Source organism: Cryphonectria parasitica (assembly GCF_011745365.1).
Source record: "Cryphonectria parasitica EP155 unplaced genomic scaffold M406scaffold_5, whole genome shotgun sequence".
NCBI lineage: Eukaryota > Fungi > Ascomycota > Sordariomycetes > Diaporthales > Cryphonectriaceae > Cryphonectria > Cryphonectria parasitica.
The window spans coordinates 160,021-382,582 of NW_024468913.1; the positions used below are offsets into that span (position 1 = coordinate 160,021).

The window sequence follows — 222,562 nt, forward strand, 5'->3', positions numbered from 1 at the left end:
CAAGGCGCCCATCTGCACTGACCCTGACCGGGTCAATCATACCTCGATCAGTCTACTGACGACTTGACATCCCAACAAAAGGCCCGCCGTCTCTAAATCCTGAAGAAGCCCAATTATGCTATGGGTAAGGCGCTCCTGAAACCACCAACGGGCAATTGAATCTCGCCCCCCCATTTCCTTGCCATGCCCAATTCACGTCTACTTTAAGGGCAAAGGTTGTTAAGGCCGCATTTTGGAGTGCGAATTGTTCTATGACTTCATAAGTGCTTGCCGAATTGATGCATTGCGGTATCTCTAGCTAAAGTTTGACCAATTCCACCAACAACATACATCTTCTTAAAGACTTCGAAGTCCTGATATTCAAGAAGGATCATACTTGCAGCGCTAGTGTTTGGTTGTAGATGTCATTATCAGGTGGTGTAAGGCGAGATATGCTGCTCGGAGCCTGACCTGATAGTTCTCAAACCCTTTTAGATCGTTGTCCAATGGGTGGCTTCCCTCCTGCCAGAGTTGGAAACACATGTCTTAATGGATTCACTGACGCGATAGCACTCTGTGCTTGCTTCACTCCCATCTTCCTGCCTCTGCCATCGCAACTATCACAAAGGCTTTGTGATAGTTGTGACATCCGGTTCACAGCAGTTGGGGCATGTCGTGCCCATGTCTACCCTCAACACTGCACAGACGACACATTCACCTAGCACGCATCTCCTATACACTAGATTTATGACACATTTAGGTACTCTGCCATTTCATCAAGTTCTTCCGTAAAAGGTGCTGTTCTTACTGCCAAATGGTGTTAATACATACTGAGGATTATTGACAATAATACTTTACTTGGCAGGTACGTCTGTTGACATGGAAAGGAGCCACGCAGGGCACATGCCAGATGTGCATCGCCCCGTGGAGGAAAGAGCAGCCTCGAGGAGGAAAGAGCGGCCTCGAAACTCAAAAAGAGCTTTTTGCTCGTCTGGAGGTCCGAGAGGTGCTCCTGATGTTTTTTTCCATACGTTTCTCCCAATCTAAATACAAACAAAATAGAAGAACAAGACCTTCGCCCCCCCCCCCCCCCCCCACCCACCCCAAAACCACCAGCAGTAGCAGCAGCAGCAGCAGCAGCAGCAGCAGAAGAAGAAGAAGAAAACACTGCCCCCCTCCCCCCTCAAAACAACAACCGCCGCGGCGGCCGCCAGCAGCAGCAGCAGCAACAGAACAAGAAGAAGAATGAAGTTTCTTGGTGTCCTTTTCGCCGTCGGCGCCAGTCTCGGGGCCCTTGTGGCCAGCACCAACATCCCCACCACCCTCACCATCTCTGTCGCAGCCGCCACCACCTCCACCACCACCACTGCCGCCGCTGCACCCGCTGCAGCCACCGTCGACTCGGCCGGTGACAACCCAGCTCCGGAGAACTGGAGCTGGGCGATCACCGGCATGGGGATGGCGGTGGCTGCAGTGGGCAGTTTTGTGAGCGGCGTGATTGGCTCCGTGATGACGGAGCTGCTGGGCAAGAAGAGGAGGGAGGAAGAGAGTAAGGAGAGAGAGGAGGACATGGAAAAGAAGGAGAAGAAGGAGAAGGAGGAGGAGAAGTTGGCAAAGGAGAAGGAGAAGGAGAAGGAGAGGAAGGAGAGGAATCGAGAGAAGGAGGAGGAGAACAAGATGATGCAGGACCTACAGAAGGAACTGCTACTGCTGCAGCTGCAGAAGCAGCACGACCTGCAGCTGTCGCTGCAGTAGCAACAACAGCAGCAGCAGCCACAGCAGGAGCAGAAGCAGAAACAGAAGCAGCAGAAGTAGAGGTCTCAACCGGAATAGTCTATCTTTAACGTTTTTTCTTGGAACGAAAAAAACTTTCCTGTTGCTACGCTGGCCTAATGGCCTACTGAGCCAAGTTGACACTTGATTGCTGATTATAGACCAGGGTTGACATTTCTACTCAGATCTTAACGTCCGGCCCTTGCTGATAGCGACCGAATACTTACTCTGGTTCATACGCACTTGGTGGATCTTCCGCAGACCAAGAACGTCAGGTAGCGGCTCGTTGAGTATGCCGAATGATGAATTACAGAGACGCTGCTATGCTTGAAACTGATGGTATTAGAATTCGTCTTCATCGCCTCCTCGGTAAGGGCGCGGCTTCGTGCTGGGACCATGGCTAAGGCGTTCAGTCTTTCTTTCGACCAGGGTAGATGCATAAGCGTCCCAGTCTTGCCCAAAGACCTCATGCATGAGAAAGAACCCAAACTTAAGGGGAAGTTCACACTTCCATGATACCGACTCGACCTTCGCCAGATCTGCCTTCAGTCCTGGGTTGGTTCTCGAGCTTCATGGGGTATTCGACCAGATCAACCACGACTAGCAAATTTCTAGGCAATCCCTCGAAGTACTCCAAGGGAAAGTAGTATTGAAGCTCGCAGTAGCCTTGAGGGCGCGGACATAGGCAGACGGCCCGTCGCTGTTGAAGGTAGCACGTGACCTAAGATATAGCTCTTCTCATTCGTCGCCTTGTTGATGAGTCAGTGTCTGCCTTGAAAAGGGTCTGGACGACAGCGGCCTGTCGCGACCCAAGCAAGCGCTCAAAAGGCGAGTATTCTTGTCGCCAGCGCTTGTCACCCACAACAGGTTTGAAGGGTTGTCTTTGTGAAGGAGCCTGCATTTGCAGGAATTGTTGACGCTGGGTTTTGTGTGTGGTTTTTTTTTTTTGGGGGGGGGGGGGGGGAGAGTTTGTATTCTATATATTCTCGGACGATCCATACGCACGCCAAAGGCAATCGAAATTGTTTTCCTTCTTCCATCTTCTCGCGCAGGAGGCCGGTGAAGTTATGTTCATACTTATTCACATGATCTCGAGCATTCTCGGCCGAAGTCGAGCTGCTTCCCACTGCGCCACGCATGGCTGTCCAAAATTCTGGAGAAACCAGGAACGCGTTTGTAGTAGTTGCGACAACCTTTCTGTCGGCACCAGTACACCTCAAAGCCATCTTGATCGAACGTCAGATCATACGAGTCCGGATCGAGGGATTCGTACCAATCGCCGCTCACACGACCTTCGGAGCCAAGAGGCAACGATCGTCTGTATTTAATTTGCAGACAAGGCTTGCCGCTGTGGCAAGGACTAAGCTCGACTTCACATGCGCCGGTCCCGCTACCCCAAACCTGCGCGCAGTGAATTTTGAGGCCGCGTCACACCTTTTAGTCATCTCAGAGTCCACCCGCCGGAGTGAAGAAGGCGGCGGCGAAGGCGAAGGCAGCGGTAGTCATGAGTCGCCCAGTCGTCTCGCAGGGTTCATGCGGCATGTCTTCTTGGGGTCCAAAGGTTGGCAGATCCGCCAGCCGGTCTCGTGCAGGCCCTCGAAACGAATACAATTGCAGGCGTTGGGATCGAAACAACGGAACTCCGGGGGAGCCATCCCGGGGGCTAAGTGTGGGAAGAGGAACCGCCCAGCATTATCGCCATCACGAAGTTTGCTCAGGAGCTGAGTCCTCAGGGCCTCGGCGCTGGGGGGCCAGTTCTCTAGTCCAATAGGCAGGTGTGTAGTCCAATACATGGTGAGTCTGAACGGGCTGGAGAGGCGGACAGTCGGGTACGGCCAGTCGACACACGGGCAGTCCATGCTGCTGTAGGGATCTGATGCGCGCGGGTCGCCCTCAAGCCTCCATCTGGAATCCTCGCATGCTACAAGGTGGCTGGTGTCCTTGCACTGAAATTCAGCCTTACTCCACTTCCACACGTCCGATCCAGCCTTGATTTTGCGTCTCATTTCCTCCACGTCGGATAGGTATATCACCCCGCTGTCATGGGCGCAAGATCGGAGAAACCCCCGGTGGGCAATACACTTCCGAAAATTCCGGTGAATCGCGCCACGGTCCGCCGGATCGAAGAGACAGGCCGGGTGGTCAGCTTGGCATCCAGAGCAGTAAAGATATTTGCGCAGCCGCTCGACCCGGTGCTCCCAGTGCTTTTTGTTGCTGGCCGCCGCAAGGCACCCAGCGCAGTACGCGTCCCTGCCTAGTCTGTGAAGCAGGTCAGGTCGGTCGTTCACATGCCACGGGCCACCGTAGCCCTCGATTTGGAGGTGGAACTCGGTGTGGTAGCCAAAGTGCTCTATAGAGTAAAAGCGCGGCCACGTGAAGGGTCCCTCGTTGTCTTTTGGCAGGTAGGTGCGCTGACGCTTGAGGATGACAGGAGCGCAAAGGGCTGGAAAGTGGCGGGCCACACGGCGAAGACACTCCACGTCTGCGTTGCTGTCGAGCATGTGGATGATCTTGGTGAGAACGGCGTCCGGAAGGCGGTGGAGCGGGCTTAGCTGTTGGTTGTGCCATGATGCCGCAATGAGTGGGTCCATGTTTTCATGAGAAGGAGGGTCCATATTATCATGGGAAGGAGGATCTGTATTATCATGGGAAGGAGTATCCATCTTATCATGGGAAGGAGAGTCCATCTTATCATGGGAAGGAGGGTCCGTATTATTATCAGAAGGAGGGTCCATCTTGTCATGTGAAGGAGGGTCTGACGCAGGTAGCGGGTCCAGCGCTGGCTGTGATTGCTCCGTGTATGGTGGTGGTGGTAGGAGGGTTGGTGAACCGCTTGTAGCTGACGACGATGACGACGGCATCATCATGGCCTCGTCGCCGGTGGTAGATGAGGAATGGTTGCTGACATTGCTCTGCCGCCGACGACGACGGAAGAAAAGGTGATTGAAATAGTCAATAATCATAACTGTATTTGATCTCTTTGTATTGGTTGATGCCTAAGGAATTTGGTATGTCGTGTAGGGAACAGGAAAGGTGGGTGGAAAGGGGGAGGGGCGCGCAGAGGATGAGGCAAGCTTCGTAGATTATGGGATAGGGAGAGAAGAAGGATCTTTTTATACTACTTGAGGACGTTACGGCTAAATCGCCTCTAGTCTGCAATGATTCACATGCTAACAGCAAGAAAGATACTAAACCATCCACCAGCACAAGGTTGAGAAACGCATGTCCAGCCAGCTGAGGACGGACCGCTGCTAGCTGAGCACCAGCAGGCCAAGTGAGTATTTATTCCTCGCAGGTGCTTAAGTACTGGGTCACTAGAATACAGGTTGACTATTGGATTGGATGGCGCATGCACACTTGTTGTAGTTTCGGATGATCATTGCTCATACAAATCGAGTGACCAAGCCAAATGGTCACTTGATTAGTAGACATTTTGCAAACCCCTAAACTGTAGGCATGTGTAAGTACGGCACACAAGCAATTTTGTGAGCACTTTTGTAGTCTTTGTTGCCGATATTTTTCCAGAATATCCTCGGTTGTGTTTCTGTGCTCAACTATTCTGTTCTTGCCACAGTCTTATTCCAATTATGCAACTAGGTACTTGGCTAGGGAGGGTCTTTTCTCTGCAAGGTTGTACCCAGTCAGCACGTTTGTTCAAAGCTAAGTGATATTGTCTTTGATCAAAATGTCCGAAGACGTGTCTTCATGAGATACTGTATCGATAGTGGATGTATGGGAGATACACTTCGCTCGGTTGCCAACGGGAGTATGGGTGATCGCTACCCCCAGCGCCTTAATTATTCAAACACCAGATCCGGGCGCCAAGCAGCCCCATCATCAAATCTCGAGAGACCAACCTTAAGCGACGTGGTGATGATCATATTGTTGCTGATGTAAGTAGTGTAGTTACTGGTTCTTCCACCATCGCTCTTGAAGACAAGACTGGCTATTAATCTTTTTGAAGATCTGAGGGAAGCAGTGTTAATGTTATGTCGAAGGCAAATATTGTTCCTTGAATATACAACTCTGGGAAACGCTGATAGTCATTTCTCTGTCTTCCCAGAGCTTCTGGCTATGAGTCCCGACACCTTCGTCTTTGTCAGCATTTCTGGATCTGCACAGCATCTAGCTATATGTTTTTTTTTTTTTGGTTTTTTTTTTTTTTTTTTTTAATTCGTTTTGCTTTCTTGCAGTGGCCAAAGTTCAGAAATCTAACACCGCATCCTCAGTACACTGGGTATTGCTCCACAGAAAGTTCGCGGCGTTCTGGTGGTCAGCTACAAGTCCAAAATAGATGTAACGCGTGCGCCAGGAAGAACTGAGTAAGGCTGTATGGGAACATCTGCGTTGATTAAGGTTTGAAGCTTCCTTATTCTGTTTTATGCATGAAAAAGGCGATTGAAGGATGCTGTATTTTATTAACATCAAGCCAAGCCAACCACTTTGGCCTAGCAATGATTCGTTTCCTGCACACATGACTCATTCAATTGTGGCGCGGCGCCTGATTGTAATCTCTTGGGCGGTTCCTCCATCCAGATCAAGATATCCTGAAACCCTTCATGCAGGGGCTGGCTGATCCACGATGAGAAAACCTCTGCGGCGTCCAGCCCAGGAGACCTCGTTACACATGAGCTATCTCGTATACACAATCGGGCCTGGGCAGCGGCTCAACGGTCGCCCACCAACAACGACCATCACAATATGGAGTGTGATCAACATCTGACCCTGCGCCTGATTCCTACTCCAGTTTTCTGTGCCGAGCCAAGCAGAGAAAATCTCCACCGGCAATTATTTATGCTTTCTGCGCAGGAGTTCTACATTCATGCAATTGCTGCATTTGGTTGTGCGCGCGCTCGAGGAGGATCGTCTTCTGAGGAGTAGATACACTTTCTATCATCGTCTACAAGTTCGCACTACTTGCTGATTTTCGATCTACCCATGTTCCGCTTAGAGGATAGATCTCTGGTGCCCTGGGTAGGGCGGGTGGATCCTGTTTATTGCAGGTAGAGGCTGCGCAGAAGTTTATTCCCAGGACGCAGGGAACCTGAGTCGTTTGAGGCGTCGATGCTTTCATACGCGTCCGACAACTGTATAAATCGACATCCAGCTGGTCGTCAAAAAGGATTGTTCTCAGTGCGTTCAAATCATCCTCAGTGTAGAATCCCTTCACATTCGTTCATCTCGTACAATCTTCAACAAGCCTGACCTTACGTACACACTCTCTTTACAAGGCCCGTCTCTTTCATTTGAGGCCACTTCAGACTTTGTCCTTGGACTCTAGAATACCACGAAGACCATCATACATAATGCGTTTTTATATTGCCTTGGTCGCAGCCTTTGCCGGCGTCTCGTGAGTGCAACCACCCTAATCTGGAACGGTCGCTATTACTGACCAAACAATTTCAGTTTTGCGGATATGCACTACAGCTGCACCTGCCACAATGGCGATAGCTACAACTGGCGAATCACTAGCCCTGCTTGCTCATTTTACGCACCCGATCGCCCTGCGGTGAGTTGGCCCACGTATACTTATCGATACCCACAAAACTCGTTCATAACTGACCATGCGCGATCACGGAGCAGGACGTCTCTTATGTCACGGACACGGGCCGCTGCACATCTGCATCTGGTAGCCAGATCGATGGTGACTCGTGGCAAGCGGCCTGCCAGAAGATTGCGACAGAGGGCTTTGACTGTGCTGACGGTCAGGGCAAGTGCTATGCAGAGTCGAGTGATGTGACCGGCTCTTGTGATTAAAACTTCCCTGGGTTTAAGACAAATGAGAGGGTTTTGCGATCAAACACTTTTCGAGTTTGAGTTAGGCACAAGATTGCCAGCGCCACAATATGGTGATGGAACTTTTTTGTACATAAACCTGAGAGTTTCTTACCCTTTTGACAAATATACAAAGCTGAGAGCAAGCTTTTGACAACTTCTCGTGACTTCTTACTGGTGGGTATTTCAATGTATCTACACCCCTTTGATCACGCCGCACAATATACCCACCGCTGCGCTCACCGCCCGATCATGACGCATGCTCTAGTTACCCAGCTTCGAACAACTGGAGTCGGGGAGGGTATAAAGCTAGCGTAAAGCACTGAGCGATGGACATGCATAACACAGGCAATATGAACACGCAGAGGAGGCCTAGTAGGCCCGGCCGGTAGCTGCGGCGGTGTGTGAGGTGGTGGGGTTGACCACAACTGACCCGATCCCAGCGCCGGCAGCAAGCGAAGTGCCAATATTCCTCCGTATTTCCTCTTCTTCTTTCCTTGGTTGGTGACACAGCACCCGCTGTTGGTGGTGTTGCATGCTAGGAGAGAAAGTGGTTCTTGGCAATACCGGTCATAAGATGTCGAAGACATTCTCATTGACACCTTCAACATTGTGCATGATACAGCGCTCGTGTTTGTTCTTGATACCGCGTGTACATTTCCTCGATGTACCACGTCTTTTACGCGGAGGGGTCTCATATGCAGTGATATTGTCGGTCATCGCCTGTCCAGCACGGTCGAGAATGATGCCATCCCGGATGTCCCACTGGTAGTTGTGCTTTTGCAGACCTGTTCCAGCCCCACCATCTCAATTTTTCTACTAGGGGAGTGCATCTCTGCCATGCTCACCAATCTAATACTAGGAGAAGTACAGGCGACGAGAGATGCACATTTGGCGGTGATAATAGCCAGATCCTGAGATGTCTAGAATGAGACGTCATGCCGGGGCACTTGCATTTGATCATTTTCTGTGAGAAATCCAGTGAGTCCCTAGGCCCATTCGCGCCACCCGCCCTCAATCTGGATGACCTCAAGTCACATAGCCAGCTCTTCTCGGATCGGCTTTCCTTCTTTCCTTTCTTTATTATGTAGCGCATCAAGTCACTCTTCTCTCTTCGGCAGCAGGCGGTTTTGTGTTTTCCACACCGGCAGAACGACTCACCTCGCTATTATTTATTGCTCCCCTAAATGCCATTTCAAATTCTGCAAGGAATGCTCTTCACCAGAATGGTTGTGTCGCGAGGCACAAATGCTCCATCTTGTGATAACCACAACAGCTACAAAATTTCAATACCAAGTGGGAACACACGTGATAGCGCCACATCCAATCAGGAGCAGCGAGATTGCATCCATGCATAGTTTGGGACAAGCTACCTACTAGCCACAAAGATTTCTTGAACTGATTCTTTCAAAATCGCTTGAGGCTTCGGAGGCGAGGTATTGCAGCTCGAGCATCAGCATTCCTTTTTTATCATCAAGGCTCTATACGGAGAATATGGCCTCGAGGTCATTCAAGCGTCTGATTGTGTGCTGTGATGGCAGCTGGATGAATGCCTTGGGTAAACAAGGGTGAGAGGGGAGAGGAAGAGAAAGCGGGGTGTCTGTTGTGCCATCAGTGCTGACAACCACGCATCAGCGAATCCTCTCCACCATCCAATGTTTGGCGGATCTGCCGTCTCTTCCGCAATGTGTGCGAGAATGGATGTAATCAGATCGTATATTATCATGCCGGCGTGGGCAGTTCGGGCTCCAGGCTGGACTCCGTGACCGGCGGGGACTTCGGCGTCGGGCTGGATGCGGTGAGTCGCATTGACAATTGCAATGTAGGTTCTGCAGCCCATCTCCATCTGACACTGATGCACAGGACATTCGTGAGCTGTATAGCTTCATCTGCATGAACTACGTTGATGGAGATGATATCATCCTCATCGGGTTTTCTCGTGGCGCTTTTACAGCGCGTGCTGTGGCAGACATGATCGCGTCGTTGGGCCTGCTGTCGCACAATGGTCTCGACCACTTCTACGAGATCTTCACGGATTACCAGTTGATGGGAAGCAAGAGTCGCGACCCTCAGAAGTATCTTTTCAAAGGGCTCCAGCCGTACGGTGATGAGAAGGGAACGGCAAAGATCCTTTGGGAAGAGGAGCGCAAGCGTCAATACCGTCATGCCCTGAATCAGGTTGGTCTTACTCTTACCTGCCTTACCATATTCCATGCGACCTGGGTTGACAATGATCCCACCGTCGCTTAGATGGCCTACACTAGAGACACATTTCAGGATGGAGTAACGAAGATCAAAATCAAGGCTGTTGCTGTATGGGATACTGTTGGAGATCTTGGTATTCCGCCGATCCCTTTGCTTGGCCTTCGGGGATCATCACAACAATAAGTCTCCCATTCTCAAGAAGAATATCGTGTATACCACTCACCAAGACCCAATGGACTAACTTTGCTCCATCACATGGCGTTTCACCAACAGCAACGTGGCAAAGGAGGTGGAGAATGCCTTCCAGGTAAGTACTTGCACATATCTTTCACTTACCCAGCAACCTATACCATGTTCATGATGACTGATAGAGAGGCGTCCTTCAGGCTTTGGCACTAGACGAGCCCCGGGCAGCCTTCAGGCCTGCGCTTTGGGAGCGAGTTCATGACAATGAGACCAATCTCAAGCAAGTGTGGTTTCCAGGAAGTCATGCTAATGTTGGTGGCGGCTACTACGATCAGCAGATCGCAAACATTACCCTGGCCTGTGAGTTCACGTCTTGGACCAGAGTTATGATCAAGATCCATGCTCATCACAATGCACACAGGGATGTGTGACCAGCTAATGTCTGTGGCCGTTGAATTTGACATGAACATCATGAAAAAGGTCTTCCTGGCCGGGCTGCAGTGGTCCGCAGCTCATCCTTTCCCGTGGGTTCCTTCTGCAACGAAGGGGCAGCCTCTTCCTTGGGCAAACAGCGACATTTTCCCATCCTCGACGTTTTCCACCTGTTCAAGGGATGAGGAGCATGACGACGTCGCGGTCGAAAGTACGACTGATGTGGCGAGTCTTTGGGCAACAGCCCGTCCCTGGGGTCTTGGGCAGACACGAGCACCTACAAGCTTACTGCAGAAAGCGATGGGACAAGTCACTCGTCGCCCTGGTCATTGTATGCGAATTGAAGAAGACACCAACGAACCGACCCACGAGCCGTTGATGAACACAGGTGAAGCGATACACAGCAGTGTTCGTGTGCGTCTCGTGTGTGGGGGATTGAGTATGGACGACGAGGAGACTTGGACCTGCAAGCCGCTCAGACTGTCAGAGGATTCGAATCAAGTCTGGGAACTGGAACGCGTGGGAACGGCCGACTTGAAGGAGTCATTGTCACTTACTGCAGGAGCCTTCAATCAGGATAGTGCGACAGCATCTGCGCTTCCGCATACACAGGCTACCTGGCAGTGGTCTTGCCCACAAGCTGTTGCTAGGGCAGATAATGCGGATGCAATGCAGGTGAACACAAGCTCAGGAATCCTCCCGGAGGAACCCTTGACGGGAATATGTGAGAGAACCTTGCTTGCATTGACAGCAGGCCAGCAGGATGTCTGGAAGTATGCTGAAGATAGTAAGGGTGCAACATCATAAACCTCTAGAGTGCGTATACTAAGTTCGTATGAGAACTCGGTGTCAGAATTGAGAGTCAGTTGCGCCATGGTTCCATTTGCAGCAGATTATGACGGCAGGATCTTTCTATGAATGACTGTACCACCCTGCGTATCGTAGTCCATCGCAGCTTCGAACGCTATGTTGTTCACGCCCAAGTGCTACAGCCACTCCACTGAAGTAACCCACCAATCCTTTGACAACAACATAAGTCGACCTATGTCACGTTAGTATCTACCGTTACTAATGTCACCAAATGGCATTACATCGGGGCTGAGCTTCAGAGCCGATGCGCTTTATCCAGTTTGACCCATCCCTTGAAGAAATCAATGTCTCAGCCAGTCATGGTCAGCTCGTAGCCTAATGAATACCACGGCCAGCCGAGACGGATATGGCTGCAGACACGTGCTAGGGTTTCCACGGCCACGAGTGGCCTTGTCTGGGTGACTAGACTCTGGCAATGTAACTGGACGTAGGATTTGAGTAAGACCCAGTGCATATGCTGCTGGTGGACTGACCAGCGTTTCTTGGATGCTCCCGAGGAGGAAAATGACTGCACTGCAGCTGGATTGACGTTGGATTCTGAGATGCGGTAGTTTCTTTAGCAAGAGCCACCTGCAAACGCGTCGCCCATGGACCATGGCTGGCGATAAGTACCTGCTAATTAACCATGCCTTTGTAGACGTAACGCTACTCCCGTTGATGACTGCATAGGTACTATAATGTATACATTTAGAAATAAGCGATGTGGCACCAGGCTTTCTTTCTTATGGCCAGATGCCGAAGCCTCGGAACAGCTTAGCTCATTGATGTCAGAGTATCGTACTAGGTGATCCTGCAGGTGTTTAATATCATTGAAACCAGTTTTTTTTTAGTTTTTTTTTTAGTGCTCAGCATGGCTGGACTTTTGACTCCATCCTGAACTATGAGATCGTTCTTGCGAACGGCAGTATTGTCGATGTCCAATGCGACGATGACCTACTCATCGCCCTCCGTGGAGGATCGAGCAATTTCAGCGTTGTAACGCGCGTGGATATACAGGGTTTCGAACAAGGTAACCTGTGGGCAGGGTTCCTCTTCGCGCCCATCTCGACGCTCGACAATCACATTGAGCAGTTTTGTGAACTTCAGTAAACCCAGTATCTACAATGTATACGCGTCGATGGACATGGCCATCGCCTATAGCGCTGCAGAGGGAAGGTTTATCATCAACCAGCCTGTGCACTTCAAGCCCGTTGTAAATCCAGACGTGTACGCGGACCTGCTAAGTCTGCCTCAGATGTCCAATCCGTTGAGAATCACAAATTTGACGGATCTGACGGCGGAAGCAGCCTCTCTGCAGGTAACTAGGTTGAGGTACGGTCCATATCACATTATGATGTATAACCTAGGCCTTTTTACGAAAGTTATAAACGTGAAACGAGAGAAATCAAGAAGTCAAGAGGCTAATCATCTCACAGGCCCAACTATCATGCCATCATGCTGAAGGCAACCACAGAAGTCATGATTGCCTCGTGGGCCGCCTTCAACGCAAGCATCCCTTCCATCTCAGGCGTGGCGAACATCAGCTAGTCCATCGTCTTTGAGCCTATCCCCCCGGCGATCTACGCGCGAAATGCCTACGATAACTCGTTGGGCCTAGAGACGAGAAATGGTTCTTTGATAGCCCTCCTCCTCATGGCAGCGTGGATGGACGCAGGGGATGCCAACACGGTCTACGGGGCGACAGCTTCGTTGACGAGAAAATCAAGGCCGCAGCGACCAACCTGGGGGCTTGGGATCCATACGTGTTTCTAAACTACGCAGACCAGTCTCAACATCCCATCGCGAGCTACGGCTCAGAGAGCGTCGCCATGCTTCAACGCGTGCGTGACGAGGTCGATCCAAACAAGGTGTTCACAAAGCAAGTGCCTGGAAGATTCAAGATACCAAATCGAGGGTAATTTTGACGGACGTCAGAACTACTTGCACGACAATTGAACATAGGAATAGACAAAAGATGCACGTGGTTACTGGCGTCACATTCTATCTTGCCCATCACGTCCCAGGCGCCAGGGACGAGGGGCCTCCAAGGGTTGACAATGGCACTAGGGTGCATGATAAGTGTTCATTGCTTCCGCACTCCCGTCTCCTCAGACAAGACTGTGCTTCCGCCGAACTTGACGCTCTTGCGCCGTTCTCGCTCACCTACTCCAGCCCGACCTGGACTCGTGCTCAGACCAAGCGAAGCGCCAGAACGACCAGCGTTGTTATCGCTGCTGGCACCGCTGAGATGAATGGCAGATGCAGCGTGCCTCAGCCCGCCACTGGCCAGTGACTCACGGGCAGACTCTACAGCGCGGCTCTGTGGGATGTCTTTTGCGTCGCTATAAACGCTGCCCTCGGCGAGGCTGCCCTCGCCGCCTCGTCGTCGACTTCCTCGTGAGCCGACAATGATATCATCGTTGCTGAGCGATCCTGCCATATACCGACCTGCAGAGAATTTTGGTGTAGTAGTGCCGCTTAGATTGGCCCTTCGGTTCACTTCCTTGACTAAACGACTGACCTCCTCTGTTCTTGCTACAGTGGACTCGGCCCGGTACTTCCCTGGAAGGCACGCATGTCCACAACCATCGAAGGGGCAGCAGCCGTCTGACAAAAGACTCGTGCCGTGACCATCTACAGACGATTCGGGCTCTTCATTCTCAACTTCGGAGTGCCAGCTCTGGAGACACGACGCGTGGCCCCCATGCCCACAACCACCGCAGTACCACCATGTCGACAAGGGAGCGTCTTCTTGCTCGGCCCCAGACGCATAGAGAAGGTCGGAGGTGATGTCGACTGCGGTGGTGGCTTCGGCCATATCGCGATGACGACAGATGGCGCACGGGGCCATAACTGCGGAGCAGCGCTCACACTGCCAGATTGGGTTCGGTCTTTTGCTCGTTCGACGGCGGTCAATCTCCCTAGGCTTGTGGCAGGTAGGGCAGATGAAGGCGGCCGTATTGTTAAATTGCGCTGGTCTGAAAACGGCCGGGTAGTCGTCGCCCCACTCCGAGAGGGACTCGCCAGGCCAGCCTTTGACGCACAACTTCCGGAGAACCGCTGCCTGCGTAAACAGCTTCATGCTCATAAGCCTAGAGTGGTGCTGTTTGAGGATGGCGGTTGCCTGGAAAGGATCGATCACGTTGTCGTCGCGGAGCAGCGGTCTCAAGAGGAGCACCATCGCAGAAGCATTCAGAGCTGAAGACCTGGTCTCGAAGTCCAGAGCCCACGACACGATTTTTGAGGGGTTGAGAGGACTCGGCGAGCCGAATGCTCTCTCTTCCTCCCAGGCGATTGGGTACGGGTACGGGGGATCATCCCACCACGGTAGGAAATCTGCTTCCCGGGGCAGTTCGGGATCCTCATAGCGGATCTCAAAAGAGCTGTGCGGGCTCACACCAACAGACGCCGTCTGAGAATTGTCCTGCGGATAGCTGTCAGGCCTGGGGTGTGACTCTCCCTTCTCAGAATTGACGCTGTCCATGGTGGTCTGTGTGATAATTGGGGGCTGCTCATCATCCGTAGATTGCGTTGCCATCGCGCTCATCGAGCTGTCTCGGACGAGAACTCCGGGTTGCCGGCTTGGAGAGTTGCGATCCGGTACCATGGCGCCTCTGATTCGGCCTTCGTACTCACCGGTGCTAGCGCTGTGGGTAAGCTGAGGATGATGTATCGAAGCTCCAGGTCTGTTGTGGCTCAGTCTTAGGAGGGGGGAGCTGGAAGAGGACGCTGCAAGCTGCGTGGTCTGCCTGCTACCGCTGGAGATGGAGAACATCTGGCCGTAGCTCTCGTCCGAGTCCTGCCTCGCGATGAACCTCCTCACACTGCCACGAGACCCTGGCTCAAACCCCTCATGACCATTCAGCGCGGGCACATCAATGGCTTTGCTGATGGTCTCTGTATCGTAGAAGTCATAGCCCTCGGTGCTCGCGTATGCATCACTGTCGTTACTCAGGGTAGAGATGGGTTCGGAGTCCAACCTTTTCCGCAGCGATGGGCGCTGTTGCAGCGGTGCAGGGAGTGCGAAGCTGGCGCCTTCTTGCACTGGCGTCAGCTTCTTCCCAAAAGCAAAGTTGTGATCAGCATGAGCAAGACTTTTTTCCATGGATTGGCTAAGTTCATCATCCACCGGCCGAGCAAGAGGAGTAGGGGCATTTGATGTGCTCTCGAACTCCTCTGATAACAAGGAGCGAAGTGCGCCCGCCTTCTCGGTACCGGTCGAGGGTGACAGGCCAGCCACCGAGGCACGGCTGGGCCCCCTCGAGCCTGCCTGGTCGGCACCGAGGTTCTTGGATGCCGATTTGGGTTTAAGCTTCCGCCTGGCCCTCTCTGATCTTTCCAGCTCGCCGCTTCGTCGGTCGAGATGGTATTGCGCTCTCCTCGGAAGCAGCAGCTGCACAGCATGAGCCAACAAGAGCCATGTCTGCGACAGGCGGAAAAGACCAATGGCCTCTGCGGCCTTGGAGTAGTGGTGTAGTATCAACACGACACGGTCCTCGAGGGAGCCTGCATCCTTCCTACAAGGCAGCAAGTCCTGGAGGGTCTCCAAATAATGTGTCGAGAGGTACTTGTAAACATGGAACTTGTCTGCCGAGGGGACTCTGCCTACGGCCATGGCTTGTTGGGTCTTGTAGAGACCAGCCGCTTTGATCGACTGGGCTAATGCCAGGATCGGGGCGTCTGGGGCTCCAGGAGGGGTGGTGATGTGAATCTGAGCCGATCGCCCGGTGGTCGGCGCGCGCCTCTGCTTTGGCCGAGCCCGGCGCGCGCCCAAGAAGCTGCCGGCGACCTCGTCGTCCGAGTCGCTACGGCTGATGCTCAGCATGGTACCTGCCGTCGGGCTAGAGCTGTATGACGGTGGGATCATCTCGGTAGGGACGATGGACGGATGTGGTCGTCGGAGCGGAGGCCGCTCGTCGAGGAAGGCCATGACCTCTCCGTGGGAGGAGAATGCGAGCGCGGAGGTAGGGATCTGATCGACGGCCTTCGGCGCATGGGCTATATCGAACTGGTTGAAGAGGCCATCGTGGCCAACGGTCCACAGCAGGTCTTGATCGTGCCAGAGGAGGGCAGAAGGTGGTGCGTCAAAATTTTGGAGCTTCTTGAAGGGCATTGTAGGCCTTGCCAGGTCCCATACGTGACAGAGATTGAGGCCCTGCCGGCTGCTGTCGTCGTAGGTGACTGCGAGCTGGGCGGCCCGTTTCCCCTGGGCAGTGGCGGACCAGATGCCCGGCCGCCATGCGAGGTCGGCGACCGGGGCTGGAGTATATATGGTGCACTTGGGCTTCTGGCGCTTGTCGGCTGATGCAGATACATCCCAGACGAAACATCTCTTATCCCAGCCCGCGCTGGCTAAGTGGTCTCCATCAAAGTGCCAGGCAAGGGAGGTACAAGCGGCGTCGTGTGCGTTGATGCGCAACACGGGCGCAGTCGATTTCCTGATGTCCCACTTCAATACAACACCCTGATCGGTACCGCAGGCGAAGTAAAAGGCTCCTTCAATGTTGGGGGACCACTGCAGGCACTGGATGCCACCGGCGTTGCACTTGAAGGACTGTATAGCACGGAAGGTCAGGTGGCCGGTGTGTGTTCGGACAGGATTCATGATGTCGAAGCAGCGCACGATGCCGTCCTGGCTCCCGGCGAGCATCTTGGAGGATCGCGGATTGATATCGAGCGTATTGATCTGGCGGGAGTCTTCCCTCATGTGTATGACCTCCATGGGCGCGCCATCAGCACCGCCGCCCAGGCGCGTCAGGTCATACTGAAAGATCTTGCCGTTGGCGCAGGCCGTGAAGATGGTTGTATCACCTCGTCCCTTGAGCCACTTGACATCCTTGATAGATAGCTGGTCGGCGACTGACACGGTGGAGTTCTTGACGACGGGCTGGGCGAGAATGGCCGCGCGCAAGTCGATGCCGGCCTGTATCGATCTGCCCTGCAGGTGGACAATCTTGAGTATGTGACGTCCGGCGAGGATGGCACTGCGTCCGTCCGAGGAGCGGTCGAGGCAATCGATCGGGCAACCAGCGTCGAGGAAGGCATCTTGAGAGCGGCTGGGGCGGTAGAGGGTGCCGGTCTGGGAATAAGGCGACGAGTTGACGCCGAGGTTGGTCGGGTGAGGGGCGGTGGGATGGTCGACAGAGGAGGAGGGCGAGGGTGAGGCGTCGACAGCGACCTTGCCGAGAAGTCTCCTCATGGTCCTGTCTTGGGTATATATGATGGCTTAGACCCTAGCTCCACCTCGTCCCCCTCTCGCGTGGGGCTAGGGTTTGTCCCACGATGCCAAATACCTCTGCTCTATGGGCTCTCGATGGGGCTCCGGATTGTCTGATGGCTGCCAAGAGACAATGTGAGGGCCATGGCCAAGGATTGCTGGTGAGTTGTTATCGCATAGCAGAAATGCTAGAGGGGAGGCAATGTTATACAGGAATCCAAAACGAGGGGTTGTGGTGTTTAGGTTGTCATTTGGAGTGGTGATGCTTATCTGTCTGGAGCTCTTTTGGTGTTCAGGTAATGAATGACTGAACCGACCCCAGCAGCCAAAAAGTGACATCAAGTGGTTCTGCAGGGAAACGCTAGGGGAACACTAACGGTGGGAGCCAACCCAAACGCAGTGCTGTACATAGTAGTGGCTCTGGCCCCCATTCCGCCCCTCACTCCCCTGCAAACAGAGACGCGGGGCACCACATCTAGCGTTACTGTAGTGATCAAGCATTCTTGTTGAGATACCGACAATTGCTTGTGCAGCATTTTCTCTTTCAACATTTGCAATTATGGATAGAAGACCTCAACACTGTGCCGTATATTTACAATCAAGAAGTCTCAGACTTAGTAACTGAGGAGTTTGTCTTATATATCTGGCTCGTTTTGAAAAATGACTAAGATGACAGGCACGTGCTAAAATCGCCGTGCACTCGGTAATAATACGATGAAACCCCCCCCCCCTTCTCCTTCTCTTTCCTTCATGTATTTATTGAATACATAGCCCAATATACATATACAATGTCCCCCTCAATTGATCCCGTTTCCAAATCATATCAATCCCCACTAAAGTCGAAAATGCCCATCAACGACGAGAACCATCCGCGCTACACCTTTCAGTGAAGTTGATTCCCATCTGAGCATAAGCTCAGCCGAAGGTCAGTGAGGTTGACGGCCATACTAAACAAGTGGATGTAGATGGTTTGAATGTTTAAATTATGTCTCGACATCGTCTCAAAGACCGTCCGTCCCTCGGCAAAATTATCTTGCTATTCGCGCGTCCAGCAGAGCGACCCGAAAGTGAAGTCCATTGAAAAGTTTGAGTAGAGAAGAGTTGAAACAGACTGTCTAGGTATAAAATTAATACAGGCATTGAAAACAACGCCATACAAGTGTAATACATGCTTTGGCAGATGTGAGATCACGCAAACTTCAGCTCGTCGACTAGACCAGGGATATCCTTCATTTTTCCATCACCAGAGCCGCCCTCGCCACCATACTCCTTTGGAAGACTTTTCTCATCCAGGCCGCCCGCCTTGAACTCAGCGGCGAGGTTTGCACCGTTGGCCATCGGATGAAACTTTTTTGCCGTCTTCTCGGCAATGAAAACCTTGATCACGGCATACATCCAGCCCATGATGGCAGGAACATTGACGAAGAATTTCTCCTATAAAGCACATCAGCCGTCAGGGAATTTTGTGACCAGCAATCAAGGGGGGAAATTGAAAGAATGAGCAGAAACTAAGCGTAGTGTAGAATGTGCTGATACCTTTAGAAGCTCGGGGTAAGCTAGTGCAAATTGTTTGATGACCTCAGTACTGGCCGCTTTCACGTTGGGGTTTTGACGCAGGAAGGAGATGCTCTTGTAGTCATGCACCTGGATGATCTTGTATGGGTCGTCGACAGCAGTGATAGGCTCGGTAGCTGAGGAAAGATGGAGCTGCTGAATGCCCAGCTCCTGCAGCGCGATGCGATAGTCCATGAACCTGCCGCGTCGTGTTAGCAGTGCAAAGCTTTTCAAGATTCTCTCTACCCTGACGCACTCTTCAAGCGGGACGAAGACCTCGTCCATCTTGCCCTTCACGTTACCATAGAGGTTCCACGTGAACACTTCTGGAATTGAGCTGTCCTTGACGGGGTACACGGTAACAGCACCGAGGTCTGCGAACTTGTTGGCGCTGAAAGTCTTGGTGAGTAGCTCAAGGGGCTTCTTCTCCTTGCGAAACTTCAAAGCACCCTGGAACTGCTCGATGGCTTTGGTAAGGTCCCCATCGTTGGCGTTGAGAAACTTTTGCAGGACAATGCCGGTGGGGATATGCGACGAGGCAGGCGAGACGAGTTTGACACCCCACATCTCATCGTGCCCAATGTCCTTCAAGATGGCGGGAAGTTTGGCATCGAACTGATCAAGAGGCGTCTTGTGCGTCGCTTTTTCCTCGCCGGCCGCATCCTGGCTACTGGGTTCCGCCGCCTTGTCTGCCTCTCCGGCCAATGGCTTCTCGCTCTGAGGCGCAGTGGTAGAATCTATCGGCGAGGACTTCTCGGCCGGCTCGCTAGGACTAGCTTCAGGTTTCGTGGCCGTGGTGGATGCAGTGTCAGTTAGCGGTTGGGGCGCGGAGGTGGCCTGATCCGCCGTCGGCTCAGATGGCAGCGATCCCTCGCCTGCCTGCTGACCCTCCACGGCAGGGGCATCAGTTGTCGTGGGATGATCCTCAGAGCTCTTTACGTCAGCCATATTGTGTTCCTAGATCGACCTCGAGATGACAACTCGACAAATAGAATGACCGACGTTGAAGAGATGTGTGCAGGAAGTGGTTGAGGTCAAGATAAGCATCCGATAGAACAGGGATGCGCATTGCACGCAGATTCGCTAAATACATAAGCCCCAGCCGAGCAAATACGATATGCATATATCGCGGCTTGCGGTTGAGAAAGCATTTTAAAACACACGAGTCACATATTCTCTACAGTCTGGTGTCGATCCATGTATTACACTGTGAAAGTCTTGGATGGTAATTCGATCCCTCAAGTTTTCCTATATGCTCGTGGTAAGACTCATAACCCTAGCCGAGATCAATCTTCTTCACAGACGTCAGTGTCTTGCATCCGGCGTAGATACTTGGGTTGACCAACTCGCAACCGATGTTCACGTTATAGAATTTCACTTGTTTCACAGATGGCATTTCATTGACCTTCTATGTCCGTTTCAAGGACGAATGGCTAGTGCAGCTGTACTGCCTCCAAATGTTGTCATAACCACCAAATGATTCATGAATATCAGTATGCGCTAGCAGTGTAAAGTTAGCCTTGCGACTGGTAACAATGAGAAGTATATTCTCGTTGAATTGACTCGTCCCTAGTCCCTCGTCAATTAATTTTGCAAACCTTTGGTCAATTGAATATTGGAGGTCCTGGGCACCTCAGGAATAAGTCGTCGAAGTTCTTCATCGTTGCCATGAGCCAAGGGGAGGCGAACACACTCATGAGGGAGATACATTGTGCGTATATTACTAGACTACCAAGTATAAAGCTGGGTAGCTTGATATAAATACTTCAGTCACAATTCCATACAGTTCATGATGCACTCGCCACAGTAATAATTCTCGACCTTGCGGGAGGGAGACGCTGAGGAACATACATTTTCAAGTCTGTTTAATGGCTGACATCACAGGGAGAAGCAAAGAGGCGGAAAAAAAAAAGAAAGAGGAAGAAAGCCAAAGATCGTACGAAGACGAAACACTGCGTTCGTAAAGTGAATTAGGCACAGAAAGGCCTCTACCTAACGGTCAAAAAAAAATCACCGACGAGACATACATTCGAGAATACAAGTCAAATAGGTGATTCACACGTGGAATACGCATGGTCGCGACGTGATATGTGCGAATGACTGGCCCCCAAAAGTTTCGTCAACATGACCAGCTGAGATGACAGTTATTTTCCGCTTTGGAGAAGGGAGAAGCAAGCAGGAAGGGAGAGGGATTGATGCTTGCGAAGGCAATGAGAGGCCAGGTGACTTTACGTCTAACTTGTTTGTGGCGCTAACCATGAGAGCATTGCAAGGTGGCATAATCCCCAATCCTCCATTATACAAGCTCTAATATGGTTCTAGAATAAAATTGAATGGACCAACTAAGTCACCTGCCGAAGCGTATGCATCCGTTTCAGGAAGGCGGAAAGCATTGCCCAGAACATTGTGTAGCATATTTCATCTGAAAGCCATCCGACCATGGGGGCCAAAACAAGAACCGAAGGGCTAGCATCTGCTCCCCAATTCATTGGAGTAGTTTGCCCCCGCGGAGAAATCCTCTGACAGGTACGATCGACAAGTTCAAGCACAAAGCGTGAGGGGAGAGATTACTAAGAGAAGAGGGGAAAGCCTCCAGGCCTCTTTAGCGCGGTTTGTCACACAGAGGGTAGACCAATCAAGGAGGAATCACGCGACATCAATTCATTTAGGTATGTCAGGTCCTCTGCTCGCTAATAATCAATGATTGATGTCTTGGCCCTGCTTGTCAGCCACCTCTCGTCTCTGATGTGGCATCTCTATAGACTTTAACCCTTTATAGCACATGCAGAGAACATTCCGTGACCAAAATTCACGGACCGGGACCCCGGCGCGTTGACCACCAATAATCTTCTAAAGAAGAGGGTGTTATGGGGTTAATTTCCTTCAATGACCTTAAACCCAATCCTCCAGCCCCAACCCAATCGGCGATGACTCGTATCAAGATGTAGCAACCGCCTCTTAATCCAAACCCCTCCCACTGCCGGGAAGCACGGGATCTCATCGGATAACCGTTCAATTTTCTTCATCGTAATTAGCGCTTTGAGATTTCAAAGCGTGGCATACGACTCGCATACGTGGTTTTATTGAAGGCCCGCCTCTTAAGCACTCATGCAGCTGCCTTTTTGTTTCGTCGCTGGTCCCATCACCAACCCTACGTCACCCCACACGACGATGTGGCTTCGCCAAGCAGCCAAGCCGAGTGACGTGCAAGCCTCCAACGCTTCAGTTCAGCGCATGCCGGCAGTCATCGGGCACTAACCACTGTAAAAGAACGACCGGTAACCGGTTCCTGCAGCATCCAACGATAAAATTGCGACGTTGTTGACCAATGCAGAAAACAACGACAACAGAAACGACAGCAGTAGCAGCTGCGGCTGCAGCTGCGGCCGCATCTGCAGAGAAAGTGTGTTTTGGATGCAACCAAGGAACGTTACTCTTGAGGTAGCATTTGCGTCCTTTGATCCCTCTTTTTCCCTCCCTTCCTTTTCTTCTTTTCTTTTTCTATACCTTCAGCTGGCCTTATTATTCCTCCAATGAGGCCAGCGGCGCGCGACAGCTGGGGCCTTGTTGGCCCCATCATTCACATGCGGGCCGACTGCAGCACGACAACTGGGTTAACCGCCAGGTACCACAGTAGAGATGAACGCTCCATGGTGTGTATATCACGGCAGCCACGGCACGATGATAGTAGTCCTGGTTTGCAGAAGGTGTGAGTTGGCATATCAACATCCAAGCCAGACCCTGCAGAGAACGGATGGTTTCTCCATACATTATCACGACATTGACAGGGATCGGATCTAATGTCTGCAATGGTATTTGCCCAAACAGGGTGGGTGCTGATAAGCGCATGAGCAGAACAAACAACAAAAGGCCCACGCGGTGCGGCTCGACGCAACGCCCCATGCCCCCCCCCCCTCCTTTCCCCTCCCAAAAGCGCCACCGGCAGTCATGCCACTAAAACATGACAGCGGTCCCCCCAGCATGTATGCACGAACGAATCCAGCAGAAAACGAGCGTTATCATAGTACCTAGGTACTGTACGGAGTGGTACGCTAGAGCTGTGTAGACAAGCCTCATAATCTGTATTATGAACTACTCTGGCGCCCATGGCCATGGCCATGGTCATGGCTCGGATTCCGAGCAACATCCTCGAGCCTTCGAATAGTCGTGACGGCCTTGTACGATATTATTATTACATATGTATTGTCCTTGATAATGTGAGGCGCTAAATCTCCAGCCTTACGCGTCCCGGTCCCTCGATGTCACCTCAATGACAACGATGTTGACGGCGACAGCGACGGCGAGGACGACAGAAAGATAGAAGACAGCCAAGCCGGACTGATTGCATCCTTGTATGCATGAAGTGTTACACACCTCACAGCCATCTTGGTGGAGGAAGAGGGGAAGAAAGGAAGGGCCGCCCAGGGGGGAGGGTTGGTGGAGCGCTTGTGGTTGCAGTCAACGGCCCTGCGTGGTCGGCCACTACTGCACGTCGAAGCGCACAGCCTATCGTGTCGCGACTCTTGCCCTTTTCTTTTTCCTTCCTATAGCTGGCGCTGCTCAGGTGCGCGGACATTCTCAAGGCTGTCACACCCACCCCCCCCCCCCCAAAGTGCCCCCCCTCCAGCTCTACCGCACCTGGTCTCAGTGGTGGGACCATGGCATCTGCAAGACTGCACACACCTACTCCGCCCACCTCGCCCACTTCCCTTCTCATCTTGTGATGCTGGCGGCGATAAGGTTTATAGACGTCCCTCCATGCTCCACTGGTTGCACCTGCGCGGAGATCTTCTGTCAATTTGGAAGGTCAACGGACGTGCTGCATAGTAGTGATGGCACGCCAGGGATTCTACGCTCAATAGTCGCGGTCTGGCAATCTCCATTCCACCCTCATCCACCGCATCACTACACATGATGGAGAAAATCCTTGCCGAAATCGAATACGATCACCGCGTCACGTTCGATGGCGGTGCGCCTGTCCTACGGTCCAGCCCGGTTTCTCGACATGTGGTATGTGGGCTGTCCGCCTTGACCTGGACATAGGTCGCGTCGAGGCTGGGAGAAATGAACATCTGGTGGGGAGGGGGGTAAGTATATGCACGACTGGGCTGGTTCATGGGCTTCAGCTAGGTCATGATGAACAATATAAAAGGGAAGACAACTCCGTCTTGCTGCTCCTCTTCCTCGTCCTTCTCCTCAACCCCAAGATCCGCTCCAGTCTTCTCGGTCCAGATATCCTCTGCCCTTTGCCTGCCCTCTCAGTCAAATACTCGTCCCCATTACTGTCATTCAATATGAAGTTCTCCGCTGCCGCCAGTATCATCCTCTGCGCCGAGGCTGCCCTCGCAGCCAAGTGGACAGAGAAGCGCCGCGAGAGCCGTATGGCCCGCCAACACGAGAGGAGCACCGACGTCACCCGCAAGTCCCAGCCCATGATCAAGTCCGACTATGAGGGCACTGGCACCAACAACTCCTACGTGGAGTACTCCGAGAACTGGGCTGGCGCTATTCTGGTCGGCACGGGCTACACTGAGGTCACTGGTACCATCGTTGTCCCTACCATCCCCAGCTCGAGCAGCAATACCGAGCAGGCTGGTGCTGCTGTAAGTGATGCAGTCTCCTGTTTGACTATAATCTTGTGTCAAGGTCGGTGGTTAACAGATATAAAATGATCTAGTGGGTTGGTATCGACGGTGCCACCTGCCAAACCGCCATCCTCCAGACCGGCATCGATTGGTACGTCGAGGGCAGCGATGTCAGCTACGATGCCTGGTATGAGTGGTACCCCGATTACTCCTGTAAGTATATCCATACAAAGCATCCGACCCTACGAGGCCTAATACCAGCACGATCTAACGTCTTTTTATAGATGATTTCTCTGGCATCACCATCGCGGCTGGCGACTCCGTCAAATTCACTGTCACCGCGACTAGCGACACGTCGGGCACGGCTGTCATCGAGAACCTGACCACGGGTCAGACCGTTTCGGAGACCTTCACGGGTGTGACTGACGGCTCGCTCTGCGAGGAGAACGCCGAGTGGATCGTTGAGGACTTTGAGGAGTGCGGCACTACCTGCGAATTTGTTCCCTTCGCCGACTTTGGGACCGTCACTTTCACCAGCGTTTCTGCCATTGCCAGCGGCACCACTGTGACTCCTGCCGAGGCCACTATCAGTGACATAGAGCAAAATAACGTCGTGCTGACGTCGTGTTCCAGTTCTTCTACTGAAGTTACTTGCACGTACGAATAAGCCAGTCGCTGAGCCCCATATCGAGTGGTGGGAAGATTCAGACGGAGAGGAGCATGGCGCAACATTCCTACGATGTAGGCGATGAATGAGGGTTGAGGGTGTTCTTTTTCTCATCTGCTTTTACTTCTTGAGGAGGACTTGTTTATGTAAGAGTGGAAGGCGGCATATTTGACACTTTAACACGGGATGCAACATACTATGTACATATGCCCAATATATATGTTACTGTGCTTGATCTGCATCGACTTTATGAAGTTGATTTATTACGAGAGTCGTGGATCATCCATGGATGTGGGCCGACGATCGACCATACAGATATCCATGGATATGGTAGCGATTGCAACCCATACGTGAAACTTTTTGTAAGCGGCTCAGCCGGTTTCCCACTACCTTAATTAGTTCCTTCCATAGTAGGTACAGTCATTCGTGGATAGCTTTTTTTTTTAGTAGACACTTTTGAGCTGTTTCTATACAAAATTATTAAGTAACTGATAGAGATACGAGAAAACCTTTAAACAAGTTTTACAGATTTTCAAAAGCCTTATAAAAAATCTTTTTCATTTTATCTAACAAGAACAGAAAACCTTTGAACCATAACTAGGGCGCTGTCGCCCCCCGAGAAAAGGAACGAACAGCCACCGAAGCAATGAGCAAGAGCTCATGCAACCCAAGCATGCCTATACAGATAAGAACAGCAAATTAAGGCCACACGGGCACAAGAACAGGATGAAAAACCTGTCTTAGACCTGTCCAAGGGGTTCAAAATCGAAAAGAAGAAGAAAAAAGATGCTTGATTGTTGCTTATAGCTAAAGAATTTGAAAAGTGGGTGGTATTCTTTATATGTATGAGGACCCTTGATCCACTGCACTCCATGTTCTACGGACTATCACCCTGGCCACCACAACACTACTATAGCTATATAGGTATTTAGCAAGTATGAATAGGCTTGTTATTATTATTATCAGTTACTGATAAAACATCTCAAAAGTTTCTATTGAAAAGGCTGTCTACGAATAACGGCACCTACTATGGAAGGAACGCAGGTAGTGGGAGACCAGAGAGGTTAGACCCACGGGTACACACTCTCATTGTATACAGCTCATGTTGGGTATAGGTAGCATACCCTTATTTCATCCTATTAGTCCAACGTGAAGTGATGCATATTGTAAATTTTCGCTTTCTTCTCGTTTGTGTACATGCGTATAGTGGTTCTCATTCTGTTTTCCATTTTCCTCTCTTGCTTTTCTCAACTTTAATTATATTATTGTTTCTATTTCTTCGTACACTGCATCATGCGGATACGCGTCAACTTCATGCAAATGTTTGGTTACAACATGCAGCAAGTTCGCGTCCCCACCACCCTGTTCATCCCATCCAGCCCATCCTCAGAAACCTTACGAAGGGAGGAAGACAGGACAACAAGTCCCACCCCCTTCCACTTCTGGCTTTCATTTTGACCCCTTTGAGCCTTTGAGCCTTTTTAGTACGTTCTTCGGCTTATCGGCAGTTTCCTAATCATGGTTGCATTGTTTTGAGTAGCTCACAAGCCCACATGGAATGTCACCACATTTCCAATAAACCTACAGCGTTGCGACCCTGACTTGAGCGAAAAGATCGGCCAGGCCAGTACTACACATGCAGTATTTCCAAGACCTACAGATATTAGAGCTCAAGATGCTTCTATCGGAGTATTCAGCTGATTCAGCAAAAAGCAACGAACTTCCTGTGTAGGGATGGTTGCTAACTATTATAGCGTGAAAGTTTGATATTATGAAGCTATATTGTAAGGGTACTGAGCTGCAGAGATACTGAAATTATTAGGTTTTCGTGAGATGGAGGCATTATTACCTATGTGCTTTCCTCTTGTGTTCTCAAGCCTAACCCTGATTTTGGCAGTTGCCAACGATTCACGATCTGGGAAATCTATGTACAGTTTTCCGCCAATATCCTTCTCCGGTCGGCGTCGCGCAGTATCAACATAATACTGAAAGTTGGCAGTGATCTTCTTTTCAGTAACCATCGTAATACCGAGCTGCTTCGCAGCCTCATCATTATAAGCCGTCTTAACCATGCGAGAGCGGTTGAAGTCTGGGATAAACTGAGCCCGGACGCCTTCATTCGAAGAGAGTGACCCCAACCGCTGCGATCTTTACCTCGTCTGCCCACTCTGCGTGCATGGCTGGGGTGAGAAGATGATAAAACAGCTCCTTGCAGTGGGCGAAGTGACTCCGGTATCGAGGCCGCTTCCCAACTGACAAGCTCGTCCAACGATCATGAAGGCACATCCAACAGGATCCTTGAGCTGGTGCCCGCGGGTCCGCGGTCCAGGTCAGATTATTGGCGTCCACAACAGCCACAGGATCGTATCCGGCCCACATTCCATCAGCAGCGTGCCAGCTCTGCCTCGTCTACTGAGATCACTTGCAGCTACGTGTAAGCTGTTCGCTAATTCTCATGCCGAATGGCGGGAAGATTCAGATGGGGAGGAGCATGACGCGTATCACTACGAGGTAGACGACAAATGATGGTAGAGACTTTCCTTTTCCTATCTGCTTCACTTCTCGGGGAGGAATTTTTTATGTAAGGATGGAGGGTGGCATCTTTGACACTTTGATACGAGATACAACATACTATGTACATATGCCCAATATATATATATATATATATATATATATGTGTGTGTGTGTGTGTGTGTGTGTGTGTGTGTGTTACTGTGTTTGATCTGCAGCGTACTCTTATCTCTATAGGATTCATCGTGAATTGATGCATCTTTTGTGTACAATACTGTGCAGTGTCGTTTTTTTCTTTTCCCCTCTCTTCGTTTTCATTTTTCTTTTCTTCACCTTAAAGTTCTCAAAACTTTCAATGACATCATCTATTTCCTTTTTACATCGCATTATTTCTTAAGTGATGTATGTTATCTCTTAATATTGCTCACATTATGCGAATACGCATCAATTTAATACACGTGTTTAATTACAACATGCAGCAATTCCGTCCCCACTCCCTCTTGACTTCATCCAAGCCACATTCGACATGAACCGTGAAACATAAAAAGACAACAAGTCCCCACATCCCCCCCCTTCTAGCTTTTGTTTTCACCCATTTCGGTCTCTCTTCTCTACTTGATACTTTTTTCGGCTCATCGGCAGATTCCCAATCATGGTTGCATTGTGTTGAGTAGCCCAGAAGCCCACATGGAATGTTACCACATTTCCAATAAACCCATAGCATTGCAACCCTGACTTGAGCGAAAAGATCGGGCCGGGCCAGTACTGCACATGCAGTGCTTTTAAGCCCCACAGCTATCAGAGCTTGAGGTATTTCCTTCGGAGTATTCGGCCGACTTGACGAAAGTCGACAAACGTCCTGGTGGTTGATACTGTCATGGCGTGAAAGTTTGATATTATGAAGCCACACTGTAAGGGCACCGAGCTGCAGAGACACGCAAGCTGTCAGCTCTTGGTGAGACGGATGTATAATCACCCACGTGCTTTTATCTTGTGTTCTCAAAACAAACCCTGATTTTCTATCAGCTGCCACGATTCAATATTCCACTTGTGCTGCAGGTGCCTAGCCGTTACGTCATTCATGCATGCCGCCATTTCCAAGCTAAGCGCCGTATTTACGCCTTGGAACTGCAAGCGCGACCAACAATCATGCATTTTAGGGAAAGAGAGTAGGTAGGGTGGGGTGATTACCCTCATTCCGAAATTTACTCAGTACTTGTTTGAACCTCATCTATCTCGTCTCAACAAGCAGGTGGTACGTTGTTTCAACTTCCTGCACGTCTTCTCTTATGCCACTCTCCAGACACTGCGTCTCCCGATTCTCAGCTCAAGCTCGAGTCATTGTACCGTTCTTCACCTCAACAAAATCAGCTCTGACAAAGGCTCCAGTGACTGGAACCAGGACGATGGCTTCAAAGGAGAAAAATTCCAGGTTTGGGGACCTTCCTCTCAGCACGAGCGGCGACCTCGAATGTGCCTTGACAGGCACACTCTTGCTCAGTCATCCCTTTTTCAACAAGGGATCAGCTCACACGTCCGAGGAGCGCCGTGTTTTCAACCTCACCGGGTTGCTTCCCCAAAGCATCCAGAACCTCGACCAACAAGTCAAACGTGCTTATGAACAGTACTCGTCCCTTCCTGATGACCTCACCAAGAACACGTTCATGACTTCCATGAAAGAGCAGAATGAGGTGTTGTTCTATAAGGTGAGTTCAGTGATGAGATATTCAAGTCAAAGGAGGTGTTGATATTTTCATGCTTGCGTGCGGTAATGTAATTAACGGCAAACTGTGGTGAAAGCTGCTGCAAGAGCACATCGACGAGATGTTCAGTGTGATATACACGCCCACCGAAGGCGAGGCCATTCAGAATTACTCTCGTGTCTTCAGACGACCGGAAGGATGCTTTCTCAACATCAACGATGTCGATCGGGTCCGTCATGATCTTGCACAGTGGGGCAGGCCAGAAGATATCGACTACATCGTGGTCACAGGTCTGTGACAGCATACTTTTTGATTGGGCTTGTTTTCTACCTTTCAAACACTAAATCTTCTGTTCTTTAGATGGAGAGGAGATCTTGGGCATTGGAGACCAAGGATGCGGTGGTGTCCTGATCTCTGTAGCGAAGCTCGTCCTTACCACCCTGTGTGCCGGCATCCACCCAAATCGCACATTGCCTGTCGTTCTTGATTGTGGTACAGACAACGAAGACTTGCTCAAGGATGACTTGTACCTTGGTCTCCGCGAGAAGCGCGTTCGAGGCGAGCGGTATGACAAGTTTGTCGACACTTTTGTTCAGGCCGCCAGAGAGCTCTATCCTGGGGCCTATGTCCACTTCGAAGACTTTGGAATCACGAATGGTCTGTCAAGATCTATTATTACTCCCGTCCCGTAACGATATATTGGTTATGCCCAAGCCTGGGACCTACATACTGACGTGGCACTGCAGCACGACGACTCCTCGACTCTTATAGGCCCAAGATCGCCTGCTTCAATGACGACGTCCAGGGCACTGGATGTGTTACACTCGCAGGCATTATGGCTGGCCTGCATGTTACCAAGCAGAAGCTGAGCGATATGCGCATGATCATCTTTGGTGCTGGTACGGCTGGCTGCGGGATCGCTGATCAGGTCCGCGACGCCATTGCTGCGGAGAGGAATATTAGCAAAGAAGATGCGTCCAAGCAAATTTGGTAATTGGTTTATAGTTCCCTGACAGAAGCGCGTATACTGATTTCAAATTGTTAGGCTACTTGATAGACCCGGCCTACTCACCACGGCGACAGAACTCAACCAGGCACAGAAATCTTTTGCCAAGTCCAAAGAGGAATGGGACGGCAAGTCGACTGATCTTCTGAGCGTGATCAACGAGGTGCATCCCAACGTCCTCATCGGCACGTCCACCAAGCCGAATTCTTTCACTGAGGAAATTGTGAAGAGCATGGCTTCCCACGTCGATCGACCCATTGTCATGCCCCTCTCTAATCCCACCCGTCTACACGAGGCTGTTCCTGCTGACATACTCAAATGGACCGACGGCCGTGCCCTGGTGGCGACCGGGTCCCCATTTAAGCCCGTCAAGGGTCCCTGGGGCGAAGGTGGGGAGGAAGTCGAGATCGAGGTGGCCGAATGCAACAACTCCGTCGTCTTCCCAGGCATCGGTCTTGGCTGTGTGCTCTCTCGGTCCAAACTCTTGACCGACAAGATGCTTGTTGCCGCAGTGGAGGGCGTGGCAGACATGAGCCCAGCCCTCAAGGACGACAGGGCTCCTCTTCTGCCTGGCGTCGACGTGGTCCGCAAGGTGAGTGTAAACGTCGCCAAGAAGGTCATTCGCGCAGCCGAGAAGGAAGGCGTGGTGCAGGAAAAGGATATCCCCAGCGAAGATGAGGCCCTGGAGGACTGGATCCGTGAACAGATGTGGGATCCCGTTTACCGTCCACTCAAATTTGTCAAGAAAGAGCTGGCGAGCAGACAAGCAAAGGGCGAGCTGCGTGTTGTGGGCACCGTGGAGCGCAACAACGGGAATTAAATCAACGGCCTGCAGGCACGTTTTTTTCTTCATCTTTGGTCATGGATATACCTAGATGCTAGATTTCATGAGTCCTCTCCTTCCATTACAGCACAGTAATATCCAACACGATGCTGGGTGTCTCTGTGCTCCCCTCTGGCATGACATAGGTGAAATTCCAGAACTCCCAGTCGTTGATGACCTCGCAAGTACCCCCGAGCAAACCGCAGAAGGATATCTCGGGTGTCAGATCAACAGTACCGCTCACATTCACTGACAAGCCCATGACATCCTCCCAACCCAATATATCTCGCTTCTCTCCATAAGGATTGGATGCCACCAGGAATGTGAAGGTGGCGCTGTTGTTTCCGTACGGATACGTCAACCCCAAGCTGCCTGGCTGCACATCGACATCAAGTGCCTCTTCAGTGCCGTACAGGCTAAACCAGCCCACGCTGCCATCTTCCCGAAGCCACTGCACAACGGATGGCGCCCATTGTGACGGGTTGATGCTGAAGCCGCCCACAACGGTCTGGTCAAAACTCTCGGCGCCGATAGTGATATTATCACTCAGCCAGGTCGTGATATTCCTCCTGGCCAGGTCATAGGGCGGCGCATACGCGGCGGTCTTGTAGGTGTGCTCGCCGGGAAAGGTGAGCAGCTTCTGCCGCACCTCGTCGGGCACCAGTGTGTGGTGATACGGCAGAATAGCGCTCAGGAGCGGGGCAATTTCAAAGTCGTCAGCATGCGTGATGGCCCAGTAGGGCGTGTCGCCGTGGGAGATGGTGTTGATGCCGGGAGCCTTGTCCTCGCCGACGAGAGACCAAATGTACGCGTTCATGATGCCCACATAGAGATTCTGGTCCCAGCCGTAGGTGCGATCCCAGGGTCCAGCGATGTTGCGCAGATTGGCGTTGTACAGTTCTCCGACGGTGGTCCAGATATCCTTGATCATCCTGGCGCCGTTTGCGCCCATGACACTGGACTCGGGCAGGTACTTGGCCCACAGAGTGAGCGCAAACAGGCTCACTCCGCAGTAGGTGGCCGAATTAAACTCGCTAAGGGTGTTGTTGAGATCGAACAGGTCAATAACCTCTTGCGCGTATGCCTCGCCGGCGCTGGTTAGGTTGCTGTCGTTCAACTTTCGCCCCGTCCAGCCGCTGGTAGCTGCTCTCATCAGCGCAGGATTGCTGTAGGCGGGATAGAGGTTGTCACCATCGACACCGCCCACTCTATAGCTGTCGCCGATTGTGTTGTTGCGCATGGATTCTAGGATCAGAGACCGCGTGGATGCCGGGAGCAAAGAGCCGTATTCCTCGTAGATGACAACTAGAGTAGTGCCTATAAAGCCTCGCCAGTTGGGGTCCCAGCTATTGTAGATCTAAAAGACGTATTTGTTCAGTTTCGTACACTCATGCGCCACGGGAAGAAGAAACATGGTTGTTGGACTCACACTTTCGGGATACCAAGCTGTTCCAACGGTGGGCTCCTCAGGGTATTTTGTATAATCTCCATACCTAATCATTTCAGGATTCAGTATTGCATGTTCGCAAACAGAAACAGCAAATACATTGTTAACGGGATTCATTGGCTCGAGACGTACCACTGGTCACTGACGTTCTTTTGCTGGTCGCCAATGACACTTTCGATGATCCTGACGGCCTCGTTTACATCATTGCCCTGGTTTCGTCGCAAGAGCCCTGCCGCATACCACACGGTTGACCTCGTCTCGTGCTTCCCGGCTGCCAGTGGGAAGTAGAAGTACCAGAGGTAGCCGACAACTGGGTCATAGATCTCATCCAGGAAGCTCATAGACGTGGAAAACATCTGGTCGATGTACCCCGTCGTATTAACTCCCGTCAGAGCAGACACGCTACTGCCCACGGCCAGTGCGCCGGTCAGGAATTTGAATGCCAACATCTTGAGACCCTATCCAGTTGTCGTCCGATATCTAGGTGCCGTCTCCTAGAATGGTCAAAGAACACTGCGCGCATGCGAGGACTCTTGACATCGTCATACTATGTATTTATATGCGAGCAGCCATGGCACTAAATCTATAGCTATTGATCCAGCGATCGACCTCTGGCTGCTACGTAGTAATTTACTCTGCACGGAGTAGTACTTAGACGGGGTTCCCCGCAATCGCTTCATGATTAGGAACCGAGCAGCCGGTTTCCCTCGTGGGGCTCCGGCATCCGGCATCGAAAGATAGAACGAACTGCTGAGGGCTTCTCAAGTAATTAATCACCTCACCGCCCTGATATCAGCTTCCTACCTGCCTGGCCTCACTAGGGATACTGATATCGCACCATCCCCCACCTAGGATGCCCACAGATTCGACTGTGAAGGGTCACCGAGGAACAGCTTTGTCGGCAACGACTTCATCAGGCACCAGGCCGATCACCAGCCGGTTCACGACGTCAGTTGAGACTTGGTTTTCTCTCTGTGCAGGGGGGCTGGCCGTCCTGAACTGGGGAACCGAACCGATGCGTCGTTTCTCGGTGGAGTTTTGCGCGCAACAGTGGACGGACATGATCCTGGTTTGAGGAAAGCCTAAGGAACAACGTAGCGCTGCTACTTATCAGCTGCCCAGGTTGCCGACCAGCCCACCAGCCGTTTCTTCCCCTTTACTGTGGTAAGTAAAGCGCGCCCACACACAGGGAGTGACAGCCATGTACTATAGTACGGCCATGCCATTTCGGCGCAGTTCTCTCCAGGATCAGCTTGCAAGAGGCTCATGCAACGTTGGAAATTTGGGAACGCTTTTATGATATCCGGATATCATATCCTATCTATGCCGGGGGGCTTGAAATGAACAGATCCAACATCGTCTATCAATAAAAGAGTTAAAAAAAAAATAAAAAAAATTCAACCAAAATCAAGGAAGAAACCCCCCCCCCCCCCGGCTCTTTTCACACACAGACGCACACACGAACACACACACTCTGTTTCTCTCTTTGGGTATCAATGCAACGTCTCCAACCGGATCAAGCCTGCGCGCCTTTTGTGACGAACAGCTCCACTATGCCGGCAGCTCAATGACTCCGGTAGAGCCTGGAATGGCACAACACTTCTCTGGCTGGGATTGAGCGTGTTCGCCCTCGCCCGCAGGCTCTCCACCATCTCGCCTCTCCATCACCTTCATCAGGCCCTCAAATGCCGTCTGGTCCTCCTCGCCATCAAAAGAGCTCAAGATGGCCTCCTTGTTCATCCAGAGCTCCCCGGAATATTCCCGCAGGAACCCATACAGGAACAGTCTCGTGTTGGGCTTGGCCTTCTGGGCCCGACGCACTTTCTTGACGTCCTCGGGCTCATCTGCGTTCTCGGGGTCATACTTGTCGAGACGCTGGTCGTCGATCGTCAGGGGGATGTAGTCGTCAAAGATCTCAAAGCGCCGCAGTTTCATGTCTGGCCGCGTGATCATGCTGAGGAAGGCCGCCCAGGTCATGCCTCCCTCGCCGTCGACGTCGCCAGCGTTCCGGTAGCTGTAGCAGTTCCGCAGCTCGAGGGACTTGAGGGTCTTGGCGTGGCCGTTGATGAAGTGCGCCAGCTCGAAGCCGATGAAGCAGTTCCGAATGGAGAGGTGCTCGAGGTGCGGCAGCTGCGTGGCTTTCAGGGAGAGGGGGATGTGGTAGTGGCCGCGGGAGCCGAGGGGTGCATGCTGCGAGGCATGGAGCGACAGGCTCCGCAGCGAGCTGCTGTGCAGGAAGAGGACCTTCAGAATGGACTGGAGCGAGTCGCGGTAGGTCGAGACCGTGTTAATACGCCGGTTGCCGTTCTTTGTGCCGAAGATGTTGATGTGCAGGCTGTTCAGCCGGCTGAGGAGATGACGGAAGGCAGTGCAATGGAAGGCGGACGTCCACACAGGCACAAATCGGTTGACCGACAAGTCCCTGACAGCCGTGTTCAGCGCCAGCGCCGACCACGAGTCTGCCAGAAGTCGTCTTCTGGGATCGTCGGCCTCCAGCTGAAGGAGACCCTCCTCGTCCTTGGCCTGCAGGAACAGCCGTTCGACTTCTTGCTCAAAAGGCGCCGTGCCATCCGTCTTGAGGTCAAAGTCGCACTCGATCTCAATCTGCCGCAGGGCCGGCCCTGTCAGGCTGCCGCTGAGAAGCTCCTGTGCGGCAGTCGACAGGATAGGGACAGCAGCGTCCAGCGCCTCGTCTGAGTTCTGCGACCTGAGGGGCCGCACTTGGAATGTCATTTTCTCGATGAGATGTCTCCCGTGTTGTTTAAGTGAAAGGAGGAGGGCGTTCTTGTCATGAAGTCCGTTGGTCATGCGAATAGAGCGAGGTACGCAATACCGCAATGCACGCTTCCGGATGCGCGAGGCACGTCCTTGTCGGCATTTGGTAGGCTCGTCGAGCTTGGAAGGACTGCATGTGCGGCATTGGATCTCGACAGGTAGGCCTTCTTTATGTTGCATGGTGTCGTCCTTATCGCTCTGGTCTCCGGGTCTCTCCCTTGGAATTGAGATTGCTGTCTCGTGTCGAAATTGAGTTGTCTTGGTTCCTGACCAAGAAAAAACAGGATGATGATTGAAACAGAAATACGAGGATGACCACTAGATGTTATCAGAAGACTTTACCCGACGGGCTCTGCCTCCCGTGTCTCGTCTATTTGTTCTTTTTCGTCTTTTTTGATGGGAGGTTTGGGCAGCAACATAGTCTTGATTGACTTTGTAGGTACTATGGTTGTATTCCCTGCGCACGGAGGTACATCATTCAAGCCGGATGAATGCTATACGGACCAAGTACCTCAATGGTCCCTACATGTCCATACCTCGTATTTTTTTTATTTTCAAAAGCCGCTGCAGCACCCGCCGCTGGCCAACAGCACCTGACCAGACAGCGGGTGCCACGCATGTGAGCAAGCCTGGTCGAGTATGCCCTTTGGACCCCACACAGATGACCTGTCCACTTGTCAGTCTGTCAATGATGTTTCAAAGAATGGCTCGCACGCCCACACCCACGGCATAATCACCCCGGTTTCCAACTAATCACTGGTTCTCAGCGACCAAGTCACTAATCCTGTGGGGAGCAACACACGAGACTCATTTGCAAACCAAGAATTTCAACACCACAACCGTGGCCATTTACGCTATATGAGACCTTTTTATGATCCAGGAGAACACAAAATCTCTTCAGGGGTCTACTGTACTTGAATTTTGTACGACAATGATCGGTGAAGTGTATGTTCTCTCCAGCCCCTCTCGTTCTCTTGTTACCCCTGGTGCCCGTTGTTAGTCGGTGAGTCTAGGACCCATATGTCTTATCTCGTGTATTCCGCAGAACCTGTGGCTCTCGAGCCCTCGGCTACAAACATGGTGATGAGTCGTGTGACTACCAGGAAATCTCAAATGACTAGCTTCGTGGTTAAGTAATCCTGTTTTGGGTGTATAACCTGTACATTATTTTGCGGTTTAATTTGCCCAATACATCTAAAAAAAAAAAAAAAGGGGGTTAGAAAACGTTGAGAATTGGTAATGGTGAAGTCAAAAGGGGCGCGACAAACTTACACATCGGAATGCAAAGCGCAAGTAGCGAAATGGAAACGATGCCAAACACTCGGAAGACTTCCCCTGCGCCCGCCTCGGTCGCCCAGGTGTTGATGAAGTTGGAAAATCCGTAGAAGAGAAAGTTTTTGAGCATCATTTGCAGCACGAAAACTTCTGTCGCTTGTCCTGGGAATGAATCACTGGATTTATCGTAGTTCGACATTATGAGTAATAGGTATTATACGAGAGACATTATGGATGATGGACAGGACTCACAGAATGTACAATCCAGCTGATGTCGACGGGACGGAAATCCCAAAGCAAATACATCCATAACAAAAGGATCCCAGGTAGTAGCCGTGTGGCTGCGGATTGTCAACAACCCACATGAATAGAAACCACCCCAGAGAGCAGAACAAGGCCCCAAGAACATTGACTGGAATGCGGAATTCAGCCTCGAAGATGCCTCTATTCAGTCTCGCTAGCCATCTGGCAGACCAGTCGCAAAGAGGGCCGATGAGAACCGCCAATAGTCCGCCAAGGAGCGGACCCGTCCAGAAATAGCCGTTCTGCGCGATATCAAGATTGTATGGTGGAACTGACCAGACCTGTGCCAAAATGTAGGCCGAGACGACAAACAGAGAGACCAAAACTGCGCTAACCATGAGGATCCAGATTACGGCCGGGTTGGCGAGGTGGATGAAAATCTCAGCGAGCAGGTGAAGAACGCCCTTTTGCGTATAGTTGACCCCAGACCAGAGTGACAGCCTCTGGACATACGTCTTTCGCGGAGCTTGCGTCCCTTCGGTTGCACGTACATCGCTGACGTGCTCCGCGGTACCTTTTTTGTTATTGTCACCATAGCTTTGCGAGTTGGGCTCGACTGCTCGCGAGCTTGTTACCCGGATGAACTGCGTTTCAGGCACAAGCAGGATGGTTGCCAGCAGGCCCGCAGCATTGAAGGGCAGCGCAGCGACAAAGAGATTCCGGTAGCCCTCATTCTGCGTCATGACGCCGCCGATAATGGACACCATCGATGCCATGCAAGCCAGTGAGCAGACTATCACGGCAGTCCGCCAACCTCGTTCGTAGAGATAGAACATGTCGCCCACGGCAGCAAGTGAAAGGCTTTCCCAAGCTGTGACTCCGAGTCCCTGAATTATCCGACCTGCAAGCAGAGTATTGTAGCGGGACTGCTGAGATCCCACTATGCAGATGATGGTTCCAAGTGTCCCGACTGTTGATGCAAATAGAAATTGAGGTCTTTTGCCGTATTTTTGGGCGAGAACTGAGACGACGGGCCTAAAAGCAGAGATCAATCCTCAACTGAGTACTTTACAGCCTTGTCTGTGGTGGGCGAAAGAGGGAGACTCCTCACCCTAGAGCGGCTACCACGAGGAGCTGGTAGCCACCCAGCCTGGCAACATTTGTGAGAGTGACATCCAGAGTCGAGGCCAAGGCATAGGTGGCGGGTGCCATCATCGGGCCTGGCATAATTGCAAATATGATGGCGTTGAGGAAAATGGTCCAGAAAGCCGCTTCTTTCTGCCAGACCGGCCAGAGCTTTACAATCTCTTGTCAGCATCAGTAGGCCCGCTTTCATCCAGGACCTCCTTTGTCACAAGGAAACCCTACCAGAGGATCATTGGCATCGTTTTCGGAGGGCTGGGGAACAAGGACGGTCTCAACGCCCTAAGGTAATCATAATCCATCAGCGTGCTGCTTCCTTCAAGATCGTCACACGGAGCCCTTCTTGGTGTAATTACCCTGTAGATGGTCGTCTTGAGGCGGGTAGTATCATCAGCACTGCTGGCGGTCACGCCTCTGTCACCGAGGAGAAGCTCCGTCCCTGGTAATGATGGTCCAGTACCACCATCCTGGGAGTCCATGTCGATGATTCCGAAAGGCATCGTAAGTAGAGTTCATGAGCACTCGCTGCGAGAGAAGAGGAATTCCAGAGGCAACTGCCACTTCTTGAAAGTAGAAGTGGCCGGTTGACCTTGGCTGATCTTCTTTACGTAGCCACCGGGTGAATTGAATTACCCCTCGCCAGGGGCGTTACATCGTATGCCCATGACTTGTTGTTCGCGAACCAAACAAATGCCGGTCCTCCTCCAACGACCCCAAGAGCCTGAGAACCTTGGCAATGCAGCAGTAAGTCAGATGAGCACTATCAGGAGCCCTTCGCTCTGTAGTGACTATTGATCAAAGTAATTGTCTGTTAAACGTGCAGGTCTTGCGGGGAAATATGGTTTCTCGTGCAGACACTTGGCTTGTTACCCGATTCCAAGTCGGCTGCTTTCAATACGCCGAGGGTACCGAATCTGTCAATGTTGGGAGAGTAGTAAATCACTCGGATACAAGACTACAGCAGTATTCCTTGAAAACAAATTATGCTTTTTATCAACTCGTATGTCCATGTCGACATAATCATTAGTAGTACCCCTCGAAAGTGTCGGCTCGACTATGGCCTGCCTCTTTCACGGCTTCACTGATGGGCTCGTTCCCACCGACGACATCAAATGCAAGCCCGATCGTCTCGGGTATATTGGTGCAAGAGACCACCACCGTCGCAACATCCTCTCTCGTGACCATTTGACCCAGGTGCACCTTGCCAGCGCTCACAAGGCCGGTTCCCGCATCGTTGCTCAGACCACCAGGCCTGACCATCGTATACTCCAGACCTCGCTTGTCGTTGCCTGTCCGCAGCTCTCTGTCTGCTTTGTATTTGGCTTCCATGAAGGGGCCGATTGCCTTCCAGAGCCCGTCGCTCCGCCTCTCGTCGTCCTTGTCGTACCAGCTTGGCACGGGCTTGTTTCCCCGGTCCCTGATGTCCAGTGCGCTGATGCTGATGAGCCGTTTTCCGCACTCTCCCGCGCCAGAGGCGATTGCAAGAGCGTCAAAGATCTTGACAGCCGCCTCGTGGTCGATGGCGTCGATTTTGTCGGGCGTGGAGCCGTAGGGCGCCCCAGCTGCCCAGATGATGACCTGCGGCTTCACACGACTCAGCGTGGTCAGGAGCTCAGGCACGGTGGCCTTTTCTACATCCTGGACGGTGGGAAAAGCACCGAGCTTCTCGATCTCGGCGACCTGGTCCGGATTGCGGATGATGCTGTGGACGGTGTATGGCGCCGGGTCTTGTGTGGCGACAAGTTGCTTGGTGATGAGCTGGGCGACTTTGCCGTGGCCACCCACGATTAAGGCTGTCGGCATGTTTGAGATGACAATTGCTGGAAATGCCCGCGCTTGCTGTTCAACCCGGAGTTCTCAAATCCTCCTGTTCTGGTGGCGTCGCAGTCTTGAGTACTTCAGTAAGTATGTACTGAGTAAGACTGTTTGTGGTTATTGCTACGCGTGCGGGGATGGGGTTAGACTTACATCATAACAAGTAAAGTTGCATCTGAACCCACTAAATTTCATACATTCAGCATCCTTGATTCGCATGCCACTCCCGCAACGCATGGTCTCAGTATTTAACTTCTTGGTGTACGTCGTCAACTTTTGATATTCACTGCGTCACAACACTTATCAGCATCGGCATACAGCTGAGGCCGAGGTGGAAATCGAATATTGTGTGCTATTTGTCCTTTTTGACGGCGCGATGCGCTCGAACGCCATCTGATTTCTGTAGTAGACCCTTGAGATATGTGCAAAATCGTTGATGACATGGCATGGTTTAAGATCCCAGTTACCACAAGAAAAGACGAACAAGAGAAGAAGAAAAAAAACAAGATGCCCCTTCGACAAACATATCGCACTGTTATAGACGCCTGCCTTCTGATGATCTGTATCAAATCCCAACCGTCTCGTGCCAAAGTCTAATGAAATCGTCGGTAGAATATGACAAGGGTAAGGAGCGACAAGAGTAGCAATGGATTCGTCCCGGACGCCGAGCTCAGGCTGGCTCCGGCGCTGGTAACCACTGTTGACGAGCTTGAAGCTGCCGAGGCCGTGCTCGCGAGTACTGTAGAGGCTAAAGAATCGTACCGTCAGTGAAAACGGAACATGAGTGGTCGGCAAAAGGGGCGCGGGCAACTGGACTCACTGGACGTGGCGACATTCCCGCCTGTCTGCAAAAGGGTTGTTGCAACCGCGGAGCTTTCTGACGTGGCGCCGGTAGCGCTGACCGTTCCATTGCTGGGAATAACAGAACTGGCACTAGAAACGACGCTGGCAACGGCGGCTGCGCTGCTGGAAACGGCGGCTGAGCTGCTGGATGCACTTGTCGTGCTGCTGGGAGACAGGACCAAAGAGGTTGAGGTCGGGTCAGCTGAAGTGGTTGCTGCATCCGATGTTGCGCCGGCGCCGGCCAGAGTGGACGTGGTCGTGTAAGTGATGTACGAGTCGAGGTCGTCACCTAACCCTCCCGTCTGCGCTGGGCTGTACTGCGAGTCGTATATCGAATCGATGATGTAGAGCGTGTGCTCTGGAGACGCAACCGTCGAGACTGTCGTGGCTTTCACGAACTCCATTTTTTTCTTTCTTCCGGGCGAGTCAACTGCTCAATCTGTCAAAGCGGCAATATCTTCTTGAGGTCAATTGCGTCCAAATGAGAGGGCGATGACTACAGATGTCAATTCAAGAAAGAAAAAGAAGAAGAAAACGCGACTGCAGATTAGAGAAAAAGACACACATGATGGCGTCGGGCAGCTATGGAGGGACACACAGATGAAATATCAGTCAATTGATTAACATTACTGTCCCAGACTCTTCACCGAATCTCCCCATCTTCCTTTGGGGCGCGTCGCGCTGTCATCAAAGGGGGATTCAAACTGTCCATGCGGATCGCCTCCAGCGTACTACGTAGTAGTTTCATGTCTGCTCCGGTGGCCAACCCGAGTTGCCTGTTTGGCTGTGTAAGCGGGCAAATTACTGGCAGGTCTGGCAGGCTGCAGCTTGTCCATTCAAATGCCGGAGCCAATGGGTGCAGCAGGACAGGGGTTCCAACAGTCACACCTCCTCTAGACCAGCCTAGCAAACCCAGGCATTGAATCGGGCCGGGGCATTTGTGCCACAGTCCTGTAATTTGTTTCGGTCCCTGGCATAAGCCATTGAAGACGGCGATTGGGGGCAGTAGTAGGGCAGCGCATTTAGGCCAATTTCGTGGAGAAACATCCAAGGGACCCTGCCTTACAGGCGATTAACCAATACCTACAAGCAGATAGGTTTTCTGACATTGAAATCCATATTACCTGATGCTTAGATAGTAAAGCCGTGTGTGGCTGATACCACACATTCATGTGATTGCTTCGTTAAACGTGATATGAACTAAAGACGTATCAGGTGAAGTGCTTGGTGGCTTTTATGCTTGGGAATACACACAAAGTAGTAGAGAACTATTGCGAATGGTAAGATATAAGATAGTTTTGTGCTCCCCTCTAATTACAGAGTGTGATGTGCACATATGCGAGAATCTGGGACAGTCTGTAAAATGTCGTAAATGACCTAGGATACATAAGGTTTGCTGCACCTCAGATGATCATGCGAATTCCTTGATAGGTTTAAAGACAAGACCCGATACATTACATGTTGCCGTACTCGCAATGCCTACCCCAAGAAGCGATGAATACGCTGTAAGCTGCGTTCGTGCTTTGAAAATATTTGTTCATCCCAGATTTTCCAAGCCACCTCAATGCTAACTTTGGAAAGTGGTTGATCTTCCAGTATGGATGACCTTCTTTTCCCACGTCAATGCACAGCGTGCTTGGTACTGGAACGTTGATATGTACAGTCCTGGAATTCAAATTGACAATCCTCAAAGCCCAAATGAGTTTCTCAAGATTTATTTACGGCACCCGTCATGTTTAAATGGCCGGTTTATTTGCTTGGCGTTGTTTGGTTCCCAGCCGAGCACGCTATGCGCTACGATTAGAACACCAACCCACCAACGTCATAGATATTCTGGGCCGCTTTTCTCTCTTGCTCTACTCTCTTTTCTTTGTTCCCTGTGGACCCTGAGGCTCAAATACTGTACGTCAGTCACCCGCCCCCCAGCATACTGAGCATCGATAGCATGACCCTGCATGTCCAATCGGGAGGTAACTCTCATCGCAAATCGAGTGGCCATCGCTGCCAACATGGCTGTTCCCAAAGCCCCGGTACCGCCTGCTCGGACAGACCACGGAGTGCGGATCGATCCGCGCGGGAAGGGAAAAGAATAGATGCCATGTTCGGACTTGAAGCATTTTTCATGCTGGGCCAAAGTCAATGACGCTCCTGCAATAAGGCCGGATGTTTGTGTATATATGTGATCATATCAATTAAATGTGTAATCTTTTCAATCCCACATAAATGCACTTGCTTGGTCTACTGGTTCTTCAACTAACTGCCCTGCCCCTCTGATAGCATCCTCTTGCAGCGCAGCTCCTAGGAAGTTGTTCGTTACACGAGAGAGGCGGTACAGAGGCACCCAAGGCACCATGATCGATACCATCCGCGAGTCCTTTTTTGGACAATGCTGCCGCCTCGTCACGGGCGGCCGAGTCTTCCAATACCCCGAAGAGGTCGACTCATCCTTATGCCATCGTTATGTAAACGAGGAGAAGTCTACAAATATGGGCCTGCATGGGAAGACAGGATCGCCCGAGACAAACTCGTCTTCTTCAACCGACAATATCGACGCCAGGAGTAACTCGCAGGATGCTCTGCGAGAAAAAGGCCGTCGATATGTTGACCCTGAGAAGGGCAAGGATGTGCATATCGTGGACTGGTACGGACCAGATGATCCAGCTGTTAGTTTGGTTACCTCAGACCCCCCGGCGTAGCATTCCCATATTCACACTGTTACGGAATATGGATATGTTTTGTAAAAAACATGTCAGGCTAACACGACCAACAACCTCCAGAACCCTCAGAATTGGTCTCGGCCCAAGAAGTTCTTCGTCACCTTTGAGATCTGCTTCCTCACCTTCTCGGTGTATATCGGCAGTGCGATATTCTCCTCTAGTATTACAGATGTCGAGACCGTCTTCGGCGTGTCGCAGGTCGCCGCAACGCTGGGCCTGACCCTCTTCGTGGCCGGCTACGCCGTGGGTCCCATGATCTGGGCGCCTCTGTCGGAGATCCCACAGATCGGCCGCAATCCGGTGTATATCATCACGCTCGCACTCTTCGTGGTGCTCCAGGTGCCTACGGCACTGGCTGTCAACTTTGGCATGCTGTTGGCCTTCCGGTTCCTGACGGGATTCATCGGCAGTCCTTCTCTCGCGACAGGTGGCGCCAGCATCGGTGACATGTACACCCCCGCCAAGAGGACGTACGGTCTCGCAGTCTGGGGCATCGGAGCTGTGTGTGGACCGACCGTGGGTCCACTGGTAGGCGGATTTGCGGTAGAGGCTAAAGGTTGGAACTGGGCCATTTGGGAGCTTCTGTGGCTGTCGGGGTTCTGTCTTGTCGTCCTTGTCTTCTTCCTTCCAGAGACATCATCCGCGAATATTCTCTACCGGCGGACCCAACGCTTGCGGAAGCTGACGGGAAACACCAAGCTCATCAGCGAGCCTGAGCTCATCGGACAAGACATGACGGGCAAAGACATCTTGACCATGACACTGATCCGGCCCTTCAGCCTGCTTTTCACGGAACCGATCGTGTTTGCGCTGGATATGTACATCGCACTCGTGTACGGCCTGCTCTACATCTGGTTCGAAAGCTTCCCCATTGTCTTTGTCGAAATGTACCAGTTCAGCTTGGGTACCCTGGGTCTGGCGTATATTGGCCTGCTGGTCGGGATATTCGTCGTGGCCCCTCCGTTGTTCTGGTATCAGCATCGCTATATTGAGCCCAAATTCAACGATAACGGCGAACTGGTGCCGGAATGGCGTCTACCGCCAGCCTTTGTGGGAGCCTTCGCGCTTCCCATCTGTTTGTTCTGGTTTGGGTGGACAAGTCAGCCGCAGATTCACTGGATCGTACCCATCATTGGCACAGCATGGTTCAGTGTTGGTGCATTCCTGCTGTTCAACTCCGTCCTCAACTATCTGTCGGATGCATATCCAGAATATGCTGCCAGTGTTCTGGCAGGCAACGACTTCCTGCGAAGCATGGTTGGCGCAGGTTTCCCGCTGTTCGCCAACGCAATGTACACAAAATTGGGCGTTGGCTGGGCGAGCTCCCTGCTGGGGTTTCTAAGCATCGTCTTCATTCCAATCCCTTTTGTACTGTTCAAGTATGGACACTGGTTGAGGATGAAGAGCAAGCACGCCAGACACGACTTTTGAAAGGCGCGACTGATCGCGCGCGCAAAAGACCCGGCGATCGACCGGTGGTAGAACAGGACATATGAAAATCAATGGCGCAGATCATTTGTGTAATAAAGATAATATTATATCATCATTTATGTTTTAAAACTCCGAATCGATATGCGTTTAGGGTATCTCAACAGCAATCAAACAAAAGAATCAAGGACGAAAGCGGAAAGAAGATAAGAGAAAGTGTTCAACAGGGTCGACAGCCTCTTTTACTTGCCCACATGCTCCCGCATGCCCTTCGTCCGGAGCGTCATCTTCCCAAATCCCTCGTGAAAAGGAAGACCAACTTCAGACACGTCTGGTGATCTATCACCACCATCATCCGAGCTCTTGGCAGTTTTGATGCCTAGCTCATTCATCTTGCGTCGCAAGTCATCGCCACCCAGCCCTCCACCAATAGGCATGTCACTATCAACACTGCCACGGCGACTCGACGTCAGGCTTCCAACGTCGTCTGCGAGACTCACACCTCGACTTCGCATGATGCCAGCTTGGAGGCCTCGCACGCCGCCCTTCTTGCGCTCTGGAAGCTCGTCGGTACCAGCGCTACAGACGAAGAGCAAATACTTCAGATTGGGCAGCGTGTGCCGAATGTCCATGACCTTGAGGCCCTGTGCCGTGCAGAGAGTCTCGATGTTCTTGTTCAGGATGAACCAGCCATAGTCAAACCGAAACTGCGCGGCAGAGCCACTCCGAGGGATATAGAGGGGGAAATCGCGGGTAGGATCCTTGAGAATGGATATATCGTCAGTGATGTAGCTGCGGCTGCCACAATAGGTGACAGGATATGGCAGAGGCACCGAGAGATACATCTCAAGATGCTTGGTGAGCAGGGTTACATGGCCCAATGCCGCAGATAGTTCGTCCTCTTGGGCACCGCTCAGTAAGCCTGCACCATAGTCCTCGGCATTGGGTAGGTGGATACCACGGATCTGGAACTGCAGAGGTTTGCCGTCGGGAACAGGCTCGATCTTGAAGATATTGTTTAGATCTTCGCATATGCGGCGACGCTGCCCACGAATCTCGTCTCTTGTCTTTTGGCATTGTTCCTTGTCGTCGGACAGCTTAAGAAGAGCATTCTTCATATCCTGGTCCGTCTTGTCCATGGCAGAGCGTCCCTGGTCCATCATGTCGCGGCGATCCGTTATAGACGCGTTCAAGTGTTCGATCTGCTCTATCGCATTCTTGACCGACCTCTGCTCGGCAGCCACGTACTTACTGCTCAGCTTCAGGCCATCCTCAGCCTTGTTCAACTCAAGCTGGCCGTCCGAGTGGCCAGAGACAAGGTCACTAATCTGCTGCTTGAGCATGTTCTGGGCTGCCAGCGCGTCTTGTATCGAGTGCTCGAGGGTGGACAGCCGCATAAGGGCGTTGTAAGAGGAGGTGAGCTCGACGGTGCCCTGTCTGGGAGGAAAAGTCTTGGGGGGAAGCTCGAGAGTGTAAATGCCGTCGGTGAGATGGAAGACCAGGCAGTTGGGAGGAAAGTGTGTCCCAACCATACTGCCCAGGAAGTTGAGCCGGCGCAAATCTACCTGCTCCTCGAGGTGGAGAGACCACTTCTCAGACCGCTGGGCCCAGATCTTGACGGTGACTCGGGGGCTTCTGAGGACGGTCGAGTCGACGGAGCGGGAGAGTTCGAAGAAGCGGAAGTCGAAGTTCTGGAAGGCCAAGGCAAAGTCAGCCCGGGTCATGCCACCCTGACTGCGTGACGGGGTGCTCTCCTTACCGTTGAACGTTCTGCCGTCTCGCTGATATAGACCGGGTCCTCCTCCTCCCCTTGGACGTGGAGGGAGAAGAAAGCATTGGCGACGCGCTTGTCTATCGAGGCCTCGAGGTGTCTCTGTCTGGTAAAGGGCGTCGCGTTGCCCAGATTCGTACTCCGGCGCCGCGCAGTCCCAGGACGAAGGTTCTCGCTGGAGGCCGAGTGCTGAAGCTGAGAGGTCTCGCGGAGGGACTCAATCTTACCCGGCGAATGCTTGACTGCCGAATCATCTGTCGTTCGCCCCTGAGGCCTGTCGAAGGTGAGGTTTCGCACAAAGATGCCTTGCAGGTGTCGGATCTTGCGGTTCTGAGGAAGGAGTACTGGTCGCGATGACTCGGCCATTGTGAGCAAGTTTTTGGGGAAAGGGGGGAGGGAGGGTAATTTGCTGCCTCGGCGCAGCTTCAAGATGCTTGCGCAATCATCCACAGGCCAGGAATTGTCTCCAATCCATCAAGAAAGGCCTGGTGTTGAGGACGGCTTGGACAGAACGGACCTTGAGGGCCCAAGTTGAGCCCCACCTTCTTAGCGCCCCGAGAGTGCAAAGCTGTCACGTGCGGTTTGGGGCCCATGGGGCGCCCAGGACCCCCTGAAGAGGCCTGGACTGCACAGTCTAGTGGGCTACCTTGGCGCTCCAAGGCTCTGCAAGAAGTGTTCTGGGTTCGGCAGCAGCGCTGTGTAACCCATGAAGTCGACTTACAGCCAATGCCACTGCACTTGTGTGACCTGTTTGACTGAAAACGGTCCTGAGCGTCATCACTTCATCTGTCAGCATGACCACCAGTTACTAAGTGTCATGACATAAGGTGATAAGTTGGATAAGCTGTATTTATCCTTAATTGTTCGAGTACAAACCAGTATGGGCAGGACAAGACAAGACACCTCATCATGAATGATGTTCTTAACTGGAGGTCCCAGCTCTGTATCAACATCAGGCATGTAGTGGACTGTAGAAGGGGAAAGAAGACTACAATGGCATTCTTCGAGGACACTTTTAAAACTGTTACCACGTCTGGTCAAATCTTGTGCGAATTGTGGAAGACACAAACTTCAAAAAATACCTCCACCTTCTACTTGCTGTCAATACTCTCGAAGCTCTAGGCCACCACAATTATCTAATGTTAACCCCACACCAATAGACAGACCAATATAGTATGAGGCTCATATCATGCAGTGATATAAATATCCCCCATCTGCTGCACCGCGCAAGGAATGAGACATCCTCTTCACGCTATCCATATGAGCTACATTATTTGATCTAGAATGTACAAGATGATCGTTGCAGGTCTCTCCACTTTGTGATATGGTCAACAAGACACAGCACATGTGGAGACGTTGTAACGTTCAGCCACATGCCCAATGAGAATGCCTCGTTTAACCGAAATTTCAAGCATAACGAGATGTTCCAGATGCCCAGAAGTACATGCCATTAGTGTATGGACCAGTTGGCATTACAGACAGCCCGGAGGTGATGGCTCATATCTGCGTGAAGTCCGGGATGAGATGGCACATGTAATGGGCAGGTATCCATCCTGCCTGAGCCAGAGTTGCTGCAGGCCACCATCTGACTTTATGGCCTTATGTTGCCCACCTCGGAACTCGCGGCAGTAATTTGACCCTGAATCCTTCATGCACGGTACTCCGATGCAGTCAGGATGGTCTATCAAAACGGAGATTTTTTTGGGATATTCCTTCTACCCATTCCCTGAACACATCGTCGTCGGCTTGTACCGGCCGACCCGCTGCAGCTGAGGCGCAAGCCTCCAACCCAGTTCCAACGTGCATCAGCCCATGTCTTGTCTTTCGTTTTTCAATAATCCGTCTCGGGCCTGTCTCCCTGTGTGATGGGCGTAAGGCGTAGGAATCCTTTATTTCCTCCGCCATGGTCGTTGTTGCTACCCCCCCCCCCCCCTTCCTTTTCTTCGCACGTCGTTATATTTCTGCGCGACCATGGGAGGACGCAAATCGCCTGCGTAGCCATCATCTTCGTTTTCAGCTAATAACAGCAAAATGACGACACGGCTATCAAGATCTCTACTCTTGTCTTCGATGTAAGTCTCTACGTGATGACAGGCGAGACCATGACAGATCTGTAGCACTGACACACCGATTGCACTGATTAGAACTCTGGGAATTTGCACCGTGGTGCTCACTATCCGCTATAGTCAGAGTGTTGCATTTGGTACGTATCTTCTTGTGGCGCGCTCTACACTTTCGTGCGCCTCATGTAGAATCTAGCATTGATCTGAAGGCGTCGTTGGACTATACTAAGTGCCGTTGCCCACATGCAGAGATCCCAACCCCCTTCTCGATACTCACACTACTTCTTACCGGCGCGAGTCTCTTCGTTATTAGTCTTCTCCCAAAGAGAAAACAGGACGAGAATTCCTACGAGTTCACGGCGCTCCGGACAAGTGACTTTGTCGAAGATGGCCTCCCAAAAGCCAGCGACACTACAACGGTCGGGACAACGGGATTTGAGCGAGTCTCTAGATTCCTGCTACACCTGATGCTCATTTGCGGGCTTGTGGTCAGGACTTGGCTATCCACGAAAATAGCAGACAGAATACAGTGCTCCTCGCTTGGTTTCTATGTGCGTTTTCTATCCGAAGCTCAAGCCTTATCGGCAGACATCTCGACGAGATCTAATCAAATGCTTGGGAGAACAATAGTTGCTACTTCCTCTGTGGATATTCATCCTGGAGCTTGTTCCTCTTATGAGGAGCCCCCGGGTACTAGTGGCAAGACTACTCAAGGGCGATGGCTTGAAACTGCTGGCCTCCATCCTGCTGTTCGGACTGACTGGCAGGTTGTTTTGGTCGTCCTCAATAGAAGCGGCCACTCGGACCAGTGTGATATGTCCGACCGTCGAGACACTGGAGGAATCAATTCCTGTTGTCCAGGTGGCCCTGCTGTGTGTCGATGCCTTTCTCATCAGCGCCCTCGGGTACCTCGTACATGACGACAAGACAAAGCCCACTACCGGATCAAGACTCCCCTACGTGTGCTGGGCCGCTGCTGGGTTCATCACTTTATTCGAATTTGTCACTCTCACGACCGGGTGGGCAGAGATTAACGACTTGCACACCCAAATGTGGAATACGGACTGGATAACCAAACGCGACATGACCATTGACAGCATAGTGGCAGCGCTTGCGCTGACGGCCATGGTTCATATGCTCTGCGCCATCTCGGCCATCACGATGGGATTGATGTTGGTGTTGATTGGCGCATTCGTGCAGCTGGAGACGGGAATCCTCAATGGGGCACTGGTCGAGGTTCTGGCTGGAGGGAGTGGGATCATGGCCGTCTTGTTGCTTTGTGCAAGCGCAGGAGGGGTCTTGCACTTCTCGAGGGCCTCCGACCACAAGGTCCATGCTTACGACGTGCGAGACGGCTCACATAAGCGGAGCACGCGCCTCCTGCTTCTCCATATGCTTGGAGGGTTCGCTCTCATCATTGGACAGAGCCTGTTGCAATTCCAATACACGAACACACAAGCAATCCGAGCAGTCATCAGAGACGCGGAGCATACCTCGAGCAGGTGGCTTGGACAAGCAACTGTAAGCAAGACGCTCGAAGAAGCTGCTGGCGAGTACAAGAAACGTTACGGCATCCCTCCACCGCCTGGATTCGACGCATGGTACAACTACGCTGTAGAGAACGAATCACCAATTATCGACAACTTCGACCAGATCCACTCGAGCCTACTCCCGTTCTGGGGCACCACACCTGCTGAGCTTCGCGAGAGAACCTCGCACATGCTGGAGACGCCCACCACCTCTGTTGGCGTAATTATAATTGGGGATGGAAAGATGACGTTTGGACCACATGATGAACAGTACACCTGGATGCTGGAGCACATCGCAGAGATGATGGAGCCTTTTGCCCAGTGGCTACCCGATATGCAGGTGGCATTCAACCTTGACGACGAGTGCCGGGTCTCCGTCCCTTATGAGCTCATGCAATCCTACCTACAAGATGGAGAGAAGTCCAGGGGCAGGTTGGCGCGTCAGACAGAGCTTTCTGGCTTCAGCAAGACAGCGAGTCCACCTTGGTCGGACCAGTACCTTGAGGACGACCCTGAGCGCTTCGCTAGGGTCTCTCCTTACTTCCACCCCTGGTACAGCCAACCCATCTTCTACGAATGGGTAGCCTCGACCTGTCCACCCGGTGCGCCCGTTCACAGTTTCCACTGGTGGGACAAGAAGGTATCCTGTGCGTCCTGCTATGGTCCGCACACAGTCGGCGGCTTCGTATCGAACTGGACAGCGGCCAGCGAGTTGTGCCACCAGCCCGATCTCTTCTACCTCCACGGCGGCCTACTGCGACCACAGGCCGCCCGCCCAACGCACGACCTTTTCCCAATCTTCAGCCAGAGCCGCCTGCACAGCTATAACGATATCATCTACCCCAGCGTTTTTGTTTTTGCGAGCAACGTCCAGTTTGATGACAGCCGAGCCGTAGCCTGGGAGGACAAGGGGAACAGCGTCTTCTGGCGAGGAAAGAACACTGAGGCCACAACTGTGAATGGGCTCTGGGAGAGTTTTCTTCGCCCGAGATTTGTGAGCTCTGCGCAGGATGAGAAGAAGCTCTTAGCGGCAGAGGGACCTGGCAGTTCGAACAACTTGGTCATCGATGTCTCCTTTGCAGGAGAATTCGGGAGGTGCGACAAGCCCGACTGCATCGCCGAAACCACGCACTTCTACGGATCTCCAGACGCAGAGATCCCAGGGAACGTGCCATTTGACACCGCATGGCAGCACCGCCATCTGGTGGACCTCGATGGCGCTGCCTTTAGTGGAAGGTTCCCCGCCTTTGTCGCCTCTGATTCGCTCCCCTACCGCACGGCACTGTGGCAGGCCTGGTGGGAGGACCGGATACATGCATTTGTGCACTTTGTGCCTGTGGATGTGAGGCTCGTCAGAGACCTGTGGAAGCTGATCCGGTTTTTCGGGTCTGATGGCGAGGCAGAAGGCAAGAAGATCGCAGAGGCAGGCGCAAAGTGGGCGGCCAAGGCAATGAGGAAGGAAGATATGCAGATTTACATGTTTAGACTGTTGCTAGAATGGGCAAGGCTGGTGGATGATGCCAGGGAAGAAATTGGATTCCAAAGTAAAGATACCTAGAAGATTATAAAGTAGATAGGAAGAAGAGAACGGTCACGTTGAGAATAATTATGATTAATTCAGAGCATATTTTGCTTGGTATATTTGCGAATCCGGTTCATCTATTTCTCTGTTCCGCTTTTATGTGTCCAGTCGAAGGGGAAACGGGGGAAACTACTGGGTCCAGTTGCGTTCTGTTTCTCTGTAAAATCGAAGGAACGGAAAGAATGTGGGCGAAGCAAAAGAAACAATTCATCCTCTGCCAGCCTCCTGAGAGCGTTTGTTATTAAACTCCCGGGCTTGCTTGATGACCGTGTCAACAAGATCTGCCCCGATCATTGCTCCAGGCCAACTGAACCAGGTCTTGCTCGTGCACTTCCCACTGCAGACATCAACCGCCTCGGAAAAGGTGCCATCCCACTGCATCGAGCCCTTGATTTTGGCCCACGCTTTATCCTCACGGGCCTTGTCCCCCACGGTCTGATAGAACTTCCACTCCTGGAAGAGACCCAGAACCCACGCGCCTGGGCTATGAACGCTCCCAAGACCGTGGAAGGGCTCCGTCCCCTTGCCTGCATAGCCAGTGTTGTACTTTGATGTATCGACACTGCCGCCAGCGCGTGTGCCAAAGTCTGGATACTCTGGGTTGGGAGTAAATGCCCAGTCCAGAGTCTTCTCCCAGATCGCCCTCCAGGCTGGATGGTCACACTCATCGCCCTCATTCATCTTCAGGAAGCCCCACTCGTGTGCAAGCAAGGTGGGCATGTCGTTTCCGTCGTGGTAGGTCCGGTGGCCGCTGACACCCGCCTTTGGGGACGGATTTAGAGCGTATGCAAACATCGTCTTCCCAGAACCGTCGGGACACTTGCAGGTGAGCCGATTGAAGATAGCTGTGCGGACACTGTCTGAGACCTTTCGAATTGCAGCGGCATCCTCACTGGGGAGGGCCTGGGTGTCGTCGAGCAGCTTAGAGATCTGCTTCAGGGTGTACCAGGCCAGAATGTTGCTAGACATGTGGATGGGAAAGTCGCTGGTATCATCATCTGCCGGGGTCTCGTCGGTCGTGAACAGCTGATGCTTAGTATTCAGCCTAGCCAAGAGGTCCTGAAGAACCCTTGTGAAGGCCCTGGTCCGCATCATGTTAACCACAAACTTCTTGTACCCACTACGGGCTCCATAGGCAGTGTAATACTCGCACAGCTGCAGGAATGGATACAGCTGTGTGTCGAGCTGGTAGACGGCGCCATCCTTTGGGCGTCCGTTGATCAAATAGGATCGCCTCCAGAAGTGTCGGGCCTCTCCCTGCACATCAACATCGATTGTGGCGACCTCGAACAACCATCGAAGATGGCCTTTGAGGATGGATTTAAACTCTTGGGCACAAGCGCGAGCCTTGTCCGGGTTGCGTGGGAACAGAACCTCGATGTCACTGCAGTGAAACTTCTGGAGAAGTCGAAGCTGCCAGTAGTTGTCCCTGGGCCAGCCTAGAGGAAGGGCAATGTGGTCAGGTATGACAGCCACTGCATCAGAGTATGCGTTGCCCAAAGGAGTAGAGCAGCAGCCAATGATGTAGTTGACATTAGCCCATAGGATTGTGCTTTCGATTGTCTCCAGAGCGGGACTGAAGCTGGCCCCGGAGTTCTGAACGGTCTGTCGGTAACGGCTTAGGATTGTTTGTGGGTCACAAACACCGTCCTCATGGGCAAACAAGCTCTGAGGTAGGATGGCCTCGGCATCAAATGCTTCCGGCCCCAAGAAGGACACGGACGATGGAAGTTTCTTTCCTTTCTCGGTCCATCGTATATCCTCGGCACGTAGGATGCATCCAATTCTCAGAGTCTCGTTCGGTCCGATGGCAAGGTCCTGAGGCTTCAGACGAGACTGGGCTTCTCTAAGGTTGGCAGGCGGGTTGTCATCCTGATCTCTGAAGCTATCACCGTCAAAGACATTCTGTTTGATGTCCAAGTGGCACTGGCGCGTGGCATTGTAAAAGATAGGATAGGCAGACAGTCGCCCATTCAGGCTATCATTGTCAATGGAGTAGATCGATGTCTGTTCGTGGTGAAAAGTGTGCTGAGCATAAAAGTTGGTCTTTTCTGGCATTTCAACTCCACCCTGATCCGTGAGCTGGCCGTAGGAGGCTCTGGAAACGGCGAGGACGAGGTCCAGGCCAGCCGGCACGTAGCAGGCTTTATCAGTGGTGTTCGTGATCTGGCTCGCCTGGATGATGGTACCGTCGTCTCGGACTTTGAGAATCGTCTGGATAAAGAACCTCTTGTCGTGGCTCCCATACTCGTGCTGAACTTGACTCCCAAGGCTGCTATGAACAGGATTGATGACTACAGCCCCTGGGCGGATGTTGAGCACCAAGCCGTGTCCGTGAATCTTGCCCTCAAGCCGTCGTTCCATGTGCTTGCGGTACTGACGCACAAAGACTGGGTCTTGTCGCTTGGCTTGATCGAATTGCTCCCAAGGGGCCGCGATCATGAGGGCGAACCTTGGATCCTCAATCTTTGCGCTGATCTGATAGATGCCACCGAAGGGGTCCGCCGAGACTGTGACTCCATTTCGCCCAACATCAACAGTCTTCTTATCCGGCCAAGCTCCCTCTGGGAACGTTCGTCGCTGCTTGGAGATCATATCAGTTTCGCTGCCGGCTGACATGGTGGTGGATGCCGAAGTATTGGTTGGCTACTTGTGCTTGTAGTTTCTAAAATTGCTTATGAAATTAACAGACTTTGCGGTACAGGAATCGAGTGAAGCGAGAGAGGCAGAATATATGTGGTTGAGGAGCGTTTATATAATATTCTGAGCCAAGAGGAACCAGTGGGTGACATGAGGTCAGTTCAATTTTATTAGTACAGTGTGCGTAGCATCCCGCCTTTGACAAAACCGTTGTTCACTGAACAAAGAATAGTTTTGTTCGGTCACCTGTCATCGTCGCGATGCCGAATACCCCAGGACCAAAGGTTGACAATTCGCTCCGTCTGCAATGTAATGCTATTGCACACCAGCTACTATAACCTGTCCGCCTATCAGATGGATGAATGCGACGTGCGACGTCTATTTCTTTTACTTGCACGTCTTCACTCAGCCCTCCAAAGTGAATTTCACACTAGCACATCCGATGCTTCAAGAATGTCAGGTAACTATCGATTTAGTCTACATGTACTCAGACTTCACTTTTCCCATTCGAGCAAGTCTGTTGGCATATGAAGTGGATAATGGTACGATCAATCATGGAGAAAAAAGAATATCATGGGCGGTGAAGAGTGTCGACTTGAGTATCTGACCGGCTCGAAATGCCCTTTTCAACTCAAAGTCGTCATCGACTTTCATCACATGAGACAATGACTATATGATGTACGCACATGCTGTCAGCCCCATGCGAATGGGCTTCCAACGTGCCTGGTCAGTATGACAGATTGACCAGTCGGGATATTTAATCAGCCGCAGATATTGTCTAAACTAGGTCGCGGTACAGTACTTAGTTTCCGCCCATCCACCCCGACCAGCCACACCGCCTCCTCAACTGCTTTTGGGTTGGGTTGCTTTTTCTCAGTCAATTGTAGTCCGAATAACTTCATCTTTTCGCAAAAGCCTCATACAGTTACCATGAAGCTATACTCTTGAATTCGTGCTAGCTTGGATGTTATGACCCATCCAACATGCAGGTCATGACAGGCTACGGGGAACAGTGGACCCAGAAAGCCATATATCGGATCCAACATCCAACGGTAGTATAAACACCTTGTGTATTTTGGTATATTCGGATTACTGCCGAGCTTAGTACACCCGGCAACTTATACTAGCGTACCTCGACTGACATCTTAAAGTCTTATTTACCATTCCACATAACATTGGGAGCAGAGACATTATCCAGCTTGCGATATATAACGTCACCCAACTATTGCACCAACATCTGTGATCAGAAAAAAAGCCAAAGACTGTAAGTAAAATATGCTCTCTTCAATTTTGTCATCTGTGGGAAACTTCCACAGGCTACCGTGTTGCACGCTCGATCTATGACGATCTTCTATGTACAAGGGGACATAGTAGAGTGAAGGACCCCGTAAAGTTGGGGAAACCCTTCGTGTCCTTTGGATGCAATGTTGAAAATGTTGAGAGACAAATATCTGTTGCTCATTTTTGGTAGGTTATTACTATGACACTCTTGTGCTGAAGTAAGTTCTTAATGTTTTATATATCCGATGCTGAAAGGTCTCAAGACTATTACGTAGATTATAAGTAAATGATATGTCAGAGAATATGATGGTAGTTCTCGTCACATTGTGGCCTTGAATGTACGTAGAATAGAAGGAAAACACGATCTCCTCCCTTACCCTGCAAAAAAGGAGAAAAGAAAAGAAAGAGAGGCAGAGCAACAGCATGCAAGGTCTATGACAACCATAACTCGTCAGCACCAGGCCTGTATAACAGACGAGCTCCAGAAGTATAGCGAACTGCACTTCAGTGATTGCTGGTAGGAATTTGGTCAAATTGACTTATGCTCTTATTTTACTGAGGGCTGCAGTGTATATGGGTATCAAAGTAACCACCTAGGCACTGTTGTGACAATATCTAGTGGTTGTCTAGTGTTACAAGACGAGCTGCGGTTCAATGGTTGCAATCTAGTGTTGATTATGGCAAGTAACGACGCCACAGCCCCGATCTCACTCGGAGAATGAGATGAGTAATGAACTTCGCTACGACAGTCTCACATAATAGGAGCTGACCCAGAGGTCTGTCTTGAGTACACAAAATATACAATTGCTTCCTATCTTCAAGAAAGAATAGAAACATAGTTGATTTCTCTGCAGTTACTTAAGTAGTTTGTCATGTCCCCCAGTTGAATACACTATTATCACACATCAACACCATAAACAACACTCATGAAAGCTGATAAGGATTTAGCCAAGGCAAGGTAGAACATTGTCTACCCTGGAGGAATCAAGGCAACCGTATCTCACGATTAATGTGGGCCCATGGCTCCGAGACATCAGCGGTAAGGCGTCAGCCCAGCAGCCGGTAAAGAAGGCTCAGATCGTGGAGGTAGTAGTCTTGGAAGTAGTGTAGAAAGCAGCAACGATATTAACAAGCACAAAGCAGCGGTAGTGGTGGTGCATTATTGGCAGTACAAGCCACATCCATAACCAAGGAGCGCATACGTCTTGACAGAAATACTACATTGCCAATCAATAAACGACGAATGGATATCGGGATTTGCTCACGGCATGCATGCAGCCACCAATGAGGTGACAGGCGAATGTTTACGGTATATTAATTTCTTAAGTAATCACCAGCCAGCTCTTCGGCCAGCCTCAACTTCGCATCTCACCAGCTCTGTTAATTTCTCATGCACGAAATCTACTCCCCAGCCTCATCGGTGCGACTACCAGCCTGCAGGTCACTTTTTGTAAACCCACCGCTACTAATGTTCGATCTACTTATGGCTCCCAGTCACTGACTGCATGTCCATCCATTTCTCCAAGGCTCCATTCTTCGGACTGCCATACCCACGTCTTGGAATCAAGTTCTTGATCAACGACGAATCTTGACACGGCACCATCATGGTGGCTTCCAAAAGCCGCTACTATTACTACTACGTCGACCCAGCATGCGACGCCAAGTGCTACAAGGCCACAGGCCAACCCTTGGCCTTTTACGTTCACCGGGCGCAAGAGCAGGCTGCACGCGCTCTGGCACGCCTAAGGGACCGCCACGACACCGACTTTGCGCGCGTCTTCAATGTCATCATGAAGACCCCCAGGGGCGACAGGGAGAGGCTGCCACGATCCGGCTCATGGCAGTGTCTCCGCCTGGGTTTCCGGCACCAGCCCAAGAGACACTGGCGAACGACCATGCAGCACGTCGCCCGCGACCTGTCCACCTTTGCGCACAGGTTTCGCCCGTCCAGCGATCGAAAGGCGGCACACGTGCGCTTTTTCAGCGACAATGGGGAGCGCTGGGTACAGGACGGCCCGCACCTGTACGACCCTGTCAATCATATCATACACAATGATCGGACGGCGCCGCTGTCTCTTGACCAGGCTTCTGGGGCCTGTATGCACCCCGAAGGCGAGGCCCGCGCGGACGAGAATCCCGACCGGTTCATTATCGACTTTGGCGAGAGGTGTTGGAGGGAGATTCGGGACGAGAAAATGTACATCCAGTCGCGTGGTGATCTCAGCAAGGTTCACATCAACGACCTCCTCGTCACCTCCCTCAGCCGCCTCATCTTCCACGAGATGATGCATGGGCCGCCCTTCCACCTCGACGATATCCCACACGCCGGCGAGACAGCCATGTGGGGGGTCGTGATGGCAAGCAGAAAGGGTGATGCGCACAGAAATGCTGAGTCGATGGCCGCTTTGGGATTCTGGGCCTCGTTGGCAGACACTATACCTGCTGGCTGGGAGACTGGAGGATACACGCTGGACCGGAGCTGGGACCAGATACCGGGGAGCTCCGACGATGTGAAGCACCAAGCTTCTGGGGAGCACCTTCTGATCGTGGAGGAGAGGAAAGAAAGTGTTTATGCACTCCCAGAGGCCATGTCAAAGTGGAGCATATCCCAGGACAATCCCGCTGCGAGGGGCGTTCTGGTGCCGTATGCAGACCTCACGGGTCAACCGTGAAAATGACCAAACAGCCCAACAAAATCTTGCCGGTATCGTTGAGTCTCCAAAAGAGGCAGGGCGTACTCAATTATGAATTTCTCGTTGAGAGGTCGATCATGATGAGTGGAAGTCGAGTCACTAATTACCCTCAGCACAGGGAAATGCACCTCAGGGCACCATCGTTTAACTGTAGATACTCAGTCTTCAGTGATGGCTCATCAGCTACCTAGATAGATCTGGATACGACAACGAGTATACTTTCTTTCTTTTGTTTTCATTCTTTCGACCTTGAATAGCGACGGGAACTGCGAGTGGTAAGCAAGAGTGACCCTGTATCCCAAAGTCAACCTCAAACAAACAGGGGAGCAAAGTGCGAGTAGTTGTGTATCCCGGTGCCGGGACTAAAGAATTGTCCCCACTACTGTCAGTAGCGAGTAGTGCCTCAAATTCCACAGCATTCCCCCGCGCTGGTGATGAAGAGCCGGCAAGCCGACGATAATTTTCTTAATCATCACTCCGAATACTGCCACTTACAGCTGGAGTTTATACCATAGTCCACATCTCAACAGCCATGACCACTACCAACGGAAACGAGCGCTTCAACGCGGAGGCCGCCGCCTGGGACAACAATCCAGACGTCCACCGCGCATCCGAAGGCGCCCTCCAGGCCATCCTAGCCGCACAGCCCCCCATCCTCTCCTCCTCCTCCTCCTCGTCACTCTCTTCCGCAGAGGTCCTAGAAATAGGTTGCGGCACAGGCCTCCTCACCCTGCGCCTGGCGCCCCACGTCTCCTCCATCCTCGCCATCGACGCCGCCGAGGGGATGATCGACGCCCTCCGGCTGAAGCTGGACAGACTGGAGGACGATAGCGAGAGGGAAGACAAGACGATGCGCACCAAGGTCCACCCGCTGTGCATAATGCTCCAGGACCCAGAGGACCCACGCCTTCCACCAAACACGACCACTGCTACCACCGCGCTTGATGGCAAGATGACGACGACGACAGGGAGGAGGAAGAAGTTCGACCTGGTCATCTCTCATCTCGTCCTGCACCACATCGCGGACCTGCGCGCCCTCCTCGTCACGATGCATGGCTGTCTCAAGCCCGGAGGCGAGCTCGCCCTGACGGACTTTGAGGACTTTGGACCCGAGGCGCGCAAGTTCCACCCGGAGAGCAAGATGTTCGGCGTTGAGAGGCACGGCATCAACCGGGAGTGGTTTGCTGCGCAAATGGCCGAGGTCGGCTTCGAGCATGTCGACGTCAAGCCCTCCTGGACGATGAACAAGGAGGTGGAGAGGTTCCCTGGTGAGTGGGGCGACGAAAAGCCTACGGGCAAGGAGTTGGCCACGATGGGTTTTCCTTTTTTGCTATGCAGAGGATGGAAGGCCTCATGACGGACACGGTCACGGCATGTGTCATGGCAAGACAATTAATCAGAAAACCATCGCCTAGAGGGCATCAAGACCGGGTGGGCTCATTTGCATATCAGTCACGTACGAGATATATCATCAACTGCACAAGCTGAACAGCTCGACCATACTAGTCGACATCAGAGCTTATTTGTTAAGAGTTATAATTGCCGAACTCCATGCGTTATGTTATGAGTGCACCGTGTACTAAATACTAACTCAACTGTTTCGGCCAGAGCAACTCCGCCACACAAAGTCTCATCTGTTCTAGTGCTGTTCCATGCACTGGCGCGTCCCTCGTCTCTCTTGTTGTCATGCCACGCCGCTAGCAATGCGCAGGGAGAACCCACGTCCAATGCTATAAATGGAAGAAAAAAAATGCGAATCCGGGAAAGAAAATCCCCCGCCCCCCTACGTGCTGAGAAGAGGAACAGACAGACACCATGAGTCGAGACATCTCAACGTGAAACCATACCAGAAACATCTACCATTCCTTGCCATTGGCCGTGGTCTCATCGTCCTTAGGCTCGCCACCAAGTTCTAGATCGCCCAGCGTCTCCTACAGCTGCAAATGGCTATCCTTCTCCTCTTTCTTCTTCTCGTCCTCCTCCTCTGGGGTATAGAAAGGCGTACAGCTCCCATCAAGATCGCTCGCCTGGCACGTGCCCACATCGCCTCTGCATCGGATAGAGTAGTCGCTTGGATGCGGGTTGCGCTCCTATGCCACCCGCGGTGCCGCCTTTATCCCTCTCCGACCGAGCAGCGTAGCGCCATCCAGGTTCAGCTCAAAAGCACCCTTTTGCCGTGCGCGATCCTTGACCTGCTGCCTCGCCGCAGCAGTGACAGCTGCAGAGTGTTGTCCGTAGCCCTTTTGCTCTGGCGCCCGCTGCTGCCTCTCGCGCTCGCGACCACGCTGCTCGCCACTTATTTGGGTATTGCGCATACTCTGCTCGAGTCCCTGGGTACCATTGCTTGACTTGTGGACATATTGAGTGTTGTCGCCGGCATCGACCATTTCTTCATCTTCATCTGACTCGTTCAGACCGGCCAGTTTCGATAAACCAGCTTTGGTTCCAATCTGCTTGCGACGCTTGGCTTCTTCCTCCTGTCGGTGTACAGCATAACCAACATCGAAGACCTCACGCAGGTTGACGGCACCAGGAGAGCGGAAATCGTAGCGTCTGTCGCCATCCTGGAACTTGCTTGCATCAAAGGCACGTAGTTTTCCGTCAGCTGTGACGTTCGCCTTCTTCTCGACGGCCGGTGTCACGCTGGCCGTGATCCAGGGGTGGTTGAGGAACTCGGTGATCGTGTATCGCTTCTCGGGGTCGACAGTTAGGAGGTGGGTAATAAGATCCTTGGCAGAATCCGAGATGTCGTCCCACCACGGCGACAGGAAGGTATACTGGCCCTTCGCGACCTTCTCGGTGAGAACCTCTATGCTCTCATCGTAGAAGGGCGGGAAGCCACACAGTAGTGTGTACAAGACACAACCCAGCGCCCACATATCGACCGACTTAGAATACCGCTCATCCTTGACAATTTCGGGCGCGGTGTAGCCAACGGTACCACAAGGCGTCATGGTTTGGGTGTCCCACACGACCTTGGACAGACCGAAGTCGGCAATCTTGATCAGGCCGATCCCACCAGCGCCAACGCCCTTGATGTACTCGCCCTCGTCGACCTTATCTTCATCGCCGGGCTGATTTGGTTTCGGGTTCTTGGAAGGAATCACGGGTATTGGTTGATATAAGATATTCTCTGGCTTGATGTCACTGCGATCGGGGTTAATACCATGTTGCACAAGCCAACAAGAAGGATGCCAATTAGACACGCCGGGGGAGAATACGTGGGTGAACAAGAGGGGAGGAGTACTGACCGATGCACAACACCCTGCACTTCGTGCAGATATTCCAGAGCCTTGGCCACCTGGAGAATCACATGCCGTGACAAGTCCTCGCTAAAGTAGGTGAGGCGGACGATCTGATGAAAGAGCTCGCCGCCGGGTGCAAGCTCGAGGATGATGTAGTAATATTGCTTAGACTCGGAGAAGTCGATGAGCTTGACGATGTTGGGGTGGTCGAGTTGGCGCATGATCTGGACCTCCTTCAGGATGTTCGCCCTCTGTAAATTAGGTCAGTACGGCCGCTTGCCCAACTTGTCAAAGACGGCCCCCTCTATAAAGGCGCTCCACCAGCCGCCGACACTCGTCTGGCTAGAACCAGTGAATTTGTTGTTCTGCTTGGTAGTAACAGAGTTATACTGTAAAAAGGAAATCCCCAAATCAAAAAAGAATATAAAGTGAAATGTCTCGCACCTCTGCGGCTTTGGGAGCCTTTGGTTTGAAGTCCGGATGCAGATGCTTCTGGCCCTAGATGAGTTCCTCCATGTTGGTATAAGAGGACAAAATTGGAAAGTAGGGAAATCACATCACAAAAAACGCCGAACGCCAAGGTAACATATGCACAGAGAAGAAAGCCGGCATCATGGTGACTGGTAACACTGCCGGCGGTTTATGTAAGCTTACCTGCATGCTGTTCATCTCGTACTTGCGGACGACCTTGATGGCAACTTCGCCGGCGTTGCCCTCACGGTCGCGTGCTCGATAGACGTTGCTGAATGCACCGTCGCCCATCTTCTCTACCAGCTCCCACCGCTCAAGGCCTTGGTAGTGGGGAAACTTGCTTCGGCTCGCATTCTCCTCGGCCACCAACTTCGATACCTCGTCCATGCGCTTGTTCTTGCCGTCCCCGTTGCCTTGGACCACCTGCCTTTCCTCGGCGTGATTAGCAGCAACGCCATCTGCTCTGGCCGCCCGGTTTGCCTGCTCAGCAGGGGCGCCAGAGTAGGCGTCAGGAATGGGCTGTGGTGCTGCAGCAGCCGCGCCGAAGCCAGGATCGGAGTGAGCCATGGGCTTGCCGGTTGCCGCCGCGGGCTGGGACTGTGAGGGCGAATGCTCTTGCTTCCTCTGGGCCTCGTCGCCGTTATTTGCTACCCTGGCTTGCTTGCCTGGTGGACCGAGTTAGTACGTGTGAGTGTGCGAGCGTGCGTGCGTGTGTTTGTGTGTGTGTACGAGGGGGGGAGAGAGAGATAGACAGAGAGGACAAGCTGAAAGCGTATCATTCGGGTGCGTTTGTGTATACAAAACAAAATAAAATGGTAGTCATAACCATGGCTTGAGGTGACGTAAGGGCAGGGCAGGGCGAGACAGGCACCAGCGGAACTGAGGAAGCCCCCAATGAGGCCTCACAGAAAGAACCCGTCACGCAGTAGCAGTGATGCTGCGAGCCCTTTTCCTTTCTGCCTACGGCGGAACGATTTTGCAAGTAGAAATAAAGAAGAAAGGATTTGTTAAAGATTAAAAAAAAAAAAAAAAAAAAAAAGGGAAGCGGGAAGGGGAGGGGAGTGGAGGGGAGGGGGAAAGAGGGTGCGGCGGAAAGGGCGCTCTTACCATGACGAATAAAGTTCTTCAGTTGTTGTATCGTAGACATTGTAGGCGATGATGTAACCCTGAGGTCTGACGGTGGTGTTTCAACTGGTCAACAATGGGAACGCCTTCCCAGATCCAGAGCGATGGAGACAGGAGCTGAGGAATGCTGAACCCAGACTTTGCTCTAGAGGCGAACACGGCGGAAATATGATGGAGACGTGTTTCTTTCGTCTTTCGCTGTGCTGTGAAAGGTCGCAGCAGTAAAGTGGAAGGGAGGAAATGTAGTGTGCTTCTGCCCCTTTAGTTTCTTCTCAACTTGCCGCCTTCTAAGGCACGGTCTCGGCCAATGACGCTGGTTGCTTCCTTTCTTGCTTTCTGTCTCTCCACTCTATAAGTGCAGAGTTGCGTTTGAAAAGACGTCTTCCGGTTCTCTGAAGAGAGATGTAGTGAAAGGTGGATGTACGGCGTGGATGGAATGCAGGATTCGTCTGATTCGGCCTGGACTGAGATACGCGAAGGAGGTAAATGATCTCGTTCTTTGCTGTAATGGACGAGAGGAAGTGATATGGTGTACGGTATTAGGTGGCAACCCAAGACAGTCAGTCGATGAGTATTTGAGACCCGGAGTGTGAGAGGAAAGTGAGGTAAAAGCTGTCGCGAATAACGGTGGTGATGATGGTGAGGGAATGCGTCGCTTCTGTGTCGGTTTTGTTGACCTGCGTAATGAGGGAGATTGGTCGGCGGCAGATACGTCAGACGGCTGGCAAGTCAATTCCAGGGCAATGAACAGGACCGACAGTCTGGAAAAGCAGCGCCTGCAAATGCGCAAAGGTGCAAGCAGTCCAAGATGAGATGAGGTTAAAGGATGGCCTTGGTCGGGGGCCTGCTGGTGGCGGTCCAGCTATGACGAAGTTTTTCCCGGGTCTTGGGTCCAGGGGGGGGGGGCGTGTGAAATGCGGCCCAGGGGGTGGAAACGCGAGAGCACACACTGGCACAGACCTCCGTATGCGCACGCGTCTGCAAGCTGATGGACGTGGGATTGTGCAGTTCGAAATTGCAGGCCACCCTATGTCATCATAGGTCCCTTTGATGGTGATGATGATGATGATATGATGATGAGGGATCAAACTAAAGAGTCGCTGCCAGACATAGGACGGAAGGGCTGATGATGGATCAGGGCCCGTCTCAGATTCCCGCTTGTCAATCAGCCAGCGATATGATCGAAGTTCAAGCCAGCAGTAGAGAGGTCTAGATGCAGCCCCCCTTTATTTTTTATTTATTTTTTTGGTTCCTCTTTTTTCTTTCTTCCTTCTCGGGCCGTTGGCTGTTGGGATGGTTGGTGGGTTGTACGGGGCAAAACGACCGCCACGGAGGGTGGTGATGTATAGAAGGAGACTTCCTCTGCTGTTGTCGATGAGCACGATTCTCGTGGATCCCGCCAGCCTGCGAACAGCTCTAAGGGTCGCCTTATGTCGGTCGTGACGAGGTGCAGGGGAAAAAGACGTCAGGTCAGAGCGGAGGACACGCCGGAATGAACACTAGTGAATCGACGGGCGCGGCTATCGTATTAGTGACCCGAGTCTGGCTGGCACTTGTCGATCAAATGAGTTCAGACGGCGATGGGTGCATGTGTGAGTGTATTGAATATCAGCAATTCCACGCGGCTTATTCTGCTGCTTTTGCCTCGTGACGAACATGTGACCCCTCTTGGCTTCTGTGGGAGCTGGTACTGGGTGAGATGAAATGCCAAGGTAGTTATGTGGCATACGATGATCAATGCGATGCAACACACGCGTACGGGTTATGGTGACAAAGAAGAAGCTGTTGGAGAGTCGAAAATGGAAAGGAACGGGCTTGGGATGGAGGGGTCATGGACGGGGGATCCGGGCGTGACCCATATTTTGGGGGATGCTATAGAGGGGAAGGAGGGGGCGTTTAGATTGGTAAGGGTCAGCTGTTAGTGAAGGAGGGGCAACTCAACCTTGGGCCAAGACAGCTGCTGCTTCCCATCCTGGAAAAAGTGACAGCCTGAACTTGTTGCAACTACAGTACATGGTCTACATGAGACTACCAGTATGTCTGTGACTGCCTATGAAAATATACTACTTGTCTCATACAAAACTCTTATTTTTTATCCTATGTGCTGCTATGCTATGAGTATTATTCGTGCTTGTGAGAATTTAATAGGCGGCAAAACGCGATGCAGGTGCTCTAATCTAATTTGAACTGAAAGGGAAGGGGCAAGGGCCGGGGGGGGGTCGGGCCTTATATTTTGGCATTTACGTGCCTTCCCTCAATATTAGCCCTTGTGAGGCCTCTGGGTAATCTAGGAACAAAAGATATCAGAAAAACTGAAATGAAAATAAATAGGAATCACACCCCAAGCAAAGAAAGACAAAAGGATGGGAACACGGCGTTGGTCCAGGCTAGGAAGTTCGCGTGCTGCTGCTGCAGACCAGGTGGGGTCTGCTCTGCAGGCGATGGACGCCCTGCAGGGTTGGTCGACGAGGCCCAATCGATAGGCATTTGCATGGCGAGTCCGGTGTGGGTCTCACCTGGGTATGACGTAGGGATCCGCGTCATGATGAACGAGGGTCTTCACATCCTGGCCCTGCGGGCATGACGTGCACATAGTTGATAGGGGAGAAGGCACGTGGAAGGGGAAGGGAGACGGAGTGTTTCTTTTGCGAACTCAACTGAATTGGATTTTTATGGAGAGCATATCAGTGTTGAAGCAAATGAGAATGATGATATATTTATGTCTCAACGCCTAATTTCAGGCACTCGAGTCACACACCTGTGCATTTCATCTGTGAGCTTATCTTCTACCTTTTCTTTCTATTCGTGTTCCCCTTCCATTTGTCTCTGTTTCCCTTCGTGCGGCCGTCTCATCCGGTTGGTTGCTCATGATCACATTGGGCTGGGACCGTTTGGAGTCATTCGGGCCTAAGATTGGGAATTGGATGGCCTTGGCGTTTTAGGCCTTGCATGCCCTGGAACAAGCCACACACGCACTAATCAGACTTTTACTACGGCCAGGACAACGGCTTCGACACACCGACAACACACCCACACGCACGACAGTTCCTGATTATTAATTAAGACCGGACTTTTATACCTGCCGTATATAGTAGTATGCTACCCATAACATAGCCTTGCAGCCATCCTTTGCCATGGGAACGGTCTGGTTCGCTTAGGGCTTAGGAACAGCCGCCTGGTTCACTGTTGGAATGCGTGGGTGCAGATGCTGGCGCCTGACTCGTTGAACAAGCAGTGCTCTGACAGGCCCTGCACGCTGCTGCTGTGCGATGCTGCCCCGCCACTATGCCCAAGGTGTCAAATCCCTCTGCTGTACTTCCCTGACGGTGACGTCACTGTCCACCTGCACCCCACACCCCTCACCTCTGGTAGACAGAAAGTTCTACAATTATCTAGTCAGGTCTCTAATCTGTCCTTTCTGTGTATGTAGTGTGTATAGCAAGAAAGGCTTCCAATTGCTAATGTGTTAGCTTAATAATAATAAAGAGTCTGAGAAGAGACTATTGCTGGTGACATTGCTCATGTGAATATCAGCAGCTTCAAGATCTCACTTGTAAACATTAGTGTCTGGGCATGCCCCAATCATCTGAACATCCCAATAACTACATAGTACAGTACTTCAGTCGTACAGCTTAGTATTTAGCCCTACATACTGCACTAAGTATTGTACCACTAAGTATAGGGCAGTAAAGATTGGATCGGGTTCCGGGGGGCTTAACTTTTGTCTTTCGTTCTGGGGAAATCTGGGGCAAAATACAACGCAAAGCACTGACTGTGCTGCCGCCATACCCCCTCTCCCCGACTCGGCTCTTGCACTAATATGTAGCTTGGCTCTCCTCAAGGATTATCTTTACCACCACCACTCGCCCAAGAAGGTCATGGCGCAGGCCTCCTCGATGTTCCACACTGATCCACTGGACTACTGCACCACCTGCAACAGAGATATTACTATATGTACATAGCCTAGCCCCAGACCCTCCAACTGTGGCTGGCGTCAAAATCGTTGGCTTGGGCTGGCATCTGGTTACAAATCTATTGATCACCATAGTAAAAGGATTCCCTAGCTGTGAATATTGTGTTTGGCTCTCTTCTAGCTGAAACACTTTTTATGTCTTTCGCGTGTCTCGGCCAGCCCTTTATGAACGTCCACATGTCTCTCTTCTTCTTTTGAAGATGACAATGGCAGCCATCGACCTCAGGATTCCACAGGGGGGAAGGGGGTGTCAGAAGAGCATTGAAGGCATAGATAAAATTGTATGAGAATAGAATGAAGGGTTTCTGAGTTCTAGACCAAAGGCTATAAGCAATAAGTTGCCAACACTACTGGAGATAGTATTCTAAATATGTTGAAGAGACTTTTGCGTCTTGAGTTCTGCGAAGCCCAGAGTCACAAGCTCCACAAACAACTGCTCTATAAAGGTTCCCATCACATTCACCCAAATACTTTCCTTCCTCCAAACCACGTCTCTACAACCCGTGCCTCCAGCAGCCGCTCCTTGTCCCACTTCATCTCCAGCACAGCCAGGTCGGCCTTGAGCCCCTTCTGAATCGCCCCTGTGGTTCCCTCCATGAAACAGCTGTACGCCCCGCCCTGCGTTCCGGCGACCACACTCTCGCACAGCCCCAGCGCAAAGTGTGGGTTGACGACCGTCTCGAGCTCAGGCTCCCTGGCGCTCCGCCTGTTGGTTGCCACGTAGCAGTTCGCTGGCAAGCTGTGCGGCGCCGTAGGTGCATCACTTCCCAGCGCAATCGTCGCCCCGCTGTCTGCCATATCACGGTAGGCAAACGCCCTCTCACACCTGTGCGGGCCGATGAGGCGTGGCCAGGCCCGCAGAATAGCTGGGTCGGAGTGCACAGGCTGGACTGATGCCGTGATGCCTAGCCTGCCCAGGCGGGCCGCGTCCTCGGCTGATGTGAGTTCCAGGTGCTCGATGCGCGGCCTCTGCTCTGGCTTGACCACCGCCTCGATGACATCCACTGCGTTACGGATCGCCAGGTCACCAATCGCGTGGATTGCCACCTGCAGTCCTGCCCTGCTGGCCCTCTCGACCGCCGGCAGCAGCATCTCCTTGGTCCAGACGGGGTCTGACGATGTGCCTGAGTGGGTATAGGGCTCAGAAAGAGCGGCGGTGCAGCTATCGACGATACCATCGCTGACGAATTTAACGCCAACAACCTTCAGATCTGGGCTCGTGTCGGCATTGTACTTGCGCGCCATCTCGATCGCATAGTCCACCTGCTCTGCCACGTCCGTCTCGTCCAGGGAAGGGCGCAACAGCCAGTACGCAGCGACGCGCATGGGCAGGTCGGGCCTTTTTGTCCTTAGGTAGAGCAGGCTCTCCCAGCTGTCATCGTTCATAGCCATGTCGATCATGCCCACGTACCCCTCGGCACTGAACGTCTCGACGGCGTGCTGGATGGCTTTGGCCCGCTCCTCGAGCGTCGAGATGCGAGAGATCCACGGCCAGATCAGCGTAAATACAACGGCCTCCTCGAACAGCCCCATGGGTTTTCCCTCGGCGTCCCTGTAGATTTTACCACCAGGAGGGTCAGGCATTGTGCCGATGCCGAGCCCCTTGTCGAGCTCGTCGATGCCTGCCTGGTTGGTCCAGGTAGTGTGCAGGTCCTTTGTATCGATAAAGATGGGCCGTGGGTCTAAATCGTCCAACATGCCGTGGTTGATCTCTTTGGGCACTTGGGTATGCATTAACGACTTACACATGATGCGTTCCTCATGCGGGTGCGCGGCTGCGTACGCTTTGATTGTGCGCCGGATATCCTCTAAGTCCTTGCACGTCCCGAGGTCGAGCTTCTGGAGCGAGAGGCCAAGAAGGAGCATGTGCAGGTGTCCATCGATGAAGCCCGGAAGCACCGTCCGGCCCTGGAGGTCGTGCACCGTGGCGCCGCTGGCCCGAGCCGAACGGATTACCTCATCTTCTTCTTCAGGGTTGGACGAGGTGTTGATATGTCTGATCGTTCCATCTGCGCTAATGAGGAGGCTCGAAGCAAAAGAGGCCTGCTGGTCCTTGCCGGAAGGGCCGGTGGCCTGGAAGATGTTTCCGTTGACGAGAAGAGTTTCAGCGCCGGGCATGGTGATCATGTTTGGAGCAGAGAAAAAGAGAGACAGAAAGAGAGACTAGTTTGTCGTTGTCGACCGAGATCTACAGCAGTGATGCAAGGTGCCCTGGGACGATCATGGCCGCCATGCACAGGCCTCAACTGGCCTGAAGTTCAGACGTTTACCGTCAGCTGATGTGGTTAAATATATGCGTGAACGCATCACGCGGAACCCCCCCGCGCGCGATAACGGAGGGATGCCCAGACGGCGCAGTGGAGGATAGTCGCTAAATTTTGCGCGTCGCCACTCCAGGATGCCTTCCCATTCGCTATCTAGGCTATCTGCTGCAGTCTTAAGAACAAACCCCTATAATTTGTATATATATTAGTAAAGGCTGAAGCCCTAGAACTATTCTGGATTAACATCATCCTCCCCCCCCCCCCCCTCCTGCTGTCTCCTAGACCTGACATATTTCACATTTCACATGAATTACTATCTTCTATTATGTCCTTTTCTTCGCTTAACCCATCCTAAATGAGGCGTGGATGAATGTTAGGGGCCCTCAGACAGGCGCACTCCTGTTGTCTGATCGCCTGCATGTGGTCTCATCCTGATCGCTTACCCAATCCCACCCCTTGTTCCCCACGGCGATCAATCACACAGCGCAGAGAAGCGTAGGCCCCAGCGCCAAAGCTGCCACAGCGATCCACAGGGGTTCAAGCGGCTTGTCCCATCTTGGCTCAACCATTCTTTGGTTGGTCTGACAACCTTAAACTGCTTAAACGACATGAGACAACAGAGCCTCATTCTTCATATTAGCAAAGTACTTAACCTTAGAAAGCGTTTCGCCATGGGGCTGTTTAAGCATGGCTCGTAAGGGGTGTTGCTGCTGAACCTTGAATATTGAAATGTTTATAAAGGACCAAGAAGCACACTCGTCTGAACTTGAGACCAAAAACTGATCTACCGGTTACTCTCCCGTCGCTTGAATATCAGAATTGCATTCTTTTACTTCCTTCCTTTTTCTTTCTTTTCTGGCCAGTTGAACTGGTCCAATATCGTGAAGGTTGGATACCTTAAGTTTGATTTCTTTCTCTTCCTGTTATCTTTTACAAACAATCTTCCACTACATTCCTACCTTCAACGACTCCAAAATGATTTCAAAAGTATTCTTGATCGTTATGGCTGCGGCCTCTATGGTCCTATCCAGCCCAGTGGCACTCGAGCGCCGGGTAGATGCCACGAACATCACTTGTACTGACGCAACTGCGTATGTCTTTTTTTCTGATTCTGATCTCACTCTCTCGCACACACACACATTTTTGAAATGTTGTCGGGTAAAGCATATAGCTGACGCTGTGCTTCTACAGAAATATTGACGAACACAACAAGAATGTCGCCACCCTCTCCATCTGCGGCGGCATTGCCGGAACCATCGAGAAGTGCGAGGGCGCTCCAACATCCACAGAAGGCGCATCAGGCGATGCCAAGTTCACGCTGAACCCAACAGTCGCCGGTGCCACCATCAACATCTCCAAAGGCAGGTGGGAGCAGTGCATCGACTCGGCCGAGGCTGTGTGCCCAGGCGGTCAGGCTTACACGGCTACGTGCCCCGGCGGTGCGTCGTCTGGCGACATTGACTTTGCTTTGACCAAGCAATGAGGACCTTGCAAGAGGACGACCTATGTTCGTATAAATAATGATGTATATCAAGCAAGAAGCCGTCGCAAGGACTGTCCAGTTCCAGATTTTGCGACGGGATGAACATTATATATGAGAAGAGTTACTCATCTTTGAACACAATACCTCTCAATGAGGAACCGCATGATCTTCGCGACATCATCGAGTTCTTCTTTTTATAAAAAAAAAATCAAAATCAGATATGCCCTTGCGACTTTATATCATTGTCAAATCCCCCTTTGTGACGTTGCAGACGGCCACTGACATCCTGCTTCTTCACATGCTCAAGCGCCGGTCCTCTTGATCAATTACCTCTTTGGTATTAGGCAAGCAGCGCCTTTGCTCGACAGTTTGTTATCGCTGTATTCATATCGCTCTGTAATTATCACTAACATCATAGGATGGGTTTGGCGGCAGGTTGGGTGAGTAGGTGCATGTGATATGCAACTCATTGATCTTTGCAACCAATATCGTCGGAGTTACGAGTATCAACATTGCACGCCCCAACAAGACGTAAACAATTCTATAGAAAACGCAATGAGAACCTGGGGTGTGTGCAACACTCTCTCGGATCTCGGAACAGCTGCAGAGACCGTCCACGAGGAGGGCACATGCGCACATAGGTCACAACAAGTCGTCAGTCTCTGTCGTTCACGATATCAATGACGTAAAATTCCTTAGTAGCTACTGACATCAACATCCGATGATAAGCTATGGAACTCGGTCTCTTACCACAACGGAATATCGCGACTTCTCAGATCAGCGGTGATGCAGCTGATCCGGGCGGGGTATGGATCACAGAAGCATTCCAAGGTGACAGTGAGGGTGGCGTGCTGCGGCGCCCGCTTAGCAGATCAACACACAGCTCCGCAGGCCTGCTGTTAGCTGGGGGCAAGAAGGCGCATGCAGTGCGGAGAGTTGCGTGCTCTCTGCCTGGCATGACATGTGCGCCCATTAATAACGATCAACAATAATGGCCCAGACCACTAGGTGCTCTCTCTAGGGCAGCCTTCTCAAGCTTAGGCCATGCATATTCAAGCCTTGCTTTAAAGAGGAAGGAGGAAGAGAAAGGAAGGGAAAGGGGAGTCCATCGAAAGGATGGACGGGGGCGGGTGGACACGGGAAACCGGCAGATCAACATTGGCGCATATGCAACCCTGATCACTGTCGACAAGGTCTTGTGCTAATCTTGGGAAGGGATTGGGTGAAAAAGGAGGTGGGAGTTTGGTACTATTTGCTGTACTATAGTACCTTGGTCCAATCGTCTATGATTAGCAAAGCCAATGTCGTATCTGGGTGGTCGGGATTATATCGCCGATAATCACTATAGCACATAGACGTGTATCTACTGTGGTAGTACCTTTTTTCTTCTTTTCTTTCTTGCTATTCTGTTTGCCTAATCCAGTCAGGTCCAGATCCTTTGAGAGGCTTAAGCTTAATACTGGAAAGTCATTTTATAGTGCCCAACAGGAATGCAAGCCCGCCTCTTCTGATTTGTCTCAAATGACGGGTTGGTCGCTCAGCCACGCTCACCTCAGCGCGTGCGGGTGTTCTCCCTGAGCCCTCTGAGAGACAGAGAGAGAATTGGTTCTGCCAATTTATCAGGGTCTGGGGGTGAAATGAACGGCAAAGCTGAGGGGTGACGCTCAAGTCCCCATAAATTACCCACACTCCTGAGTTATGCATGCAACCAGGGAGCGTCGATCGAAACGTGGGGACGCAACGTCAATATATATCTTTTTTTTTCTCACGACGTGGGTGTTATCGCGGTGACCGCAACATCGCCATGAACGTGCATGATTGCGTGCTGTACTACACACCACGGCCACAGACGATCCCAACTCGACCGACAACATCCACAAACTTTTACATCTCCACGAGTTTGTTGATGGTTAGGTCATGGAGGAGCCTTCTATCTCGCAACCGTTAAGGCCGTCGAAAATGTTTAAATATGGCACGTTCTCATCGCTCTTTGGGGCCAAGAAGCAGGTGGCGACAGATGATTCGGACCAGTCGACACCATCGCCTCCACCGCCGGATCCCTCCAGCGCCGCCGCCTCGAGAGCCAAGTGTATCCGCGTCTCGCTAATCATAATGCTTACTTCTGGCGTTGTCTTGGCCGTGGGCCTGCTTGCCGGCCTCCTCACTAGGCATGGCGCCGAGGCTTCAGACCCAACTCCCGCGCAGCCATCGGATCCAACCTCCAACGGGACGGATTCAACCAACGGGACGGCGAGGTACAATATTGTCTTCATCATGACAGACGACCAAGACAAAAGGCTGTACTCGACGGACTACCAGTCTGCCCTGCAGCGGGAGATCGTCGCCAAGGGCACTAACTTCACAAACCACTATACCACACAAGCGCTTTGCTGCCCGGCGAGGTCGTCACTCTTGCGGGGACAGCAGATACGTGAGTCGTCCCCCTGCACAAGGACAGCCCTGGCTTGGGACCAACCCTCATCTGCAAAACAAATAACTTTGAAGAAAGACTGACAGTCAACCATAGATAATACCAACATCACCAATGTCGTGAAACCTGGTGGCGCGTACAACAAGTGGGTTCTTTCAGAACAAGATCAGAATTATCTCCCACATTGGATGAAGAAAGCTGGGTATAGGAATGAGTGTAAGTCTCGTGTGCATGCAATGGCCCTATCCTCAAGGGTTAAAATGTACTAATGACCTCTATCAGATGTTGGAAAAATTATGAACGGCTATGGTGTTTCGAATTATAATGTCACACCAAAGGGTTGGGATCATGTTGATGCTTTGGTAAGTGGAATGCTTCTCGTGTGTTGACGCCGCTGGCGAAGAGCTGCAGTACTGACAGTTGCACTCCAGTGTGAGCCATACATAGACGACTACAACGTGCCTATATGGTCTGCAAACGGTAAGCTCGCCCCTCTCCAATCAATCACAATGGGACAAAACTCCTAACACCAGTGAAGGTGACACTCCAGTTTACTATCCTGGATGGCATCAGACCGATGTCCACCGCCTTAAAGTGTATGTTCTAGTATTCTCCCGTGCCATTCAGTCGCCTTGCTAATAGTTATTTTGTCAGGCTTGATCGACTGGACAATCTCACCAGCCAGTCGGACCCTTGGTTCCTTACTATAACTCCCTTCACACCACATGTTGCCTACGAGCAGGGCAATCCATCAAGCAGGTAGGTTTTTCATCATCTTTTTTCCCCCTCTTTTCCTTTTTTTGTGATGTGTGATTTCTCTTGGCTCATTTGGTTGACGTTATTTCACCAGACCCATCCCTCTGCAGAGGCATATGGAGCAGTTTCTGAACGCGACAGCACCGCAAACGCCTAATTTCAACCCGGCTGCAGAGTACCAAGATGGCAAGTCGGGGTGGGTGCAATACCTCAAGCCTATGAACGACTCTGCTATTGGATTTGCCGACTTTGTCTATCAATCTCGTCTCCAAGCTTTGCAGGGTGTCGACGAGATCATTGAGGACGTCATTACGAAGCTGGACGATGCGGGTGTCCTCGATAACACTTATAGTACGTACTCTCCCCACCCCCATTTCATAGTGGACTAGGGTCTTTGCGCTCAGTGCTAACCTTTTGGACAGTCATCTACACGTCGGACAACGGCTATCATCTCGGCCAACACAGAGTCCCAGGAGGAAAATCACTCTTCTACAATGAAGACACCAACATTCCATTTATTGTGCGCGGGCCAGATGTCCCCGAGGGCGTCGTATCCACTTTGCCCAGCCTTCATCTCGACCTCGCGCCGACGTTCCTTACGATCGCCGGCCTGCCTGAGGAAGACTGGCCTCCATTTTTTGACGGCCGCAGCCTTCTCGACCAGTGGCAGAGCCCTGAGGTCAACAACGCCACCGACGCCGGCAAGGGCAACTCACGAGAAAGTCTCAACATCGAGTACTGGGGTCTTGTGGGCATCGAGGCCCCCTCCGCCACTCAGCTTGGCGGAAGTTTCTACAATAACACGTACAAGACGATCCGTATCGTCGGCGACGAGCAGAACTGGGCGTACGCAGTCTGGTGCAACGGCCAGACGGAGCTGTACAACATCTCCGCCGACCCTTATGAGCTGACGAACCTGGCCCGGGGCGACAATATCAGCACCGTGCACCAGAGCGTCATCAACCGGCTCAACGCGCTCCTGATGGTGACCAAGTCGTGCGAGCAGGACCGCTGTCGCGACCCCTGGGCGCAGCTGGTGCCGGATAACGACACCACTCTGTACTCGCTCGTGCAGGCCATGGATTCAACCTATGACACTTTCTTTGATGACTTCGAGAAGGTCCAGTTCGACACATGCATGGAGTACCAGTGGGCGCCGAATGAGACGCCTTTCTTCCCAGCCTTGGATACTCTGGATGCCGGCGGTCTGGGCAGGGCATATCGTGCCGAGACGATCGACATCCCTGATTCCCCAGGGTTGAGAGTGATTCAGACCCCAAATTACTACGGCACGGCGGAACAAAGGAATGCCACCTTTACGGAGTTGGAGGCATCGGCTCGGTACATGACGGCGCAGGAAATTGCTGAAACAATTGCATGAGATACCCGTACAGCGGATCACAAAGGGGACACAATGATGACACATAGAGGCATGCATGAGCTTGGAAACTTTTGATAATTGTGACTCGGATTTCTTTTGGACTGGACGCTCTCACTGGGTTGCCTTGCGAGCACATTTGGTTGTTTAATGTAGCGTAATGAACAGAGAACACTGCTCTTATCAGTGTGTAACTATGCAACTGCTGTCCCAGCTATACAAACGAATTGGAGACCAGACCGCCAAGTCTATGTGATGTTCTCTTGCTTTACTTGAGCCTCCCTACACCTCTGAAAATGACATCAATTAGGTTGAGTCTCCATGAATTTTACTATAATTTTTATCCTCAACTTCGTACCAAGGAAACCCTAACCCTAATCCTCCTTTCAGTTTTTTACGTGGTGGCATCTATAAACACTCTCGCTGCCTGCTTAGTATACTGTCAGTATAATTACTTGCTTGTCACCAAGACACCTGCATCATTTATAGGCTAAGTCAGCTCCCATCTTTTCTCAAGAGGGAAGCATGATATATGTGTGATGGAATGTAGAGAGTGGAGACTTGTTATATAAAGTTTTCAGATCTGTCGATTGAAAGATTGAGGAATTACATCCCATTTCCTCATTCCTGAAAAATCTGGAAGGTGAAGATGATTGACCAAGCCTTGCCTCGTCTTTAAGCAGTCAAATAAAAGCCTGACTCCTGTTCCTTGAAGCCTAATCAGTTGATAAGTTCACCAAAATGACTTATGCAATGTGTCATGATAGCACTTATCTCCCATGTGGATCCTGTAGATGGATCTTGAGACCATTCCATTAATACATGACATCTCACTACTCATCACCAAGACAGGCCTGAGCCTCAAGTCCCCTGTCTCGATAGCTTCACAAATCCTCATCTTCAGTCTTCACCCTCAATGCCTAGACAGATACGGCCATGGTCTCAGCTCAAATCCCTTTCTTTCCGCGCGTGACGGCGCACCTCAAATCTGCTGCCGAGCACATCGACTATGACTTTCAGCCACTACACATCTTTGCCCTAATCGGCATATTGGTCATTCTCTACATCGTCGAACGTGCGCTAGACTTCATCTTCTTCCATCTGGCGACACCCAGAAACCCACTCCAAGGTTACAGGCGACGCGGCCCCAAGCCTACCTACGCGCTGATCACGGGCGGCAGTGCCGGCCTCGGCCTAGGTATAGCTAAGGCTCTTGTCAGGCAGGGTTTCGGCGTGATCATTCTAGCACGCGAGGGGGCCGGGCATTCGTCTGCAGAGACCCAGCTGCGCGAGGCCCTCGTGCTGCCAGAGGAAGATACGAAGTCGACCGAGGTCGCGGCGGAGCAGTATGTCAAGACGATTGCCATGGACACGGTGACCGCCTCGCCGGAGGAGATGGAGGACAAGCTGCGCACAGCGATCGTGGACCAGGAGCTGCGGGTTTCGATCTTGGTGAACAACATCGAGCCTTTTCCGAGCGCGCCACCAGCTCCTTTGCGCGAGCTGGCGACGTACTCCCCCGACGACATCGACAACGTGGTAGCAGCGAACGCGAGATTCCCAGCAAGGCTGACGGCACTGATGTTGCCGGTCCTCACGCACCGAGGCGCAGGGGTTGATGGGCACGGCATGTCATTCGGGACACATCGGCGGTCCCTGATCTTGAACATCGGCTCGGATGCAATGGTGGGTCAGCCGCTCAGTGTCGTGTACAGCGCCACCAAGGCATTCAGCTCCATCTTCAGCAAAGGTCTGGCGCGCGAGCTGGAGGCAAGTCCTCAGACCAGCCATATCGATGTATTGAGCGTGATTACCGGCAATATGGACGGCCAGACGGATGCTGGCCTGGAGCAGTATGGACGAGCTGTGGTCGGCAAGGCAGATGGAGCCATAGGTAGAGGCTTGAGGGAGATGTATCCGCACTGGCTACATCACCTTGAGAATGTGATGCTCGGCATGGTTTCTGAGAAATCTGCGACTAAGAAGATTCTTGACGAGGCCATGGTTAGGAGGAGAAGGTATGCTGTGGAAACAGCTCGCAAGCAGTAGTGGCACACCTTTAGGACATGATGGGGTCAAGTATTAAGATATATACATTTCGATACTGGAATTATGTACTCTCTGACGAGCCTATGTACAGGTAATCTCACCCCGGGGGATCTCCATGTGGGCAGAATGATTATCCTTCAAGTATCTTCCAGCCCAGCGACTGCTGCAACACTATGACCTCGTCCTTGTGTGTATTTGAGAAAAGAGGGAGAGAGACTGGAAGAAGAATCTAGTTAACAGGATCCACCGGAGCGTCAGCAGAGGCGGCGTCGGCGGAGGCGTCGGCAGGTGAGTTCGCCTGCAGAGCCGCCAGGGCACTAGCAACCTCGTCGTCGCGCTTAGTGCTGGGCGCAGCGTTGGCAGAGGCAGCATCGGCAGCAGCGTCGTCAGGCGAGTTGGCTTGAAGGGCAGCCAGAGCACTAGTAATCTCGTCGTCACGCTTAGTGCTAGGCGCAGCATTGGCAGAGGCGGCGTCGGCAGCAGCATCGCCAGGCGAGTTCGCCTGCAGAGCAGCCAGAGCACTAGCAACCTCGTCGTCGCGTTTAGTGCTGGGCGCAGCGTTGGCAGAGGCGGCGTCGGCGGCGGCGTCATCAGGCGAGTTGGCCTGAAGGGCAGCCAGGATACTGTCGAGCTGCTCATCGCGCTTAGTGCTGGGTGCAGCATTGGCAGAGGCGGCATCGGCAGCGGCGTCGTCAGGCGAGTTCGCCTGAAGGGCAGCCAGAGCACTGGTAATCTCGTCGTCGCGCTTGCCGAGCCCCTGCGTGGCAGCGCTGGCATCATCAGGGCTGTTTTGCTGGAGCGAGCCCAGGATGGAGGTGACGTCTTCCTCCTGCGGGTCGGGCGAGACCATCTGGACGGCGGCCGCGTCTGCGGGGCTGTTGGCCTGAAGCTCGGACAGAACACTGTCTGGGCTGACGTCTGGGTTGACGGGAGCCGCGGTGACTGCCACGATGGCGAGGGAGGCGAGGATGAAGGGACGCATGGTGAGTTTTGTATCTCTGGTGATGGAAGTAATTAAAGAGAAGACAGAGCACTGCTCTTGTTGTACGATGATAGAGAACGAAAGGCGAACAAAGAAACTAAAAGAAATATATGATCAAGTCCAGCTGTCACTATATACAATTAACTGGCGAACAACTAAAAGGGAAAGGGGAAAAGAATCACCAGCCTTCAGACAGGTACAAAGGGATCTTGTTGGTATTAATACCTGGTATACATAAGTGAGGTGTCGTGCCCAACGCTTAGCCAAATACCTCTCGGAACTCATCTGGTACATTCTCGTCAGACTATTTTGACGTAGCAAACGATAAGGTTAATGGTAAAGATGCGATTCGACTCTTCTCTCCCCCCGGCATCAACTGAGCGAAACTGAAATGGTGTCGGCTCGCCAAGGCCCGCGTTCTTGACCTTGGGATGATTCCGAAGCCGTTTCGTGGTTTAGACGACTCGGCACTTTAGGATACCCGCACAAGCCTGCGCCATGTCGAGCATACAAAGCCGGTCCAGATATAAGCATAGTTGATGGCGAGCCAGCACACCAACCCCAGGTCTGAGCATCTTCGCAGAGGAATGGCCAAATAGGCCATGATATTCAACGAGGCTGTCCCCTCGTTTCCCCGCAAGACCATATATGCCTTGGTGTTTCAGAGTTCAGGCAGCGTTACGGGAGCATTCGGCCAGGCGCATGCTCGACAAGGCTGAAGAAGGGGTTCCGAGATTCAGCATGCAAAGCATGATTAACGACGATCTGCGGCTATAGGGCTGGTCCTCTGAGCTAATTTACCTTGTTTAAACAACGATCTTCGGAATCTTCACCAGAATTTTGAAGGTCATAGAAGTTGTATTGGCTGAGGAGTGGCAATGCCAGGGTATCTAAGACGCGACGTACCTATGGACAAGATTCAGATGTGCTATGCATTTCTCATATTTTTACAGGATCCTTGACACAACCGTTCATCTCGGTTCCTCCTTGGCCCTTCTTTCCACTAGGTAGGACCGACAGGGCCCCATACAAGCATGCAGTCACGATCGTGATGAGGTCGACGATGTGGACTGCCCACCAGATGACTTGTGTCCCCAGAGCGCACTCGGCATATTCAAATTTCCACTCCCAACTGTCCTCGTCAAACCAGGCGCTCAACAGCCCGGCGTTGCCTCCGTACCCGCCCATCATACTGCGTACTGTGATCTCTCGGACGCCTGGTATCGAAGGGTTCCCCACAATGCCTTCTCCGGTAGCGCCGTGCCACCTCTTCGTCTGCCACTCCCTATCAGCCGGGCTCTCGCCATGCGACTGATTGATAAAGTGATAGATGTCGCAGCCTTCGTGGTCGTGCCCGTTGAGAATGACCCCTCTTCGTCCTTGCCCGTTGCCCTCCGCCATCGGGTCCCCACTCAGCCCAAAGATGCCTTGGAGGAAACCGCTTGAGGCTTCGGCGCTCAGCTGGTTCTGCTCCTTCAAACTACCATCCTCGTCGTGGAAAGAGAAGTAAGGAGGATCGACGCAGATGCCCTCAGCCTTGTACAAGGGGACGTGTGTCAGAACGACGGTGAAGTGGCCCTTGTGCTCGACTGAGGAGGCGGTGTTGATGATGTCGTTGACAAATTTATATGTATTGATTTGAAGCTCGGAGGATGCAGCGGGAGTGTCAAGGTTCATGTCGTTGAGGACGACGATGCGAAGCTCAGGGATGAGGCGGCCGTCGTGACCGGGAGTGAAGGAGGAAGAGGACGACGTCGTGTGTTGGGTATTCTCTGCGGAATCGTCATGGAAAGTGCTCGCGGCAGCAGAGGAGAGGGCCCAAGGAGGAACCTCGAAGCGCAATTCGTAGTTGGCCTTGCCGAAGACACGTTCGAAGCGGTCCATCCTGTCAACCGTCAGGTCTCCAGCATAGCCAATGTCATGGTTGCCTGCGACATTGAGAATACGCCGTTGCCACGTTTCGTTGTACAGTGCCGTGCCTAGGGCGCCAGTGACGACGTGGCAGCCTTTGTCTGGCCATACGGCAGCCTCATCAGGCACGCGCTGGCCTCCCTTGAAGGCCCTGTTCCAGTATCTCCGTCCCCTCCTCTCGAATTCTTCGTCCGAAATCCACTGACTCCCGAGAAGATCCCCCAATACTGTCACGTGCGTAGGCACCGTCCACCAGTTCAGGGTACGGTACATGTGACCGAGGTAGAAGTCATTACCGAACAGATCAATCCTCTTGCGTATACTCTCGAGTGTGTTGGGTATGTCGTCGAAGTAGAAATCAACGAGGTCGTGGAAGGCCTGTTTGGTGCTCCTTCGAAAAGTCGGGTACTCATCGGAGCGAGATTTGAGGTGGGAGAAGAAGTCGTGAAGGTGTGGGAAGGATGAGTCGCGGAAGGCATTCGGTATGGAAGTGTCGCCCTCGAGCTGTGGATCGCCGAGCGCCAGTAGCCGGAAAGGGGCCACGCGCAAGTCGGAGGCAGAGGCCGACGAAGAGCGGTTGAGGGGGCCATCGCTGGTGTCGGTCGTAGTGGGCAACGAGTCTGCAGAGAAGAGGTGGAGCTTTACGGTCTCCAGCCAGGCCGCGAGGTGACCATCATGGGAGGACCCTTGTGACGGGGCAGAGGACGGTAGAGGAAAGCCGCAGGTCAAGAAGAAGGGATAGAGATAGAGGTAGACAGTTAATGTCACCGACAGAGGAATAAGAAGTCGCAACAGGTTGCGAAGGAGGCCATGGGCAGCGGCATGGGTGAAAAGGGAAGAGGACATGTATGACGAGTAGAAAGCTATGGACGCATTGAAACGACAGAATGGTTGTACAATGGGTGCTGCTGCGGTGGGGTTGAACAACAAGCGCACGGAGGCGGTGGGCGGGCAGCAGAAACGAGGTTGATGATGTTAATGAGGTGCACTGGACGTGGGAGACGTGACGTGGCTGTGCACAATAATTTATTTGGAGTGTCGCGATTGAAGGGGTCAATTTCTAGTGCTGGTTATTACAGTGGTGTTTACCACAACATACTGCGTAACAGCACAGCAGGGGTTAGCTACCGCTATTGGGCGCTAGTTCCTGCCATCAGACAGGGGCAGGGCCGAGACCAACAGGGATATCACAGGGGGGACGGCAGGACAACAGGGGGTCTTACGCCCCCGAAAGGATCCCCTGAATACAGCATATTCCCATAGCGTGCGTATACTACATCTATGTAGAGATTATAAAGACTTGAATGGAATCCTCCACCACGGCAACAGGCCAAACCAGGCTTGGGAAATCCGTTTCCTTCGTTGTGGGTAGTCCTCTTTTGTATACACACGACGAAACATTGACTCTCTATCATTTTTGCTCCTCATCTCGAATTCCTCTTGCGGGCCTCCATTCGAAGTGGTGCTTGCCCATGACCGGGTCCCCAGCACTCTCGCTCTTAAGATCATACATGTGATGCCCAAAGAAGTCCAGCTCCGCCTCCTGGAAGCTTGTGGGAAGGTCTGTTGAGATGGAGTACTTGAAATGCTCCAGACTCGCGCTCAGCGCCGGCACAAATGAGTCCATCCCCAGCGAGCTGATCACGAGCTCCTTCAGCGAGGCCATCGTGCTGCCCAGCTCTTTTGCGATGGTCGGGTGGGCGAGGAGGTTGACCCTGTCTACCGTTTCCGACTTGTAAATCTCGTCGAGCATGTCCACGATCCCGTCAGACTGAATGATACACCCACCCCGCCACAGCTGCATGATGTCGCTGTAGTTCAGCTTCCACTCGTGCTCTGCATCTGCCGCTGCGATGATATGCATCCCCTGGACGAAGCACAGCAGGAAGCACGCATATGTCGCGTCTCGGAGCTCGCGGGCCGCCTTGGCCTTGCCCTCGACCGTCTGTGCCTCTGTCTTGCAGGGCTGTGGCTCAGCAGTGGTGCCGGTATCATGGTGGAAGGCTTTGGCGGCAGCCTCGCGTCGTGAGGCATACGCAGACTGCACTCGAGTCATGTGCGACACGGCGATGGTTGGCGCAGAAACATGCAGTCTCGCGGCCTCACCCACCGTCCACGTGCCCGTACCCTCCTCTTCGCACACGTCCTGGACGACCTTATCACGAATGCTCGAGAGGATGTACTTAGTCTCATCCTCTGGATCCTTCTTCCGGCATATCTCAGCGCCGATCTCGATCAGAAAATTGGATCGCAGAGGGCTGTCCTTGTTGGTATTCCAGCGCTCGAAAACGTCTCCAATCTCCTCGAACGACCATCCTAGGCCGTTGGCCATGATGCCCCATATCTCGCAAAGGACCTGCATCATCCCGTGCTCGATGCCGTTGTGAACCATCTTCACGTAGTGGCCACATCCGCCGACGCCTAGCTTGGCCGTGCATGGACGTCCATGGCGGTCTTTGGCCGCGATCATGGACAGGAATGGCCAAACCATGTCGAGGGCCTCCTGTGTACTGCCGCCAGGCGAGATGGACGGACCGTGTCGTGCTGCCTGGTATCCGCCAGAGACGCCCATACCGATAAAGTGTACGCCCTTTGGTCTCAGGCGCTCCTGACGTCTCTCGGTGTGTGTCCACCGCTCGTTAGACGCGTCCATAATCACGTCTCCCTTATTGAGGAACGGCTCCAGACCATCAATAGTCTTATCTCCCACCGAGCCATGAGGGACACTCAGCACGAACACCTTGGGAGAATCGGAGGGTAGAGATCCGCAAAGGGACTCGTAGTCCTTCTGGTGGAAGACTTTTGAGCCGAGCCCTGCTTTCTTGGCCTGGTCGAGAACGCGCTTCACGTTCTCTGTGGCCGGATCGAAGAGGTGGACTTCGATGTCATACTCGGCAAACAGGAGGGCCATCATGCCGCCCATATTACCCGCACCTATCAGTCCCAGCTGGAAGGCACGTCAGTCAGTCAGCCAGTCAGTCATTCAGCTGGATGGAAGGCCGTGCACAGTCCAGGAAAGGCGAGAGCACACTGACCTTCTTGACATCCATCTTGACTTATGTCTTCACAGGCTTGTCGGTTTGTTGCTTCTTCAGGTCGACAGCGAGGGGGCAGACGCTGTAGTGAAAGTCGACAGCGGAGTAGTTTGAGCTGTTGAGACTATTGGACTTTAACCGTCTCGAGTGCGGAAGGATCACTGCCTGAGACCCAGCCGGCCTCTTGTTATTATTAATATCACCGAATAATTCAGACGGCATGACGACAATACGGCGATGACTACTCAAAGCGAGCCATTACTATACACAACAACATAAAAACAGTCCTTTCTCACAATGCCCCTCGAGTTCTCAACCTTTTCTCTGGAATTTATTCTCTCCCATCTGCTGCTGCCAGGCGTCACGGCAACCAATGATGTCAATTTCCCAAAAACTCGCCAGCCACCCAGCTGTGCTTTCGCAAACCGACGGGACGAATCAGGTTTGAGAAACGGTCAACCAGCTCATCGCCCCCTTTTGACGCGGCGGCTTGTTGAAAGATGGGTTGATGGCGTTCCTTGTGTGGGGCTTGTACTCTGTGACATCATTTATGATGGCCACTCGATGTACCGGGGGGGGGGGGACCTACCGGGCCGCTTGCTTGCAGCATTTTAATACTACGAGTGCGTGTTAAAAGGGTTTCTGTCTGACCAAGTGATGATTGTTTCTGGCAGACGGCACAAGCGACGCTGACGAGGCTATGTGCTGTTTGAGCTCATATGACGCAACAAGTGTAGTTCTGATTGTTGACATTACTGCACATGTAGCACTGGAGACCGCGTAAGTGAACGACTTTCATCAACATGCTCTCTGTTCAGACTCTACTGCAAACCACAAGAGTTCATTCCTAACCTCGAATCTCAGCGTGTAATAGAGACAGGTAGAAAGAAACAGATAACCACCCTCAAAATGCCTTCCCTCCAGGTGACCGCGTCCAGCATCCCCCTCTCCCTGGCCTCCTGCTCGATCGGCCTCCCCCGCCACACCCTCCACCAAAAGCTCGAGGCTATCTCCCTCACCGGCTTCCAGGGTATCGAGCTCTCATTTCCAGACCTTCTCGCTCACGCGCGCGAGCTGCAATCCCTTGGCCAGCTCCCCGCCGGCGATATCCAAGACGACGACTGGCCGACGCTGTGCAAGGCCGCCGAGCACGCTCACCACTTGTGCGCCACCCATGGCCTGAAGATTCTCGTGCTGCAGCCCTTTGCCAACTTCGAGGGCTGGACAGACTCCAGTGCCCGTGATGCCGTGTTTGCCAGGGCCAAGGGTTGGGCTGCGATCATGAAGGCAGCGAAAACGGACATGTTGCAGGTTGGGTCAACGGACACGCCGTCACACAAGATCACTTCCTCCAAAGAGACCCTTGCGGCGGACCTCGCAGCCCTTGCCGACCTGCTCTCCTCCGAGAACCCGACCTTTAAGATCGCCTACGAGAACTGGTGCTGGGCGACCCATGCACCGGGGTGGCGCGACGTGTGGGATATTGTGCAGCTGGCCGGACGGCCCAACATAGGTCTGTGCCTGGACACATTCCAGTCTGCCGGCGGGGAGTGGGGGGATCCCACGACGTCTTCGGGGCGTGTTCAGCGTCAGGGGCTGACGGAGGATGCGCTGACAGCGGGCTGGCTCGACAGCCTCCGCGACTTGGTCAGAGAGGTGCCTCCAGAGAAGATCTTTTTCCTTCAGATCAGCGACGCGTACAAGGTACAGCCCCCTCTCGCGCCACATCCGGAGCCGAACGACGACAGCGGTCTCAGGCCCAGGGGGAGGTGGAGCCACGACTATAGGCCGCTGCCGTACGACGGCGGGTATCTGCCCATTGCAGATTTCACACGGGCAGTCCTCGAGACTGGATTCAGGGGATGGTTGAGCGTAGAGGTGTTTGATGGGAAGTTTGAGGACAAGTATGGCGATGACCTGATGCGGTTCGCCGAGAAGGCGAGAGATAATACGAGGAGGCTAGTAGAAGAAGCTGCTGGGATGGAAAGTCTGTGACGTGCAGAACAGACCAGGTATGGCATTGTGTTTTGAGCACGCTATTCTTCAGGTCAGATGGTGTCCCCCAGGAGGTTGTCACAAGACTGCTCAAGCAGAATCGTGGTCCCTCTAGCAACAGGTTGTTCGTGTATGGTTCGCATCAATCGTCTGACTCCCAGATGATCATGGCTTCCGTCTTGTGGATCGTCGTCATAAGAATGATGGATTGTGAGGACATTGCGCGCTGATTTCTGTAGATTAAAGTAACCCAGGACACGCCGGACTCAACTGCATCTCAGAATTAGGCAAGCCAGCCTACAACCAGTAAGAGGAAAGGTAGCATCCTGCATAAGTTAGATAATTTTGAATGTGAGATGTTCAGACGAAGTGTTTACCTGGGCTGATTCTTCACAGTAACAGGTGTTTTGCCTGAAGAGAGTGATCACACTATTCACCTCGTAGTGGGAACGTGGTGAGTGAAGGAAGGCATTGCTCATATCCGGTACAACACCCAGCGGGATGAAGCCTCGGGTGGGTGCAAGTTGAGGAAGGAGTGGTAGGTGTCTGGTGTTGAATTGTCGCGGAAGGAACACCCTATACATGATGTCATCAAGATGAGAAGAAGACAGGAAGGAAGGAAGGTCAGGCTCAGGCTGGCTAAAGCTATCCAGACAAGGAAGGGCAGGCGCCTTCGAGGAATGCCTGGGTCAGTAAATCCCCGGCCTTCTTGCACAATCAGCTTTCATCGGAAGACACCTTTAGCACTCATTTTCCCATCTCTTTTCTCCGTTCATCCCTGCACACCTAGATACACCACCTGTACCGCGACCTTTTCCTTTTTTCCCCCCTATAGCCAGGAATTTGCTTTATGCCTTTCCGGCGTTTTGGCATTGATAGTCATCCAGGAAGAGGCTCGTACAGGTCAAAGGGATCGCAGACTGATTGCAAGTCTGCTCTGCGACGGTTTCGTGGCCTTTCTAGACAAGACGTTTATTTGACACGCTAAACATACATGAAAGCTACTGGTTGGGAGTCCCAGGAGCTGCAACTTCTAACAGAGCATCAAATTTAGGTGTTCCCAGCCCCGTCACAGGATCCCACCCCTGTGTGCAATTCCAGCGAGCGCCAGTTGGTGGAAGTCCGGCACCCCCTCCCCGGCAGCCAGTCGAGTAGCCCGTCGTAATGTCTGTCAGTGCAGCCGCATTTCTGTACAGGAATGGATTCAAGAAGCCTAGGCCAGGTTTGCCCTGCGCCCTCCTCGCAGCGTTCAACAGGGCCACAACACCAGCAAACGTCGGACTCGATGCCGAAGTTCCGCTGAGCGACGTAGTACGCCCACTGTCAATCACAACAAACAGCTGGCCCTGTGCCGCTACGTCCGGAATGGCGCGGCCTGTATCGTTGTACAAGCCCGCGTACGTGTCACCAATAGAGTCGAGGTACTTTGAGACGGCCGCGTCCTGCCACTCTGGCCGTTCATGGTACATGGAGAAGCCTCCGCTGGAGAAAGGAACCCCTCGCTCTGGAGCGGAGCCCGAGGTGCCCCCCACAGAGGTGACATAGGGACACCCTGCCGGAAAGTTAGGCTGGAAGAGGGTCGTCGTGTTGTCAACGTTGCTCTTACAGGTGCCTCCAGGACCAGAGTCGCCAGACGAGAAGAGGACGGACACGCCGCGGGCACCAAGCTGCATGAACATGTTGCAGACTTTCAGGGCGTAGTCACGCGGTACTGACTGTTCTTCTTCACCGTAGGATGTGGTCAGGGTCTGTGGCAGGGCTGCGTCTGACAGGTTGAGGATATACGTGAGAAACTCAAGATATGGCTCGTTGGTGCTTGGGTAGCCATTGCTAAGTGATGGCACGAGAGGTCTGCACGGAAACATCAGCGAAACGGGCCATTTGAAGACTCCGAGTAGATACACTTCATCGTCTTTTTATTTCATTTTAAACGAACTTACCCTCTGCCACCGGTCAAGTACTCAACAATCGGGATGGGGCGGCTAATGCCCAGGACATATTGCACGTCCAGGTTTGCCTCGCCTGTGCGTCCGAGTCAGCAACTGGAATTTCTCATCTCATGGCCACCGAAACACAACGCCAGAGGAGGCTTACCAGAGCTCAAGCTGCTTGCCTGGTCATTCGTACCGCCATTGATTGTGACCACCGAAAAGTTCTGCCCGATGGCTTCGGGCACTTGTGTCTTCTCGAACTCGGCGAGGTCTGCGTAGCGGGCAGACTGTTCCAGGTATGAAGCAAACCCTATCAGGTTGCCGCAATTGGCGTCTGCGGTATAGTTGATATTGTACTGCGCCCTGAGACAAGCAGGTGTGACGGTGGTGTTGCAAAAGCCAGCCTCAGAGGCTGACGAGGCGTCGTGGTGGACGGGATGTGCCTTGTTCTCCTCCAGCACCTCCATTTCAAAGATGGTGGACCGCCTGATACCTGGGTGACCAAACCGGGTGGTAGGCTGCACCAGGTCCACATGAAGTGCCACAAAGTCAGGAACAGAGTATGACAGGGTCCGCAGCTTTGAGCCGCTTGCTTCCGCGTGCTCGTACCAGTGAAAGTCTGCATCCAAAAGCGAGTTGGCCGTGGAGACGTCAGTGCTGATGGTGATCCAGTCATTGTCGACTGAAGATTCAATTTCGTATCCGGCGAGCCAGGATGTAACCTCCTGGGCAACCTGCGGGCTGGGGGCAACATAGGAGCGGAGCTCCTCCCGCGACATATGCTTGCCGTAGTCAGGATGGTCGGGGCTTGACATGGCCAGCACTGCCTGCTCCAAGGCGGCTGCATGCTGCTGCTTGAGGCCGATCTTGAGGGAGAGCTTGTCTGTTGCCAGAGCCGTAGCGCTCTTCCTCCATCCTTCGGGCACCGCGTGCAGTCTGTCGAAGACCCGTCCCGACACAACGGCCCCCCCAAGAGTGAGCAGGAGAGTGAGAGAATGCATTGTAGATTTGCGAAGACGAGGAGAATGGAGAGAAATAAGATAAAAAGGAGAGTGATATCCAGGTGTCTCGCCACGCTAACCCCGTGATGTAATGCAGGTGCTCTGCGTTCTAAGGACTGAAATCCAAATTCAGGATGTATGGGAAAAGTGAAAACAAACAAAACAAGAAGGTACTGGGCAGCTAAGGTCATGGAAGGTGTATTTATCAACAAACGTGAAAGTACGTACACACTCACTTGAATATCTGAGCCTAGTACAAGGACTCATCCTGCCTCCAATCACGCGTAGAGCACATGTTTTCTATTTACTAGGTCCACGCTACACAGGGAGCGCACCCGTGCAGGGAAAGTGTGGCTGCAGGGGGAAGATGAGGAAAAGCAAAAAACGCATTTTACGACGTGAGGGAGGATTTGCCGAGAGAACGTGCCGTCCGTTGGCTTCACCCTAAGGTAAAGTCATGTTGTAACACGTAGACGCCCACGGTCAATATCGTTTCTGTTTGCTAGTCACCTTAACCTTGCTTCTTGACACCTGTTTTCAAACACGGTCAGGCAGTACTGTCATATTAATTTGACTCACTTCTCCCCTGCTGCATTGAAATTACAACTTGGCGCTCTGCCATGGTTACCATCGCGACCTGATTGTACCTCATGTCTACTGAGAGACGATCAGGAAAGGGCGGGGCACAAATTAATTTTCTACTGCTTCCTCCTGCAAAAAGACTTCCGCACCAAGGATAGTCTATGTATGGGAAATTTCCCAAGGTGAGCTACCATCGAAACAGACGAGTGTTGCTTTTCTTCATTCGGTGCGCCACTAAGGCTCAAACGTCCTCTATCGCTCGTCATTGACCGGGACGGTTGCTTCGGCGTTTTAGGCGGGAGGAAGGCATATAACAAGTACCTTGCTTAGATCCCTGTTCTAGTTCTACAAATCACAGCAGTAAAATCACCTGTTAAATCGGATCCGTATCACTAGCCAGCCTTGAATACCCTGACTTCTGAATTTCTGACCATGTGAAGATGGACATAAACAGTCGAGAGTGAAAACCTGAACCTTGAACGCGCCTCCCGAATCATGTCATCACAAAAAAAGAGTCTGTAGTCCTCCAAATCTCTCTCACTGAGCTTCCCGTATGCCTGAGTGCCTCTCAAACCTCAGTGCCAAGGTAAGCCTTCCTTACTCCGTAAGAAAATCGATCATGCCAATCTCCTCAAAGGACAGGACGCGGCCCCCTCCGAAGAGACTGAAGTGTTTATTGATCTTCTTAACGGAGGAGCGGGGCTTGCATATCATGGACTAGTTGAGGGGCTTGGAATAGCCGTTGCGGCCAGAGTAATCAGCCGAGACTGGTGAGCCTCGCTTGGGTAAACTGAGCATCGGGCGGGTGAAGCTGCTTCCCTCCATCTCCCTCTCCTCAAGCTGCAAAACCAACCCGTCGACATCCTCGGCAGCGTGGGGGGTGGCGATGTGAAAACCGTTCTGGTCGAGGGTCCGTACAATCTTCTCGTAGTGCGCCTGGGCGTCAGACTTGGACATAACACCCTCCTGGCGGAGACTTTGAAGGCACTGGGTAGCAGGAGCTTGTTGTCAGAAATGGTTTTGCCATTTAACAGTGGTGACGAGGAAACAAGTGGAAAGAAGGAGCAATGAAGGTTAGGAGGGGAGGGGGGCAGGCCTGGACACTCACACAGTAGATATCACCAACGGTCTTGTGCACCTTTTGATGCTTGGCAGTCTTTGCCAGCGGGGCCGTAGCTGCTCCTAGCTCGCTGGTAGTCACCTTCAGAGTCATCTTGATGTGGCTGTGGAAAATGAGTCCGGAGCGCGGTAATAGAGAACGAGGTTGACACGAGGCCGCAATGTAGAATTGAAAGTGGAAATGCAGCTTTGAGGGATGGAAGTCAACAAGGGAAAGATGGTAGAAGAGACAAGGGGTCAGATCAGGCGTGACTGCAGAGAATTTGGGAAGAAACCCTGCGACCAAATAAGGAGTTGCCAAGATCTCCAAGACAGTAGTAGGCTTATTTGCAGATCGTGTATATGTGTGTAGAATCCTCGGGTCGATGAGGGCACTGGGATGACTGGTCTGAACAGAGACGGGCTGCTTATCATAGATCTTCTGGCTGATTCAACTGATGCTTATTCCAAAGTATGTCTTTTCAGCCAATATGAAGTCTCTTCAATGTTTCCAGATGCACATGCATGAAGCATTTTTTCCAATCTCGTAAGAATACTTACATGAAAACCTAGAGTACAAGTAGACCAAAAAAACTGCTGAGAAGACATTGACATCACTGTTCAGATATCATCACCATTGATAGCTGGATTTTGACATCGTAACTTCAGTCTGAAGAAAATCACGTGTGACCTTTGGAAGCGGTTCTACAAGAGCAGGCAATTCTGATGATGACGCGTCAGATATTTTACTTTGAAGATAAAGAGCTGGCAAACTTTATCTGACCTATTGGTCCCTTCAACTACGTTATGTTTAGATTAATAAGGTCGTTAATGTCAGCTTGGCAATAAATACAAGTTATTAGTGAACTTATTATGGCATCTGAGACACACTGGGCACATAGATGGATACCATACCACCAATCGTGCCTGCAGCTATTATCGTAAGCCCAGAAAGCCCGGAATCCCATACATACTATAGTAAAACTATTACGTTCTGTACACCACTTTCTTGCCCCATAGAAATCTAGATTCTCTAGGACCATGTCAGAGTGGCTTTCTTTTATAGGCTAGGTTGAGTGTGGCTAAGATTGCCGAGGTTTTGCTTCCGGTCAGAACTCCAATCAACAGTTGATCATCACCGATAAGATGGCCGTATCAGCACATGTGCTGTGAATGATGGTTGCTTCTGACGTGAGATTGGCACCCTATGTGAGAGCATGATGGCGTAAGTGGCTGATATGTTGCTTTTTCTCGGGGTTTACTGCGTGTCCTGCTTGGGTAGTACTGCATTAATTGCGTGAAGATTGTACCTGCAGTCCTAGGCCCCGAGGTGAAGTAGGTGGCACCAGGACACCCCTTCCCTGCGGCAAATATACGGCTTTTCCTTCATTTAAAATATCTCTGGAGGACCCAGCTTGATGCGGTGAATTTTATTGTTCACATCAAAGCTTCAGTTCCCCTGTGATTGCAGAAACCCCTTTTCATTTTGTATCAGATCAGCATCTCATAATGGACCAAGACAAAGTCCATGGGAAGGGCTTTGTGCCACTTCCTCTAGTTTTCCTCGTCATTTTTGGATCGTACATCACTTGGTACATTGTACACATTGTTATCTTCGATCCTTTGTCCCGCTTTCCCGGGCCTGTCTGGAGCAAATTCACCCGTATTCCATACTGGGTTGCCAGCCTCACAGGTCAAGAAATCTACTTCATGCACAGGCTGCATGACAAATATGGCAGCGTAGTGAGGATGAGTCCGACTGAGCTTAGCTACATAGATGCCCAAGCATGGAAAGACATCTATGGGTATCAAAAGGGCAGGGCTGAGAACCTCAAGGCTCCTGGATTTCAGTGAGTATCTGAAATTTGAACACAATATGACCTTGTCTTGTCTCGGTCTACTAACCTTCCCTCCCACCCCCCCTCCCCTTCTCTTTTTCCTCTCTTCTTCCCTTCTCTAAACATTATCTATACCTTGCAAATTTCCATACTAATCACAATGCTCAGTCTTGAATCTTCAAACGGAAAATCTGGCAGTGGGTGACAATAACTGCGTGATGTCTCTTGGGCTAAACACTGCTAACCGTAACCATTTCAACTAGCATGGCCGAGCATGATGGTAGTCGGAACGGCTGAACACACTCGAGTGCGTCGTATCTTCTCACCAGGCTTCTCCATTCGCGCCTTGAAACAGCAGGAGCCTTTACTTCGTAAATACAATGATCTTCTCATGTCCAAACTCCACGCCCACGAATTTCAGGTAATGAATATCTCGAAAATGTTCAACCTGGCAACTTTCGACATCATGGCTGAGCTTAGTTTTGGGGAACCCCTGGGCCTCCTCGAACAGAGCAAGTATACAGCGTGGGTCCAGAACATCATGGATTCCATCAAAACGCTTCCGATCCTCCAAATGATCAAGTTCTACCCTTTGTTGAATACCTTCTTCGAGTATATCGAGCCGAGGTTCATAAAGGAAGCCAGAATCGCGAATTTCAGATACTCTGCTGATCGAGTAGACAAGCGTCTAGAAAGGGGTTCAAGTAAGTCAACTTCTCGATGTGATTCCCTTCAGATGCGACAAGAGGCTGACAAAACATCATCTTAAGGCCAGCCGGACCTTTGGAACCTTGTAGAGTTTGCGGCAGACGATGAGAAACTCAGCTTAGAAGAGATGCATGCCAACGCTTTGGATTTCATGGTTGCAGGGTCTGAAACTACGGGTATTAATGAACTATATGACGCACTCGTTGGATCAAGTCAGAGCTGACGTCCACGATAGCTACACTTCTCTCGGCACTGGTATATCTACTTCTCACCAATCCCGATAAGTTGAATATCTTGATGAGGGAAGTTCGTGGCCAGTCAGCCGACACCGAAAGCCTCACAATTGAAGTTCTCGCTGGTTTTGGGTATCTCAACGCATGTAGGTAGCTCGTTCCAGTCTTGTATTGACACTGAGCATGCGATTTACTGAATCGTTGTAGGCATCCAGGAGGCACTCAGAATATACCCACCAGTTCCTTTAGGAATTCCTCGAGCCATCTCATCCAACCCCGATCGAGGACAGATTGTCTGTGGCTGCTGGGTTCCCTCTGGCACACGTGTGTCCGTCCACCCCTATGCAGCTTACCACTCCTCTGCAAACTTCAAGAACCCTGAGCTCTTCGCGCCGGAGCGATGGCTCGGCGATGATACTTATAAGGACGACAAGCGTGACGTGCTGCAGCCATTCTCGTTCGGCCCGAGAAATTGCATCGGTCAGAACTTGGCTTGGCACCAGATGAGACTCATAGCAGCGACGTTACTTTCCAAGTTCGACCTGGAGCTGTGTGAGGAAAGTCGTGAATGGATATATAGCAAGGTCTATACAATGTGGGAGAAGACTCCGTTGAAGGTTCGGATGCGAGCAGTTGAGAAGAATTGAACGGCAATGGCAAACTGTTTGAGAGGTTGAAGAAGCAAGCATACTTTGTTTTCGGAACTTGACAATGTTTGTTATACCATGTGAGACCGGGAACAGCATCGTGTCTTCTCAGCTAGCTATTTCTTATTTTTGGTTTCTCACGAGTTCGTCAGTTCTCATATCTCATGTCAGATATGGACGGACGCAGAGGAATCAAAGAACGCAATACAGCAAACTCATTCTGCGTGATAACCAAAACCCGGACATTCCCCTTGGTCCATTCAAATTGGACCCTACCATTTTAGTGTCTAGCTTGCACGCGAGCATAGACCTCTCGCACGTCTGGCTTGGGAGGGTTCAGAAGTGGGACGGATTCGATGCCCCCCGGCCGTGGTCCAATATCCTTCCTCTTCATCAGATCCTTCTCAGACTCCCCCCTCTCCAGGCGCTGAATCAGGTCTTCTGGGTCAAAGTCCACACCCAGTGGATTCAATTTGAACTCTTCCGATGCCATGAATAAATTAGCCTCCTCGGTGGTCTCGAAAGCATCCACTTGCGTCTCGATCTGGTTGCCGTCCGGATCCTGGTAGTAGATGCTCACGGTGGGCCCGTGGTTGGTGGACCAGAGAGGGGAGATGCCGAGTGAGTTTCTCTGCTGGTATGCAGTGAGGAGGTCGTGGAGGTTGCCGAAGGTGAAGGCGATGTGCTCCAGACCGGAGGAGCCGCGGTCCTTGGGCGTCGTCCCGGGGATGGCGATGATGGCGATGCGGTGATGCTCCTCATCGTAAGTCAGGAATGACATGTTGTCATTCTCGTAAGACGCGTGGGCACCCAGGAAGGCTTTGTAGAAGGCCACCATGGGCTTGAACTGGGCGGTGCGAAGAACCACGTGGGCCAGGCGCTGCGGCGGGAGGACGCCGGCAGAGGAGGTCTGGCTCTGATCTGAGGACGACATGATGATATTGAGAGAGTTTCCTTTATTGATGAATGTGAATTGGACAAGAAAGAGATGTGTAAGTGCTGTGTTCTTAAGGTGTTAGCTCTACGAGGACCCACGTTTTCATGGTAGAAACTGACGTTCTAGTCAGTTGGTCTTATATCACCATCCATTGAGCTAAGAATCCTTTGAGAAGCCTACCCCATAGACTCGACTGTATCACATGGCCGGTATCCACGGACGTAAGCCGTGTCTTCCCTGCTGTCGCGTGCAAGGACATGTGTTGGCGATGCGGGGAACAAACTCAGCAGATAGTTATGGGTGGCAATGCTAATAAGCATGTAACACAATCTGCGTAGTTACATTAGAGCTGACGACAAGTGTTTAGCCCTCTGGCTCTCCGGATTTTCCACGGCGATGGATCTGATTTGTCAAGATGTCAAATCAAAGATGCATGATGATGCCAGAGGCTCCGCTCATGCGCGGTCATCTCATGGACGCCATTAGCAATGCTTCGATAATTCTTAGAAATCCATGCTACTTGTGCGACCGCGTGGTGTAAGCTTTTGTTGTGAAGTCAATTGTCTGCTACATGGACGGAAACAACTTATCAAGTTTATAAATATGCATTTATAGCCAATAATAAAAGTGCTTCAGAATGGGTGCATAGTTTATTACGTTTCTTGCCCTGGAATTTTTCCTTTCTGGAGAGGGAGGCAAAAAGAAAAATGAATGGACCAAAACTGTGACAGTCAATCCCAAGGCTGTAAATATTTACTGTCTGGTTAGCTGCAAATTCCTTCCTTCTGTAGTGCAGTCAAGTAATGAAAGTTTCCTCTCTCTTATGGTTAGAGGCCTGAATGTGTGCGTTAGTTGCACGGGACTGCGGCGCAAGTCAATCTCATGTGCTTAGAAGCTGTCACCACTGCCCCTCCGCTCTGAATATTTACGCGATGAATGAAGGCTACCGTTTCAAAAATACCCTAGTGGCTCTTTTTAGCTTATACTAACTGCCATCCCAAGCGCTAACACATCCAAGCGGGCACGGTAAGTAGGCCCACATTGTTCCGGCATTATTAGTGAGCTGAAGTCTTCCTCATTCCGTAGACACGACTTCCGCATGCGTCACAATGAAGCACTCTAAAGTGCCCCGTTTCCGTTTGCTAGATGGGAAGAGTTGTACGAAGGTACCAGGGCCATCTCTCGTTCCGGCCTGTAAACTTTAGTCCAATGGGATGTCCTACGGCTATGGGTTTCGAACGATGTCAAAGAGCATTGCATTGTCTGGAGGGCAGCGATACATATGCAGAGGGAAGTGATGCTAATCTAGAGTGTAATGAATGGTCCGTATGGTTTCTCCTGATCTTTTTCTGTGCTTGAGAGACCATCAATCTCCATCGCTATTCAGAGAGTACCCACCAAAAGCATACATTAGCAAGATTTCCTCATCTGCTTTACCTTGAATGCAGGATGAGTTCATCCGTTATCATCGGGGGTTCCGGCGGCAAGGAGCTCTCAACGCCGATGAAAGCTGATCCAGAGCAGTTGAGAGAGTATGTGGCCTCGTATCCGATTTGTCTAGTCACAGGCGGAGCTGGTTATATTGGTTCACATACCGTGCTGGAGCTACTCACAGCAGGCTTCGCAGTCGTTGTGATCGACAATCTCTGCAACAGCCATCTGGAGTCTCTTCTGCGGGTTCACTACATTGCCAGGATCGAATTTGAACGATGCAGCCAGGGAGCACAGCCTGTTCCACCCATTCTTTTCCACAGGGTCGACATCCGGAACAAGCACAGTGTTGATGAGGTCTTTGCCTTTTGGCAGGACGCCAAGGCCACTCTGGAGCCCGAGAAACTTCCCATCGACATTGCGGCTGCAGTAGCCAAGAAGGCTTATCCAATGCTTGAATACAGTATCGACACCAAGAAGAGGACCCAGATGAGCGGATTAGCGGACAAACCAGAATCGCATGGCAGGATCGTCTGTGTGATTCACTTCGCTGCTCTCAAGGCGGTCGGAGAGTCCTTGTCCATCCCCCTAGAGTACTACGAGGTCAACGTGGCCGGCCTCCTTTACCTCCTAAAGGCCATGCGCGCCCACAAGGTCAACACCTTCGTCTTCTCGTCCAGCGCCGTGGTGTATGGCATGGATCACGGAGCAGGTATCACGGAGGACGCCGTGAACACCGCAGGCAAAGGCAGCGGCGGAGGCCTGCTCACGAATCCCTATGGTCGGTCCAAGTGGATGTCAGAAGAGATTATCAACGACTTCTGCGTCTCGAATCCTGGTTTCCATGCGACATCACTGCGGTACTTCAATCCAACGGGGGCACACGCCAGCGGCCTCATCGGTGAGAACCCAAAGGGCACGCCCAACAACATCGTGCCTGTGATCCTCCAGGCATACGAGAGACGGCGCAGCAGGGTGCAAGTGTTTGGGTCTAGCTACGACACCAACGACGGGACTGGTGTGCGTGATTATATCCATGTGTCGGACCTGGCCAAGGGTCATCTCGCTGCCCTGAGAAAGGCCGTCTTAGACCAAGACAACAGCACAGGAATGATAGCAGAACCTGACACTCACTACAACGTGTACAATCTCGGCACCGGCAGAGGCTACTCGGTTCTCGAGATCATCAGGGCCTTCTCCAAAGCCGCAGGAGCAGACGTCCCCTTCTCGGTCGGCGCCGCACGCCCAGGCGACCTCGGGACGGTGACGGCGTCTGCCAACAAGGCAGCGACCGAGCTCGACTGGAAGGCCGAGTTCGACCTCCAGGACATGTGCAGGGACGTGTTCAACTGGGCGTGTTCGAACCCAGGCGGGTACGAGCAGCTCAGGCGGCTCTCCACCATGACCGACGTGTCGGCCAAGGACCTGCGCAAGATCAGCGTCGCGTCGCACCTCTTTGAGAGCGACGAGGAGTTTGACACCTTTATTCAAAACGTCGCGAACCCAGGGAGCCGCAGGTCGACGCCGTCGTCGTCGCGCAAGTCGAGCCAGAGGCAGTCCGTGGCATCGCTGTCGGCGATGCTCCACCGCGCGCGCATGTCCATCTCGTCCAACTCGAGCGATGAGGACAACAGCAACAAAATGGGCAGCGGCTACCAGAGTCCTGCGGCCCACGGTAGTCCTACGATTCCGACGATTCCATTCCGTAGCCAGAAGAACCAGCCGCGATTTCACATGAACTGGTCCGAGAGCTCGCGAGGTCCATTGTACACGGACATGGAAGCACCGATTCAAGAAGAGTAGAAGAGAAGCAGCTACGTTGAACAGAGATGATCATGCTGTGTTGAGTTATGAATGGAATTGTTTCATTTATTCTTATCTCTTTTTTCCCCAGAAATACTATGCACAAGATATGTGGTGTGTGTTCACTTTGCCACGGTGATTTTCAGATACCTGCTGTGCCAGGAACATTCGTCACGCTGCCGTTCGAGGATGCAGATCCAGCAGCAATATCAGCAAAGATGATGCCACGACCCGATGTACCGATGAAAACACGCCCATACACCCGTGGGTCTCCCAGTATCATGGTAGGCCCGCCGTACTGATGAGAATCATCATTGACTCGGGCCCAGCTGGTGCCAGAGTCATCTGACCTGTACAGCCCATCCACACTGTCAGCACCTGAACTGGCGACCCGTCCCCATAAGAACAGAGTCACAGCCGTAGAGTTTGTAGAGGGCGCCGCCATGCCGACAGAGAAGTAGTCGGCCTCCAGACCACTCGGACCAACAGCCTCCCAGGTGCTACCAAAATCACTACTGTGGTACAGCCCGTTCGAGCCCAGAGGAAGCCAGAGTTCGCCCGCCTTGTTGAAGTTGACCACAGGCAGGGCACACTGGCCTGCAGGCAGACCAATCGAGGAGCCCACCGAGCCATTGTAGCTCTTCCCTCCGTCTGTGCTGATGTAGAATGTCCCGCTGTCACAAGCGTAGAATGTTCCGGCCTGGACCCTATCAGCGCTGATATACTCCGTCTGAACATTCAGGTCGCCTGTCGGGGCACTCCAGCTGACACCAGCATCGGAACTGAACCAAGGCCCGTTCTCCTGCTCCGTGATGAGCGTAGACCAGACAAAGATTTCGCCCGACGCGTCGATGGTGATGGTCCCGTCCGTGGTGGTCGTCTCATTGATCCCAGGCGCACACACAGGAAACATGGTCCAGTTGTGGCCCGAATCCGTCGAGTAAGTTCCTTGCCCACACGCATCGTACACGCTGTAGTTGAGCCCACAGTCGCCCACTCTCGCCACCAGGGAGGGCTTCTGGCCGGCCCAGTCTAGACTATCGAGGTTGCTAAAGGCAGGAAGACCAAACATGGGCTGTGGCACCCACAAATCGTCATGAGCCATGCCGTTGATATCGCCAAACCCGCTCAGAAGGTGGGCTGGTCCATCGGACGGGCTGATCATGGCCAGGGCGACCGTCTCCTCAATACCTTGCGCCTGAATATACCAACCCGGCGCCGCATTCTGCTCTGCTGCGAAGACGTCGTCAGTCGACCAGATGGTGGCACCTGTACCGTACAGAACATGTCCTGGGTTGCTTGGGTCCATCAGCAGCGCGCTCATCCACCAGCCAAACTTTGTCAGCCCTGGGATTCGAGAGGGGGCTCCATAACCACCCCACTCCTCGCCATAGTCAAACGAGAGCCAGGGGACTGCTGTGCCGTTGTCCAGTGCGGCCTCTGCGATCGGGTGGCCCCAGTTGCCGCCTGTGCCGTTTGGCGACGACAGCTGGGCCACGTCCTTCCAGGATTTGCCACCGTCTCGGGAGAGGTACAAGCTATCGAGCGCTGGACCAGGGTCCCGATCCAGGGTGGTCACGACCAGAGTATCCGGGTCCTTTGAGTCCACGCTGAGCCCACAGAATCCTCCAGGCGGCCAAGTCTGAGGCTCGTACGGCGGCGGGTAGCTGTTGTTCCCCACGCCAGGCGTGATATTCGTCCAGGTCGAGTCCTTGGTCCCGTACTTGTACACAACTCCATACTGCACTCCATACGGACCAGGAAAATCTGCATACGTGACGTACAAGGTCGCCCCGTCCGAAGTTAGGACGCCCTTCATGGGCTGTGGTCCCGTGCTGAGAGGCGGCTCCCCATCCACCAGCGTCGAGTTTTCCCACGTCGTCGGCTGGCCCGGCACCGGATTCCACGACTGTCCATTGTCTCCCGTCACATAGAGACCACCGGGCGTGCTGCCGCCAATGTAGATGGTGCCGTTCTTGGTCGGGTCAAAGAGGACAAAATAGATGCCCATGGTATTCGCAAATGCGTCAGGAATACTCGTCACATTGGTCCACGTTGCTGCATAGTCCTCACTCTTCCACAGCCCTTCGGTGCGGCTACCGAACCAGACCTCTTTGGGCCGAAAGGGGTTGACGGCAATACGCTCGCCATTGTTCCGCCCCAGCTCGTTGGAGCCCATGATGAACGGCGTGGGGACAACATCAAACGTGTCGCCGCGGTCCGTCGAGACAAAGAAGGCGCTGTTATTGCTGGTCAAATAACGCCCCTGTGCCAGGTACAGCCGGTCCGGGTCGGTAGGGTCCAGGCCGATAGACTCGGTGCCCAGGAGGTTGGAGTCGGCTGCGCTGATGAAGTCCGTGATTGGGATCCACTTGTTCTCGTCCTGGTTCCAGCGGTAGGCGCCGCCAATGTCCGTTCGCACGTACAGCAGGTTTTCCTCTGTGGGGTGGGCGATGATGCCGGTGATGTAGCCTCCCCCTGTGACGGCGACATGGTTAAATTGGTAAGGGTAGCTTGTTGTCCCTGCACTGGCTGTGGAGAGGAGAGATGCAAAGAGACCCAGGAAGGTCAGGCTGAGCAGCCTTGAAAGCCTGGTTGATCTCGTCATGATTGCCATTGTGATGGAGAAAGGTGGGGGGAGGGGAGGATAGCCCAGACAATGACAGGACGCCGAGGCCTGCTGTCAGGCTGTAGAAGGGGAAAACATAGAGATATATTAAATAGTAGATACGTGAAGGTGGATTTCAGTAGCATGCGGCGACGGCTCATCAAATACTCGACGACCCTGCAGATCCATTGTAGGTCAAGTCCCCTGCGCTATGTCAAGAATCGATACATCCCCTGATGCGTGATGCGCAAAGCATGCAGTCGGCCTGGCTAGTAATTAAACATGGCTAGCACATCAGATAGGGTACAAATATGCCTGTATGCTGTTATGTACTATCACTCCTACGGACGTGATCCCCGCTGCGCATCCTCAAAAGTCAGTCTCTCATACACCTCGGAGGCGCTAATACGGTGAGGAATATGGCCACCGCCTATCTTTACAGCAACTCTTTTGAAACCTCTCATGCTCAAGAGAAAGTCACTGGTTCCCTTAGAACATGACAATATAGCAGCTATTGCAGCAATAACATTGCAAGACAACTATGCAGATGTTTGGGAAGTAAACCGCTATATTCAATATAGATGCAAGTACTGTTGTAACTGCGCTTGGGCGCTGTAGACTCCCCTGACTCCCCTGACTCCCCTCTTTTCCCCAGGTTTCTTCCGATCTACCCAGAACCCCTGGCAAAGCTATTATTCCCCCCTCTCCATGTGTGTGGAGAGCCACCAAGCCCAGAAAGGGGAACACTGGCCCAGAAATTAGTGAACCGACGGAAAATTCGGATTCCATCCAGAAGACTCACCACTTGCAGCGTGTGGCGTCTGCCTCTCTAAAGCCGATCCGAGCTTGACTGCTCCTCGGGCCGTGATTCCGGTAGTGGTCTGCCTCGCCGTTGTCTCTTTGCACGTCTTTATGTCGTGAAAGTGGCATGAGAATGCTTGGCGAGCTTGTTCTTGGGCCTCCTTTTCTCCAATTTTCATACTCAGTCTCAGCTCTCTGCCATCCTCCACACAATTCGCAATGCAGTTCACCATCGCCAGACCAGGCTCCTGGGCTTTGTCCCTGTGCAGAAGGAGCTCCAAGTTAGGTATACAGCGATGATTATGCCAAGTATCGCCTGATGATAATGGGCCATTCTTTGTGTCGTTCTACAAAGCCCCCCTTTGATGTCATGGCTCCATTCCCAAGCGAAACGACCCATGACCACCGAAAATCCGAGGCTCATCACTGGCACTTGATCCGCCACCTTGAGAGTGCCATCCCGAATCTATCGAGGCAAAGCGCTCTTCGTGGTGAAATGATCCGGCCGAGTTCGACAAGGTCGGTGATCGCTGTGAAAGTAACAATGGCCTAGCCCCGAAGATCTCGCTGAAGCTGGGCAAGCGTTCGTGAGACGGTCCGCCGAGCGACGGTCCTCGGAGAGGAGGCAGCTGAGACGAGACTTTCGCGCCCTCGAGGTCATAGTCCATGAGATCATAGTCCATACCTACTCCCTCATCAAACTTGTTCGGGTCGTCTTTTACTGCCTGGTTGTGGTGTGTGCTGGATGTGCTGGCGTAGTCCTCATCAATATCCATTGTGTTCGCTTCATGTGCGAATCGGGTGGAATTAGCCAAGTCGTCCTGAACGATATGGCTCATCTTGATAGCTTCCGTGGCACTCTTCTTGAGGTCGGCTTTTCTCTCATCCGTTTGGCCATCCTCATGCGCTGGTGGTCTAGATAAGCTGCGGGATAGATCGTCGTGGGAGAAGATGGATGTATCGGCCGAGAGCCTAGACGCGTCGCAAGCCATGCCTCCCTCAACGCCCTTCTCCAAGCTGGCAAGGGACTCCATCATCTTCTTGAACTTCTCCGCAGTCTTCCGACCCCGAACCGACCCCTCTACCTTGATATCTGCCGGGCGTAGGTCACTTGCAGCAACCCAATCGATGGGCATGTTCGACAAGGCCGATTTCGTGAATGTCATCTTCTGTCCTGGCTTCGCTGGGATCCTGAGCTTTGCAGGCTTTCGGTCATCAAAGAAGAGAAAGAGGAAACGACGCTCCTTGACGCGCGGTCCTCCATCCTCGTAACCTGGTGCCCAGCCCTTGAGACTCGAGATGGCCTCTGTAGTTGTGACAATGCCGTTTGCACCTGTGTGATAGATCTTCTCGACTTGAGGAACATAACAATCTGGGAAGCCGTCTTGGAGATCCATCATATCCATTGCGAAATCCAGATTGATGTCCTTGGCCCAGGCATCACCTTGAAAAGGTAGAGCAAGTGCCATATACCAGCCTCTTTCAACTGATGAGGGATGCTGGTAGTATGCTTGGTAGACTTGGCCTGGTGTCACGTCCATCACGCCCGAGAATGCACGCGAGGCGCGGCTCGAATATTGCTGATCTGGCTGTTCCTGAGTCTCGCTGATCGTCTTGCTATGGTGTTGGGACTGATAAGGTATCGGCGGAGCTCCAGGTGAAGTGGCTATGCGAGACGGTCCAGATCTTGGTGGTGATGAGGCCGCAGTAGCGACCACAGTTGAGCTCTGGTGCTGAGACACCGATAAACCCGGCACTTCCGCAGGCTCTAGATGCTGCGGTGAAGGCTTCTTGGCAGGTACCTCTGCTATGTAGTGCATGCAGGCGTGCCACTTGGCCCAATACTCTCCATCAAGCTGTGCTATCGAGTTGTGGTGATGAGCAATTTGCGAGCGAAGCTCGGCTTGATTCTCGGCAACCTTCTTGGCCTCAGCTGACTCCTGCCTAGCGAATTTGCTGCGCCACTGTTCGAAGTTGTTCACGCCACCCTCTGCGACAAAGGTCTCGAAAGCCTTGGATTGGTTTATCCAGTATGTAGATTGCGCTCGGCTGATCGCGTCATAGAGATTGGCGATCTCGTCTTTCAGAGACTCACGTTGCAGGTCGATCTTCTTAAGCTCTTTATGGGTGTCCTTGAGCATGGAGAACATTGTCGGCTTGCCCTCTGTAGCGTTCTCCACCACATCAACGCTGATATTAGCCGTTGATGCCATGGTGAAAGTCGGTTCCTGTTTCGGACTGTGGCCCGTTCTGCCTTCTACTCTGCGTGCGACACAGTAGTGGCGGACAGTGCAATGGGTAGGGAGATGCACACTTGCAGATAGGAAAGAAACGAAGCTGGGACCGGTTCTGTATCGGTATTGAAGTAGAAGAAGCAGTTCTTTGCCTTACTACTGCTCCAAGCGATGATGACGTGGACTGATCTGTAGATTGAGATGCTGTGTGACGTGCGCAGGAGGGTGAGGCTCACTGTTTGTGTGAGTGACGGAGAGAGAGCAATCTGTAGCTATCCCTCGCTATCCAGCACATTGACCTTGCAGGTGCCTCTTTTGTTGCAGCTTGTGCACCTGGCCAGTCACCAACTACACTCGAGGGGGAGATCAGTTTGGTGATATGAAAGAATGCCGCGTGAATGAAACCGCTCAGTAATTGTGCTGTTTGTCAGATTCGATGATTTGTTCTAGGTCGTGCGATCTCGTGCTTTGTCTCTCATTGCAGTGCAGACCGGATCAACACGGGCGGGGAACAGAACCCATCTTCGAAGAAAGTGGTGTCTGATGCAGGAGTTGGTTTGGATGATAAATCTCGTTCCTTCCTCTTGCTGTCTTGATTGATGAAAACTAGGAGTTTGCCAGCTGACGAAGCAGAGGCTTAGATGGTCAGGTGACGACGATTGCTGTGACGAGTAGGTAAAGAAGGCTTAGGCCACTCACTGCTGAGATATAGTATACAGTACTTATCATCTAATATGTGTGTGTGTGTGTGTGTGTCCCCAGTTGTCTGGACCAAGAAAAGCTGATTCTATGAAACGCCACACACTTCCTCAGGCCTCGGTTGGACCAATGAACAGATTTCTACCCGCCACCGTGTCAAGGCTAGAGACTTGGAACACTTGGAAGAAAAGTATGACCAATTTTACTCCTACAGTGAGACTTACTTTTGAGGGTGGATCCTGAATGTGGAATCCGTTCCCCAACTAATCAACGGCAAATCCCTGAATCACGAAATGCATCATGAGGTCAAGAAAAGCTCCGTATTAGTTGTGTTTGATTTTGCACATGTACGTAGTTGCTTCTTGCTTCATTATTTCTTTCATTTATGCGTTGCTTTTTCTATGACGTTCCACATATATGTGTATCCTTTATCGTGGTTTGACTTCGTAATCTCGCGTCAGAGTGCCTGTAACCCCCCCAGTCGTGACTCAACCTGCCGTGCATTCCGATATTATTTCGGACTACGGAGAGTCGCCACCTTTAGAGAGAAAAAACCAGGGCAATCTAATCACCGTACTCGGTCTCAGCATAATTGCATGACCCTAACCCCCTTGCAGATGCTTTAGAACCGAGTAGAAGCTTAGTCTACCCCTCCAAAAACAGAACCTTGTTCAGGCTCCAACATCACCACACGCTTCTAACCTCCGTCCAGCTTTATCGAGCGACAACAAAATGTCATCGACTACAAAATCAAACCCACGTGTCGGCGTGGCCGCGGTGATCCGAGGCCCGGATGGACGCGTCATTTTGGGACGGCGCATGGGCAGCCATGGAGCAGGTTCGTTACCTCTTGCGGCTTGCATCAGAGGGAGGGATCTTCATAAATGCTGATGTATTGCCAAATGGTTTCAAGGGCAATGGGCTTTTCCTGGGGGCCACCTTGAGAACGGTGAAAGCCTACTCGAGTGTGCTGAGCGAGAGACATTGGAGGAGACAGGGCTCAGTGTGAAGGGAGTAAAGATCGCGAACGTCACCAATGATGTTTTCACAGAGCTGGGTACACACTATGTCACCTTGTTTGTCCTGTGTGAGTTGTCTGATCCACAACAACAACCTCAGGTAAGTAGGAATTGTGTTGAATACTTGGGAACTACCTGGAGTGATCTGTTTTCCCCACTGCTGATTACAACTTCTTCCAACAGCTCCTAGAGCCAGATAAGTGCGAGGGGTGGGTCTGGGTGCACCTCGACGACCTTCACCAATACAAAACGGAAGAACTTTTCTTGCCAATTCAGAACCTTCTGAAACAGTCGCCCAACCTGGATCACCTGTTCCCAGGGCTCCCATCAACATCTTGAGGCTGGTATCCTGACTTGGCTCCAAGCCTGGCATGAGAGTCATTATGGGGAAGACTCTGCAGAAGGGAAGGAAATAGTAAGAAGGTAGCCCAGGCTGAACGAGCGAAGGGTGCAGGTGCCTGGCAGGCATGTGTGGGCTATTAGTGAGCCACAGGCCCTCGCAACGATCCTCAGATTTCTTCATCAAGCAAACATCATGTGATTACGGGATATCTCTCATGAGAGGTCTGTAAAATACGGTGGAGTTATGATATCTCACTCGTCCCTCATTCTCAGTCCTTTTACAAGTGATGCTAAGTCTTTTGCCTACCTAGGTATCGAAGGCTGTTTCTAGACATGTGCGAGGCCAATGTCCTTTCTTCTCCGTGAAATTTCCGGCTCGCAGGCGCAGTAAACGTGAACTGCAAAAGACCTTGCTTTTGCATAGATGGAACCTTCTGGATTTCCATCCCTTGCTTCTCCCAAATACTTAAGTAGGCTGTGTTGTCTCAGAACAGGTCTGCAGTGCTCATCGCTCAGGGTCCAATCAGGTATTCGTCATCTTGCCAAGAAGACAATGACATTCCTTCATTCTCTCGGCCCATTAATTATACTACTCTTGATCTTAAGGCCTTTCTTGATACAGAGAGGATTGTAAGTTGTATACATTGGTATATATACCTATATACATACAGAAGGGCTTTGCCCCGAAAAAGCTCATATTAAAATCATACTCATTATGTGGCAAAAATGCCCCCAGTTAATGCAGTTCTCAGAAACTGCCATTCATGAGCCCAGCCAAGTTGCAAACTCACATCAACCAAATCTTCCCTCTTTTATATACGCGGAACCCTGATCGAGTCTCACCCGCTTGCTATCCTTCAAGATCGGAAAGTGCCATGTCTGGATCTAGAGCCAGGCTAGGAAGGAAGAGCATAGAAGAAAGGAGCCCAACCACCTGCCGCTTCCGAACAAGACAGCTGAAGCGCCAGATTGTATAGATGCCGTGGAGGTAGGTGCTGAAGTGCTCGATGTGCCGGTGCCAGCGTCAGGAGATGATGAGCCGCTGGATTGAGAGTCCGTGGAGGCGCCAGCCGCTGCGCTCGTGGTCGCCGTTGCCGAGGCTACGGATCCATCTGTACCTGTAGCGGTCTGTCCTCCAGCATCGGTGGTGCCCGAGCCGGTTGTAGTGCCTGTTGCGGCTGGGTCGCTCTGCGATGACGAGCTGCCGTCTTGCTGAGATGTTACACTTGGCGCGCTGGTCTCTGTGGCAGAAGTTGCCGAGGCAGCAATCGCAGTAGTATCGTCTGACGTCGTTGGTGCTTCTGCGGTTGTAGCAGGCGCCGTCGTCGTCGGCATGACAGTGGCGAAGCTCGATGTTGATTGGACTTCGGTGCAGTCCCGGTCGTAGAAGAGAAACGGCGAGTCGGATTGCTGCCGGAAATTGGTATCACTGCATATTGCCGAGATTGTTTCATTAGCCATTTTTTTTTATTTTTTTTTCCTCCAAGGAGGTGACCTTCAAGTAGCCCAGGCAGACAACGACTTACAGTGGTGTTGAGTAGAGCAGACATTCAGAGTCGCCAAAGGCGAAGCTCTGACACTTTGAGTCTGACACACACTTGGCAGAGCATAGGGCAAATGTCGACAGGCTCCCGTCGCCGCTGTAGAAGTAGGCGTTTGTGCCTCGGTCGTAGCCGTGTGCAACACCGCATGTGACATCAGACAGCGCTGGCACAGCCAGGCCAAGCAGGATGGTGATTGTGTGGAGCTTCATGATCATAACATCGGACGAGAAGAAAAAAAAGTATTTAGAAAGCCCTGGTTATCGGAGAATAGGAAACAGCCGGTAAATCAATGAATGCATCAAGACAAGGAGAGTAGCCAGGTGGGTTGGGTGGAAGAGGCAAAATTAGAATGTCTGCTCCTCAGTCGCATGGAAAGGAAAGTTAACCACGATAAGAAGAGTCTAGAAAAGAGAGAGAGGAGACCGACGACGATTCGTATTAATTCAGGGAGTTAAGCTTAAAATACAGGGAATCCTCCATGTGAAGAGCCTGTGCTTTGCTAAGAAGACGGTCCACGGGTTACATCGATTTTTTCTTTTTGTCGCCGAATGGTAGGTGATGAGCACGCAGAGGCACCACATGGTGATTAATAGCAATATTAATGAACAGTCTAATACGAAAACGTTGGACACCAATCGTAAGCACCTAGATTCGAGTGCAATTTCCGCAACGTCCCTGTGATAAGCCTTGGCTGTCAAGGTTGTCAACTCTGCGTTGGGACTAGTGGCGCGGGCAGTAGTACCATAATACAAGCATTGAGGAGGAGGGTTGCATCAATGTGAGACAACGAGCTTTTGGTTTACCTTCCTTTTGCTTTTTCTTTCTTTCTTTTTCTTTCAATTTTTTATTGAGGCTTGATCCTTGATAAAGCCTTGACAAATGTCATTCACCGAGAATTCGGTGACTTTCCTGTGCGACTTGACCATTCCGAGTCTTAGACTAGAAATGGCAGACGATGGCGACAATGAACGAGAAGAATGTAGCCGCGGCAATGAAAGCGATGACAATCGATTGTACCCTCCTTCTCGAGGTTCTTTTGAACCCGCGATAAGCACTCAGGGGAATCCCGAGTCACCGCCACGTGCAGGCTACGGTCCACTGTTTCTAAAGGAATCTTCCCTGTTGGTTCTAACGGGTTGTATCTCATTAATTAAAACAACGGCGAAGTACTTATGATTTTCAAGCCATGCGGAAAGTTGCGCTGCCTTTGTAGAACCGGACATCGCCCGATGCCGCAACCTGCATGGCGGTTAACAAAAAAGAAAAAAAGCGCCGCCATTCAGACCAAATCGGTACGGGCGGCCGGTCTCTAGCAGAACTCAAGGGGTAAAACACTTAGAAGTCTCGAGCTATCTTTTGGTCGGCGGATCGCGGGTTCGTAAAAACCACATGTTCATCCCTGCTAGCCTCTGCCCATCCCGTTGTGTTCCATTTTGTGATGTGGGTTAATATATTAGAAAGTCAGACTCGCGTAGCAGGAAGAAAGAAACTTGGCAAGCTTTGATTCAAGGACTGAATATTCAAGGAGTCACCTGCAGGCGTAACGTGCAGGACGCATGAGCAAGCACGCGTGATTCAGTCCTTCGAGCCGAGATCAGTAACCGTGCATGTAAGTTGAGGCATCCGAGAAGCCGAGACTCGCCAACAACAGTTCGTAGTGGTTTTTCTCTTTGGGAGGGGGCGGGGGGGCTGAAGAATACACGAGTCAGTAAACTACTACATGGGGATGATCACAAGCCACATGGAGGTCGTCTTCCCCGAATCGTTTTGAGGGGCAAGTATCATATCATTGCATCGAAATCAAGCCCGAAAGTGGTTATGAACATTGAACGGCAGGATGGACGATTCGCAACTGGTGTCTGTATCATTACTGAAGGTAATGGTTCTAAATAGATATGGGAGTACTCACAAAGGATGTATGTGGCATATCCCCAGTGTAGGCTAGCAACGCATGTGTTGCCTACTTATACTTCAGCACTTGGTGCCAAACTTCGTTAACTAGCAAATCTCGCACAACATATTTGTCTCTATCAACTTCCAAAGTTGGGGCGGAAATCGCTATTATACATGCAGAGGCCACACTTGCAAAGAGCGACGACATGTTATAGTCATGAAAGCCAAATGGGGGAAGGAAGCCCTGCATCTTGCACAGTCGAAATGCCCTTTGGGTAGGTGCCCATTCGCCACTGTCCGGATGACGGTGTTTGTTTACTGTCTGTAAGCAAAAACAACATTGAACTTCTCAACACCGTTCGCCCCTCAGGTCATTCTCGTTTTGCCAGCTACTTATTTACTTAATCATCACCTGCGACCTCGTGGCCTCATCGACCAGTCACTACAATGTACAATTTCAACGCATTTCTTATCTTTCCTGTCCTCGTCTTTCTTTCTTTCCCCTCACAAATTCTTGCTACGCTCCCCGATATCATCCCCAACAAGTACATTGTGACTCTCAAGCAGCACATTCCCACGAGCCACGTCGACCAGCATCATGCATGGGTCACTGAGATCCACTCCAGAAGCCTTGACGCCGACATCCTCGCCGGCATTGAGAGGCGATACAATATCTCTGGTTTCCAAGGTTATGCTGGATCCTTCGACGATGCAACAATTCAAAGGATCAGAGATAGCCATGATGTAAGTTGAGAACGTACAGACCCTCGTCTCCCGCCCTCCGCTGAAGACCTGCCCTGACCGTGACGCAGGTAGCCGCGGTGGAATCGGATCAGTTGGTCCACCTCTGCGAGATGAAGACACAGCACAAGGCACCCTCGTAGGGCTTAGGAGCCTTGTCGCACCGTGCTGGGTCCGGATCTCAAGATTATATATTCGACAGCAGTGCTGGTCGTGGCACCTTTGCCTATGTTGTCGACACTGGAGTCAGGGAAGATCACCAAGACTTCGGCGGTCGCGCCAGTAGTCAATGGGCTGTTGGCAATAACCACACCGACGGTGCGGGGCATGGCACTCACGTCGCCGGCATAATCGGCGGCAGAGAATATGGTGTGGCCAAAGGTGCAACGATCATCGCGGTGAAGGTGATATTCAACCAAAATACAACATACTCTGACACCCTGGCTGGGTACACCTGGGCTGTTCAGGACATCGCATCCAGGAAACGGAATTCTCGATCTGTCATCAATATGAGTCTAGGTAAGCCCTCTCGACGACGTAACTCATTGGCTTGATAAGAGACATTCAGGTCTGACTAAAGCCATTAGGTGGTGGATATTCTGCAGCGCAAAACAATGCCATTCAGGGTGCCTTTGAAGCTGGGATTCTGACTGTTGTTGCAGCTGGCAATAATGCCTCGGATGCCGTCGAGGTAAGCACTGCAACGGTGTGAATGATGGACTTGCCAAACGTATATGATGCTAACTAAAATTTAAACCATCGGTAGACTTCTCCAGCTTCTGCACCCAATGCCGTGACGGTGGGTGCGACGACCATCACAAAACAATTCGCAGGCTACTCCAACTTCGGCGCGATGGTCGACATTCTCGCTCCTGGTAGCGATATCATGTCGGCATCACCACATTCCACTGACGCCTATGCCGTTAGGACAGGCACGTCGATGGCCTCTCCACACGTTGCCGGACTGTTGTTGTACTTGATGGGCCAAAAGAATTATACCAGCCCCGGGGCTGTCGTCTCACATCTAAAGGAACTAGCAATCCAGGATGTACTTACGGGTGTTCCTAAGGGAACTGCAAACCTCATGGCATACAATGGAGCTGCTTGATCATCGGCAGACGGGTAGGACGTCAAAGACATACGATTTTCCCCAGACCACATCAAACATGTGCATTGGGTGGTCCTCGTTTCCCCAAGCCCTCATCCTATGAATTTGCTGTCTGGTTCTCACAAACACACAAACATCGTATAGCTGCATACATGTAAGTAAATCATTTTGACCGGATTCATTCTTGGAGTGTAAGGAGATGGTTACTTTGGATCAGTTGATTCGCCAACAATTCACGTTAGACGATGCGCCTTCAACACAAAAAGTGGAACATAACACATTGCATTGAGTTACAAATTAAGAATCTCAAAGGTATACCCGACGCCCCTCTACACATTATGCTCGTGCCCTCCTAGCCTCATGTCATTTTCACCACCAGAGCACCCATCGTCGGATGCTCATCCCAAAGAAAGCCTCTTCAAGATGTGGGCGCCACGTTCTGTGCCAGCTGCTCGAGCGGCCACTTGATAGCGCCTCGCCACTTGGGCGAGATGAGCTTGTCTGCGTCGGAAGCTATACTAATGCCCCAGCCCTTGAGGAACCAGTTGTTCTCTTCGGCCTTGTATAGGATACAACAGTAGTGGACCAGGACCAGCAGGGCCACCTCGTTCCGCTGCCTCAGCAGTGTGATGTAGTCCTCTGCGATGGTGATGGGCCAGTAGGTTGCGACGCGCATCTCGGAATCCTTGGTGGTCCGGACGGCCTTCTCGGCGGCGTCGAGGAGCTTTGTGATCTCGAGGTTGACGAGGATGCGCACGATGCGGCTGATGCTCTCGTCCTGGTTGATCTGGTCCTCGAGGGCGCGCAGTTCCTTGACCATCTGTTCCATAAAGGGATTGACCCGCTTGTGTGCCTTGAAGTGGAAGAGGTCGCGGAAGTAGCCCGAGTGGATGGTGGGCTCGGACGAATGAAGCACGCTGGCCACACCCCTGTCGAGGATGAAGACATCGATCATGTCCTCAATGGTGGGCGTTCGCTGGCCCACGACGACCTGCGGCGGCGAGTCACTGGACCTGATGTTGGCGAAGGATGCGAATGCCCCGACGAGCAAGAGAGAAGACGCCATGAAGAGCGCGTGGCAGTTCTCGGTGGTGATGTTAGCCAGGTGTGCCCGCATGCCCTCGATGGACCTGTTCTGGTGCTGCGAGGCGAGCAATAAGAGCTCGCTGCGGCGCTCGGGCTCTAGGTAGGCCATGTGGAAGGCCGCCACGGCGAGGATCTGGTGTATGATGAAAGGGTACTTGAAGGAGAGATTGGGGGCCAGCTTCTGCCAGACGTGGAGCTCGTCCTGGGCCCTCGGCATGGTGTGCGACGTGACCACGCTGTAGTGGTGCATCAGCTCGAGGTCCTGGATCCATGCCGCCTCCCTCTCGCCGCCGGTGGGAAGCATAAACTTGTCAAAGTAAGGGAACGCGGTCTGGGCTGAAGTTGGCCTATGTGCCGTTTGGCTGTTTCCGTCCAGGTCGACATAGCCAGGAGCTTCGGCGGCTGGCAGATCTGTGAGATCGGTGGATGTTCGGGCCAGAAAAGCAGACGAGGGCGACTGGTTGAAGTCCGTAAGAGAGCGCCTCTGTGACCACAAGGTACGTCAGAACTGTGCCAATAGAATTTAAAGGTGTGTGTTTGTGTGTGTGTGTGTGTGTGTGTGTGTGGTACGAAAGAAGAGGAGCAACAGGCAGATGTTCCAGTTGTCCGCACACGAGGAGCGCACGAGGAGCGTGAGTGAGTCTTCTCTTACCGGATCAGTCGTGATGATACTGTGCGCAGAGGTGCTCTCCGGGCTCATGCTCGAGGTATTGCTGACTGCACGACTCCTCGACTTCGCGGGCAGCTCCCGCCTCGACGGGCCTCCCGCAGGAGGAGGGTTATCAAGCAGGCTGCATCTCACATCGTGTCTCACGCATGCCGAACAAGGCCTCTTCTCATCACACTGTCAAAAGAAGACAAAAAGATGAATTAGTAAAAAGTCCAAGAAAGAAACCAAAGACGTCTCATCATTTGCCACAAGCCCTGCGTTGCGGAAGAGAAAGCAGCACTGCAGCAACAGACGGACCAGCACCGGATGAAATAACCATACCTTCACCCTCCTCTGTCGGCAACGCAAGCACCCATTGCGCGATTTGGTATACCCGAGTCGCGGCATCGAGGCGACCGAGCTTTTCCCCCGTCTCCCTTTCTCTCCCAAGCCTTATTACTCTGCTGCGCGAGGCCCAACCAATGAAGGAGCCTCTCTTTCTGGCTCTGACGCTCTTTCGTTTCTGGTCTCGACCGTGTATTTATTACCGAGACCGAGAGCGAGGGTTGATACTCCCCGCCCGGCGCCAGGGTATCGGACGAGCGTGGCCCAGAGCTATAGTGCTGGGTGGCGGGCCCGGTGCTTTTGGGGGAGAGAGGACGGAGAATAACAGAAAACAAAGGCGAGTTGATCGAGTGCCTTGAAAATCCGTTTCGGAAAAAGCTTCAGGTTGGATGGAACGTCCAAGCCCAAGGGAAATGAATGACGATCGACCAGTTTTGCTGAAGAAGGAAAGGGAGGGGGATCATCAAAGTTCAGCACTTGAGAGGGGCAATTTGGGGGAGACAGACGAATTGAGGTAGGAGGCGCAGGCTCGATTGGCGCAAGGCAGGACAAGGCAGACAGGCGGGGATAAGACAGGCAGACAGACAGACAGACAGACAGACAAACATTGACTGTGGGACGCTCTCCGGACGCTGCGGATGCTATGCTTGGTGCACGTTTTCCTGAAACCGGGCGAACGACCAGGGATCAGCCCGCTGAACGGGCACTCAGCATTGAAGCAGGCACTGTAGTTTTCGGCCAGCGGATAAATTTTCAATCTCGCTAGCCCTTTTTTCCTGTTGGCCCTAGAGACACGACTCAGCACATTACCCGCAGCGCAGGCCTACTATGAGCGAGTAGTGCTGCATGCAGTGACAGCTCAGGCATTTATTTAATGCAAGGTACATGCCGGAGATATGGCAACAGAACTAGGTACATACGTCGTTGCCAGCTCGATCCTCTGCTGCCACGTTGATAGCCTTACAATAACACCTAGTCTGAGGCTTGGCTTTTCCTGCTCAACGCGACACAATCTTTTTGTCGGGAATGCGTTTCTTCCCACTGGTCCCGACAAATAAAGGGTTGCTCATGTACCATAGTACGCGTCAACCTTACTCGTATCACCTGCATGAGTACTTTTTCAGTCCGCTATTTTGGTTCTCGTTAAGCTTTTGCCATGATAACGATCCACTACCAACAGCTTGGCACTTTCCAAAGAGCTGATCAATGGTGATCTAGATCTTGGTTCATGGCCTTCCCTTTCTGGAAAAGGTTGGGCGTGCGCAGGTCTCCGTTTCGGGGCCGATGGAGCCTCCACATACAGATTGAATGTCGAGGCGTACTTTGAAGGAACTGCTTGAGCATGGCAGGAGAAGTCTAATTGTTTATTAGTAAGTGCAGAATCTGTGGGAGAATTTTAGTCATAAGAGGCGGGTCCTATGGGAAGGCGCTTTACTGAGGGGGTGCGCTACAGGAGGAAAGAAGGAGGGAAGACCCGAGCTGGTTGAAGCTTTCTAGGAAGCGCGAGGCAGGTGCTTGCCTGGCACGCACGGGCCAGGGAGGTCGCTGAACCCCTCCCACCCAGAATCAATGCCTTCTCCCTGGGCCTCTTCCACCTTTTCACGAGTGTTGCAATGAGATAAGCTCCATTTGGGGATCAGAGTGATGGGGAGACTATAATACTTGTTTATTTTTACTACTATGTACTTCGATATACAGTCTGAATCCGGTCCCCCTTTTCTTTTCCTTTTTTTTTTTTTTTTTTTTTTTTTTCAAGTTTTGCATGAAAGCAGAGCCACCTTGCCCCATTATTACATGACCTTGAAAATGACCTTGAGGCCTGTCAGTGTACGCAGGCCTCTCTGACCCTTGACTGGATTAGCGACAAGCCCAAACGCATGTGTATCTGATCCGATGACGGCCTCATGACCACAATCGGGCGCGTGTATGTGCTTCTGCTCAATTGTTGTGGCCGGCAGCCAGCCTCGCAGCTTTCCACTCCCTATCCAGGATCGAATAGTGCACCATGTCCCAATACCTCTCGTTGCTGAAAATGACCTCGCGACTCCGGCCCTCGTATACGAACCCGATCTTCTTGTACGCCTTCCTGGCCCTGTCGTTGTACTCGACGACGTCGAGGCTGACGCTGTGCAGATTGCCGAAGCGGAAGGCCCAGTTCAGCACCCAGTCGATGGCCTCGGGCCCGAACCCGTTGCTCTGGTGCGCAGCGGCCAGGGCGAGGCCGAGCGTGGCGCTGCGGTTGTGGGTCGTGGGATGCACGGGGTTTTGGCCGCCGTAGTCAAGACATATGAATCCAATAGGCACAGGCTTCTTGGACGACAAGCCGTTTCCTTCTGAATCCTCCTGTTGTGCGTCTGCTGATGCTGGCAGACAGATCATGACCGCGAGCAGGCTTGCCTCGAGCGCGCTGGCTATGCCTTTGGTGGAGCTCTTGGTGGGCGGCCGGAGCATTCCACCCCCGCTCATGGCGACATTGACGGGGTCGGCGTTGATGGCCTGGATGATGCCCAGGTCATCCTCATCATCGGCCGAGATGGAGCGGTAGACGAGACGCTGCGAGCGCCAGGCGTGGGCGAGGTCTAACCTCAGCCCTGCCACGTCGCGAGCAGTGTCGTCGACTTGAATCGGCTGCGCGCCCATAGTTAAGGTACGCAAGGGTGGGCGGAAACGTGACTGCAGGATTGATCTCCTCGGCTTTTGTCAGTGGCGTGTTCGCGTACGCGAAGCTTGATTTTGCCCCCCCCCCTGCTCCCTCTCTCTCCATGTGTTTGGATGGGAGCTGTGGAAGTGGTTATACTTACAACGAAAAACAGTACAGTATGTAATTATAACAAATACCAGTCACTTTACAGTTGTATAGGTCGTGACTTCTCGTGTTTTGCTTTCAGCGCATGTCGTTCCAGGAGGTGTGGATTGCCGACACTCCACTTTCTCTGGGGGAGGACACACACAAGTAGGTTAACGGTTGCATGGAGCTGAGCATACCCGCAGGCGTTCAGTGCCATGGTAGTGATGAAGCTCGCCAAGCTAGGTCAAGCGTCGCAAGCCACAGTCACAGTATCAAGTCGTATCCTGGCATATATGCATGAAACTCGAAACAATCACATAATTGGACAGGGCAAGTTAGGCCCGAGTTGTTCCCTCCTCGCTCGGACCAACCACCCTCACATCTTCTAGCCTACCAGCGGGGACCTCTGGGAGCTGGACACGTATGTAAGCAAGCATACAAGAGATGGGTGTGTCAATGTCATACTACAAGCATTTGGTGACGGTATGACGCAAGAGGCAGATCGGAACAACGGCTGTGTGCGCTTGGATATGTCATGGAAGACTACGAGAGGGTTATATTGGAAGATACAAAGAATACCTTTGATGATGAATTCAGGGAATCAGAGGGGTATAATATATACTGAAAACTCTCAAAATTCTCGCTGAAGCATGACACCGTTTTGCCCTTGCTAATATGCTCTCCATAATCTCTAATTGAACTTGTTGGCTGGCAAGATGGCATTCCTCACCACAAGACCAGACCAATCTCCACGCCGTCAAAATCCTTCTTCTCTTTCTTCTTCCATCAGTGAATAGTGCGCATGCCGTGGTGTCTCGCCTGAAAAACTCCGTTCCCTATCTGTTATGTATCACTCTTCTCCACGCTTGTTGTTCATGGATCCCTCTCTTATTCTTTTGCAATTTCTCGTCGCAGAACTTCAAGGCCCAGATACATTTCGAGGATCAAAAACCCCGATGGGCCACTGTCCCAACGGCACATCGGCCATCTCGCCGCCCGCACCCGCTTCGTCCGGTCCTCGCTGCGCGCCACCGCCAAGCGACAGCAGGGCACTCGCGCTGTACCGATCTTGGATCGACGGGACGCCCATCGTGTGTGTCCATTCGTTCCACGAGTTGCCTGCGACGGGGACGCCCATCCAGTGGCCTCCGCCGGCTATGTGGTTAGGCTGGGGCTGGTGCTGGTGCTGGTGCTGGTGCCCGTGAGACGGAGCTGCGGGCTGGGGTTGGCTGCCGTAAGATATCATGTGGTCGTGCTGCATTGTGCTTTGATGCGACGTGCTGTTGGGTGGGCTGTGGGCCATCTGTGCTGCTGCTGCTGCTGCTGCCGCCGCCGCCGCCGCCGCCGCCGAGGTGGCGTAGTGGTACGAGTGGTGGTGGTGCGGGTGGTGGGAGGAATCATCGGCCAAAGGCGTGTATGAGGTGCTGGCACTTGTCGTCGGTGTGCCGAGTTCCGGATAAGCCATGTGTGAATAGTTCGTGTTGATCTGGGTCAGGGGCGAGCTGTAGTACGATGGTGTAGCAGCAGCAGCCTGAGCAGCAGCAGCAGCCGCCGCCTGCATACTGCCCAGGCGTGATGGCATAGCCATCTGTTCTGAGGCGCTGCTGCTCGACATAGGACCCGGTGTTGTCGAGGCTGATCTCGATACATGTTCTCGTCTGGTAGTGATGGGGCTATAGTTGCCATGCTCTGACGATCTAGTATTCTGGGGCTGTTGTGTGTGCGTTGGCACGCTGCTGCTCTGTCCAGAGCCCATTTCTTGCTCGATGCTTGCTATTGTGCGGTCGATGACTGATGTGATCTGGTCCAGAACCTGTGCGTCGGAGGCTCCTGTAGTGAATAAATCATCGAGTAAGTAGTGGTCACCCAGGATGATCATCTCAAGATAAGCACATACCAATATATTTCAGGATCGCCTTCACGACAAAGAGACCCATGTCCATATACTCCTTCAGGTCGTCCAGGTCTGCAGGGGTCGTCTCCGTGCGCCTGTTCCACAACGAGGCCAGCAGGGTGAAGATAGCAGCCACGTACACCGTCATCTGGTACCAGGTAGTGTCCAGAGCCTTGTGCCTGGCCAGCTCGCTGGCCGTACTCAACAGCTTTCTCGAGTAAATCTCGCAGACCTCGTGGTTCTCGGCAACGATTGCAGGGTCGCTCGTGGCGCAGTGAGAAGGGTGGCGGAGGCAGAGCAGAAACTCGTAGCATGCACAGTCGAGATACTTGGCGTGCACGGAGAGCTCTGCCGCGGGCCTGTCTGGCCTCAGCTGGTCGCGCAGATCCCTGTGGAAGGCCCAAAAGTCTTGCTCGACCCGCCGCAGCTCGTGGGCGTATCTGTCGGGGCTCTGCCGCGCAGAATACACACTGTTCCACATGTCCATGAAGAGAAACGACAGCCTGAAGCTGGTGAGGGCGGGGATGCAGTCGCTCTCGCCGATCCTCGCCGGGTCGGTGATGCCGCCTTCATCTGTCAGGCACTCGTCAGGAATGGCAATGGGGAAGCCCACATCGATATCCTCGGCCCGGATGGGCATGGGCTTGCCCAGCCGTCCAAACAGCGAAACTACCACCCCGAAGAGCGACCAAAAGATGCGTTTCCGCATCTCGTTCTCAAAGGTGGTCAGCTCGTGCCCGCCCAGGTACGCCCGGTGCATGTTGGACTCGATCACCCTGTTCCATGCTAGCGAGGCGATGAGATAGGCCGGTCCAGGTTTCGGGAAGCTGCGGCAGTGTGTTGCCATAAGGACGAGGGCTTGTGCTGCCGCCAGCGACATCTCTCCTGCAAGGTCCCACGTCTTGTCGACACTCCAGTGGTAGTGGATGTTGGAGAGGTTGTTTAGCTCGGCCCTCCTATCTGGGTCCTCGCCATTCCGACAGGCAGATTGCCAGTACATAATGGCGAGGACCATGTGGACGATGACGAGCTCCGCCTTTGTTGGCGTGAAGTCTGGATCGTCGTATATTCGAGACAGCTATATATCGGCAGGACAATGAAGAATGAATTTGTTAGACTGCGTCTAGGCCAGATGCTGATTGTGAGAAGTCCCCCTTTGGAGAAAAGGAGCCATGGAAATGTGCGCATACCAACTTCATATACGTAGGTTTGTGGAGCACCGGTACGAAAGGTGCTGTCGTTATAAAAAAGAAGTCGGAGAATCTAAAGGCGTCGTATCGAGAAGGCAGTGGTGCGTCCCTGGACGGGTTGACTTTGGCAATGGAATTGCAAAAGGACTGGAGGGATTTGTTGTATAAAGGCGCCGCATTGGATATACCAGCAGGAGGCCCGTCCATATCAGGGGCGCCGAAGGAGGTGATGTCGATCCTGGTGCCGAGGATGGACAGTTGTGTGCCGTCAATGCTGCTGAGAGGTGCGATGTCCTTTGCAACACCCAGATGCCTACCGATGGGCGCCATCGTGCTTGTGCTCGTGCTTGTGCTCATGCCATGTATTGGTAATGAAAAATGATGGCTCGGACGCGGGCTATTATTCGATGATCGGGCATGATCGTTGGCGTCACTGGTCCACGACGACCCAGACTGTGTCCACAGACTTTTAGAAGCCGACTCCGCCTCCAAGTCAAGAGGTGTCTCTGATACCTGGGTAGAGGAGGGCTGCCATGGTCGGACCTGGACCCCTTTGCCTTCAAGTAGCTTCTCGAGGTCTCGTATATGGGTGAGCATGCTCGTCTTCTCTCGCTCCAGCTGTTGGAGATAGCCACGTCGCTCCGTCCTGCCGGTTACCCTGTCGGTGACATAGCATTCCAGATTCAACTGGGTGCAATTCGTGCATCCGTCCGGGAGCGCATCGCACCGAATCTTGCGAACCTGTATTCGAGTAGCACAAGCAGGTCAGACAATGCCATTTTTATGGGATCGTACAGCATGACTGTAGTAGTAGTCGGGAGGAGGAGAAGGAGGAGGAGGAGGATCAGGACATCCTGCAGTGCCAGAACTGCGTGAGGTTCGTCCTCTCCCTGAAGTGTGTTCCTTTCTTTTTTCCGTCTCGACTTCCTTCGATTTGTCTCTCAATCGCAACCCATCAAATTTGAAGTAGGAAATAAAACGATGCGACGTGTCTGGCTCACACTACACTGGTAGCACTTGAGAGGCGAATTAGGATACCCGCATCCAGGAAGACAACATACACTGCTGGCGACATACCGTTGATAGGGGAGATCTTTAGGATGTACGACGTACCTTGCAGCGGTCACAAGCCTGTCCTGTTCGTGAATAGGAAGATAGCTTGTTCTTGACGACCGAGGAGAAGTCTCCCCTCCCTCTCCCCACCCTAGCGGCCTTTTGTTTTCCGGTTCCAGACGGACTATCCGAAGGCGAAGCCGTGCCATCATCGCCTGGCCGCTTGGGAGGACGTCCAGCAGGCATCCCGTGGTTGCGTCCTAGAGGTGAACCCTGTCGACGTAGGTCGAAATGGCCGTTTGATCCGACTCGATGGTTTCCCCAGATTAAAGGTTTGTTATCCGTGAGACGGATCTTGCCGGCCAAGGACGGCTACTCGCAGGGTTTGAGAGGGTATGGAAATTCGGTGGCGCCGGTGTGAGCTGGTGTATTAATTACTGTTCGTCGTGGTCTTGCGGCTCCTCCCCAATGGCTTCTTAATAATATCTCTATCCTCCACAGGATGAACCAGACGGGAGCGAGCCTTTTTTCCTTGTTATTTCCCCCCCCTTCGGAATGTACCAACAGCCGAGCCCTCTTGCTTATGGGTGAGCACAAAAGTACTGTTGTTTTCCCCCAGGGAGCCTGAGTACTAAGTAGAAACAGAAGAGGGCCGTGGCGCACCACCTACAAGGGCGGTAGGGTTACTTGGTTCGGGCCGATCAGTGGAAATCCGAACCCGGAAAAGGGAGGAGTGCGCCAATAAGTAAATAAGTAAACAAAATGCGAGTCTACAGGTGGATGTACCAGAGGAAGACCCTTTAGTTCGGTTCGGCTGTCTTGTCGTCCCTGATCCTGTCAGGCGGCGGAAGCAAATGTCTGGCGTGGGTGCATAGGTGCGCGTATCTATCGTGAACTGTGTGCGTCTGGTGTGTGTGTGTGTGTGTGTGTGTGTGTGTGTGTGTGTGAACAGAGTCCGCCTGCGTGATTGATGTCCCAGTAATGTAAGGGAAGACCAGGAAAACGAATGACACTGCAACATAAACATTCAATCAGTAGGCTTTGACGGTTAACCGGGTGGAGGGGAAGGGCAGGCTCGTAGATGGGTTAGGTAGTACCAGGCTGGGGACAGAGCGCCCGCTTTGTTTTGCCTGTTGAGCTGCGGTAGGGATATCGGCTTTTCTTTTTATTCATTATTTTTTATTGTTCTTTTCTCTCTCTCTCTCTCTCTCTTACTTTATTTTGATTCCTTCCTCGTACTGTCCTCCTTGTTTCCCACCCCTGAGGCCCCCCACGCTTTCAAGATCGTCCCGAGGATCACCGTTGTGAAAAAGTTGCCTTACCTTGCCAGAAAGAAAGAAAGAAAACAAGGCGTCCCGAGAAATCGGTTTGCATGATGGCCCCTGTTTCTGGGTTTATTTTCAGGGTGGGTGGCATTTGCACTCCTGATACAGGACCTCTCTGCGCGAAAAGTTAGCCCCAATGTCCATGAACTGCATGCCCAGAATGGATTGCTCTTCTGCACAAAAGGGCCGTGCCAGAAGGGAGTGGGGGGAGAGAGATCTTCCCTGATTGCATTCGCAGGCTGGGTCCCGCGTGGCACGGAGGCTATTGCTACACTGTGCTGCAACTACTGCGGCCCGCTGCCCTCTAGTACAACAAAATGGATACTTGGGGACCCGCCTCGGCCTGGGGTTCTCGCATGGAACCTCCACGCTGGATGTTGTTCTGGATCGATCCATGTAAGACCATCGGAGGGGCCCCATCTGGCATCGTTACAGTCGACGGGAGGTTTGATAGCCCATACCATGGTGCATCTGCTCACCCCCACTGATACGACACAAGTGCCGCGAGCTAAAAATGTCAAGAGGCCGGGCTGTCGAGGGTGGTGTGCAGTCGATGTCTGGCGGCAAGCTTAATTTGTCAAGTGGCTCGCTACATAGTATTCACTGCCTGTGGTCCGTACGTTTTGTGAGCGGGGCCCTGGCTGCCTTGGACTCGACAAGGACCTCGACCTGGTTGGTGCTAGGGACCCTGGCAACGAATGAGCTGAAAAGACAGACAGACACGACATAGAGAGGGGGAGGGAGAGAGAGAGACACGACGACTGCGTGGCGTGTCCTTCCGGGAATTTAGCAATAGTACAGTACATACGAGGGCGATATGTGCCGTGTGGCGGCAATTCAGAAGACTATCTCAGCAGGGTCCCAATCTCCTGGAGATGAACCGCACGTGGGATCTGGGGAATTAGACAGGCGGTCAGGGGGGGCCTTCGAGGGCTGGCACTGAGAGCGCCCTAACAAAATTGGGCGTGGGCGTGCCCAATTCTAATATTCAGTGGGTACTATCGTCTGCCCCAAAAGCCGGCTCATTTCCATTTGAAGACTGACCTGGCTGCCTGGGAAGAAACATGCCTGGGTAAAGTGGATGGAAATCATGTGGCTACTATTAACGACTGCAGATCCCACATTACCGTGTACATGCTTATATCCAGCGACGGCTGATAGTTGCGCTGCCTCGTGTGATGAGACGGATGTCGCTCTCTGTAGAGTGACAATGCCCACTTATTCGGATCTAAGGTAGACCAACAAGGTTGAGATAGGCGGAAAGTGCCAAGGGTTCGTCTAGTAAATACGGTGTCGGGGTGTTTACTGTACTACCATAGTATGTACAAGAGCGTGCACTGCTGCAAAGCACAGATACCATGCTATTAAGATGCTAATTAAGACTGGATATGTCTTGACCGCTCTGGAGAAGGAACAAGACCACTCGTTCGGAGCTCTGGCATCCCGTCCAAGTCACCAAAAAGTCATGTCATCTCGGGGAGAACCAAGATGTGAACCCGAACAGTCTAGGACAGCCAACAGCACAACCAATTGTAGACATCGACCTGAAATTCATGGTTGATCCTAGCGAATGTCCATTATATTGACTTCGTGTCTCGACGTACGACTTCAGCTTGGGCTCTGTCCATGCTTATTGTGGCTGTTCCCGCTATTCTCATTCACAGGCTGATTTCAGCTCATCTCGATCGTTCAGCCTGACCCTTTCCCTCCCAAGGCTACTTGCGCAGGCCTGACCCTCGCCACCGGCAAGCAATCCGATGTTGCTAGTCATCGATGCCAATAAGTTCCGCGTGTGTGACTTTGCAGCAAGAAATTCCCCGAGTTCCTGGACATGCTCCCTGCCTCCCGCTCGACATTTGGCGTCATGTGACTGAAGACCAAAAGTTCTGCCGTTGCACGGGAAGGCTTGACGGCAACTGCCCCTAGTGGAAGATGGAAATGCGGCTGACTATTAAATTCACTCGCTAGTAATTATATTGAGCATAACCATGGGAGCAAGGCACGGCCTCTCGTACTCAGCTGATGGTAAAACTTTCTTGTGATTCCATTGGTCTGGTATGACTTTGATACCATGAATCTCAAGCGCAGTCAGAGGTAGATTACTGTTATTGTTTTCACCCTGTTGACTTTGATATTCATGTCGGTCTTCTTCGCCGCTGGACGGTTTGAGAAAGCAACGGAAAAGGTGCACAAAATGTTTAAGCTGTGTGATTAGCTTCTAGTGGGTAAGAAAAGAAGGTGACCATGAATTATTAAACAGGACGTAACCTTCACTCCTAAGAAAGATGCTATCAACTTCCAGGTACCACTACACACTCGAGCAGGAGGCCTATGACGGTACTATAGTACATCCATGGATGCTCACAACACAAGATGTAGACAATTTACTGTGTGTTCATGCCTGCCCCCCAACAACATTCGGAAAACACCGCTGTACAAGCTAGCAGCGAGGTGGACCTCTGGGTCCATGACAAGCGGGTCTGAGCAAGTGTTGCTCAAAGGTCTCGACCAGACCCTCCAGGGGCACACGCACAGTATCCGATAAGCAACCTCGTGGAGCACTGGAATGATAGGCGCAGTCCTCATTGCGTCGTGCTTCCTTCTGCGCAGATCTTCTGCACAGACAATTACCTTGTCCGCCGCTTCATTGTGACGCATCATCGGAGGTTTCTTGACGGTGGGTTGATGGCAGCATGCAGGTTGGAAATGCAGCAACTGCATATGAAGATTGGCACACACGAGTAAGGATCTGAAAGCCCATCTTGAGAGGCAGTGGACGCACGCATCGTGGGAATCGATTCTTTTCTTTTACGTCTCCACGCGGTGAGTTATATTGCGGGGCGATAAGGGCTCTACTGGGAACGTGCAGCGAGCAGCCGGAAATTCCGGAGCGCGCATCAGGCTTCGCAGCACGGTGTTTGGACAAGTAGGTAGTCAAATCCCGATCGCAATTCGCTATGACAAATTCTTCAACCTCTGTGCTCTAGCATCGCGCTCGAGGGGCAGCGCCTTGGAAACGGCAAGAGACACATCCAGAGTGAAGAGAGTTACTATGGGTAGATGGGCTCTTATGGAGGTCTCTAGCTGAATCCAACCAAGTTTTACGCCAGTGCTGTACTACGTAGAACAGGGTACCTTTGTCTACATAGAAAAGGCCTAGCTAATGATCATTTCTATATGCGGTAGCAAGTTGCGAGGTGTCCTTAGAGTAGCACAGCAAAGCCTGCTTGTATCTTGAGGAGAGGGCAACTGCGCTAGTCGAGAATAGGCTGAGATGCCCTGCCAGCCTGCGTGCTGAATCCCAGCAACATAGCCTTGCGCCACAAATTCCGAGGACAACATACTATGTACATATATGCGAGATCTCCTTGGTAATATGCAAGTATCAGGGGCCCTGGCATCCTTTGTCGACCACCTGATGAGTCCTGTGATCAATATGTACCCTGCAGACGCTTTGTCCCGCCCATGAACACTATTCAAGGGATAGTGGGTTACTTGCAGATATTCCCTATGATTCAGGTCGGAGAATTGTCATTGCATGGTCGAAGGAAGAGAGTCCCCATCCTGGAACCTCGGGAGGACTCCGCCTTCTCCCACACTGTGTAGTGGATCCTTTTTGGTGGATTTCTCAACCATGACTGTGACACCGAGCTGCTATTCCGAGCCGAGGCAAATGAATTCGTTTGGATCGCCCCTCGCAAAAGCTAATTAGAGGCAGTTTCTGGTCACTTGCCTATTTGTTCGCAAGAGCTCTCATTACAAGGCTCGGTATTTGCGTCTTCTAGGGTGGATTCTGTATCTCTGTTAAATTCGCTGGCAGCAAGTCCGGACTTCATGATCAATATTTGCCAAAGTCTTGAACATGGTAGATATCCAGAGAATCTATCAAAAAAACAGGCCGAGTAAATACAAGTATGCAAAGTGTGAGCCCCCACTCTGGGTGCCCTGGTAGCTACTGGGTACTTGAGTAAGTGTGTGTTTAGAGTTCGTGATATGTGTCTCATCACTTCTCTTGCCAGCCCGCCCACCATCATGTAGAAGACACAAAAGTCGCCCAAAGATCGGAGCCCTGGGCAATTGAAACTTTGATGCATCACATAGTGGATGCATTGACAAATACGCTCGCCGATGGTTTGGATCGTCTGGATCATCTGATTGGACAATGAACAGTGGGCAACAGACTTTCTAAATGGCGTCAAGGAAATTTACTCATGATACGAAGTAAGCATTCGGCTATGTAGCATCTAAAATAAGTGCCACTGAGCAAGAAAGGGACTGGTTCTACGCCAGGATTAGTATTATATGCCTGAGAAGTGTTGATGTTCCTGGATGGTCCGTTACATATGTACTTTACTACACAATGAGTAAGGGGGAGCACTTTGTAAGCGCTGCTGAAACACAATGAGAGCGAGGCTATGGAAGCACCGCTGAAGCACCACTGACTGGACTGACTAGCGACGAGACACATGTAGACAGAAGATCCTGAAGTATTAAAGTCAGTTGCTTTAGTTGAGTACACCTTTTCCTCCATACTGTGACCACTCTACATAGTTTAATCATATGGTTCAAAAGCAGAGCTAGGTTAAAGTATCTTGGCAGGACGCAATGGTGCCTGTGGTAGCGCCCGGTGGGCAGGGGTGCGCCCCCAGGTGCCAAGTGCCAAATACCAAGAGCCAGCTGGTTACCCCTCTGCCAGGTGCCGTGCCCCTCCATGGAACGCATCCCCCCGCCAGCAGCGTCAGGCCTGGGCCTTGTATAACTTTTGCCTCTCCAAAGACCACAACACCACAACCCACGGCACCGCCCCTTTTGAAAAGGAGGGAGCATATCCCCAAGACCACCTTGCTATGGCACTCCTCGAGGCCGTCTCCCTGGAACACGTGCCAGCCTCGCACAGCGTTCACGTCGCCCTCTTCAGGAACGTATCCAACGCGGGGTTCCTGCAGTCGCAGCTCCTCGCCCGCAATCCCGACTTCGAGTACGCCTTCATCGACGCCACGACCATCGTCTCCCGCTTCCATGTCCTGTCCGCAACGTACAAGGCTCTCTCCGTCCTTCTCGACGGGAAGCTACGGTCTCCCAATGTTCATGCAGAGACGGTCATCGCGCTGAGTGTCAGCAACAACGTAAGTCCCAAACTCTCTCGACACACCCAGCTTTGCATAATGTTGCGCAGTGCTCTTCTAACGACAGTCTCGCCCCCTTAGATCTCAGAAGCCTATCGTCGCTACGGCATCTCACCCGAAGTTCAAGATATGATCGTTGTCAAGGTTCTCTTTCCTACCGACGAGCGACCTCACCCGCCCACCGCCGAACAGGTCTGGCAGCACCTTTCCGAGTCCGTGCAAGGAACAGCAGTCCCCTTCACCGACGAGGAAATCTCCAAGACGACGGACTGGCTCAAGGTCAACAAATACTACAAGCTCAACGGTGCGCCGTCTCTGAACGCTATCAAGGATCAAACCCGCAAGCTCAAAGAGTCCGAGATGCTCATCGTCAGCGCTATGGCCTTGCGCGGAGTCTGAACAGCCCCAAGTCTTGGATTCACACATTCCCAGTTCCTCCAACCGCCAATGTCTCATCCCTCGCCGGGAATTATCGAATCAGGGATTCTCCTATCAATACCGTGATTTGATCTCGTCGAGCAGAGCATACTACACGGTGTTAACGCGGAGAATGCAGCTACCTGACGATCTTCCCAACAGAGCACTTCTGTGCTTCATCAGATGTGTGTCAGTCGGCTCTGCGCAAATAGCGACAAGAACGCGTCGGATCGCTTGCTTAGGCCTAGGCATTGCTGCGGCCTTTTGCGATCCATGCCATCGCGTCTCCCGCCCATGGCTCCGCAATTGATACCAATACCATTGTTCTTGCGCTGCTGGATGAAGAAATCTGGAATAGCAGATGCTCATTGAAGGTGGAGGCTCTGTAGGCCAAAGTATGCCACGGGGACGCTCCGCGAGCAAAGTGACGGCTCAGCTCGCTTCTCAGTCCTTGGACGGGGCATCCCCCGAGCCATCCGGCGTTCATGTGTATGGCAAAGTTCAAAGGGCCTGGGCGACCGCATGATTTAGTCAAGCAAAGTGGCGGAGTAGTATTGTCGTGGCTGGCATCATCCATACTCGTTGCAGACCCTCATGAACGGTCTCCTCACGGAGGACAGAAGCGGCATAAGCCAACGAAGTCCAAGATACAATTACAGTCATGTGTATAAAGAGAAATGTCATACATAAATTCTACGTTGGTGTCATTATAGAGTATCATTCTTTCTACCAATTTCTGATGGTACTGTCATGTCTCACGAAGTTCGGGGCTTAGGATCAATCTGAACCTCAATCAAAAAAAAAAAAAAAGAGAAATAACGCTAAACACCGGTTCCCCCATTTACCCAATGATCAAGTCAAGCCCTTACGCCGTCACCCCCAATGCTGTCTTCACCCGCCTCCAAACCTCCGCCTTCATCGCATCCCGTCCACTCTGGGTCCTCCCTACCGCATCGCGATTTTCCTGCGCTCTGCGAAGGAGGTACTTCATACATTCGCCTGTGGATCCCCAGACGAGGTACTTGTACGCCCTTGGCTTGAATACCTCCTTCGCATGCTCGGCGGTGACTGCCCCGTCCTTGGAGGCAAGGATTTCACAGCTCACCTCGTCTGCCATCCCCTGTAGCTGTGCAAATGCGACTTCCGTCTCCGTCGGCCCCTCTTCCAGCACGCTGCGGGCCTTACGGACAGTGTCGGCATTGTGCGAGGCGAGGACCATGTTGACTGCCGGGAACTTCTCACCGCCCTTCTGAGCGAATTGCGCCAGGGGGCCAGCCCACTGGCGCCTGAGCAGCGCCTCCGCGATGCCGTTGTAGCACGCGTCAGTGTCGGCCTTGGTATCGTGGATGAGGTGTCGTGGGTCTGAACCTAGGTATGCACCACGCACGAGCTTCACGCCCAGGGTAAAGCCCTCTTGCTGTGCGGCGTGCAGGTGAGAGGCAAGGACTGAGGGCGTGGCCTTCAGATAGGCCTGGTAGGTGCCGTAGATCACTGCCTTGGCCGGACCGGACGATGACGAGGAGGGCTTGTTGTACTTGCGCATGTGCTCGAGCGTCCAGTCATCAATCCCGTGCTGAACTGCCTGCTGCTCCGCATCGAACAGGAGACGCACCCCACGTGAGACGGCGAGCATGCAGATCTCATCAATGGCATCTGCGAGGGCCTTTGGTGGTGGAAGGCGCTCGGAAAGGGTCCAGAGAGCCTGTCGGCCGGCGCCAGTGAACCTGTTTTTAGGAATCGTCAGCTTGTTTGCCCTTCAGGTTGCCTCTAAATATTCCCACTCCAAAAAACTTACTTCAGTGCAACAAAATCACCCTCATCCGCGAGCCTGACCGTCTCCAACGTGCCCTGGGCCCAATGTGTAAGCTCTCTCTTTACATGCTCCTCCAGCTCCTTGCTTTCGGCCCCACAGTTTGACAGCTCTCTAGTCTCCGCATCCGTGAGCACCACCTCCTTCGCATATCCCAGGATCACGCCTGAGAAACCCAGTCCCTTCAGTCGAGCGACAGTGCTGCGTACCTCGGCAGCGTTCTCTCCCGCACAGAATTGGGCGTAGAAAGTAGATTTGATGAGGAGCTTCAGCAGAGGGTTGCGGTCCGGGTTCAGCAGTCCATTGTTGGTATGCGCCAGTACATTCATAATTGCCAATGAGGGTGATAAGAGGAACGGTGATGAAGAGATGGTTGTCACAGCCAGAGAGCGAAGAATTGTCTGGAGGGGGAGGATAGATAGTGGTGCTTTGGCCCTCATGCCGTGGGACAGTGACGGTGAAATTGACTCGACGGTGGTATGCTGAAGAGGAAGAGTGGTATTTTCGGTGTGGTTGAGCGTCACTCCAGCCTGTCTCGTGGTCGTAGAAGAGTGTAGGGCACGAGATGTCGGTGTTGGTGCTGGCGGTGCCTGTGAGGATGTTGTGGAGGCCATGCAGTTAAACTGGGGTTGGCGGAGAGGTCGATATTTGAGATATGAAGCTGGGATTGTGCTGGTAGGTGCAGGCGTGCTTCCACGAGTCGAGACGGAAGGCACAAGAGGAACCGCCCTCCCCCTCGGGGTGGCAGTCAAGAGCGGCCGCATTGAAGCCATCGTGTGTGAGGGGTAAGGTGTAAGTGACGGATAAGGAAAACAAGAAGCAGGCAGCAGACGATGATACAGGTTCACACAAACTTTACCAACCGGAATGATCGGAAAGACCCAAGTTGCAAGGCGAGTATGAATATTGAATTACCGAAACAAGAGAGGTAGATATAATTGTCTTTGGCCAACCTCGTGAAGTCGGAGGCCAACCAACTTACTTGTACCTAGACGAAATCTAGGCCAGGGGAAAGAGGAGATCCCCCTTGGGCCTTTGACTGATGGAGCCATGTTCTTTATCTCCGGTAATCGCAACGACAGTACGACGCCTGGCGGTGACCGTGTCGATGATGACAAGCGGGCGGGACACTGGTCTGTTGTCTCGTGGCGGGACCTTTTTGGCCGATGTCGACCGTAGCAGTCATCCCTGCCGTTGCAGGATCTCCGACTAGCTATCTCCTCGCCTGCGGCCAAGAGCCTGCAGGATGCTGTGCTCAATTCACGGCCACTGTTGAAGTTACAGCAAGGCCGATCCCCTAGTGTCCTTATCGCGGGTGCACGTGTTGCTCCTCAGAATGCCGTGGCTAGCCGTTGGTCGACCAGCGCTTCGAGGTACATAATAAAACCATTGACAAATGAAACTGTTTCCATTTTGTCATTGTTTAAGCAGAAGCCCCGCCAGACTCTATTCGCCAAACACAGCGACATGATAGTCTCGTGACACGGCACAGTACGGAGCTGCCTTTGGGGAATAGCCTTCAGTACTGTGGTAGGTCGAGGCCGTGGATGATGCGAGATAGCGTTGCATGAAATGTGGGAAGGGGAACCCCAAAGTCGTCGGGGTCCCTAATCGAGGCGTGCCTGCAATGTGTGTGGTCGGTTTAGGTCGCTGGATGCGAGCATCTTAGCTTGGCCGTGCTTGCTTGGCCCGTTCGGTTGGCGTGCAGTTCGGCTCTTTGTGGATCCCGTTGGAGCTACTCATAGCATACATCCGATGTGCGGGGGCTGGCTTGACCTCGCTAGTCTGGCGGCCTGTCGACCTTTCGCCAGGGGGTGGTAGAACCAGAGCATGGCCAATAGCCCAGATCTGCTTTGTGTGTTCCACCACGTCCTTGAGTGAACCTTAGCGTAACAAAGATCCAGTGGGGAAACGGCTCAAGGAGGCTTAAGGATGGCAGGAGGCGCCTGGATGCTGCCATGTCTCCCGAAGCCGCTGCTTGGATCGAACAATAAGTCCAGCCCACGACGTAGACAGGACAAGAAATCAAGTCCGACAATCGGGCAGTGGCTCTTCTCGCATACAACCGTGCATGATGGCCGCGAAAACATCCCCTAAAGATGGTTTTTCCCAGTTCAGCAGAAGACAGGGGCGGTGCTGCGTCGGGTCTAGACAACCAGTGCCCAGGACCTCAAGGGGCTGTCGTCTCTTTCCCCTCAGCAACAGATCCGAAGCGTCTTCGAAACCAGTCAATGTAGCCTATGTGTCGACCTCGAGCTGCCCCCATAACATCCTGCATGCCACCGTAGACGAGGCCAACGACGAGTGCGGTCTTTGTCGTTCGAGCGGTCATGGCGAGGCTGAACCTATCTATACACATTCACACGATGGATCGTCAGCAGAGGCTCCCGACACGGCCCTCCAGTAATGACATGGGAGACAAGAGGCATGAACTCCAGAGTAGACATACTCCAAACACTGAAGCCACCAGCAACGGTCAAGGACGCCAGGACAGTGTTGACAAAGTCATTAGACTGGCGATAGTTGTCGTAGAGGTTCTCGATGGAGAACATGGCGGTGGTCCAGAAGGAGACCTTGGCACCCATTCGGACAGCCTCTCTCACGCTTGCCCTGGCCATGTTGTAGTTCTTGCTCTTGTGATACATGAACCACCCGGTGGGCGTGGTAGGCAGCTTATGGGCATGCTCTGCACGGAACTGAAGACCGGCCATTCTGCTGCCCTGTGAGAATCCCAGCGCAGCACCCACGCCGAATGAGCTCACGGCGGCGAGGATGACCCTGGTAGGAGCCATCAGGTGCAGGCGGGAGTTCTCAAGAGCGAGTCTCGCTTGTTCCTCCCGTGAGATCGGTGGTGGTTTCGGCCGGCTAAGGAGGGCCTGCCACTCCTCTTCGGTTTTGGGCGGTCGACTGAACATCTCGATAGTCACGTCGAGAGATCCAAGGGTTATCGAGGGGGTCGAGGCTCAGTGATACCGAGTCGGCGTAGTGTCTGGTAGGGAAGGAGTGGCGCAGTGTTGTCTCTTGTTATTGGGCCCTGGAGGATACCCAAAGTTGTTTGATGGGGTTTCTGAAGCTGGATTTTCCTACTTAGAGCATCCATGCTCGTACTGCCTGCCAGAGTAGGCAAGTAGCTAAGCTTCGGCAGAACAGGGGCCACCTGCTAAGCTGCAGACCCTGACGTAACCCTAGGCGGTACCTTTCAGGTATCTAGAAGCTGTGAACCTACTGTTGTGGTACCATGGTACGTTCGGTGGTCGCACATTCTGAAGCTCCTTGGACCTTTTGTCGACTTCTCTCAACTTCTCAACCCCCGAACTTGCTGGACGTCAACATTGTCAGCATCCTCACCTCAGTCCATATTTTCCGCTATCTCTACATATTTTCCACCAACGGACCAGGTGTATCCCGACTTCAAGTTTTAACGGTTTGAGGCTTGCACAACCTTTTCAGCTGTCAAGATGACGATGGTCAGTAGTTGCCGCGACGCGTTTCCACATCACTTTACGCGTTCTACGATTGGAGGCCCAGGGCACTCACGTCGCAAACCTTCTCGACGATGCTAACCTTTCTTGAAGCCGCCCTGGGAGGCTGTACATCAGGATCCACCCGACATGCCAATCTGTCTTTGCATGCGATATGGCATACATACCTTCTCCCTCCTCGTCAGCCCCCTTTCCACCTTCTCCGACATAACCGCCGAGCTGATCTTCGCCATCCGTGACCGAGATCGCAATGGAGATCCCAATAATCAAGGCCTGTCCGCCCGCTCTGGCGCGCCTCCCAAGCCCTTGCCGTCGTCGGACCAGGACGTACGCATCTCGTACGGTGTGCTACGGGACCCAAATGACAGTGAGAAAGGATGGACGGATCTGAAGATCCAGGGCGATGAGACCCCTGTCAAGAAGGGACTAAAGAATTCATCACTCGTGGCCTTCGTCATTCGAGATCCCAATGATCTCGACAAGCCACCTGAGTTTGTGGTTCAATGGCCTCAGCTCTCACCGGATGATGATGAGGATGAGGAGGAGGCCGCTGCGGAAGGGATGGCCACTGGAAAGGGGAAGCCAGAGGCAGGGGATGAGGGCGACGACGTGGATATCTAGGAACATTCACCTGTCACCGATACTGGATCCAGGCCTGACCTCAAAGCTGGTTTCGATCCTAACCCCAAACCGCGCCTGAAACCCGAATCCAGGACTAACCCCAAGAAGCGCCGCTTTGAGGAAGACAACCCATTTCCATTCTCACAGTGCAAGAACAGGTAGAGATACTGGCACACGTGCCACATGTCTGCCCTCGCTTTATGTTCTGAGACGAAGAGGTGGATGATCTAAGAGAATGTGCGTGATTATGATGTTTGAAAAATGGAGACATAGACGGCGGACAAGTATGCTCTTAGGGGTAGTCAGTCTGGTAATTCCTCCCTCCATGGCTTGAGTCGTGCCTCGAAAGCTAATCGAGACTAGACCCTTCACCATGAAATCTCTCGCATGCTGTTGCTCCCGACCTGACGCATGAAGGCTATCTTCTGTCGCCCAAGTAATGGGCCCGGTCATTCTGTACTTGCCCTCGAGGTCTTGGCGAGGCACGATAGAACATATCTTACCGTCATGTATTTTCTTCACAAGGCGTTGTCCATCGCAGAGTTCGTTATAGCTGAAGGACTTTTCAGAAAAAGATTACGAATTGCAAGTCATCATTTTCAAGCCTGGCATCATATCGTCAGCACCATTGCAAGTGTGAATTTGGAGAATAAATGTTTAGTCAACTCTTTATACTTGTTTCTTGAACTCTGCCATCGTTCCTCGTCCACGCGGCCAGAGTTCTGCATAGTACCTCCGCCTGCAGAATAGGCCCTTTAAGGTACATGATTATCGCGTCTAATAAAGAATAATGCGTGGAAATGGACATGGCTAGGCACATCGATCCGTTCTCTGTCGTCAGAAGGCTATCGAGCCTGAAAGCTGATATTTGTGACAGGCATGACTAATCTACCGAATGAGAGCTTCGATGGACAAAGGATATAATCCATCCGTGAGGACGGTGACCAACAGACTGCTACCTGCTTTCACGACGTCCTCAGGAAGGCTGCTTGCAGATTTGTGCAACGCTAGTGTGAATGAGTGTGATACAGTATATTTTGCTTGCTATCTCTCTGTCCTCCATTAAGAACTTCTTGATTGACAGCTCCTGTCCGGTGCCTACACAATATCCTCCGAGACGCTCAGTGCTCCACAAACCGGTCATCAGCCTCAGCGTTGATGTCGTACGTGGCGAACTTGCGAGAGGGAATATTGCGCTGAAACATGATGTCCATCTCTTCAAAAGTGCGGTCCTTGGTCTCTGGCAGACGGAACCAGCCCCATATCGTCGTCAACAAGTATAGACTACCCCAGAAGTAGGCCTGCAAACAGATGGTATTGTCAGCAAACGGGCCTAACAAGCAATGCAACAGAGAGGCCAGGCAGGCCTTTGAGGGCTGCTACTCACAGTTTTTCCCTTGGCATTCCACGCGGTGGGCGACATGAAGTACGGCTCCATGATGCCACCGATGAGGTTGGCAAAGTAATACATGGTACGTCCAAGCACGACAGTCTGCGTTCTGAGACGAGTCGAGCCGATCTCCGCGACAATAGTGTACACGATAGGGCCGACACTCATCGAGTAGGAGCCGAGCCAAACAATGCACATAACCGACTCAGCGATTCCGAGGCCGCTGGTCTGCGGTGTCACCGAGGCCATGATGCCAATGGCGAACAAGCACGCGACGAGGGCGTACGAGCCTGCGAGCCAGATGGTCCTGCGGCCCCATCTTGAGATGTATAGCCACGAGATGATGACGCCGATGAACGCGATGGCGGTGCCGACGAGACCGAGATCATAGGAGAGATCGGTGCTCAGGCCGGCTTGCTCGTAGACTGAGAGCGGTATTAGCAGACTGAGCTGAACAAACACGAGGGGCGCCAAAGTCAGGCCAATCAGGCCACTCACAGAAGGTTCCGGAATAAGCCAGCGCACCACCATCGGTGACCTGACTCACAAAGCACATGATGGCGATCTCTGTCCGGCGACGGTTTGTTCCCCTGAAGCAGTCCACGAAGGACACACCGGCCCGCTCCTCCTTCTCGATCTTGTCTGTGTGCACCATGAGGGCAATGGTGGAGTCGTAGTCGACGTTGTCCTCCGGCTGGGATAGGCGCTTCAGGGACTTCTTGGCCGACTCTAGCTTCCCTTGCCGGACCAGGTACCAAGGCGACTCGGGCGCAAACAGGGCAGCAATAAAGAGCGGTACAGGCCAGACCCACTGGACGGCGAAGGGGATCTTGTAGGACCACTGTGTCGTGTTGGCCTCGAGGCCCTTGAGGACACCGGAAGCGATGAACTGGCCGATGCACCAGCACAAGTTGATGTAGGCGGTGAGGTAACCACGAAGAGCAAGTGGTGCGACCTCAGCAGCATAGGCAGGTCCTGTCGTCGCGAACACGCCCCACGGAATGTTGCAGAGGAACTCACCCACGAGCAGGACTTGGATGTTCGGAGCGAAGAAGCACATAAAGATGGCGGCTGAGAGCCACACGAGACTGGCCATGAGGACTATGCGGTGTCCATACTTGGCTGTCAGGTAGCCGTTTGCCATGGCACCAATCATGTTGCCGACGGCGCCGATGTCGTTGATTCCCGTCTGCCACTGAGAGCTCACTTGGTAGCCGTTTTCTGGACCGTCGTATGTGCCGAATTTGTTACGGAAGGCCGTGTAGCCCCAGAAGTTTCCTAGCAGCTGGGTGTCGTAGCCCTCCATGATGACGGTGGTGGAGATCACTACGATGTTTTGTGAGCAAATCAGGAGACAGTGAAAAAGTAACTTCTGTTAAGGCATCAAGATGCTGAGGGGGGCAGGGGGATTTTGCTACTCACAGACAGACCAGAAAGCGGCCTTCTTGTACGTTCTCAGAGCTTGCCACAGGGTCAAGCTGTGCTCGTTCGCCGTGGCCTGCGCCGCCTCATGATTGATGAACTTGGAATTCGAGAAATCGGTGTCGGGCCCCTTCTCGTCGAGGTGCTGAGGGCCCGACTCCTTGCTTTGGGTAATATCCATGCTGGCTGCCTCTCGAGAATTATTTCAGACAGGTATTCACAGCTGCCCAGACGAGGAATCCGTGATTATGGCTCGTGGGGCCAAGCGGTGTGTCGTCGGGCGAGGATTGGTCTTTTTCAAGAGGACAAGAGAGAAAGAAAAAAACAACAAGGGATCCGTCCCGGCGAATGTCACGGTAGCAATCGCGTCTACACCCAGCATGCCGGGTCTCGCGAACCTCTTATTTAGAATCCAGCCATCGCCTCCTCCTCCTCCTCCTCCTCCCTCCTCCTCACCTCTGGGGCTGCAGCCCTGCAGATGCGAGGGGAACGGCCGAGACCATCCTTCAACCAGATCGCGTGACAGGAGCGACGGCCCGACTACGCCGCAAGAGCGTGCATACAAAATAAGAGAGCCTGCAGAGCTCTCATGATGTGGCCCCAATATTTGTCGAGGGTCCAGGTGAGCCCCAACGTGCATTGGGACAAGCCGTTGCGTGGGCCATTGGTGGAAGTTCTTGGAGGCGGCCCAAAACCCTTGTCTTCAGGTCATCACCCTTTCGTGGGGAAGATAGCGTGAGGACGGGGAATTGCACCCACTCCTGAGTTGGAGAATCCGGGGTAGCTTGTAGGATTCATGCAGCTTGCTTCGCGCTATGGTACGAACTCCGTCCATAGTACGAGGGGAGCACCCAGGCTCGGCCGATCTCGTGCAGGGGGAGACAGGCCGAGAGCCGTGTATTTATCGATCTTGTGCAGGTCATGGACAAGCTGTAAGATGTTCGAGACTGATCTATCAACTGACAGTTTTCTGGAAGCAAGACCAGCTTCGAGTCAGCTATGTGTAAAATAAAATAAAATGTCTGGGGCAAGATTGGACGAGAGAAACAATCTTTCTCACTCTGCTTTATCCTAATTATTCATTGCCTGCTGACTTTAGCAAAGAACGAGATGACGATATCCCGAGACGGTCCAGCCGTACTCTTTCATAAGAGCCTTCCTAGATTCCAATTCTCAATGCTTCACACTTCATCAATTATATTGAACATGTTCTCGGCGATATCGCATTGCAATTCACAGGAAGCAGACACTGGAAGCCCAAAATCCCATGTTGGGGCTGCTGGGGGAGGGGGGGGGGCGGTTCTCAAAGCGCGTGATGCAGGCCCAGTCTAAGGGTAATGCTTGTGAATTGAGACATTGAGTCCTAGTGTATAGTGTATAGAGAGTCTTCTGTGTTGAAAAAATTCCAAGATTTGCGTGTTGAACAAAGATGAACACCTACTATGCTTCTTGTCGAGACTCCTGCTCTTCTTCGTTCATCCTGTCGCTGTCGGACCGTGGACGTGGATGTGGACCCTAAACCTTTTCCCTTTTACCCTTTCTTCGCTAGGCTTTTCGACTGAGGAATAGTTGAAATAGCACTAGAGTCTCACCGAAAGAACAAAAAGAATAGTATGGAGACCTTTCTCAGGCTTAGGGTGGTCTAAGTTCATAAGGTTACGAGCATGATAACGTCTCGGGTTAGCGGCAATACAATGCCAAGGATGCAGTAAAGTACTTAAATTAACAAGCTTTTTGGCAACTAAACGTTCAAACCATGCTTCTAAATTCTAAATACTTGACAAATACCCAATGTCGTAACTCGTGCTCCCAGGTTTCTTCTGACCTTCGCAGCACCGAGAACGCCAATCGATCCACTCTATTCCGATGCGCGCTAATCAAAAAAATAAAGAAAGGAAAAGATGGAAATCTCCAAGTCTATCATTTAAGCGTCTTTTATAGTGTTTCGAGCCTTATTTCCTCAGTGACTCAGAAGTACTGGATCCAGACCACGCTTCTGGGGCGACCGGGCGCCTTTGCGACATGGCATGCTCCTGGCTTTCGCTGACATATGTCTGTTCCTTGCGCGATTCACGGAAAGCAATAAAGCAGATCAGGAAGGCATAAGAGGAGAGCATGCTGTTGTTCGAGAGTCAGCTCAAGCTTTGATAGGGGGCATTTCTATACACCCCGTGAGGATTATTTGGAACAGAGACCTACCTCATCACGATGGAGATCGAAACCACGACCCAGCTGAGAGTGCAACCAGTACCGATACAGCGAGCCACATTGGCCTGAATGAGCAGGAAGACGACTGCCCCCCAGAAGACAATTTCCAGGCCGTTGATGATCGCATACGCCTTGAGGCTCTTCCACCTTCGGAACTGCGCAACATGTTCGGTCACAACTTGGTAGCCTATGAAGGCGATGGATTTGGCAGACTGTTTTTGTCCTCACAAGTCAGCATGGATGATCCATGTCTTTCCTTCTTTCCTGCAAGAACTCTGTGTCGGGAGGGCAGGGAAACTCACAAATGAGAGAGCGATGGTGTTGGCTCTTGTCCTCGTCAGGCCTGGGAGCGTGAGTCGGGCCCCGCTGATGGCTATCACCGCCACGATGAGAAAGAGCTCCACACAGTGGAGGGGAAGCTTGTAACGGTAGTCGAACATGGCCAGCATTTTTTCTGCTTTTGATGTTTTTCCTTCTTTTTGAGTTGTTTTGTATTCGTTGTTTGGAATTTGGATGTGCCTCCGAAACTGATGTCGAGGAATGCCTTCCAAAGTTGACAGAAATGAGGTACGTGCTTCCGATTGCGCTGGTGGCTGCTTTTCAATGCTCGAAATCTGCAGAGAGACAATAAGAGGAAGAATGATAATTTTCAGATGAGGATCTTGGAGATTGGTATCTTGAGACTCCTTTCTCTTTCTTTTCCTTCCATGTATTATGTGGAAATGTCCAGGTTCTTATTCACTTCCACATCGTCTACCAGAAGCACTTTTGCACTATAGTCAACCAATGAGAGAGGCCCATTCTGAAGAGGCTCAGCCTTCTTAGGGGTGTTCGGGAACATGTACGAATACGCGAGCGACCGCTAGACCATTTGCATGCGTTGGACGGTCCAGCCGTGCCAAGTCCAGTGCCAAGCTGTAAAAGCCACGCTTGTTTAACATTCAAGACTTTGTCATGCCAGAACGCATCATCAAAAGCTTTGGTTTGGGAAGGCTATCTCGAGCTTCTTCGGACCCTTTGTCTGAGATTATGCAGCTTCCACGAGTCCGAGCCTGATATTGCACAGCCTACATGCGAGAAGACGAGCTAGCGTATAGATGAGCGAGACCGACTTCAGAGCTGAGTCCAGCCTTCAATTAAGGTTGGATATTAACAATGAAGCTCTGCGCTTGCTCGAGACTACCCAATTAAGTTTAAAGAGGACCCGGCAAATAGCAATCGACAAGAATCTCAAGCGCGTGTAGGTAATACAGCTATCATACCATACGAGCCGCTATTCTTACAAAGCCCAGTGGAGTTGGAAATATTGAGGTTTTTACAAATCCAGCGATAAGTTTTCTCCGCCTGACAGTATATCTCAGAAATCGCTGGTCTTGTGGCGTAGAAGATCTCAGAGCTCGAATTTAAGAACACCATCAAATCATTGCACTATCGAATGGGGGGATATGGTCGCCACTGATGTCCACACACATGTCCACGCACACACACACACACACACGTACCCCCCCCCCCCCTCCCCCGCCCTCCAAAAAAAAAAAAAAGACAGAAGAAAGAAAGACATCAAATCAATATGCGTAAATTTGCATCACAGGGGGTTGGATAGGCTCTTATAGTTATTCAGCACGCAAATTGGGAGGGTATTATCAACAAATGTGGCTTAGGCCTGTCCATGAGCAGAACCTTAACGCAGCACCTGAGCCTCGCCGTTGGCGTCTGGTAATTCGGCCCCCCACTTGTGAGCGCAATGGTGACTGGCTTTCGCTGTCTTGTCTAGAAATGGGCAGACGTCCGTCTATTCTGGCCTCTCTGGGCGGAGAAAGTGTCCTAAGGGATGTCAAATGTTCCAACTCATGCTACAGCCTAAGTACCAGTACTCTAGAAGCGAGGCCACGGTCGTGGCATCATCTTCGCTCCCTGTTTCGATTAGGGGCGGTTTTGACCGCATAGAGAAGTGGTCTGCTGTGAATCTTGTATTCGAGCTGCGGGACTGTCATTGCTGGGTATTTGTCTATTGTGCCAGAACCTTCGACCTAGACCCGAAATATAGTCTTTGGTAGGGCTGAAGTTCCCTCCAGAGGTTCGTTTCGCTCAATAAACTCATTTTTGCATGATAAATATCAATTGTTGTATTCTCTTAAGCAACAGATGCAAGCGTTGTCATCAAAGGAATAACCTGGTATGCCTCTTCTGTTCGAGAGCTAGATCAAAGGAGACGTGAAAAGATATATCCATATCATTGGCCAATATTTGTATCTGGCTAGTTGAGAGACTGTTATTGCCATGGGGTTGTGTCACTCGCAATACTTGCATGGCAACGAACATGTTGACGTGCAGTGCGAAGAAAAGAATTCCAGTCAGGATCAGAGTCGTCACCTCATAGTAAAATTGGACAGCACTAAAAGCCGCCAGACCAATATGATGAAGATGCTCACCTCTTTATTACCTTATTGTTTGATGAGACTTTTCCTTTCGTAGTGCCTAAGCGGACACTGGTATTCTGGGGCCCGAATAGATTTGGGCGCAACAGCATCATGCCAGACATCCGGTATAATGCAAGACTCAAAACCCTGTTTTCTACTCAAGTGTTGCAACCAGGTCGGACAGCGCTAGCGTAAGAAATACACGAGCTCGAGAAGGATGAACATTTAAAAGGGAGGTTAGAAATGCTGATATCATATAGCTAAGCAACTAAGACGAGGCTGAAATCTGAGGAACGTCGAAGTGGCAAGTTGGTGCTGAAAACGGATCTGATTGAGCTCAAGGAAAACCATCTATATGGACACATCAGGACTGTACTTGATTCATATAGTGAACAGAGTGAGGGTTAGGGTCCATATGGCCCAGTTTTACAGCATCTCACACATAAGAGGCTATATTCATGAATAGTGGATGGGGCATGAGGTCGCCTGAGTCTCTCCCGTTACGAGCCTTGAGGTAATTTCTGCAGTAATTAAAGCAATCTTCTAGGAGATGCTCAACCCCTCCTCCCCCCCGCCCAACATCTGGCTGAATAGTGTGAGCACAGGTATTGGGGCCATCAAATAATTCTGCAATATAAATACAAAGCTCCCCGATGTCAACAATTACATGGGTTAGTTTGTGGAACTTGATACTGATGAACTTTTTTCTCAATTCCAAGAAAGTTCCATCACCTTTGGTTTCCTTCAAAATACGATGAGGACTTCGTGAGTTGTATAGCGTTCTTCATTGAAAATATTACGACCAGCCAGCCACGTAAGAGCCCTGAAGCATATCACGGGAGCGCGGCAGTGTTTCCCACTTGTCCGTTTTAGTCCAAATACACTAACTCTTGTTGAAAGGGGCTCATCGGCCCCCTCAGCAGCAATCTTCCCTTTTCTTCTCTTCAAGATTCAAACTTGAAGCTACTGCCAGCTGCGACATCACTGAACCAGACGACCTTTACAGAATAAACACACTTTTCACTCCTACCATAGTGCTTCCCTTACCGACTCGTCCCAGAGTCGCGTTCCAAGGCTGTCGGCGTGGCGCCATATGCACGTCGCCACGGGCACCTGACATCTCGTATCTGACGTCCATATTTATCTTACGGCTGAAACCGGGATACATCAAATACCGCATGTGAACTTTTGGCGCAAAGTGTCAGCATCCTGCAGCGAAATATCACGCAAGTCAAGTGAATGGCCATATATACTGTTCTCGTTGTGGTAATTATTCGCTTGAATAACTAACATCACCAATTTCAAAGCAGTAAACATGTCTACCTTAAAAGCACAAGATAATATGGCCAAGTCTCGAGGAGCAGCGCCACCATCCTACGCAGAAAGCACCCCAATCTATCAACACAGGAATGCAGTCATCGCGGCAGCAGAGATACGCGCAAGAGACGAGGTGCGACAGCTCCCAATCTCCCACTCCACACGCTTGCTTGACTAACCCCCCCCCCCCCCAAACAGCAAGAAATGCAGCTGCTCCTTCAGAACGTCCAGCGCCACTACAACATCTGGAACTCAGACCTCGAGCCGCCAGAGCACGATACAGAGCTCTACTGCACGTGCCAGTCATGCCAGTACACGAGGCGCAAGATGGCTCGCTACTATGTCCAAGACATATGGTCAAGGGCGGTCATGTATCCTGGTGAGAAAGCGTACACCGACAACAAGCAGACGCTGAGCTTCAGAAATCCCTATCGTTTTAATGTCGTCTCTCCATATGGTTACTTTTCCAATCGGAATCGGATTGGTGGGTATGGGCCCTCTGCTGCGTCGTTCTGGGCAGGTGGGTTGAGACCGATTCCGAAGTATCACACGCAGGCGATTCAGCAAACCCTGAGGCTCAACGAATCACTGAATCGACAGGCGCAGAGCGAGATTAATGCAAAGGAGCCAAGGAAGAGTATATGGGATGACGACGGCCCTTTGAGTACCCAGACGGGAGAGGAGCCTGCTCCTGGTGGGCATGTGTCAAAACTAAAGCGAGCCAAGGACTTTCTTCACATCAAGTCTGCTGAGCAGAAAGCAGCCGAGGAGGCACAGCTTCTGAGAGACTCGATTGTCGCAGAGGAATTCGGTCGTTGGCCCGACGAGACGTGGAGACAGATCGTGAACGCATATCAGGAGAAGATGGGAATGGCAGAGAAGATTGCGCGTCTTCGTGCTCACCAGCCCATCCAGTACTTGCATCTTCTCAGAGCTGGGTACTTCGAGCCAATCCCTGTGGCGTGGGCGGATAAAGCGTCTAATCCCCTAAAATTCACCGTGGATGCTGCGGCAGGTCAGTTATTTTGCTTCGTCCTCTTCTTCGTCCCGCCCGTTGGCTGGCCGAGATTTTCGAGGAGTAATCTATAATTGAGTACTGATCATACTACAGGATGGAGAGGCATCACCCCTGCTTGGCGAGGCTATGAGGACACGGCAGAAGAGCGGCTGTACTGGGTCCTAAATCATCGCGGGGGAACCGAAGGCTCTAGGATGAAGCCTGATGTCATCTCGTCCATGAACATGGCGCGAGCCCGAATGGCATCAGCAGTTGAGCCTCCGCCTGTATACTTTTCTGATAACGACGTCTGCCATGTTCAACACAAGTCTGATGGCTATTCGAGACAAGTCATGCCGACGCCCTTTCGGGCATTCGACCGCCCAGAAACACCAGACGATGATACCATGATTCTTCTTGATGTTTCTGGGTCCATGAACTTTGACCCGGTGAAACCTGTGTATGAGGAATACACTATCACGAGATACGTAGCGGGCAATCAGCCGAGAAACAAAGGTGACGCTCATTATTACTCCCACAAATTTACCTGTATACCAAAAGGATTGCTAGCTGACATCATGAACAGACGTTGCCAAAGCCATAATCCGTCGTTTCACCGACGCCATGTCCAACCACGCCCACAACCATCGTGGTTATGATCTTGTCACCTTCGCCAACCACGCTCGCTATATCGGGACAGTGAACCATCTCAACTTCGAAGAGACATGGGGGAACATCCCCATCGGCGGCGGTACCCGGGTCATGACCGGCTGGCAACTGGTCAAGAACCTGCACTTTCAGAAGCATTCCGCCTCTGCGACACACCATCCCGTCTACGGCTGGCAGGCCGGGCCAGAGACCCGCATGCTGCGGCTGCTACTTTTGCTTGACGGCGAGGCTACGGATATGGATGAGTTCGAGCTGGACCTGCTGGGTCTGTCCTGGGCGCATGTGACGATTTTCCTGATTGGCGTGGATGGATGCCCGCATCACCATCGACATGCGAACGAACTCAAGCGCATCAGTGATCTGAATCACCATGTGTCGTTTGTGGATGCACAGGGCAACTGTCCAGAGAGGTTTGTGACGCATGAGTTGCTCAAGAGGCATTTGGGTTATGATATATCAATGCGGGAGTTTGAGCAATTGGAAGCCTTGCCTGCCTACACGGAGCTGGATGAGGCTGCTTAAGTAAATGCTATGTCTGATTCAGCGAGTGGAACCCAATCATACTATCATCAAGCGTTGAATAAGAAACCTAATTCTACGTTATACTGATTGCGAGAACAGGAAAGAGGGAGAGAACGAGCAACCATCCTGAAGAATTGTCGGGTCAATAATCTTGTGAACTGCAACACTTCGTCAAGTCATAAATACAATTATTCTATTTTCTATTGCTCTGAAGTCGTAATACATCTTTGAGGTCATGACTTAAAGGGGTTCGATCCCCATGCAGAGTTGAAGTCCATGGGGGGCAGGAAACTCTTTAATGACAAACGCGACCTTTTCGGCATACTGGGCATCCTGGGTTTCTCGTCGGTCACAGCCTCTTCCAGCCTAGGCTGTTGCACTGCCTTCTCCTTGTACTCCTTGATAGAGTCCGAGTCCGAGTCCGATTCAAACTCCTCCTTCTCCTTTGCGACGCCCTTCTGTGCCTCCTTCTTGTTCTTTCCCCTGAATTCTGCCCATTCAATTGAGCCAAGGATCGCAATAGATGCGGCACCCAGTCCGATGACAAGTGCAAGAATGACGAGACCAGCGGCTCCTCCGGCAAGGGTGCTTTTGATGCTGCTAAGGTTGATGGCCCTCTTGCTGTAGCTATGAGCGTCGTGGACTGCGTTGTTCTTGGTCTCCCGCGTGGCGAGATGGTATGTTGGCATGCTCAGCGCTAGTGTGATGTGAGATAGGAGAAGGAACACGGCCGTGAACATGTTGCGAAGGGGATGAAGACATGATGTCATGATTTCGTATGTCAATGAAGGCCGTCGTAGGTACGTATTTTGTTGTTGTTAATATCCTCTCAGAGGTGTCGTAGGTAATAAGAAAACTGAGGTTCAACCCAAAAGTGTACTGCTGAGGCCCTGCCGCTGGTGAGAAGAAGATATGTTTTCCACCAGGGATCGTAGTGTAGAAGATTGTGCGCTGAGACCGGCCGCAATACTTGAATTATAAAATTGTATTTGATGGATGGCCAGATCCAGGGTGACCGAATGGACAACGTGAAGAAGAACAAAAAGAGGAGGAGAAAGAGAAGTCACTCACGCCGACGAGACCATCACTGCGGAGACTGACCGGTCTTATTGAGTCTCTCAGGAGAATACTCACTCATTTTTGACCAAATATGTCACGGAGCTGCGCCATCGAAGAAACAAGAGAAGGGTCCCGTCCACGCGTCCAAGAGCAGAGAGGAGACATTGTTCATCGGACGAGGTGCCGTCGCCAGGGCTATGAGACCAACCTCCTGCATGCCCAGCGGCTTACCGCTCGCTACTGATACAAACATTTGCCTCTGCACACGGCCCCAGGTTTCTTCTAAATTTGGTGTCTACCCGCTCTGGAAAAGTCGGGATGCAAAACAAGCGCTCGACTACATGCACGTGCGGGACGAATCAGAGTCTCCAGGAGAGTCCAGGGACGATGGCTCCTCATGTCGCTATTCGGGATAACTTGAGACGGCATTGGTGCAAGGCCGTGGGTTGGTTTCAGATGCGCAACTTGTGGGGCTCGCGTATCAGAACCGCAGTTGAAAAAGAACACACTCGTCATGCACAGCTCCGATGTTTCTCGGCAAGATCGGATCTACTCGAGAGGCTGAGTGCAAGCGTTAAATCTTAAATCATCTCAAGCTTCCCGGATGGCGCAACGACATTTTGCCGCCGTCACGCGCGGCCTGATATTTCACGGGCCGGTCGTGACACAATGCCTTTACTTACCAGACGATATTGAGCATTGGCGTGTGACAAAGTTATATTTAAATGTCAACGATGACGCCGGAGCCCATAGGGAATTATTTAGTGAGTTCATAGTAGGCTGAAATTGGTGAGTGCCTGACTGAGGGCACACCAAATAATTGCACGTCTGCATTCCATAGCCAACCTGTACTGTTTTGCTGAGTCTCTCCTCAATCATAGAACGTTGCATATGAATTTCTGCTTGCTTCGACGCACTAATCCCGAGCAATGTGAACGTGTATTTCAGCCCGTATTACTTAACTTTTCGTCTTGTGTCTCAGATTCACTTAATTCAGCAGCAATATCGACATCTATGCCGATTTTGAACTACTCCTGACATTGAGAAATTGAACCTTGTCTGGTTGCTCAATTTCTCGCAACTTGATCAATTCCTGATAGACTCTGTACCTTGCGTATGATCTTTTTCTATCCAGGATACAGTATACGGAAAGGGCGCAATGACGCACATTTTTGCCAAGTGAACGACTGTCAATGAAGAACCCCGCCTCCGGAAGGGCGTGGGAGACGCACGGTCGGTCCGCCCCGGCCATACAACGCCACTCGCATAGTAATATTCACCAAGCAAACAGCCGTTGGCAATTGACGAGATAATGTTGTGGTGATAACGGAAGACTTGGTGATAGTTTTTCCCTCTCCCCTTCATCAACATCCAAATCAAATACAAGACATCACATCTTCGCAGCTAATTAGTTAGATGAGTCTAGTAAATAAGTTATGGATCCAGCCCTCCGCTCCACCATCCTGAACCTTCTCAAAAGCGCAGGGGGAATAGACGATTCAAACATCGCAACACCACCGACCTCGACACAGCCGGTTCATATCAATGGAACGGAGTACATCATCCTCAGTTCCTCAGTAGACATCGCTCTCAAGAACATTGACAACGCCACTGCCGATTCACCACTCCTCGCAGCACGAGTGATTCTCACCATCCGCAAAGCAGCAACCCCTCAGCCAGGCGACGAGGCCGCCTCGCCCCCCATCGAGGTTGCAGCGCACGGCTTCATCTGGTCTTCCAGCAGCGCCACCAGGATCACCCGCTCTGAGATCATCCTCGACACAGAAACCCTCCACTCCCACCTTCCCCAACCCGCCGCAGCAGTAGAACGCGCCGCAACCATCCCAGCTTTTCCAGCAGGCCAACACGGCAGGAACAGCAGCAGCAGCAGCAGCAGCAGCCTCGTCGAGACATACCGGTCCTATGTATCCGCCATCAACGCCCGCCAGATGACCACCAGCCTGCCGACGTTCTGCCATCCCACTGTGATTCACAACGGCAAGGCCCTCCCTCTGGCCACCTACCAGCGACTCATGACGGACGCTCAGGCTGCGATCCGGGACATCACGTTCGCCATCGACGGTCTCGTGGTAGATGAGGAGAGGGGCATGGTGGCTGCGCTGTTGAACTTTACGGGCAGATCAGTTGGGGAGTTCGCTGGGGTGGACGGGACGGGAAGGGAAGTTCGGTTTGGGGAGATCGTGTTCTACTGGTTTGTAGAAGGCAAGATTTCTAGAGTCGTGAGTCTGGTAGATTTCGAGACGTATCGGGAGCAGGCGAGGTCTGCTGTGGCGTGCTGAGGATATGAATCACTTGTTGCACTTGGGGATTTCGTCAATCGCCTATGATCTAAGCATTTGCAGTGAAGTGGTGCTTATTATCGAGAGACATCAGTGTGCTAATAAATTGCTTTGGCAATCTGCAATTACTTCCCCATCAACGGACGGTGAGAGCAGACCTAATTGCGAAGAGATCAGAAGACAAGAGAAGAAGCCGAAATTGTCGTTCAATCATCGCTGCGGGACCAGACGAGCCGCCAGTGGCTTATGAAAAAGGGGAGGAGACAACGCCCCAGCTGGCCCGACTGGAGCCCTCATCCCTTATATACAGTACAAATAACAAACCCCGGAGCCTTGGTCCATCCGTAAAATGCAGCCCTGGTCCTATATAACTCCAACTCGAAGACGCCTATGCCAAAATAACTTCAATACTATGCGACAACATCCTGTGCGATGGCAGTGTTTGGTGTGCTGGTCGCATTCCAGGTGACCGAGGTAGGCCAGAGCTGCTCCGGCACATCGTCTTCATCATCATCTCCATCCGTCCAACCCCTCACTGGGCCCCAGCAGATAGTACATCCGTTGGCCCTGGCAGTCTCCAGCAGGCCCTGGGTCATGTCGCCAGACTTCTTGACCGGGCTGTGTGCATCGAACTGCACCTTGTTGACATTTGGCAGGCCCCCGAGGATATCGTTCAAGAGATCCCGGCAGAACTTCTCGTAGTAGCCAGGAGACTTGCGCCAGCCGTTGAAGATGTTATCACTGGGGTCGATCTCGATGTACACATGTAAGCAGCGCACATTAACACAATCTTGGAGGCCGAGCATGTCGTTCACGACCCAGCTGCGGTACGGCCTGGCCCAACCTGGACCTAGTCGTAGCTCCAGGGTCGTCATTTTGCTACGACACTGGGGCTTGATGCAGGCCAGGAGTCCCTTCTTGGTCTTGACGTGGCGGCCGTCAATGGGAAAAATACGGAAGGTCTTAGTGCCGTAGAAGACATGGGAAGCCTCGTGATAAACAGTACGGCAGACTCGCAATATTCTGAGTTTCCTGTGAATTTCAAAATAGTTTCCAGGCTGAAGATCAATGACACCGTTGATGTCGTCGAAGTAGTGTTCGTAGATCTTGACACGCAGTTCCGAGGGCAAGTCCATGAAGCGGAAAGGAGGGATCTTCTTCCTGCTATGTACAACGGGCTTTAAAGGGACGTCAAGGGTCAGGCTCGCAATGTCGAGGCTATTGATACCGTCGTTAGGGCCTGGTTCGGCATCAGAGGCATGAGTCGACTTGTGGGCGGATGCGATCGGGGTCGGGGATGAACCAGCACCCTTGGCACGGGAGCCTTTCGACGGTCGACGAGCCATGACTAATGGCTGCAAAAGTGAAGCACGATAGATCGAAGCCGTCCCAGCCAAATCCAATCGTGTGCTTGTCTTTGAATCTGAAGATCGAAAGTAATGCTCGGTATAGAGGCGCAATGTCGAATATCGTGCGTGGTAGGACTCGAAATGGGTGGTTCACGAATGGATCGCGTGATGTGGCGATGGTTCGGTAATTTCGAGGGTGGGCTTGTTGTTGGACTTGAAGTCTGAATGGCCGAGTATGTGGTATTCGCTCGTCGTTGGGCTCAGCTCCTGCTCTTCACGTCGCCAAAGAATACTTTGTGAATCAACAATGATAGACGGCACAAGTGAGAGTAGAACTCAAGAGGGTGGACCATCCCATCGTCAAGTGGAGACAAGTTTAACGAGTGGATGGCCACCCTCAGAATGCAGCATCCGCGAAGGCCATCTTGAGCACTCGGAAGAATGGTGAGGATCGACTGCTGGCGCTGATCATTGGATGTTCGCAGGCCCGAGACACCATTCAAGCACGGTCGACGCTGTGGGCTTGGCTGTGGTGATTGTAGTATTCCGGGGAGGAGTTTGACGAGAAACGGGGGTTGGAAGAGAGAGGTGGTGGTTGTTGCGGGGAAGAATCATCGATCCAATGTCCAATTACTGAGGTGCGGAGGTGTCGAGCCTGAAATGCTGAGATAATAGCGGATCTTTAGCGGGACTCGCCGCAGAGCATCAGGGCGTTCTGGTAGTGGGGGAGGGGCCTCCACTGGGAATCACTAAGAGTAATGGAAAGCACTGTCAACACCGCCGGCAGGCAGCGCGTTCGGGTGGCGTGGTGGCGGCCCTTGCAGCAATTCCTAGAGCTATCCAAATCCTGAATGTACCGATGTACCCTGCTAAGGTGGAGTGATGCAAATTTTGGTGACGAAATCCAAAAGAAATCATTCCAAGCCTTGAGACTCGGCCTGAACCTCTTCTCGGTCCACCGTAACCGTCCATTATCGCATGTACAGCGATGCTTACCTTTTAGAAGCTGTGGTTCTACCAGCACAAAGTTATTTTTAACGATCTTCTTGCTCGGCCTTCGTACCCACGGCCCTCAGCTTCTATTGCTCGCTCGCGCAAGCATTCCCTGTCGCCTTCGTCATGCTCTCGAGGGCAGCCCTGCGCCTGGCCCAGCCAGCTGCTGTCTCGGCATGGGCCTCGTCCTCCTCCTCCCCCTCTGTCCGACGAGCCCTTCCGGCGCTGGCAGCAGCTCCGACGATATGGGCTAGGGGCCTGGCAGATAGCAAGCGACCACCACCTCCCTCAAGATTCAGCTCGCCATCGAGCACCACTCCGCGACCATCGTCCACTCCTCCCCAACAGCAAACTCAGCGAGATGGCAGTGCCAATGCCAGCGTGAATACCGATGGAAAGGGAGCTCCAAAAGAACCACCAAAGGCAGGATCTACGGAATCCAATCATCAGAAGACAGAGCCAGCCGACGGGTCGACCCAGACACCCGAGCAGCAGATACCGCTGTCCGAACTTCCTGACCTCACCCAAGGCATACCTTCCACGCTCGAGTACGAGATGGGCGATGCGGCTCGCAAATCAGAGCTGGAACCTGTCGAGGAGGAGGCTGCAGCAGGCGCCGGTGGACGTGGTAAGGGAGAGCTGCCGGCGTCGGCATACGTCTCCTCCACCGAGCGGAGACGTCAGAAGCTGGCTAACTGGATGTTTGGTGCTACACTGGTCGGTATGGCCGGTGGTGTCATCTTCCTGGGCCGTAATTGGGAAGAAGAAGATCTGAGGAGGCATCAAGACGTGCCCAATGGCTGGGGCCTGTCCTTGTGGTGGAACCGTGCATCCACACGCATGAAGGAGGTCCTGATATACTACCATGAGCCCGCTTTCGAGAAGCTACTCCCCGATCCCGATCCCATGTTCGAGCGCCCCTATACACTCGTCATCAGTCTTGAGGACATGCTCGTGCACAGCGAGTGGACACGAGAGCACGGCTGGCGGCTTGCAAAGAGGCCTGGTGTCGACTACTTCCTGCACTATTTGAGCCAGTACTACGAGATTGTCCTGTTCACCACTGTGCCTTTTGGTATCGCAGAGCCGTTACTGCGAAAGCTGGACCCATACCACTTTATCGTATGGCCGTTGTTCCGGGAGGCTACCAAGTACAAGGACGGCGAGATCATCAAGGTTAGTTTTCACCTTCACAACTGTTCTTCTTGCTGAAATTTGGCTGATTTGTGGCGCGGCAGGATCTTTCCTACCTGAACCGAGACCTGTCCAAGGTTATCGTCATCGACACCCATGCCGAGCACGTCCGAGCCCAGCCTGAGAATGCCATCATCCTGCCTAAGTGGACCGGCGAGCCTAAAGACAGGGAACTGGTCGGACTGATCCCCTTCCTTGAATACATCCACACTATGCAGTATGGAGATGTGCGCAAGGTCCTCAAGTCGTTCGACGGCAAACACATCCCTACAGAATTTGCTCGACGCGAGGCGATTGCGCGAGCCGAGTTCAACAAGCAGCTCGAGGCGGAGCGGCGCAAGCACCCTCACAAGGGCAAGAGTGGCATGGCCGCTCTTGGCTCGCTACTTGGTCTCAAGCCCCAGAATATGAGCGTCATGGTTGTTCCCGACGGCGAGATCAACCCGGCCGATGCATTCGCACAGGGCAAGATGATCCAGGATATCGCTCGTGAGCGCGGCCAGCGGCAATACGAGGAAATCGAAAAGATGATCCGCGAGAACGGCGAGAAGTGGCTCAAGGAGGAAGCTGCTGTGCAGGAGCAGATGCAGAAGGAGGCCATGAATAGTATGAAGAGCTCCTTCACCTCATGGTTCTTGCCGACAGGCGCAGCAGAAGCCGGGCAGGGCGAGGGCCAGAAGAAGGCCTAGACAGGGCAACACCCGCGCGCCGTTCCGTCGATACTGAAGGGTGCTCTGGCCCTGGTATCTACAACATCCCCCCTCTACATCAGAAATTTCTTCTCTTCGCTCAGACGACGGCGGCGGCAGGGGCGGTGGTGGGAAGCATTTGCATTGGCGTATTGGACGGCGGTGACGGATCAGGGATGAGTCAAGGGGATTGCGCCATACCAGATTGTGCTTTTTGTTCACCTTCTTGGTGGTGAAGTCCTGTTCGAAGGGGTTAATTTAAAACGTGTAGAATATTGTATAGGCCCCGCGTGCCGTGTACGAATCGAGGAAGTTGGACACTAAGCGCAAGACTACTGTCGTTGCTCTATCCATTCTTGAGTACCAGTGCCATACTGATGTTTTGGTTCACAAAAAGTTGAGACATGCTGAAGGCAGCGGACGGACTGCAGGTTGAGGGGACTCCGTTGGGCTTTGAAGCAAGTCAATGAATCCTCGGGCAGCTTGTATCCATATCCCCTCCTTCTACTTCTCAGTCACGCATGATGCTGAATGTGCAAGGAGGGGAAATGGGCAGATATGTTACAGCATGTCCAGATCCCGCCAAATTGCCGACATAAAGGCTAGTAGTGTACAGCGCTTAATTAAGCAAGTCAGAGCACCCACTTCCCGGCCCACCCCCTTTCCGGCCAGTCACACCGCCACTTCAACCATGTCTGCTTTTAGGAATTACTTTTGCTCAATCAATTGCAATTCGGATACCTTCAACTTTCGACAGGATCTTTATATGATTATCATGAAGTCCTATTCTGAGTCTGATCTAGCCCGGGCTATCGAGGCTGTCAAAAAGGGCCTGTCTCAACGACAAGCCTCCCGCAAATATGGCATTCCAAGGAGTACTCTTCACGAACGTCTGGAAGGGAAGGTGTCACACAAAACAGCCCATCAAGACTATCAGAGGCTCTCTGTTAGCCAGGAAGAGAAGTTGGCGGAATGGGTTCGCATTCAGGAGAGCCTAGGGGTTCCACCCAGCCATTTAGAACTCAGAGAGTTTGCGCAGAGAATCCTCAAGCTCCAGGGCGACTCCCAAGCTCTAGGAAAGAGATGGACTCAGGCTTTTTTGAATAGAAATCCAGGGTTAAAACTCGGAAAGACCCGACGGATCGCCTCTGAGTCAACTAATGGAGCTACAAAAGAGGTAAGACAGTCTTGTTTTCCGTCTTTTCGATCTTTCTCTGATTTCAAGCCGGCTGATCAATGGAATATGGACGGAGCTGTGATAGTAGAGGCCAAAGAGATCGAGCAGATATGTCCTCGTCGGCTCTTCTTCGGGTTCAATCCAGGCAGAAGAGCCTGGATCGAGATCCTGAACCTCTTTGCTCCAACCTATCTCTTCGAGTGGGATGTTGATGCTTAGCCAACAACTTGAAGTCCATAGTTAGCAAGAACCGGGAGGGTTAGAAGGGGGTGGGGGGGTAATCAGCTCCTCTACTCACTTCTACAAGGAAGCTGTAACCAGGCAAATGTAAATGGCTAAGCCCTAGATTCAGGAAGCAGAATGTCTCAAGCCAAAGGCTTTGTGTTGAATCGCCCATGGAAGGGAGTGTTGGCAACATTGGGTACTGATTCTTCCCCCTTTCTTCTTCGTTACTCTGACTCGATAGTCGAGGTCATGCCCCAAGTCCATTTCATAGATGCTGTATAACCAGCTAATGTGTCTTTATCGCGTCCGTGGCTTATATACCTTCTGTTTTTCTCATCTTAACAGCATCGCCAATGCCGCCTTTGTCCCTTTACTCGCTGTATACCCAGGTATCTTGCGAAACTATGACTGAACGTACTGCTCATCAGTCTCTCTCCGTAGAGCCACATGATACTTAGAATGCTCCTGAATATCAAGAACTTGACCATCAAGGCGAATAATGCCGCCACAGACCTGTTGCTCGAGGAGCTGCCTCTCTAAATTCTGTGACGTGCTATCAAAACTCCACGAGATTATAGTTTGCGATTAACATTATGGCAAAACATCAAGCTGTTAGAAGCTCTCTATTTGAAAGACATCAAATGGCCTAACCTGGTTTCCCAACCGGCAGTGAAAGATTTGCACCAGTCCCTTTGGCAAGTCATCTTTATCATACCAGAGTGATCACACGACTTTCCCAAGGCATATCCCATCCAAATCCCGTGTTTGTATACCATAAACCAACTCTGTAATACTCTCCCTCCACTTCAGCAGGATAGACGATCAAACCAGCAGCATATCCGCCTCTGGGCCCATACCCTTCATGACGAGATATCTGGACCAAGAACATCTTATCCGCCTCACTGTACGTTACATCCTTATTATCTGTATCCCAACCGACAAAAATTCCTAGACCCAGCCCGCCCGGAACATGTTGGTGGATGTGTGCGGCCAAGACCCCATCGAGAATATCGGCCGGTTTTCCGTGCGTGAGGCGGGTGAGAGGGACCGTGCCTGTCCTCAATACTAGTTTTGCAGTCCTGGGTCGACCAAACGGATTGTTCCCCATCGCCGAAAACTCTACATGCGCAACCTCGCACTGCAGCGCCAGCCTCGTTGTAGCCGTCAACGAAGGCGGTCCAGCGTCACAAGGTCCCGTGAGCCCAGCCCAGGACCACGATGGCCGAATGACAGAGCCAGGAGCAGACAAGGCCGCAATCCTCTTCTGAAACGAAACCATGCCCCTCGTGCCGTACCGAGGCACATTGCGGGCGAACAAAAGGTCCTTGTCGAGGTTATCCCTCCACAATCCGGCAAGGTACTGGCTGCCCGTGTTGGCAGCGATCATGCTGGCGAGGCTGGCCAGGGCTGGAAGGCGGTCAGTGTCGAAGGTGAAGTCCTTGGCCGTGAATGTTTCAATCTCGCTGGCGAACGCGGCGAAGGGCTCCTCCTGCATGTCAGCCTTGCAAGTGCCGACGGCGAGCGGGGTGCGCCACTCGCGGGTGACTGACAGGCCATTCTCGCAGAGGTAGAGCCCGTCGCACATGAAGAACAACCAGTCTGAGGTGAAGACGAGAAGCCGGCTCGAGAGTCTCATCTCCTGGTGGACCCATCCACGGCCGTACCATCTGGACGCATCGATCTGTTTGTGGAAGGGGAAAGAGTCCAGGCGGTAGTAGTTGATATCAATTGAGTCTGGCCCGCATGGGATTATACTGTAGGTATAGAAATCCTTTGTACTGACGAACGCCGCATCGTTGTCCGTACGGGGCTGGATATGTAGCGATGGCCCCGTTTGGACTCGGCGTTCGTGGAGGAAACCTTCCTTACAGCTCGTCGAGGACGCTGCACAGAGGGTGACCAGGGCAGACTTGAATATCTTGGCCATCTGTTGGCTCTCGTGGTTCCAATCCTCCACGGCGGTGTCGTCGTTCCCCTGGAGGATGCATAGTGCGTCGACCCATAAGTAGCGTATATCGAGTTTTGAGCAGACCTAACATGCAGGTCAAGTAAGTCATCTGTCGTGAGGTACAATGTGCTGGTCTGAGTTCGCACTAATTACCTGTATTGCGTCTCGAACTACGGGAGACATCTCTTCCAAGTCAATGTTGCTCATCCGGTAGTCCAGGTTCGTCGTTGTTGTTTTGGGCTGCAAAAGAGCTGCCTCTCGATTTCCCCAGCAGTAACTTAAAGCAGCATAATTGGTTCGCGCCTTTATTTGGGGACTCTTGATAATCCCGTCTGTTAGTACAAGTCGTATACTTCGCTTTCCAAGGAGGTCGTCGCCGAGATCGAGCAGTCGTGTGGGGAGGAAGTTAGTCAGCTCGACGTGCTCGCACGTGAGGGAACACCTCTCTAAGGCTGTTTTAGCGAACGAAAGATTCCTGTCAGACAATACCTCAGCCGTAGGAGCAGGAAGGAAGGCTAGATTCGCTTTGGCTTCCTAGACACCAGTCAAAAACACAAACTATGACAAAGTATGACAAGCCAGGACAAAATAGAAGGCCGAGATTGTGTATTACGCACTCGAGCATCCAAACACGCCAGAAACTTCACTTCGCGAAAAACGTCCATATCTGATCGTTTTGGACAGAGGTACACCACAAAACCACATATGAACTGTGGCTTATTGCTGTCGCGGCTAGTATATATCAACACGTCGTCGATAATCGGAAATACGTCGATGGTCACCTCTGGGTCATCATCGGCATCCCAAGGCCGGACGTCCGATGTAGACACGAGACGTTTATGGAGGATTCTGCAGAAATCGCAGCCAGAGAGGCCAGAATTTGCCAGACGAGGTAAGTCTGGCCAGGTATCGCGGACGCGGAGGCAGTATGTGGGGATATATGGCATCTGTCCAGGGACGCCAGGCTGCAACAGCGCGTGAACGTCTTGGAGGACACGACATGCATCACATAATCGGGCTGGTACGGCCATTGTGTCTTCATACTGTTAAAGTGAGAGTCTTGTGTAGCAGGGCCAGAAATTTTGACGTGGGGTGTCATGAAGGTGCAGTGACCTGGTGAGCTTGTGCTGTGTGTAAGCCTGCAGTTGTCAGCACATGCCGAGCTGAAGGAGGAGTGACGTTGGCCCAACGAAACAGCAGCAGGGGTCCACTGAATACTTTTGAGTCTGAATTGAGGTGGACGGAGTGCCATTGATGCGGATTGTACTATTTCTGAGAGTATACTGCATCAAACAAGATTTTGCTTTGGTATAATACAGGCCTGGTAATTGAAAAATGAAATCTGAATACTACATTTGCATGTATTAGTCTTACAATATATAGACTCTTGTATATGATCCCACAATCAGAAGCTGACCAGACCAAGGTGACTCAAGATCACATACTTCCAAGCTGACCAGAAATGATTACAGAAATCCCATCAAAGCCTTGCTCGTACCGTCTCAGCATCAAGATCCCTCGCCACCCCCCGCGAGATCCAATCCGAAATCGCCATATTCGTAACCATAGGATTCACCCCGCTCGCGCTAGGAAACACACTCGCATCGGCAACATACAACCCTTCGGCGCCCCAGACCTTGCCCTGCGGGTCCACCACGCCGCCCTTCTCGGTGCTGCTCATGCGGCACGTCCCCATCTGGTGCGCCGACGTAAAGGGTGTCTCGGGCGTCGTGTTGCCATGTGCTGCGAGCTCCTTCAGCCAGGCCTGGAAGCGCGGGTCGGCCACACCGGCGTCTTGTACCGAGGCAAGGATGTCTGGGTTTAGAGAAGACGGTGTGTTCGTGGCGGCGGCGGCGGGGTCGGTGGTAGTGGTTTCTTGGTTGCGAATATAGGGGCGCATCCCGGGTAGCGAGACGTGGATTTCTAGGGCGCCCTGTAGATAGAGAATCTTGGCGAGGGCGACATTGCCGGTCATGACGTGCTTACGGTCGTAGGCGGATGGGGTGTAGTGCACGCGTGGTTGGCCCGAGTGAGGGTCTGGATAGATGTAGCCCGGGTCGCGGTCGCGGTTGATGGAGATGTAGCTGTTCATGTGGCGGTATTTCATGGCGCGGACCTTGAAATCGACGCCGTTGTCCCAGTTGAGGAACCGGATGGCGTAGGTGGGCTGTCGATGTGAAGAAGTAGAAAGAAAAAAAAGATAATTTATATCAGCTTACGAGTACAGACAGACAGAGAGAGAGAAAGAGGAAAAGTGTGAATAGCAAGAGGAGAAAGTATGTCTGGCTTACCATCATGGACGTGCACTCCAGCTTGACACCGTGGCCCTTGTTGTCTTGATTCTCAAACGTGTTGACGACGGCGGTGAGGATCTCTCCCTCCCATGGTCGAACGTCCTCTTTGAAGAAGGCCGTGACAACGTTGACGGGATGAAGGTACAGATTTCTACCTATCTGTGGGTTCTGAAGAAGTAAGTCTTGTCAGCATGAAAGAAATCGAGGGGGAAAAACACCGGGACATAGAATCTGGAGGGGTTTCTCCCCGTCTTTCCTGGCCTCTTACCTTCAGCCCGCTGTTCTTGAGAATGACCGGACTCCATAACGAGCCGCTGCTGATGATAACCCTCTTGGCTCTGACAACAACCTCCCTCACGATCTTGTCCTTTTCAGGCCCATCCAGTCTCCCATCCTTCCCTCGACTCGTCCAGGTGCCGACGACACCAACCGCCTTCTTTGTGCCTTTCTTCTTCCCATCCTCAAACAGCACCCTCGCCACCTTGAACCCCTCGGCAAACTTAGCCCCAGCCTCAGCCGCATCAGGAAACCACCCATTCACAGGGCCCTTCTTCGCCCCGCTCCAGCACCCCAAGGCACAGTGGCCCTCAGGATGCTCGCAGTGCCCCGTATTCTGCGGGACCCTCCTCGCCGCCCACCCCAGCTTCCTGGCCCCCTCCAGCAGGACCTGGTTCCCATGATTCGGCTCAAAGTCCTCGTGCACGCCCATCTGCGCACACACCCTGTCCAGACACGCCTGGAACGCCGCCGTGTCAAAGAACCCGAGCCCGCGGTCCTCAGCCCACTCGCGGCGCACAAACCCTTGCGTCTGCAGGCTGGCGCTCCAGTTGACGGTGCCGCCGCCGCCAAAGCACGAGCCCGCCACCACGAGCATGGAGTTGTCGTCGGACGAGACGGCGCCCGAGCCCTCGATCATGTGCACGAGGTGGTCGGGCGCGGCCATGGGGAAGTCCTGGCTGGTGAAGTGGTAGCCCTTCTCGAGGACGAGGACGCGGTGGCCTGCCTCGGCCAGGTTCTTGGCGCAGACGCCTGCGCCGCAGCCCGAGCCGACGATGACGACGTCGGTCTCGATCTCGGCGGGGTCGAGGGAGGAGGAGGAGGAGGAGGAGGAGGAGGAGAGAAAGGAGGCGGGCGACGAGAACCGCACAAACTCGTACGGATACGTGGGCGGCGGGTTCCATCCGGCTGGGGTGGTGGGGAAGCCAGAGACGCGGAGAAAGGATGCGTTGCTGGCCGTGAAGACGACCTTGGCCAGGGTCGTCAGCTGTCCAAACAGGCCGCGCAGCTGAGGGATGTAGCTGGTCCTCCACCTGTGCAGGATCTCGCCGCGCTGACGTATGGACAACCTTGTGATGGGCGTTGCCGAGCCTGTCAGGAAGATGGCCGTCGTTCGGCTGTGGAAGGAAAAGACAGTTATGTAAGTGATGCTGTTCTTACTAGCCTCGGGTCTGGTCGTAGCACAGGCGTGGTAACTTACTAGGTCAACAACCGGAGCGCAGTTGTGAGCATGTTTCTGGTGTCCTGGGGCAGCTGGAGCAATGTGCTCTGCAGGAGGAGTTGAAAGCCGGTGTCGTCCGTTGCCTTGTCGGCCAGGTACTGATCCACATCCTCGATGTGAACTGATGAGGAGGCCGAGTCGAGAACAACGCTGTTGTCTTGCAAGTCGGATACAATGTCTTTGTATTTCTCATCCGAAATGTACAACACGCCCCGCTTTCTCCTCCTCCTCTTCGGCGTCGACGATCTCTTCTGGATAGGAGGCAGGAGACCATCCATGATGGCGAGGAGCATGCGCCATTCTGCTGGGCCCATGGCCTCGGTGACCTTGTACCGCCATGGTATGCCCGTGGGCCTCACGGTTGTCGGGACCTCCTCTGCCATTGTCTGTCTCTGTATCGGTTGCTTGAGAAATGTAATAGCGGGGAGAGGATATAGTCAGCCAAAGAGAAGCTGGATGGATATAAGGGGAAAATAAATAAGGACGAATAAAACCCTCTCAGCACTTTAGGATACTACTCGCTATAGTAGTACCAGTAAGTGTAGTAAGCAGTAGAGAATGGGGTAACATCGCCGGGTGAACCTGATTGAGTTATAAGCAAAGGTTCCAGGTGCTACTATGACCGCGCAGAAAGATCAACATATGCCAAGGTGACTCTTAATACCCCACAACCCCTTAAGCAGTCTGTCTCCTTCCTCGACAAGAAAGCTGAAAGTCTCGTCCAGCCTGTTATCCGCTGTGCCAGGTGGTCAGCTGGTCCAACTACCCAATGCCGTGGCAAAAGGAGGAGGGAGAAGGGTCAAAACCCAATCCAGACTGCCTCGGCCCTGAAGCACAAGCATCCACGTGCTCGTTTCAGCGCTAATACCTCGAGTTTATGCGGAGATCGTGGAGCCTAGCCCCAAGCCAAAGACCCAAGAAGCCTTCTTAGCCCCGTGGAGAAACAAGAATAATGGAAGCCCTGCGCCCAGGGTCCAAGCCAACGGAGGCGGGGTCGGCACACCAGGCCGGGTCCTTCGGGTTTATTCTCCTATTGAAAGAGAGCCTTGTCCTGTCTACCGTCTGATGATGGAGTTTGTGGGCAGATTTTGGAAAAGTGGCAAGGATCGACGGTGTTCTTTAAAAGTACTTTTTTCTTCTTCAAAATTTAGCTTGCATTGAAAAAGAGTGAAACTTCTCCTCGTCCTCTTCATCGAATTCACTCCTTTGATGAGATGCATCTTCATGCTAAAGCCCCGGGTCCGGACATGTATGTCTTGCGTGGCTCCGGCCGGTAGACGCGGCGTGAATTGGCGACTTTTGTTCTTGTGCCCACTGCAGCTACCACGTCGCCGGCGCTCGGGGTTGCGTGGTGCCGATTGATTGCCTCTTGCCTTTTTTTCTTTCTTTTACTCTTTCCTGCACCCGCAAAAAGGGGTTCAAGTGGATATCTAGATGAAGCATCATAGCATGTTCTAGTGCAGGCCAGGATAAATGGGGGGTGTTTCTCAAGATGAGCCCTTCATAAGTCGGTCATTGAGCATAGTAGCTCAATAGTGAGGAGGATCTGGATTCCTTTGGTAGTAACACCGCTACATGTGAAGCTCACCAGAGAATTGCTCGGGATATCCAGATGCTACCATGTTGGAATACACCTGGAGATGCTTTGATGCTGTATTCATTCTACTGCACAGAGTACGTTCCATGACGCATGACACATGACACGTGGCAAATGAAAACCCAGCCAGAAGTCAGCTGAGAGTAGCTTCAAGGTATAAAAAAAAAAGTGCATCAATTCTCAATGAGAACAAAATGCAAAAGAATCATTTCCAGACTCGTATGCCCACTATCAGAATCGAACTGATGACCTTATCATTACTAGTGATACGCTCTACCACTGAGCCAAGCGGGCGATGCAAGCCTCCATTCTAGTTTTTCTTATGTAGGTGTCCTTTGTCGGGTCGTGTGGGTCGTATGGGTCGATTTGATGAATTTCGAGACGGGCCCGCGAGTCGAGGTTTGTGGACCTGCCCTTTTGGATCACAAAAGAAAGAAGGAAGAGGACAAGGAGGGTTAGGAGAAAACGAAAGCCCATCGTAGCCCAAAAGTAACCGTAGAGGACCAAAAGGTGTGGGGGGAGGTGGGAAGGGGGCAGTATGAGAGTGTTGCATCAGAGGTCCGTATGAAGGAGTATATTCCGACCATGCATTTGTCTAGATCCGGCGTGTCTCGTTGTCGAGAATGTTCCTGAAATACGTCGTGCGTACGCGCAAGAGAAAATTTCAAACCTGTCGGCACCTTTCTTTTCCCTTCCCTTTTTATTCAACCCATGAAATATCCTGTGCGTGAAAAGCAGCCGTGCAACTCCGAATTCGAACATGTATAAAGAGAGAGAAGGACAGAGAAACAGACAAAAAGAGAAAGGGGAAAAAAAAAACTGTATCCTGGTTCCTGTAACCTGAGACAAAGGGTATATAATCTGTATCGAAGTCGGTCGTCGGGAAAGAAGGGGAAAAAAGAAATCTGGTGTGGTCCGCTCCATGTTCTAGGATGCCTTCTAGGATGCCTTCTAGAGTATTTGCCGTCTGAGTACCTGTATCGTTCTGTATCGGTCTTGGTCTATAATGTGTCGTCTAGTGGTCTTCGTCTTGGTCTTCATTCTCATCCTCGTCTAGCCGTGTAGTGAGCAGGTTGAACTTCTTTCCCTTGCAGGCCTCCACGATCTGCTGGGGGAGGCCCTTGGGACCCTCGGCCAGGATCAGCGTCTTCAGGTTTCGCGCCATGAACTCGATGTTCTCCAGGGCGCCGGCGAACAGCTCCGTGACCACCTCGTCGTTGCCAATCTCACCAAAGAACTCGAGCGTCTCCAGCTCGGGTGGGAAGCCGACCGAGTGCAGGCGCGGCTTCTTGGAGGTCTTGCCGAACAGCTGCGTGTCAAAGTTGAGGCGCAGCGTCTTGACCGCGACAAAGTCCCGCATGCGCAGCACCTTGCGGCCGCCCAGGGTGGGGTGGTCGATGACGATGGTCTCGAGGGCCTCGGCGCAGGGCTTGAGGGCCATGACGAACTCGTTAATCTCGTCGCTGCTCTCCTCCAGCTCGGGGGTTGGTTGCGCCGTGTGGGACATGTGAAACTCGCGCAGGCCCTCGGGGAACTCCATGATGTCTGCGAGGGCATCGTCGTTGATGTCACACTCGATGAGGTGTAGAGCCTTGAGGGCGGTGCTGTGGGGCCGCTCGAGGCTGTCGAAGCCGCGCTCGTCGAGCTTGGCGCGGCGGATGGTGAGGGTCTCGAGGGTGGGGTGGGTAAAGATGTGGATGTTCTCCTGCAGGTCCCAGTACTCGTCGTTGGGGCACTGGTAGAAGAGGGAGCAGGTCTTGAGGCAGGCGAGGTCAAAGGGCCCGTTGAAGAGGGTGCCGATGCCGTGTAGCAGCTTGACGGGCACGGCGATGTCGAGGGTCTCGAGGTTGGACATGGTCGAGAGGGTGCGCGACAGGCCGTCGATGCGGTCCGGCGAGTAGTGCGAGCGGTCCAGCGGCGCGTCCAGGATCAGGTGGGACAGCTCGGAGCTCGGATACTCCAGCTTGACATCGGCGATCATGGACCCACGGCGGGGCCGGCGGTCAAGGGTCTCGCTGAAGATCAGGTGCTGCTCGGGCGAGTCAAAGAGGAGGGACTTGTAGAGCGATGTGTCGGCAAGGTGGTGGTACCTCTTGTTGGCGAGCGACATGTTGCAGAGGTCGTGGCGCGACTCGCGCGCGAGCGTGTCGAAGATCATGAGCAGCAGCTTGTCTGGCAGCCTGGCGAGTCGGTCCCCCATCTGGCACCCGTCGTGGTGGTCGGCAGTGGCAGTGGCAGTGGCAGTGGGGGAGGAGGTGGTGGTCTCATGGCGGCAGCTGTCGGGCTGGGCGCACCTGGCGCAGCCGTTTTCAGTGGGTTCAGCAGCGTCGCGCGACATTCCTGACGAGGATCGGTGACAGTCGCAGTTGGGCGCATGAAGATCTGGTAATCCTCCAAGGGAAAATGCCCTCGAGATGGGCGTCAAAAGCGTGGCGACGACGCTGTGTGCTGAAGAAAAGAAGGCTCTCATGACGAGAGGAAGAAAAGGAAAGAAGAAGAAAAAGAAGAAGAGAAGGAGGAGGAGTGAAAGGACTAAGTTTAAAGAGAGAGTGGAGTGACAGTGACGAAAGAGCCACCGGACTGGACTGGATCGAGTGACAAGGCGGCACGCGTGCTGACTTGGAACTGAGACCAGGATGAGTTTGGCGCCTCAGCTTTCAATGGATTTGATCGGCTCTCTCTTCTTTCTCTCTCTTTTTCCTTTCAAAGCTTGTCGAGTTCAGTCCAGCCCAAATCAGACAACTCATCGATCCCTCGAGACTGAGCTGAGCCGCTCCCAGCGCGTCAGGTACCTTAAGCAGCGGGTAGCGTGGGTCGATGGAATTTTAGACCTGACCTCCTAAGTACTGACAATGATGAATTGGGTATTTCAGTAGAAGAGGATCATCTAATTGATGAAGATGAAATGAGAGAGCCAGATCAAATAACAGCATACTTGCAAGAGATAGAAAAGAAAAGGATATTGCTGAAATGAATTGTTGTAATTGTTTGCAATGCACAAGCCTCCCAGGTTGGGGCTGCGTTCTAGGGGCTCGAGAATGTATGCTGAGTTCCTACAGCAGTCGAACCAGCACGTTCTAGGCCAGAACTGAGCGCAGACCTAAGAAGGCCCTAGTGCACCCCGGATGACCCCCAAATTCTCCACAGGGAAGTTCCCTGCCCCAACGCCCGCGCCCCAAGCTTGTGTCAGACTGGGGAAGCAGAGGGTTGTTTGTTTAGGTTTGGAGAAACCAGGATTGACCGGGCAGGGCTGAGGAACCAAATAGTTATGCAAGGTCCCCAACGGATCAGATGCATATGAATTGATTAATGCAGTGGATCATGACTAGGAGAGGTCAAAATAGTAGCACCGAGTATTGAAAGACCCTGGGAGAAGAAGTGTGGGACGGAGAACGAAAGAGTGAGAGAGGCAAGAGAGGACGACTGGCGAGAGTCAACGAGAAGAGCCTGATTAATGTACCAAGTATCTTTTGAAACTGTTTAGTGTCGTGACCAAACAGTAACAGGTTACAATCCACCAGTGCAGATCATCTCACACCAAGGCATACACAATACTGAGATTCCTCCCACGATTTTCCAACTTTTTTCTTTTCTTTCTGTCTCAGATCCTGTCTCTGAGGGGAGTCAGACGCGCTGTTTTTGCCAGAGTGGAGCCATGCTGGGCGCCTGCAGCAGGGACCATGAGGCCCTCGTCTAACTGCCGCTCCCTGCAGACCTCACTTTCCATTCACATCCACATTCCCGACGAGTTCCATTGCCAACAATGACTACTGCAAGCAACCAAGTTAGCGCAGTGAGCGATCAAGATACTACGAGTCCAAAGCATGACACATGTACGTCACGAAATTATGCAGCAGAAGAGAAACGAGAGCCCCGCCTGACCTACGCTGACATAGTTACACGAGCAATAATGAACAGCAGCTCTGGGTGACAGACCACACACAGTCCACATAGCTCCATCACCGCCCGATGCAAGATGGGACCCATCGTGTCTTCCAACCGACGAGGCCGATGACGAGCCTCGCTGGACAGAGCTGCAGGTGGCATCGCGCAACGGCGACCTCGGCCGGGTGGAGGAGATCCTTGCACAGTACGATGACCCTTCTAGTAGGGCAAGGGTGGTGAATGCGCCTCCCTCAGGCTGGTACGGTCAGACTGCTCTGCAGGCCGCCTGTCTACACGAGCACCAAGAGGTGGTGCGGGTTCTGCTTGCCGCTGGCGCTGATATCTCAGCGCCTGGCGGGAACAATATATACCGCAATGCTTTCGAACTGGCTTGTGGAACGGGTACGTCGCAGTCGATCCAATACTGCTCAATTGAGAGAGTGTACTAAATCCCCTTCGAAAATCACAGGTAACCTGGGCCTCGTTCGCACACTCCTTGACGCTGGGGCTACCAAGTGTGTGAACCCTGTGAGAGTGACCAGGTATCAGGGCCGCACACCTGTCCAAGCTGCCGCGGAGGGTGGGCACTCGGACGTCGTCGAAGTCCTCTTGGAGCTAGGGGCAAATATCAACTCTCCAGCCTCTCCAAGCAGCGGGGTTACGGCGTTGCAAACGGCTTGTTACCGAGGACATACAGACTTGGTCAAGATGTTAATCGCGAGAGGTGCCGATGTCAACGGTCAACCAGGCAAGCATAGCGGCTATACAGCCTTACAGGGAGCTTGCTTGGTAGGGGAGACCGACATCGTCGAGCTCCTCCTCCAGAACGGAGCAGACATCAATGCTCCAGGTTCTAATACGCACGGAGGAACTGCGCTTCATGCTGCCGCCGCAGGTGGCCACTTGGACCTGGTGAACAGACTGCTGGATGCCGGTGCAGACCCCAATGCCCTGGCTGGATCTCGCGGTCAGACAGCTGTACAGACCGCGTTCGTCATTGGGAGGACGGATATTGTTGATGCCCTGGCGGCAGCCGGTGCCACGGGATCATTCACTGGGGGCAGAATATTGTTTGGCAATACTAGAATCAGGAGTTGGTCGACAAGCGAGATGCACATTGTGCAGGAACGTAATTAGAAAGGCTTTGCTTTGATTGATAGTTCAGACATATCAATCATGCCGTCCACGATCGGTCGCTGGCTTGCAGCCCAAATCACTGGCATATTTCCGTCACTTAAGAAACATGATTCTAAGCCCGAAAGGCCCCTTCTCTCATCTCTCTTGGCTGCGATCCCTCGGGGTTAATCCAATACTGCAGAAGCGCTTCCTCTGCCACAAATGTGGATACACTCGACAGGAGCTGACCAAGTTGACGACTTGTCCGCCGCGAAACTGTCCAAGTCCCAATTGTCGTCCAGCTCGTCCACCCTTGAAGGTGCTCTTAATGCATGTAGAAATTTGCACTTTGCTATTTTTCCAGCTTTGCTTCGCTGCACTAAGAAGAATACTTTGTGGAGGGCGAGTGTGTTCTGGAAAACGTTTTTCTCACAGCGCTTCCTGGGGTTGCATGCAGTTGGCGGAATGGTGTCCACAGCAATTATGAAATATCTTATGTAAGCAACAAGAACGCAAGTGAAGGTACTATTGCTTTACTAGTGGAACATATTGGCTATGTATTCATTGAGAACTGAAGAGAAATGCAAAACAAAAAGAAAGACGTTGAAGTAAAAGTAGCGAGGAAGAAAAACAAGAAAGCAAAAAAATCACAACAAAGGAAACGAACTCCAGTAAGCATACAAATACAAACTCAACTTTCTAAAATAATACCCTTTCCGCGATGTTCTCATCCTGCATAATTATTCAGTCCGTTCGTCCTCATTCCATCTTGATACAAAACGTCTGCAAGATAAAATGTTGCAAGGTGACAACGGATCCTCCGACAAGTCCCTTGACCTTTGCCACTGCCCACTTCTTCGCATGATTCCCTTCAAGCACGGAACGTGCCCTCTTTGACCTTCCGCGGCTCCTGCCCAGAACCAGCTGGGTACCTCCAATAAAGCGACAGGGCCGCGAGTACTGATTTCGCGTTTCCTTTAGAAATATAACCGGCCGCCTCGAGATCCGATATCACCACATAGTTCCAGTATCGGCAGCCTTCCCACTCCGGAGTGAACTGGTACTTCTGTCGGCCGTTGTGCATCACGAGGTTGACAATCTTCTGCACGGTCAAGCCGAGGCTGGCGGGCATCGTAATCTTCTTGACGTGGTTTTGTGTATAGGAGTATCGCTTGGACGAGATCTTGACCTTGCCTCTTAAGCCATCGCTGCCATAACCCGGAGCCATGTCGAAATTGGCCAAGCCTTCCCGCGAGGCGCTGAATACCACCTAGAGCCAACCAACAAGTCCTACTACGAAGCTAACAGGTGTGCTATGGTAGTGGTCATCAGCATGCCACTGCGAGACAAGACGCCTGCTGTAGGTAACTCAGCGTTGACGCTGGCCAGGGCCTTGCATCCTCACCCCACAATTTCGACAGCACCTCATTCTTGTTGTTGCTGCGTGTATCACTTCCTACCGTTAACACTTTGCGCGCAAGCACTTATTAGGCATTTGTTAATCGTACCTAAAAGCACAACCTAGTCACTCCTTTCATTACCTTCCCTGTTCCGACATTCATTGTCAACTGAGACACGTCAACCTAAGCAGCATGATCTACGACGATGTTGAAAGCACGGCAGAAATTGACTATGATTACGTCGCAAGGTGCAGCGACACCGAGCTATCTGAATATATCGGAGAGCTGCGAAAGACGTCAGAAAAGAACCCACATGTTATCAGAGTTTCGGAACATTACGTGTCGAAAAGCTACCGCGCTGATGAACTCGAGGACGTGAAACCTGCTATAGAGCGTGCAATCTCCCTTGGTGTTCGAGCACCGCCCATCAGGCGCATCGTGAAGAGGGCAGACGTTCTCGAATGCGTACAAGACCGCATCGACGGCCCTAACCTGATGAACTCGTGGTCATCTATCGGCTTGTTTACTACCATTCGCCTAGCCTTCCAGCTACGCGGGATGGTGCAGAAGATGAGGACGGCAAAGTCACCTACAGCAGGTTCCTTGGGAACCGGGATATGCCATTCCTTCTGGATAGAGGATCGACACAGGCTGCCAGTCAGTCCCAGCGCTCGGGTCATTGCGTGTGTCGTCAACTTCTGGTACAATCACAAAACATTCAAACAGGAGTCGAGAAAGACGCCTCAAGAACACTTCGAATCTGTCGACAAGCCCGTAGCCGTTGAGCCACTCGTCTTTACTCATCATGACCTCGCGCCTCGCAACCTCATGGTCGACTCGTCGAAAAACCTTTGGCTGGTGGACTGGGACTACGCCGGCTGGTATCCGCCTTACTTTGAGTACGCTGGCATGCACAACTTCGGGCCACCGACCACTTGGAGCCGACTGGATTGATATCGATGGAATATTTTCGCCTGGATAGCGACCGGATCATGTTGGAAGGAGCGCAGGATTTTGGCTGAGGCGCAGAGAAAGTCTATCCGGTTTCCTGCCGCTCGCCGATTCAACATCAAAGCTGGGGCAACACCATCTGCCAAATCACCTGACGACGATTGAGTGCGACGAGAAGAGCAATCTATCAAATAATATAGAATCGATGAATATTGCAGTAGAATGTTGTGCCGTGAAATGTTATTTGCCCCTACCAGACATCTAAGCTCATAGCAGCATTGTCATCAACACACCTCTTCGTTTCGCCGAAATCATGCCCCATGTCTATAGGCATGTTAGGGTGTCATTTGCAAGCTATAGTTGCTTGCTCTAGTCTATGTCTATTTACCAGCCGTGTCCATGTTTTCGCCATTCGACGTCTCTATTGTAACGTTTGCGTCATTCGTCTTCTTTTTGCGACTCAAGATCCCTTTGTGGGTCTCTGCCCATCGTTTGCCCTCTTCCTGGAGCTTCGCATCGTCTTCCCTCTTTAGGCTGTGACCCCTGACGAAGAAGAGTGTTGCAAAGAAGGAGATACAGCAGCACGGGATCATGAAGTAGTAGATGTTTCTTATGCCATGGGCTTTTGTGCCTTGTGGTTAGCACCTTTCAAGCCCAAAACTTGTGATTCGCACTGAGGATTGGGGCAGCGGATACACCAACTTACTATATGCCATGGTGGCTGCTGCTGACTGTGCCACAGACAAACCCAAAGTGCCGGCAGCAATTTTGGTAGGATCCGATATGATCTCGTCGATTGTCTCGGATGACAAAACGGAGGCAAGGTCGGTTCTGTAGATACCGGGTTAGTTACTTCTTGAAAGGGTTCGATCCTCAGTATTCTAAAAAGAAAATAGAGATATCACTCACTTTGCCGTATTATTCAAGATAGCAGCACAAGCAGCCAACGCAACAGTCCCACCCAGCAGCCGCAAGAAATTCCGCGTACCTGTGGCCACCGCCATATCTGGCCTGGCCACGCTCGCCTGTATGGCTACCAAACTGGTCTGGAACGTCTGCCCGGCCCCGATGCCGCTTAGGATCTGGTACCCGACGAGGCGGGCATCGGAGATGGAAGGCGAGATGGTGGACAGCAGGCCACAGGCCACGGTCCAGATGGCGAAGCCGAACCAGAGGTTGAGCTGGTAATTGCCCGTTTTGGAGACGAGGAAGCCGGCCGTGAAGGATGTCACGGTCTGGACAAGGATGAGGGGGAGGAGCATTATGCCTGAGCGGATGGGTGTTGCGCCGCGGACGACTTGGTAGAATTGAGGGAGCTGAGACGGGAGGATGCTGGTCAGAACTTGCAAAGGATGTTGGAATGGGCTGGGAGAGCTGATTGTGTACTTACATAGTATAAATTGCAGTAGAACATGAAGCCTGTGAAGAATGCGCCGGTATAGGCACCGGCAACAGTGGGGATCTTGAAAATGTGCACTGTGGTGAAATGCTCAGTCAGCTTTCCTGGCTCCATCCCTTCGGGCTGAGGTGCTGAGCTCCTAGGAGGTATCAACGTACTGGGAATGAGCGGCAGTGCGGCCACTTTGAACTCAATGACGATGAAGGCAACGAACAAAGCAACGCCGAGGACAAGGGGCACAATGAATCCGGCCGAGTTCCAGGCATACTGAGTTCCACCCCTGTACTCTTGTCAGCATTGTACAATGAGAGGGAGAAACACAGGGGGAGAAGACTAAATTCAATCTTGAGCGGCACCTACCAGGACAGTGGAAGAAGTATCAAGATCGCGGAAGCCAACATCGTGACACAGCCCAAGTAGTCAATCTTCTTCAATTTCCCCTTGACGTCCCCCTTGGGCCGCTTGAGAGGCAGAACAAAGGCAACCACGAGGATAGCAGTGCTCGTAAGAGGGATGTTGATATACTAGAAAGTGAACAGGATCAGCCATCAGCCTCACACGATCGTTTCTCCGTTGTTTCAAAGGGAGTTTGGAAGAGTTTCAGTAATATGTTGACTTACGAAACACCAACGCCAAGAGACTGCTTCCGAAAAGACACCACCGATCAGGGGACCAAGTGAGTTCGATATCGCCACCACGACACCAAGTATGCCCTGATATGTGCCACGTTGCTCTAATGACACCACGTCTGAGGTCACAATCATGACAGAAGTCAAGATACCGCCTCCACCAATGCCCGAAATAGCTCCTACACGACACGAGTTAACAAGGGGCGCACAAACAGAACGAAACTCACAGAAGACGAGACCCAGACCTACGGAAGACGATGAGCATAATCATGCTCTGCGAAACCGCGCACAAGATCGACCCAACAAGGAAGAAGCCCATGCTGCCCAGAAGGATCACCTTACGGCCGAAAATGTCCGAAAGTCGACCATAGAGTGGCTGGCAGGCCGTCGAGGTGAGAAGGTATGCCGTGCCGACCCATGATGATATAGAGGCATCATTGAAGACTCGCCCAAGTGTGGGTAGTGCCGTTGATACGCTACAGTCGAATCAGGTCAGGAGCCTGGCGTCAGGGTGTGAACTTTGGAAGCAGACCGACTCACATGGTTTGGTCAAGCAGGGAGCCTGTAAATCACAAACGAGTTTCACATCAGTCCTCTGCCATACATGCCCAGGGCTCGACATGAAGAGAAGAAAAGAATAATCATAAAATAAGTATGGATAAAAGATCGAGATACAGGTTACTCACAAAACAAGGCACAACTCAAGCCAACGAAGACGACGATAAGTTGTTTGAAGGGAAGAAGATTTGTCTGGTCTTGAAGCTTGTGCTTCTCCTTTTCGGGAGCCGCCTCTGCATCAGGACCACCAACTCCCCTGGCATTCTCAGCCTCTTCTATGCTGGACGGCACATCCTGGCCAGAGTCGAGCTCAGCTGATATCTTGTGCGGGTGACCGTGCAGGATTCCGTCATCGGCTGCAGCAACCGGGGCTGTATGAGCTGAGGCTGACTTCTCTGAGATTGGCGCGGTCTTTTCCATACTTTCTGCCCACTCTCTTTTCCTTAGAACTGATGCTCTTGGAAAGAGAATGGAAATCAGAGACCCAAGTTGAGCATGTCGGGATAGTTATGGAGCTCTGAATGGAAGGGTCCTGGCCAAGGAAACCCTCTGCTTTTCCACTCCTTTCGATCTCGGATGGCTATAGCCGTCCACTAGTTACGTGTACGACATTTTCCAGCAAATCATCTCCATAATTACTGTCGTATATTGACAAGTAGTATGTGGCCGCCATGTCGCCCCCCGGCGGAACTTGTCGCTTACAACGGAGATGGTCGCCTGTGCGGTATATCCTCGGGTCTTCCCTTGACTGACTTTGACTATTACGCATTGCGGAGGTCATACTGGCCGGAGTGGGGTCTTGATTTTCTTAGGCGAGAAGTCCGGGGGAGCATCAAGTTTGTTCGTACTTGTTTCTACACAATCCACAACGGCCACCACGCCTCGTCTAAACCTCGTCCCCGCAACGGCTCTTCAGGGATTCCCCGCAGATCTGGGGGTTCAGTCCATAATGAGGGGATAGATCTAGCGTCCAAAGTGTGCTGCTAGTGATGGGATCGAATGTTGTTTCGGTGTTTGAAAGATTCAGCTGGAGAGTATTGAGTGTTGAGGGCCAAGAAAGCGCACTACCTTGCCGGAGAGAATCATATCATTGGAACACATATAACTAGCTTCACGTTGCCGCATGAATCCTCCTAGCACTTGTCATCATTTTTATATATGTTTTATTCCCTTGGAAAGTGATGTATCAGTTACTTTGTCATCAAATTTTCATACCAACTGATCTGATATAGGTATTTGGTCCGAGGAGGTCTTTCCTTTATCTTTGCAGCCCCCTTTTTCGCTTATTGATCACTGCAGTTACACCGGGGGAAGGGAATGGTCGCTGTCCTGTGGGTCGTCACAAGGGACTATCGACCAACGGCATTGACCCAACGAGCCAACATCCTGCACCTGCAGCTGCACAGGACAGGAAAATCAAAGATTTTTCCAATCGACCGTACGGCTGTTGTTTCTGTCTTTTCTCTTTCGGTCGTTTGAAGGGTAGAAATCACGAGCTTTGTGTGTTCCAGCACATCAATCAGAGATCGCAGAAAAACGCCGCCCTTTGGCTTTGGAGGCGAACTCGAGGCTCGTCCACAACGACACTGCATCGACCAGTATACACGCAGCGGACACCATGACTTCCAAAACGGCTGAGGTTAGCATGGACATCACGCAGTCCAAGGAGGAGGATGTGACCGCCGACGAGAAGCAGCACGTGGCAGAGCTCGAGGTCGCGCAACAGGCCACTCTCCAGGAGGCCAAGTCCATTCGGCAGACATTTCAGGATGACAAAAAAGTCTTCGCAGTGGTCGCGGCAGCTCTTGTAATGGAACTCCTTTCCATCTCTCTGACCCTTGATGCTCCCTATTCTATTACTCTGGTGATCTTATCGCTGGCATAACCGCTGACAAGGGGCATGTCAACACAGGCCAGCGCGCTCATCCTCGGGACCGATTCTACAGCCGTCACCGCTCTTGTCGGATCACAGTCTTTTTGCTATGTCATGGGCAACGGCTACAAGTCTGGTGGAAAATATGCTGTAACTCCCAAGACGGTCTCAATGTAAGTTATCTACCAAACTTCTCATTCCTCTCAATGCACCCGGCTGGCCCGTCTCACCGCTCACATGTGCTCTTTTACTTAGCTGGAACGCAGTTGCTGCGCCGGCCCAGGTACTTGGCCAGTTCAGCATGGGCCCCATTGCAGATTACTTCGGCCGACGCACCGTCATTTTCTTCAACCTTGCAGTGATGGTGATCGGCGTCATTGTCGAGTTCGTCGCCACCAACTGGAAAGTGTTTGCCGTTGCCAGATTCCTGCTTGCTTTCGTTTCCGGTCTTACCCAGGCCACGGCTCCGTTGTACATTGGCGAATTGGCCCCCAGAAATGCCAGAGGGCTCATGATCTCTCTGTTCCTGTTCATTTGTACGTCTGGTCCCTCTGTTCATTCATGACTTGCAATGGGAGGAAAGACAGCCTCATCCTTTGGAATTATCCGCTAACCGACCACAGCTTCCATCGGAGACCTCATCTCCGTCGTTCTATGCTACGTGGGAGCGGAAGTCTGGCCAGAAGCCGACAACAAGTGGGCGTACCGGATGCCACTTCTCGTCTGTGTCTGTCTTCCAGTCATTGTCCTCGTCGTCCAGGTCTTCCTCCTCTGCGAGTCGCCCGCGTGGCTCATCATGCACGGCAAGACGGAAAAGGCAAAGAAGATGATCCTGTTCATGTATCCCAACCGCAGCGAAGAGGACCGCGAGCTCATCTACGCCGAGTATGAGTACACCCTCGGCCAAGAGGCGGAGAAGAAGGAATTGGTGAGTTCTCATAGTCGTTCACTCCTGTGGGTTTGAAACAGATCGCTGACTTGGAAAATTGCCTTTGTCCTCCTGCAGATGAAGCAGTCAAGCTTCACCGAGTGCTTCAAGGGAACTGACCTACGCAGGACATTCTGTGCCTTTTTCCCTCCATTGACGGCATCGCTGGCGGGCAACGTCATTACTGGGCCCCAAAAGACATATTTGTAAGTAAAAAATCTTAGGTAATTGGAACCTATAGCAAGGGTTGTTCACTGAAATCCATTCTTTCCTCAATTCCAGTTTCACGTTGGCTGGCCAGTCCAACTCACTTGAGTCGACCTGTATCGCCATCGCTCTCCAGATCTTGGCCATTATGACTGTGTTCTTTTTGAGCGAGTTCAAGGCAATTGGGCGAAGGAGGCTTCTCCTAACGGGAGAATGTGGTCTGCTGATTTCCATGAGTGCGTATACATCCTATATCATCAGCATTCTTTAGCTATTGTCACATATATCTCCCCTCTTGCCCCAAGCAACGACAAGAAATACTTGTACTGACCTCATTTGCTGGAACATAGTTGGCATCGGAGTCTCAGGTCTGGCTACGAAACTCCCATACACACTGCAGACTGGCCACATCATGCTAGCCTTCCTCTGCATCGGCTCTTACAGTTCTACTCTGGGCCCCAACGCCTGTGGCTGGATCTACATAGGCGAGTCTGGGTCCATGCGGCTGCGTGCCAAAACTGCCACCATCGGCGCCCTGGGCAACGGCATTCTAGGTGTCACATATAACATCGCCATCCCCTACATGCTAGAGACGGACAGGCTGGGCGTCGGGGGCTCTGCTCTTTATTTCGCGGGCTTTGGCGTTATTACGCTGCTGGTCACGTACTTTTTCATCCCGGACTATACTGGGCGGTCGTACGCGCAGATCGACGAGCTCTTCAGCAGGAAGATTCCGGCCAGGAAGTTCCGTGGCACTGTCTGTACTGGTAACTATGGCCGGGATATCCTGCATCATGAGATTGAGGGGCAGGTTCCGGAGAATGAAAAGTCAGAGTAAAGTACGTTGTGAGAAGAGCAGAGAAAGGGAATGCTGGTCTGGATATGATTAGTCTAGCAACAGGGGAGGAAAGCCATGAGGAGGAGAATACCCCCGAACAGCTCGCGCAGGAGCATTTAATTCGTCTTGATAAATTGAACATTACCCTTTCCTCATCAAGTGGCTTTTCTCAATGTCAGTTTGAGTGTGACGGTCTTTAAGTAACTGCACTGAATACCAATGTGTGACAAACTGGATTGTGAAGTAATCGAAATGACAGAGAAAGTCGAGAGAAGAGTGTGAAGAATCACGAAAAGAGAGGCGCCCTTCCGTAAGAATTACACATGAGGGTGGCAAGAGGGCAATTGGGTTATGTAGGGACTTTCCAAGACACTTGGTCTCGATTGATTTAACGCTGTTAATTTCGGTCTCGTTGGGAAACCTGTAGTATCCATGCCTCCTCCTCAACACAGATGGAAAAGGAGAGACAATAGAGAACATCAGGACACGCCCAGCTGACAAGACAGCCAAGAGATCCATTTCTATCTCACCACACCTTCTGTATCGCAAAGTAGTCCTTCCAGAACTTTTCACGCTCCTTGCTCTTCGCATTCGGGATCAGCCTCATCTCCTTACCTATCTCCATCACATGGTCAGGGTCCTCTGCAGCAGTGGGCCATGGCGCAAGCTGTGGTGCACCGTGCCTATTACCACCATCTTTTACACCATTTGGGTTCCCAGTCTTGATAAAATTGGCCCAGAGCTCGCTGGCCATATCAGCCACGCCCCGATCCACGTCCGTGTAAGGATCCCATGGGGCCGTCCACAGCGAGTCAAAGACATACGGGATCTCAGCAGCGTGGTACGCACCGGTGCGAGAGCCGTTGAAGAAAACATAGCCCTTGGCCTTGGGCACAGGATAATCAGTGCGGAACCCTCGTCGAGGTGGAGGCGCGTGCGTCCAGAAGTAGATGAAGATGTCAGATTTGGCGTGCCGGGCCCACAGCTCGTGGTGGAGGTGCGGGCCGACTCGAGAGTTATCGCGGCACGCGGCGTTCCACTTGTCAAGCGCAGTGGCGGTGGTGCCCTCCCCGTCGTCTCCATACAGCTGGAACCAGCGCTCAGACAGCGGGCCGTACTTGATCCTGGCCACCTCGTCGAGGTCCTGGTCGTTGAAGTCCGGGTGGGTGTAGTTGCCGCTCTCGTCGGCGTTTTGCCCGTTGAGGAGCGGCACGTCGTTCATGGTGCCCTGGAGAAGTGTGTCCTCGTAGGTGCGAGGGAACAGCCAGCCGTCGAGACAGGCACGGTAGAAGGGTGGTGGCCCCCACATGGTCGTGTCGTCGCGGTGATTTCCCTCGAGCAGCTTCTCAAGGCTCATAGCACGCATGTCGGATATGTCCTTGGCGCCCTTCTCGGCGAGGATCATCTCTCCTTCGGACTCAGCCTGGTCTTTTGTGCGGTACGACGGGGCGAGGCACGAGATCAGAGGATCGCGCGGGTGACGGGTGCCAGACTGGGAAATGACGCCGTGGAAGAGGCCCTTGGACTCTGGGCCGTAGAGATGGAGGCCGACACAGGCTGAGCCCGCTGACTGGCCGCCGATGGTGACCCTTCCTGGATCTCCACCAAAGGCCTTGATGTTTCTCTGGATCCATTGGAGACAGGCGATCTGGTCCAGGAGACCATAGTTGCCCGAGGCGTTGTGTCCCGACTCTGCAGACAGGGCAGGATGGGCAAGCCAGCCGAGTATGCCCAGGCGGTAGTTGAAGGTTATCACGATGACCCCTTTGGCAGCAAGCGATGTCCCGTCAAAATTATTGTCTGTGCCTGCACCCCACAGGAACTTGCCCCCGTAGATCCAGACATAGACAGGATACTTGGCCTGGCCCAGATCCTCGGGCTGAGCAGGGGTCCACAGGTTGAGGTTCAGACAGTCCTCGCTCTGCCGCGGCTGGAGATGCTCCTCTGTCCAGTACAACGGCCCAGGAGGCAGCTGGGGGGCGATGGGCCCAAACTGGGTGCAGTCCCTTGCGCCTGACCAAGGTTCTGCAGGCTGAGGAGCGCGCCATCGATTTTCTCCGGCCGTGCTAGCAGCGAAAGGCACGCCGCGGAAGATGGTGACGGAGGGCTTGTGTTCTGATGGGAAGCCTGCAACAAGGCCTGTCTCGATCGAGACAGGGTCATGTAGAGGCATGTTGCGTGTGTGTGTGTGTGTGTGTGTGTGTGTGTGTGTGTGTGTGTGTGTGTGTGTGTGTGCTCTCGTTGCTTCTTTTCCAATGTAAAAGGAAATAGACTTTGCTGATTCCAAATTGAACCAAGTTACAAGCGTGTTATCACAAAATGATACAAGGCCGTCCTCAATTAGAATAACTGGTACCTGATATTGATTCAGGATGTGTATTGTAAGTATAAGGCAGGATGTTCATTCCAGTCACCACTATTCGGATGTGCAGCGGAGGATGTCGCTTATTTTGGGTCACCCCACAGTACCACAGAATATCCATTTCAGTACGGTATGATCATAGTACTATCGGTCCAAAGACGGCCCCACAACCACAGTACGTTGAACTAGTAAACTAACCAAGCACCATCTCCACAAGAGTGTGACCTAGATTCCGGAATAGATCTGGGACCCGGTCTGAGGAGATGCCCAGTTCAAGGCGCTGGACTGCTGCTATCTGCCAGCATCTCAAGACGGAGGGACGATATCTCTTCTCAGACAAGACAATGCTTAGGGAAGCGAGAGGCTCCGGATCTCCACCAGCATAAATCAGGGCGACAGGCAGCCCCTCTCTGCAAGCAAGGAATGCAAGACACGTGGAAAGAAAAGGTTCGAGCGGGACTTTACATAGTATGCCGTAGTACAATTGCCACCATGCCCCTCTCCTCTAGCTTTAGAGGGGACGGGGGTCCACGCGGCTCAGTCAAGAGCCTGAATAGAGTTGTACACTGGTCTTGACGCTCGGATCTCGCCTGAGGGGAAATGCAACAAAGAGTGCCCCCGGGACAAGTCGCTTAAGAAGCAACTCATGGGCCCCCAAACTCTCGGCTGGCATCTTCCGCAAATCTGTACTGTACACACACTCTCTCTCAACCATCTCGACAAATAGTGTTTCTCTCCTTTCGCTAAAAAAGATCAAGGAAAATACGAGACGAACTCAATCGATGAACCACCCTCCTCCGCCCCCCTCCTTCGTGCCACGATGGCTACGGGACACCCACTGTCGAATCCCCACCCGGAAAGCTACAGTACTACCTTTTCTTCGCCCGTCTCGGCTGCTGGTGGGAGCAGTACCACACTTACGGGCCCGCCAAGCAGCGGACCGTCTGGTCCCGTTTCTGCTACTTCAATATCAACCCCTACTCTTGCCCCCCCTCCTCCTCCAGCAGCAGCAGCAGCGGCGCCAGCAGCGGAGCAAAAAGTCAGACGGGTCCGCACAGGCTGTCTCACCTGTCGTGCAAGGAAGGTCAAGTGCGATGAGGCGCCAGGAGGCTGTAATAATTGCAAGAAGAGGTCGCTAATCTGTGACTTCACCGACATTACTGTTGCCGGCCATCCGTACACATCGTCATCCTCCTTGTCATGCGCGTCCACCAACCTCCTGGAGAGCTCATCCGCCGCCGCCGCCGCCGCCACCACTTCCGCCTCTCTCCTCCCTCCCATTGTAGACCCTAATAATTCTCATACTCATCATCATCATCATCATCATCATCATCATCGCCAGTCAGCGTGTGAACAATGTCGGAAGGCTCGTAGCAAGTGCTCGCAGGCCCTGCCCCGCTGTGCCAGGTGCTCGCTGAGGCAGCTCGACTGCGTATATGCCGACGTCAAGACGGGGGATGAAGTGAGGCTCACGGCCACGGCGAGAAGCCGTATTGACAAGGCCAAGCAGCGCAAGAAGAAAGAGTTGGGAGTGTTACAGCAGCAGCAGCAGCAGCAGCAGCAGCAGCAGCAAGGAGGAGTTGATCATAGCAGACAGCCACACCCACACCCACAAGCCCCATCAGTGGTCCTCCTCGAGGGTCCTCCGTTGCCACAAGTCCAAGTACCGGCCCAGGCCCAGACACAGGCTACGCTGGCTGCTGGGCCTATTGCATCCAGCGGTAAGCATCCCACCAGTCTAAGCAGGTTCTCTCTTCTTCCTATCATAGAAGATTTCCGGCCCCATTCGTTCTCTTGTTGACTGTTGACGTCCACTGGTCACTGTTGACTTGTATGGTTCCACTTGCTCACATAATTGAACTTTTTCTCTTTTATTATAGAGATACTGTGCTCCGCTGCTGCTATTCATCCTCAGCCTAGACAGCAGGAAGAATCAAATGTGCTGCAGACGCTAGCAACTCCACAGGCGGCGGAGACTGACGGCCTGCCCGAGAATGTCCTCCCGTACGTCGACGCGTTCTTTACTCACGTTGCATCGTACCAGACCAATGGCTTCGTCCATCGTGGAATTCTCCGGCGCCAGATCCGAGACGGCAGGGCTTCCGAGACGCTGTTGTTGGCCATTTGTGCCATCTCGGCGCAGTTCATCGACCAGCCAGTAAATTCTGCTGCAGTAGCCACCTCCAGAGCGCTATCCCCTGCAGGCAACAACAATAATAATAATGATAAGAATAATAGCAGCAGTGGCCAGGCCAGTCGATGGGCAAGGCTAGCCATGCTGCAGCTGATGACAAGAACGTCGACCATTACCCTCCACCAGGCCATGGCGGCCCTCATTCTTTGCAAGCATGCCGTCTATAGCGGTGACTTCAACCGGTCTTTCCTCCTTGCCGCCCTGGCCAACCGCTTTGCGCTCAAGCTCCGCCTCTTCGACGAGGCCAAGTGGACAACGGGCCAAGACAACAACCACGAGAACCTGCGGTGGGTCGAGAGAGAGCAGATGAGGAGGGTCATGTTTGCCTGTTATTGCGTAGACAGGGCAACAGCGACAGGGCTGCGTGAGTTGACCTCTTGTCCGGCCGAGAGCATTAAACTCCAGCTGCCGTGCGAGGACCATTATTTTGAGTACGTACATATTGCTACCCCTCCCATCCCTTCAGGATATAAAGTTGTAGCTTCTGACTTGAGTGTGTGTGTGTTTGTGTTCGTGTGTGTGTGAGCAGATATGATAACTCCTGTATCACGCCTGTTCCATCTCTGGAGGTTGAGGAGTTATCATCTGGTGAGGGCACCTCTGATGCGGTGGGAATCATGGGGCAATATGTATTACTTGCTGGAATACGTTATGTGATATTACGGTAAGACATAATGATTTCTAGTCCTTGCGTGCTGATATTCTCGTTTTTCTTCTATTTTAAGTTTATTGATAGTCTTTTTCTGTTGTATTCTCCTTTTTTTTGGTTGTATTCTCCCTCTTGATTGATTCCTTTCTTCTCGCCGTGTCCTCCTCTTAAGACTAGCTTTTCTTCCACAACCCCTCGCCCGCCCAACAACTAGGCACTTTGCGTGCTTCGAAATGTATTGACGAAGGACTTGTTCTAGCTACATCGAGGGTCTACCAGACCCCGACTCCCTCGCGCCATGGGACCACGCGTCAGACTACATGCTCTGCGTGCGCAAACTCTCCCGCTGGTCCGCTGACCTCCCGACCCGCCTCCAACTGCGCCGTGAGAACCTCTTTAACCGGCACGACACCCCGCAGCTGGGTCCCATGGTGATGCTGCACCTCTGGCACGACATGCTCCACTGCGAGTTGTACAGACTCGCGCTGCAGAATCACCCGTCGCCGCGGGTACAAAATATGTTTGTCATGGCGCCGCAAGACTGGGTCAAGTCCACGCGGGAGCTGTGCGTCTACCATGCCCGCAGCATGGCTAAGACGCTCGCCATGGTCGAGTCCGAGCTGGGCGGCGAGGGAGGCGGCGTTGGCGGTAGTGGTGGCCTGCGCATCCTTGATCCGAGCCTGGCTACCATGTGTTATGCGTCCATCAAAGTTCAGCTGATGGGCTCGGCGGTGGGTAGCTCGCCTGGTCTGCCGGATGCGCTGCAGGGCGGCGATCTGTTGGAACAGTGCGAGATTCTTTTCCGGTTCGTGGAGAGGCTGTCGTTGTATTTCAAGCCTGCGCTTTTTCTTGTAAGTGGTTTTACAAGTGTCTTGACTGTGTTTGGTTGCAAAGGGTGGGTGCAAAAACACTTTCCTCCAGCACATGCTGACGACTTTGCATGCAAACAGCTTCATGAGATGAAGAGTACACTGCACAGCAGCGGATTGACTGGAACATGGAGGTAAGGATGCTATTTATGTCGCCGTTCTATATGTGATCCTGTTGCTTTATGTTAACCGTGGGTACAACAGTCAATCTTCTATACCTACCAGTGGAACGCAACCCCAGGACCACCCTTTTCTTTCCCGATTCCAACAGCTCGACCAGCCATCACCAACAGAGGTGAGTTTTGATAAAAAGAAATTCGTCAGTGACAAGCCTTGCTGACCATCATACCTACCAGGTGGATCCTCTGTACCAGAACCCTGGCGGTCTGAATCTGTTTCCCGAGATTCAGTTGAATTATTTCGACCAGTTCGAAATGAACATTCCAGACTGGCTGAGATCCAGTTGAACTAATGTGGCCATTTCGGACAAATATTCCAGACTGGCTTAAGTGAGAGGGAGGCAAGCCCTCTGGTTCACGAAACGATTTGATGATGATGGAAAATGAAAGGCTTAAGCCGGGTTGATTTGGGACACGTCTCAAACCAAGGAAATGCTGGGGTCTTCATGTTTTAGGGTCGGTATCGTAGAAGGATTTCATTCTGGGTTTGGTGGAGTTTTTCTCAATTTACTACCACAAACAACGATATATTGCCGGTCAAGTACTCTATAACAAAGATCCGCAGACAGGATCACAAGACGACCGGAAGGACAGGAAGAAGTCTATATGCAGCTCAGGAGTGATAATATATAATTACAATGTTCACCTTTAGTTTTTGAGACTTCGATCTGACTCGAAGGCCCTTTAGAAAGAATTCTTGGCTGATACTTGCAAAATACGTAAGGGCTCAGTGAATAACATACTCGGAATCTTATCAACTTCATGTCGAGACTGGGCCGACAGGCTGACTTCGACACCATCACGTATGATATCAGAAGGGTCTTACTTATTCTCTTTGAGAACAACAAAAAGTAGGCAAAGTTTCTGAAATTAATAAAGATAACCATGGTTGATGGGGTTTTTCTCAACTCACTTGGTACATGAAAAAAAAAAATGCTTACATAATCTCAAATTACTTACGCAAGATGTCAGCGTCGCTTCCAGAAGGTCGGTCGTCTCAGGTCTTCTGATCTCCTTGAAACACGACAACGATACCAGAAGATCTTTGACAGTTCAGCTCAACTTCACAACACGAGGCCGGCCCTTTCAACCTACATTCATGCCATCTCATAAAGGCTCAACCATTCTAGTCAGCTAATAGCTCAACTCATCAGCCATGGCAGACTCAAGCACAACCACCACCACCAACCTTCCCAAGACCATGAAAGCATGGATCGTCACCAAGAACGGAGCCCCCAGACAAGCTCTCACCCTCAAGACAGACTACCCTGTCCCAAGCAGCGTAAAGTCCGGTAACCTGCTCGTCAAGGTCGACTACGCCGCCCTGAACCCAGCCGACCTCAACTTCATGTCCACGCTGCCCAACTGGCTGCCCTTCCGCCGCAACCCAACCGTCGGGCTGGACTTTGTAGGAAAGGTGGTCCGTGTAGGGTCGGCAGTGTCCACTGCAAAGCTCGGCATCTCGGTCGGGTCGGAGGTCGGTGGCGCGCTCAACGTTGTGTCTGTCGCCATCGGGCGTGGCAGTCTGGCAGAGTATATCGAGGTTCCGGCGGCCAAGGTGGTTCTGAAGCCGACCAAGATCCAGCTGAGGGATGCGGCTGGTGCTCTTGGGGTTGCTGGGCAGACGGCGCAAGTTGTGCTCAAGAGCGGTAACGTCAAGCCTGGGGATCGGGTTCTTGTCAACGGGGCCAGTGGCGGGGTGGGCTCGGTGCTTGTTCAGGTAGCTAAAGCCAGAGGAGCCACTGTCTACGGTGTCTGCTCTGGTGCGAACGCAGACATGGTTAGAGGTCTTGGGGCAGATGAGGTAGGTCTGAGGAACGATCGACGTGACTGGTGGATGATAACTCTGACACCAACATGCAGGTCATCGATTACAAGGCTCACGACTCCTTGTCCTCGTATCTCGCCCAGCAGTTCAAACCCGATTCGAAACCTCTCCACCTCATATTGGACACTGTCGGCAGTGACGAGCTGTTCCGGAAATGCAGCAGCTATCTCGATCGAAAAGGAGCGTTCATCACCATCGTGGGCGGCATCGGGCATGGTACGATCCTGAGAAGCAAGCTTCTGCCCACTATCCTGGGTGGAACGCCACGGAGGTTTGAAATGCTGTCTCTTTTCCCCGATGGGGCGATTGCGAAGGAGGTCGCTAAGGTAGGTTATGTGTCTTTTCAGCACCAAGTTTCAACCTTCCAGCGTTCTGACATACAGCAGTGGATCGAAGACGGCGACTTTCATGATTTTCCAGTGGACTCGGAATACCCGATGGAACAGGCGGTCGAGGTATGATTTCTTTCGTTTCTGCACCCTTCCTTATTTTCTGTTGGTGCTAACCCAAATTTCTTGCCAGGCTTATGAACGAGTTGCAAGTAAGAGGTCCAAAGGCAAGGTTATAGTCAAGGTGTCTGAATAGGTCGGACAGAAGCGACAGTCGTAGGCATTCGGATGTCATCTAAATTTAACATCAAAATGAATGTATAGATAGGAAGGAATAATCGTAATCTGTCAGCAGTCATGATGAAGGACACACTGATGAGATCTGATGATTTAAAGAATGACCATCCCCTCTCCTTCTAATCAGCCTTAGGCGTGTCCCGGTACGCCTCGGGCAATATTCCCTCCACGGCTGCCTTGATCTGCAAGGCCAGCGGCCATGAATAATACCGATGCATCGCAGTCGTCCCTCCAAAGATCCAGTAATTCTCCATCCTCAGGTTCCGCTTGAAAACACCACGGAGCTCGCCCTCCTTGTCCACGCCCCAGATGGCATCTCGTCTCGCAGCCACATCCTGCGGTCCTAAAACCTCGCTCTCGTTTTCCCCAGTCACTCTCCCCGCTTCCTCTTTCCCCTCCTCCTCGTCTACAAACAGTTTTCCTCCAAGAGTCTGAGCCGTCACCGACCTGTCCGTGTCTTTGAACCCCGTGCACCACACGATAGCATCAGCGTCAAGCTTCGACCCATCACTCAGCACCAGCCCCGTGGAACTATACGCCACCGGCGAAACATTGCCCCTAACCGCCACCTTCCCAGAGACAATCATGTCGATGCCCTCCCCGATATCATTGAAATGGCCGCCGCCCCTCTCAAGCAGGTAGTGCATCAGATCGCCATCGCCCGTCACACCATCAAAGACAGGAAATCCAGCCTCTGCAAGCGGCTTGTACCTGTCCGGCTCCCGATGCGCCAGCGCCACCTGCAGGCCTCTCGCCAGCTGGCCCGAGATCGAGGTCGGGCCCGACATTTGCATCTTGTCGACGCGTTCGGCTGGTAGGGTGGCGTACAGGCCTAAGCCTTGAGGGGCAAGAGAGTACTCCCATGGGAAGATGTAGGTTGGGGAGCGGGCGATCATGGTCGTCTGCAGGCCGGCAGCGGCGCAGTCTTCCATTACGTCGAAGGCCGAGTTGGCGGATCCGACTATGATTACGGACTGGTTTGTTTTATCGTTGTGATGATGTATTCACCCTGTCAGTGTTTTTCTTTCTTTTAACATTGAGAAGAAGAAGAAGAAAAAAAGGGGGGGCGGAAGTGTGTCCATTAATGTTATTGACAAGCTCACCTTTGCACCTCGATCAGTCAAAGTTTTTGGGTTCTTATACTGGGCCGAGTGAACAACGACACCCTGATACTCCCCAGGGAGCTCAGGAACATAGGGTGCGACGCCAAACACGCCCGTCGCCTGAACAAGATGCTTGCTCTTCACCGTCCTGACTCCCTGTGGCGTGCGCACCTTGAAGGTCCAGATACCGCGGGCCTGGTTCAAGGAGCAGCCTTCGACGACAGAGGAGTTGAATATGGGCAGATGGAATGCCGCAGCGTAGTTCTTCATGTGGTTTGCGAGGTCTTGTCTGGTAAGGATGACGGGGAGGTGGTCAGGGTAGGCTGTGGAACTTGTTATTTCACCAATACTTTGCACCCTCGAGAGAGAATTGAACTCGTAAACAGAGAAAACAAAATGAGAAAATAAGAGAACGTACGCAGGTAAGGAGTCTCGCAATTGTGACGGCCAATGTGGAAGCGGAGACAGTCGTACCGCAGTGCCCAGTTGTCTCCTGGCTGAGGATTCTTGTCGACAACCACAGTGTCGACGCCAAGTGCTTTGAGACGGGCGGCGAGGATGAGGCCACTGATACGATCATGTCCAAAATGTCAGCCGAACCCTTTCACCTCAAGAATCGCAAGTGAAGGTACTTGAGAGAGGGAAGAATGAGAATGTGATCTTACCCATTGCCACCTCCCAGGATGAACACATCCGTCTCGATCACCTCGTTCCCTTCCAAATTTCTGCCAGGAGCTTTCAGGGCATCCAGAGCCTCTGGAAATGACTTTAGAGCATCAATCCAGGTAGACATTGTCCAGATCTTCCACACAATGCGCCCCTCCTCACCACCAGCATCCTCCTCCTTCTCCTCAGGAAAAAGGATCACCCGCCCCCCACAGGCCGCAGCAGGACTGCCCGTCTCGAACGAAAACATGCCCTCGACCCACTGCAGAGCAGGTGTGACGACAACATGCTTCACGCTGGCCACATCAAGGTTCAACTCGCCCGTCCAGGCCCGCTCGCGCTGAAGCTGGAGCAGGGCGGGTGCGATGGCGGGGCCGTCGTTGAAGGTACGGATGTGCCATGTCAGGGCAACGAGGTCGCGCCAATAGGCCTGGGAACCTAGGAAGCAGGACTTCACAGCGGCGAGATCGTTGGCCTGAAGGGCGTCGTGGAGGGACGTGAGGCCGGTCTGGACGAGTGCGGCGGCGTCGATGCTGGCTGGATCGATAGGAAAGTTTGTGGGGAGAGTGGGAAAGGGGCGGTAGACTTCCTTGGAGAGGCTGGCTTGTGGAGGATATTCCTCAGGTAGACGAGTCACTGTAAAATGGAAGGTAAGTAATCAAGGTGTCAGTTCTTCATGTGGTGATGTTGAACCATTTCGGCAGAGACTGGAGAGAGAGACTGGGAAGAGAGACTGTGTACGTATGTGTGAGGACGTGGGATCTTTGGATTGAGGGCGTGTAGCACAATGAATAGAAACTATGTTTACCAGAGCCCATGGCAATCGTTAGTTTCAAGCCGCAGCTTTATGATATGAAATTAATATGATATCGTATGTACTGGAGTGAGCACTTTGTAGTCTCGATATGTCTTTGGACTTTGACAGCAAGTCAAGATGGACTTTATAACACACGAAACATGAGTAAATAAATAAATTCCTTAACTGCTTAGTTTGGATAAATCTGTGCCAGCTCGGCAGATGTAAAACAGTGTATAATCAGTCACATGCACCAGTGTATGTGCCTGTTACGCCCCTCAATCTCTCTCCCCTTCCCCTCTCTATATATATCTACCACATACATACACCTATTAATTATACAGATTTATATACAGATACTGAAAGTCATACCCAGCAGGAGAATCTGAATATCAGAAATCATGACCAATTCGTAGTCGCGCCCAAACGAGACCGACGGATTCACCCATCTCGTGCGGTTCTCGACCTCCGTCCTCGGGTTTTCCGCCCTTCGAGTGGTAACAATTATTTAGCCCCCTGAGACGATCCTTAAAAGAGGCTCGCGCGTAATAATGACTAGGCGTAATAATTACTGTAAGCTTAGGAGGGGCGAGACCGAGGCCGCTATGTTACTCCAACTTTCTTTTTCAGTGGGGGAAGATACCGAGTGGTGAGCCGGAATATCGGGAAGCAGGGGAACAGAGTTTAGCGGATTGGAAAAGGGAGGACGGAACAACATTCAAGGTGGGAACAACATAAGGCCTGGGCTGCGTGTAGTTACTTGCTGAGTTGTTACTCGGCCTTCGCGCAAGGGAATAATGTCCGACCGCCGTGTACCATTGACAATTACATGATTATATGGTGGCCGTCTTCAGAACCAAACTCTCAAAAACTTTCTGATTGTCCACACTGTGTATTGAAGCCGGGCGGTAGTTCAACACATACTAACATACGTGTACTACCTCACTTTCTCCAGCGCGGCATCTCGTCACAGAGTAGAGTCGCATCCCTGACGCCCAGGTTCACGTGGCTGCTGACCATGCGCAAAGCTTCAATTCAGCTTCTGCCCGTCTGTTTGCTTCAACTTGGTCTCGAGGGTGTTGAGTTTGAACATTGGGTAGATAACCGTATCAAGAAGCCACTCGCCCACGCACGACCCAAACCAGACGAATTTGGCGAGCCCTCCAGCATAATGCCAGTCAGGGCGTCCCCAACCCAATATGCCGCGCAAGAAAACAGGCCACTCGGGCCGCAGAGCATCGGCCACCAGCGTCCTGGCATAGTCAGCCGGTTCAACCGACGAAGGGGTCGTCCGTGAGAAGGTAAGGCGCCAGCGGTAGATATCCTCGATAGGCCGGTACAGGCTGTTCTCGGGCAGCTGGCGGGCCGTCTGCAGGTTGATGTTGGTACGCACGGTGCCCGTGATGGCGACCATGACACGCACGCCATAGGGGCGGAGTTCCTGACGGAGGGTGCGCGAGTAGCCGTTGACGGCGCACTTGGAGGCGCTGTAGGCGGCGGCGAACGGGTACGGCACGATGGAAGAGGCGGAGGAGATGTTGATGATGAGTCCATGGGCGGATATGAGCTGGTGGATGAAGCCTTTCACCATGGCCATGACGCCGAACACGTTGGCCTCAAAAGTCTCGCGCACCTCGTCCATGTCTAGATCGGTAGCGGGGACGGTATGTGTCCTGCCTCTGGATGGATCCAATGAGAGTGAGTGAAGTGGTCAGGGCCTGATGACACGTACTTGCAGTGATGGACAGGAAGTAGAGGGGAAAGTAAAGGGGAAAGGGCAAGAGGAGACGCACGCATTGTTGACGAGGATGTCGAGAGTGCCTCCAGTCAGGGTTGCAACCTCTTCCACGCAGGCGGAAATGCTCTTCTCATTGGTTACGTCGAGCTGGAGACATGTGAAGCCTGGCTTTCCAACAAAGTCTGCCAACACGGCTGGATTACGCGCTGTGGCGATGACATGCAGGCCTAATGTTGATGTCGTCTCGTCAGCCACGCGATCCCCTTTACCAGCGTCCAATCGTCGAGCGAGTCTTTGGACTCGGCTCACGAACCTCGGTCGTGAAACGCCTTGCAAAGCTCATTGCCTATGCCACCGGGAGAGCAACTGGAGAGAACTCAACATTCTTTGGTTAGCCGGTGGATCCTCACGATAGGAAAGTCGAGTCAGCAGTGGAAGAGAGAAAGTTTACGGACCCGGTGATGAGCACCGTCTTCTGGCCAGGCTCCAGAGGCATTCCTGTTTGAATGATAAGGAAGGTGCTGGTTGAGATGGAAGAGGAGCTAGAGAGGGAGGCAGTGACGACCGATACTATTAGATCGTGGCAATGATCAAGTCTCGTGAGAAAGGAATGATGCTGTTTCGGGGCTTTTGGCACCTGGCACCTGCAGCACTGGGAATTACAGCAGCTTTCTCAGTGCTCAGTATGTGAAACCGGACGCTAATACTAATCCATACTCCCGAATTCCGAGCGGCTGGCTCTGTGTAGCTCCAGTGCTACAGTGTAATCTGCTGTAGGATCCAGTAGCCTCGGTCCAGCATTGAGTTCCACACACACTATTGTATGTGTGTAGGAGAGAATGCCTAAGCAGGTAATTAGCTGCATACACTTAATGTTCCCCAACCAGGTTTTCCAAGGACAGTCGGCCTAGCTTTGTGACTGGCCCTGGCAGGTCTGTACTTTGAAGTGGTGGCTTAGACGAATCTTCACTGCCTGTCAGCACCGACTATGTCTTATCCTTTTGTGCTGTGTAGCACTCACAGGTCCACTGTATAAGCACTATACCTTTGTGTATTCATAGTGCGTCTACTGCTGCGGAGTATGAGGTCACGCTGGACTTGCGCTGCCACCGCCCCTACCCCATCCTTCTGTCGCTGTCTGCCTCGCTGATGAACGCCTCCATACCCACTAACTACAGTAGGGTAACGCATCCTTGCATCCGCAACCACTTAGAACAGCCTCAACAGCTTGACAGCCACTCAGAAGAGACAGTTACACGTGGGAAACGATTTGATCAAAGAAACAGATCTCCAGGCGGACTTCACAGCCCGATGCTATCGACAAAGAAACAAATTGCCTGGTTGTGCTGGATACTTAAGAACTTGGACCGTCTGTCTCTCGTTCTCTTGTCTTTGTCGTTTTTCTTCCTTTCTCATCCCTATGATTATAATTGCATCTTGGTCTCTATAACTCCAATTAGGGTCTTGGTTTTAGTCCTCCACTGAAATTTATACTGCTTACAGAGGTTATTACCCCGCACTCTTTCACCGTTCAGGGCCTGTAGGTACACGCATGGCACTAGAAACACCACCTTAAGTCATAGTGCCTACCCGCTAACCCTCGCCCCTCCTGCCCAGAGTTGCCGAGGCTTTTTAAGGTTTTAAGGGTCCCGTCGCCCAAGCTTCTCAGCTCCACACCACTGCGTCCCAGCGCATACGTCAGTCGGTCGCCAGAGTCAGGTCGAGATGCCGTCTCTCCCCTTCAAGCTCAAGGGCAAGAAGAAGGAGACCCAGGCAGAGAGAGGTGATAATGATGACACCGAAAAGACTGCCGACGGTCAAGTCAACAATGGCAGCGCAAACATCCCTGCGAACAATGTGACGGCCCCTCCACCGGCATACACGGACAATGACAACAACCAGGACCAGCAGACTAGCCATGTCGATATCAATGCCGCCTTCGCGAATCTATCTCTGCGCAGCACGCCTGGAGAGCCCGACGAGGATACCTGTCTGGCCCACCTGAAGTTGTTGTTCGCCATCCAGTCCATGAAGGACGATGTCGGCTACACGGATGGTCTCTGGGGTCTCTGGGACACTCTGGCCGACAACGACGATCTCGACCTCGACGACGTACCGTCCGACGACCTCCTCCCAGGCGCACCTACTACGAGCAAGAAGGACGCAGACCCCGACCAGCAGAGGAAAGTCAGGCTGAGCAAACTTCGCGAAAAGCGGTGGGCCCTCTTCGTCGCCCGGGCTGTCGACCGGTACGAGTCCTGGTGGAATCACCTGCCCAAGACGTTGCTGCGCGAGGAGGATATGTATGAGGGCACATCTTCAGCATATTCTGTATTTGTAGAAGAGAGGAGATATATTCAGTGGGCAGAGTCCATGCTGCCCCCGCTGGATGTCTTGATGGTGTAAGTAGCCCTCCCTCCTCCTCCTGCCCGCTTCGTCTTCTACTGAGCTGACCCTGGCCGCTCGTCCTTTTCTCCCAAACAAGGTGGCATGCCCATATGCTGAACCCGCGAGCCTACCTCGAAGACACCCTGCGCATCGGCGTGTCCCTGTTCTGGGCCACTGGCATGCCCTGGGGACCTGTGTCCTCCGCCATCGATAACGACTTCAACTATAATCCCTCCGACGACGCCAAGGCCTCCTTCGTTGCCAAGACGGGCCGCGCCTGGGACAACGCCGAGGACTCCCTGACAAAGAACATCAAGTGTCCGGCCTGCCAGGCACCTCTCGAGATCCCCTGGACCACCTGTGGCAGGGACGAGGCTGGAGGAGGACCGCCCCCCTCTGGTTTGGTCGGCAACGGCTACGGCGATGGCGAGCTCCTCTGGTCCTGCCACCACTGCGCTGTCAAGGTTGACAAGAAGCTCTTGTCTGTGGCCAAGTTCGTCAAGGACGCCCAGTCGCTCGTGGTGAACTCTACTACCATGCCCGGTACCGTGCTCGAGCCCACCACAGGCGTGCCCAAGCCTATCCCCGCCGCCTTCAAGTCTGGCAGCTACCCCTGGCCGCGAACCTTTCCGAACCGCCTGATCCGGCAAAAGCTCATCGTCCCAATTGCAGAGCTCATCCGGCCAGGCATGTCACCCAACCCCACGATGGAGACAGTCCGGGACCTCATCGAGCAGGTGCTCAGCGACCGCACGGCCATTCGCCAAGTCGAGGGCGGGCAGCTCTTCAGGAGCCACGTCCTTCCCGCCACCTCGAGGATCTGTGTGCGCAAGATGATGTCGCGCTACTGGGAGAACTCCAGTCCCTTCGCCCTCGACCTCGGCGGTGCCGTCATGAGGCAGGGCATCTTCACTGCCAAGATGTTCCAGATCGACTGGCTGCACAGCCCCAACGCCCGCGGCACCATGGCCCGCCTCGTCAATAAGTATCACCGGTTCATGACCCTGATGCGTGACCACCCCAACAAGACCTGCGTCCCGACCCTCGATATCGACCTGGCCTGGCATACGCACCAGCTTGCACCGTACGCCTACTACCGGTACACGATCACGTCAACGGTCGACCACAAGTTCGTTGACCACGACGACAAGATGGCCGAGGACAAGCTGGCGACGGGCTTCGACTGGACCACGCGGGCCTACCAGGACAAGTACGGCGAGGTCTACAGCGAGTGCACCTGCTGGTACTGCGAGACCATCCGCTCCAGCAACACGGGCAGCGTATCTCGGATGCTGGGCATGTCAACGCAGGAAAAGGTCGCGCAGAACTTTCACGACTCGGGCCGTGCCAAGCTCTGCCCGCCAGACAAGAGCGCGCACATCTCAGCCCATAACGCAGTCCGCCAGCAGTCGTCAGACGCCCGAGACACGGTGCGGGACTATCTGCGAGAGCGGCAGTACCGCCAGCTCGAGCTCGACTACCAAAAGGCGTGCAAGCGTGCCCAGAAGAAGGGCAGGACGCTCCCTCCCCGTGATGAGTATTACAACCACTGGGGGTATAGCTACTACATGTACTCGCCCTTCCTGTTCCCCATGTATTTCACCCCAGGCCTCTACTATGGATGGAATCCAGGCTTCATTGGAGGCGGCGCGGGCGCATGGGGAGGTTGCGCACAAGGATCCTGCTCGGCAGGCGTGGCAGCTGGCGCATGTGGCGGACCTGGTGGTTGCGGTGGCGCAGGGGTAAGAAGACTTCAGTTTCTCAATCCTCAATTTCCCTCTCTCTCTCTCTCTCTCTCTCTCTCTCTCTGCCTTCTTTTGCATAATCTTCAACTTTTCTTGCTGGACATGGTCCACTGACCTCATTCAAACAGGCCGGCGGCTGCGGTGGCGGTGGTGCAGGAGGTGGTTGTGGTGGAGGTAAGTCTGCTTTTTTCTTGTTCCCTCTCCCCCTCTCTTTGGGTGATCCTTTCGACCCAGACTTGAGTGCCCACCTACTGACCCTCTCATGTAGGAGGTGGTGGTTGCGGCGGCGGTGGTGGAGGCTGTGGAGGAGGAGGAGGCGGTGGCTGTGGTGGTGGCTGAGGACGACGAGACTGGCCATCTTGGGACGTTAAGATGGTGGAGGTCATTGAAGGGTAGCCTATGCTGGTACTTGACATGCTAATGCTTTCCTTTGAAGAGTTTCTGTGGCTTTCTTTTCTGTCTTGGCACTGAACTCTGTAGTACTTTCATGTCCTCTTTTTCTTTTCTCTCTTTTTTTTCTTTCTTTTATTATACCCTCTGTTAACCAAGCCAGTACTTTTCATGCTCTTTCGAATCAATCAGATCTAAAGGAAGGAGATAGGCAGGCAGACAGACGGACAGACGGACAGACGGACAGACATGGTTTCCTCAGCTTGATTATATATTATCATGTATGGTTTGATGATGCAACTCCACTCAAGGAGGACGATGAGTCTCTATTTTCCAGGTTTGCACACGAACATCTACAAAAAATTATCTGCCTCGAGACTGAACTCGGCAAGACGCTCCTCAAGATCCCTCTCCAGGTCGTCGTCAGGAGGACCATACCGGATCACATCGCGCAGCGCCCTCGTCGTCCTGGGCGAGTACCTCCCTTTTCTTTCCTGCATCAGTTCAAATGCCTCCCAGAAGAACCGCCTGCCTCTCTCCGGATCTCCTCCACCACACTCGCAGAACCCGCTGACCCGTAGCGCCTGGTACATGAGCTCGACAAAAACATCCTCGGAGTAGACCCGTCCGCCGCCACCGCCGGCGCCGCCGCCCACCAAGTCCTCCTCGTCACTCTCGCGCAGTTCCTTTCGGATTCGCGCCAGCCTGGCAAACACCTCGGGCCATTTCCCGCGGCGCTTGAGACAGAAGACGAGCTGCAGCTCGACCTGGAGGCGCTGGTCGGCAGGGGCGTGGCCTGCGTCGAGAGAGGCTACAGCGCGGCGGAGGAAGCCCTCGGCGTCGTCGTGGCGGCCTAGAGAGTCGAGAACGTCGGCATGGACGGCCGTCAGGTGGACGAGAGATGCTATGTGGGCTGGATACAAGTAGGAGCGGAACTGGCTCCAGACTGCCTCGGAGGCGAGGCCACACACTGCTCGACATGCTTCTTCTGCCTCTCCTGGCGGCAGTCCTCCTCCTCCTCCTCCTCCTCCTCCTCCTCCTCCTCCCTCTGCTCCTTTCTCTCGCCCATCACTTCTTCCGCCAGCACCACCCAGCATAAGAAGCAGATCCGCACAGATCATCGAAATCGGATGCCGCGGGCCCAAGACCACACCACTCAAGTCCTGCAAGTAAGAGACCAGCATGCGCAGGATCTCGGAGCGGCCATAGTACAGACACAGGCTCATGACCTGCAGCAGCACGGCCAGCATCTGCGGGTCGCCGGACAGCAGGCTGGGCTGGACGAGGTCGAAGGCGCCGTCGAGGCTCTTGAAGGCGACGCGGTCAAAGGCGCCGCGGCGGAGCTGCAGGTTGGCGAGGGTCTCCTCGAAGGCGAGGCGGAACCTCTGGACGGGGCCCTCGAGCTCGATCTCGACGGTGACGACGACGGCAGCTGTGGGTGCTGCTGGTGCTGCTGACGATGCGAAGGGGGGGTTGTTGTTGGGGTTGTTGTTGTTGTTCCTTCTTGTCATGGCGGCGGCTCGTTTGGCGGACTCGAAGGTGCCGGCCAGGTAGGCCTGGCTGTGCCGCAGGATGCTCTCGGGGACCCGCACCGATTCGGGGGGGCGGAGCAGCGCGGGCAAGGATGTGGATGTGGAGGAGGACAAGGAGGGCGGCGGCACTTGGTAGGTCCAGGAAGCGGACGACCATGAGGGGGTGGGGCTCGGGCTCTGACTGGGCCGCAGGGAGCCTTCTTCTTCGGATGAGGAGGAGGAGGAGGAGGAGGAGGAGGAGGAAGGCGAGGAGGAAGAAGGATGTGCGGCGAGACAGGCGGCCGAGACCAAAGTGGATATGGAAGCCCGGACGGAGACGGAGGCGGAGGTGGTAGCGCTCTTTTTGGCCCGTCTGGCTGCTGCTGCTCTCCTCTGCAGGGCCTGTTGTAACCTGTCGGCGCGGATGAGCCTGTCGCCGACGACGTAGAACTCGGGCTTATTCTCGCCTGGCCCAGCAGCATCGACCAGTGCGGTGGAGGGCGAGGGTGCGGAGGAGGCTGTTGCGGTTGTTGTTGCTGCTGCTGCTGCTGCTGCTGCTGCTGCTGCTGGTGGTGGTGTTGATGATGATTGTGATGATGAGGGCCACTCTCCTGCCTTTTTGACGATGGTGCTGATGTCGCTGGCCTTGACGTTCTTTGCGATGCGCCACTGGTTCAGACGATCTTTGTACATTTTGGGTCTGTAAAGAGGAGAGAGAGAGAGAGAGAGAGAAAAGAGAATGTTAGAAACACCTTCTTGTGAGCCCCGAAGCTCCTAATCACTCGAATAAGAAGTAAAAGGGGATGAGATTCCACCAAGCAATAATAAGTGGTAAAACTCACGTGGCCCGAAATCGATACTCCTTGTCCATAAAGACAATCAGGTCTTTAAGCTTCATGTTGTCGTCCCTGTAATGCTTTGTGATGATGTCCCGGTATGCGGCCCAGTCTGCCGCCCGCGCCCAGGGCAGCATACTGCCGGGGTTGGAAGTGGAGGGGCCGGAGGAGGATGAGGAGCCTGTCGCTGTGCCCTGCCGTCGGCCTAATGCTGTAGCTCCTCCTGCTATCGTCGAGGTAGAGGGCTGTCTGCTTGTTGTTGCCATGGCCGCTGGCGTAGAGCCCGTCGTGGCGATGGTATTGCCACGATCTCGCTTCATCGTGGGCGGAGACATGAATGAGACGAAGGTTGTTCGAGGAGATCGGTAACCAGACTGAGGAGTGCAGTACTGAGGTAAAGGAGACACAGTGCAAGACGGTGTATGTCTTTGTGCGTGTGTATGTGTGCGTGTGCGTGTGCGTGTGCGTGGGTTCGTCCTCGTCTATGTGTATGCCCTCGCAGCGTCTTTCAAGGTTAGGAAAAGATAGAGGTGTCTCTGAATGTCTCGTGTGAGTTTGGTTGCAGAGAGACGAAGGGAGATTTACATAGATGATGAGGGCTTTTGTCAGATGATGAAATGATATACTGTAGCATTAGCGAGACGCACCCCGGATTGTGTTTGATTCTCATCTCCAAGGTTTCTTGTCTCTCCAACGCCCTCCTCGTTCCCCTCCTTTCCCCCTTATGGTCTTTCTTTTATCAGATCACTATACAAAAATGGCTGCTCTCAGCTCGGCTCTGCTCCCAACAACACCATAAGGGAGTGCTGGATGCGGTGGTTTACTTCCAACCCCGAGATGAGATGTTGGTTTATCGACAACGCGCAGTGACAGGGTCTGGGTTGGTTTAGAGGGAGGGAGGGGTGTTTGTGTAGTGCATATGCTAACAAGAAGTGAACAAGAGCGCAAGACGATAGACACCAACGGGCAGCGTAACGGACGAGTAAGGAGAGGCGAACGAGGGGGGAGGATCTAGAATGAACCGGGCGCAAGGCTTAGCCGAGACAGACGGACAAACACGTGGTAATCACCCACTATCCCAGTGCCGGGCCTTTCTCTTTCGTGACCGTGGTGGAGCTCATTTTGTGTCCCTTCTGTGAAAGGCCTGGCTCGAGGTTGTACTATACGCTTCTACGGTATTTGTGTACGGCCATTGTGATGCGCCAGTGACGAGCCGCATAACGCACACTGCAGCCCTATTGCTCCTGTGGTGGTGGGCAGCGGCCGTAGCCGGGGGAGGGGCAAGGGAAAAGAGAAAAGAGAAAAGCGGACACCCAGAGGAGTGGGGATATGGATGGATGGGATTGGTTCTAGTTTGAGGACAAGCAAGAAGAAGAGGAGAGCCAGGGAAAGTCAAAAGGGTGGGCGACATCGTTCCTGGAGGATGCCACACCCTGTCGATTCCATTGGCCATACAGACGCGTCCACGCTGGCAGGGCCCCCCCTCTGCACCCCCCCTGGTACATACGTCTGTTGCTCCATTACGGTACATCTGCTATAGTACTTGCTTATGGTGCATTACTATGTACATGGCACATTACCATTAGTGCTATCGAGGTTGAGTACTACGAACGGAAAGTGAGACCACTCTTCCTTGTACTGTAGGATTCAGAGTTGATGGCTTGCCGGAGGCCGAATTAGGATGGGAGGGGGGGGAGGAATGCGATCTGGACCGGATCCCTCGTGATGCAGTGGAGATGGAGAGAAACGGAACAAAAGATAGGGAAAATAAAGAAGAAAGCATAGCAAGGTGGAGGAGGAGGAGAGGCGAAGTTAAAAGAATGGACGCGGAGTTCGTTCCGGCCACTGGTTCTGGGCCCACACTGCGAGGACCCTCCTTTTAGAATTTCAAGTCACAGTACATAGTTACCGTCACATGTGCACACACACACACATATACACACCCTGGGATCCAACGGACCGCGTCTGGTCTCTTGAAAGCCCTGCAGCGAGCCGTCTTGTTGTGGAAACATGCCCGCTGCAGCCTGAATGGAAAAGCGTCTCGCTAAAGCAATGGCTGTCGTGCTCATACCGCGTAATCATACGAGTGAGGAACCCTGCCGACCCATCTCGGCAAAGGAGGAGAGAGTCACGCTCGGCATCAAGGAAAACAGAGTGGGGTTCAGCTCTCGGGACGTGCACTCGTTCAGCTAGCCATAAACTTTCTCCTCTTCGTAAACTGAGCCTATTATTCGACTGCACCATAGTAGCTTGGAAAGACGTACTGTAGTACGTACTGCTCATTGATGCACATCTGTGCTAATGCGAATCAAAGGCTTTGGCTGGCCGGCCATTCTCTGCCCGCGACTTGTTCTTCTTGATGACATGTAACACTCACTCACAGCCCACTCCTCTCGCCTCTCTTTTTAAGTTTACGGATCAGCTCTCGCCGGCTAACCAGCCCACACCCGTCGGGTCAGCTCCCGACTCGGCCCCTTCTCGATCTCGGGTTGCTAATCGCCACGCCCGCCACCTTGTCCATGTCCTTTTCCATCATCCCAAACTCCCCCAACCCCCTTCTTCACCTTCAAGCTCACCAACAAAGCATTCAGCAGTCAGGCGGCGAGGGGGGTGCTGATGGGGTTTATGTTGCGAGCGTAGAGGGCCTCGACTAGTGGTTGGAGCGGATGTCATCAATCCTGCTATTCCCTCTCTTTCTCTCAGTCTTTCTTGCTTTCTCCGATTTCTTTCTTCTCCTTTGACTACCAGATACGACTTGATAGCAATGAAATTTTGTCGGCGTGGGTGATAGCACTGACACCGCTCACCTCGCTCATCCCCACGGGGAAGGGTCATGGTCAGGTCCACATCGTAGATGGCGGTGCCCGGCAGAATCCTAGGATCGCTACGGGTCGAGTTCACACCGTCTGATGTCTTGCCTAGGATGGGCGTCATCTCACTGCCAGCATATGTAGTTGGTATGCAGATATGAGGCAGGCCTGTTCGAGACCAGAGAGAAAGCAATCAGCTCGCAGGCCACACACACACACACACACACACACACACACACAACCCCCCTGCTCCCGCTCCCGGCTCCTTCATGCCCTCCCTCCTCTCTCAGTCTGCCTGCCTCTCGTTTCTAGGGTTGCCACCCAACACACTCACACGTTCTCATGCTTATGGCCTTACTTAGGCCAGTAGTGCTTCCCACCCCAAGAGAGACAACAAAGTATGCGTCCTACAGCCTCATGCACTCGAGGTCCTAGTCTGTGACATCTGTAGCGCGTGCATGGTGGCCTAGCTGAGCACGCCCGCCGCTTTGCCGTCAAGGATCTTCCCCAGTTCTTCTGCCTGTTTAGACTGTACTGTGGTTGAGAGGAACAGCGGTTTCGCCTGTTTCTGGCGTTTTAGCTCGGCGTGCAGTTTCTTCACGGTGTCACGGCCGAACAAGACACGAGCTGGGGCCACGTTGGATACGAACTCGTTCAACATTGACACCATGTGTTGGTGAAACGTAGATGGGGCATTTAACGGATGACTGAGAAGTGGCTGATGTGTGTTCCAAATGAGCCGTTGGTGTCGAAGTTGAAGCATGCATGCTCTGCTCGCGTTTAAATAAAGTCAACGTCTATCATTCTATCATTCGATGTTGAGTGTCCAGGCCAAGCAACATCTCCAACTCTTACACCTGACCCACACCCAGACAGTAAAAGCATTGATCACCTCTTCAATAAGTATAGTAGTTGATATTTCACGGTACTTGACGTTGGGCTGCCGGTTAGCCCCCCGTTGGCCATGCTCAACAACCTCGGAGTTTGTGCAACGTGAGGCAATCCTACGGTCAGCCTCGGAAGATCAGCAATTGCGTAGAATGGTCATGTATTTGACATGTGGTGTTGATAACAAGTCAATCTAACCCTACCCTCGAGTCCTAGTCTTCAACAACCTACAACAAGAGTCCTAAGCAGCCAAAAATGCCTTTGACTCAGGCATGCAGGCACTGGCCTTGAACAGAGGAAACTTGGGAAGTAATTACCTTTAAAAACACTCCCAACTGGAAAGAATTATTCGAATCAAATCATACCACTTTTCAACTTTTCAAATGTAGATATTTCCTAATAAGAAAGATGCAACATCCTTTCTACACCCAGAACTGAGTCTAGTCCTTCATCCTGCGGACCAAGATAGAACCCCTCGACGCCAATAGCAAAATGTATGGAGCCCGAACCAACGACCATTTCTTCTTTATCACGAACCTTGGGTTGTTATCTCTCGGTTAGAATCCTAGTCCGTCACCATTGAGAATGCAAGAGATTGCATCCCTCCAAAAATACCAGGCCCAGAAAACAACTAACGTCGCCCGTAGCCTTCGTTCCGGAGTTTGTTAAACCGGTCGTAACAACCTCGCTCTGTCCGGTCAATCTGTTTCTGGCTCAGGGTCAGCCGAGGACATGGATCATTGAGTTTCAAAACAGAGGACACTTACTGCGATGTCGTCAAACTCCATGCCCTTTCGTCGCAGTTTCCAGAGAATTGCCTCCTCCTCAGGACCCCAAGGCTTGCCACGTTTCTGTCCAAAATCTTGGTTAGATGAAGAGAACAACTAGGAACCGCCATGCAACAGCGTATTGCCTTCTTACCTTTGACCAAGGCCTGTCCTGTCGACGTCGGACGGCATTGGGCTTCGCCATAGGGGCCACATAGATCTCAACAGGGTCCGAGTCGTAGTGAGTCTGCCCTCCCAGGTGTGATCAGTAACTATTACCATGCCCTGAAAATAGTTCATCACCACAGCTACCAGCGAGAGGCAAAGGCCTACCTGGAACGGTGACTCCGGCGGATCATAGAACGGGAGAATGCACAGCGACAGGCAGTTCTGGTACCTGTCGCGAAGAAACTGCCTGGCATGGTCCCGCGCGGCCTGCACCTCGGCTTCCTCCTCGGCCAGCGACATGCCGCTGCGCACGTTGACGCAGCCAGGGGTGAGGCACTCAAAGTCCGGGTTGTCGACCTCGCGCTGTGTCATGAGACGTGTCGTGGTCCCGCAGACGGTATCGGATGTACAGTGGCCTGCGCAGACGTCCTCAGCGTAGATGATCTCCTCGCCGAGGCCGCTGGGCTCCTCGCAGGCTGGACAGAGGGGTATAATCTGGAAGCACATGATTTGGGTGGGAAAAATATCTTTTTACCACGGTGTGAAGCGGGCTGAGTATTGGTCTGGGCGCCGCAGCCTGATGGTGTTAGGCCTTGTATAAGATGGGCAAAAGAGGTAGAGCAGGCCGTAGGATGCCTGAGACCAGGTTACAACAGCACATTTAAAGTCATCTGGCGGTTCCTTTCCTATGCGTGCCACTGTCTATCTTCAGAATGGCGATGATATCCTTCTGAAATTAAACACTGTGCCAAATGTTTGCCATCATTCATGCTCTATGCTATCCTTTGATGGTGCTCAAAGCATACATGCCTAGGTAGGTGTTCATAAAAGAATGTTGCATCTTTCAGTATAGTCTCCGAATCAATCTAGTTAAATAACAATGAAGAACAACCTTCCAAGGCTGCCCTTTCTCCTTGCAATGCACCTACTTCTTCAATGTCAAATGGATTTCCTTCCTGGGGACAAATCATCAGTAGTGACAAGAAACAAAATCGCCCTCTCATCTCTCTTTAACAGTATTATGCCAATCTCTTTAGAGTTGCAAGGCTGGTCCACTACCACAACTCAAAGTCAACACGACTAGACAAAGGCCTTCTAGCATTGATGCTGGGAATACCTTGTTCGCAGTGTATATGCCCTTTACAAGTCACAAACTTTGTCAACCCCCATCATTGCGTGGGTGGGCATGCCAGATTCCCATGACAAGCCATTTACTGATTGACAGCCGGATACGAAAGCGCAGACCATCAAAGCCAGAAAGCCACAAAACAGACGAATGGCCCTTGTTCATCAAGCTTGTGACCTGAAAGAGTCTGGAAAAATATCTTCATCGACACTAGAGTGGTTGGAGAAGAAGCGGGCGTTGTTCAACTGAAGCCTAAGGGCTCACGTTGTCCCGAACCTATTCCGTCCAATGGCATGGCAAAACCACCTAATTCATCCCAAGGCGCCCATGTGATCTTCCCCTCCATACCTGCGGCGTAACTTTGCGGAGTGATCACGGTTTGGAGTATCCATACCCATGCTTTTAACCGACCCCAACACTGGCCATACACGTATACTGCCGTCTCCACTCAGACCTCTTCGGGTCTAAGTCCTTTTATTTTAGCGGTCTACAGTACAGACCGAGGAGACCCCCGCATTCGTTAGTAGGCTTGGTAGTCCTTTAGCATCTATCTATCACAAAACTGAGGTTGCTATGGTGTGTATGTTGGGTATATCTCGGTGGGGATCTGCTCGGTGACATTGCATATGGGGTCGCTTGGGTATCTCACCGTAACGGCCACCGTACCTTGGCTATCGTGTCTCAACGTCTCTTGTATTGTTTTTTCTTCACCGAGACATCTGATCTAGTACTGTCCGTGGGCTCGTTTGTCTGATAGTAGGCAATCATGGAATCGATTGAGAAGAACACTGAAGCACCCTCGGTGACGAGGATAGAGACGCAAAACCGTTCACCAGATGCCGACAAGAAAGATGTTGTTCCCATTGAGGAGGAAGCGGTGCTGGACGCGCAGCATATCAACCTCAGCTGGAGGTCGTGGGTACGTTACAATTGCTACTTCTGCAGAATCAATGTCACCAAACGAGAGGAACTTGCTGACAGAAATGTACGATAGCTTGTGGTTTTTGTAACATGTTTTGCGTACGTTTTCATCGCCTTCTAGAATTGGTGCCTAGATATGGCCTCCATACTGACACGCTCCAGAATTATGGCGCAGGTGTTTGTCGTCGTTGCGGCAGGATCAGTAATTGCTTTCATCGTTCGCGATCTGGGTGATTCTTCTATCTCTGGTTGGGTGATTCAGGTTCGTTGCGTTCCTTGTCCTCGTCCAAATGACAAATCGATGGCTACCTGATATTAACGGAAACCTGCTCTCTCCAGGGACCACTCCTGATGCAGAGTGTCCTGTCCCCGATTGTCGGTCGCCTCTCTGATGTTCTTGACCGCAAGTATATCGCGGCCGTCCCGCCCCTCATCGCTTGTGTCGGGGCCATCATCTCGGCCAAGGCCACCTCGATGAGCATGCTTATCGGCGGTGGCATCCTCATCGGCACAACACTTGCCACCATCTCCATCGTGCAGGCGATCCCCTCAGAGATCTTGCCACTCAAATATCGGGCTCTGGCGAACGGCTTTGCGTTTATGGGTGGCGCTATTGGCGGAGTGTCAGTTTTCAATCCTTCCTCCCCTAGAGACATTGCCACATCCTCGACCTGAAGAGCGCTCCACAGCTAATGAGTGACTGGATGATCGGATTACAGTATTGGAAGTCTTGGTGCTGGTGCTGTGACCGACCTCAACGAGCAAGGCTGGCGATACATCTTCTGGATGCAGGCAGCCTTCCACGGGGCCACCTCTCTTGGCCTGTTTCTTTTCTACTGGCCGCCCAGGCAACAACGATTACACCCGGAGATGCGCATCAGAGACTATATCTGGGCTTGTGATCCCGTGGGTTCTGCGCTGTTTGTCTGCAGTGCCACTCTTCTCCTCCTTGCTCTAGACTGGGCTGGCGGCTCGTATGCATTTTCCGATCCTCATGTTGCCGTTCCTCTGGCCTTGGGTCTTGGATTGTTGTTTGTATTTGCAGGCTATGGTAAGTTCATCTCCTTTCTTTCGTCTCTAGGTTTTCGAATCCACCGCCCCCCCCCCCCCCTTCTCATCCCTTCTCGAATACAAGAAGAACCTGACTAATACTTGTTTTAATAGAGTGGCGAGGGCGGTCCGATGGTCTCCTGGCCCATGTTTTCTTCCGCAACAACGCAAATTTTGCACTTTCTACATTTGCCTTCGCCGTGGAAGGCTGGATCTTCTACAGCGCCGTCAACTCGGTCGTCCCACAGATCATTCTCAATCTGGGTTTCCAGACCAACTCGTGGCTCATCTCGATCCGGCAGCTGAGTTACACCCTCCTCACCATGTTTGCCTCGATTCCGATCACCTGGTATGCGACGGCATACAAGGACATGAAATCACCGTTGATAGTCACATTTACTATATTTTTGGTTGTGTAAGCTATCTGACTATGCATTTCCTCGACGGCCCCGACCTGGAATGGATCGCAAGCTTATACTTTCGTCTTTCTACTTAGATCCATCTGTTACGCCTGCATTCAACCGTCATGGAATAAAGCCCAGATAGGCTTCAGTGTGCTCGCGGGTATTGGACAGTCCGGGCCTCTTACTCTGCTCGTCGCCTGTGTTCAGTTCACAGCACCTCACGCTTACCTGTCGACAGCCACGTGCGTATCTTTGTTTCGCTCTTCTTTCTATTCCTTCTCACCTTTCCCCTCCTTCCCTCTGGGCCTTTAATCATCAAGAGAGGACTATATTAATGTTTAGCTGTCAACAGAGGTATGGCCTTCTCTGCTCGAGCTATCGGAGGCGCCTTCGGTTCTGCCGTCCTGGACGCAATTATCAACGGCCGTCTGGCCACGCACTACGCCTCCGCCGTAGGCAAAGCAGCAGTCCAAGCCGGACTCCCCGAAGCCAGCGTTCCCGACCTCCTGACTGCTCTTGCGTCAGGCGTGCTTACGGGAGTGGAGGGTGCCACGTCGGCGGTCTGGGCGGCGGCTGTGGATGAGAGCAGGTGGCAGTATGCGAAGGCTTATCAGCTGGCGTGGGCCAGCGTGATTCCGTTTGTCGTACTGGCGCTGGTGGCTGTGATATTCCTGAGAGGGGTTAAGGAGCTTATGACAGAGAAGGTTGAGGCGACGGTTGAGCATGTTGACCAGCAAGGTTTGGAAGGCTCTGGGAAACAAGACTTGCCGTAGGACTGTCAATACTTGTCTTGTTTTCTTTTAACAAGACGGTTCTGTACTGTACCAGGATGAAGCGACGTTTCTTTTTCTTCTCTCTTTTTCCTACTTTTCCTTTCCACCTTCCCCCTTCAGGAACCAACCTTCATATACACATGATACATGCTTGTGTGTTGTATTCTTTTTTTCTTTTGATCTGCCTAATTACATATACACCTCTTCATAGTGCAAACTATCATGGAATAGTGGAATAGGCGTTCAGAGCAAGCTGGCCACCAAGATGCGCATACAAGACGTTTCCGCCCTCAAGAATCTCTCCCTTCTTAATGATGTCCATCATACCAGCCAGACTCTTGCCCTCATACACCGGATCCGTGATGAACGCCTCTGTGCTGGCGCCAAACTTGATAGCCTCGATTGTTTGTTCGTCTGTCAGAATGCCATTGTCAGTCAGCAGCCACTCCAACAACAGCCATAGCAAACAAAGAAAATACAAGTGCTTCAAACGAACCTGGTATGCCATATGTTCCAGCATGGTATCTGTCATCGAGGAGCACATCACTCTCAGTGATGTCGTCCTCACTCAGACCAATCTTGGCAGCAGTAAACTTGGCGATCCTCAGAACCTGATCGAACGTCTGCTTCACCTTGGCGCTGGCATCAATGCCAATAATCTTCCTCGGCTTCGACCCGCTCTTCTTCTGCGCCAGCTTAAACCCAGCAATCATGCCCGCAAACGTCGACCCCGTCACAGCGCACACAACAATGTGGTCAAAGAACACCCCCAGCTCCTTCTCCTGGGCCTCGACCTCGAACGCCCAGCGCGCGAAGCCGAGCCCGCCGAGTGGGTGGTCCGACGCGCCCGCGGGGATGTAGTAAGGCTTACGGCCGGCGCCCTCGAGCTCCTCGGTCAGGCGGGCGAGGGTCGTCTTGTGCTCGATGCCAAAGGTCGAAGGGTCGAGGCGCGTGTCGCCGCCCATGAGCCGGGAGAGCTGCAGGTTGCCGACTTTTTCGTAGCCTGGGTCGGTCCATTCTACCCAGTGCTCTTGTACCGTGGCCGCCTTGAGGCCGGACGCGACGGCTACTGCTGTTACGGCGCGGGTGTGGTTGGACTGTACGCCACCGATGGAGACACTTTGGTTTTGTGGTCGTCGTCAGTGAGGGACCACCATATGATTTTTTAGGTGTCCGCATGCCAGGACGCAATGAGCACTTACAGTGTGTCGCAGCCAGTCTCGAGAGCTTCTGGCACGAGATACTCCAGCTTGCGAACCTTGTTGCCGCCAAAGGCCAGGCCAGAGTTCACATCCTCGCGCTTGGCGTATACATTGACCTTTCCGCCCAGGGCCTTGGAGATCTTGGGGAGCGGCTGGATGGGTGAGGGACCAAAGGTCAGTGTTGCCCGAGGGATAGAGGCAAAAGGCTCAGGAAGGGGAACCTCAATGGCCATTATTGTTATTGTTGTTCTTAGTTTGGTGGTTATGCTTGTTGATTCCTCGTGGACTGATGATCACTCAAGCAGGCAAGACTTTCAATGCAAGGTTTGTCTACTTTTCAGTAAGAGGAACACAATGAACACTTTCTCGCTCTTGGTATATAATTCACAAATTACGTAGTGCCTACGGACTCTAAATGTGTTCGTCGTTCATCCGGCATCGGCATGGGTAGCATCGGCGTGCAAACTGGCCGTGGAGACAAAAAAAAAAAGGGCAACAGACAAAGGCCGGCATAAGAAGAGCCCCAAGCCGACGCCGGGAACGTTGGTGGGAATTTAGTATACTAGCTACAGGCCAAGCCGAACCCCACGTAAAACCAAGCCCTTTTACTCACTATCTTGACAGAATGACCCGACATTTTCGTCGAACCATTGAAAGAGCCGCAATATCCCGTATAATTCCTAGCATGCCTATCGCAAGAAAAGGAGGGGGGATGTGTGAGGGGCCAAACAAACAGAATCACAAACGACCCAGTCCCGAGACCGGCTATTGCAAAGCAAGACCAAAGAAAAAAAGAGAATCCCCACCCTTATCGTTTGACTCGTGTTGAAGGTTCTGGGAATGATCATGGGAGCAACAGTACTATGATGTACTGACTCAGTGTCTATTGTGGGCGCGGTATCATGTATGGTTGGAGTATCCATTTATTCTGCTTGACAACTATTATTATGTACTTATTGCTGTGACAAATCGGTCTTACTCCACCAGAACTCGCTCTCTTTTCTGCCCCACGAGTCCTCCGCGCAGGTCGCTGCCTTGCCCAGATCGCCTCCTATCAGCTCCTTATTGCCCAGGCCAAACACCAATGCCTTGGGCGCCTCCTTGTGATATCTATGCCAGACTGGCTTAGAAATTGTATCATCACCACTTCCGGCATTGGGGTCTCCCTTGGTGATAAAGTTGGTCACATACGAGTTGATCGTCCGTGCCAATTGTGCCTGGTTCTCCGAGATGCCCATGACTTTGGGATCACACACCTCATATCGCATGTTGTCTCCATGCTGCGCTCCGTTTAGGACGGTCGAGATGGCTGCCCACTGGTACAGAAAGACGGGTACATCGTCAGCCGCCCACTCAGCCGTCTGTCTCACAGGAGCGACATAGGCATAATGCCCGTAGGCCGCCTCGATGCGCTTATACTGTGCCCCTACGCCATCCCTCTCCTCCTTGTATGGGGAGTCTGGCACGGTGGCAGGGTCCGGATAGAGGGCGTCGATGGTCTGCAGGTCCTCCTCCGATAGCAGCGGGAGCAGCGTGCGAAAGAAATCCACAAACTCGTGGGACTGGCTCATCGCTTTATCCACGTACAGAGAGCCCTCGTTCCTCTGGAAGCCCGTCATAATGGGAACCTTGTGCCATTTACCCTGGCGCCACGTGTCAAGGGGCGGGCACGGGATCACCTCGCCGTCAATGACGGGCTGGAATGCCCATTGTAGGCTGGGATTGTACTTGTCGAAAACGGAGATCTGAGCGTCCTGGACCACCTCGCTGGGCAGGGATCTGAGGAACGAGAAGATCTCGTCCTCGGGCAGGTCGGCAGGGACGCCTACTGCAGATAAAAAGTCCTTGAACTGTGTCTCATGAACGGGGGCGTCATAAGGACGGACTGCCCTCGACGTTGACGCCCCAGACTCTATAATGACCCGGTTGAACAGAGGCTTCACACCCTCCTTGAAGTGCATGAGATGATGTCCAATCTAATATTCCGTCCAAATTTTGAATCAGCATATCTTTGCTAAAGGGTGAGCTTATACAGGAGAATGAATGAATAGGAATTGAGATCGAAGAAAAGAAACATAGAACATACCGAGTGCGCACCAGCAGAGAGACCAAACAGTGTCACATTGTCTGGATCACCGCCAAATGCCTTGATGTTCTCCTGAACCCACTCAAACAGCAGAGCCTGGTCTTTTAACCCCAGATTGAGTACACCCTCTTTGGCGCTCAGCCCGCTCGGCAGAAAACCCAGCGCGCCAATTCGGTAATTGAATGAGACAGCCACAAACGGCTCCTCTGACCAGGCCACCATGGAGCTTGTGTTGTGCTGGCAGGATGTTCCGCGGTTGAAGGCGCCGCCGTGTACGTACAGGGCGACAGGCAGCAATTTGTCATCGCCAGAGGAGACACTACCGGCCTGACGAAAGACGTTGACCGTGAGGCAGTCCTCACTGTAGACCAGCTTGGGCCCGCCTGGGATCAGCTGCTTGCCTGGCGCGGCCGGGCCAAACTTGGACGCGTCGGTGACGCTATCTGGAGAGGGCGGTAATAGCTGGGTTGGCCGGAACCGTCTGTCTCCCACAGGAGGGATGGCATAAGGAATGCCGAGGAATGCTTCCACGCTTCGAGGGCGAAGAGGTTCCTTGGGTAGCGAGATGCCAATGACCTTGCCGTGTTGAGGCAGCACCACAATGGGGCGACTAGAGTCCACTTGCAACACCATGATTGATCTCTGTTCTCTTTGAAGGGTGATGAAAACTGTGTGTCTGTGTATACGTCAGTGCGTGCTCGTTCGTTCGTCCTGATGAGAAGAGTGAATACATACTATGTGGGCTTCCATTAATGTTCATACACCCAGAAAGAGTCCATCGCAGTATTACTAAGAACGTGTGTATGCAATTCCGTGCCAGAGTGTCGTGCGAGGTCGGACATGGGCCCGGGAACCACAGCCGGCACTTAGACAAGACAACCGTGGACCGGGTAGAGGAACCGGAGTGTTGGATCCACTGCTCCATTCCTCCTCCTCACTCATTCGTTCGAAATAAAGACGTAGATAAACAGCCCTGAAACCCATGCACGCCATCCTACCACCTCGTATGTTTTCGCTCATAAATCTATTTCCTATACAAATAAGTTATGGGACACATTAACACAAAAACTACCATTGATCCTATGTTATAAATCAGTTTTCTCTCCCGGCGAGAGTGCCACTGAATATCACGGCCATGGGCATGGTTGAGCCTATACACAACAATTGGCATATTGCCAATAGATTGTTACGACTCAACAACACACCATTACCTCGAGACCCAGACAAGACACTCGGCATCCCAACAGGAGGCCTGCTTCTTCATTGCACATCGAATCATAAGCAGGGTACCCAACAAAAAAAGGAAAGCAGAAATAAGGCCCGAGAAGCACAAATACTTCTACTACCTTGAGTCGGTTATCGCACAAGCAGCGTGTAACCTCACAATGCCCCCGCCCCCCTCGTCCCTGGATCCATAAGCTTGTTGCCGATCGGTATCCTCCCGTAGCTGCTTTCTCTACTAGCCGATCGGAACCGCTGCCACTAACCCTTAAGTCTTGTTGATTGATTCTTATATCAATAACTGTTGGAGTGCTTGGCAGATAAACAATCAGCTTGGTCAAAGACCCACGCCTGATTCAAGGCGGCAACACTACATTGATAACACGCTTGGTCATCTTGATAGTAATCTCTGGCTCCACAGGCAGTTCTACTCCTATAGTACGCAGTAATAACCATTGTAGTATAATGAGAAGGCCATATCTCCTGCTGCTGCTGCTGCTGTGAGGGGTTTCGTGTTGTTGTTGTTGCTATCTTGCAGTTCAAGACCAAAACATCTCAACACCAACAAAAGCAGTAGCAGCATGGCCTCGCAGGACGCGGATCTCAAGCTGGAGCAGCTTCCCGCCGACAAGAAGACTATTGCCGACGACGATGTCTCCATCTCCCGAGTCAAGTCCGTCACGGCCGGCGAGATTGTCAATTTAGACGCCGGCGAGGTGTTTCTCCGAGAGCATAACTTCCACGATGACTACCTGGCTGAGCTCCTGGCCGACGCGAGCCTCAACAAGCGCCTGGTCCGCAAGATCGATCTCGTCATCCTGCCGCTGCTGGCCGGCACCTATGTCCTCCAGTACATCGACAAGCAGGCCATGTCCTACGCGGCCGTCTTCGATCTTCTGACCGGCACCGGCATCTCCTTGGATCAGTATGGCTGGTTCACGTCCATCTTCTACTTCGCCTATCTCTTTGCAGAATACCCTTGGATGTGGCTTGTGCAAAAGACCCTCATGGCCAAGATCGTAGGGTGCTGCGTCATGGTCTGGGGCGCGATCCTTATGATCACCGCCGCGTGTTCCAACTTTGGTGGGCTTGCCGCCTGCCGTTTCTTCTTGGGAATTTTTGAGGCACCTATCACGACTTGCTTTATGCTGATCGTGGCCATGTGGTAAGTCGGGGTTGTGGTGGGCAACCAAACTTCTGAGGCTTGTCACCCCAGCTGATTCGACTATATAGGTATACTCGACAAGAACAACCATTCCGTGCGGGAGTCTTCTACTGTTGCAACGGCGTGGGCTCTATGATCGGCGGTATCCTCACCTACGGCATCGGGCAACTTTCCAGCTTCCCCGTCTGGAAGGCCATCTTCCTCCTCTGCGGCGGAATCACTGTCTGCTGGGGTGCCCTTCTGTTTTTCTTCCTTCCAGACAGCATTCTATCGGCTAAGCGGTTCTCACTCGAAGAGAAGGCGCTGCTGATCGCCCGTGGCCGTCTGGCCCACACCGGTATCCTCAACAAGACCATCAAATGGACCCAGGTCCGCGAGGCTCTGACAGATCCTCAAGTCTGGCTTTTGTTCCTTTTCGTTCTGCTGAATGAAGTCGTGAATGGCGGGTACGCATCCTTTGGGAAATTGATCATCAAAGGGTTGGTAAACGGAAGTCTCAAGACCACCGCGTTGGGCATCCCACAGGGTGCGTTCCAGGTGGTGTGGATTTTGTCCGGCACCTACGTCGCCTCGCGCTTCAAGAACGCACGGACGATCGTCATGGCCACCTATAACGTTCCTACAATCATTGGTACCTCCCTGATGGGCTGGCTGGCCCGGACGGACTATGATAACAAGATCGGGGTGCTTCTCGGGTACTACATCTGTGGCTCGTACGTGGCTTCACTGGTGCTTGCCCTGCAGATGCCTGCGACGAATCTGGGTGGATATACCAAGCGTACGACCGGCTCGGCTCTTGTCTTTCTTGCCTACTGCGCTGGCAACATTATGTGAGTGATGTTCCATGCAAGACCCACCCTGTTACCACAATTTTCTACAGTACTGACCGTGGTCCTCGTTTCATTCTTAGTGGGCCGCATGCCTTCCTCGAGCAAGAGTCACCGACATATCCCACCGGTTGCAAAGTGATTCTGGCTTGTGCCGTGGCACAGGTCTGTGCCGCGATGGCTATTCGGGCACTGCTAAGCCGGAGAAACAAGAAGAGGGACGAGGCCGCGGCGGCGGCGTTGGCAGCTGGAGAGGTACAAGATCCCTCGTCCTATGACGCGGCAGACATGACGGACTTTGAGAATCCTTGCTTCAGATACGTTCTGTAGTATGTTGTGTTGGGGGGTTGTATGTTATTGAGAGCTGCAGGGTAGAAATCGAGCTCATGGCCTGCTAATGGAAGCCAAACCGAATAAACAAAGTCTTGAGGCCTATGTTTCTAACTCTGTATAGATCTGAAGACTTTATATGAGTTGGTTGTGAAATTCTTCGTTGGTCCAGAAGATCACAGGAAATAGCATGTGTTTACATCCGACGAGAATACCGAGCCTCATGCCGCTAAGTATCAAGTAATATGCAGAAATCAAGTGAAAATGTAGAGATACATCCATTATCTACAAAACAACCCAAGAACGCCATTTCTATTGGCTAATGGTGATCGAAAAACTTTTGATCACAGTGTAAGTGGCCCCCCAACCCTCCTCCCATCCATGTCCAACTCAACGCCATCCGCCCCCATCTTAGCAGACAAAACTGCCATGCCAGCACCACTCTCCTGCTCAATCCCTTCATCCCCACCAGCCCCAGCCCCCTGCGATACCAGATGCTCGCTGTGCGTGATGACAACAATATATGCGACCCTCGCATCCGCCATATAGTCACACCACCTGACCACAGCCGCCTGCCCTGCAGCATCGAGGCTGTCAAACACCTCATCGACGAGCATGTAGTGGGCACGGTGCGGAGACCGCGTGTGGCCGACGTGCAGCAGCGCAAAGAAGAGGGCGAGGTCGATACGCTTGCGCTCGCCGCCGCTTCGCTTGCCGTAGGACAGGCGGTTGTCGACAGAGAGGGAGCTGTCGAGGGCGACTGCTCCAGCAGCGTTGTTCTGGTTCTGCCCAGCACCCTCCTTTTCAGTCTCGTGATTGTCCTCGTCATCGCCGACGAAGAGAGAGCGCAGCATTCCCGTTGTCAGTGCAGTGGCATGCCGGCTATTCTCGAATAGGATCGTGAGGATATGCGTGATGGCGGTGTTGAGTTCTTTCAGGGATTTCTCCAAAATGAATTCCCTGAAAGTGTAGAACGACGTGGTGGCTGAAGAGGATGACGATGACGAGGAAACGCGCCGGGCCTTTTGCGCGAGCGCTGAGGCCCAAAAGTCGAGGAGCTCGCGGTCTGCGGCCAGGCTTGCCCGTTCCTTTGCGAGGGTGGCGCATTCTGTCTTGAGGTTCTCCCTTGCTGCTGTCTCCGTGTCGATGACCTCTTCAATCATGGCTAGTTTTTCACAGCTGGCCCGCGTGGCGGCCTGGAGTTCTCCGAGCCGGGCCTGCTTGGCTGCGTGAAGTTTTCTCTGGCCCTGTAGGTCCGCTAATGTCCTAAGGGCTGCATTCAGCTGTGCGGAATATGCCTTGGCCTTGTCTGCAGAGACCTTCTCGAGGCTATCCCGTACGTCCTGTTCCGACATATCCCTCTCAGTAGCTATCTTTTGTGTGATATGCTGCTCTGCCCCAAGGTCTTCAAGACGGGATAGTTGCCTTCGCTGCTCTGCGATTCTCTCGCCGACGTCTTCCAAAGATACCTTGTGGGCATACAGCACTTCTTGTTTCCTTCTGGCCCTTGAATCTTCCTCTTCCTGCGCGTGCGCACCACCAGTCAAATGGCCAAGCACAGCCAAGACTCGTTGCAAGAATATTGACGATACTTTCGCAGAGCACGCCGCAATACGTTGCCACAGCATCCGAGGCGACCAACGTGGTAGAGAGGATGATTGTAAGCCGGCGTCTATGGACTGAAAAATGTGATGCATCCGTGAGAGATACGTCAGTACCCAGCGGAGCATCGCACCGGTGTGTTTTTCTGGTCTCTCGGAATCCTGTGTATCTACCACAGGCTTGTTCGAGAACAGCGACGAGTACTTGTCCTCTAGGTCTGCAATATGCTGATGCACAGCAAGCCGCCTGCTCTGAACTGCCGACGTGGCTTCGTCAAAGGCACCTCGAATATCTGCAAGCTTAGTGTAGTGCAGGAGAGTCTCCACCTGTTGTTCTGTGGTCGACATCTGCTCGTCCAGCCGCTTAGACTGAACTGAAGCATCGTCATCGCCCTTGGTGCCGAGTCCGATCGTTTCCTCGACGTCTTTGAGGGCCTCCTGCCTCTCCTGGTCGATGTGCGCGAGCTCTGTTTGTAGTTTGTCCTTCGTCTGGACCAGCTGCATGATGCGCCCCTGCACGTGGTCCATCGTCTGCTCCAGTCCAGCCACTCTAGACGCCAGGTGAGCCTCATCCTCCCCCATCCTGCGCAAAAGGCGCCTGGTAGTGGTACCGCAGCGGTCTAGAATTTCCAGCCCGAGTACGGACATGATCAGGTCTCTGCGCTGTGAGGGTGTTGAGCTCAGGAAGCTCGTGGCACTCTCATGGCCCAGCACGATAGTCCTAACAAATGTGGTGTAGTTGATGCCCAGCAACTCGTCGATGGCCGCCTGCGTGCTCCGGACATCCGACTTCTCGAACTCGGGCAGCACTTTTCCGTCCCGCTCGACGATGATCCTGTTGCCGTATTCCTTGTGCTTGCGGAACCTGGTGATGGCGTAGCCGTTGTCAAAGACCATGCGCACGCTGCAGTCTTTTTTGACCTTGTCGTTGACCACATCGCCGGCACCGATTCCGGCGCGCAGGCATTTTCCAAACTGGCACCAAACGATGGCCTCGACGAGGGTGCTCTTTCCAGAGCCGTTCTCGCCCACGAGGAATGTGACGCCTCGTTTGACGTCTGTACCGAAGTCGAGGTGGATTGTGGATTGTACTCCGAGGAAATTTGTGATGCTTAGCGAGCGAGGTTGGGCATTGAAGACAGTTGGAGAGCGGAAGGTCGGACTTGGTGACGATGGCCTCACTCGAGCGGCGGTGGCTGGGTCAGTTACATCCACATTTCGAGGTGGGGTTATGTCCTTATAATCAAGAGCCTGGGGCTCGCCACCTCCAAGTGTCTGGCTCTCCTCTTCGGCTTGTTCGCTAGCTGCAGCCTCTAATAGTCTTTGGCCTATCTGGACGAGCAACTCTCGAGACTTCTCAAGCGATTGGTCCAGATCGAGGGCATCCACATATCTTGTCAGTTGCTCGCGAAGATCAAGCTGCTCCGGCTGAGGCGGCTCATGAGCCTGTAATGCCTGACCAAACGTGTCTATCGAGGTTCGTTCGTTGGCTTGATCCATATCGTTCTCCAACGCAAGGTTTGGCTTTTGAATCGAGGCATCACTGGCAGGCGTTGACGCACCCAGCCCATGTGCCACGACCGTGCCCTGAAATCGGGGCGCGATCGGACTCCAGCTTCTGATGCCGCGAGCCCCGAGAGTGATAAGCTTGTCTCTCGCAGCGGCATACTTGAATCGTGTGAGATCACCTAACAACATGACGTGTCTGCTACGGATCAGCTCCGGGTCAGCCTCACCACCCAGAACCTCCTCCACGCCGACAGTCACGTATCCTACGGCATGAGGATTCACAATGAGCTCATGATCCAGTGTCTGAGGGTCCAGCAGGACGACGCCCCGCTGCTCATCCCACAGATCCGCCCAGGTCAACTGCAGCGGCGATCCCACGTATGTAACGCTCCCACGCAGGCGGGCTGCCTCCTCCACGACCTCGTCTGACCGCCCACCACGGGAGTTGAATGCCGACCACGGCTGCTGCAAGATGGACTGGTGCGAGTGGAAATGTCCTGTGAACGTCCTGGCCAGGCGAGAGAAGTAGCCTGGCCCTATCAGCCCGTGGTACGCAACAGACCCAGTCCTACGACTGGTGGCATCCGAGCTGGGCCTGACGACATGGCGCTGGGTGATGGCTCTGTGAACAGCCAGATGGGCAAAAGCAACTGTCTCGGCAGCGTCCTCGTCACGCAAGGCGGCGACAGCGTCAGTCAGCTCTGACTGGTCTTCGCGAAATGGGAGCGTCAAGACGCGGCGGCCATCCCACACGTGCTGACCGACATCCCAATGCAGCTGCACCGCAGGCGCGGCCAGGCGCAGCGCGTCGAGGGCGGTGGTGGCGCGCAGATTGTCGCGGCGGTAGGCTAGGTCATGGTTGCCCAGCACAACGTGCACGTGGGGCACCTGTGCTTCGTGCACGAGCGAGCCCAGGAAGCGATAACAGGCCGAGAGGACGTGTGTGGGCTGGCTGGTGCGGGTGGTGAGCAGGTCGCCACAGACCACAACGCGGTGAACACGGCGCTGAGCTGCCACAGACGCGATCCACTCTGCAGTCTTGGTGATGCGATCTAGGTCCTGGTGCTTGAAGTGGATGTCGGCCAAGAGCAGCCATTTGAGACCGACTGAGCGCATGGTCTTGCCTTGGTGTGGTGAGGTTGAGTGTCGACCCGCTCTGGAGCAGAGCGTTGCCGTTTTGGTAGAAGGCTTAGTCCAGCATTGCGACGAGACAGGAGAGACAAGATCCTATCACCAGTAATCAGAAGAAGGTTGTCTAATAATGCTTGAGTGGGTTGTCGTTTGGGTTCTGCTTGTAAAGATAGCTTGTGCAAGATATTGCAGAATTTGCTATGCTGTGTTTTCTCAGGGATGAATGAACCAGCGCGGCTTGCCGTCTGCGATGACGTCCGTGATTCGCTGCTGAGTGCAGCACTCTTGAAAGGTTCTCTGTCTCAGCCCAAGAAAGGTCAAACGTCTTTCTTTGAGAGATTGAAGTAGGACAATTTGGAACCTCCTTTCTAGGAAATTGTAAAAGTGCTCTTCTCTTTGAAGTGGCGAACGATTTCGTAGCGGGTAGTGGCATAAGCTGTCACGCATGATTACGTGGGTTTCTAGTTCAAAGCACATTGCTGTAAAACGACCTTGACTTGGTAATGTTTTGTTTGAAGTTTGCCAAAATGTGGTCAAAAACATTCCTGCTTAAGGCGAAACTAATAAATATGAAATGATCTGCCCGTGTCACCAGTCTGTACGAATTTCATCATACCAAGTACTCATGTATGCAATTGTCCTAGGCGCTCCAGTTGCTGAGGTGCCACCCCACTGCTAAGGTTGCTGTTGATAGCAACACACATCCTCAATATCTCCGACGATCTATATCAGCACATATGTTCTTTCCAGGTTGTGCAATCACCAGAATCTCATTCCTAAAGGCATGCTTGACGGTAGGCGGGGCTCTGTAGTTCTTGGCACACTTTGGCCAGGCCGTTCAAACAACCTGACGGTCGCAAATCACCTTGAAACTCGTCCACTGGTGCTCGAACTCCAACATTAATTACACATCGCTCTACTACACCATTTGTCTCTTGGTTTCCTCTTCTTGCTGATCCACTTCCTAACCTTACTCCTCCTACTCCTACTCCTCCTCTTCTTCTTCCTCCTCCTCTCCCTCTTCTTGGTCTTCGTCTTCTTGCTCCACTTCTTCTTGTCCTTCCTCTTCCTCTTCCTCTCCTTCTTCTTCATGATTTTCTTCTTCTTCCGCCTCTTGCTCTATCTCTTCTTCTTCCTCTTGCTCTTTCTCTTCTTCTTTCTCTTCGACACTACCTTCTGGTATTCCGTCTTCACCAATCACGCTGGTCGGCGTCAGATAGCCAGTCAGCTCTGGTTCACGACCATCGACCACTTCATCACCTGCTGGCGCCTTAATCTCCGCGTCCCGCCCGTTCGGCACAAGGTTTCCATCACGGTCTCGTCCGGAAGCAGTCGTTGTGATGTCGCCGTGTTCAGAGCCTTCCTCCGAGCCGGCGCTTTCGGAGTCGGATTCTGACGCAGCCTCCTCATCTTCTTTTGCCTTTGCTTCTGCGGCCTCCCTCTCCATGGCTTCTTTTCGCCCCGCCTTCTCGCTCATGACCACATGTTGGATGCGTTCGTCCCCTTCCTCCACCGCCTTCTGCAGGCCTCGGAGGATGAAATCAGCTCTTGCAAGAACCAGGTTGACACAATCGTCATTCCCGTTCTCGGCAGCCATCTGCAGCGCTGTCTTGCCACTCTGAGAGACCTTCAAGAGATCCGCACCTCTCTCGAGTAGAAGCCTCACACAATCTGCATCGCCGACAGACAACGACATCAGCAAAGCAGTATCCCCATCTCCATCGGCAAAGTCAATTGTTGCACCACGGTCAATGAGCAAGGCCATTCGGTCGGCGGGTAGGTAGAATGCAGCTGCTACCAGAGGTGTCGAGTTGAGCGGTCCGCCGATCACATCGAGCTCCAAATCAGGCGCTCCCAACAGTTCGTCAAGAACCTTAGTACTGTCGAAGTATATGGCACTAAAGATTGGTCTCGTATAATCTCCGCCACCAAGATTTGGATTGGCACCGCTCTGGAGTAAATGCTTGGTGACCTCCGAATGGCCAGAGTCGCAGGCAGCTTGCAAGGCTGTACGGGACTCATGGCGCTCGTTGACTTCATTGACATCAGCCCCTGCAGAGAGAAGCATCTTGACCACTTCGAGGTGGCCCTGTGAAGAAGCCTGCTGGAGTGCATAGCCGTCAAGAGAGTTCACATCGGCGCCAGCTTTGAGCAGCAGCGATGTTATGCGAACGGTTCCATCATTGGCGGATGCGGTCAGGGCGTTACCGAATCTGTGTCGAGTCAGTATCATGATGAAATGAAGGAGTGTAGCAAAGTGACTTACTCATCTCCAATTGCATTCGGGTTGGATCCAAGCCTGAGCAGAAACTCAACTGTTGACTCCTTCTCTTTGTCTGTTGCTTCGTACAGACACTTATCCAGAACATCTTGAGGAATCCCGCCATCACTATTATCCCAGCAGGCTTGTAGGACTTCGATCAAGGTCTCTGTGCCAGTCGCAGCACGCGTGAAGAGATCCGTGCAGCCGAGCCCATGCGCTGGATGGTGTCTCAGGATCAAGAGGCAGACTTCCCAGTTTGCCTGCTCAGTGGCGTTCTCCAGACTGTCTTGATATGCAACATGTTCATGCTCGAAAGTTAGAAGCTTTCGCAAGACCTCCAAGTTCCCCGCGGCTGACGCCCAGATCATGGCCTTGTCAAATTCCTGTGAAGTCAACTTGCTCTCGGTTGCGTCGAGAATTGCGCAGAACATTTTCAAGTCCGAGTGGTAGGCCGACATCGCCAGAGGCGCAACCTCTACTTCATCCCAGGCGTAGTTAATTCTCACCCCATGCTGGAGCAGGAGATTGACCGCATCCGTGTTTCCGGAGAGAATGGCGGCATTCAGGATAGGGCCCGTCTGATCATCAATCGCGTTGATATTGGCCTTCCAGTCCGTGATAAGCTTACTCATCACTGCTGTCTGGCCGTTATAAGCCGCCATCGCCAGGGGACCTGCGTTCCGGCCAGAGTGTCCCATGTCGTCAACGGGTGACCCTGCGATGAGTAATTCTTCAACGATTTCAATGTTCCCGTAGAAAGCGGCAAGATGAAGCTATGAAATGGTTAATTAATCAAAAAGGAAGACCTAGATGGCCAAAGACTTGAGAAAGCCACAATTAGCTTACTGGCTTATTGAAAAGAGAGTCATATTCATGAACTCCCTTCTCATATCCCTCTTTCAGAAGCGCCGTCACCAGGTGTGGGAAGCCGATGGCCGCAGCAACGTGCAACGCCTTCCACGTCGAAAAGTCGAAGCTGCTCAAGGATTTGGTCAGGTCCTCATATTCCTGGATCCAGCGCAGCCGTACTGCTGATTCAGCGGCCCAGAATAATTTGTTCCGACTGATAATCTCGGCAATATCCAGTGAGGCATCACTCGCATGGTGAAGCCAGTACCTGGTTGCGTAGTCCAGAGCAATATGGGGTCCACACTCTTTGACATCAGCTGGCGCAGCCGACTCATCACCTTCTAGAGTGGCGTCTGCGTCTTGAATCGTCTTAAACTCGTCTTTATCATCAGACTCATCATTGGCCGAGTCAGAGTCCACGATAGGCGTGGACTTCGGGTGTAGTCCTGGGGCATTGTCATTGGTTTGCTTCTCTTCGATTTCCTCGTCTGTTTCTGGATTTGTTGGCTCCGGTTCCTGCACACTCTTTCCTATCGCATCCATGATGTGCGAGAAACATCGAAGAGACATCTTTCCGTGCTGCCACTTGATCCACTCGTCACCAATATCGAGCAATTGTCGTGAATGCTCCAGGAGGTGCTTTTTGACGTCCACGTTGACAAAGCCAATGAAAGTATCGTCCCCAGAAACACGGGTAGTGACCAAGGGCTGGCACTTGTTGATTAGCTTCTGAAGATCGGCTTTGCATTCTTCGTCGTGTATTGAGAGACCTGCTAGAACCAGCAGTTCGTTCTCTCGAGGATCTTCGTAAGTGAGTACGAGTGCACGAAGGAGTTCTCTGATGTTTTCCATATCTTCATCGTCTCGCTTCAGAATCGAGAACCAAGCATCGTCCAAAAGAGACTCGAAGTTCTGAGGCACATGTTCAAGTATTCGTTGCACCTTGATTTCGCTCGACTCAGCAGGTAACGCAGCAAGCTGGACGACAGCAACGTCAATCCATTTGGTGTGGTCTGCCCGGTTGCCAATGACACTCCCAGTGAGGTATGTCATGGCCATAGTGTACCCTTTTTTCTTCTGCAAATCTTCGGCCTTCGTCCACTAGAACAACTCTTGGTTAGAACTCTACAGAGTATACGTATTTGTATTTTTGAACACCGGACGATGCTTGCAACATTGACTGGAAAGGGGAAATTTTTGTATAGAACGAGATACTTACTGCATATTTCTGTAGCTCTCGTTGCTGCTTATTGCCGTACTTCGGATCATCAAGGTCGATAGCACGAATCTTCGAACCCAATGCATCTTGCATGACCTTGTAACTTCGGCTGGTGATGAGCCACTTCGTCCAGACTTTTCTGTGATTGCCGGAAGACGTGCGTTCAATGTCCTCCTGAATGAAATTGTACAGCTTCGTTGTCGAGGGAGACTGCTGGTCAAGCTCGTGCAGGTTGTTGATGACGAAGTATATTGTGTCGATGGTTCCCTCGGACAGGATCTCCTCCAAGCTTTGCCACAGATTTTCGATGCTGAGGTTCGCTTTATTCCGCACTCTCTGATCGAGCTTTTTCTCCAGGAACTGGGTGGCATATGTGGCTAGAACTTCCTGCTGTTGACACAACTGTCGCACGAGGCTCTTGACGACGTCTTCGGCCGTGTGATAATCAGGCGTGTTGTCACAGAAGAAGTAGGCGAGCAAGTGAGGTGACTGATCTCCGCGCTCTTCGACCTTCCGAATGTGCTCTTTGACCGCACCGATGATGGCCGCAGCAGCACTGCTCTTTCCCTTGCCTTCGGGTCCATGAATCCACAAGTAGTTGTTATCTCGACTCGCGCTCGTCAGCCAGTCAACATATTCAGGCTCCCCATCTCTGATGATCCAGGATTCGGACGTCATTTTCTGCCGGAGAACCCTGAGTTTTTGTTGAGGCTCCGCCCCTTCCAAAACTTCAAGGATTCGCCTGTAACTCGTAGGATCGATAGCTAGCTGGCGTGTATCGTTGAAACGTGCTTTTGCTACACGCAACGCAGCGTTCACAATATCTCGAAGGGGGGCTTTCACAAGCTGGTATTCTGGATCCTTGTCCGACTCAAAACGCACGAGATCTCGGTGCGCTCGGGGAATGCCAGTCTGGTCCATGCCGGGCAGTGTAGCTGACTCTCTCGAGACAAAACGGCGGTACTCCTGGTCAATTATCAGATTTTTTTCCTTTTCATCAATTTCTTTTTCTTTTTTCCTTACTTTTGGAGGCCTGCCAACATACCGTTAGACTGAGTTTTCCGAGCGAAGAGGGAGGAAACTCTTGGCTTGCAAGCTTTGCAATGAGTTGCTCCCAGTGTGTGTCCTTCTGTTCCCAGAAGCAATGCACTCGGACTTTCTGTCCAAGTTTGTTCACAGAGCGAACAAAATCATCTTTCAACTCCTTGAGTTGCTCGTTCCCGGGCTGCAAAAGGGTAATCAGCTGGGAGTTAATTGCTCTTCCAAGTCTCTCGTTGATAGTCGCCCATTCTTTGGCAATGTCGGCAACTGGAGCCCCATTGAAGGGCGTGCCGAAGAAAAGGCAGCCCGAGATAGCTTCATACATGTCAGGGTACTTTTGGCCTTGGGTTTCAGCAGTTATCAATGCCTTCAAATCGGCGTCAGCATCAGATTACCAGGATATTTCGTCTCAGGATGAAAAACTACCTTGGCTACCACGAGACCTCCCATGCTGTGGCCGAGAAACACCAATGGGCGACGTGAATGCTTCTACCGAATGTCCCAGATTAATTAACGTCTGCTTAACCAAAGTCTTTGAAAACACACAGATACTCACCTCCCTCTTCGCCTTCAGTTGGTCAAGAAGTATCGTGACGATATTTGTCATATATTGTTCGATTTGGTATGCACCTGGCCAATGTTCATACTCAGCTATTCACTAGTGGGGTCTATGTGGTGTTGACTCACCTTGATATGCCGAAGCATAGTTATATAGGAGCACGCGAGCAGTTGGACAGTCTTTGGCTAAGCCACCAATGTCTCTGATATCCTTTGACAAGCCGCTTGTGTCTTTGCCATCTGTACTCTTCTTCTCGGTGATCCAGTTGAATTTACTGGGCGGTTTATCCCATTGCCAACTCTTGACCGCGTTTGCACCTAGACCAGGCACGGCCACAATGCTGCAATAGCTTGTCAATGACCTGACAGTAGTTCGAGAGGTAGATTTTATCCCGAGAGAGGTTCTGGAACTTACTCTACCGTAGCATTTACAGGGTCATTGTATACGTCCAGAGACTCATGGATCTCTGCGGGGGGTTTCTTCGAGGAAGTCGCCATCATGTTCACGACCACCTCTGAGTGAAGTTGTGTAATCCAGCAACTTGTGGTCAACAGAGCAGAACAAGACAGGATTTGCGAATATATCTAGTTGAAATAAGTGAACAGGCTATGAGAATGCGGCTGAGTGCAGTTCTTTCCCCCTTCAACAAGCATGCAGCTGATCAAAACCTAGAGGCATTTGATGGGTTTCATGTAGATCGACCAATCTCTGTGTCCGCAGCTGCTGCTGTTCAGGCTGGGCTTCTTACTGACCTGGCAAATGGTTCATTCTATGACAGCAAACTCTCTTTGGATTACAAAAAACTTACTTTAGCGCTTACGTGTGTCTTACTTGCATGAGTATTTCCTCCCTTATTTACTAATCTCTTCAGCCTTCGGATGCGGCTGATAATAGCGTAATGCGTCTCCTTGTCTATAGCTGCCTGCTTGAGCCTAGCTCCTTATTAATCTGATAAATAATATACCCTCAACTCGCACCGTGGGCACTCGCGTCATAGGTTTTGCGGGAATAACAATTGGCATCACCCACCATCTTTTCTCACACTTGTGGCAAGACAACGTGTATTATAGTAGAGCCTCGATCGGTTCAAAGCTCTGCAGCGTGCAGCGAGACAAGATAATGGAAACGAGAATAAGGTTGCAGACTCGTCTGACTCATTGTAACCATTGGCACTGCAATGCAAGGAATTCCAGAAAAAGTCTGTGTAACAAGCCTTGGTCAATTAATTTCCAGAAACACCGAAGCTGACCATTACCTAGGCTGCCCCCTTCTTCTCCAACATCCTGTATATTTCGGAACCAGTTGACTCGCAGCTCGAAAAGGTTGTCCACAATGGCGACATCTTGGATGACTTCCCCGCATCCTACCGCGTCGAGGACGTCGAGTTGCGGATAGCACGCTCCGAAGATCTGTTCTTCAATCAAGAGCTAGACTTGAAGCGACTCCATCGTGTGATACGATGGTTGTGGCTATGCGGTCAGACTATGCCTCCTCGGCCTTTACATGCTCAACTACTCCTGGGCCGCAGAGTTGTCATCACAGAACGCTTGGACTTGCATCTCATTTGGGGAAATGACCGCATGTTTCTCAAGCCTCTGCCGCGATGGCTCCTTCACCAGCAATTCTGGGAACAACACCGCGACGATACTATTCGACTCCAAGCATTGAGTCACGGCTCTCTTCGGACATTGAGAAGCTCTGCTCTTGGGTTTCTGCTGTCTTATATCGCATTGATCCAACATGAGAGCGACTTCTTTATCGCCAAGGATGCTCACATCATCCCAGATGAGTTGACATGGAAGAAGTGGAAAGTTCTCGTGCGCGAGATACTGCAAGTTCCGAGTGAGCAACTTCGGCTTCAAGTAGCAGACCGCTTCATCTACGGGGAGCTACGCTTGCGCCGCCTCAATCTTGTATACCGGTGCCTCGGCCTTTCGTTTTACGGGTATTTTTCGCGCTGGAATTCATATTCAAACTTTGTTCGAGACAATATGGATTTAGTGGTTGCGGGAACAGTCTATCTTGCTCTCATACTGAGTGCTATGCAAGTGGGCTTATCAACGACAACATTGGAGGGCAGCAAAGCTTTTCAAGCTGCGTCGTATGGTGCGACGGTCCTTGCGATATTAGGACCGCTGGGAGCCGTGACACTCATTCTGGTCATTGCTGTAGTGGATTTCCTACAAAACTGGGCTTGGAACAGGCGGAACGAAAAGAAAACGGAGATCAGATTAGGAAGGACCTGGAAAATCAGGCACGTCAGTGAATAGAAGACAAAGAGCATTATACGTAGGAGAATTATACCATCGACTTTCGGCCTCATATGTGATGGCAGCTGGAGGTCAAACCGCGACAAGAACTTCACGAGACAGAGTTTTCCCCGATGAATAAGTAATTTGACAAGGTCAGAATTCTAATTGAGGATATGTACACCCCGAAAATGCTAGTCGCACCGTCATGAGCTGCCTGGGATTGGCAAACCCCGTTAGGTAGAAATAGATACAAGAATGGCCCTTTTGCAGAGAACCGCTGCTTTTTTCGTCCAGGCTCGGAGGTTTATACTCGGATGCCTTTTCTTTCTTTGCGTGCTTGCTTGTGTGCCGCGGCTTGTCGTTTCCCCTTTCCTAGGGACAATATAGAGTGTCCTTTAGAAGATGCCGCTGAAGCCCTGACCAGTAGGCTGGGCACCGCTCTTGGTGAAGGTCTGGAAGCCGCTTCTGTGTGCGAGTTAGCTGGCTTGCTACTTAAGAAGACACCTGGTCGCAGGAGGAGGAGTTAGGACTTACGGTGCGGAGCCGCTGCCGAAGCCACCAGCAGAGCCAGAGCCAGAGCCAGAGCCACCGAAAGAGCCGGTACTAGAACAACATCTTGATTAGTTTCGGGTGTTGGAAGAGCAGGTTCTGATGGGATTGACTCACGGCTTAGCACCTCCGGCGCTGAAGGAGCCACCTCCGAGCCCGGAACCAGAGTCGGATCCGCTGCCAAAGCCTCCGAACGAGCCAGTACTGAGCACATCTTGGTGAGTTCCTCGAATATTTTGATTTATCAACGTTTGGTAGGGGGGTTGGACTCACGGTTGAGCACCTCCGGCGCTGAAGGACCCGGAACCACTGTCGGAGCCGCCGCTT

At 52.4% G+C, this 222,562-nt stretch overlaps 71 protein-coding genes and 1 non-coding gene across 72 annotated transcripts; 31 read left to right on the forward strand and 41 right to left on the reverse strand.

Annotated features, from left to right (window-relative positions):
- Nucleotides 1–3,254: 3,254 nt before the first annotated feature.
- On the reverse strand, nt 3,255–4,715 carry M406DRAFT_71340 (uncharacterized protein; the record flags this gene model as incomplete). The annotated part of the gene is made up of 1 exon (XM_040925413.1): nt 3,255–4,715. One exon carries the CDS (start codon nt 4,713–4,715, stop codon nt 3,255–3,257), a length of 1,461 nt encoding a protein of 486 aa, XP_040775056.1.
- A 2,343-nt stretch (nt 4,716–7,058) lies between these two features.
- On the forward strand, nt 7,059–7,509 carry M406DRAFT_71339 (uncharacterized protein; the record flags this gene model as incomplete). Its single annotated transcript, XM_040925412.1, has 3 exons — nt 7,059–7,102; nt 7,159–7,261; nt 7,336–7,509. 3 exons carry the CDS (start codon nt 7,059–7,061, stop codon nt 7,507–7,509), a joined length of 321 nt encoding a protein of 106 aa, XP_040775057.1.
- Nucleotides 7,510–9,021: 1,512 nt separating this feature from the next.
- M406DRAFT_339798 (uncharacterized protein) lies at nt 9,022–11,157 on the forward strand (the record flags this gene model as incomplete). The annotated part of the gene is made up of 6 exons (XM_040921489.1): nt 9,022–9,095; nt 9,163–9,325; nt 9,391–9,705; nt 9,778–9,852; nt 10,119–10,278; nt 10,340–11,157. The coding sequence occupies 6 exons, from the start codon at nt 9,022–9,024 to the stop codon at nt 11,155–11,157; spliced, it is 1,605 nt and encodes a 534-aa protein (XP_040775058.1).
- A 2,022-nt stretch (nt 11,158–13,179) lies between these two features.
- Nucleotides 13,180–17,398, reverse strand: M406DRAFT_346420 (uncharacterized protein; the record flags this gene model as incomplete). The annotated part of the gene is made up of 4 exons (XM_040922186.1): nt 13,180–13,647; nt 13,700–14,535; nt 14,599–14,750; nt 14,928–17,398. 4 exons carry the CDS (start codon nt 17,396–17,398, stop codon nt 13,507–13,509), a joined length of 3,600 nt encoding a protein of 1,199 aa, XP_040775059.1. The 3' UTR covers nt 13,180–13,506.
- Nucleotides 17,399–18,504: 1,106 nt separating this feature from the next.
- M406DRAFT_356436 (CRAL/TRIO domain-containing protein) lies at nt 18,505–19,960 on the reverse strand. Its single transcript, XM_040923446.1, has 3 exons — nt 19,227–19,960; nt 18,953–19,169; nt 18,505–18,850 (listed from the first exon to the last, which is right to left on the reverse strand). Exons 1-3 carry the CDS (start codon nt 19,916–19,918, stop codon nt 18,605–18,607), a joined length of 1,155 nt encoding a protein of 384 aa, XP_040775060.1. The 5' UTR covers nt 19,919–19,960; the 3' UTR covers nt 18,505–18,604.
- A 4,442-nt stretch (nt 19,961–24,402) lies between these two features.
- M406DRAFT_260106 (uncharacterized protein) lies at nt 24,403–25,222 on the forward strand (the record flags this gene model as incomplete). The annotated part of the gene is made up of 3 exons (XM_040917340.1): nt 24,403–24,573; nt 24,648–24,768; nt 24,840–25,222. The coding sequence occupies 3 exons, from the start codon at nt 24,403–24,405 to the stop codon at nt 25,220–25,222; spliced, it is 675 nt and encodes a 224-aa protein (XP_040775061.1).
- Nucleotides 25,223–29,139: 3,917 nt separating this feature from the next.
- On the forward strand, nt 29,140–31,382 carry M406DRAFT_291140 (uncharacterized protein; the record flags this gene model as incomplete). The annotated part of the gene is made up of 5 exons (XM_040918943.1): nt 29,140–29,439; nt 29,534–29,726; nt 29,797–30,093; nt 30,183–30,426; nt 30,482–31,382. 5 exons carry the CDS (start codon nt 29,140–29,142, stop codon nt 31,260–31,262), a joined length of 1,815 nt encoding a protein of 604 aa, XP_040775062.1. The 3' UTR covers nt 31,263–31,382.
- On the reverse strand, nt 31,348–33,161 carry M406DRAFT_260292 (uncharacterized protein; the record flags this gene model as incomplete). Its single annotated transcript, XM_040917355.1, has 3 exons — nt 31,348–32,622; nt 32,695–32,758; nt 32,845–33,161. The coding sequence occupies 3 exons, from the start codon at nt 33,159–33,161 to the stop codon at nt 31,348–31,350; spliced, it is 1,656 nt and encodes a 551-aa protein (XP_040775063.1).
- Nucleotides 33,162–34,263: 1,102 nt separating this feature from the next.
- M406DRAFT_330452 (uncharacterized protein) lies at nt 34,264–35,445 on the reverse strand (the record flags this gene model as incomplete). The annotated part of the gene is made up of 1 exon (XM_040920521.1): nt 34,264–35,445. One exon carries the CDS (start codon nt 35,443–35,445, stop codon nt 34,264–34,266), a length of 1,182 nt encoding a protein of 393 aa, XP_040775064.1.
- A 1,258-nt stretch (nt 35,446–36,703) lies between these two features.
- On the reverse strand, nt 36,704–38,424 carry M406DRAFT_42866 (uncharacterized protein; the record flags this gene model as incomplete). The annotated part of the gene is made up of 4 exons (XM_040924209.1): nt 36,704–36,938; nt 37,015–38,040; nt 38,117–38,301; nt 38,374–38,424. Coding segments are annotated over 4 exons (1,497 nt in total), but the record flags the coding sequence as incomplete, so codon positions are not given.
- A 646-nt stretch (nt 38,425–39,070) lies between these two features.
- M406DRAFT_356437 (NAD(P)-binding protein) lies at nt 39,071–40,016 on the reverse strand. Its single transcript, XM_040923447.1, has one exon. The coding sequence runs from the start codon at nt 39,949–39,951 to the stop codon at nt 39,172–39,174; it is 780 nt and encodes a 259-aa protein (XP_040775066.1). The 5' UTR covers nt 39,952–40,016; the 3' UTR covers nt 39,071–39,171.
- A 562-nt stretch (nt 40,017–40,578) lies between these two features.
- Nucleotides 40,579–41,070, forward strand: M406DRAFT_322487 (uncharacterized protein; the record flags this gene model as incomplete). The annotated part of the gene is made up of 2 exons (XM_040919645.1): nt 40,579–40,704; nt 40,762–41,070. 2 exons carry the CDS (start codon nt 40,579–40,581, stop codon nt 41,068–41,070), a joined length of 435 nt encoding a protein of 144 aa, XP_040775067.1.
- Nucleotides 41,071–43,072: 2,002 nt separating this feature from the next.
- M406DRAFT_351583 (benomyl/methotrexate resistance protein) lies at nt 43,073–45,068 on the forward strand. Its single transcript, XM_040922637.1, has 2 exons — nt 43,073–43,469; nt 43,584–45,068. Exons 1-2 carry the CDS (start codon nt 43,158–43,160, stop codon nt 44,952–44,954), a joined length of 1,683 nt encoding a protein of 560 aa, XP_040775068.1. The 5' UTR covers nt 43,073–43,157; the 3' UTR covers nt 44,955–45,068.
- Nucleotides 45,069–45,193: 125 nt separating this feature from the next.
- Nucleotides 45,194–47,088, reverse strand: M406DRAFT_42333 (uncharacterized protein; the record flags this gene model as incomplete). The annotated part of the gene is made up of 2 exons (XM_040924191.1): nt 45,194–46,642; nt 46,711–47,088. 2 exons carry the CDS (start codon nt 47,086–47,088, stop codon nt 45,194–45,196), a joined length of 1,827 nt encoding a protein of 608 aa, XP_040775069.1.
- Nucleotides 47,089–48,753: 1,665 nt separating this feature from the next.
- On the forward strand, nt 48,754–51,932 carry M406DRAFT_107401 (family 90 glycosyltransferase; the record flags this gene model as incomplete). Its single annotated transcript, XM_040915238.1, has 4 exons — nt 48,754–48,794; nt 48,867–48,925; nt 49,302–49,336; nt 49,416–51,932. 4 exons carry the CDS (start codon nt 48,754–48,756, stop codon nt 51,870–51,872), a joined length of 2,592 nt encoding a protein of 863 aa, XP_040775070.1. The 3' UTR covers nt 51,873–51,932.
- Nucleotides 51,933–54,491, reverse strand: M406DRAFT_291154 (uncharacterized protein; the record flags this gene model as incomplete). Its single annotated transcript, XM_040918944.1, has 4 exons — nt 51,933–52,409; nt 52,458–53,514; nt 53,620–53,781; nt 53,824–54,491. 4 exons carry the CDS (start codon nt 54,489–54,491, stop codon nt 52,104–52,106), a joined length of 2,193 nt encoding a protein of 730 aa, XP_040775071.1. The 3' UTR covers nt 51,933–52,103.
- A 2,930-nt stretch (nt 54,492–57,421) lies between these two features.
- M406DRAFT_330460 (uncharacterized protein) lies at nt 57,422–58,489 on the forward strand (the record flags this gene model as incomplete). The annotated part of the gene is made up of 1 exon (XM_040920522.1): nt 57,422–58,489. One exon carries the CDS (start codon nt 57,422–57,424, stop codon nt 58,487–58,489), a length of 1,068 nt encoding a protein of 355 aa, XP_040775072.1.
- Nucleotides 58,490–59,036: 547 nt separating this feature from the next.
- Nucleotides 59,037–59,867, forward strand: M406DRAFT_43603 (uncharacterized protein; the record flags this gene model as incomplete). Its single annotated transcript, XM_040924225.1, has 1 exon — nt 59,037–59,867. A coding segment is annotated over one exon (831 nt), but the record flags the coding sequence as incomplete, so codon positions are not given.
- A 168-nt stretch (nt 59,868–60,035) lies between these two features.
- M406DRAFT_351588 (uncharacterized protein) lies at nt 60,036–64,164 on the reverse strand. The gene is made up of 5 exons (XM_040922638.1): nt 63,334–64,164; nt 62,410–62,891; nt 62,200–62,253; nt 61,762–62,006; nt 60,036–61,657 (listed from the first exon to the last, which is right to left on the reverse strand). Exons 1-5 carry the CDS (start codon nt 63,371–63,373, stop codon nt 60,601–60,603), a joined length of 1,878 nt encoding a protein of 625 aa, XP_040775074.1. The 5' UTR covers nt 63,374–64,164; the 3' UTR covers nt 60,036–60,600.
- A 3,619-nt stretch (nt 64,165–67,783) lies between these two features.
- On the reverse strand, nt 67,784–69,442 carry M406DRAFT_42192 (uncharacterized protein; the record flags this gene model as incomplete). Its single annotated transcript, XM_040924185.1, has 1 exon — nt 67,784–69,442. The coding sequence occupies one exon, from the start codon at nt 69,440–69,442 to the stop codon at nt 67,784–67,786; it is 1,659 nt and encodes a 552-aa protein (XP_040775075.1).
- A 1,121-nt stretch (nt 69,443–70,563) lies between these two features.
- M406DRAFT_330464 (uncharacterized protein) lies at nt 70,564–71,071 on the forward strand (the record flags this gene model as incomplete). Its single annotated transcript, XM_040920523.1, has 2 exons — nt 70,564–70,679; nt 70,780–71,071. The coding sequence occupies 2 exons, from the start codon at nt 70,564–70,566 to the stop codon at nt 71,069–71,071; spliced, it is 408 nt and encodes a 135-aa protein (XP_040775076.1).
- A 2,112-nt stretch (nt 71,072–73,183) lies between these two features.
- On the forward strand, nt 73,184–75,639 carry M406DRAFT_258516 (alkaline phosphatase-like protein; the record flags this gene model as incomplete). The annotated part of the gene is made up of 8 exons (XM_040917238.1): nt 73,184–73,502; nt 73,599–73,729; nt 73,841–73,864; nt 73,934–73,982; nt 74,041–74,098; nt 74,157–74,261; nt 74,353–74,609; nt 74,681–75,639. 8 exons carry the CDS (start codon nt 73,184–73,186, stop codon nt 75,637–75,639), a joined length of 1,902 nt encoding a protein of 633 aa, XP_040775077.1.
- Nucleotides 75,640–76,538: 899 nt separating this feature from the next.
- Nucleotides 76,539–77,835, forward strand: M406DRAFT_291159 (NAD(P)-binding protein). Its single transcript, XM_040918945.1, has one exon. It carries the CDS (start codon nt 76,573–76,575, stop codon nt 77,683–77,685), a length of 1,113 nt encoding a protein of 370 aa, XP_040775078.1. The 5' UTR covers nt 76,539–76,572; the 3' UTR covers nt 77,686–77,835.
- A 1,674-nt stretch (nt 77,836–79,509) lies between these two features.
- M406DRAFT_291160 (uncharacterized protein) lies at nt 79,510–81,424 on the reverse strand (the record flags this gene model as incomplete). Its single annotated transcript, XM_040918946.1, has 1 exon — nt 79,510–81,424. One exon carries the CDS (start codon nt 81,422–81,424, stop codon nt 79,607–79,609), a length of 1,818 nt encoding a protein of 605 aa, XP_040775079.1. The 3' UTR covers nt 79,510–79,606.
- Nucleotides 81,425–81,989: 565 nt separating this feature from the next.
- M406DRAFT_62581 (uncharacterized protein) lies at nt 81,990–83,489 on the reverse strand (the record flags this gene model as incomplete). The annotated part of the gene is made up of 2 exons (XM_040924789.1): nt 81,990–82,544; nt 82,626–83,489. The coding sequence occupies 2 exons, from the start codon at nt 83,487–83,489 to the stop codon at nt 81,990–81,992; spliced, it is 1,419 nt and encodes a 472-aa protein (XP_040775080.1).
- A 1,033-nt stretch (nt 83,490–84,522) lies between these two features.
- Nucleotides 84,523–85,608, forward strand: M406DRAFT_258194 (xylose isomerase-like protein; the record flags this gene model as incomplete). The annotated part of the gene is made up of 1 exon (XM_040917217.1): nt 84,523–85,608. The coding sequence occupies one exon, from the start codon at nt 84,523–84,525 to the stop codon at nt 85,606–85,608; it is 1,086 nt and encodes a 361-aa protein (XP_040775081.1).
- Nucleotides 85,609–86,609: 1,001 nt separating this feature from the next.
- M406DRAFT_71314 (uncharacterized protein) lies at nt 86,610–88,540 on the reverse strand (the record flags this gene model as incomplete). Its single annotated transcript, XM_040925411.1, has 3 exons — nt 86,610–87,459; nt 87,549–87,630; nt 87,703–88,540. The coding sequence occupies 3 exons, from the start codon at nt 88,538–88,540 to the stop codon at nt 86,610–86,612; spliced, it is 1,770 nt and encodes a 589-aa protein (XP_040775082.1).
- Nucleotides 88,541–89,839: 1,299 nt separating this feature from the next.
- On the reverse strand, nt 89,840–90,335 carry M406DRAFT_330472 (uncharacterized protein; the record flags this gene model as incomplete). Its single annotated transcript, XM_040920524.1, has 2 exons — nt 89,840–90,109; nt 90,231–90,335. 2 exons carry the CDS (start codon nt 90,333–90,335, stop codon nt 89,840–89,842), a joined length of 375 nt encoding a protein of 124 aa, XP_040775083.1.
- A 1,338-nt stretch (nt 90,336–91,673) lies between these two features.
- M406DRAFT_291163 (uncharacterized protein) lies at nt 91,674–94,279 on the forward strand. The gene is made up of 5 exons (XM_040918947.1): nt 91,674–92,070; nt 92,332–92,762; nt 92,829–92,942; nt 93,002–93,145; nt 93,207–94,279. Exons 1-5 carry the CDS (start codon nt 91,730–91,732, stop codon nt 93,644–93,646), a joined length of 1,470 nt encoding a protein of 489 aa, XP_040775084.1. The 5' UTR covers nt 91,674–91,729; the 3' UTR covers nt 93,647–94,279.
- Nucleotides 94,280–96,140: 1,861 nt separating this feature from the next.
- M406DRAFT_31644 (uncharacterized protein) lies at nt 96,141–97,397 on the forward strand (the record flags this gene model as incomplete). Its single annotated transcript, XM_040919322.1, has 2 exons — nt 96,141–96,362; nt 96,504–97,397. Coding segments are annotated over 2 exons (1,116 nt in total), but the record flags the coding sequence as incomplete, so codon positions are not given.
- A 562-nt stretch (nt 97,398–97,959) lies between these two features.
- Nucleotides 97,960–100,434, reverse strand: M406DRAFT_71309 (family 74 glycoside hydrolase; the record flags this gene model as incomplete). Its single annotated transcript, XM_040925410.1, has 1 exon — nt 97,960–100,434. One exon carries the CDS (start codon nt 100,432–100,434, stop codon nt 97,960–97,962), a length of 2,475 nt encoding a protein of 824 aa, XP_040775086.1.
- A 544-nt stretch (nt 100,435–100,978) lies between these two features.
- On the reverse strand, nt 100,979–103,439 carry M406DRAFT_107394 (uncharacterized protein; the record flags this gene model as incomplete). The annotated part of the gene is made up of 2 exons (XM_040915237.1): nt 100,979–101,171; nt 101,228–103,439. One exon carries the CDS (start codon nt 103,437–103,439, stop codon nt 101,595–101,597), a length of 1,845 nt encoding a protein of 614 aa, XP_040775087.1. The 3' UTR covers nt 100,979–101,171; nt 101,228–101,594.
- A 1,452-nt stretch (nt 103,440–104,891) lies between these two features.
- M406DRAFT_259097 (uncharacterized protein) lies at nt 104,892–105,517 on the forward strand (the record flags this gene model as incomplete). Its single annotated transcript, XM_040917277.1, has 3 exons — nt 104,892–104,997; nt 105,073–105,278; nt 105,362–105,517. 3 exons carry the CDS (start codon nt 104,892–104,894, stop codon nt 105,515–105,517), a joined length of 468 nt encoding a protein of 155 aa, XP_040775088.1.
- Nucleotides 105,518–106,141: 624 nt separating this feature from the next.
- M406DRAFT_356440 (uncharacterized protein) lies at nt 106,142–107,455 on the reverse strand. The gene is made up of 2 exons (XM_040923448.1): nt 107,047–107,455; nt 106,142–106,949 (listed from the first exon to the last, which is right to left on the reverse strand). The coding sequence occupies exons 1-2, from the start codon at nt 107,277–107,279 to the stop codon at nt 106,406–106,408; spliced, it is 777 nt and encodes a 258-aa protein (XP_040775089.1). The 5' UTR covers nt 107,280–107,455; the 3' UTR covers nt 106,142–106,405.
- Nucleotides 107,456–109,404: 1,949 nt separating this feature from the next.
- Nucleotides 109,405–110,806, forward strand: M406DRAFT_62573 (uncharacterized protein; the record flags this gene model as incomplete). Its single annotated transcript, XM_040924788.1, has 5 exons — nt 109,405–109,701; nt 109,770–109,796; nt 109,842–110,217; nt 110,286–110,389; nt 110,465–110,806. The coding sequence occupies 5 exons, from the start codon at nt 109,405–109,407 to the stop codon at nt 110,804–110,806; spliced, it is 1,146 nt and encodes a 381-aa protein (XP_040775090.1).
- A 418-nt stretch (nt 110,807–111,224) lies between these two features.
- On the reverse strand, nt 111,225–112,949 carry M406DRAFT_42085 (uncharacterized protein; the record flags this gene model as incomplete). Its single annotated transcript, XM_040924181.1, has 3 exons — nt 111,225–112,239; nt 112,627–112,736; nt 112,866–112,949. The coding sequence occupies 3 exons, from the start codon at nt 112,947–112,949 to the stop codon at nt 111,225–111,227; spliced, it is 1,209 nt and encodes a 402-aa protein (XP_040775091.1).
- Nucleotides 112,950–114,532: 1,583 nt separating this feature from the next.
- Nucleotides 114,533–115,765, reverse strand: M406DRAFT_346433 (acyl-CoA N-acyltransferase). The gene is made up of 2 exons (XM_040922187.1): nt 115,688–115,765; nt 114,533–115,559 (listed from the first exon to the last, which is right to left on the reverse strand). The coding sequence occupies exon 2, from the start codon at nt 115,524–115,526 to the stop codon at nt 114,825–114,827; it is 702 nt and encodes a 233-aa protein (XP_040775092.1). The 5' UTR covers nt 115,527–115,559; nt 115,688–115,765; the 3' UTR covers nt 114,533–114,824.
- A 1,659-nt stretch (nt 115,766–117,424) lies between these two features.
- On the reverse strand, nt 117,425–120,057 carry M406DRAFT_216321 (uncharacterized protein; the record flags this gene model as incomplete). The annotated part of the gene is made up of 4 exons (XM_040915483.1): nt 117,425–117,501; nt 117,572–118,646; nt 118,759–119,499; nt 119,872–120,057. Coding segments are annotated over 4 exons (2,079 nt in total), but the record flags the coding sequence as incomplete, so codon positions are not given.
- Nucleotides 120,058–125,976: 5,919 nt separating this feature from the next.
- Nucleotides 125,977–127,374, forward strand: M406DRAFT_322492 (uncharacterized protein). The gene is made up of 2 exons (XM_040919646.1): nt 125,977–126,262; nt 126,344–127,374. The coding sequence occupies exons 1-2, from the start codon at nt 125,984–125,986 to the stop codon at nt 126,659–126,661; spliced, it is 597 nt and encodes a 198-aa protein (XP_040775094.1). The 5' UTR covers nt 125,977–125,983; the 3' UTR covers nt 126,662–127,374.
- A 10-nt stretch (nt 127,375–127,384) lies between these two features.
- Nucleotides 127,385–128,966, reverse strand: M406DRAFT_277618 (FAD-linked oxidoreductase). The gene is made up of 2 exons (XM_040918321.1): nt 128,475–128,966; nt 127,385–128,403 (listed from the first exon to the last, which is right to left on the reverse strand). The coding sequence occupies exons 1-2, from the start codon at nt 128,927–128,929 to the stop codon at nt 127,545–127,547; spliced, it is 1,314 nt and encodes a 437-aa protein (XP_040775095.1). The 5' UTR covers nt 128,930–128,966; the 3' UTR covers nt 127,385–127,544.
- A 1,222-nt stretch (nt 128,967–130,188) lies between these two features.
- Nucleotides 130,189–131,751, reverse strand: M406DRAFT_346436 (uncharacterized protein; the record flags this gene model as incomplete). The annotated part of the gene is made up of 3 exons (XM_040922188.1): nt 130,189–130,838; nt 130,939–131,299; nt 131,716–131,751. 3 exons carry the CDS (start codon nt 131,749–131,751, stop codon nt 130,660–130,662), a joined length of 576 nt encoding a protein of 191 aa, XP_040775096.1. The 3' UTR covers nt 130,189–130,659.
- A 346-nt stretch (nt 131,752–132,097) lies between these two features.
- On the forward strand, nt 132,098–132,517 carry M406DRAFT_243845 (uncharacterized protein; the record flags this gene model as incomplete). Its single annotated transcript, XM_040916233.1, has 1 exon — nt 132,098–132,517. A coding segment is annotated over one exon (420 nt), but the record flags the coding sequence as incomplete, so codon positions are not given.
- Nucleotides 132,518–133,713: 1,196 nt separating this feature from the next.
- On the reverse strand, nt 133,714–135,585 carry M406DRAFT_330488 (sugar transporter; the record flags this gene model as incomplete). The annotated part of the gene is made up of 4 exons (XM_040920525.1): nt 133,714–133,893; nt 133,980–134,407; nt 134,481–135,308; nt 135,405–135,585. 4 exons carry the CDS (start codon nt 135,583–135,585, stop codon nt 133,714–133,716), a joined length of 1,617 nt encoding a protein of 538 aa, XP_040775098.1.
- A 2,014-nt stretch (nt 135,586–137,599) lies between these two features.
- On the reverse strand, nt 137,600–138,052 carry M406DRAFT_260275 (uncharacterized protein; the record flags this gene model as incomplete). The annotated part of the gene is made up of 2 exons (XM_040917354.1): nt 137,600–137,824; nt 137,915–138,052. 2 exons carry the CDS (start codon nt 138,050–138,052, stop codon nt 137,600–137,602), a joined length of 363 nt encoding a protein of 120 aa, XP_040775099.1.
- Nucleotides 138,053–141,374: 3,322 nt separating this feature from the next.
- On the forward strand, nt 141,375–143,537 carry M406DRAFT_260777 (uncharacterized protein; the record flags this gene model as incomplete). The annotated part of the gene is made up of 4 exons (XM_040917393.1): nt 141,375–141,482; nt 141,548–142,364; nt 142,461–142,862; nt 142,933–143,537. 4 exons carry the CDS (start codon nt 141,375–141,377, stop codon nt 143,535–143,537), a joined length of 1,932 nt encoding a protein of 643 aa, XP_040775100.1.
- Nucleotides 143,538–143,770: 233 nt separating this feature from the next.
- M406DRAFT_330491 (uncharacterized protein) lies at nt 143,771–144,277 on the reverse strand (the record flags this gene model as incomplete). The annotated part of the gene is made up of 1 exon (XM_040920526.1): nt 143,771–144,277. One exon carries the CDS (start codon nt 144,275–144,277, stop codon nt 143,771–143,773), a length of 507 nt encoding a protein of 168 aa, XP_040775101.1.
- Nucleotides 144,278–146,485: 2,208 nt separating this feature from the next.
- On the forward strand, nt 146,486–146,872 carry M406DRAFT_242886 (uncharacterized protein; the record flags this gene model as incomplete). Its single annotated transcript, XM_040916190.1, has 1 exon — nt 146,486–146,872. A coding segment is annotated over one exon (387 nt), but the record flags the coding sequence as incomplete, so codon positions are not given.
- Nucleotides 146,873–146,975: 103 nt separating this feature from the next.
- M406DRAFT_346438 (uncharacterized protein) lies at nt 146,976–148,837 on the reverse strand. The gene is made up of 2 exons (XM_040922189.1): nt 147,367–148,837; nt 146,976–147,321 (listed from the first exon to the last, which is right to left on the reverse strand). Exons 1-2 carry the CDS (start codon nt 148,240–148,242, stop codon nt 147,307–147,309), a joined length of 891 nt encoding a protein of 296 aa, XP_040775103.1. The 5' UTR covers nt 148,243–148,837; the 3' UTR covers nt 146,976–147,306.
- Nucleotides 148,838–149,364: 527 nt separating this feature from the next.
- Nucleotides 149,365–151,121, forward strand: M406DRAFT_260232 (uncharacterized protein; the record flags this gene model as incomplete). The annotated part of the gene is made up of 2 exons (XM_040917352.1): nt 149,365–150,414; nt 150,477–151,121. 2 exons carry the CDS (start codon nt 149,365–149,367, stop codon nt 151,119–151,121), a joined length of 1,695 nt encoding a protein of 564 aa, XP_040775104.1.
- Nucleotides 151,122–153,471: 2,350 nt separating this feature from the next.
- Nucleotides 153,472–154,654, reverse strand: M406DRAFT_330495 (uncharacterized protein; the record flags this gene model as incomplete). The annotated part of the gene is made up of 4 exons (XM_040920527.1): nt 153,472–153,576; nt 153,647–154,257; nt 154,393–154,555; nt 154,625–154,654. The coding sequence occupies 4 exons, from the start codon at nt 154,652–154,654 to the stop codon at nt 153,472–153,474; spliced, it is 909 nt and encodes a 302-aa protein (XP_040775105.1).
- A 1,159-nt stretch (nt 154,655–155,813) lies between these two features.
- On the reverse strand, nt 155,814–158,565 carry M406DRAFT_277633 (long-chain fatty alcohol dehydrogenase). Its single transcript, XM_040918322.1, has 4 exons — nt 158,243–158,565; nt 157,034–158,159; nt 156,763–156,933; nt 155,814–156,638 (listed from the first exon to the last, which is right to left on the reverse strand). The coding sequence occupies exons 1-4, from the start codon at nt 158,554–158,556 to the stop codon at nt 155,952–155,954; spliced, it is 2,298 nt and encodes a 765-aa protein (XP_040775106.1). The 5' UTR covers nt 158,557–158,565; the 3' UTR covers nt 155,814–155,951.
- Nucleotides 158,566–160,082: 1,517 nt separating this feature from the next.
- Nucleotides 160,083–160,154, reverse strand: M406DRAFT_t84. Its single transcript has one exon. It is a non-coding gene; the product is annotated as a tRNA-Thr (tRNA).
- Nucleotides 160,155–160,436: 282 nt separating this feature from the next.
- M406DRAFT_277634 (uncharacterized protein) lies at nt 160,437–162,078 on the reverse strand. Its single transcript, XM_040918323.1, has one exon. It carries the CDS (start codon nt 162,058–162,060, stop codon nt 160,876–160,878), a length of 1,185 nt encoding a protein of 394 aa, XP_040775107.1. The 5' UTR covers nt 162,061–162,078; the 3' UTR covers nt 160,437–160,875.
- A 2,312-nt stretch (nt 162,079–164,390) lies between these two features.
- Nucleotides 164,391–164,960, forward strand: M406DRAFT_356447 (ankyrin). The gene has a single exon (XM_040923449.1). It carries the CDS (start codon nt 164,454–164,456, stop codon nt 164,880–164,882), a length of 429 nt encoding a protein of 142 aa, XP_040775108.1. The 5' UTR covers nt 164,391–164,453; the 3' UTR covers nt 164,883–164,960.
- A 772-nt stretch (nt 164,961–165,732) lies between these two features.
- Nucleotides 165,733–166,089, reverse strand: M406DRAFT_330499 (uncharacterized protein; the record flags this gene model as incomplete). Its single annotated transcript, XM_040920528.1, has 1 exon — nt 165,733–166,089. The coding sequence occupies one exon, from the start codon at nt 166,087–166,089 to the stop codon at nt 165,733–165,735; it is 357 nt and encodes a 118-aa protein (XP_040775109.1).
- A 364-nt stretch (nt 166,090–166,453) lies between these two features.
- On the forward strand, nt 166,454–167,215 carry M406DRAFT_330500 (uncharacterized protein; the record flags this gene model as incomplete). The annotated part of the gene is made up of 1 exon (XM_040920529.1): nt 166,454–167,215. The coding sequence occupies one exon, from the start codon at nt 166,454–166,456 to the stop codon at nt 167,213–167,215; it is 762 nt and encodes a 253-aa protein (XP_040775110.1).
- A 377-nt stretch (nt 167,216–167,592) lies between these two features.
- On the reverse strand, nt 167,593–170,218 carry M406DRAFT_43358 (uncharacterized protein; the record flags this gene model as incomplete). The annotated part of the gene is made up of 10 exons (XM_040924221.1): nt 167,593–167,834; nt 167,874–168,043; nt 168,122–168,528; nt 168,603–168,688; nt 168,770–168,891; nt 168,972–169,135; nt 169,232–169,419; nt 169,490–169,716; nt 169,781–169,802; nt 169,927–170,218. 10 exons carry the CDS (start codon nt 170,216–170,218, stop codon nt 167,593–167,595), a joined length of 1,920 nt encoding a protein of 639 aa, XP_040775111.1.
- Nucleotides 170,219–171,921: 1,703 nt separating this feature from the next.
- M406DRAFT_229666 (MFS general substrate transporter) lies at nt 171,922–173,554 on the forward strand (the record flags this gene model as incomplete). The annotated part of the gene is made up of 5 exons (XM_040915816.1): nt 171,922–172,207; nt 172,307–172,599; nt 172,678–172,805; nt 172,882–173,042; nt 173,157–173,554. Coding segments are annotated over 5 exons (1,266 nt in total), but the record flags the coding sequence as incomplete, so codon positions are not given.
- A 616-nt stretch (nt 173,555–174,170) lies between these two features.
- M406DRAFT_258715 (alpha/beta-hydrolase) lies at nt 174,171–175,817 on the reverse strand (the record flags this gene model as incomplete). Its single annotated transcript, XM_040917247.1, has 1 exon — nt 174,171–175,817. One exon carries the CDS (start codon nt 175,815–175,817, stop codon nt 174,171–174,173), a length of 1,647 nt encoding a protein of 548 aa, XP_040775113.1.
- Nucleotides 175,818–176,826: 1,009 nt separating this feature from the next.
- Nucleotides 176,827–180,185, forward strand: M406DRAFT_71284 (uncharacterized protein; the record flags this gene model as incomplete). Its single annotated transcript, XM_040925409.1, has 6 exons — nt 176,827–177,727; nt 177,887–178,631; nt 179,109–179,700; nt 179,800–179,852; nt 179,923–180,013; nt 180,075–180,185. 6 exons carry the CDS (start codon nt 176,827–176,829, stop codon nt 180,183–180,185), a joined length of 2,493 nt encoding a protein of 830 aa, XP_040775114.1.
- Nucleotides 180,186–181,098: 913 nt separating this feature from the next.
- Nucleotides 181,099–182,449, forward strand: M406DRAFT_291204 (NAD(P)-binding protein; the record flags this gene model as incomplete). Its single annotated transcript, XM_040918949.1, has 4 exons — nt 181,099–181,701; nt 181,761–182,051; nt 182,112–182,180; nt 182,248–182,449. The coding sequence occupies 4 exons, from the start codon at nt 181,099–181,101 to the stop codon at nt 182,308–182,310; spliced, it is 1,026 nt and encodes a 341-aa protein (XP_040775115.1). The 3' UTR covers nt 182,311–182,449.
- Nucleotides 182,450–182,470: 21 nt separating this feature from the next.
- On the reverse strand, nt 182,471–184,938 carry M406DRAFT_71282 (uncharacterized protein; the record flags this gene model as incomplete). The annotated part of the gene is made up of 5 exons (XM_040925408.1): nt 182,471–183,325; nt 183,455–183,777; nt 183,873–184,021; nt 184,120–184,756; nt 184,929–184,938. 5 exons carry the CDS (start codon nt 184,936–184,938, stop codon nt 182,471–182,473), a joined length of 1,974 nt encoding a protein of 657 aa, XP_040775116.1.
- A 735-nt stretch (nt 184,939–185,673) lies between these two features.
- M406DRAFT_291207 (NAD(P)-binding protein) lies at nt 185,674–187,150 on the reverse strand (the record flags this gene model as incomplete). The annotated part of the gene is made up of 4 exons (XM_040918950.1): nt 185,674–186,595; nt 186,710–186,881; nt 186,968–187,020; nt 187,110–187,150. The coding sequence occupies 4 exons, from the start codon at nt 187,148–187,150 to the stop codon at nt 185,947–185,949; spliced, it is 915 nt and encodes a 304-aa protein (XP_040775117.1). The 3' UTR covers nt 185,674–185,946.
- A 1,418-nt stretch (nt 187,151–188,568) lies between these two features.
- Nucleotides 188,569–190,772, forward strand: M406DRAFT_226915 (uncharacterized protein; the record flags this gene model as incomplete). The annotated part of the gene is made up of 2 exons (XM_040915754.1): nt 188,569–189,056; nt 189,140–190,772. Coding segments are annotated over 2 exons (2,121 nt in total), but the record flags the coding sequence as incomplete, so codon positions are not given.
- Nucleotides 190,773–197,853: 7,081 nt separating this feature from the next.
- M406DRAFT_330510 (uncharacterized protein) lies at nt 197,854–198,664 on the reverse strand (the record flags this gene model as incomplete). Its single annotated transcript, XM_040920530.1, has 4 exons — nt 197,854–197,931; nt 197,990–198,073; nt 198,144–198,236; nt 198,323–198,664. 4 exons carry the CDS (start codon nt 198,662–198,664, stop codon nt 197,854–197,856), a joined length of 597 nt encoding a protein of 198 aa, XP_040775119.1.
- Nucleotides 198,665–200,049: 1,385 nt separating this feature from the next.
- On the forward strand, nt 200,050–202,431 carry M406DRAFT_260089 (MFS general substrate transporter; the record flags this gene model as incomplete). The annotated part of the gene is made up of 8 exons (XM_040917339.1): nt 200,050–200,202; nt 200,278–200,303; nt 200,367–200,466; nt 200,544–200,827; nt 200,924–201,255; nt 201,369–201,669; nt 201,751–201,900; nt 202,011–202,431. 8 exons carry the CDS (start codon nt 200,050–200,052, stop codon nt 202,429–202,431), a joined length of 1,767 nt encoding a protein of 588 aa, XP_040775120.1.
- A 220-nt stretch (nt 202,432–202,651) lies between these two features.
- Nucleotides 202,652–203,866, reverse strand: M406DRAFT_339842 (putative 1-aminocyclopropane-1-carboxylate deaminase; the record flags this gene model as incomplete). Its single annotated transcript, XM_040921490.1, has 3 exons — nt 202,652–202,845; nt 202,928–203,550; nt 203,634–203,866. The coding sequence occupies 3 exons, from the start codon at nt 203,864–203,866 to the stop codon at nt 202,652–202,654; spliced, it is 1,050 nt and encodes a 349-aa protein (XP_040775121.1).
- A 720-nt stretch (nt 203,867–204,586) lies between these two features.
- Nucleotides 204,587–206,469, reverse strand: M406DRAFT_339843 (alpha/beta-hydrolase; the record flags this gene model as incomplete). The annotated part of the gene is made up of 3 exons (XM_040921491.1): nt 204,587–205,609; nt 205,720–206,271; nt 206,455–206,469. 3 exons carry the CDS (start codon nt 206,467–206,469, stop codon nt 204,587–204,589), a joined length of 1,590 nt encoding a protein of 529 aa, XP_040775122.1.
- Nucleotides 206,470–207,521: 1,052 nt separating this feature from the next.
- M406DRAFT_259533 (MFS general substrate transporter) lies at nt 207,522–209,262 on the forward strand (the record flags this gene model as incomplete). The annotated part of the gene is made up of 3 exons (XM_040917301.1): nt 207,522–208,105; nt 208,174–208,935; nt 209,016–209,262. The coding sequence occupies 3 exons, from the start codon at nt 207,522–207,524 to the stop codon at nt 209,260–209,262; spliced, it is 1,593 nt and encodes a 530-aa protein (XP_040775123.1).
- Nucleotides 209,263–209,606: 344 nt separating this feature from the next.
- M406DRAFT_339845 (P-loop containing nucleoside triphosphate hydrolase protein) lies at nt 209,607–213,488 on the reverse strand (the record flags this gene model as incomplete). The annotated part of the gene is made up of 5 exons (XM_040921492.1): nt 209,607–209,708; nt 209,754–210,503; nt 210,582–210,731; nt 210,855–211,025; nt 211,191–213,488. The coding sequence occupies 5 exons, from the start codon at nt 213,486–213,488 to the stop codon at nt 209,607–209,609; spliced, it is 3,471 nt and encodes a 1,156-aa protein (XP_040775124.1).
- A 2,793-nt stretch (nt 213,489–216,281) lies between these two features.
- On the reverse strand, nt 216,282–219,797 carry M406DRAFT_277649 (uncharacterized protein; the record flags this gene model as incomplete). The annotated part of the gene is made up of 9 exons (XM_040918324.1): nt 219,680–219,797; nt 219,563–219,634; nt 219,432–219,505; nt 219,302–219,364; nt 218,880–219,242; nt 217,835–218,797; nt 217,140–217,716; nt 216,613–216,995; nt 216,282–216,539 (listed from the first exon to the last, which is right to left on the reverse strand). Coding segments are annotated over exons 3-9 (2,658 nt in total), but the record flags the coding sequence as incomplete, so codon positions are not given.
- An 814-nt stretch (nt 219,798–220,611) lies between these two features.
- M406DRAFT_346445 (uncharacterized protein) lies at nt 220,612–221,755 on the forward strand (the record flags this gene model as incomplete). Its single annotated transcript, XM_040922190.1, has 2 exons — nt 220,612–220,632; nt 220,757–221,755. 2 exons carry the CDS (start codon nt 220,612–220,614, stop codon nt 221,702–221,704), a joined length of 969 nt encoding a protein of 322 aa, XP_040775126.1. The 3' UTR covers nt 221,705–221,755.
- Nucleotides 221,756–222,562: the final 807 nt, after the last annotated feature.

What these genes read in the sequence shown, in the direction of transcription:
- M406DRAFT_356436 (XM_040923446.1), bottom strand. Translation starts at nt 19,918, where the DNA reads ATGGCTGACGTAAAGAGCTCTGAGGATCATCCCACGACAACTGATGCC. An exon ending in GTCTTCGTCCCGCTTGAAGA is followed by an intron (nt 19,170 to 19,226) that starts GTGCGTCAGGGT and finishes ACGACGCGGCAG; the next exon opens with GTTCATGGACTATCGCATCG. An exon ending in CTTACCCCGAGCTTCTAAAG is followed by an intron (nt 18,851 to 18,952) that starts GTATCAGCACAT and finishes TGTGCTTTATAG; the next exon opens with GAGAAATTCTTCGTCAATGT.
- M406DRAFT_356437 (XM_040923447.1), bottom strand. Translation starts at nt 39,951, where the DNA reads ATGCCGACAGCCTTAATCGTGGGTGGCCACGGCAAAGTCGCCCAGCTC.
- M406DRAFT_351583 (XM_040922637.1), top strand. Translation starts at nt 43,158, where the DNA reads ATGATCGATACCATCCGCGAGTCCTTTTTTGGACAATGCTGCCGCCTC. An exon ending in ACGGACCAGATGATCCAGCT is followed by an intron (nt 43,470 to 43,583) that starts GTTAGTTTGGTT and finishes AACAACCTCCAG; the next exon opens with AACCCTCAGAATTGGTCTCG.
- M406DRAFT_351588 (XM_040922638.1), bottom strand. Translation starts at nt 63,373, where the DNA reads ATGTCTACGATACAACAACTGAAGAACTTTATTCGTCATG. An exon ending in GAAGAACTTTATTCGTCATG is followed by an intron (nt 62,892 to 63,333) that starts GTAAGAGCGCCC and finishes TCGGTCCACCAG; the next exon opens with GCAAGCAAGCCAGGGTAGCA. An exon ending in ACGAGATGAACAGCATGCAG is followed by an intron (nt 62,254 to 62,409) that starts GTAAGCTTACAT and finishes GAACTCATCTAG; the next exon opens with GGCCAGAAGCATCTGCATCC.
- M406DRAFT_291159 (XM_040918945.1), top strand. Translation starts at nt 76,573, where the DNA reads ATGGTCTCAGCTCAAATCCCTTTCTTTCCGCGCGTGACGGCGCACCTC.
- M406DRAFT_291163 (XM_040918947.1), top strand. Translation starts at nt 91,730, where the DNA reads ATGGACCAAGACAAAGTCCATGGGAAGGGCTTTGTGCCACTTCCTCTA. An exon ending in CTCAAGGCTCCTGGATTTCA is followed by an intron (nt 92,071 to 92,331) that starts GTGAGTATCTGA and finishes AGCATGGCCGAG; the next exon opens with CATGATGGTAGTCGGAACGG. An exon ending in GCGTCTAGAAAGGGGTTCAA is followed by an intron (nt 92,763 to 92,828) that starts GTAAGTCAACTT and finishes CATCATCTTAAG; the next exon opens with GCCAGCCGGACCTTTGGAAC.
- M406DRAFT_356440 (XM_040923448.1), bottom strand. Translation starts at nt 107,279, where the DNA reads ATGATCATGAAGCTCCACACAATCACCATCCTGCTTGGCCTGGCTGTG. An exon ending in CTGCTCTACTCAACACCACT is followed by an intron (nt 106,950 to 107,046) that starts GTAAGTCGTTGT and finishes GGCAATATGCAG; the next exon opens with TGATACCAATTTCCGGCAGC.
- M406DRAFT_346433 (XM_040922187.1), bottom strand. Translation starts at nt 115,526, where the DNA reads ATGGGCGCGCAGCCGATTCAAGTCGACGACACTGCTCGCGACGTGGCA.
- M406DRAFT_322492 (XM_040919646.1), top strand. Translation starts at nt 125,984, where the DNA reads ATGGCACTCCTCGAGGCCGTCTCCCTGGAACACGTGCCAGCCTCGCAC. An exon ending in CGCTGAGTGTCAGCAACAAC is followed by an intron (nt 126,263 to 126,343) that starts GTAAGTCCCAAA and finishes TCGCCCCCTTAG; the next exon opens with ATCTCAGAAGCCTATCGTCG.
- M406DRAFT_277618 (XM_040918321.1), bottom strand. Translation starts at nt 128,929, where the DNA reads ATGAGGGCCAAAGCACCACTATCTATCCTCCCCCTCCAGACAATTCTT. An exon ending in GGTGATTTTGTTGCACTGAA is followed by an intron (nt 128,404 to 128,474) that starts GTAAGTTTTTTG and finishes TCCTAAAAACAG; the next exon opens with GTTCACTGGCGCCGGCCGAC.
- M406DRAFT_346438 (XM_040922189.1), bottom strand. Translation starts at nt 148,242, where the DNA reads ATGGCTCGTCGACCGTCGAAAGGCTCCCGTGCCAAGGGTGCTGGTTCA.
- M406DRAFT_277633 (XM_040918322.1), bottom strand. Translation starts at nt 158,556, where the DNA reads ATGCTCCTCGCCATCATGGATGGTCTCCTGCCTCCTATCCAGAAGAGA. An exon ending in TCAAGAACAGCGGGCTGAAG is followed by an intron (nt 156,934 to 157,033) that starts GTAAGAGGCCAG and finishes TTACTTCTTCAG; the next exon opens with AACCCACAGATAGGTAGAAA. An exon ending in TGGAGTGCACGTCCATGATG is followed by an intron (nt 156,639 to 156,762) that starts GTAAGCCAGACA and finishes TCACATCGACAG; the next exon opens with CCCACCTACGCCATCCGGTT.
- M406DRAFT_277634 (XM_040918323.1), bottom strand. Translation starts at nt 162,060, where the DNA reads ATGGGGGACCGACTCGCCAGGCTGCCAGACAAGCTGCTGCTCATGATC.
- M406DRAFT_356447 (XM_040923449.1), top strand. Translation starts at nt 164,454, where the DNA reads ATGTTAATCGCGAGAGGTGCCGATGTCAACGGTCAACCAGGCAAGCAT.